The following is a 288,358-nucleotide window of genomic DNA, read 5'->3' on the forward strand; positions in this document are numbered from 1 at the left end:
CTGGCAGCAGTCGTAATTACAAACAATGGCCAGCTGTGTCTGGAACAAGCACATAGGGAAGACGTAGATAATTACAATATTTCTTGCCAGTAAATAATGAGAAAATACGGCCTTTCACAAAACGTACTGCTACAACGTTTGTAGTCTACCTCTAGCAGAGGATAACCTGAGTGTGGGAAATGTTGTATTTGAATAATGAGTGACAGATGTTAAGAAAAAATAATTTAGAAATGTAGAAAAATAATTGGTGACTCAGACTTGAGTTGCACCAGAGTAACAGAGTTCACTGACTCATGACTTGATTCTGACTCGAGACTTAAGACTTGTGAAATATCAGCCTGATGAATAATGAATGAATAATGAATAAATCAGATCAAATGAGGAGCGCCAACACTGAAGCGATAACTGAATAAATAACTATAGTAAAATGTTAATAAAGTAATAATTATATTAATAAAATAAATTTCAATCTTACATATTTGACTTTGCCTATCAGTTTTGCTATGGTCTCACACAGTCATCACTGCGGTGCTATTCTTCTGTAGCTTGCGGACACACCAGGTTTAGTTCAATAGAGGTTTGAAATAATGAGCCTTTCATTATAGAAGTACCTAAGAAATAAGTGCTAAATGCAGTAAATGCAGCATGTATTGTGGCTGCATTATAGCTAATTTTGTTGAATTTGTCTGCTCATCAGCTAAAGTTTTGTAAGTTACAGATCACATTCTTTTAAAACTTATTAAAGCTCAGCTGTATTACCTGTTATACTAGCTAGCTAGCATAGATGCTATACATACTACAGACTAGGTGGTTTTACAGTAAAACATTGCATTTACTGCGTGTAGCACTTCAGTTCTGTACTTCAGAATGTTTTCTATGATGAAAGGCATCATTATTTGAAGCCATTTTGAATCTGAATGATTAGAACATTAGGTACATTTTTTCAATATTAAATTAATAACCTATCATCAAAAATAGAATGTTTTTTACAATGTACTCATGAAACTTGTTTTCTTTATATTTTTTGTTTTTGGCAAAAATTCCTGCCCTCAAACCAGGTGCGAACGGTACTTGCTATCAGCTAGTGCTGGTGGAACATCTCGTTTCAGCTTCCTAAAGAAAATCAGGCTTTCAAAATTTAAAAGAAATAAAGGGTGACAGTGTGTCACCCAATTTTCCACAAAGAAAGGTGGGTGAAGTGCATGAATGGTGGAAATGAATGCATTAAGTCAGTCCATGTTATGTAATATGTTACTTTTGGTCCCCAAACATTAGTTACTTAATATCTTCACAGAAAATTCTGTGTTTACATTTCACTCCTCTTTTAGCTGACATTTAATCAATGCAGGCAAACTTTTAGCAAACTGTTCATAATAAATCAGTTGTCCCTGCCTCTGCCTGGTGCCAGGCCCAACAGATGCAGCTTCAGACCCCTACCAATGAACCAGCCCTGTCTCCCCATACCCCTACCAATGAACCAGCCCTGTCTCCCCATACCCCTACCAATGAACCAGCCCTGTCTCCCCATCCCCATACCTCTACCAATGTACTAGCCCTGTTTCCCCATCCCCATACCCCTACCAATGAACCAGCCCTGTCTCCCCATACCCCTACCAATGAACCAGCCCTGTCTCCCCATACCCCTACCAATGAACCAGCCCTGTCTCCCCATACCCCTAGCAATGAACCAGCCCTGTCTCCCCATCCCCATCCCCCTAGCAATGAACCAGCCCTGTCTCCCCATCCCCATACCCCTACCAATGAACCTGCCCTGTCTCCCCATTCCCATACCTTACGAATGAACCAGCCCTACTCCCAACTGAAGAAGGAAGTTTACAGCATGGTGTTGAATGACACATCAATTGAAATAATTGCAGAGGGTCTTTCGGATTTTTTTTTTATTATTATACAAAAAAGAGAAAGTAATTACATACTTTTCAGTAATAAGAATTCAAGCACTGTAATATTTTTTTCCACTATTAATTTTTAGATATAGCTAAATGTTTTCCAAACTCTTCTGTGTTGTGTTTTTTGTAATAAAGATACAAACGTATCATATTTGCAATTTTAGGTTAGCGAGTGTCCATTTTATGGCTTTCAGCTTATCGAGGGGTTAACATACTAATGTTAACTAATTTTTAAGCCTTCAGCTTTTGTTTAAAATTGCCAGCTGGCAATCAACTAAGTAGCCAAGCTTGGGTTAAGTTACATTTAACGTGTTAAAGGTGACCTTCAGCAAATTTCTTACAGAGGGTATCACTGATACTGTATCAGTCTCGCACCACATAGTGAATTCTGTTGTATGCAGAATGTTGCGTGTCTGCACAGTGTTTTTAAAGGGTTGGTATGGCCTGTGGTAGCAAAGTGGTGGGGACAAATGTGATATCTTTATATATCCCTTGTGGTATCCCTGGATGCATTTGACAGTATTTAAACCACATTTCCCCTTCTGTGGCAGTATTGCTGTCTGCCTCAGCATAGTTGCCTGGAAGCAAGGCTACTCACAATCCAAACCCATGGGAAACATCAAATTGAGTTAGAGTTTCTTATCTTTAATTCAGCTTAGACTTGTGTGGGAAGAAAACAGAGCATATTTACGTGAGTAATCTGATGAGAAAATATTCTGGTTACTTTTTTTGGCCAAAGACCAATAATGATATTGTACTAATCATACTGTGCTCTTAATAAGTTGATGTCTTGATAGAATTCACTGTCATCACTGAATACATAAAAAAAATACACTGTGCTTGTAAAATGAGAGGTCTGATCATAAAATATAGGACCTTCACTGCAAATAGGCTACTGTATGTACATGCACTTTGAGCCTGACCCACAAGTGGGTCTGCTATAATCTCAGGCAGCAGGAAACTCTGTGTCCTAGAGTTGCATCATTAAGCGTGGGAGTGATGAGGGAAGAAGAGAGGCATAGCAGGCGAAGAAGATGTCATACTCTTCAGCCTCTCTTCTGATCCCTCATGTGTGAACCATGAGTAGCTGTTTGAACTGACATTTTGTTTCCTGTTAGATCAGCCAAATGGCTGTTAATATTGCAAGAGCCACTGCTGACCAGCTCCAAAGCAGAGTTGATGTTGGGTGCCCTGAATGTGTGCATGTTTCACTGTTTGATTTGAAGAAATAGGAATATGAAACACATCACAGTGTAATGAAATCACGGTGACTGTGAATGGGGGAGCATTTACACAAGCACTGCAAAGAAGTAGCAGGTGAAATATTGCAGTTATTGATGTAAACAAATTTTTTAAAGGCCAAAATTAATGTTAAACATTTTTATGCTGAACACTTCTGAGAGCAAATTTTAATACCATAACAATGTTCTTTTTTTATTTATGCATTTAGAAATTTGAACATCTACTTGTTGTTGACCAGACAGTGTGATTTTCCAGATCTTTTGTTTAGTGCATGATTGGTCTGGTGGTATCACATATTCAAAATACCTGAACTTTCATTAGTTTCATTAAGCATTCACTAAGTTGGTATTGTTTCTCTGTTTAGTATTTCAAAGCTTTGTCTTATTTTCAATTCACAAACATAAGCGGGTACATACATTTCATTAGCAAAGGCCTTTAAATTGACCAGTTATTGTTAATATATGGAAAATCTTTTAATAAATACAAACACAATTCCGAAAAACTTGGGAAAGTACATAAAATGAAAATAAGAGAACAGAAAGCAGTGATATGTAAACCGTCTTTTACTGGTATTTTACTGAAAACAGTACAAAGAAGAGTTATTTAATATTATTTCTTATCAACTTCATTGATTTTTGTAAATTTATGCTAATTCCAAATTTGATGCCAATTCCTAAAAATTTGAGACAGGGAAATGGAAGTAAGCACTCAGTACTGGTGTACCACAAGGTTGTGTGCTCTCACCCTTTCTCTTCTGTCTCTACACCAATGCCTGTGTCTTTAAGGAACCAGCTGTGAAGATCCTGAAGTTCATAGCCAATGGGGATGAGTCTGCCTACAGAAAGGCAGTCGAGCAGCTGGTCTCCTGGTGCAGCACATTCACCTGCTGCTCAACACACAAAAGACAGTAGAGATGGTGGTGGACTTAAGGCCCAACCCCCCACCACCCTTTTTCAACATCAGTGGCTCTGTGGTTTCCACTGTGGAGTCACTCAAGTGGAACCACCACATCCAGGAACCTGAAGTAGGAGAGGAACACGGACAGCAAAGAATGTTCTTCCTGAGACAGTCCAAGAAATTCAACCTGCTGCAAAGCCTGATGATCCAGTTCTACACAGGGATCATTGAGTCCATCCTCACATCATCCGTAACTATGTAGTTTGGTTCCTCTACCTCACCAAAACGAGCCAAACTCCAGCGCATAATCAGGACAGTGGATAGGATCATTGGATGTATCTGCCAATGCTTTAGGACATCTACAATAGCAGGGTGATTAGGGACGCTGGCAAAATAACAGCTGGCCCATCTCATCCTGGACATCACCTCTTCCAGCAGCTTCCCTCTGATAGAAGATTCAGAGCCATCAAAACCAGCACAGCTATCCAATGACCCAGCCCTGCCTCCCCTTCGCCATACCCGTATCAACGAACCAGCTGTTATTTCCCCAAAGCTGTAGCACTCATTAACCACAGTGGTCGCTTCACACTTTAAACTTAAACTAACCCAGGGGTCAGCAACATATGGCTCCGGAGCCGCATGTGGTTCTTTTACTACCCTGTTTGCGGCTCCACTGCAGAATTCAATTTTTAGATAAAAATAAAATAATCCTCCTTTACAGTAAAATAAAGCTCTGCTGATCGTTCAACACAGTTTTAAAAATACATGGTCTTAAATGCTGGAGTTAATGTATAACTGCTAATTCATCCTTTAACCCTGAAGATCAGCACGCAGACTAGCTAGTAGCTAATGAAAGGGCAAAGAGAAAGATTTAGGACATACATCGATAATTCAGAGACAAGCAGACTTATTTGCATTTATAAGCACTCAGCTGGTTTCCTGATATGTTAAATCTGCAATGAGAAACTGTCAAACACTAAAAAGTCTTGAAGCTGAAGTTGCTTCTCATTCACCAGCTTCTTGTTCTAAATTTCTCGTTCCACCTTAAATGGTGCTTGAGGTGGCAGAATGTAACTGCGGCACCATTTAAGGTGGAACGGGAGAATTCGAACAAGAAGCTGGTGAATGAGAAGCAACTTCAGCTTCAAGACTTTTTAGTGTTTGACAGTTTCTCATTGCAGATTTAACATATCAGGAAACCAGCTGAGTGCTTATAAATGCAAATAAGTCTGCTTGTCTCTGAATTATCGATGTATGTCCTAAATCTTTCTCTTTGCCCTTTCATTAGCTACTAGCTAGTCTGCGTGCTGATCTTCAGGGTTAAAGGATGAATTAGCAGTTATACATTAACTCCAGCATTTAAGACCATGTATTTAACAAGAAACTGTTCTACTTTCGAGGAAAGGTTTCCTGCTGGAGATGCAAGAAAAGCAGCTATAACTGAGCTAAAGCTTATATGCAGAGCAAAGTAAGTCTGCGTTTTTGTTTATATTTTTTGTCTATACTAGGACGTTAGCACATATTAAGTGATATTTTCAGCCAAAATGATAAAACGTTACTTCAATTAAATGGACATAAAATGTTGTGGCTTCCAAGGTGGATGGATTTTTGTTGAAAGGACAAAATGGCTCTTCTTAACGTTTGGGTTTCCGACCCCTGAACTAATCCAAGCAAACCTGTAACATAATGCTGTTTTCACAACTGTACAGATGTTAAATTTCTGCAAATGTTCATATCATTCTGTAATATTCTGTGTATAATAGTTTTTATAGTATATGTCTACCCAGACCAGCCTATATATAGATATTCATATCTGCATATGCGCACATATTCACACATCTGTAGCTCCTCCATTGCTGTTTATTATTCTTTCATTTTTATAATAATGATCTGTGTGCTTGTCTGGTCTGCTTAGTATGGTACATGTCATACTTGTGTGCACTCACTAGGACAGATTCATTGTATACGTAACATACTTGGTGAAATAAAGTGATTCTGATCCTGAAGTCTGGGAATTTTGTGAAGTGATCAGAAACATGTTTTGGAACCTTCCATGGGTAAACAGGTCAGTTAGGTATGGTGTAGCTATGCATATCCAAGTGCTGCTACTCTCTGGTGAGGACAATTAAAAAACTGGGGAATTCAGAGCCTCAGACCTATTTGTTGCTGGTTCTGGTAGTGAATGAGGAAGGGAACTGGTTTTATTGTGGAAGCTCCCTGGAGGAGGGAGTTCACTCTAGCAGGTGACCCCTTAGGCTGCGGACCAACAGGACTAAGTCTTCACAGTTTCAGCTGTCCCATTGCTTTGCAGCCTGTGTCCTCAGGTACCAGCTATAGGAGGACAAGCTGCATCAGCCAAAGGACTCAAAGAATCATTTACTGCTGTTCTCTGTGACTAAAGCTGATATGTATCATACAACCCAGAACATGTAAAAATTACAGAAATTTTTATTTTTATTTTATGCAGTGATGTTGACTGTTTGCTGTGAATTCCCAAGCTAAAGGTGATGCTAATGAAGCACAGCTTTCACTTAAGACATCAAGGTAAAAGGCTAGATTAAGCAAAATAACGACTAAATTAAATGTCTTTTCTGGAGTAAAGGTGGTGTGTAAATCGCCATCCCCATCTCTGTCATTTATACTGAGATGTCCTGTGGGAATCAGTCATAAACATTACAAATGTCTTGTGGTAAACTAGCATAACCTCACCTCCCCATTTAAAACTGAACAGGGCTTATAAAACAAAAAAATATCAGATTTAAGTGTAATTTTAAGTATGAACATGTGAGTACTTGTTTGGAAATTTCAATAAATATTTCAAGCCAACACAATTCTGTTTCAAAATCCCCCCAAAATACTTGAAATTTCATATTTTTAAACTTGTTTGTATTCATATATATTTTTTGCAATAGCACTTAAACCAGGCACTGTTTATATAACATATTAGCAAATAAACTTTTAGCATGGCAAAAGCAAGTTTTGTAGGTTTTGATACAGTGAAAATGCAGCTATGATTTGATATATTGTTTATTTGAAATACATTTTGTGTGAGCACAGTCTTACTGCATTAATGCAAAGTACAACGCAAAACACAGAAGTTAGTACCATTTAGTTCTCTCTGTAACATTTATTAAAACTACACACAATTGAACAAATATAATAACAAATACAAATAAATGCATTTTAAATATACATTTCACAAACACATTTTTGGCCATTTACATATATTGCAAAAATATATTTGATAAATAAATTTGGAATACATTTTTTTTTCCATATGGGTATGCTGAATGCCTTTATTTAATATTCTTAGCATTATTCAGCATTCGTGTGATAATGAATGCTGCACAGTGTAAGAAGGTAAAACATTAACAGTGGTGTAAAATGTTGATTGTGATAAATGCTGTTTCTGAGTTTTCACCATACCACCTGTCCATACTTTAAACAGCAGCTTGTTTTCTCTTTCTAGGGTTATATTTACATTATGAAAGCCCTGCTGCTGTTGAATCATGAGAAGCTCCTTAGACTATATAGAAAGTGAGGAATCAGGTAGGTGAGATTCAGTGGATCAGTGCCACAGTGAAGATGGTTACACAATACACTTTCATCAGTATTTATAGAATAGTCTGAGTAACTACTGTCTGTTGCGAACAAAACTTTGCATTGGACAAGCAACAAACTGTTCTAGTGCAAAGACAATGCGATCTAGTGTTTGCATTAAAAGCAGCTGCTGATCGTTTTCTATGTGGTCATTAATGCATGTGTAAAGGATGACCAGAAGTAGTAGATAAGTATATTTCACTTTCATGTACTGAACTAAAATTTGGCTGGTATTGTGCTTCTCTGAGTATGTTTATTTGAATAATATTTTTCTTACAGTATCGTGCAAAATTCAGAAAACACTCTTCATGTAATTCTAGTAAAAACACACACATAAGTATAAGTTATTCATTTTTCAGTACTGGAGAAAAACAAATACAGTAGAAAGCATGTTTAACAGAAAGTTACACAGACGCCTCAACAACTAAATATAATGTCAATTTCTTTCCAGTATTTACTCTGTCCATTCTTTACCTTTTATTACAGCTTCCATTCTTTTCAGTTTCTCAAAGAAATCTGCAGGGATATTTTTCCACACCTCCAAAGTTCAGTCTTAGAGGTTGTTTGCATTTTCTTCTTCTTATTATCCAAGAAATCCCAAACACAATCAGTGATGTTAAGATCTGGACTCTGGGGTGGCCTGGGGTGGAATGCCTTAGCTGTTTGAAAGAATTTTATAAGGAATAGAGACAATATACAAAATAATATATTATATACAAAAAAAACATTAAAATTATGTAAAACAAACAAACAAAACAAAACAATCTAACAAACATACAATAAAATCACCAAAATGATGTTTTTCCACCGGTTACCATGTGCTGTCAATATAGAGGCATAGTATTATCATTAAAATCTTATTACTGAAAGCCAATACATCATTAGCTCTGTGTTTAGTACAGTAAATGTATTTACTGGGAATGGTCTATGGCCATTGTGCTGTTTTTCAAAGGCCTCTGTTGTTGCAAAGCCTCACTGACCACTTAGTTGTAGCCATTCCTCACCAGGCTTTTAATAAAGACAACAATGCCCTCTGTGGCTCCTGCAAATAAATTAGATTTGTCTGGAATTACAGTGTTGTGGACACAGCAAGTTCACCAAATCATCCCCACGGTTTGACTTGAGGCTGTTCTCTGAATGTGAGGGAAATTGTCCTGAAACTGTGAAGATCACATCTGATAAAGCCTTCAAGTTAACCTTGATTATAATACTGTCAAATGCAATAAGCTGCATGGTTATTAGAAATAACTACTCACAAATTGAACCTAATTCACAAGAAAGTGCTTCTAGGTGAAACACTTACTGTATGAATATCCCTGTAGATGAGCTCAAATGACTGATGATTTGTTTAAATTATTTTAAGATATGTTGATAAGGGGTCATTTCTGGTCATTTTAGTGTGCAGTCTGGCTGTAAGTGAGAGAAGTACACAGCAGAAAGAAGCTGTAATCCTCAGCTTTTAGTGACTTCCAATAATTTAATAACATCAATCAACCAATACTGGAGTACCTAATGGAGGAAGTGGAAATGAGAAGCACTGAGGATGGGTGGACCTCATCAGTGCTGAATTTCTGTCTTAGTGGACATTACAGTCCCATGCCATTGACATTTGTAGAGTTTATATTTCCAGAGGAACATATGATGTCAGGTTTTTAAAAGTAAGCAGTGTTTTACAGCTAAATCATGGCAGCACAGTGCTTTTAGAAATATAGCTGATGTTGATTTGGTAACACTTTATTTTGAGTGGTCCTTTGTAGATGATTAATAAACTCTTAACAGAGTGTCAGTTACATATTAGAGAAGTAGCAGTGAAGCATCTGAATACACTGAGGTAAATATATTGAAGATGTGCTGTTCATATGTTACTTACATTAGATAGATAGATAGATAGATAGATAGATAGTTAGTTAGATCTAGCTGCCAGTAGCGGTCACACAGCACAGTTATAATAATAAGGGTGATACAATATAAAAAGAAGAATACATACAAACAACCTACCTACAGGCATATATACAACTAGGAATATACAAAAATATGCAATGAGATCAATCCTGAGATAAAAAAGGCAGTGCAATAATGAATATACAAGGAGGCACAGGTAACAGCATATAATGACAATACTGAATAAATATGTGCATATATTGGTGCTGAAATAAAGTGTCTAGGCGTGGAGTGTCCAGATGTGCAAGATGTGCGATAAGGTGTGCAGAAGTGCAATATGTACAGTAAGGTGTCCCTATGTGCAGATAGATAAAATAAACCTGTGATTTAGCACGAGAGATTCCGTCCTCATCTATCCTCTTCCCTCTTCTCTCTTTTCTTGTAGCCCTACTGGGAAGAGTTGAAGAGCCTAATGGCTCTAAGGACAAAGAATCTCCTGAGTCTGTCGGTTGAGCAGCTCTGTGACGGCAACCTGCCACTAATTAAGTAGACGTATTGTTCATATGTTACATGAAATAGACTTAATAAGTTACTTCCATCGCTCAATGCAAAACCTAATCCTAACCCTAACTTTAACTTTAACCCAAAACCTAATCCTAACCTTCATCCTGGCCCTAATCATAACCATAACTAAACCAAAACCTAATCCATTTAAGCTCCAGGTACAGAATGGTGTCAGTGTGTCTATAACATCTTATTGAGGATGTTGAGATGGTCTGTATTAAACCTGTTACATGTTCAGTTCCTCTCAGTTCCTCTACAGATATGAACTTGGATCTTCCAAATAAAGTGAAAAATATTGAATTGAGCAGATTATGAACAAATTTTATTTATGCAGTTAATAAAAGGTCTTTAAATAATCCACTGAATGTACCCACTACTACTACAGCATTGATATGTTGTTGATATGTTACTGAGAGTCTGTTGAGTGTTTATTTCATCTGAAAGTAAAGTGTCACCACTGATTTTTATGAACATGTTAAAAAACAAAGGAGTTCAGATTTGACTTATATTTTCACCCTCATAGTCATTCATTCTGATAGTTTAACATTCTATATTAAGGACAATTTCAGATACTTGCACTTCTTTATAGTGGCCGATAATGAAGCAGCACTTATGCCATTACAGCACCATCTAGTGAAATTTTACGAAAGAAGCAACATGAAGCAAATCAGCTTGCTTTGTTAATGTTGCTGAAATCTTTTCCTGCAATTTAGAGCAGAAATGAAACAGCCAGTCTAGTGCTAATATTTATTTAGTCAGACAGGGAAGCCACACATCCTTGAAGCATTGTATTGAACCATGACCCACCTGAAATAATCATTTGATTATTTTAGATAGCCTGCAGGAGAGAAAACCTGTTTATATAAGCTGCTGTTCTGCCAGATTAAACATTTACAGTGCCCTGTTAGAAATAAAGGTTCTGTGCCGGTGCATTTTTCGTTCATCAAGGTACAAGCAATATAATGTAGCCTCACAGGTACAGCAGTGGTTTTAAGGTCCAATTGTGTACCTTTAATAAGTTTTCCCAGGTGAAAAGTCTGTATTTGTAACTTTTCATTACCTAATGTTTTAAAACAGAACAATGAAATAAAAAGCCTGGAGACGAGAACAGGGTGTGTGGAGTCAATACAACTTAAAAAGTATAATTTCAGTGGATTATGGTACAGTTATGTTCCCTGACTAAAGGTACGGAGATGTATCCTTAAGAGTACCACCCCGGTGACAAGAGGGGTACTGCCCCAGTGACAGTTTCCTACCTTTGTTTGTGAGAGTGTAAATCAGCCCAGGTAGTTTTGTGCATTATAACTGCATAAGTTACGCTTACTTGGTCCCTCTGTTAATTTAGAAAGGATATGTTAGAGATGACGCAACACTGATACCGATATTGAAAACTTGTCCTCTTTTCCGCTGTAAGGCTAAACAGTTCTGAGCACAGAAAGTAAATGGTTCGACATGGAACACTTACAAACCATGCTCAGCACAGGTTTATCAACCTTGCTAGATAAACGTGCTCAGGGACACAGAACTATTCAGTGGGATCACACAGTGACACAGCTGTTTGCTGATGGTTCTGCATCTTGCTGAAACGGAAAAACAAATAAGTTTCAAGCAATTTTCAGTCCACCATTCTATAAATGTCAAACCATCAATCTAGCATTAATTGCTAAACGTTCAATGGCACTGCTAACTCGGAGAGAGTAGCTGGGCTGGAGGTTAGGGAATCAGCCTTGTCACGGAAAGGTCGCTGGTTCAATCCCCTGAGCCGACAGTACATGACTGAAGTACCCCCAACTGCTCCCTGGGTGCTGTGGATAGGGCTGCCCACCGCTCCGGGCAAGTGTGCTCACTGCCCCCTAGTGTGTGTCCGTTCACTGCTGTGTATGTGGTGTTTTGCTGCATGGCTGGGTTAAATTGCAGAGGTGAAATTTCCCCATTGTGGGACTAATAAAAGTATTTTAGCATACTCGCTAAGCTAATGCTAAGTTAACAGCTCTTCTCACCACTGAACATGTTCAGTTCTGACTAACAGAAGCTACACTGACTCAAGTTTAGATGATAATGACTGAAATCTGAGAAAGCAAAGTAGAGGCTGGTGTTTGAGGGGCATAAAGCTAAAATTAAACCTGTTTTGTGGTGTTTGGCTCTGTAGCCTCCTAGCTAGGCTAATGTTAATGAGATCCTGTAGCCAAGTTAGCTTTTCAAGTGGCTTATACAGATCAAAACTCCACAGTATAGGTTTGTTCTGTCTACTCTGTTTTTGGAGTGACCAATGCTGAAATCGAACCTGCTCTGTGGTGTTTTCAGCTGTAGCCTGCTGGGCTAGGCTAATGCTAGTGTAGAGTTAGTTAACAAAATAATGGTTCCACCACAGTACAGGCTCGGTTCCAGCTAACTGATGCTCAAATAAGACACGTTTAGAAGGATAAAGCCATCAAGAGCACAAAATTGAGTCACTGTTGTGGGAGTAATAGCCAAATGTGTTCTGTAGAATTTCATAATAATAATAATAATAATAATAATAATAAGGTTAATTTACATAGTGCCTTTCTCAAACCCAAAGATTCTAAGTAACATTTTGCCTGTTAACCAATGCTGAGCGAAGTCTTGTATGTAGTTTTCTTCAATATTTCCTGGTTCTGATTTAGCAGCACAACAGATGGAGTCTGCGGCCATTCATTGCAGCCTTGGGAACCATTTGGCTCTACAGTGGAAAAGAGGCCCTTGAGTATCAGCAGATACAGGTCCAATATGTTTTATTTAAAACTACTGTGACAAATCTATCCTGAAATAGCACACAATCACACAATGTGATGTCTTGTGAGCTGTGAATTTCTTCCTGTGAGGTAGTGTTTGCAGTTAGAGGCTAGATTTGATACAGGATTGAACTGGCTCATTGTTTTTCCCCTCCAATATCTGATCCAGCATTTTCTGCTGATATCGGCCCAATATTGATAGCAAGTCTCCTGATAGCAGGAGTCCATCTATAGCTTCTTTTATACCATGATAGTAAACATGATAGCCACCAGGAAGATCCAAATCCACAAGCTGATGCATTTTACTATGACCAGGGTGGACATACACCTGCTCTGGTGGTAAATTTTAAGGAGTTAAATGGGCTAATGAAAAAGTCTCTTACATTTTCCCTGGCAAAGATCATCTATAGACGATAGTCGTGGTAAAACTAGTACGAACACTGTCAATCAAAACACAAATACAAGGCTAGTTTGTTGCTAGTCTTGTGGGTACGGATGTTCTCATTCTCTGCACACACAACATTCATCTACATGCTTAATTTTTCATTTTTTTAGGGGGACTTTTTCTCCAGGCTAACTTATGTTACATCCATGGGATAACCACAGGTTCTTAGTCCTACTTTGAGCTCTGTCTTCATTAAGCATTGGATTGGTTTAGAAGTTTTACACTCAGTTTATTCTAATTCTAATCCTAATAAGTCTACATTCTCAATCACATTTAGCCAAAAAAATTGCATGGTTGTCCCCAAATGTTTCAGTTACAAGATAACATCTGGCCTATTCAGTGTTTAAAACAAGTGTCAGTAAAGCTTCCAACAGATTCAAGTATAAAGACCAACATGTTTTTTTTTTGTTTTTTTTTCATACAACCTGTACATGAGACATGTAGCATATTGTGGTGGTCTAATTTGTCATGATAGTGATCTGTTGCCTTCCTTCTGTAGTTAACTGCAGGATAGTCAATTGAATATGGAGGAGTTATTTTAGATTTGATACTCTACACTTTTAGTGTGTTCACTCTAAATAATAAATAGGTTCCTGAATGGTTTTTGACTTAAATGTACAGTTCCAGGAAGTTGTTATAGAACGTTTACAACTAATCAGGGGTGTCCAAACTCATCCGCAAAGGGTTGAGCAGCTTTTCATTCCAACAAAGCAGGAGCTCACCTGATTAATTGTTTGAAGACTGAGACCAAGTGGAATCAGTTGAGCTCTTGGTTGTCTGGAATGAAAACCTGCAGCCATGTTGGCTCTTTGGATACGATTCAACACCCTGGATTATGAGAGAGTTGTGTATTAATGTCACTAAGCATAACCCATCATTAGTAATCTCCAAACTCCTCCATTGCATCGTATTTATTACAATCTCTACGTTCTATTGGTCAGTTTTAAGGAAACAAACCTTACACCATTTGTTTAATAAATTAAGCAGATATCATAGTGAAAGATTATTCAATTTCCTTCTCTGCCTCTATCCATCCGAGAACTTCTCCTTCACCAAATAGTCCATGATAGCCTAGAGTACAGATCTGCTAAGCATCAAAACCTTAGCGGAAGTCCCTGCTGCTTTGAGTCATTTAGCTAATTTAGCTAATTTCCCAAATAACCCTGAGCCCTGTCTTAAAAATGCAGCAAAGCTCTTTCAAGCCCTCTGGGGTAATTTAGTATATGGCATTTGGATTTGATGGAGTATTCCTTTAAGGCTGCCGAACACAGGGAAGGTAACCACAAGGGGTCATTGTTAGATGGCCATATTCAACAGTCCAACATATCTGAACCCTACTATTAAAAAGGCAGCTGTTTTTTCTCCTAATAGTACATGCAATTGATTCCATATACATTTATACATGTAACACACACACACACAAAGCTTTTATATATATATATTTATATATATATATATATATATATATATATATATATATATAAATATATATATATATATCTCAGACTGTAACATGACTTAAATCATATACTTCATCATCATTTCAGTTTCCTAGTCATATTTTAACTATTGCAGTTATTTTATTTCAGTTTTAAAATCACTGTGTTTCATGAATAACACCATCAACATCTTTTTTGATACATGAAACTTTTACATTTTTTGTTTTTGTAACACCACTGACAAGAAATGTCATATCAAAATAAAATGATATCTATATATTTTTAAATAAATAACAGAGGATTTAATACTGAACATTTTTTATACAATGTAATCTGTAAAACAAGCATCGAAATCATTGTCTCATAACATCTCAGAGATCTAAAAATCACTAAAATAAAAATTCAAAAAGAAGATTTTTTTGTACTGCATTATTTGGGAACAGCACAAAGAACTGTACACACACATCAATATTTCTTATTTTGAGCTATTTTTCATGGCTTTAGAGGTGAAGGATACTATTTGCCACCATAATGGTAGAAGAAGAATGACCTTAATGGCACATATAAAGCACTGAACTCACAGGGGGGGTGACCACAACCCATAGGCTTCCATATCATGGTAATCATGGTAACCAACCCCCAGTAGAAAACACCCAGACACAATAAAACACAAATAACACATTGCACATCTTTAAACTAACAAACAACAACATAAGCAGCATTTAAGTCCCTTTTTTAGGAGGGTGCATGCCTCCCATGAGCCGCTCATGGAAAAGTGAATTTGAAAGAGTTTGATTTGGTATGTAAACATTGTAAAAACACACCACTCAAACTCCTGTCTGTTCAGTGAATATGGAAACTAAGCTGCACCAACAGTACATTTTGAATTCATTATTTTTGGGAAGTCATGAAAACACATTTACATATTCAGCCACTACAGCAATTTGAGCCAATGAGGCACAATATAGGGTATCCAATCAGAACAGAGCTCATTTATGTTATGTAAGTCTTTATTTAAGTCTTTATCGTTATTGTAATTATATAAGTGCACAGTAACAAAAACATTGCCAGTCGTAAAAGACCAGGCTATCTCTTTGAATGATGAGAAACCTATAAAACCAAAACTAAAAGGCACATTAATGTTTAAAAAGCATATTTGAAATTATTGATAACATTAGACAAAATAGTTTGTAGTGTTTGGCTCATATCTCAACCAGTGACCCGTCTCTTCTTTTGTAATGTCTCTGGTTCAGTGCTAGACATTTGATTTTGAAGAATAAGAGCCCCCTCGCAGGAAAGCAGACCACTTTGGTTTCCTCGCCTGCTCTCTGAATGGTGAGTAAAAAGTACAAAATGGAGAACAAGCTGTCTGATGGTCACTGCATTAAAAACAGACATGATTCTGTCAGAAACACTTCTGAAAACCACTGTCTGTGAAAACAGTTTGGTGCTGAATCCGCAAATGCAAGTTAAAACTCTAAAACGCAAAGAAGAAACCGTATATAAACAGGATCCAGGAATGCTGCCACCTTCTCTGGGCCCGAGCTCATTTAAAATGGACTAAGGGGAAGTGTCCCGTGGTCTGACGAGTCAACATTTGAAATTCTTTTTGGAAATCATGGACACCAGGCTAAAGACCACTCAGCTTGTTATGATTACACAGTTCAAAAGCCAGCATTCATGATGGTATAGGAGTGCATTTGTGCACATGGCATGGGTGATGTGCATATCTGTAAAGGCACCATTAATGCTGAACGATCTATACATGTTTTGGCAACATATGCTGCCTTCCAGACAACGTCTTTTTCAGGGAAGGTCTTGCTTATGTCAGCAAGACAGTGTCAAATGACATTCTGCATGTATTACAACAGCATTGCGTTGTAGTAAAAGAGTCCGGGTGCTAAACTGACCAGACCTGTCACCCACTGATAAAATTTGGCACATTACGAAATGAAAAATATGATAAAAGAGACCCCGAACTGTTGAGAAGCTGAAATCCTATATCAACAAGAATGTGAAAACATTTCTCTTTCAAAATTACAGCAGTGTCTCCTCAGTCTTCAAACAGAGTGGTGTTAAAAGAAGAGGTGATGAAGCACAGTGGTAAACATCCCCCGTCCCAACGTTTTTGAAATGTGTTGTTGGCATTTTTTAAAAAACAATAGTTTCAACATTTGACATGTTGTCTTTGTAGTATTTTCCTTTAAAAATATGGTTTACATGATTTGCATATCATTGCATTCTATTTTTATTGACATTCTACACAGCATCCCAACTTTGTTGGAAATGGGGTTGTAGAAGAAAATCACAAAAATGAGCAGGCAGACGTTTTAAGGAGAGTAAATAGAGCACACATAAATCAAATGAAATGTATTATTCATTTGTGTTTATTTTTTAAACAAATACATGCTTATTGTCTAGATCAGTGTATGTACACATGGATTTTCACATGTTCTCAGATGCCCAAGATGCCCAGTACTGAATATGAGAGTGAGCTACAGCAATCATCACTCCACAAGACAGCAGGAAAGCTGTGAAATGAAGCCTTAGCCATCTGCAAGAATAATCACTGTTTTACCAATAACAGACAAAATGTCTTAGAGACTAGTTTAAATCACTCTTCATGTCTTTGGGACCCGCAAAGCCGCTGTTTCAGAGCGTATAATAGCCGTCTCATACCAACTGTTAAGTCTGGTGGAATAAAACTTGACTTTAGGATCATTGGGCAGCTCACTAAAAGATTAGTGTTACAGTCAATTACAGCCAAGCAGGGAATGGGAGAAATATTTTTGTCATTTCAATAACATGGGGGCCAATAGTTATGAGCTGTTAATTTAAAAAAGGTCATCTTTGTGGCCACTATCAGCAAGTTTGTTTTATCAACAGTGTTCTTTTTTTGCAGCTGCTTTCATTTGGCCAGTCATTAACAACTTCTCATTAACAACTTCTCAATATTGCACATGAACAAATAGTGCATTATGTTAGTTTTTTTCTTTTTCATATAATAGTTATAAGACGTCTAATAATGGTTTCAGGCATATAAAAATAAAAGAAAGTACAGCTGATTTATATTCATGAGATGCTCTGAGACGACACCTGTCAGTAGCTCTAAAATTAAAACCCTTTGCAGTCAGTATTTATACATGTTCACACATCCAACAATTTTCAGGTACTACGTGGTAGGCAAAACACTCCGTTACCATAGTAACACCATGAAAAATGGGCAAAGAAAAGGGGAGCAGGTGGGGGATGGGTTGGGGGGCATAATGGAAATGTCAGAGCTTTTTCTGTTACCAGAAAAAGATGATTACAGATAAGGCAGCAGCAATCAGGAGGTCAGAAGTAGCCACTGAAAACAGCATCAAAACATCTCCTATGTGTAGAGCCCAATAATGTTATTATGCAATAATATCCAAAAATACATTTCTATAATACGTTTGTGCACATAACTTCAAATATACAATAAAACCTTACCGAATGAAAAAATTGGCTTAATAATGTAATGCAATGTAATAATAACTGATACTTTATTACACCATTAAGAGATAATTTCACTGTCAGACTGATCATAATGATTATTGAGGTCTGATAATGTAACACTACTCTCTAATAAAGCTGCCAAATGGAACCAAAAAGTGCTTTGTGGAATGAGGCCATTGAAAAAACACTTTTGATTCCCTAAAGAACCTTTCAACTGATCTTTAAACTGTTCTTTAAAGCACTATTTTTAAGTAAGATGTGTGAGCACTAAGAACCTTTTAAAGTTTAAAGAACCTCAACGTACAGTACATAAACAAAGGTGCCACAAAGTATTTTTTGAAAGGTGCAATTGAAGAACCACTTTTGGTTTCCTCAGAGTGTGAAGAACCCTTAAGGTTTAAAGAACCTTCACATTATGTAAATGTTTGATGAGCTTAAAAGAAAGTGCCCAAAAGGGTTCTTTGCATGAATGGCTTTATATATGGCTATAAAAGAACCACTTTTGGATCTCTAAATAACCTGTCAATGGATAATTCTTTAAAGAACCTTTATAAATGGTAGGTTCTAGGACAGCCCCTAAAATTGGTGTAGAACCTTTGGAATATGTGACAGTTCTTTAAATGTTTAATCTCTTTGTCAAATATGGTTCTTTGGGGAACCAAAAGTTGTTCTTCGATGGCATCTTTTTAAAGAGTGTATACCAGTTTAAGGGTTCTTCCTAGACCAGGGGCCAGGAACCCAAATGTTAAGAAAAGCCATTTTGTCAAATTTCAACAAAAATCAATCCACCTTGGGAACCACAACATTTTATGTCTGTTTTACCATCTTGGCTGTAAATATGTCTCAGTATGTGCTGATGTACTAGTACAGGCTAATAATATAATATAAATGAAAACGTGACTTACTCTGCTCTGCTTTAAGCTTTTAGCTCAGCCATAACTGCTTTTCTCGCATCTCTGGCAGGAAACTTTGCCTCAAAAGTGGAACAGTTTCTTACAAGATGTCTCAACGTTTGATTTTTTAATGAGGCTGAAGTTTCTCATTCACCAGCTTCTTGTTCTAATTTTCCCATTCCACCTTAAATGATGCCTGAGGTGCCAGAATGTAGCTAACTATGTAGCTAACTGTTGCAGCATTTAAGGTGGAATGTGAAAATTCAGACAAGAGGCTGGTAAATGAGAAGCTGACTTCAGCTTTGTGACTTTTTAGTTTTTTCGACAGTTTCTCTTTGCAGATTAAACGTATCAGAGAATCAGCTGGAGTGATTATAAATGTAAATAAATCCATTCGTCTCCAAATTATCCATGTTCACCTTTAATATTTCTCTTTGCCTTTTCATTAGTTACTAGCTAGGCTAGTAGGTTTTCTGCGTTGCTATGGTGACCAGCAGTCTGCACGCCAATCTTCAGGGTGAATTAGCAGTTCTACATTAACTCCAGTGTTTAAGACCATTTATTGTTGTTAACTGTGTTGAACGATCAGCAGAGCTTTATTTTACTGCAAAGGAGGATTATTTTATCTTTACCTACAAATCTAATTCTGCTGTGGAGCCACAACAGGGCAGTAAAAGAGTTACATGTGGCTCCAGAGCCGCATCTTGCCGACCCCTGAACTAGACGTCTTACACTATGTGGAAGTTCTCCAAACTTTGAAAAGAATGTTTCACACCCACACATATCAGTTACAAAGTGGTAAAGAACCATCCCTTGAAAGGTTCTTTAAGAAAAAAGAAAAGAATTAATATATGACAGTGTGCAAAGAACCTTTTTTAGCACCTTTATTTTTAACAGTTTAATGTAAAGTTTTTTACATCAATTAAAGCTTTTTTTTTCTTCATTGAAGCCAAAAACCTTTTTAAGGACACTTATTCACATTCATTCTCAATGCATTACATTTTTGGATGTTACTACATCTCTTGCTGTTCTAATCAGCAAAGACCCATGCAGGTTTGTTATATAGGCTTATTTGATACAGCATTGCTTAGAACCCTGTTACATATTATCGGTTCCTCAAATGTAGAAGTCTAATTGCTAACACTGACACGACATCCTCTATTTTGGCCCACCATGCTTTCCTGCCTATAAATAAGACTATGACTTATGTTAATCTCTCCTTCAGTTCTTGGTTAGTTTCCTTTTTGGCTGCTGAAAGGATTTAAAAAAATAGTTTTGGTGTGGAATGTCAGGCCAAGTCAGCCTCAACATGGCTGTGTAAACAGGTTTAATGGGTGTTTATAGTGCATGTTTGGACGTTTTTTTTTTGTCTCAGAAAGGCTTTGGCATGCAGTCAGGAGTGAACAGGGCTGAGTCGTGAAGGACGAATACGCTCGGGAGGATATCACAACTAATCCTTGAAGAATGCAGCATTAATTTGTTCTCAGAGAACATCCATTTCTATTTACCTTCAATGCAGTGATCGCCTCGTTTTCCTTCCATAATCCAGTATTAGATAATCAAGCATTCACAAACCCTTTTTTTGATTTTGCTCTTGTTGTTTTTTAGACATATATTTAAATTACCTATGAGCCTAAACAACTAATAATCAGTTTTTCAGTACTGTGTGCATACTTTGCTATTATTACAGCTTCCATTCCTTTTAGAATACTTTCAGTTTTTCAGAGAAATGTGCAGGAATATTCTCCCACACCTCCGAAGTTCAGTCTTAGAAGTTGGTTGTATTTTCCTTCTCACATTCGATGATCTTAAGGCCTGGACACTGGTGGTCGTTCCATTGGTCTGAGAACACCAGCACTTTCTATGTTTGATTTGCAAGGTTTCATTTACTTTTCTCAGTAAGAGCTTCTTTAACAGCTACACATCCTTTCAGACCCATAGTGCTGAGTTGTCTTCTCACAGTGGAAGGATGGACAGAAACACCTGTGGATTTTTTAATATCTGAATCAAGAGTGGAGCTTGATTTTCTCCTCTCTCTCAAAGATGAAAGCTTGAAGTACCGTTTATCTGATGGGACATTAGTTAGGTCTTGGGGTCAGAACATCTCCCAAACTACAATCAAACACCACCTACATAACCTAAGTTGTTTGGGAGGCTTGCTAGAAGCTTCTGCTCTCAAGGACCAACAAACTCAAGCTCCTACAGTTTGCTAAATGTTACCGGAACTGTGTTCTGTGTTCTGAGAGCTTTTTTTGTGCTCTACCAGGTCTGGTACAAATGCTAGGCGTCCAATTTTCTCTGTATCTTTTAATAATCTTTTAAACTTCAGTTCTGGAAACTCCTGTCTTTCCTTGAATTTCCACTTCCTTATGCAAGTGGATTATGTTATATCTCCTCAGAAACATCAGAAAATGAATAACTTGTACTTAACGGCCATTTTGACTAGAAAGTAAATAAATGAAGTGTGGTCTTTATTATCGGCCCAGTACTGTATATTCAACATTTATGTAAAGATGTTATTTTGTATGCAATACAGATCTACCTGAAATACTTCATGTGGTAACAAGTAAATTAGTAGTTTTATTCAACTTTTATTCAGTTTTATTCACTTTGAATGAACGATTCTTTCAATCAAAGTCATTTTTTGAGTTGAATTTAACTAGTTCTATTGCTTGTTACCACATGAAGTATTTTTTAGGTAGATCTGATGAGCCACATTTTACAGTGTACATGAAACCTCTTAAACCCTAAGGACTTGTATGTGAGTTCAGGGTTCAGTTCCTTGATCTCATAGCCACATTACTTATGTACTAGTCTCATAGTTTTAACCAAAGAACTCACATTACACTCTGAGAAACAAAGGTAGTAAACTGTTACTGGGGCAGTGCCCCTCTTGTCACTGGGGTGGTACCCTCAAGGGTACATCTCCGTACCTTTAGTCAGGGAACATAATTGTATCATAATCCATTAAAATTATATTTTCTTTAGGTTCTATAAGTTGTTTTGTTTATTGTATTGTTTTGTTTTAAAACATTAGGTTATGAGAAGGTACAAATCTGTACTTTTCACTTGGGAAAACTTATTTAAGGTGCACAATTGGACCTTAAAACCACTGTTGTACCTTTGTGGGAACATTTACATTGTTTGTAGCTTGACGAACAAAAAAATGTACCTGCACAGAACCTTTATTTCTAACAGTGTAGCTGCTAAAAATTAGGTCAAGGTTTCAACTATTTTTATTTTCTCGCAAACTAATAGTTACAGTCAAGTGCAAAAGTTTGGGCGCCCCTGGACAGATTACATGGTTTGTTGATTTTCTAAGTGAAAATGTCCAGCAAGAGGTTGTTGAAATGCACAAATCAGGAAATCGCTACAAAAGTAACTAAACAGTTGACAATAATCATTCCCACTATCAAGGCAATGATTAAGATGCTTAAAATAACTGGAGATGTTAGGAATCTGCTGGGAAGAGGACGTCTGTCAAGGACCAACAAACTCAAGCGCCTACAGTTTGCCAGACGTTACTGGAACTTTCAGTGGGACTGTGTTCTGTGGTCAGATGAGACCAACATAGAGCTTTTTGGCAACAAACACTAGAGGTGGATTTGGTGTAATGTGATGCAATGCCACGCTGTGAATTATGGTGATGGATCTGTGATGTTGTGAGGCTGTTTTTCCTCTAAATGCCCTGGACAACTTGTTCAGATACATAGAATCATGGACTCCATCAATTACCAGCAGATATTAAATCAAAATGACTGTCCCAGCCAGGAAGCTTAAACTGGGCTGGATTTTCCAGCAGGATAATGATCCAAAACATGCCTCGAAGTAAAAAAAAAAAAGGTTCACTGACCACAGAATTATGGTTTTGCCATGGTGCCCCAGTCCCTTGACTTTAGTCCCATAGAGAACCTGTGGGATGAGCTGAAGTGGAGTGTGCACAAATATGGATCTCAGAATCTGAAGGATCTGGAGAGGTTCTGTATGGAGGAATGATCTCAGATCACTTGCCATGTGTTCATTCATTAAGCCTTATAGGATAAAACTCAGAGCTGTTAACTTTGCAAAGAGAGGCTGTGCAAAGTATTAAATGAATAATATTTCTTGATATAATTTTGTTTTTTTTTCTTTCAATTCTTGTATATCATTTATAAGGATAAGCAATAACTAATATTTTGCTCATGTTTACCAAAGGTACCAATATATATGGAAAGCACTGCATGTCTACTTTTTATGTCTCTTACATCTTGTTTTTCAACAGGTCAGTTTACCTCATATTATCCAGTAATAAGGAATTAAGCATTTCTTTTCAACCTTTACATAAATGTGTTATTTTGTATAAAAGATTTATTTTCACTTTTATTTCCTACAAACCAAATGTTATGTCGCGTTTTGCTCACAGGGGCTTATCTCAAAGCTCTTGCCTCTAGCTCTCCCTCCAAGCCTTCACCTCTGGCATGCTGATGTTTGGCCTTTGATAGCTAAAACCTGCTTGCAACAAAAATTGTTTTGACAGGTTTTCGGCAAATAGGCCTCCCCCTGGCCTGGCGGGGGCAGCATGCTCCATCAAAGGCCTCGCGCAGCCGGTGAAGTAATTAACTAAAATAGCACTAATGAGATCAGAGAAGACTGTGGCCTCTATTGTCACCACAATGGGGCTTTCAGAGTAAAAAATAGACATGATAAGCTCTGCAATTGTTGCAGTGGAGAGACAGAACGACAACTGCAGTGCGAGGTGACTGCAGGGACGCTGCATTCTGAGAGCGGTCATCAGCAGGAGGGATGGCAACACGCGGTGACCTTTACAGTGAATAACTGATCTGTGATATTGCTAATCATGTTTGCATATATACTAAGGTCTAGTGTTATATGAGCCAGTTTATGGCAGACTGAAAGAATCAGTTAAATGCTGTTTTTTTGTTATGATCTGGAAAAACATGATATTTGATATATTTCCAAGCAAAAACAACTTAAGTCTAGTCAACATATTTAAGATTTCTCATGAGATTCTTGTAAAAAAGACCATTTAACCTATTTCTAGACATGTTTTGCTTGTTTTAAGGTGAGGCATTGTGAGTGAATATGGCAATTTTTTAAAACAATTCATATGACAGCCAAGCTTTGCCAGTTGATTACTAATATTCTCACAAGTGTGTTTTGTATTAGATGTTTTGCAAAAAAAAAATACAGAGACATGCAAATAAGACATTATCTACTTCTAATCTACCATCTATTGTATGCATTCATTTGGGTGTATATTAAAAATCAAAAATCTAGCCTTTGAATGATAGAATTATTTTTTTTTATTTTGAGGACACTTGGATTCTACAAAACAGATCATTGAAATCTTTGTTTTATTGTTTAATCAAGAAAACTCCATGTGCTGTTATTATAAAACAGTTTTCGCTGCAATATCCTTCAGAATATGGTTTGGAATAAACATGAAAAATTTCATAACTGTATTCTCAAAGGTAAGATTTTTGGTTCTGAATGAATCAGAAAAGTTATTTTTTGAGAAAAACAATTTTAAGGATCAGCCACAGAACTGCATTATCTAGTGAGAACAGGATGTGAAGTGAATTGACTGAAATAAATATATTTCTGGTGAGTTTGAACTTTATAATCTTATGATTATAGTTTAAGAGAAGACATGTTATAGTTTTATCCAAACATCTGAAAAACTATTGACAGGACCAAAATCGTCATTTATCGTCTGTAATGTCTTGAAATTGTCTCACTCTGCTGGCAGATAATTTTGCTTGTTTCAAGCATTAATTCTCAAATCAAACAGAGTTATCTGCCAACCTCTGGCCTCCAACCTCCAGCCTCACTGACAAGCCTCACCGACGAGCCTCACCAGGCCATCTTTCCTGCTGAAGCTCTCTGCGATGTTCCTACTGTTGTGGTCTTTTGACAGACTCTTTCTCTGTCGCTACTCGCCTAGAAGTTCTTTCTGTCCCACTATTGAGACCGATGGCACATCTTCTCTTTTTTCTTCTCTGTTTTTTGGCACCAGATGTGTACATTCTTTTTGAGACATGATTAATCAGTTGCTTTTTTCCCTTTACGCATGCATCTTAGACAACATAATGGTACTATAATAACCCAGAAGGGGTTATTAGGGGGCTTTAAGCAGCACCGGAGCTCAAAGCAGCTGCTCATGTTGCTTATTAGGTAGAAGCGGCACTGACTACAGAATATTACACAACTCAAAGGCCCTGCACAGTTGTTTTTTAAACACTGAAAAATAAATATTTCAGTAAATTAATCAGCAATTTAATATATTTCAATTACTCTCTAATATTTTCCCTAAAAATCACATTAAAAGGAATGTTTTATATTTTCTTTTTTCTCTGACGTTTTCTACCATTCTGCTGTGTGGGCATGGACACCAGAGGATTGATTGACAGCTTCTGTGTGAAGCATAATTGCCTGGATGGCCGGGCACAGGCAGACTGTAGTTGCTGCACCTTTTAAGGTGGAACGGGAAAATTCGAACAAAATGCTGGCCAGTTGGAAGGTGATTTCAGCTTCATGTTAACATTATATTTCAAATGCAAAACCTTTGATTATGACATTAACAAACAGAAATTTGGCTGTAAACAGTTCTACTAAGAAGTTGCTATAAGGCTGCGATTTTCAGATTCAGGGCCAGGTTGTTGTTCAGAATCTCCCTCTTTGGCCAATTTCCAGCCTGCAATGAAAGTTATGAAAGTTACTGAAAGTTATACTGGTGTGCTATCTCCCTTTTTGAGGGATGCAGGTGCCCTACAGACAATGGGAGAAAGCCTGTTAGGGGTCTTGGTCAACGTCGGAATGCATGCTGTGATTAAATAGATGCTAATCACTTTAACTCTGGTTAAATTCAATTCCAGGTCACCACAGTTCATATTTTAAGAATGTGATTACAGCAGAATCATCCGTGCATTTCGTACATATTAATAACTTTTACACCAAGTTATCCAGAGAAGTAGATTAGCCACTTTTTAATCACTGTGTTCTGCACATTCTGCTATTGACTGAGACTCAGCTGTTAGCTAACATTAGCTAACTGGCTGGTTAACCAGGTCTAGCTAACAGGCTTTAACTGTACACGGTGGGAGCTAAATGTGGGAAAGTCAATGACTATCAGCAATTCAAAAATTGTCGATGTATCTAATCATATAACGTTATAAAAATATATTTGTAGCTGTCTTGCATCTTAGATGCAAAATATTTGATGGATTACATTAACGTTAACCAGCTAAATTAGATAACAAAATTAGCTAACATTAGCCAGCACTTTTTGTTACATTCTCCTTGCAATGAATGTTATATAAAAATAAAGAAATGACTGTCTTATCATTCAGATTACCTCCAGTAAGTGTCAGGAAGCCTGCTTGTTTCATCTTGAGTCTGCTGGCAAATCTGGAGCTGTATTGAGCCCAAGTTTCAAATGAGTTGGCAATAAATGCTTGGTACAAACTCTTGCGCTGGTTGTCACTTTAACTCCAGAAAGAAATTTGAGCCATTTTGTGTTGGTCTTGTTATTTGGAATAGAGTGTAGAGTGAACATTCTCCCTCTTGCATCCAAAAACTAAGTATTTTTAAAGGAGTGCCATTTCCTAGTACTTATAACGTTACCCATGTAAAGCGATGTGGAGCACTGGGGGGTCAGTTGATTTCAAAGTTTACAAATATGCAATATAAGGTAGCTTATGATTCGCTGTACTCAGTTAGTGTTATCTGTGACGTCTAAGATCACATCAGATAAAGTGTAACTCCTAAACGATGGCTGGGGGGCAGTATACAAAAAAAATAAAATAAAATGTAGAGGTCATTTTATGCACTCTACAGTGCCCAATAAATGTTGGACTGAAGCAGAAGTATGAAAATAATCACATACTTACTGAAGAATTGGAGATGCTGGGCCTTTAACAAGTAACATATTAAAAGCTAATTTTAGACTGGAATATCAGTGAATGGAGGGGAAAGATTCTTTCAAACACCTCAAACACAGGTGTTAAACATCCATTTATGACATTATGCATCTGAGCATTTTTTTTTCTGACAGCCACTCATATATCCAAATATCCCCAAAAATCACAACTGCTCAAAACTGAAACTCAAGCAAATATACAAAGAGGTCACACAACACTTAGGTAAAACTGCTCCACCAGGAAACTTCTCATATAAACATATCAGGTAAAATGCATTTAGCTGAATCCGCTGAAGTAAAAGTACTCTCTGGTCAGCTGTGTGACGCTTTATTTACTTTATTTATTTGTGCATTCTCTCAACTAAGATAATAAACGACAGCAGAACTTCTGGGCTGAAAGTGATGAGACCATGTGGTGTTTTTTTCTTTCTTTTTGTGAAAGCAAAAGAAGAAATACTGTATAAATACTACATTATGGTTAGACAATGTTATCTATTATTTGACCTTGGCCTTCTGTTTATGATGGTAAATATGTTTTCATTGCTCAGTCAGCTCAGCCCAGATGGTCCTATAAGATGTATGACCAAGGATTTGCTCGCTGTATAGCTGGAGTCATCACTCCCTGTGACCCTTTGGGGCATCAGCACCAGACTGAGGGTAATGAAGAAATAGGGTGGTGTCAACACTGAAACATCACACATAGACCTAAGTCGTTTACCTGGTGTCACAAAAGTACACAATTCTTCACACAACACTATAGAAGAACCACTTTCAGTTCCCCAAAACCATTGTGAAGGAGATGAGTGAGTATAAAGAACACTTTAAAGAACCTTTTATAGTTTAAAGCATTTAAACCCTTTTTAAAGAATCTTTTAGCTTGAAGAACAATGTTGGGGTAGTGAGACGAAAATCACCATCCATTCCAAATGACTAATCACTTCTCTCATGTTGTAATTGGATTTCTTGACTTATTACTTCCTGGAAAAAGTAATCTTGCTTCTCATTACTTTTGTGTAACCGTCTAAGGCCCAAACAAACCCAAACTGGAAAATACACAGGGAAACTTAATAGTGCATTCAGTAGTTTATTTAGGAGGAAATAGCCAATCACAGTAAACACTGTTTAAAAGGACGGTTACTATCACTGACTTCTAATAAAACTCAGTCATGCTGATTAAAATGATGAATGGCTGATGTTGTTCATACAGAGAAACTAGTCACTAGAAAGATTTCAAAAACAGCTTGAAATAAAATCTTTATGAGTAAAAAGTAAAGCTTACAAAGCTGTTCCTGAATGGGAATTGAGTCAGGTCTGTTTGGGTGACACTGGGACTCTTTTCTTCAGCACAGTGACTTTAATGCCTCAGTTTTATATTAGTAGGATTAGATGTTTTGACACATTGTTCTCCAAGTTTTACATCGTGCCCCACACTTGCAATGATTGCAGGCCAGTTCACAGTCAGCTGTCGCACAGGACATGTATAGTTTAAATGCATCACACAAAAACTATTGATCTCTTAGAGACATTTGAGTAACACAGGTAACTTAACACTTGTGAAGTAACTGTAATATGATTGTGTAATGCGTTACAGTTACTTCACAACTGCTTTAGTACCAGAAAAGGTTTGTGCTTGTTCTTTGTACCATGTTACCTTCAAAATGGTTAAAGAACCTCCACATAATGTAAAGATTGTAGGAAGTTGCCATTGTTCTTTAAACCTTTAAAGGTTCTTTACATTTACAAATCCCTTTTTCAAACATGGTTCTTTAAGATCCAACACGGTTCCTCATTGGTATCGCTCAAAGAACCCCTTTTTTATTCTTAAATGAACGAGGCTCCATCAGCAGTAACAAAATGTTTCAAAATTTTACTGTTGAAGTTTTGGGTATTTTGAATAAACAATGGTCAGTTTGGTTTATAGCAAAATGTTAATTAAAAATGAAATAAAACGTAGTCGTCCTCTGGCCCACGGATTTGCTGAGATTTTTTATCATGGGCCTTTTAGTGGTTGAGTTTGACACCCCTGCTCTGTAGTATCACTCCAAAAAACCTATACTGGTACCTTATTTTTCAAAAGAGCCCCACTATTCATTATGAAAATGTCTATGATCTGAATGAACAACAAGAAAAATATAGTACAAACCATCTATTGAATAAGATTTTATATGCATATTGCTCAGTAAACTTCAGTGAGGGGCTTCTGCAGCCAAATGACAAAGCGGCACTGAGAAAATCATTAGCTTCACAGGATGTCGGCTGCCTTTCTGTATCAAAAACACATGAATTTAGAAGCTTCACTCCGAATAAAAGACAAGAGGAGAAAACAGTAATTACAGGAATGTACCATGAAGGCGGAAGGAGCCCAGAGCTTGGATTATAATGTTATGGAGCAGCCAGTGGAATGTTCTGATTCACACTTTAATTGATGGGTTGGATCAGTTTGTTGGAACTGATGGTGCTGGATATCAACAGACCTGCCAAATGACTTGTCATCAAAGTCGTACAAAAAAATGTATTTATTCTCAACAAACTGGCAGTTCCTGGTCCGCATTCAAGGCTGATTGTGTCTTTCAGTGATCTACCATGTGAAGTGAATTAGAAATGAAATGGGAAAACTGATCACAAGGCTTCAAGCAATGTTTGGCGTCTCTATAGTTACCTGGAACGTTTAAGTATAGACCACAATGAGAAAGATTTTACACCACTGTCTGATCATCAGAGAACATCTGTAGTCACTCTCAAAACATCTGCTAAGTTTCAAATAAAGCAGTGGGTTAAAGTCCTGGTTAGACAGGTGCTGTTCTGAGTTTTACCTGCCCACCACTCGTCTGGAGATGCAGGTGTTTCCACACAGTAATGTTTTTACTGTGGCTCAAGGTCACATAAAGTGCCTCACGGTGATCTACAGTAAAATATACAATTGGAAAATGGTCATTTCTTAGCAATGTTGTGGACATTTACGGTCAGTGGCTAAGAAAAACAGGCCAGCATTGAGTGAAGAAAGCCCAGCTTGTAACTCAAATGCTTATGTTTCTGGGCATAGAGATTAGCCTGAGAAGCTCTGGAGGTCCGTGTTGCGGGGGGAGATGTGGTGATAAATCAGAAGACTGCACAATAGGGCTGTAAATCAGCTCTGTCCAATGCTAATCTACTGAGACTAAGTCCAAGTGAGGCGCCTGACAGCACAGAATTCCAGGAGGATTTACGAAAGTCTTCATTTCTTAAGAAACTGCTGCATACTAAATTAGAGATGTCAAAAATTAGATTTTTCTTCCTGCAGCACTGGAGTAGGACATAGAAAGTAGATCAGTAAATAAGGGGTATTTATAGTACTGCGCAAAGTCCAAGTTTCCAGTCAAAACAGCCATTAAGTAAGCATTATTCATTTTCAGGAGATATTTCTGATGAGATTAGATATGAGATAATCTGTATGAGGGAGGAGGAAGTCAAAGGGAAATAAGAGGAAAAACTGAATGAGTTTCCAAAACTGGAGCAAAAACTACAGAGAAAATTGAACATCTACAGCTTTGCAAGACCTGATAGACCACGAAAAATGTCCCCATCAGATAAACAGCACTTAAAGCTTTCGTCTTTGAGAGAGAGAGGAGAAAATCAAGCTCCACTCTTGAATCAGATCTGAAAAATCCACAGGTGTTTCTGTCCATCCTTCCACTGTGAGAAGACAACTCAACACTGAGTCTGAAAGGATGTGTAGCTGATAAGATGTCCTCACTGAGAAAATGAAAGAGACAAAAAAGAGGTAGAAAGTTTGCACTAAAACACCAAAACTGGACATCTGAGATGTGGAGTGAAGTTTATAGGTGGATGAGTGTAGATTTGTAATTGGGATTACTTGAATTGGAAAATGTAACCAACTTGTAAGAGTGAACTTTGGAGGAGTGTATAAACATCCCTGCAGATTTCTTTCAGAAACTGAAAGCAAGTCTCCTAAAAGGAATTGAAACTACACCGTTAGAAGAGATGGTTCTTCAAGGGTTCTTTAATAAAGAAAAAGGTTCTATTTGGAACCATCTACAGCACATTCTACATTAATCTGAAGAACCCTTTCATGATGCAGAGAACCATTTAATCATGCAAAGCATTCTGAGTGTTAATGGTTCTATATAGAACCATTTTTCTTGACTAAGGAACCCTTGAAGAACCATCTTTATTAAGTATATAATAAAGGTAAAGAGTGGAAACACTAAATACTGAAATATATATATACACTGCACTGTTGAGGCTGTGGCACAGAGGGTAGCGCTGTAGCCTCACAGCAAGAAAGACCTGGGTTCAGTTCCCCAGCCAGGAGGCCAGGGTCCTTTCTGTGTGGGGTTTGCATGTTCTCCCCGTACCTGCAAGGGTTTCGTCCAGGTGCTCCAGTTTCCTCCCACAGTCCAAAGACATGCTGTCAGGTGAACTAGACATGGTAAATTGCCCCTTGGTGTGAATGTGTATGTCAGTGTGTCTGCACTGATGGACTTGCAGCTTGTCCAGGGTGTTTCCTGCCTTCCCTCCAGTGACTGCTGGGATAGGCTCTGGCTGCCTCCACAACCCAGAAGGATAAGCGGCTTAGAAAATGTGTGTGTGAGTTCTGTGTAATTCCCTGGTAAATATAGATTTTCTGCTTTGTACTGAATGGCTGTTTTGTCTGGAAATTAAATCTATGAAGTGGAGTCTCTGACGTGCACAGTACTGTATGTCTTTAAAGTCCTTGTGCTTCTTTCTTGATCATAAATTATGATGAAAGACTCTTATTAAAGTGCTCTGGATGACAATAAATGACAGTTATCCTGATCATCAAGAGAAAAATTAAAGCTTTTTTCGTCAGCCAACAGATCACAAATAAATCTCTACATCCAGGTGTTTCCAAACCCTTACAAAAAACAGTTCTTCAGTAAATGTATTGGTTTTATATAGAACAGTGAACGCTTAGATCACCATTTGAATGCAATAATGGCTCTTTGCATGGTTACAAGTGGTTCATCTCTGCTATGGAAAGTCTGCTGTATGTGGTTCTTTTAAAAAGGCCACTTAAAAATGGTTCAATATAGCACCAAATAGGGTTCTGCTATTGTTATTGGAAGTCAGCACCTTTTTGTGCTATATAAAGCCCCTTTTTACTAAGACTGTAAAGCATGGAGTGTGAGTCTATTCAAATAGACACCATGTGTAGAAAAGTGTGTGAATTCACCTATTTTGGACAATTGTCAGTTTGTATTGATGATACATGGTTGAAGCTAAGAAGGAAACAGACCGACAGATTCAAAGCCAATTATCAGCAATTATATTGTGTTTGTATTTGTACTGTGTATATATACACCAATCAGGCATAACATTATGACCACCTCCTTGTTTCTACGCTCATTGTCCATTATATCAGCTCCACTTACTATATAGGTGCACTTTGTAGTTCTACAATTACAGACTGTAGTCCATCTGTTTCTCTGCATACTTTGTTAGCCCCCTTTTACCCTGTTCTTCAGTGGTCAGGACTCCCATGGACCCTCACAGATCAGGTACTATTTGGGTGGTGGATCATTCTCAACACTGCAGTAACACTGATGTGGTGGTGGTGTGTTAGTGTGTGTTGTGCTGGTCTGAGTGGATCAGACACAGCAGTGCTGCTGGAGTTTTTAAACACCTCAGTGTCACTGCTGGACTGAGAATAGTCCACCAACCAAAAATATCCAGCCAACAGCGTCCTGTGACCAGCGTTCTGTGACCACTGATGAAGGACTAGAAGATGACCAACACAAACTGTGCAGCAGCAGATGAGCTATCGTCTCTGACTTTACATCTACAAGGTGGACTGACAAGGTAGGAGTGTTGAATAGAGTGGACAGTGAGTGGACACAGTGTTTAAAAACTCCAGCATCACTGCTGTGTCTGATCCACTCCGACCAGCGCAACACACACTAACACACCACCACTACATCAGTGTTACTGCAGTGCTGAGAATGATCCACCCCCCCAAATAGTACCTGCTCTGTGAGGGTCCATGGGGGTCCAGACCACTGAGGAACAGGGTAAAAGGGGGCTAACAAAGTATGCAGAGAAACAGATGGACTGCAGTCTGTAATTGTAGAACTACAAAGTGCACCTATATAGTAAGTGGATCTGATAAAATGGACAATGAGCATAGAAACAAGGAGGTGGTCATAATGTTATGCCTGATCGGTGTACGTATACATAGAGAAATGAAAAATGCTTTTAATGAATAGCACTATTTCATATCACGATGGTTGTGCTGGATAACTATTGGTAACAGGCTGTGAATGCATACAGTTTAACTGTCACACATGACGATAGGCATTACGGGTGCCTTATTAGATGTATGATTCCACTCTCACAGAACGTAATAAAAAATTAGCGTTCGTCACAAAAAACAGGCCAAGATCTCACGAGATGTGTGTGGTTTGTATGTAACTGTGTGTTTCACAGCTTATGTGTTTTTTTCATTTGTATATGTTGTAATATCTTTACACTCAGCAACTGCTCCTTCTCCTCACGTCCCCTGGCAGCCCCCTAGAGACCCGTGCATAGCTTATCACTCAATAAAACACAACACATGTGCACAGTACAGTATGGAGTCAGAAACATTTGACCTGAATAACTGGAATGCCTCTGTTAATGCAGTTCCAGTTCAATAAAACGCTGAGACTTCTGGTGAAACTGATACTAAAATAAAACACGCAGACAGAAGTGATTTAAAATAAACACATTTTATGCATTTTTTACATAGTCAGAGGGGTTTTAGGAACTTAATGTGATTACATTGACTCAGCCTACGTCGTGAGATAGGATAGTCTACATCAGCTTAAAGGGGAATTCCATTGGTTTTAAAAATTCTGCCTGATTAAATGGTTAAGAGTTCAAGAGAAAATTACTGATAATTGTTTACAGTGGTGGTGATAGGAACCAGACATCACCAGACACCAAAGCAACATCACAGAAAGTTATTACACCAATTTGTTATGAATATGTGGCCTGATACATTATACTTGTAGATTTGAGATGAGGTTTTAGCTTAACACATATTTTTTTTCAGTCCATTTATAGTGGAGGAGTATATGCTGCGAGTTCTAAGGCAAAATATTTCTTTCTGGTTTACCATCAACATCATAAATACTCAAGACATTCTGAAACAAGACATTCCTTCCCAACACAGGAACACAGGTGCAAAATGAAACAATATACACAGTGCAGACAATACAGTGCAATAAATACCATAAATACAAAGCAGGACACAGATGGTATTGAGTTGATTGGGTCGCTGTTGTCTGACGAAAACCTCGTATCTCCAAATTGGTAACTTTACAGGAGAAGGAAAAACTTTACTTTTAATGTAAGTCAGTGGAATCAGACATTTTTCCAAGTAATTTTGGGCCATTTCTTTTGGTCCATTGCTCATTTACACACAATGTAAAGGGACACAGGAACTTTTCGTCCGACAGCAGCTATACGTGGAGTTGTGCGAAGCAGGATGTAACATACTATGACATATTAGCAGATAGTCTGTCATATATGACCATAGCAGTCATGAGGTAGCAACCAGAACAACAGCAACGGAATACAGTATTTGGTTGATACAGTATTCTAGCAGCTGATATTGTTAAAGAAATAAAAAGTCATAGTCACAGTCTGTGTTGTAATACATTTATACTGATACTGGCCTCTAACAATCGCCGAAGAACAAAACAAATACCACTACAGCTAACAGAAATACTCAGATCTAAATACCTGTTTAGCAGAACAAACCTGAAATATTTCAGTGCTCGTTTAATTGATCATTCTTAGAGGGCACTTTCTGTTCCAACCACCAGAGGGAGCCGGAGCAACGAGCAACGAGCAACGAACCACTTCAGTGTCAATAAGAAAAAAAAAACACATCTACTTCTTCTTTAATTACATCCGATTACTTTCCTGATTATAAATAAATAAATAAATAAATAAATAAATAAACGATTGTTTTCAGAACTTTGGAAATTAGTTGAGGAGCCTAAACATGTAATATTATTGTCAATTTGTATGTATATATATATATATATATATATATATATATATATATATATATATATATATATATATATACGTATTTTCTGTACTTGAGAAATCATCAGCGTGATAAACTCTTATTTAAAAAAAAATAAAAAATGAAAAAAATATTTAATAGTGTAAACATTGAAAGAAAAAATGTTCACATTTCTTTTACACTTCAAAATGTTGTCAAAAACTGCCCTCTTTTTGTCAGTGTAATCATGTAAATAATAGTATCTTTTTAGTGTTTTTCCCCGTCGTTTCTCCTCTTTTCTCTGTGCCTCCCGCTCTGTTTCTCGCTCTGACCCGCCTCCCTGACTGACAGCGCCAGCGCTCCAATCAGAAGTTTCAAAGCGCATTCCGCCGTCTGCGCTCCGCCAATGGGAGCGGAAGGGGGCGTGGTCTGCCCAGGCCCGCCCTACTCCTCTAGGCATGAAGTTCGTGCAGGAGTGCAGCTGCTGGCTGAGAGAATGGTGCAGCTCCTGAGCGCCGAGGCGTGGGGCAGCTTTCAGCAGCGCGCCGCGTTTCCCCTCTAACTTTCTCCACTCGTTTTCACCGAGCTGTGGATGTTTTCTCCTGCCTGCGAGATGCGGCTCTCCGGCGGCTCCTGCTTCACCTGCTTCTTTGTGCTCGCACTGACGCTGACTGACGGCTCCTCAGCGCAGCTTTTTGACAGCTTTGGACTCAGCTATGGCTTGAGATCGGAGCTGTCTGAGGATGCCATACTCGTGGCTAACAATGGAATACGGGTCCCTTTCGGCAGGTCAGTTTTCGTTGATCCTGTTAACGATTTGGTCATCCAGGTCCAGCCCGGAGACAAGTGCACCTTAACAGTTCTGGATAATGACCCTCTGTCACAGAGACCGGGGCAGCTGTCTCCTAAAAAGTTCCCCTGTGAGTTTGGCCCCAACGATGTGAAGTACTCGCACTTCGGGTCCAGGAGTCCGTCCAGAGACAGAGTGCGGCTACAACTTAGGTACGACACGCAGAGCCACACTGTGATCATACCGTTCATGATGGAGGTGGAGGTGATCTTCACTCAGCTGGAGATTCTGACCAAAAACATGCCCCTCGTTGTGGAAAAGCTGCTTGGGATAAGTAATCCTATCGATAGGAAAATTCTGGAGTTCACATATGATAGGAATACATATCAGTGCAAAGTAACGTCTCTTGCCAGTGTCAGTGCTTTGCCCAGGTATGGAAAGCTCATTGATGAAGGTAAACTAGGCAAAATGATTGACTGTGATGAATTTGTCAGGCTGAACGTTCGCTACCAGCACACTTTCGCCCACCGCTCACCGAACCGAGACTATATCCCAATGTACGTAGAACTACAAGACAAGGAAAGTAACGTCATAAGGCAGGAGTTTTTCCAAATTATGGTGCGCATTAAAGAGGGGGAGGAAAACACTGCCCCCAAACCCAGCTTTGTGGCTATGATGATGATGGAAGTTGATCAGTTTGTGATGACCGCTATAACTCCGGACATGCTCGCCGCTGAGGACGTGGAATCCCCACCTGATGACTTAATCTTTAACATTACCTCTCCTCTGTCTTTTGAGGAGGGCTACATTGTGAGCACAGATGACAGGAATTTGCCCATCACGTCCTTCTATCAGGGGGATCTGAAGGATCTTAAAATAGCGTACAAGCCTCCGTCTGTGGATTCGGACAGTGAGAGAATTTTCCAAATTGAGTTTGTGGTCGTAGACACAGAGGGAGCCGTCTCAGACCCCTTCGCTTTCATGATCGTGGTTAAGCCCATGAACACGTTGGCTCCAGTTGTGACTCGAAATACAGGGCAGCTGCTGTATGAGGGCCAGTCTAGACCGCTGTCCAGTTTGCAGAACCTGCAGATTAGCGACGAGGACAATTTAGATGATGTGAAAGTCACAGTGATAGATGGGCTGAGGCATGGGGAGCTCACCGTGCTGGGCTCCAGGAGAAAATTCTTCACGCCGGCAGATCTTGACCTCGGCTCTGTCATCTACCAGCACGACGGCAGCGATACGTACAGTGACAACATCATTTTCCGCATGACAGATGGCAGACATGAAGTAGAGTTCCTTTTCCCCATAACTGTGGTGCCAACTGATGATGAGCCGCCTATTATCAATGCCAACACAGGCTTAGTGCTGTTTAAAAACCAGATGATGCCTATTTCTGCTTTAATGCTCAGTGCCGCTGATATTGACTCTGAGGACTCCACCATCAAATTTATTATGGAGCCTCCTTTCTCAACTATAGGGGAGGTGCTGCTCCGTCAGTCTGATGCTCCAGAAGATCCATCCACATGGAGGTTCAATTCTGAAGATGAAATGTATGAGAAGGCAGTGACAGAGTGGCTCCAACAAGACATTACAGATGGGAAGCTGTTTTATAGGCACATTGGGCCTCACAACACCGAAGCCGTTATGGATCAGTTCGTCTTCCGAGTTCAAGATGATAATGACCCACCGAATCAGTCTGGGGAGAGCTCTTTTATTATTAAAATTCTCCCTATTGATGACCTCCCGCCTAAGCTTTACCCTGGCACCACCTTACAGCTGACTGTACATGAGTACCAGCTCACATACTTTCGCAAGAAATTCCTACGTTACACGGATTTGGACTCCGAAGACAGGGATTTAAAATACACCATCACTCAGCCACCAACAGACACAGATACCAACAGCCCCGGTATCCTCGGAACCATCGTTTTGACTGAGAGTCCAAATATGGAGGTCACGGAGTTCACACAAGCACAGATAAACCACCATAAGATATCATACAAGCCTCCTGATCTAGAGCTGGGAATAACTCCGCATGTGGTGCAGTTCCAGTACACAGTTGAAGATACAGCAGGAAACAGTGTCGACGGAACGTTCACCATTTTCCTGCAGCCTGTCGACAACAAGCCCCCCCAAATAACCAACACCGGCTTCACTGTGTTGGAGAGGGGAACTCATGTCATCACATACTCCGAGCTTCATACCACAGACCCCGACACTGATAGCAAAAGAATATCCTTCACGCTCACCCAGCCTCCTACGCATGGTCAGCTCCAATACACGTTCACCATCCTCACTAAAGGGGATTTGTTCAATCTGGACGATATTTCCAACGGCAGGATCTCTTACGTTCACAATGGAGATGAGTCAACCAATGACTTCTTTCAACTTGATGTAAGCGATGGGATCCATATTGTCACAATTACTATTAGGATAACTGTGAAGCCCGTCGATGATGAGGTTCCAACCATAAGCCTTCCAGAAGGTACTATCGGCTCCTACATTGATGTTTTAGAGAATGGAGCTACGGAGATCACCACTAATGTCATTCAAGGACGAGATGAGGACACCGATGACCTCAGACTGACCTTTATAGTGGAGGATCCCCCAGTGTTTGGTGAAATACTGGTGAATGGAGTGCCGTCCAACAGATTTACGCAAGCAGACATCATCAGTGGCTTAGTAGTCTATGCGCACACAAGTGGAGAAATTGGCCTCACCACAAAAGAAGACTTCTTTAATCTGACGCTTACAGATATGTCTGATGAGTGGACTGTCGGAGGCAATAAAATCAAGGGTGTTCGAGTGCAGGTAACTATTTTGCCAATAGACAGCCAAGCCCCTGAGGTGTTTGTAGGCCCCCAATTCAGCGTGATTGAAGGTGAGAAAAATGCCATTCAGATATTGCACATAAGCGCTGATGATATTGACACTCCCAACGATGACCTTTTGTGCACGATCATCGTTCAGCCTACGTCTGGATACTTGGAGAACATATCACCTGCTCCAGGGTCAGAGAAATCCAGGTCAGGAATTGCTATTAGTGCGTTCACCATCAAAGACATCAAACAGAACCATATCTACTATGTACAAAGCATTCACAGAGGAGTGGAGCCAGTTGAGGACAGGTTCACTTTCAGATGTTCTGACGGCATCAATTTCTCAGAGAGACACTTTTTCCCCATTGTGATAATTCCATCCAATGATGAAAAGCCAGAGATCCACATGAGAGAGTTTGTGGTGATGGAAGGCATGAACGTGGTGATTGACACTCCTATTTTGAATGGCTTGGATGCAGATATTCCTACAGATGAGTTGACCTTTATTATCACTAAACCCCCAAAACATGGCTTTATTCTAAATCAGTTAACGTCTGGCACTGTTCCAGTAACAAACTTCACTCTAGATCAGATAAGAGAGGCCTCTAGTATTGTTTATGAGCATGATGATTCCGAAACCACAGATGACAGCTTCACTGTTCTTCTCACTGATGGCAAATTCACGGTGGAAAAAACTGTCATTATTATGGTCATCCCAGTGGACGACGAAACTCCAAGGATGGCAATTAATGACGGCCTTGAAATAGAGATAGGCGACATCAAAGAAATCAACAACAAAGTTCTAAAAGCCACAGACCTGGATTCAGAGGATAGTACGCTAACGTATGTTATCCGTTATGGTCCCAATCAGGGAATTTTACAAAGGAGGACGCCACTTGGAACACTAGAAAACATAACGATCGGAATGAATTTCACACAAAATGATGTTGACCAGGGTTTGATTTTATATATCCACAATGGACAAGAAGGAATACGTGACCTCATCAAATTTGATGTCACTGATGGCATCAACCCACTGATTGACAGGTACTTCTATGTAACAGTTGGTGGAATAGACATGGTGTTCCCTGACGTGGTTAGCAAAGGGGTTTCTCTGAAAGAAGGTGGAAGAGTGACTCTAACCACAGACCTGCTCAGCACAAGTGACCTCAACAGCCCAGATGAGCATCTGGTCTTCACCATCACTCGAGCTCCTATGAGAGGCCACCTGGAGTGCACGGACACGCCCTGGCATGCCCATCACCTCTTTCACTCAGCTCCAGCTAGCTGGCAACAAAGTCTACTACATCCACACTGCAGATGATGAAGTTAAGATGGACAGCTTTGAGTTTGAGGTGACGGATGGTTACAACCCCGTGTTCCGGACCTTCCGTATCTCCATAACAGACGTGGACAACAAAAAGCCTGTGGTCACCATTCACGGGCTGGTTGTTAACGAGGGTAAGACTAAGTTAATAACCCCTTTTGAGTTGACCGTGGAGGACCGGGACACTGTTGACAGGTTTCTGAAGTTCACCATCACCCAGGTGCCTGTTCATGGGAAGCTTCTATTCAACAACACCAGGCCTGTCACCACCTTCACCAAGCAGGACCTCAATGAGAACATGATCAGCTATAAGCACGATGGAACAGAGTCTGCATCCGACAGCTTCTCCTTCACGGTCACTGATGGAACCCACACAGACTTTTACGTCTTCCCCGACACAGTTTTTGAAACGCGCAAGCCACAAGTGATGAAAATCACAATTCTTTCTGTGGACAATGGCGTTCCACAGATTGTGGTTAACAAGGGTGGTACGATGCTGAGAACGCTGCCCACTGGTCACCTGGGCTTCTTGATCACCAGTAAAGCTCTGAAGGCTGAGGACAGAGACAGCCATCATGGAGCCGTGACTTTTAGAGTCACTGTGGGTGCAGAGCACGGCTACCTCATCGATCTGGGCAAAGGAAACGCCACCATCACCACGTTCACACAAGGTAAGATTATTTATTTTTTTATGATTTTAATGCATCTGAACACCATTATTCTTATCAGTGTTCAGCTTTGTGCAGCCTCGGTACATAAGTTGCCCAATGATTAAAGTTTAATGAAACTCTGAAAGGGTTGCCGAAAGAGTTTGAATTTTTTCTTGAGATCAGTGGCAAATTCTCTGTAAAGTATATGCAAATGTTTAAACTCTCTGTATGCATGGGTCAAAACCCATTACAGCTCAGGGAAGAGAGAAATATGTAGTTTGAACTGAATTCGAGACATCATTTCAAGCAGACTACAGCGTAGCTTTTGAATTTGCATTCATTTGCAGTGCGTTAACAGGGGGAATTCCAGTTATTATTATGATTTTTTTTTTCAAAATGTCTGCATAAATTAAACTGTTAAAAATTATTTAGGGTGTTTTTGTGAAATATTCCACAGTAGAGAAACTTACAGTTAGAATTGTTCACAGTGGTGGTGATAGGAACCAGACGTCCAAAGCATTTAAGGCCTTTAATGCCTGTACTTCCCAGAAAGCTATTACATGAAATAGTTAAAAATATGCTGCCTGATGCATGAAACATGGTTTTATGATAGTTTTGAGATAAGCCTTCGGCTTGGAATATTTTGTTGAAGTCATCTGTGATGGAGAGGCAAAAATAGTCCCTCAAAAAAGCTTATTTTTGAGGTTTACTAGTAACATTATATATAACTTGTATACTTGTATAGGTCCACTGGTTGTTTTGGATAGTGAATGAAATGGCTGTTTTTGTGTTATAGACAATGCAACACCTGGTTCCTATCACCACCACTGTTAAATCAGAGTCAGCAAGTTTCTCTACAGTGATCCATTTCACATCACACCACTATGAATGACTTTATTTTGCATGAATTTTGCAGAAATTTAGAAAAATCTGTAGAATTCCCCTTTAACTGAAGGCTTTAACTTATTGTTTTCTCCTGAGATTTGTTGAGAACATCATATTCTGAGTTACAGTACAACTCTAGCTCTTTCATGGTGCAGAATAAACTCTGGAAGAAAAATGTCATGTACAAACATGAGCGCAAACAGGGTTTTTTTTTTTTGCCAACAAACAAGACTAACCCCGGGGCTGCTGCTGGTCAGTCAGCCACACAAACAGATAGAATTTCTTTCAGCAGAACTAGCAGGAGAGCTGATCATTCCAATACCATTTCTCCTGTTTGAAAACCTCCTTCTTTTCAGCATGCTTTTTTAATATTTCAAGGACATCTCACCCGGGTGGGAACCAACAGTAAATAAAATTGTTGCTCCCTGGTGGGTATTCGAAAATGATGGGTTTACATTTTTATGAGCTCGCCTCTTTGAAAGGAACTGTTTTGACATCAAATATTGATAGCCTCAGCTGTCAACTTAACTCTTTCTCCAAAATGCCCAGGCTACAAAAGCATGTGCTCCAAGATTCCAGCTCAAAAGGTGCTGAGAGAGAGAGACAGATAAGTGATGTGGTGCCAGCAGGAATTCTGATGTTCTTTATGGACCCTGTCGTTCTGCGGGAAATTGATGTGCCAGGGTTTTTTAGTGATGTTTCCCAAATTCTAAACCGCAGACATCAGGCAAAACTGATGCTGTGTGATGTGCACTCAGATGTCAGACCTAAGAACAAAATACATCAGTGAATAAGTGACAAGTGACAAACTTAAACCTTGTTAGAACCAGTGATACTTTCCTTTTTTCGCGTTCTTGACTGATACATCAGGTGTGCTATTAAATTAAATCTTTATTTCTCTTTTTTTGTGATTCAGGATCACATTTCACATATTTCAATACTGAAACTGCATTATTATTATTACAAACTGCATTATGTTACACTGGCAGTCAACAAGAACATGCATGTATGATGTACACTGATATCCACTGATATGATGTACACTGGTGTTGATGTGTTTATCCTGTCTGTTCATTTAAAGAACAAATACCACGAGAAATCACCGAAATTCCAACAAGGCAATGCAAGATGAGACACAGTTTATTCAGTGAACCTAAGGCACCATTAAACCTCGTTAAGATCTTGTGGGGCTTCACTGTGGATGTGTCTGTAGACACAGTGAAGAATGAATGGGAAGCAGCTCCTTTAATCACTTCTAAATACTTTATTAATGTATGGCAAAACAGTGTGAGGTTGCCTGTTCAAAATATCAATACAGCAAAATATCCTAAATTGGCAGTATTGATATTTACTTCTATGTGGGATGTGTATGTGTTAGTCTAAAGTATAATTAGGGCTGTAATGAGTATTAAAAATAAATGGTAAATTCAATAATTAAAAAAAATATAAAATAGGCAAAAAGGTACATTGAATATCAGTGACTTTTACCTGTTTTTATGAGCTCACGTGCTAAATTGTGTCGGTTTTATCAGTCCGGCAAAAAACAGAGTTTTGTTTATGAAGTGAAATGCTACTGAGCCACCAGTAGTCCCCGGGTTGCCAGGTTGGGTAATTTCCTTCAAAATAGTATTTAATTCTGCATGCTATGACTGACTGTTTTAAAATGTTTTTCATTACCTTGTAGTATTTTCTGCAATAAATAATGTTAAAACTACTATTAATATTATTATTATTATTAATAATAATAATACTACGATGTATTGGCGACCTGTCCAGGGTGTGTCCTGCCTTCTGCCCAGTGACAGCTGGGATGGGCTCCAGCTCCCACTGCAACCCAGGAGGATAAGCGGCTTAGAAATAATAATAGTACAAATACTGATGAGATTTATAAAAGGATTGTTTGTCATTTAGTTATTGATGTGAAACATATCTTTCCTTATTCTCCTAGAGTTTTTGAATATTTGAGATAATATTGGTTATGAGCAGTCCTCTATATAACATTACTGTATTTAAACCTAAACCTGTGATATAACATCCAGCATGTTGAAAACCAATGCTCTAATAGTTATGCTTTTATTTGCTAGTATCTGTATAAATGGCTGTTTCACTCCGGTCCCTCATGCACAGGAGAAACTGAGCAGAGAGTAAAGCTTTCATTATTTTTACCAGTACTGCTGTGTGCATGATGTGAGTATCTTTTATTAACAAATGTAAAGAGGTGTGGAAGCTGCTTGTTAGCTGTGTGTTTGAGTTATGCTCAGTCTCTAATGCCACCTTAAGCCCTGCAGTCCTCCTTAAAGACCTCACCTTGATGATGTCAGACCTATAGGGCAAGAAACCTCAAGGGTACAAGGTTTAAACATGTGCATTTAGGTCAGACTTGTATGACGTGCAGGCTCTGCATGATGCAGCACATCGGTCTCACTCTGTTTTTTAAATGAGCTAATTACAAACATAATTCCTTAAATTAATAAACAAATGCATTTTCGCTCACGTCTTGCCATATTGACCAGACAGCTGTCAACAAAAATGTGCACTGTGATTGGTCCTCATCTGTGTCTTAAGGAATTTTGGGGAGAAAGGGCAGTTGCTAAATCCACACTGTTGCAGTCCTCGCCTGAAGGCCACATTGGACCGCAAGACTAGTGCAATATTTAGGACTGGGCTTCAGTTTCACTTTTACAGCTGTGATTAGTTTGCAGCTGTAGTGAGTTATTTGTTTATAGCCTACTGTGATTAGCGCTTAGCCGTTAACTGTTTACGCTACGTTGGATGATGTTGTACATCACATGGTGCATTTTAACACTTGTGTCATGATACGTATGGTATGGTAAAGTTGCTGCCAATACCCAGCCTAGTTTTCAACATCAGAGGAGCTACAAAATGCTGATGAACACTATAAACTGTTGGTCTGCATTTCCTGTTTTGCTGTCATTTTTTAGCATGTCACTGATCAATACTGAAAAAAAACCTTTGAGCAATTATTTTTTGACTGCATAGAGTTTATCAGTCTTTTTTAGGTCCTCCTAAATTTCTTTCTCCCTAAATTTTTTAATTATTTAAAGGGCCCTTATGCTACAATTTTTGCTGTTCATGCATTGGTTTGTTACATCACAAAGCTGGTAGTTCAAAATGAGCTGTTTTTGCAGCTTGGTTTTCCATATATGGACTGTATGGCCTGAGAGTGAACTTTAACAGTGTTTTACCTACAACATCAAAGCCTTATATTAAAATGAAGCCAGAAAAAAAATATTTAAAGGGCTCATATGCTACCTTATTTCTTAGCTGTTAATTCAAAATCTAATTCAAAAGCCAGAAAAGTGGGTTTTCCATTAAATGTGATCTTTAAAGGAGCTGCTTCCCACCTATTATTGACTGCTGCCTGCAGACCATCCATAGTGATTGGAGTTTTCTTCTATGTGCATTTCCCAGCATCACCTCAGACAACCTCCAAGGGTTTTAAATCGTGCCTAAACTTCACTTAATAAACTGTGTGGCATATTGCAATGTCCATTGTTTGTTCCTTCTTTAAGTGAACAAATGATATTAACACATAAAAAACAGTCACTGAACTACAGTGTACGGTGTAAGTGCATGTGAGCAGCTTTTTCTGATTGCCGATGTGAAAAAAGACAAATTCTCAGTTTTTCTTCACAGTAGTAGATGAAAATATCTCTTGAATAGTAGTGGATGAATATATTCTTAAATACTTCAAGAACAACTTTCAGCATCTGTTTCTGTCCCTCTACTGATGTATCTGATGTATTTTCACCATCTCTCCCTCAGCTGACATTGATGACATGCACGTATGCTACGTACTTCGAGATGGAAACAATGCCACCAGCGACACCTTCTATTTCTCCATTGAAGACAATGGTAAGAGTCTTTTCAGTGTTATTTATAGATCTCTGGGCTCTCTTGCTCTGTCGCTCGCTCTCTCTGGCGCCCACGCTCTGTATGGGAGTGTTGATCTGCGCCGTCCCTTAAAACAAAGTGGAATATTAATGGACTAAGTGTTCTCTCAGGTTTCTCATCAGCGTAGAAGGGTCTGACAGCATTGCAGATGGAAGTGAGGCGTGAGTTGGTATGCGGATTGTTAATGGAGACCCATACGCCGAGTCTGTTGATATTCCTTTCAGGCGTGTCCTGTTTGGTAAAAGTCATTTGATTGACATGTGTGTACGCTGTGGCTGAAAACTTGGCAAATTACTGCAGTCAAGGTTTGTTTTTAATCATTTTCTAACTCGAGCTATTAGCCACTGGATGACTGGAATGAATGTTCAATTATGAGCCTGCCATGTCCACTTAGCCGCTCTTTCTGCTGGAATAGTGTTCCAACACTGCACCTCTTACCTCAGTGTCGGTTAGCATTGGAACTGATGGGTTGCTGGAAGAAAGTGACAAACCAAAATATCTCTGCCAGGTCCCAGGAATCCATTCTGCATGTGTCAAATAAACTGAGCTTTCATGACTTGAGATACAGTGCTGATAGATGTCCAAGACCACCCTTCATTTTTTAGTTTATTTCCAGTCATCAGTTATCAGGAAAAAAAAAAAACTGAGAATAGAAAATTACACAGAAGCCTGAGCTGCTAAACATAATTGTATTGCTTTTCAGTATTTAGTGTGTCCACGCTTTCCCAGTATTACTGTCATGTGTCTCGCCCTTGCCAGGAGTCTTGAGTTGGAGCAGTCCATCCAGGAATGGTCCTCCACAGCTTTGCCCTGGACCCGACCTGTCTGTCTCCATATTTATGCCCATTTGTTTAGGTGTACCTTTGCATTCCTTAGTGTTCCTAGTTGAGTTTTCTTGTTTTTCCCTGGTCTCTGTTTTTGGATTCTTATGTTTTTTGCCTAATTTGCCTTTTGCTTTCAGTTTTTCCAGAGGTTCAGTCTTGGAAGTTGGTTGTATTTTTCAGCTTCTCACGATCCCACTGATCCCAAACACATATGCAATAATGAGGTCTGGACTCTTGGGCGGTCAGTTCGGTATTCTGAGAACACCAGCTTCTTTGTTGGATTTGCAAATTTTGCTTTTCTCAATCATCCTTTCAAACCCATAGCATTGAGTTGTCTTCTCAGCTGTGGATTTTTTCTGATCTGAAGCAAGAGCGGAGCTTTGTTTTCTCCTACATTTCCCAAAAAAAATATATTACTGCTGTCGGAAGAAAACCTTGTATCTCCATTTTTGTCATTTTTCAGTTTTTTACATCATTTGAAAATGCCTGTTGCCCTTTACATTGTGTGTAAGTTTCATGAACCAAAAGAAATGGCCCAAAATGACTTGGAAAAAAGTCTGGTTCCATTGACCTACATTAAAAGAAAAGTTTTTTTTTCGTCCAACAACAGGATATCTATCCATCTATCTATCTATATATATATGTGTATATATATATGTGTGTGTATGTATATATATATATGTATATATATGTGTGTGTATAATAAATATATATATATATATATGTATATATAGGGGTGCGGGAATAAAACGCGATTCTTAGATGTATCGCGATGCGGACGTGAACGATCTGAATCGATTCACAAAAGTCAAAAATCGATTTTCTAAATATTAAATTTATAACGAAATGTTGACGGAACGCAAAAGGCGGAACTTGGAAGTGCGGAAGTGCAGCGCCCGGACAGTCTGTGGCGGCACATAACAAAAACACAGGTGGATGAGTGAGAAATCCGACCGGCTCCCTCTGCATTAAAGCCAGGTTAGATCAGGAGTCACAACACAAATGATAACATTTTGTCCTTTTAACAAAAATCAAACCAGCTTGGGAGCCGCAACATTTAAAGTCCAGTATGTCTCAGTGTGGGATAATGTCCTAGTATAGACTAAACGATATAAACGAGAGCGCAGATTTACTCTGCTCTGCTTTAAGCTTCAGCCATAGCTGCTTTCCTCCCATCTCCGCCAGAAAACCTTTCCTCAGAAGTTGATCAGTTTCTTGTAAAATGTCTCTCAGCGTTCGACTGTTTTACGAGGCTGAAGTCGCTTCTTATTCTCCAGCTTCATGTTCGAATTTACCTGTTCACCCTTAAATTCTAACTGAGGCGCCGAATGTAAATGCGGCACCATTTAAGGTGGAACGGGAGAATTCGAAAGAGAAGCGACTTCAGCTTCGCCACTTTTTAATGTTTGACAGTCTCTCGTTGCAGATTTAACGTACCAGGAAACCAACTGCAGTGCTTATAAATGCGAATAACGCATCGCTGCTATGCGACCTGCAGTCTGTTGCACACGACCCGTCTCAGGGATACTTTACTGACACAGCGATCCCCCCCGTCTCTACAACGAGACCAAAACCCAAGTTATAAAATCACTAATGAAAACGGGCAGAATAGCTGTAACGTGCTGCGTGGACATCCATCACCACTGGATCTAATTTCACCGTAACTGCGCATTTTATCGCATTTTAAGCAGCTTCTTGTGCTCCAAACGAGAGCACTGATGAGAGCCTTCTAGTTCAGTTGCCACATCACTTCCATTTGATTTATTAAAAAAAGATATTGGGAGTAAATTCATTATGGATCATTACAAACACTTTGCTTTAAAAGTACCAAGTCACTTTAAATAACAACACTGAGTCACTTAGTCACTTTAAAATGTATATTGTCTGTATATTCTGTATATATTTTGTGTATATTTAATATATTTCAGTTGGTTTTTCATGTATTTTTATTTTCACGTATTTACTTTACTGTAGAGTGATTAGCTGAGCCTCACCACAAGCATTTCAATGCATAAATGTCCTGACATGTTGGGCAAATGACAAATAAACTTGAAACTTGAACTCGAAACTTGAGCTCACACAGTGAGAAAATATAAAGCTATATAGAAAAAAGAGATGCATCGATAATCGTTTCATAATCGCATCGCAGCCCTCTGAATCATAATCGAATCGTGAGTTGCCTAGAGATTCCCACCCCTAATATATATATATATATATATATATATATATATATATAGTATTTTTCATTATAACATTGTTGAAAGAATATTATAAAATTATTTAACCTATTTCTATACATTTTCCATACTTTTACTTATTATAAATTATTCTATAAAGTGAAAGTGTCTTATTCCATTCGCAGATAATTTTATATTTGTTGAGAAATAATGCAGATTATTTTGCTTTTTTCACAAAAAAATATTTGAAACAAGTAAAATGGACTGCCGATGGAATACGACACAAGATAAAATTACATAAAACAAGGAAAATGTATAGAAACCGATTAAATAGTCTTTTCAAACAATAATCTCATGAGAAAAATTACATATATTAGACTTTAAATAAATTCACTTGCTTAGACATCATTTCCACAGTGTATCTCTCAAAGATGAAATCTTTATGCTCTGTTTATCTGATGGTGACAGTTTTTGGTGGTCTACTAGGTATTAGGAGTCCCATTTTCTGTAAATCTTTAAACAATTATTTAAATTCTAGTATTGAAAAGCTCCTCTTTTCACATGTTTTCTTTTGACTTTTCCGTTCTCCTCAGAAACATCTCCTGAAAAATCAATGACTTGTGCTTAATAGCTCTTTTGACTGGATATTAAAAGAATGAAGGGTCTCTGACTTTCGCACAATACTGTAAATCAGGTTCTTGTTTCTTGGTTGATTTCCTGAGTGATAGTTATGAGTGATATTTTTTCCTTTGAACATAGTTTATGTCACTCCGGATATTGCTAAAGAAAAACATATCTTGCACTTTAGATGCACGGATAAGTTTTCATGCCAGTCTTCACAGTTCTCTCAATCCTTTTATCTCTCAGTAGAGCCGTGCTGTTCTTTTTTTTTCCGTGTACGGCCCACTTGAAAACATTAAAAGCCTCCCACTTTTGGGTCTGCGAGGGGTGATGTGGTGATTGCTTCTTTGAATGGCTTTCCGATGACGCTGGCGATGGCATTTAGGTTTAAGAGTCCCTCCTGACAGCTTGCCCATTCTTCTCCTCCGCTATGGCTGTGCAGAAACACAAAGCACTTCTCCGATATGGCCCCTTTTTTCCCCCCATGTGCTGCTCAGCGCGGGGCGAGGAGCGTGTTCTCGCCTCCCACCAGCAGCAGTAATCTGGAGCCACACTCAAATCATCTGAGAGCCAGCGAGCATCGGCTGCCTTTAATTTGACTGCAGATGAAATGCTAATGAGAGTGTTTATGAAGGGGAATGCTGATGATTTTTTGGCCCCTTTTAAAATCTGCGTAATTTAGTGGTGGAGATGTAAACAAAGTCATTCAGAGTGGATGTGAAGCAGTTCATTTTAGTGAAACTTACTGACTCAGATTTCTTTACAGTGGTGGTGATAGGAACCGGGGGTCACGATGTCTATTACACAAATATAGCCATTTTATTTACTATATAAAATGACCTGTGAACCTATACTTGTATTCTGAGTTTTTATATGTAATGTTGATGATAGTAAAATTGTGGTAAATCTGAAAACACTATGTTTTTATGGGATCTATTTCGCCTTACAATGCCCTACAAGTACCCTCCAACATAAATAGCTTTTCAATATCATTGCTGTCAGAAGAAAACCTTGTATATTACATTGTATGTAAATATCATGAAGAATGGACCACGAGAAACGGCCCAAAACGACTTGGAAAAAAGTCTGGTTCCATTGACTTACATTAAAAGTAAAGTAGGTTTTTTCATTCTCCTGTAAAGTTACCATTTTGGAGATACAAGGTTTTCTTCCGTCAACAGCGATACATTTTTGGCTAAAAGCTTATCTCAAAACTACTTTAAAACAAGACATCAGACAGCATATTCATATTCATTTCATGTAATAGCTTTCTGTTAGGAGTCATTAAACGTTTCAGAAATCTGGTTCCTATTACCAATGTGAACAATTCTGACTCTATATGTTTGTCTAGAATCACATCAACCCACTCTGAATGACTTTTTATTTCTATTTTTAGGTTTTACATATGGAGGAAATTTGAAAAATCTGTGAAATTCCCCTTTAAAAGACAATTGGATTACACCTCCTCGTAGTTCTGTGCAAAGGCTTTTCAGTAGGCGCCTTTTATGTGAATCAGATTCAGCTCCTTTGCCAATTTCTTTATGTGTTACCTGTTTAATTTGTGCTCCGTGATAGAGAAGATGGTGTTGTGAGGTTTTGCTAATTAGATTACTGTATTTATTCTTTGAGTCAACTGACTAGGACAAAAGGCTCTGTGTCTCACAAGATTTGGCGCAAGGTGTGTGTGACACACTGAACTTGGCACATGCATGATGAGACGTTGCCCAGTGTTTTCATTCATTTATGAAAACTGGGCTGAAGAGGCTCAGAAGCCTCATATTTAAGTGAGAGATGTAAATCTGTGAAATCTCTAAATGTTTTTCGTGAGTGTGGGGGTGGGGTGGGCCTTTTAAAGCTCAACATTCAGCAGTCTTCAAGCCCATACACGCCACAAGCTCAGCTTCATAATCATGTCTGAATGTTTTGAGATGGGAGGTGTGTGAAATCAAGCCCTAGGTGGTGTTATTTCAATATAAAATTCAATATCAGAAAGTTTTCTAAATATGTCATGGCTTCTGCTGAGAAAATTATGCAAAACCATGCAAAAACAGTGTCACAGAGAGATTGTACTGATGATTGGACTGTTTTATTGTGTTTTCGTCTCCTAAAATTACTCCAAAGAGAACCTTCCAGTGTTATGTGAACATTAACCAGACAAAAACCAGATTCCTTAAAAGAGATATGACATGCATTACTAGTCAAAAGTTTAGGCACACCTGATTGAATGTATGTTTTTCTTAATCTTAAAGACATCATGATCTACCGGCTCTTACTTAAATGAGCCTGTAAATTTGTTACCTAATCAAATATAATTAGCGCAGGTCATGCCTATGTCTGAATATATGTCCAATAAAGCATCCAAGTGGCTCCTTATGAAGCTGCTTGAGAGAGTGTTGAGAGTCGACGTCAAAAAACAGGCTACTTTTAAAAATCTAAAACAGAAAATAATTCTGTATGAGTTATTTCACCGTTTTGACTTGAACCTTTGTACTTTACTTTGACTTTAATTCGAAAATGAGTAAAATAGTAGGATAAAAGTAAGGAAAACCGGTCTATGGGTCGATGTTTCTAAACTTGGGCCGGTAATATACATTGTGTTAAATGCCTCCATACAGTACTGTGCAAAAGGCATCTAAGCAAATAGTTTAACTCCTTGAAAGGTCAGGGCTCACCAGCAGACCCAAAGTTTTATTACACACTTCTATAACCTAAGAATAACTCGGCTGGTTTGCACTGAGGTCCCTGTAGTTACTGAATAATAAGTCTTAGTAAATAATAAGCCTGGGCTTTGTAATAGGTTAAAACCAGTTAGCTGGGCAGTAAGTATTCATTAGGCTGTAAAAACGCTATAAAACATTAGACCAAATAAACATAAGTACGAATAAACATAAATACAGTAAAACGTAACAAAGAGTTTCTTTATATGCACTGAATAATCTGCAGAAAAAGATAACTGCAGAAAATCAGATTTTGTCAGTAATCCGATGAATGTGCATGCACTTGAGTAATCAGATAATGGGAAAACTCTTGGTCTACATGAGTCGGGTAGTAATCAGATTTTTACTTTGTAACCAGCCAGTAAACAGAAAAAAGACGTGACATAAATGTAATGTAAAACTCAAATTTCATGCCACAGCTTTTTTTTTAAAACACATAGTGCCACTTTACAATGAACATACATCATCTACAAGATGCAGAATATTTAAATCCTTCATTTGGTCAAAATGTAGTCGGTTTCAGCGTCGCTCCAAAAGTGTTTTGCTGTCGTCTTGCGGCAACGCTGCTTGCTCATTTCCGGTACTGTGGTCTGTTTTTGCACATGCGCAGACTGAGAGAAATCCGAAAGAAATCAGAGTAAGAGTTTACATGCACTGAGAAATCTGATTACTGAGCTAAAATCAAGCACTCTTTTTTGGATTTCTTAATTCAATAAAAAAATTGTAGTGTGCTGTTTACATGACCATTTGTATAAACTTATTGTATAAAATTATTGAGTGCATGTAAACGAACTGAATCCCTTTTTTTTTTCGTTGATATTTTGTAAGGGAGTTAGAACAGCAGCACATCTGATTTGTTGCCACATATACCCCTATATATATGTATGTATGTGTGTGTGTGTGTGTGTGTGTGTGTGTGTGTGTGTGTGTGTGTGTGTATATATAGACAATTGCTTGTGAAATTTATGTTTACATGGCTATTAAAATATCTAATACCTGAAAACATAGAAAGCCTCCTTTAATGGCCACTGTCTTCATAAACAGACAGCATCACTTCTCACCCTCTGCATTGCTCCAGTGGACATTGGGCCTGATAGGATCAAGAGGATTAGTGCACAACAGGGTCCTGAAAAATATGTTTTAACACTTGCTCACTGTTGAGTGTTCATATCTCCCCCCTGAGACGTCTGGCTTCTTAGTGCTTCTGAAGCGCTGACCTCCACCTGAGCCAGTTGTTCACTGAGTGAAAAGGCACATGGAGAGGCCCAAACATGCAAACTATCCTGCAAATGACCTCATGTGAGGTTAACCCACACATACTTGGGCTACTTATCACTCATCTTCTTCGGTGGGGCATGGTGAACACTCTCAAATGACCAGTGTTGACGTCTCTCACAGAGATTCAGAACACACACACTGTTTAGGCTGTAGAGCAGGTGTCGAACTCTCAAGCCACAGTGCTGCAGAGTTCAGTGTTCACCGTACTGGAACTCCCAATTCAGCTCATTAGGAGCCACATAATTAGTTGTTGGTAGTTAGTTGGGATGAATTAGGTTTGTTAAATCAGGGAACACACTGACCCTCCAGGAATGAGGGTCCCCGAGGGAACCTGTATGTTACAGATGCCTTGTTTTTTTTTTTATTTATTTATTTTTTTTTTACTTTTTACTGTAGATGACTTTTACTCCATTTCCATTTATTCTAAAGAAATTGTAAGCATTACCAATATGACAGGAATTCAATAAAAAAAACATACCAGCTGTAATAACCACAACACCATGATGGTAGACCTAATACTGGAACAGAATCACTGAGGATGCGTCAGAAATAAATAGGGCTCCACACTAGGAAAGTGCAAAACATAATGAAATGCAGGGCAGGCATTTATTCATGATCATACAGCCAAAAAATGAAAAAGTCTGTGAACATATTGCAATATCTCGTATGTTCATGGAGATTACCACAAGCAAAGAGTGAAGAGTGGTGCTTTGCATGAATTACACAATATAGTATGGTTTCTCTTTGGGATATTTGGATACAGTTTGTTTAAAAGTAGTCATAGTAATTATACTTGATGTGTATGATTGATTCATTTCCCTGAAATACATTAATGAATTTCCAGCTTGCTAACAGAGGATGCCGAGTTGTTATTTAATGAACTTCCAGTGTATACATCCACTTCAAATTGATAAATACATACAAAAAAGCATGCATTCATAAACATAAACAAAGACTGGTTTAAAAGAAAAAAAATGGTTGTTGGCAGTTACAGGTTAGAGATGTCTACAGTATGAAGTAATTAGCGTTTTTCAGTGGTTTCATTTCAGCTCATTGTTCTTGGCAGACCTGTCTTCGATTGTGCAAGGTTACAAGGGTCACTCTGATGGACACAATTTCAAAATCCTCCTCAAATTTTGGTGAGATTTAAGACAGGAGAATGGTTAGGCCATGTAAGCACCTTCACTGCTTTAGAAATCAGTCTTGAGTTATTTTACCTGTATGTTTCTTGTTTTGTCCATTTTCTACCCAAATTCAGTTTCTTGGCCAGTGAGATTAAATTCTGCTCTAGTTTGTCCTGGTACATGACTCCATTCATGTTTCCATCAATGACCTGTAATGCTTTAATACCTTTTGCAGAGAAGCAGCTCCTTATAATGATGCTCCCACCTTCATACTTCACTGTGAGTCTGGTGTTCTGAGGATCATACAGACAACCCTTCTTTCTCCAAGCATGATGAGCTGAAGAATTGCCAAAAAGTTTTATTTTTGTTTTGTCTGACTAGAGTACACTGATCCATCAGTTCTGACTTGTCTAAACGCTGTATGTGCAAGTCTGTGCGGTTCTTTTTTAGCAGAGGAGTTTTGATTTGCTTTGCTATGGAGATCTGTTGATTTTTCCATTTGAATGTTCGTAACCAGTGGCAATGGCAGTGTGTTTTATAATAAAACCATGTGCATATATATGTATATATATATTTCTTTTTTGCATTGTTAATATGTGCAATGTAACCTTTATTTTAATATAGTATTAAATTCCTTTACTATAATTTTGTTTTTAAAAAACTTGAAATCCATGTTTATAATTGTAGATACATATTTTTTGTTCATATTTATAAGTGCAAAGTCTAAAGACCTTGTGCTTTTATACTTGAAGTGGATATGTGCACAGATGTAAATTTATTTAAAATAAAAGGGGCTCAATACTGCTCTCTTCACTGTAGATTAATTAGTCTTCATACTATATTACCAGAACCGTTCTACATACCTAAAATGTCTGCATGCTATGGCATTTGGCATATGGCATACGTCTGCAAATCTCTGTATGCTATGCAGTAATGCAAAAAATTTTTACACAATGTGCAATGCTTGCATGCGGTTTCACCCCTGTGAGACCAAGCCTGCTCAATGGTAACGTGCCAGACATGGTGGTGGGCCTGTTGCCACTGTAGCTGCACATATTTCTGACTTTTTATTCCTTCATTATTTTTTTTTGTTTTGTTGTAAGAGCACAGCAAGCTGACAAGCATTTTAATCAGAAGCGGGGAACCACAGCATTTCTGCAGCGCATTGCTGATGCTCATAATGCTCTCTTGTCTTAATTAATATAGGCTTTTATGCTGCCAGAGTGCAGCAAGCAACAGAAGCCAGGTTGCATGTATGATGTGCTGAGCTATACTTGCTGCAAGTGACTTGTCCATAGAAACATGTATAAAATACTCCCACAGTGTTTTTCACTTGCGACTCGTGACAAACATGTCAAAGAAACAAACAACTTTGCTGACATGCAGTGTCAACTTCTGGCACACAGCTAGTCTAACAGCCTAATTTCTGCTGTTATGAAATGTTATGTTCAGTTATACACAGAATGCAGTGATGTGCAAATCATTTAAACCCTATATTTAATTGAAAATAATACAAAGACAACATATCAAACTGAGTAACTTTATTGTTTTTTGAAAAATATATACCTATTTTGAATTTGATGCCAGCAACAGGTTTCCAAAAAAACCTCTTCCTCTTCTTTTAACAACACGCTCTAAGTGTTTGGGAACTGAGGAGACCAATAATGGTAGTTTTGAAAGTTTTGTTTCATAATTTTTCATTTCATAATGAACCAAATATTTTCACTAAGTGATAGGTCTGGACTGCAGACAGGCCAATTTTGGACTCTTTAACTATAGAGCCATGCTGTTGTAATACATGCAGAATGTGGTTTGGCATTGTCTTGCTGAAATAAGCAAGGCCTTCTCTGAAAAAGACGTCGTCTGGATGGCAGCATATGTTACTCCAAAACCTGTATATATCATCCAGCATTAATGGTGCCTTCACAGATGTGCAAGTCACTCATGCCATGTGCACTAATGCACACCCATACCATTATGGATGCAGGCTTTTGAACTGCATGCTGATATTCCCCCTTCCGTCTTGCCCGAAGGACATGGCGTCCATGATTTCTAAAAAAAAAAATCCAATTTTGATTTGTTGGACCACAGGACACTTTTCCACTTCACCTCAGTTCATCTTAAATGAGCTCGCTCCCAGAGAAGGCAGCAACATTTCTGGATCCAGTTTATTTATGGTTCCTTCTTTGCATGGTAGAGTTTTAACTTGCATTTATGGATGCAGTGATGAACTGTGTTCACAGACAGTGATTTCAGAAGTGTATCTGAGCCCATGGACTGATTTCTACTACGGAATCTGTTTTTAATGCAGTGCTGCCTGAGGGCCTGAAGATCACGGACAGCCAATATTGGTTTGGCCTTGTCCCTTACATACAGAGATTTCTCCAGATTCTCTAAATCTTTTAATGATCTTATATGCCATAGATGATGAAAACCCCAAGTTCTTTGCTCTTTTATGTTGAGAAATGTTATTATAAGGTTATCAAGTGTTGCACTATTTGCTTGTGCAGTCTTGTGAACCCTCCCCATCTTTACTTCTGAAAGACTCAGCCTCTCTGGGATGATCTTTTTATACCCAGTCATGTTCCTGATCTCTTGCCAGTTAACCTAATTAGTTTTTAGTGTTTTCTGTTTTTTGTTTTTAAGGATTACCAACTTTACTGGTCTTTTATCGCTACTTTTTTGAAACATGTTGCTGGCATCAAATTGAAAATGGGCATATATTCTCAGTTTCAACATTTGAAACTTGATTAATACCCCACCTCCCCCCAGCAAAACATCTTTCAAAAGCTATGAAACACTACTACAGTGATTTTTTTTTTCTTAAAAATAAAAGACAGTCCAGTCCTGGGTCAGCAGTCCAGAAATGAAACAGCTTGTGTTATTTGCAGGCTGGAAAGCTGCTCTGGCAGCCGCAGTAGTGTTTGCTGCAGCTCTTTGAGCGGCCATGTTGCCGGGAGCTGCTCTGAGCTCTTGGTGCCCAGGCACAGGTGTGCTCTGTCATGTTCCTGCAGCCAAAGCTATCCACTGTTGGCCAGGAGTGCTCTCCCACTCAAGGGGGAGGATGGAGGGGGTAGTGTTACTCCACAGCTAGAGCCTACTAGCACTGTTTAGCTAAAGTCTCTCAAGGACATTACTAAAACTGGCTTTTTATTGCTGTATCTTTTGGGGTTAAGGTCATAGTACGAGTTGATTTGAGTTTGTAAAACACGCTCAAGTGATTCTAAAGAAAAATATTCATGCTAGTAATGGTAAAAAAAGAAAAAAGAATATCATTGGTCACGATTATCATTCTTATATTATATAATGAGTCTGTCCACATGTGTATTTGTGTTTGTACATGCATAATGCATATCCTGAATTGAGGCTCCTACAGGTTTTTATTTAATATTTCTGGCATTGATGCAGAAGCTACTTCAGTTAATTGTGTTGCAGGTAACCATAGTTATTGGATCAGGAGCATTTTATAGTTTTAGACTGATCCCTTGTGTACAGTATATCTGTATATCCTCTTTGAGACATTGTATGTTATATTGGGAGTAGTCCTTCCACCCTGTATAGGTGGAAGAAGGTCATAGTTAAACAATTGTCAATAACCTTTGACCTTCTACAGCTTGAATGCAGGCCAAATTCCACCCAGTGGAGATAATTAATCAACATCATTTCATGAAAGGACTTGAAATTGGTCACTAGAGCAAAGCTGGGGAGTTGACAGCAGGACGTTTTGGAGCACTGCCCTGAAGGCTAAAGTCTGGATGCCTGATGGGCAGTGTAATGAAATTGGTCTTACACAGGATTATCAAAATTGCAAACGTTCACAAAAATATCACCAAAACAGTTACTCAGGTTTACATACTTATCCAGTGCTGGTTTATTACAGGTTCTATAAGCATAGCCTATGAGTATGCATAAATGTATTGAATAGGGATGCACAATAATATCAGAATCATATTGGTATAATAATGGATTAAAAACATTATCTGTTTCTGACAGATGTTTACATTTCACTGTTTTCAAACCCATGTTTGATGTATTTATTTTAGTTCAGAAGAGCAGAATGTTTAAGTGACACTGGTTTACATTTTATTTTATTTTATTATTTTTACTATTTCTTTTTTAAATTTTTCTAGCCCTCGATAAATATTTCTCTATAGTGCTATATATAATACGTGGATGTGGTCCCAGTTTGAACATTTAATTAATATTTATATATGATGTTTATTTTTCATGTTCATGTATGTACATTAAAAAAATTGGACTTTGGCTTTGGCTAGGCCACTTTGGCTTTGCAGTTATTTTAGCTGATCACAATTATTATTTACTAGCAACAGTGAATGCGATTTTGGTGTGTTTTCATCAGTTTGGTAGAGGCAAACACCTAAAAATAAAAAAAGCTGAAAACACATTTATTGAGACACATTATGGGTCTTACAAAAACAACAAAACTTCTAACTGTGCTGTAACACCTTTAGAGGGCGGCGGTGAGTAATGTTTGTTTATTTGATGTTTGTTAATAACACCTTTAGAGGGCGGCGGTGAGTAATGTTTGTTTATTTGATGTTTGTTAATAACACCTTTAGAGGGCGGCGGTGAGTAATGTTTGTTTATTTGATGTTTGTTAATAACACCTTTAGAGGGCGGCGGTGAGTAACATTCGTTTATCTGATGTTTGTTAATAACACCTTTAGAGGGGCGATGAGCGTGATGAGTGAAAACACTTTAGGGGCGTGAGTAACGTTTGTTTATCTGATGTTTGTTAATAACACCTTTAGAGGGCGGGTGAGTACGTTTGTTTATCTGATGTTTGTAATAACACCTTTAGAGGGCGGCGGTGAGTAACATTCGTTTATCTGATGTTTGTTAATAACACCTTTAGAGGGCGGCAGTGAGTAACATTCGTTTATCTGATGTTTGTTAATAACACCTTTAGAGGGCGGCATACAGTGATCAAAAAAATTGTTCATAGTTATTATTTATATGGAAATGAATTGTCAGCTCAGTTCCCATATTGGTGCATCCCTAGTATTCAGCATGGCAAATGGAGAATGACAGCTTATTAGATGAAAGTGAAATGGATCCCTGAAATGATTTTGCCATGTTTAGAAAGACTTGTTTGAAACTTGTATACTTATTTTTAAAGGTTGTTAAGTTCACAGTAGAAAAAACTCCGCTGACCTCGTTCCAGCAGAAAAAAAAGTCAGATCTTTGGTTACAAAGCCCACAAAGGGCTCACAAAGGTTAGTGAGGGTAAAATATGCGAATACACAGAGCAGACAAACCAAAACTATGAAACCGTGGAAGATTCTCATATATCTGTCATTCATGCTGTTAAGACGTTGTTGAAAAGAATGAGAGATGTTTCTTCTGTCGAGTTGCTGTTTATTATTATTATTATTTTTTTGGAAAGCTGTTTCTTGAGCTGGGCTGAGGTAAAGGAAGCATGCTGGGCCTTGAAAAGTGGCAATAAGGTGGGATTAGCTGAAGAATAGGAGATGACTGAGATCATAATCTTGGGGGGCTGGATGGTTTGGGGTGTCATTTGTCATGCCTGTCAGCAAAGGAGACTCGCTTAAATTTAACAGTCTCTCTCTTTTAACCCCTAATAATCCTAGTCTTATTATTCAGTAATATGTCGGTCAAATACACTACTGTTCAAAAGTTTGCATTCGCTTATCATAATAACAATTTCTGATAGTTTATTAAATGAAAACCCACACAGTGTAGTTTGAAATACACCAAGACACCAGAAGGTATTTTAACATGTTTTATTCAATAATTTCATGTTTTTGGCAACACTATGAAGTTATTCAGTGTAAAATAACATGCAGTAATGATTCATTTGTGGGTCAAAGTTAGTCTTTCAAAATGATAATTTAAAAAACTTGCATTGTTGTATCTGCAAGAATCTGTTCAATGAACTGATGTTTGTTTTAATGATTTTATAGTGGTATAAACCCATTTAAAAACAGGATCAGTTTCATGACGAATTGATAAAAATGTCATATTGTGTGACCACACATTAATAGAAAATACTGTATTTCAAATGAAGACATGTATGAACTTGTCTTTGTACTTGGACACCAGTGTAAACGTCTAATCTTGAACTCTTGAAGTTTGTATGCATGTTTTTTTTCTCAGAAAGCACATTTTAATGGTTGCACCACTTGACTTGGTAAACTGAACCAGCCTTACAATAACTCAGAGTTTATTTTCAGTATTTGTGAAAGGGCCTCTGACCTTGGCATTGCATCACGAAGGTCACTTGGGGTCTTTTTATGATGCAATACCCTGCCCACTCTTTCTTAAAAGCATGTCAGAATAAAAGAATTTTGTTGTGAGTTGTGCTGCTGACATTTGAGGAAATAAGAAACGTTGTGTTGAATGTGTTGAATAATTGTGAGGTTGCCCTATTTTTCAGATATGATATCAATCCAAACTATTTCATATGACAAAATTAGCGTTTTAAGATTTTCCTTAATCTGCAAATTTGGTTGGACAGTCGCACCACCTGGCATTTTTAGACATTGGGAGGCATAAATGCATAAAATGAATTGTATTTTGATGCTTTGATTATATATTTACATAAAAATGATGTTATACATGCATGTATTTATAGAATTTTTTAATAATAAAATAACAGATTATAGGATTTTTTCGATAGGTTATCTGCCTGAAGATTTGATCACCACTTTTCAAAATATGATACCATCGTTCTCAGTTCTACAGCTTTCTCAATCATTATGGGATCAATGGGAACTGTTCATCATTCTGGACAACAATTTTCTCTAAAGTTTCCTAAAAACGAGTTGGAAACCTGACATTGTAGCGTCTTAATAGAATCATTCTGTACATATCTCTTCAACAGACTGTCTTCATATTATTGAAAACATTGATTCCAAACTTTTGATGCACTCCCTGACCCAAGCCCAGGTCGTGTTCATGGGCTTGGAGCAGACGAGTGAGAGAAGGTAGATTTGAGCAGTGGATGGACACTGAAGCTTCTGGAGGCGTTCTGTTTGACATGTTTGTCTGCTTAATTGTGTTCCCTCTCTGACTGCGCTCCAGAAGCTGAGCTTACCTGAGCACACACGAGCCCTACAGGCAGGGCCTGTTTGTTGTTTGTGAAGCTTTAGAGACGCTGTCTGCCTCCAGCTCCTAATCCACACAGGAGACGTCCCCACTGACAGATCCCACCCGCGCCTCGCTCTGTTTTCCATTCCTGCTGTCTCTCTCTCTCTCTTTCTCTCTCTCTCTCTCTCTCTCTTTCTCAGTGTCTTTCTTTTGTCTGTCTCTCTACCTGCCCGACCCTGCTGGCTCTCATGGCTAAGATGGGAGGTTTGTGGTTCTGCTGATTAAGCTCTGTGGAATACACACTTTGAATTAGACTTAAGGAGGTTACTTTTTGAAAGTGCACTTCATTCCACTTCCTCCGAAAATAAGATATACAGTGCTGTGCACAGTCTGAGACCACCATTCATTTATTTAATATCCAGTCAAAACAGCCATTAAATACAGGTTATTCATTTTTCAGGAGATGTTTCTGAGGAGATTTGAGATCATTTACGTGCATAAGGAAAGGGGAAAGTCAAAGGACGGTAACTGAAAACACAGGAATTTCCTAAACCAAAGTTCAAGTCAAGTCAAGTCAAAGTTTATTTATATAGCGGTTTTACAACAGGTGTTGTCACAAAGCAGCTTTACAGAAAAATCCAGGTCTGAGCCCCCATGAGCGTCGCCAATGGCGACAGTGGCAAGAAAAATCTCCCTAAGAACAAGAGGAAATAACCTTGAGAGGAACCAAGACTCAAAAGGGGAACCCATCCTCCTCTGGTCAACACCGGATAGCAAAACAGTAACACAGGAGCAAAATGAACAGAGATTGAGGATTGACCATTAGCGTAAGATACGGAAAAGGGGAACATTTTTTGAACTTGGATTCTAAAATTGATTGTAAGATAAAACGACAGAAAAATAAGACTCCTAACAACCACCTGCAAGATCTGATGGACCACCAGAACCGTCCCCATCAGATCTTTCAGATCTGAAAAAATCCACAGGTTTTTCTGTCCATCCTTCCACTGCGAGAATACAACTCAGCACTATGAGTCTGAAAGGATGTGTAGTCAACAAGATGAGAAAAGAAAATTTGTAAATCAAACTCTGTTCTCAGAGCAATGGACTGACCACCCCAGAGTCCAGACCTCAGCATCACTGAATGGGTTTGGGATTATTTAGATCATGAGAAACAGAAAAGTGTGACCAACTTGAAAAGAATGGAAGCTGTAATAAAGGCATAATTGACACACTAAATACAGAAAAAAATTATTATATTTAATTATTGAGGAAAATGGAAAATAAATATCTTGTACTTAATGGCTGTTTTGGCTGAAATTCAAAGGGTGTTTTTTGACTTTTGCACAGTACTGTACGTCAGAAATGCCTCCGTTCTGTTCTGTTGAAAGTGTGGATTTTAAACCCTCAGTTGGTGCCAGACTTGTGTTTTAAGTAGAAGAGAAGATATTTTATTATCATTTTTAATTTGATGCAGAGTTATGATTGTCTTGTTTTGTGGAAAGAAGCTGAAAGCAATGACAAAAGTCAGAAGTGCTGACTAAAACCTGATATATATTGAGTGTAAATATAATTAAATTAACAACTATGTAATTATTTAAATGTATGTAATCACATATAAAAAATTATGCAGTGTAAACTGAATATACAGCAAAATGTCAAATGTCAACTTCTAAGGGTTACAGAAAATACAGTAACTTCAGAGCATTTTCAGTTGTTAGCTGACATAATCAAACAACGCCATCACTCAAAAATCATTTTCATCATTTTCATCATAGATTGTGATTATCTTCATTATCTCCATCATCAGTCATCATCCTTATTATTACAATGTTCTTCTTCTGCCTCATCATCTTCAACACTCAAACATCATTTTCTGCATCATCTTCATCATCATAATAAATCATGATCATCTTCATTATCAACTCCCTTCAAAAACGATTTTCTTCTTCCTCTTCATGCTTGTTTACACGATGGCTGACGTTGGTTTTCTGTTCGCCAGCTAATGTTCACGAACTTGCCATTTTCCTGTTTCCCCTTAAATGGTTCAGCAGTTACATTGTAGTGCCAGATGCATTATAACAGTAACTTTATAGAACAATAACAGACTTCTAAGGATTACAGAAAATACAGTAACTTCAGAGAGTAATTTTCCGTTGTTAGCTGACATAGAAAAGCTCAGCACGTTCAGGTAAGCATCCAAAAAGGTGCCACTGTTATGTGGGCGCTCATGAAATATGAAGATTTGAAACCACATCTCCTGTTTCGCTGTCACTACCTTTTCATGGATGTGCCAGCCGCAGTGTGTTATTTCTGCACGGAGAAATGAGAGATGCTCGGGTCACTGTGAAGCGTGCAGCGTCTCCCAGCTCTTCCTTCCAAACTGCCAAGGACAGCGCCAAAGCCTGTCACAGACTTGTTTTTCCATGCAGGGCTTTCAAATGCAGTGATCAGTAGGGGTGAGCGACATGACGACTTGATATTGTTATGGCGATAAATTCCTAATATGACATTTTTGGCACAAAATGTTGTTACTGAAATAACACTGAAAGAATCCATGAGCATGACTGATCCTATGTAATGAGGTGAAGTTCGTGAGAAATAAAAACCCTCATTGTACACTGTCACTGAACTGTTCTTGGCTTTTTACATTAAACAATACTTTGTCAGAGACCACCCTTCATTTATTTCATTTCCAGTCAAAATGGCCAATAAGTATAAGTTATTCATTTTTCAGTGTCAGGCAAAATGCAGAAGCATATATAACTCTAAAGTTCAGTCTTAGAAGTTGGTTGCATTTTCTGTTTCTCACTGATTGAAGTAATCAAGACGTTCAGTGATGTTGAGGCCTGGACTCTGAGGTGGTTAATCCATTATTCTGAGAGCACCAGCAGCTTGTCAGCTACACATCCTTTCAGAATAATAGTGTTGTCTTCTCACAGTGGAAGGATGGACAGAAACACCTGTGGATTTTTTTCAGATCTGAAGCAGCAGTGGAGCTTTATTTTCTCCTCTCTCTCAGAGATAAAAGCTTTAATCTTTAACTCCTTACAGACGTTACCATATACACCTTACTTCATCTCCTGTTTCTGCATTTTGTCTAATGGTAGATATGGTACACTTTGACGTATGTATTCGGAGTGCTCAAATGTGCATATGTATTGGACTATGGTTTATTAAAGCAATAAGCCACGAGGGGCCCTGAGTTACTGTGATTTTATCACGAGGAGGGTGTTCTTACCTCCTCCTAAAACTCTCTTCCCTGTGATAAAATCGCAGTAACGCACAGCCTCTCATGGCTCCTTGCTTTTATAAAACAGTGGCCAACATAAAATGTGAAAAAATATTTTTTTTTTGTTATTATTAATAATAATTGACATAAACAAGTATTCTGCCAAGAAATATAGTTCCTTTAGAGTATGGTGTTGTTGACAAGCAACCATGGACTGCTAAATGAGGAAAAGCCCATCGCTGTATATGGCGGTCACTTCATTATTTTTTAATACATAACAATGAACATAACACACACTGTTTAATGCAGGACTTTTACTTTATAAGTACTTTTTGGGTTCTTATTTTTTACGTGTTTTTACTTCATCAATATACTCGGTGGTCCATTCGAGCAGCATAAGAGTCAAAGATTATTCCATTAACAGCACAAGGTTTTTTTGTGCTGTAGCACAGTAATACACAATTCAGTGGCTGTGAGGTGGTCATAGGTGTGTGTATATTGTGGATTTTACAGTGGCGTTGAATGTGGCTCAGCCAATCAGATTTTAGGACCAGAACTATCCGTTTTTATCATTATCAGACATTCTAAATGCTGTCCAAGCTCCTAAACTTCTAAACGATGACTCTGAATGTAAAATTGTGCTGAAAAGCAAATCTGCTTGGCTGGTCTTACAGCCACAAAACAAATGTTAGCTATACACTGGTAACCTCCGTACTCTCTGTGCTGGCGGCAATGGATTCTCGTCTTTGTGGATATTATTAATATGAAATTTACAACTGCAAGGGACCATGGTGCTAGTTGGGAGACTTTAAACACTTTGCGCAGCTGAGAGGATTGGTGAATTATTGTGAAGAGCTGCTTTATTGGTTGCTCCATTTTTCTATTTGTAATTTGCTTATTGTATTTAATATTAATATTTCGTAGCTTCATCTTGAAAATAAAAATATTTCATCACAAAAAAGATGAAAGCTTTAAGTGCTGTTTATCTGATGGGGACAGTTTTGGTGGTCTACCAGATCTTGCACTGAGGCTAAGAGTCTCATTTTCTCTGAACCCATTTTAGAAACCCTTGTTTTTTCACCTAATTACCTTGGACTTTCCCTTCATTTTGCAAGTGGATTATCTTATATGTATGTAATGTTCAACAACTTTTGCTTAATGGCGGTTTTGCCTGAAATTTCAGTGAATGAGAGGTGGTCCCTGCCGTTTGCATAGTGCTATGTAGAGGTTCTATAAGCTTTAAACAGGTTCCTCACACTTATTCACACAGAAAAAGTGTTCTTTAGAGAACCAAAAGTTGCTCTTTACTCGCTCCAAAACCCTTTTTAGTAGTTTACTTCTACTTCTCCTGTGGCATTTCTAATGGAGCATTAGCATTTTGCTCATTCTTTTGTCTTTTATCTATAAAGTGAAGTATCATAATAGATTTTGACATTTTGCCCACCCCTAATGATCAGTAATAGCTTCTGACTGTAGAGTTTTCAAACTAATCTGCCATTCTGCTCTATGCTCTAATCTCAGGTGGGGAGGGATTACGTTGTTTTGCAGGAGAACGTGTTCTCTCATGCACCTTCAGGGTCAGCTAAAGTCCCCCGAGCCGCATTCCCCTTCACTCTAACAGAAGATATGTTGACATCAGCATTTTCCCTTCACTCTCTCATCTGTTTGCATCCTGTTATTTATCAAACTACTACTTAAGGCTTGACAGAAAGGGATTCTAACACCTTCGCATCCACTTCTGATCCTTCTGTCTCCGTTAAAGCTGCTATAATTACAGTTTGGCCCTGAATCGTAACTGTTGCTGGCCGCTTCTCTGCAGGACACTCTGAGTGGTGGAAGAGGAAGCATGTCCATCAGTGCCTTTCCATCTGCGCTGCTCCCAGTAAAACATTAAGGCTGCTAAGGTGGTGATTTCGACACGATAGGGTGAGATTCCCATAAACCATCTGGGCTAGATTATAGACTGTTTGCAGGTAGCAGCTGTTGCCCTGAAGGGTCTCTCCATCATTGTTTGGGGCTCTGTGCACTTACAAGTACTGAAATGATCTCTCACATGCAGAGAGTGCTTTTTGCTGCCATTTTGTACTCACTCAGCAAAGGAAAGCACACCGATCGTAGGGGATGGCATTAGGGGAGGGCGATACGGCGATATTTTACCATAATCGTGTTAATTTATCTCACGCTGTTCTGAGCATAATTCACCTGTCAGTGCTAAGCTCTGCACAAGGAACTCTTTTTAATATCCATCCATCCATCATCTAAACCGCTTATCCTTCTGGGTCGTGGTGGGGTGCTGGAGCCTATCCCAGCTGTCATTGGGCGGAAGGCAGGATACATATATACATATATCTTTTTAATATCATAGTGTCTTAATACAGAATTCAACCGATGTGTGTGTTCAAAGGTGTGCACACATCAAGTATTTTATAATAGCTTTGAAACTACATATAGTTCTCTAACTCATATTTTGAAGGTTGTGCCTTTGATCTTAGGCTTGAAAGTTGATTAATTGCTGAGTAATGACACTCAGTTATCATTCATTCATTTATTTGAAAAAATGTCACATTTTGCATTAATTATATCCATTTTCTGGTTAATTTTCAATGAAGTAAAAATGTGAATGATTTTGTATAACTTTGGGTATATTTAGCTTCAACACTCAGCTAAATTTTCATGAAAGTGTCTTGTCCAGTATGAAGAGCAGGGTTTCCCTAAATAACAAGTTGACAGTTTTCTTCTCCAAGCTATTGTAAAAGCACATTTGGAAACTCTTTTGGCCCAAAGGTGGTTTAAATTCCTCAATTTTTGAATGCTGATAAGTTAAATGAGTGGGCTGTGGCTATTCCCAGTACTGTCATGCATGTTTACAGGTGATATTAGTTTCCTTTAAATAAACCACAAAGGCTTTAATATGTTAAACCGTCAAAAAATAACAGTAAAAGCATTTTGATAGCAGTGTGGCTAAATTTACAGTACCCTGAAAAAATATTCAGATGATTTAACCATTGGTAAATTTTAATGAAGTTACTTCATAATATGTTCAACAAAATGAAATTTGTTTGAGCGAACACTTTTAGCACAACATGAAACTGGTGGCCAACTCCTTGTGTGGAGAACACCTGGAGAAGAACTCCAGCCAGCCTGCAGTAAGGCTTCTGTCTCTTAAAAAAAGATGGTTCTTCAAGGGGTCTTTAGTAAAGACAGTGCACAGTTGCTCAAAGAACCCTTTGTATGATTAAAGCGTTCTTTGCATCGTGAAAGTGTTCTTTAAATTGATGGAGAATCTGCTGTAGATGGCTCTATATAGAACCTTTTTGAAAAGGATTCTATATAGCCCTAAAAAAGGTTCTGCTATTGTTACGATGTCAAGCCTACAACAATAGCAGAACCTTTTTGGTGCTATATAGAACCTGTTTCAAATAGGTTTTATATAGAACCATATAAAACAGACTCTCTGTCAATCTGAAATACCCTTTAACTATGCAGAGAACCCTTTAAACACACAAAGGTGAATGTTCATGGTTTTATGCAGAACCATTTTCTTTACTAAAGAACCCTTGAAGAGCCTTTTTTTAAGTGTGATGTCAAGCTTTTAAGAATAAAAGACACTTTTTCTGTGCAGTATAGAACCCTTTTCAAAAAGTTTCTGTAAAGAACCATCCACAGCACATCCTCCATCAATCTGAAGAACCTTTTCATGATGCAAAGAACCCTTTAATCATGCAAAAAGTTTGAGTGTTTATGGTTCTATATTGAACCCTTTTCTTTACTAAAGAACTTTTTAATCATCTTTTTTAGGAGTAGTAAAGCACAAAGGTAGAAGCACCAAAGTCTGGGCCGGTTTTTCTCACAGTGGTGTCGTGAGCTTGTGTTCACTGATGGAATCATGAACTCAGAAGCGTTCAGTTATTCTTCAATGCAAACCTGCAGATATCTGCAAAGAAATTCCTCAGATGATAATGATTTGAAACATAGCAGCCATATTTGGAAAAAAGTCTGTTTGAAACAAGTGCCACTTGGTTGAACACAGTGAACTTAAAACATTTCTCATGGGTTCCCCACACTGTGAGTTACTGCCAACCATAGCTTATAAACTGCATATATGTTCTCTATGGGTCATAGACCTGTCCTTTCACTGCAGTGTAGTACTGCAAGTCCAGCATAAACTGTTTAAATCCTGCCACTTAATAAATAATCCACCTTCTTCTGTGGCTCCTCGATGCTTTACATGTTGTGCAGTTAGTTCCACTCAGGTCATAAACAGAGTTAAAAGTGGTGTCTCCGTGCAGAGTTACAGGCTCTTCTTGGCTGTGTGCCAGACATCAGTACCCCAGCGTCTGGCACAAGAGGGACTTTCTTTTCAAATAAACTCATTAATTCTCTTTCAGGCTTTGTCTTGTTAGCGTACAGCTGATGGTGGTAACATTTGTAGCATCTTCAATGTAACGTTTCATTTGAAACCTTTGAGGAGCTCAGTTTCAAGGCCTCGTTTGGAAGCTCCTAATCTAACATGCGCTGTGTGGAGAATGTACTGTTCACTGCGGAGATGAAAGATTTCCAAGACTTAGATCTACTGCTGTTTCAGTGGTAGCCGTGTAGCTCTGTAATTTACATACATTTTCAGAGTATATCCGATTTCCCTCGCATGCTAAGGCAGCCGCCAGCTGTAGAGTTGACCAGGGCGAGGAGTAGTCTCTCGGGGAGAATGGGGGATAACCCGGTCATGCTTTTGAGCTAGCTTCTTGCTTTAGGGCTCCATGGGTGCGCATGCTGGGGAGACATTCTCCAGTTGGTGGTAAAGCCCAGGTCTGGGCTTGCCCTGCTGAATTATTCCGTGTGCCGTCACCGCTCGCCTCAGGATGTTGCTCTGGCAGTGCCTTTCTTACTCAGGGAGGGGCTTTACCTGAGCCACATTCCATTCTAAGTTTAAAGCAGAGCTTTTATTAACTGGGCCAGTCTCTCCATGTCTCTCCAGTAATCAAATTTACTCCATTTCCCTCTTACCTCAAATGTAGTCGATCAGCTGAGACATGTTTGGTGTTCCTCCTTTTCCCTCTTTAGTTTTACAGGAGTTGTGAGGCTAATGTAGCTAACAAGTAATGGTACCTCTACTTCATTTATTAGCATGGTGCCAAGATGGATTATGCACTTGTCTCAAACTGTGTCAAGCTGATCATTAATATATATACGTTGTGCTGTTATCTATGATGGAGAACGCTGTATGCAGCTTGAAGCAGTAGTTGAAGCAGTTTTGAATGAATTTCCTGCTGAATTTGTCAGAAGTATTGCCATTTTTGTAGATAACGTGGGAAAAGCACTGCTGTGTCTGATCCACTCAGACCAGCGCAACACACACTAACACACCGTCAGTGTTACTGCAGTGCTGAGAATGATTCACCACCCAAATCGTACCTGCTCTGTGAGGGTCCATGGGGGGTCCTGACCACTGAAAGAACAGGGTAAAAGGAGGCTAACAAAGTATGCAGAGAAACAGATGGACTACAGTCTGTAACTGTAGAACTACAAAGTGCACCTATATAGTAAGTGGAGCTGATAAAATGGACAATAAGTGTAGAAACAAGGAGGTGGTCATAATGTTATGTGTGATCGGTGTATGTATCGCTGTTATCGGAACAAAACCTTGTATCTCCAAAATGGTAACTTTACAGGAGAAGGAAAAAACATACATTACTGTTAATGTAAGTCAATGGAACCAGACTTTTTTCCAAGTCATTTTGGGTCATTTCTTTTGGTCCGTTCTTCATGAAATGTACACACAATGTAAAGGGTAACAGGTATTTTCAAATTTTGTCAAAAACCGAAAAATGTCACAAATGGAGATTTGAGGTTTTGTTCCAACAGCAGCGATAAATATAGTTATAAAATCTATAATATTAAAGCATGTCGCTCAAAGATTTGCACAAATTTTCTGAATATAAATATTTTGGACAATTCTATGTTAAGAGTAATAAATCAAGAACAGCAATAAAATATAGTGTTTTACTTGCAAAAAAAGGCTAAGAAACTGCACTTGTATGAAAAAGTTAAATGGACAAAATGCTTCCTGTGCAGTTTGTCTCTAAATCTGCTGAACTTAGTGCTTGACCTTCTATTCATCATTCAATAAATGGCAAAACATCCGTCTAACAGCAATTGCTAAACATTAAACATGCTGTTAACTAGGAGAAACGAGCTACAGATCATTCACTTTGCTAGCATGATAATAGATCTGATCACCACAGAACAGGTTTGTTTCAACTAAAGCTACACTGACGAGTTTTTTATTTATGTTGAGGGAGTCAAGTTGAGCAGGCTATGTTAGAGGGATAGAAAGGTGTAATTAAACCTGTCCCATGGTGCTTTGATCTGCAGCCTGCTAACTAACCTAGCATTAGCGAGGTGAGCAGGCTTCAGATCCAGTCAGGCCCACACGCCACAACACAGGTTTGATTCTGACTAATTGGTGCTCTGCTGACTACATTTTTGCATAGAAATTCTGTCTGAGAGAGTAAAGTCGATTGACTGGTGTTGGAGTGACAAAAAAGCCAAAATAGACCCTGTTCTATTGCGTTTGGAACTGCAGCAGTGTAGCTAAGCTAACGATAGCCTAGTTAGCAGGCCAGAAGTGCCACTCACCACAATACAGTGGTGGTTCCAGCTAGATGATGTTTGAATTACACACATTTAGAAAGTAAAGACTTATATGAAAGCGCAAAGTCTTGACTGATGTTGTAGTGACAGCTGGGAACAAATGTGCTCTATGGTGTAGCTGTTAGCCTTTGCTAAGCCAAGGTCCTGAGTATTTTTTCTTAGATATTTTCTTATATGCTGTTGATGCTGTTGATCTCAAAGAGGCCTTTGAGATCAACAGCATCAGTGAAGCGATAAGAGGGCACTGTAGTGGCACTGGAATGTAACTGCTGCACCATTTAAGGTGGAACGGGAAATTCAAATAGGAAGTCAGTAAATAGCAAGCCAGTCTTGGTTATGGCAAATTTCTCAATTCATGTGTCTCATGCATGCGTCACGTATTCTTGAAACTCAGTACACCAGCCGTCGTGTTGCACGGACCAAGTACCAAGGCCCTGGTGTTGCCTGATGCAACTGACCGAGTCAGGTGGTGCCTCAGACAGTACAAGAGGAAACAGAAGTGCAGTAATCGCTCTGGTGTCCATAGTACACTAATGCTAACTGCAAGACATCAGCCATTCCTTTATTTTTGCTGTCTGTAAACAAATTGGACTACCTTAGACTGCAACATACTAGACAGCAGGAGGTGATGGAGGGTCTGGCGCGTTTTAATTTTCACTTGAAATGTGACTGAAACTTGTCTGACTCAGGTTTTCAGCTGAATGGGATAACATTAGCGTAGTTTGCACTGTTTGTATGTTGCGCTTACTTGTGGATTACCAGTATAAAGGTTATGACAAAACTTATACCATAGGAAGAATTTCCACCACTACGATACGGTTTACCTTATTACTGTTATAGTGCCCACCTCTGTAGTTTGTACAGTTTTCTATTGCTTGTCAGCTACATTAGCAAACTTCAAACACTAGACATGTCTTGGCTGATTTACTACGTTTGGACTAAGGGGAAAAGCTTTGTAAATTAGTTTTTCTGCCAGCTTAGTCCTTTAAAGTTTCTCTTTTGAATTGAAATGTAACATACAAAGCTGAAAACTCATGTTTATCATTCAAAAGAAGCATGTAAGAAATACATTTCTAATGAATTTTCTACCTTTTTAAAATATCCTTTAACCCAAAATGATTACCGTTCTTTAATGCCATGTTGCAACAGCTCCACTGGCGCTGTGTGTCTGTGAACCTGGTGCTATAACTCAATAAATCAGGCTGCCTAATGCTTTTCTGGCCCTCGGGGGGCTCTCCACTGCCTTCCTGCTGCCGCCTTTGAGGCTATGCTGACAGCCAGGGCCGAGCTGCTGCCTCACAGGCCCTCTCCCGCAGGGCCCGGTGGCGTGACTGCAGCCTGACAAGACACCCCCCCCCCTCCTCTTTCCCTCCCTCTTTCACTGTGTCTCTCTGTCTCTCTCTCTTTCACTGGCTTCTTCCGTCTCTCTCTCCCTCATATACATACAAGGCTGAAAGCGATATCCTGCTGCACGGTGACTCACTGCCTTCAGTCAGCTTGAGCAGCACTTCAGGGTTCACAGAGGGAAAAAAAAAAAACAGCTAATAAGGGGGTACTCAGCACACTGTGTGTGGTTATAAAGGCTTGCCCCATTTTTGGCACTTTCTGAAAGGTTACAGGAAGAAGCTGCACAAAATGTTTAAAAGAAAGTACAAGGTCCTATAAGGACTAGCCAAGCTTATAAATACTTAAAGCTACATGCTCATTTTTTGTGCTCTGCAAGTTTTACTAAGTGTTTTTGGCACTACAGCATGCTTTTGATAGAGCAATCTGCTCGTGCATTTCTGTAGCCTATTAATGCAGACCCCCTAATGGTGTAGATGCCATAAACACATTCACATAATCCAGTGCTGCCTGAACGTTTGTGAACCCCTCACCATTTCGTGAATTTCCACATAAATGTGACTTAAGATATGATCAGATCTTCATTTAAATCATAATGATAGATAAAGAAGACCCAGTAAGACAAAAAAAACAACAATTATGTAGTTTTACATCCATTTATTGAACAAAGAGATCCAATATTAAATGTCTTTGTTGGCAAAAGTATGTGAATCTCTAGAATAATCGGTAATTTGGTAAAGGTGGTAATGAGGGTCAGGAGATTCAATAAGTTGAATGACACTCAGGTGTGTGGCTGTACCTTCCCTATATAAAAAACATCAACCTCAGTGTTCACCATCAAAGTCTGGTCTTCACCACATACATTTGTTAGTGCAGACTATTTGCTCATTCGGACAGAAAACATTTTCTGAAGAGACTTCACAAATCCACTGTCAGGCAAGGAAATTCAGCACCTTTATGTACAAATTTAAAAAATGATAAAGGTTCACAACTTTCAAGCAGCACTGTACATGGTTACAAACTAAAAAGATACCAAAAAAAAGCACATCAAAGTCCTAAAAGTTCTGTCAGCATACAAGGTTTATGTTGCTAGTAGGGGTACAATGCATTGTGACATTGTCATATCGCAGTGAGAAACTGATGTGTGCATCATGGAGATTACAGTGTATCATGGAAAATGGGCATTCTGTCATAATTATGCCATCTAATGCAAGTGCCTTGTTTGATTAGCATTTCATAACTGAAAAAGACCGTGGCTAATTTTAGTAAATATTAGACAAACAGTTAGCATCTTCTTGTAGTGAGAAAGCATTAATCGGAAAAAGCATTGGTGTGTCATTCGGAGTTCTGCAAGGTTCTGTCTTAGGGCCGCTGCTTTTCTCACTTTTTATGCCACCTCTAGCATATTTTCATAGCTGTGCTCATAATGTGCAAAGTTATTTCATTTTATTTTATTAGTATCTTTATCTTGTGTACTTTTGCTTTAATTTTTAAACATACCGTTTCACTGCAAAGATTCTACATCTATGAAATGTGCTCTATAAATAATTTGTTGGTAGTAAATAAATATATATATATATATATATATATATATATATATATATATATATATATATATTTTAATATCTGAAACTGTGCAAACAAAATAGAACTTGTGCACTAAATGTGCAGAATTTTACTCTCTTCTTTTGCTCCCTCCTGTCTGAAGCCTCTGCATAAACAGGTTAACTCTCTCATACTTGGTATGCATGATGCAGTGTGGGGTCTATACCAAGCACAGCTGTACCAAACGTATTGCTTTATTTGCCCTCAGTTACTTGCTCAGTCATTTTTATATACCATGAGTTGTACAAATGCATTGCTGGCTGTTAGTAAATTGTGTAATACTACATGCTTTTACTGGCCTGATTTTCTATATCAAACTGATTCTGCACATGAGATGAGGATCTCATGAGTGTCATTTCAAGCATCAGGTGCTTACAAGAGAATAGCTGCAGATGCAGCACAATAGGGCTCGTCTGAGAATATCATGACAATGTCTTATCCCCCAAAAATACCAGCACACACACATATTTTGTGTTTTGGGATACACACACTCTCACCTGCTCACTTTGATTGTGTGTTTTGGCTGTGTGCCATGAAAGAGACATGACAGATGCATGGATTCCCTAGCTCTCTCTGGGGAGAGACTCTGGAGGAGTATCTGCTGTCGAGTGTCCTCTCCTGGGATCCAACCTGTGAGAACCCCCCCGCCCCCTCTTTCAGGTTATGGGAACACTTTGGGCTGTGAAATGAAAAGGAGAAAGAGACTCATCTAGAGCGAGAAACAGGGGAGAGGATGAAAGATAGAGGTGCTCTGTTGTGCTTCACTGTGGTAGAGCGCGGCTTCCTAGAACCAAAGGCCTGCTTCAGTATTCTTGCTGTCGTCCATACCGTCTATAGTTCCCGCCAGATTACAAAGAATGTTTGTAGTTGGTGAGTTGGTGGCCCTTTTGGGTTTGTTTTGAGTGTAAGGACAGTCCTTGCCTCTTCACATAGTTTGGGAATACCTGACTAGCCTGTGCCAGTAGCTTTCCAAAACAGTTGTCGTTATTTTGAATTAAATACAAAGTTGTAACTGTTTTCTCCCTTATCAAAAGAGCACTTGGTATGCATGACATACACTTGGTATGTAATACATGTAATACTTCTATAATAATCTACAATATTTTTTGCTGGAGTATTATATTCCTGTTTACTGTCTCTAGTATCTGGTCATAAACCATTGTAACTGTCCAAATCAGCAAGGAACCCTCAGGGCCTTCTAGGTCTTCAGAGAAGGCCTAATGATTTCTGAGAACTCAAAAAAAAAACAAAAAAACAAAAAAAAAAACACATTTCTGTAAATTTTAGTTCAATTTTATTCTATAGAATCTTCCTTATATTTACCCTGCTAGTATTACAGCACTACTCTTGTTTACGTATAAGTTCTGGATGGGGAAAAAAGGATTAAATTCTTCAAATACCCAGCAGAAAATTATCCAGTCAGGAATTGTTTTTCTCCATGGGATCTAGGCAGATATAGCTAAGTGAACTCTCCTATTGGTTAGGACTTGGTTAGGGCAGCTGAGGAGTCCTAACATGTCAGATTAACCACTAGCACAATTAGGTAATGGCAGAAGAAGCAACTAGTCACCTTTTGATTTACAGTGGGTGGGACCTTTGTTATACGAAAAATAGTCACAGGCGTTCCGGATGTTCTAGATTCACTGACTGTGAATACGAGCAGCAAGGGTTGTTAGAAATGGAAAGCAGCGGAAGCTCTATAGAGACCTCTCTACTGAAAGAGTCACTGTAAAATATGCTACTATATCTGTGGCAAGCTCCAAGTAAAATCAGCATAAACCAGCTTAGACCAGCATGGAGTTAATGTTGGTCTGTGCTACTATTTTAAGCAGTGTTCTTATAGACCTGCTAGCTTGATAGCAATCCTACTAATCACAGCTTGCTGTAAATATTTATCATATAACAAAGCTGGTCAACTGTCTGTCTGGCTAACTAACTAGCTAGCTAACAATAGAAAACATCCTATATAACTAGCTATATGTGATTGATTGATTATTGAGAGAGCCCTTTATGGCAGAAAATCATGTACTGCTGCATTTAGGTTCCATCCATACATACATCATCTAAACTGCTTATCCTTCTGGGTCGCTGGAGCCTATCCCAGCTGTCATTGGGCAGAAGGCAGGATACAGCCTGGACAGGTCGCCAGTCCATCGCAGGGCAGACAGACAGACATACACATTCACACACACTCACACCTAGGGGCAATTCAGCATGTCCAATCAGCCTGACTGCATGTCTTTGGACTGTGGGAGGAACCAGAGTACCCGGAGGAAACCCACGCAGACACAGGGAGAACAGGCAAACTCCACACAGAAATGACCCTGGTCACCCGGCTGGGAATCGAACCCAGGCCATTCTTGCTGTGAGGCGACAGCGCTACCCACTGCGCCACCGTGCCGCCCGATTCCATCCATAGCAAGCAAATTGTATTTGTGATAGAACCAGGAGAGAATTATTAGGGCGGGAAGGATGGCCCTCTTCTTCATTTAGCACAGTGCTAGCTAACACGGGTGTCTGTTAGCTGATATAACAGACTTGGCAGTTAGTGTTCTCCTCCAAGTGTATTGACCTGTCCAATAACATTGTGTCAGCGACAGTTTGAAGAGATGCGGTGGCGTGTGTGCTAGCCTTCACTCGTCCAGCTTGGTAGCTTCACAGCTAAATTGGAGGAAAAGCAGTTCAATTGAAAAGAAAGGCAGATTTTATTTCAAAGCTAAGAACTGTAAGATTGTGATCTTGACTGAGGTATACAGAATACAAAAATAGATCGGATGTACCCCTGATGTCTAGACTTCATTGACAGAAGTTTGAGCAACAAGCTGAAGAGACTGAGTGTGGTATTGACATAGCATCTATAAATACATTCATAATGTTTTATTATGCATTCATAGGGCATTATAAACATGGCTATAAATATTTATAAAAATGAATTACACTTTATAGCCAGGTTTATAATGCATTATGAATTGTTAAAATATTGCATTTTAAGTAGTGTTAATAACACGTTACATTCTAAGTGCCAAAAAAGTCAGTCCCAGCTTGCAGAGTGTAAAGTGAGACAAAGAAGTTTATCCACGCCAAGGCATTGCCAATTTTATTTCTCACCAGGGGTGTTGTGAGGGCTGGATCTTGGGTTTTAAGTCCTCAATATTCAGATGCCAGCCCCAAATAAGTCATCCAGCCCAAAGTTATTACCACAATGCACTTTTCTTAACCACCACTCTCACTTTAAAAATTACATCACAGCAACCCAAGTACCCATCAGGCCCCTCCTCTGAAACCCCCTCTGTGGAGTGAAAGCATGGAGAGTGAGTGGCAGGTTGTTAGAGTGCTATCACTGTAATGTTTTCCCTCACTGGTCTTAACATTAAACACTAGAAACCATCAGTTTGTAACATCACTACACCATACTACAGTAATGCTAATTTCTTCTGGCATTCTATTGGATATGCAGTGTTAAGTTAGCCCCAGGCAAAACAGTGGAGTACATTGACTTTCCCACGTTGGGTAAAATATAACTGATGGCAGCACTAGGTTAAACTCTGACATCTAAAACTTATAATGTGCTTTACTTTGTGTGTTGCAGTGTTTCAGTGAATCCTTTAGTAAATAACTTGAAGCCTCACTTATAGTACTGGAGGAGCCTTACAAGCTCTTGTAACATGTTATGATCACTACTTATAACACATTATGTTAATAATTCATAATGCATAAAAATTATTGGCAATAAAGTGTAATGTGTTTTTATAAATATTCATAGACATGTTTATGATGCCTTAGGAATGCATTACATTGTGTTATGAATGTGTTCATAGGTTCTTATACACATGGTATTCACAGAAAGTGTTACTCATTTGTTTTTAAATTTTTTAATGCTGTACTGAAATCTTTACACACTCAGGAATTCCCCAAAATAGTCCCTTAAAACATTTCTGCATATCTGTTTCAACAATGGACAGTCAGTGAGTCATTCAATGTTCTGGCAAAAGAATAAAAGAAAACAAAAATATAAGAAAGAGGTACTATCCATTTACATTGCTCTCTGACTCACTCTTTCAGTCACTCACCAGCTAAAATCATCACCCACCCCCCCATCCCCAAATAAACCAAACTAATCAATCAGCAGACGGCTGTATGTCTTTAAGAGACTACCATCAATCACGTGGGTGGCTGTGCTTTCAGCCTGAATTCTAATGCACTTTTAGAGCCTCAGTCTGCAACTGTAGGAGACACAGGGGGTTTTACAAGGAGCTAAAGGGAGTTTAGCACGTCTCTGACCATGAAAGAGCCATCAACAAGTGCAGCACATTCCCAGCAAGCGAAAGCCTATCTGTCTTGACTGTAAATGTAGCCCGCTTGCTGTAAATCAAAGACAGGCCTTCTGACTGACCCACCTTTTGCACCCATAGACAGCCTGTGGTCAACCTTTGACAGAACGCTGTCCATGAGTGTTTTACATTTCTTGTCCAGCCACTGCTGACACCAGACTTGATCTGAGCAGACGTTAGTGCAAGCTCTAGCCTGTCTCAGGCATTCATCATCTCCTTCAGAGCTATTTTTTTCCACCAAAAGGCAGTCGGGAGGAACTTGTCCATCCGTGTAATTTTGCCACAGATGATGTTTCTGCAATTGACTGGCCTTTAACCTTTGTGTAGAAATGAATGGAGTTAAACATTTCACAGTGTAAAATGAGAGGTGAAACTAATGCAGAATGGAAGGAACGTCTCCGGGTGAGTTTCAGATGTTTCCTGCAGCAAAATGGCCTTCAAATTGCCAGACGGTTGGCCTTCTGCTGCCAGTGGAGTTATTATTAGTGTCACATTTCCTTGGTTATTAAAGAAACAATTATTTCAAAGGATTAAGATGTATTTCTCTGACTCACGATGTTCTAACCCATATTTTTTGTCCGGTTTAGTTTTCTCCACTTCCGTCCAGCTGAGCTGCCATTGTATTTTGCACAGGCTTCCGAGCAAAGTGCTCTCTCTTGAAATGGCACCCCACATAGCTGAGTGCTTTTCTGTGGAAAGGTCACACACCACCAAGCATCAGTTTAACACCCCAGAACAGGATTGTGGCGGCACTCTTTGATTAGATCTGGCCTTTAACATATACCCATGAGAAAAATCAAAGTATAGAGAACACGTTCAATCCATTTTTGATCTCTGTTAATGTTTGCTTGGCCACAGTGGTCCATATCTGGCCTGGTTAGGATTTGCAGCACTTTGCTAATGCATCTACATGACTTGCTGCCCAATATAGGCTTCGAACCAGCAATCTTCCAGTGACTGGTTTGGAGCCATTTCCAGTGTCACCTCTTTCCCCTTAAATTTATCCACAAAGCTATAACTGTCTTCACTGATATGGGTTCCTGACCTTCTCCCATTTCCAGACAGGCTAAATTGCTGACTTGGTGCTTTCCTTCAGGTTCTACACCACTGCGTTTTAGTGTGTGGGAGCATTTTGAGTTCATCACGTTGCTGGGGGAGTGCCTCTTCTCATGAACTCAATCTTAACCTTATGTCCCGCCACCGTGGCTGGGAGCCCACAGTGCTGGAGTGACAGAAAGGCTCTGACCACCCAGCCTTCTGTTCTGAGACCAGAGGAAACCAGGAGCTGATGCAGAAGGAGATTAAAGGTTTAAAGGGTCTTGGGGTGATTTGTGAGCAGTATTGACTTTCTTAGGCAATGGACAATGCAGAGGTTAGTGTCCCAGGGATTGTGATAATAGATCAAGTGTGACTTACCTGTGGATCTGCCAGATCCTCAATAAAAGTTCTCAACCAGTTCTTGAAATGTGTAACTCTGATTATGTGACTATGACAAAAGCAGGCTGGATAACTTGATGGACAGGTGGCTAATCTTAGCTGGATGTTGCTTTTTTGTGAATATCCAACCAGGTTAAAACCAGGGCTCAGAAACAACACTTGTGTTCCAACCATAACATAATGCTCCTAAACTGCTTAGAACAAAGCAGTTAAAACAACTCCTTTCCTTTCATATAGGCTAATATACTTGAATAGTAGGGCTGGAAAGCTTTTAGACCTAGGAGCTGTGTTCATACCGGTTGCTTATACAGACATAGGCTGTGGAATTCTACTATTTGTAAATCAGTATGTTGCGTCAAAATATAGCGGATAATCCAAAAGTTCATATGAAGAGAACTTTAACCTTGGTATTGTGTAGTGACAGCGGCCAAAATGGCTGGCAAAGCTTTTTATGCAAATGTAGCTCTCTACCATCATTAGTCATTTACTGTTAGCCCTGGATATGCTACACAATGTGCATAAAATGTATAGCAAACAAACGTACAGAAGATATGCTGTTGATTCCAAGACATTTGTAAATGAATACATAATTAATAAGCTAATTTAAATTCTTATTAAGTTGTGGACTACACGGAGCTAGTGGCATAGGAAAAATGCATTTTTGGGCTGGTCGGCGAAAAAAAAATGATCTAACTACACATCAATGAGACTGAAGGCCTAACATAAGCTCAAGCAAAATCCTTCCATATAAAGCATGTGTCCACTGGTAGCAAGCACAGCTTTTACCTCCATGAAGATGAAGAGCATTAAATGCTAAAAGTGCTTTTATGGTGTTTAAAACATTTGTTGTGGCAGTTGTACGCATTTTTTTTTTTATATGAAGAAAGCAGCAGTTGTGCTATCCATTTTGTCTTGGCACGGCTGTCTTTGTGGAAAAGTGTGAATTGGTTTCACAGCAGGGGGTTCTCACCCCTCCCCTTTCAGTCCTCGTTGCTCTCTAGCAGATCATTTCACACAGAGAGCCAACAGTGTTCTGTGTAATCTGATAAAATTTACTGGAAACATTTTTTGTTATTATTTAAAAATATTTCTACCTGAGATGAAGTTGGACTGCTGAGATGTACACAAGAAAGAGAAGAAAAATAATTCCAGCAAAGCTCAAAACCTAAACCCTCAAGCATCATAAACAAAAGCTAATTTCCAAAACAGCCAAGAGAAATGTCTATGGATCATTCATATCTTACCTTGATGACTTGATGCATGAGTAAGTTAGACATTTGCTTTGACGTTTTAACATATACTGTTTAAGCATTTTTTTAAGAAGCTGACTTTTTTGTGTGTTTGGCCTTTAAAGTAAGTAAAGAAACAACATCTACTCCATCAGGGTACTGGAACTTGCTTTTACAGATCTCAAAGGCACTTCTTTTATCTTTTTTATGAAGCTTCACATTCAAAATATATCTTCAGGAAACCATGAGGGAAAACACAGGCGAGCTAAGAAGTGATTGAGGGTAAAGTTGCTTTCAGACGATGTACATTTTTTGCTTTGCTCACTGTGATGCTGGGCATACATTGCCGCTTTGCTCACCGCTGCGACGCCACATCAACACGACTCACTGTAGATTAGTGGCAAGTTTGAAAACCATCCACCTGACACAGTGTATTCTCATGCAGTTTTACAAAACCTATCGCTTTTAATACATAAAAAGCTCTGTGGAGAAGAAGACCAGGCAGAGAAGAAAGTGATAATATGTTTCGTGTCATACACAACAGTTTGTAGAAAGTTCAGCAGCAAACTGTGTTGAAGTTTAGTTTGATTGACCTTTGAGTTCAGCGGCCTGACAGGAAAACGGAGCAGTAAAGCCTCAAATCTAAGTGTGCGATGCTCAAGGTGGTGCGATGTCAAGCAACAGAGATTCCACATTAACGTGTCTGTTCCAGAACTGTTACGGATGGTCATGTTTTCAGACTTATCTTTCTTCCTTGCAACATATAGTTTTTTGTTTGTTTGTTTGTTTGTTTTTTTTTGTTTTACTTTTCATTCCTCTAACAGGTTTGGAGCTCTTGTTAAAATTGTTCATTTGAGAAAACTATATCAACAAAGCCCCACCATCTATAGTGAACACACATTTTAATGCAAAATTGCAGTTTATTTGCTGAATTTAACATTGAGAAAATAAAATGTAACCTGACCTATATATGTATATATGGTATGTATTATATAGCACATTCTGTGCTGTATGTTTTATTTTTTCCAATACATTAAACTCAGAAAATAACTAGAAATTGTGCACTTTGTGCTGTAAAATTAGCGGAAAACTGCCATATTTAAGTTTGTCCCAGTTTAACATCATTGTCTTTACAAATGAACCCTATGAACCCTGTATATAAATAGGTATAACAAGTAAACAAAGTGTCAGGAAAGGATTAAAAAATAAATGCATAAAAGGATAAAAAAAATAAAAAATATAATACGATGCTAAAACAAGGTGCTACACAAGACACCAGGGGCTTAACAAGTGACTAACAAGTGACTAATACCGTTCAGACATGCCCCGTTGGGTCAGGCACCTCTTTTAGAGAGAGGGGGCTCTGCATACAGCCTTGGCTGCATTAGCATAGGGTCCGTGAGTGAGTGGGGCCCAGCTTTTCTCCCTCAGTGTCCTTGCGCTGCCAGTATTCAGCAAACAGCCTGCCATTCTTCCGCCTGACGAGCCAGCAAACACTGAGCATTCAGGGTCAAGGAAAAGCACGGCCCCCAGCTCTTTGTTACATCCCCTTTTGTTACGTCCTGCATCATTATATTGTGGGTTGTGGGTTTTTTTCATGTTCCTCCTATTTTCACACCAGCTCTGGTAAATTTGCTCTTAGCCGCCTCCTCTTCAAGTCCATTCAAGTATTTCCCAACCAACCCAACCAGCAACAGCAAAGCCATGCACTTCATTATATTGCTTACTTTTACAGCAACTGGCATGTCATTTATAAATCCCCAAGACTAACAGCCATATGGAGCTTGTCCTCCAAAGAGTGACAAACTACTGGATTTGACCTCGAGGTTTATGTTTCTTTGGCAGCACTTACTCCCCGAAGTCGCCTTAGCAGTCGTTCCACAGTGCGCTAAAAGCGAGCCTGACAAATCTGCAAAAGATACAGATCGCTGGCCTCATTTAAATGCCTGTTCTGTTGTGCAGAAGTGGACCAATATTATAGATAAGTGTTTGTGATCTGCCGGTTACAGCGCAAAGCTTTCATGAAGTGTTTGGTTAATGTTAACATCAGCAAGTGTGGCCTTCTGGCAGCCCCAGCGGTCATGCATAATTGACTGGTAATGAGCGAGGGACTTTCAATATTTAATCTTCAATGACCTTTATGTGTGAGCGGCAGTGAGAGTTAGCCCTGCAGCTGATAAAGAGCCACTTTGTTGTTGTTTTTCGGTTCCGCAGAGAATTCAGGCTCTCTTCTTTACAACAAAGCTCCTTCCTGGCTGGTAATTAAGTAACTCTGTGGGAGGACTTTCGAGACGGTGAATGGCGCACAAGGACAGAGAGGAGTTTTCGTGTCACTTCGCTTACTATTAAATCTGCTTGTTTGAAATGCAGCATTCAAGCAGTGTTAAAAATCTACTTTCTTAAAGGGCCTGTAGCCTTTTTCCTGCATTGTTGTTTTCTTTGAAGTTGACTTAAACCTACACAGCAAAACATTTCCCAACCTCTTTTTATCCCAACTAAACAGGCTGTTTTTTGCTTCTGTGCCCTTTAAAACTGATATGTAAATGCCCTCTATTCTGATTGGCTGTGGTGTATTGCGCTTCATTCAAAAGTCTGTGAAGGCTGAAACACTTGTTAAGCATTAATAGGTGGGTCTAAAGTGCTGTAGGCTAAATAGGAGGATGTATGTGAATGCATTGTTTCTTGTGGCATCACTAAAACGATAAATGCAAAATGGGCTTATTCTGCAGATTAATTCCTTTGTATGGACTTAATGAACAAGGGATCAGAAACAAATTGTTTTTTTCCATGACACTGAATTTTCCTCACTGTTTGATGTAGTATGTAAATTTCTAAACACGTTGTTCACTGTGCCTAAATCAGCCTACAGCAGTTTAGCCCCATTGAAATTATAAGAAATGTTTCAGTGCTTCTTGAATGAAAAGGACAATATGGGGCAGCCAATCAGAACAAAGACCATTTACATATTTCAGTCTTAAAGACACAGCAACCAGACAGCTTGTTAAATTCTAAAGGATAAAAAAAGGTTAAAAACAGTCATGTAAATATGAATTATGACTGTTCTTGGCACATAGGCCCACATAAGCATCATAAGTAGTGCTCAGGGAAATAAATGGAATGCAGAAAAGGATTGAATTTCCCTTCAACTTGTTTGTTTTCTCCTTGCAATCAATCTTAAGTACTTATTAGATCCCATAAACATAGAGCAAGGCCATTAGCAAGAGGTACTACTTGGCTGTACGTTCAGTGCATGACTAGCCCGTTATACATGTGTGGCGGTGAAGTTTCTACAGTTTTTCTGAAGGAAATCTAGTATAATCACTGTTTATGTACTACTTGGATACAGAAAACAGATAATCAGATACCAAGTCGTTATTATTATTATTATTATTATTAACACTCAGGCCATGTCATTTGAGAAATACCCATAAATAAATCATTCTGGATCATATGGTTCAATATATCATTTTATGTATGGAAAGTTTATATACTATCACGTATTTTGCATCATTTGGGTTAGTGGGTTGTGTCAACCACTGAGGCAGACCACTATCTTGTTCACATATTGGATTCAAACTTGGCCTTCGAGCAGTAGTTTAGATGTAGAGCGCTCACCTATGAACAAAGATAAAAATCCAAAGAAAGAAAACATTGTTGAATAGCTTGTGCCCATTCAGGTCTAGCCTCTAATCTTCTTCTTTTAATGAGCAGCAGGCAGGGATGTGGGCCGAGCGAAGGGTTTTGGAAGGACACTCTGTCTCTGTGCTTCTCACCGCTCTTAGACGGCCATGCAGTTAGAGGCAGGGTTGTTTTGGGGCATCACTGATGTACGAATGCATAATGCATTTCTATGTATTTCCCAAAAGTATTGTAGTATATTAGATGGCAGAGAGAGGAGTATATAGAACTCTCTCTTTCAAATAGGTATGAGATTTAGTAACTCAGCCCAGAAAACAGATGCATCTTTTTTCTTTTCAAAATTGCAATTTCTTCTGTATATCTAACATAGTCACATGAAGCTTCCACCATGAAGAAGGTTTGAGACATGTTTTGAATCATTGTACTGTCGTATAAGCTGGCCTATTTTCAGCTTCAGTTTTCTTGACTGACTTTGTCACACTTGATTCCAGAATTTGCTTATATCTAGTGGTATCCATTCTTCCATTTACCTGTGAAATGTTTCCTGCGCCACTGGCTGCAACAAAACCCCAAAGCATTATAGATCTATCTCCATGCTTAACATCTGCACCTGCAAGGAGTTCTTTTCATAAAATGCTGTTTCTTTTATTTCCAAACATATCTTTTGTGATTGTGGCCAAAGGGTTCCATTTTTTACTTCATTAGTCCACAGCATTTGTTTTCAGAATGCCTCTAGCTTATGTAGATGATGTTTAACATACTTCAGTCATTGACATTCGTGATGTAGTCTGGTCTTAATAACTCTTTGAGATCATGCAAATCATATTTGTGCAAGCAACGCTGCACTGTAGAACAGTGCACCACCACTGCTGTGTCAGCTAACCTTTCCTGTAGGTTCTTTATTGCCATATGGGGGTTGGTTTTACCTTTCTGGTCCACATACAAGCACTTCTGAGAGTCTTTTTGGTCGTCAAGATTTTGCCTTGACTTCCATTCTTTTATAGCCTTCTCCTGCTTTGTAGGTATAAATTAGCTTCATTTTCAGATATTCAGCCAGCTACCTTGAGGAGCCAATGGTTGTCGAGTGTTAGCACAAGGTTTGAAGAGTCAGACAGTTTATAGTGCTCTGTAATTACCATCAGCTGACCATACCTAATCACAATTCTTGAACCCCTCCTTTGTTCTAAGACAGTCCAGTCCAATGACCAGTAGAAACTACCGATACACAGTCAAAGCAGTGCTTTTCCATTTTACAGAAATGACTAAGATTGAAGCACCTGGAGAAAGTGGATGGCTAATCCTGAAGTGTTCTCCAAGTGCTAGCATTGAGCTCCTACGCTGAGGCTAATACTAATAGGATTAAGCTTCAAATTACAGGATTTTGTTCTTCTGTGCCAGTGTTCTCCAGGCATATACAGAGCACTGACCTTCATAAAATCTCCCTCCTCTGTGAGTTAGCATAGTGTAACTGAGTTTAAAAACAAGGAAGTAGCATATGAGCATTAGCATTGTAAATGCTGGCCTTTGAGGATTAAAGATAATACCATAAGGCTATAGGCTTGATTTATATCAGCATTTTGTCTTCAGTTCTAGTCAAAGTGTAACTGTTCAGAGTGTCTGAGCGCACCATCTGTATCTTTAGCATAATGAGTGAGTGGCCAAGCTTTGCTTTTTTGATGAGCTAACTTACTTTTTGAAGGATTAAGCAATTCTGAAAAGTGTGGAGGTAGGCAGTTTTGCTGAAACAATAAAAAAGGAAGATATGCCCCCTCCTCCTCATGATTGGGGTCATCTGAAATCATGACTGAATTCTGTAAAACTTTGGCAAAACTTTTCAACTCCCCTCATTATGGAGCTGCATTCATTCATGCACAAATAAAATACAGTAACAGAACTGCAGTAATAACGAGTATCCAATCTGTAGCCTCATGCTGGAATTTCAAGCTCTACAGACTTCTCCGATGAATTCTCTCCATCTGTGTGAGTGGAACTCAAGCCAGTCAGTGAGGCAAGCGTTGGACGTTTGGGTACTGGAGCATGGTGCAAACTCCCAGGACCAGGCCTGACCTTTAGTCACATCCACACTTTGTTGTTTTTCTCCCTGTTTCTTCAGTCGGTCACACAGAAAGGTGCTTTACTGAAACAGGAGCTGTGGAAATTCCACATTTGGGCGATTCAGGAAATTTTTGTTCTTTGTGTTCATGCAGAACATAGATGCTGTTCATACCAAACATGAAAAGCAGTAGTTTCATCTTACACACAAATGTATTAACTATATCACTTGGGTGGGATGGTCATGCTGAGCACACACAGAAACAGGCTCAAAATCTCTCATGGAAAGCAGAAATGACCATAAACAAACAAAAATAAACAGAATAATCTTTAAAAAAAAAGGTTATTTAGATCAGTGCTGTAGAAGAAGCACTTTTGGTTCCAATAAGCTCTGGATAACATGAAAAACGTAGCCATTGTTACATGTATTGTAAATGTGTCTGTCCACTTTCTACACAATAGTTTCAAGGGTGAGATATTCTTATTTCAAGACCAGAAAACCCCCTTCTGAAGATGTTTCTTGAAGGTGGGAGGAGCTTCTGAAAAAGTACAAGCCCTTTAGGGTGGACACTTTTTCCCTTTGGTGAATTTGCTTTGCTCTACATTAGTAGCATATCAGTGGATTTCTTTATCACCATGAGAGGATTCTAATGGCTATATGATGTATGTATGCAGTGCATACTGGGTATTGCAGTGAAATAGCCAAAACCACATACAAAATTGGGAATTCTGTCAAACCGATGAGACTGAGGGATACAATGCCGTGCTACATGACGTACATTATATAAAATAACAACTAGTTTTAGACCAGAATTCCCCTTTAAAGAACGATTTTTAATGCGATGAGATGTGTAAGTGTAAAAACATGTAAAGTTCCCTTTAAAAACCTCCAAATAATGTAGAACCAAATTTCCAGGCCAGGAACTTTGTAGGTGAAATGCTTATCAACACCGGTTCAGTGGCATTTAAAACAGGAGCCAAAGCTGAAGGGCAGGTCTGATGTCTGTGGTGAGAGGTGTAGATGAGCTTGCAAAGGGGTGTTAAAATTAAAATTACACCTCTTGCTGACTAGGAATGCTGCCAGGGTCGTATTGGAGTAGATACATTTGGTTTATGTGTTTCAGTGTTGACACTGGTGTCAAGCCCACTACCAATTCAAATTCATAATACAATTTTAATACACTGAATAAGCAATTTGACAAACAAATCATTATAAATACACAAAATAATAAATGAGGCTATTTTTGCCCTCCTTGACCAACAACAGCAGAAGATCAGGAATATTTGTTTAATTTTGCTGTACCACATTTTTTCCACCTACGTTCTGCGAAGACCCGCCCATACTCTGCGTCTGCTAAGTTCAGCTTTGACCCCGATATTCTTACCCTAACCATCTCATTCCTAATGAAGGCAATGAGTACACCTCAGTCAGAGACAGAGTAGGGCGGGTCTTCACAGCATGCTGGTGGGAAAGGCCTCAGTATGTATTTCTTCATTCTCCTGAGATGAGGAGTTGAAAAGGACGAGGAGTCTGATGAACGTGAGGCCAGTTGCGTTTATTCTACTTTTTAATAACAGTCAGAGCCGGTCGGCCCTATACGGTCACTAACGTTGCGTATGGCCCTGCAAATTACGCATGGGCCCCGCCTCCCACTCATGTCTATGATGAATGGATGAAGCAAAACTACCCATCTAGTCACATAAAAAAAACACCATGAGAGTGAATTGCGGAACAGCAATCAGATAAACTGGTGTTCTCTCCTCTCCAAGTCTGATGTGAGCAAATAACAGAAAAGTGAGAGTGACATACGGCAGTTTATTGCGTTATTAACACCAACGGGCAACAGTGTTTACAAACTGCAGGTTGTGAAAGATAATCATGTCACTTGTAAACACGTGTTCGTATGTGTCTGCGCAAAATGAAACTCACAACGTGGGCCTCTGTGGAGTCCAGTCCAGTCCAGAGGATGAACGCTACTTAAATAGTAATTCATTCTTACATGGCCATTTTCTAACTTTTCTTTATCCCTTAGAATTAAACAGGCTGTTTTGCTACTGTGCCTGTAAGACTGATATATATGTAAATGAACTCTGTTCTGATTGGCTGCCCTGTATTGTGCCTCATTCAAGAAGCAGTCCAGGCTGAAACACTCTTATACTTCGGCATGAACAGGTGGGGCTAAACTGCTGTAGGCTGAATAGGTGTGTGTGTGTATATACACACACATATATATATATACACACACACACACACACACACATATATACACACACACATATATATATATATATATATATATATATATATATATATATATATATATATATATATAAATGTTGGTTTATGTGACATCACAAAAGCGAATATGAATGAATGCAAAATTTAATGCAAAACTGTATATATGTGTATATGGACTAGAGAGTGAATAGTATGTTTTAATAATGGTGTATAGATTCAGTTTCCTTTTATTTAATTGGAAATTATTTTTGGCCTCCTTACTCACATTTTTCAGTAAGCTGCCATTCTTGCGCTTTGCCCCTGGTCATTTCCTACTCTGATTGTTTTGCAGAACGTCTATCAGAAAGATTGTACAAGAACTTAGGCTTTTAGATACTGACGTTTTCTTATAGGCAACATATTTGTGCAGTAAGTGACTTGTCTACATCCACATTACTCACACTGATCTCTACCAGGCAGAGTCTTGGCAGAACCATCCAGTGTATCTGTCTGATTGAGTGTGACCAGCGGGCAACGGGGGCCCTCTCTCTCCACAGTGACCAAATATGGGCAGCCTGGATGCTCAGCGAAGAGACAGGGGCACAAAACTGGCACAGCTCCCACTGCGCCCTGGTCTTCACTGGCATTCATAACGAATCTGTCCATCACGAGTTCATGCGGTCATTATCATGTAGAGTAGGCTATACAGACACGCAGAGCCTGAGAAATGAGGGTTTGTACCTTTGAGAAGGCAGTCAGAAACGTTTTAATGAGAGAAAGTAGTTTATACGCTAATATAGTAGCAAATTATGGCACCAATACCAATTATGAATACCAAATTGCAGATGCATATATTGAATCTGACTTAGCTCTTACAATGTCATCTGTTACAAACAGCTCGGCACAGATGGTGTAAAAAGATGTTCTAGTGAAAAGTGGTAAAATCTGAGGCATCACTTTTCCAACATTTGTATTTTACTAGAGCATGAAATAAGGGGAGAATAAGTAGAGGTGTGAAATATGGTGCGTATTGTGCTGTTTGTATGTAACATGCTTAAAGATAAGATGCACCATTATGAAATATAAAGGCAGATAATCATAAACAATCTTGGTTTGGCCAATATTAATACCAATGACCCCCTAAATTTGTGCTTTTGTTGACATATGAACCCTTTTTTCACAGTAGCCATAATATGCAACTTCTGATGGTTTCAGAGGAGTTCCCTCACATGACCTCTGCATTTTTTCTTCAATAACATTGAGTATATTACGCATACATGACGGCCACAATAAAAAATAGCATTTAAACACAATAAAAAACACTTTTATAAACGTTGACTTGTTTGCTTACCTATGAGAAAGAAAACCCAGTTTGCTTCATCATAAATATTCATCATATAATACATATTTCCCTGGTAATATACTCAATGTTATTGAAGAAAAAATGCAGATATCATGTGAGGGAACTCCTCTAAAACCAGCAGACATTGCACATTATGGCTACTGTGAAAAAAGGGTTAATCAAAAAAGCACAAATTTAGGGGGTTATTGGTATTAATATTGGCCAAAACAAGATTGTTTATCATTATCTGCCTTTATATTTCATAATGGTGCACCTTATCTTTAAGCAGGTTACATACAAACAGCACAAGTTTGACTTTTTTATCTTGTTATTTTATGAACCTGGTCATATTAAGCACAGTTAAATGTTGGGCCTCATTCAACAGCCGTTCTTAAGACGAAATTTCTTCTTAAACCCACTTATACAGTTTTCTCATAGATTCTGGCTTTCACCAGTGTTTTCTTATATGTTCTTAGGTAAGAACAGAATCTACACACACTCAAGAGCACAAAGGTACTAACAATTCTGCGGCATAGAAACACATCATGAATGTGATGTAGACTTATTCTTAGGACCTTTTTCAAGAACAAATTTAAGAAAAAACTTAGGGAGATATTGGTGAATGAGGCCCAATGTTATTGGTTTTTCATTATTTATCATCAAAATACAGTGACTTTTGTCTGCCTCTAAAATGTGTTGTGATTATGTCATCATGCACCAGCAGGTTGGGGAAAAAATAATATTAAACAGTAATATTATGTTTCACCACCCCCACTTGACATTGAGAGAAACTGCTCATCTAGTTCAGGGGCCATATTACAGAAACCTTTTAAATTGGAAATCTTATCTAAGTCACCATGGCAACTTCAGTTAGGACTGAATTTAGGAAGAAGCTATTATAGAACAACAGTTCTTAAGTACTTAATCTTATCTATTAACTCCAGATAAGAAAACAGTTTTACAGAGACATCCTAACTAGACAGAATGTCCTGAATTCTGTCTTAACTTTAGGACAACACCAGAGCGTCTTAACTTCTGTTTTAATTGTCTGTTTCTATTGTTTTATGCAGTAACAGCCAGCATAGTCCACTAAAACTGGTTACATTTATCTACATTGAGAATGGTTCTTTGACTTAAGAGTTTTTTTTCTAACAGTGTTTTGAAAGCCCCAGACACTGCAGACACGATCTCCAGTGTCCTATCTTATTACCTTCGTGTGTTAATGTTGATGAAAACTCGTCAGATAAAATATTACAGTGATGGTGGTGAATAATGAGGAGACAGAGCTGAACTTGTGTCTGTTTATTAGGAGGAATAACCTTAGCATTGTCGGCTAAAGCGTTTGGGAAACTGAAACTGAAACTGTGGAGCACCGACGCTCTGATAAACAGAACAAAATGTTAAGTTTATCGCGCTTTAGTTTTGTTTGACCTTTTTTACATCAGTAACAGTAGCTAACTGTCTGGCTAACTAACCTGATTATTTTGATTACATGTTTACGTTTCAGCTGTGCGCGTATTGTCAGTTGCTAGGTAACAGACATGACAGTTGATTGTCGACTACGATCGAAAATGTTTTCCTAACTTAAGATGCTGTAACATTAGATTCCTAAATTAAAATAAGATTTGCTTCTGTAATACAGATAATAATAATAATAATTTGTAAAAAAAAAAATAAAAAACCTTATCTTGACCTGTCAGATCTTAAGTTAAGACAAAAAGAAGAAGTTTCTGTAATACGGCCCCAGGAGCCCTCTCTGATACCATATTTCACTCAGAAGTATGTCACAATACAAAAGGAGAATGCACTGTGATTTCCGATTAATGCTAAATTTCATTTACATAGCCATGACATAACTAAATTAAATGTGATATATATTGTGAGGTATTGTAAATATTTGCAGATACTCTTATCCAGAACCACTTACATTGCCAGTGTAACGGAACATTAGCATTCTTGCTGAAATGAATAGTTTGATCTTCCGTGCATTGGTTTTGGTGTTATCCACTGTGCTGTCTTTTCAGTCTTTTCAGGAAACCAGCACTTAGTGTCTAGACATAGCAGGCTTTTCTGGGGTACTTTTAGTGCAGTAGTCTCCAACCCTGGTCCTGGAGAGCTAACTTCCAGCAGAGCCTGGTTCCAACCACAATTTGCCCCACCTGCTCCAGCTAATCAATCTCTTTCAAAGTCCCTGACTGGCTGGATCAGGTATTAGAGTTAAGTAAGAGGCAGGGCAGCTTATTGGATACAGGTTGGAACTAAACTCCGCAGGAAGGTAGCTGGGTTGGAGACCACTGTTTTATTGAAATCTGATGTTGTACCCTTGAAAAGGGGTAAAAGAAGACATATAACCTAAGCATAATGTTTCTTTGATGTTCCTTTGAGGAAACCAGTGAGGGCTCCCCCTACTGGGTGTTTGCAGATATAAGCAATGCTTTCCTATAGCATTCTTCAGTAATTTAAAGCAGATTTATTTGGGCTTTCTTGTAGACGTAACAGACGTAAAAGCATTTAGCATCAGTTTGAAGAACTATTAGAACTAGTAAAATGACTGGCGTCTGCTAGACGTGAAAGAGTGGCACATTTTTTAATAGTTAAAAGGCCATCATATTATAATTTGTTATTAAAGGCTATGAATTATTTGAAAATATGGCAGAAATGATCTAGTCCTTGACTTACTGACCTACAACTTGAAGGTCAGTAAGGCAGCTTGGGAAAACTCTGGACGTGAACGGTGTCAACCCGAAACTGCACTCAACAGCTTGAACCAGAGTTACACATTAACGCAGGTGCTTTCTTTCAGTGCTCTTTGAAGTGGGTTTACTCGGTCTACTACTACTGTAGCTCACGCCGCAGAGAGGAACTGACGGGAGCGAACCTGAGAAGCTGGTTTAACATTATGCTTAAAGCAGTCTTACAGATTAAGCGCCTCAAGAGGATCAGCATTCATCTTATGCAACTGACTTAAAAACAAAGAGACTGTCCTCACTGAGGGTGGTCTACCTACAGAAAGCAAGTCCTCAATAATCCTTCCTTAGTTAGGGAGGTGAGCAATGCAGGTAATGCAGGAATGTGATGGATTGCACAAATGAACTAAACAGATTAAAGCTGTCATTGTCTCTGACATGTCCAGATAAAGATTACACGGCACATGTATACGTCTCACTCTACTTTATGTGTGGCAGTGAATGAGACAGACCTATAAATGGTCTTGGAATGTCCCTTGTGTGAAGGTTTGACTAGGCACCTCACTCTGAGGTGAACAGTCTTCTCCTTTTGATGTTCTTTCTAGCTAATAAATCCTAAAACGAAAGCTTTTAAAGCCAATGCAGCCCCATCGTTACCTGAAGAGCATGAGTTTGTTCAGTTCTTTTAATAGCAAGACTGAATGATGTATCTACAGCAGAGCAGTTTCCTTAATAAGGAGATTACCTTGGCTCTGCCTCAGGCTGAGAATGCAGCTAGTGGCTGTAATGATGTAGAAATCACTAGGGGTGGGAGGAAAAAAAAACAATATAATGATATTCGGGGGTAAATAAATAGGTCCAATACATCATTTAGGAAGATTTCTGTAAGCCCCCTAGTGGCCATCATGCTGGCAGAATGGAAACCAATATTTAATTACTATTATCAAATAAAAATCTCCCCATAACTATATCAGATCAATCAGGACGCTGTTGGCTCTCTGTGTGTGAAATGTTGTGATTGTGTTGAGCTGCTAGTGAGCAATGAGGGGCGAAAGCAATTCACTTCTATCCATAAAGACATAACATGGACAGTACAGCCTCAGGTTTCATGATATCAAAAACTGTGCACAGCAAAAACACGTTCAACAAATGTTAACTTGCTTAGTCCGTAGCGTAGGTGAGGAAGATAAAAAGCTAATTCGCTTCCAGTTTTGTAAATTGTACATATTGAAATACATTCCATCAAAATTACTGGACTATATAAAAAAGGCATAGTTCACCTGAGGGACCTCCTCCACAACAGGCACAAATTTATAGCTACTGTGAAGTGGGGTTAATGTAAAAACTACTTAACCTGGCTGAGCTTATTTAACTTCTAAGTGAAAATTAAGAGAACAATACTCTTTTTTTTATATTTTGTAAATTTTTTTGAGTAAAAACAAAATTAAGGTGAACTTTTTAAACTTTTACACCATTTTTTACTCTGCATGTGTCAATATTTTTTTAGCCCACAAGATAATGCTCAGTTCTTTTTGTACCTTCTAGCAATCATGTTATTCCTCGTGGATAACATGATTGCTGTGAATACAGGAGATTGGGGTTCAGCTTTCCATTCATGTGGGAATGCCACACTTATTCCAAAAAAAGTCTTTGGGCAAGACTCCTAATGTTACATTCATCTACCACTGAAAAAAAAAAACACAGTTTCTCCAAAATACACACAGAAGATACAGAAGAAGGCAAAAACCTTTACGTGTCATGTGAATAATGTAAAGAGATTTTATTCAGTTTTGGGGCATTTCTATTGGTCCATTCATCACAAAATGTTCATACAATGCCTAGGGCAGTCTGTTTAAATTATGTAGAAAAAAGAAATGGAGATTTTTTTGGACTTTCAAAGTGTAGGTAGTTTTATACAATGTTGCTACTTCACAGTTCAGTTGTGATTGATTAAAAATGAGTAAGATTAAGAAACATGTATCTCCAAAGTAGTGCCTTTACAGGAGAAGACAAAAGGCTCGTAACTTTTGCTGAAGTTAACGAAAAGAGGTTTTATTCCATGTACTTTTAGAGCATGTCTATTGGTCCATTTATTGTGAAATTTTCACATAATGTAAAGGACAGTGCTCAAATGATGTAGAAAACTAAAAAAATCTACAAAAATGGAGATACATCATTGTGGTTCAAATATTGTGAGATTACTAGAGATTCACCGTGCAGACTTGCGTTCGCACCTGCAAATGGGCCACGGCTTTAATTTTATGAATGTTTTGCTTTGGGCCAGGCTTTTACACTGAGTAGTCACATGAATATGAATTCTTTCAGGCCACCCTCCCAGCAGGATTGTAAACTGGCAGCATTTAGTTCATTTGAAACTCAACTCTTTGGCTGAGATCTTGCATCTGGTCACTTATGCTCCAACATTTTATGATCCAATTAAAATGTTTGGCTGTGTGATTAGCAAGTGCTTTGTTTCTGCAGAACCAATCTAGTTATTTTGTTGACGTCTTTGACTGAATAACACAGCAGGCGTAGGATGTTATTGCATCTCGTTTCCTATCTCTGGGCTGAAATGAAGCGCACAATGCATTTATGACAGCGACCGATGCAGCAGTCGGAAATCTTTGTATTCTGTGGAATTTTGAATTCTCTTTCATCAAACGTCTGTTGACAAAGTCAATTATTTTACAAATGTCAGTCTTTGAAGGCGAGCCAGGTAGTTCACCTCACGTCTGAACCTTTTATCATTCACAGTTTATTTCTGTTGTCTATGGGTGCATTTTTTTCTACCTTTCAGCAGATCTTTTCTCCTACAAGCGCACAGTTGATAGACTCAGGCGGGGATTTGTTTGTCAGGCAGAACTAAAAGAGCCTCTTCTTCAGGAAAAGAGATCGCCTCTGCTAGATGCTGAGCTGTGTTTGTCCTACTTAGCGTGTTGAATTTTCCCGGTGACACATTTCTGTATTTTTTTTATGGTGTCCCTGTACTATTGTATTTAGACCTATTGTTTTTCCCCTCCTTCACTGGAGACATTTGTCTTTGTAGACCACAGGTGTCATGCAGCTATTTCAAAGTGAATTCTTGGTGAAGAAATATGCTTGGCGGCACTGATTTAATCAAGCCGCATAAAACAGCCCTGAACAGGTGCTACAGGGCAGCACTTGCACACATACATATATATAACACTGTGCAAAAGTCAGAAACCGCCCTTTGTTTATTCAATTTCTAGTCAAAATGAAAAAAAAAATTCAGAAAAAATATATTCCAAAAAAAAATTCAATGAATTTCCAAAACTGACGTTTTAAATTTATTATTATGTTATTTATTAAATTATAAGATAAAGGATAAAAATGGGACTCCTAACAACCGTACAAGACCTGGTTGACCACCAAAACTATCCTTATCACATAAACATACTTAAAGAGGAAATAATCACCACACTTGCTTCAGATCTAAAAAAAAAATCAACAGGTTTTTTTGTCCATCCTTCTACTGTGAGGAGACAACACAACACTGAGTTTGAAAGGATGTTTAGCTGTCAAGAAGCCCTTACTGAGAAAAGAAAATAGATAAAGTAAAAAAAAAAAAAAACATTTGCAAATCAAACACTATATCGACAGAGTCCAGATCTCAACATCATTGTGTTTGGGTTTACTTGGATCATGAGAAGCAGAATATGCAACCAACGTCTAAGACTGAACTTTTGAAGTCCTTTTCTTCTTTGACCTGGAGAACACAACGGCTATTATTTCCAAAAACAATTTGAAAGGTGGACTCATTAGAACACAGCACTCATTTACACTTTGTGTCAGTCTATCTCAGATTAGTTTTAGCCCAGAGAAGTTGGTGGCGTTTCTGGAAGTTGTTGATATATGGCTTCTGCTTTGCATAGCAGAGTCTTAACTTGCATTTATAGATGCAGTGAAGAACTATGTTTACTGACAAGGGTATTCTGACGTACTGCTGAGCCCATGTGTTTATATTCATAACAGAAACATGTACGTTTTTAATGCAGTCAGTGATCAAAAGTAACAGGTATTCTATGTTAAAATTGCCCTTAACGCTTAGGGATTTTTCAGGATTTGCTGAATGTTTGAATAATCTTATGGACTGTAGAAAGTGAATTGCCTGAATTGCGTACGATCATGCGTTGACAAAATGTTGGACTTTTTCGCTCACACAGTTTTTCACAAAGTGGTGACTGAGCCTTATGTGAATGCTCCTTTTTTGTACCCAATCATGATAGCATCTAGTTACTTTTTCACAGGTGTTTTTGGTCATTCCACAAACATCCTGGTCTTACATTACCCCATTTCCAACTTTTTTGGAATGTGTTACAGGCATCAAATTTTGAATTGGTGTGTATTTACAAAAATTAATGAAGGTAAAATATGAAATAATGTGTTTTGTACTGTTTTCAGTTAAATACCTGTAAAAGACTTTTTATTTGCATTTTATCTACTGTCACAACTTTTTCGCAATTGGGTTTCTAAGTTTTCTGTATTTTTCTGACACTGAAAAATGAAAGACTTGTACTTAATATCTGTTTTGCCTGGAAATTGAATACATGAAGGGTGGTCTCTGACCTCTACACAACTCTGTATACAAACATTAAACTATCCAGGCACAGTGGGGCAGACGTGTGTGTCTCGCCCTTTTCATGAAAAGGAAATGGGCATAGTGGAACGTGACTGGTTTATCAAGCGTGACAACTGGGGGAGGACTTGTGGGGAGGTTGCTGTGAGGTTAAAACCTGTGTAGTGCTGCCAAACTCAAACAAACCACAGCCCACTGATAGACTGGAACAATGCAGGCGGAACACACTTGCTCTTTTAGTATATCTCTCTCTCTCTCTCTTTCTCTCTATCTCTCTCTCACACTCTGTAACTGACCAGGTCAGTCACCTGGATCATTCCCTGTTCCATTCATGAGTGGAACCGTTCTATGTTGGGAGGTATGTGTCTGTGTTTGATGTCGGTGTGTAGCCGTGTCTGTGTGCAGATTGTAACTGGCAGGGATGCCCTGCAGGAGCCAGCTCAGGCTTTGAATCCCACTTCAAACAGGAATGATAAAATAGAGGAAAGCAGATAGGAAGCACACAAACCTTTTTCATTTTAATTAGAAAAGGAGCAATTAGACCCATGAGCCCTCCTCTCTCCTGCATCAGGCCTTTAAAGTGATAGCACACGGTTCACGCTGGACTGAATCAGGTACCCCTATCAGCAGGAGATCTCGGCTGTATTAACTTGCAGTGGATTACATTAGATACAGTACTTTAAACAATGAGCCAGTCCAGCCAAAACATTGTACCAGAATGAACTTGTGTGAAAAGTTAAACACCTTTTACACTGTTGTGTAAAATAAAATGCAACTAAGTGCCCGAAATTACTCTGATACTTGGATTGTTACAGAATTAAAGAGAACAATTTATCAGCGCTTACCTGTATATATTTTTACCTTCTGTAATGATGAATTGGACACAGGCATTTGCTGTAATTGCACATGCCCTGAAGAGCTGTTTTCATGGGTGAGACTAAGTAGCACTTCTTGGTTAGCATAACAAGAAGAGTGTGAGTGGTAGGGCAGTACTTTGTTTATTGTTGTCGCTAAGGTAAGGTAATAATGCAGGGCATGTAACATTGTATGTGTTACGTATTCAGGATACAAAAAAGGTAACTGTATAATGGTAAAGCTATGGGATAATAATCAGGTACAGTATGAAAATAGGGTGATTACCAGCAGGATTACATTCAAACTGCATACAATCTATACAAATTTTTGTTCTGCAGTGTTTTCTTAATGATATCTGAATCAGGCACCTTTTTTCCATATCGCCTGATACTACAGCAGTAAATTGATCTGGAAATAAGCTATTTTATTCTTGTTTGCTGCTGTGTAATATTGTACAGTTCACTGGCTATAAATCAGTGATCTTGCTTATAAATCAATGAATTTGCCAGGTTTTAATGCTTTAATGCTGAGCTAACGTTAACCAACAGATGCGAAACATGAAAAGAAAGTCTTGTGAGCTGTAAAGTTGGTTTCTTTTTCATGTTTTTTTTCCAATATTTTTCCAATTGTTATGGATGCAGAATGTTAATATGTTCAAATCATGATTATTTGCGACTAAAACAGTCAGCTAGTTAGCTAGTGTTGTGTAGAAGTGAATGCACTTTTTAACTGGTACACATTCATATTTGTGTGCTGCTGTACCTGCTGAAAGTGAAGAGAGCGTCTACAAGGTACATTGCAATCAGTGATCGTCGAAGTCCAAGCATGACGTAGTAAACTCAAATGATTTTTGTCTCTATTTTTAGTTATTGTTGATGAGGGGTCTCTAAGTAATGTGTCAGATTGATCTTTTGACTGTGGTACTATAAGCAACAGAGAGCAGTTTAGTTTCTATCACAGCTTTTATTCTCATAGTTAATCAGACCCTACGAACTGAGTCATTCTACAGTCATTACTTGTTTCCAGTGTTTTAGTCCCAGAGCTTTTTTAGTCTTAGTGAGCTTGAATTTTAATTTTACTGATAAGATCACTCATTTTCTAGGGGGCTATTTCTTGATTTCCAAACTTGTCACTGCTCACAAGTATAAATGGCTAAACTCACACAGTTTATATTGTACAACTTTCGTCTTTGTCATCTTTATTTTGTAAAATTTCCATATATTGCTTCACCTCCTCATTTTAGATTTGGCCATTTCACTAAACGTGAGGTTAGTGCCCATTTCTGTGAGGCACAATAGAAGCTGCTGATGTCCCCACCTTCTCTCCACATCTGATTTGAATACTTGATTTTTGGTTGGGCTTATACACAGTACCCATAAAACCCAGATAATTAAGTCACCTTAAATCTATCATTCTGTTTCATGAACAGTTCACTTTTCCTGTTTGCCTTGTGTTAAGTTGAAGTCTTGTTTTTCTCTTGTCGTTTATTTAAGTATATGACTTTAAAAAGACAAGAAATCTTAAAATAACAAAAAGTAATCAGATTACATTACTTTAAAGTCGTAATCCTTTGGATTAGGTTATAGATTTAATTTTTTAACAGGTAATCAGTAATCTGTACCAGGATACATTTTAGCACTTTTCCCAATCCCGGTTATTGCAATATTAGCCTTTAGCTTTAGGTTGATTACCTGGATGGATGGATGGATGGATGGATGGATGGATGGATGGATGGATGGATGGATCTTTATTGTCATTGTTTAAATACAATGAAAAAACGTTTAGCAGCTCTGGAACTGACAGAAAGGACATAAATAAAAAAGAAAATAAAGGCCCAAGACATAAACACAATATGTAGTGATAATAATAGTATAACAAATAATAGTGATCAACAGTTTGACTGTCTTTGTTCATTTTATTTTATTAACCTATGAATATAAAACCCTAAAATGTACAAACTGGCTCATTAGCTATCTTGCATCTTAGCTGCTGATACCTAGTAGCTCAAAGTTTGAATTCAGGCTTAAATAAACAAATAACTCACTGCCTCTTCTCTAAAGGTGCTATAGCACCAGTCTAAATTTAACTTTTGTTGTTTTTGTAAAACCCATAACTTGTGTTAATAAATCTGTTTTCTGCTTTCTTTTAATTATATGAATTTGCCCTAACTCAAATGATGATAAGGCACCCCATTGATGGTCTGTTTGTTGTGGCACAAACATATGATTGTGAAAGCTAACAACTGTAGATAATAACTGCAGTCAGCTAATAGCTACACTAAGTTATGGGGATTCGGAGACCTCATTGTTGTAATACAATGTTATAATAGAACATTTGTGTCATGGGATGTGCTTTGGACCCCTCCAGAGTGGATGAATCTGATCATTGTGAGCATGTTTAGGGAGCATTCAAAGAGAACTCAGTCAAAACTTGGTGAAGGACGTGTCTTCAGAGGATGTGAGTGAATTATCTACTATTGTCATCACATCTTCATCAGCATGGTTGATTTTGCATTTGAGACCTAAACACCGAGCCTTCTTTTTGAGTCTGTACATGCAACTTTAACTGAGAATGATGTATGATGTGGTCTGAAAAACTCAGACAATATCCAACCCGACCCCTTTCACTTTTACACAATTATTTCAGGCTTTTCAGGGCGACTCACAGCAGCACACACTCTCCGTATTTTGGTCAACTTTTAACCATGTTACATAAAGGATTCACTAATGTGTTTTTGATATGTCATAAGTTATATTGTCTTTGCAGTATGTAGCTGTGTAATCACAATATGGAATTTCATCCACAGTGTGTGGTCCTATTCAGTGGTAAATTCATGATTGTGGTTGTGTGCAGGAGGCAACAAGCTGAAGAACCAGCAGTTCCGGCTGACCTGGGCCTGGATCTCTCTGGAGAAAGAGTACTACCTGGTGGATGAAGAGGCCAAAGTGCAGGAGGTGGTGCTGAAACGCAGGGGCTATCTCGGAGAAACGTCTTTCGTTAGTAAGTGTACAATTCATCTGTCATTAGAATGCTCTCAAAAATAAAAGCCCCAAAAAGGGTTATTGGAAGGATGGTGTAGAAGAATAACTTCTGGTTCCATAAACAGCCTTGGATGGTTCTGTAAAGAGACTTTTTCATAAATGAGAAATGTGAATGTGACAAACTTTTTAAAGGCTATAGAATCTTCACATGATGCCCAGCTTCCAATGAAAGAATTTTCCCTGAACCTTACAGCTGAGCCAAAAATTACTTTTCTATTTGTAAAGGGCCCATATAGGCCTTAAAGGCTGATATAAGATAAATGATCTCTTCTATTGCTCTCAAAGCTCAAACGCACCTTAAAAATTCAATATGAGTGGGCAGGGCTAAACTGAATAGGTGGATAGATGTAAATGTGTTCATTTTGTGACATCATAAATAACGATGAATTTGAAACAGGCTGTTTTTGAAACTTAGTTTCTGTGTGTGGACTTTATGGACTGAGGAGTGAATGATATGTTTTGAAACTTAAGCAATGTTTTCATTTTACTCCAGACTTCTTTATTTAAAATAGTGTGGAAAAGTTGGTTTTCTGTGACATGGGCCTTTTAAAAGTTTAAATATACAGGGTGATTAAAAAAAAATACTTTTTATTCCTTTTTTATTTGTGCTTAATACTTAATATCAGTACACCTAAACACATTATTTATCACTGAGTTAACACTGATGTCTGTAGTCATTCACTCCCATAATCCATATATCGAAACTAAGCTGCAAAAACAACCTGTTTTCAGTTGATTGTGTTTTGTGTTTTTGTGTGTCACAAAAAACAATTAATTCAAATAATGCATATTGCTGTTTTTGGAAGAAAACCTTATATCCCCAAAATGATAACTTTACAGGAAGAGGAAAAAAAACTACTTTAATTTTGATGTAAGTCTATGGAACCAGACTTTTTCCTAAGATGTTTTGTGCCGTTTCTTTTAGTCCATTCTTCATGAAACTTACACAGAATGTAAAGAGCGACAGGTATTTTCAAATTATGTCAAAAACTGAAAAACAACAAAAATGGAGATACAAGGTTTTCTTCTGACAGCAGCGATATATCTGGCTATTAAAGGTGATCTCCACTGATTTTTCAAAAATTCTGCATAATTAAATGGTTAACATGTAAACAAAGTCATTCAGAGTAATTTAGTGTGAAATGCCTAATGAGTAATAGGAACCAGGTATCTGAAGAGTTTAAGGCCTCTAAAAGCTACATCACAGAAAATTATTGCATTAAATGGCTATGAATACAGTAGTTTTGAGATATGTTTTTGGTCTAAAACGTGTTTTAATCAATTTATTCTAATTTGTTCATGGTGGAGGGATACATGAAGTGTGGCATGCACTTCAAGGCAAAATAGTCCAGAAGACTTGTGTACGTTGGTGGTTTTGGATATATACCACTGAATTATCCAGACATTTTGAAAAATTGGTGGAATTTCCCTTTAAGCCTACAGCAGTTTAGCTCTGCCTTCACACAGAGCACACAATCATTATAAATGGACTTCAAGTGAAAAAAAAATAACATGCAAGAAACATATAGGATGAGTGCCCTTTAAAGGAGAAAAACAGCTTCTGAAAGTAATGAGTTTCATGTTTATGAACTTCGGTATTGAAAATGAAGGCCGTATTGTAGAAAGGCCACTGACCTTAAGACCTGAAACTCATTAAAAAGCATTTATCAAAGCTGATCCAGTTCCTGCCCTTAGAGCCATTATAAGTTAGCCATCTTAGCAAAGCAGATTTTATCCTTTGAAATGAGTCACAGCCTTACTTTACCTCTTAACTATGCCTGGACCAGAGCAGCGTCTCTGCTCTGTGAGTATTCAGAGACCCTTTACGTTACCGTCACTATTCAGTCCCCTGAGGGCAGTGAACTCTCCCTCCCCTCAGCAGGGCAGCACCGTGCCCCCGGACCACAACAGCATCATGGGAAAGGGCAGAAGTCAAGGTGCGGCCATTAATTAAGCCCTTTCCCTTAGTTTGTGTTGAGGTGCAGATTTAAATAGAAACTACTAGGGATGCGACAGCTATGGGTGTTAATTATATACTGCAGTATAACGTCTAATGACAGAGAAGCTCGCCAACTCAGATTTCATAACGGTGGTGGTGACAGGAACAAGGGCTCACAATGCCTACAGCATAAATATAACTTTATATTTAAATAAATAAATAAAATTTAAATAAATATAACCGTTTTATTTACTATCCCAAATGACCAGTGAACCTACTTGTCTTCTAAGGTTTTATATATAGTTTTGATAGTGGTGAAATAGTGGCAGATCCAAGAAAACAAGTTTTGTAAAGGACTAAACTTGTATAACTACCTCCATATACCCCTCCACCATGAATGTATTTTAAAATATACATTTTAGGCCAAAAGCTTCTATCATAAAACAGTGTCCCATGCATCATGCAGTGTATTTGTTAATATTTCATGAAATAGCTTTCTCTGAGGAAGCTCTTTGAAGACTTTTAATATGTTCAACATCTGATTCCTATCACCACCACTGAGAGCAGTTCTAACTCTAGAAAAGTTTCACTAGGATGGTGTGTGAATGACTTACATCTTAACCATTCAGTGATGCAGATATTATGCCAGTACAGCACATACTATAAGTTAGAATTAAACAGTAAAAAAGCAGCATTGCTGATAATTTAATTTCATTTTTTTATTATTGTAAATCTGTTGTAAAGAAATACAAGAGGTGCAATAAACAGTCTATCCAAAAAAAACCAAACAAACAAACAAAAATGCATTGTAAGGGACTATTTTGCTTTATAACGGCCTTCTTCTACCTTCATATTTGACAATTTAACAACCCTGACAATTTTGATAATACCCCAAAGAAACTCTTACATATGTCTTAAAAGGAAAAGTTTCACACCGTTCTATCTCTCATACCTGCCCTGAAGTGCGATGCCAAATTTAAACACAAAGGTGGTCTAAAGAAATTGCTCAATGACTCATCACCTCCACTGCTCGTTAATGCCGGCACTTAAAGCACTATATGTGGGCTTTGCTATAAAAAGCCCTTTATATTCAGTGACTTGCTTCGGTGAAAAAAACCCTCACTCTCTTGAATTCTCCACACATATATGACATTTTCTTCAATCTGGCTCCAGGTGAAATAACACAAGTTCATTTTCTCAAACAGCCATACTTCAAATTCACGAACTACTTGCTCCAGGGAAAGCGTTCTCTTCCAGATTCTTTCTGTTGCCTTGTGGAAAGGAAAACTGTTAGAAATCAAACCTCAAAAGAGAGGCAGTGATGAGTTGTGACTCTAATGGCCCAAGGCTGTGGAGAGGACAGGCCAGCTATGGAACGCCCTCTAACACATTCAGAAATGAGCAACCATCACAGAACAGGGCACAGCCTTTCTGCTCATTAAGCTCAGCTTGAAGGGTCAGTTTTAGTGTCCAGCTTATGCTGCTGGTTTGACAAAGTGTCGGTGCTGTTACCACTGCTTGAAATTGATGTTTATTGTTAATTTTATCTCTACAAACCTGAAAGTGAACCAAAACAAACTTTGTCAGCCAAAACAATTGGTTGAAAAAGCCAGTGACTTGGAAGCTTTTGGGGGGAAATGGCTCTGGACCATAAAAAGGCTGAAGTTTTGAATGACAGTGACAACAAAAAGAGTGGAACTAAAAAGCATCTAAAACTTACCTAGAACTTCCAAAGTGTGGGAGTTTTTAATCCACAATAGTTACAATGTGGTAGATTAGTTATTGAAAGGAACATAGTCAGTAGGTTAACCATTTACACACACAGCATATCTCTGACACATATAAGGTCAGTTTTATAATTAGTGTCACCTTTGGTTAAGATGTGTAAAATAAGTTTAATAGCAATTTCAGACTGAAATTATGTGAGAAATGAAATAAATTTAGTCTAAGAAATTAAAAACCCTTATATAGAATGAATAAAACTCTTATAAACATAATGTAACTAAGGCAGGTTCCCATCTATTTTTAACATTCTTTAAGCTCAAAGTATAAGTACGAGGCAACACTGAAGCTAAATTTCCTTCATTATTCATTAACATAGGGAAGATTAGAAAACACATTACACATTAGGGAATACACAAATGAAATCAGGAAGTGGCCATTAATATTAGCTAGACACTTGTTCCACTGTTGGGACAATGATTAAGAAGTTTAAAACAACCAGAGCTGTAGTGAATCTGCCTGGAAGAGATTGCATGTTTATTTTTCCTCCACGCAGTGTAAGGTGGAGGGTTAGAGAGACAAACATTTTTGGAGATTTGTAGAAGGTGGTAGTATTTTGAGGTCACCAAGCCTCTACATCTATATTAAGTAGTTAGAAAGTATTCCGACGGCATGCTAGAAGTCTTTTGGACTGTCTCTACCAAAAGCTAAACCTGTGTTGTGGTTGGATCATTCAGCAGGACAGTGATCCAAAACATTCATCCAAATCCACACAAAACTGGTTAATTGACCACAGAATCAAACTTTTGACATGACCATCACAGTCTCCTGACTTAAACTCCACTGAAAACCTGTGCAGTAAGTTGAAAAGGATAGTCCAAAGGAGAAGATCTAGAACCCTGGAGGATCTGAAGAGATTCTATATTGAGGAGTGGTCTCCATGGTGATTGCTTGCTCTGAATTATCCAATTTCATCAAGCATTTTTGGAGAAGAGTTTTTGCTGTTATGTTGAGATTTTTTCATGGGAAATTGAGGAGAAAACATTAAATATCCATTTAATGTCCGAGATGAAGACCAGCTTTACTGTGCTGTCACGACTAGAGCCTCAATAAATGTCACAACCTGAGGTTCAGCTCAGCTTTTTCAGTACTTCAGTATTTGCCAGATTAACTTTGACAGGTTTTGTTCCAGTCAGTCTGTAAAGCATTTCACAGCCTGTCTTGTTTGCTGAACTGGTTAGTTGCTGTACCATCGCAGTAGAAACGTACTAATGGTTAGCTGCAAAACGGTCATAACTTAGCAACCGGTGCTAATTGGAATTATATGGTTGCTGTGGAGCTGAACTGTTTGTTAACCAATCAGATTGTGCCGTTGGAAAAAACTGCTGTATAATATGACATATGTAAGGGCAATTACTGGTGATGGTAACATTACATGGTCATATTATTGGACGAACTCTGTCATGACAACTCAGGACTGCATATGACATCTACCACGACATGCTTACGGCATGATTATCTCAGTGTTATGTAGTAAAGCATTACCAACTTCTCTTATATTTTCATTTTGAGATTCAGCTAATTAACCACAAAGACATTGTTTCACAACCTTTTGGTTCATCTTTATCAAGGGTTCCAGTTGTTTGTATTTAAAAGGACACACTATGTGCTGTTTCTAACTTTCGTAAGTGATTGATAATTGCGGCGCTAGTAGTTGAAGACCAACAGTTTAGTGATAACGACTTTGGGCCTCATTCACTAATATCTTTCTAAGTTTTTGCTTAAATGTGTTCTTGAGAAAGGTCCTAAGAAAAAGTCTACATCAGATTCATGATGTGTTCTTAAACCACAGAATGGTTCGTAACTTTGTGCTCTTGAATTTGCATAGATTCTGTTCTTACCTAAGAACAAACCCCAAATAAGAAAACATTGGTGAATGCCAGAATCTTTAAGTAGAAATGTCGGTAACACTTTCTATGAATGTCACCTTTGTAAGCATCTATAAACACATTCATTAAATGTTATAATGCATTCATAAGACATTATAAACATAGCTATAAATATTTATAAAAATGCATTATATGTTATAGCCATGCTTATTATGCATTATGAATTGTTCACATAATACATTATAAGTACTGATCATAACAAATTATAAGAGCTCATAAGTCGTATTTGTCCGCTCTAAGTAAAGTGAAGCATACTGTACTAAAGCCTCCTCCAGTGTTAAGATTGAGGCTTCAAGTTGAAGTATTTACTGAAGGATTTACTGAAACACTAAAACATACACAATAAAGCTCATTACAGGCTTCAAATGTCAGAGTTTAAACTAGTGCTGCATCAGTGTTTTACCCAATGTGGGAAAGGTAATGTACACCACTGTCAGCCTGGTATTTGTTTTTACTTTACGCTCTTCAAGCTGGGACTGACTTCTTTGGCACTGACATTGTAACATGTTATTAACACTATTTATAATGCATTATATTAACACTTCATAATGTATAATAAACATGGCTATAAAGTGTAATTCAGTGTAATTCTTTTTTATAAATATATATAACCACATTTATAATGCCTTATGAATACATAATAACATGTTATAAATGTGTTTATAGATGCTCACAAATACGACATTCATAGAAAGTGTTACCGAAATTTCTTATTAAGAACAGTTGTTGAATGAGGCCCATTGAATATTTTAAAGCTGGCTTGGTCAGTCGTGTGTCATGGTTACTAGTTTTAGAATCTCCAGTGCAGTAAGATCTGAAGAAGTTATTTATCCTTCTGGAATTTGAGACTGGTGAGACATGATGCTAGTTCGAGTTTATTTACAGAAATCTGGCTTTAGTTTAGCTTAGACTCAAGGTCATAACCTCTGAAGTATGAGATGCCATAAGAAAAATGAGCTTATTTGGATAGACTGAGGAAGGATCCCATTAAATTTCCATTTGGGTGGCCATGGAGAGGAGCTTCCTGGTGTGTAGCTGGGTGAGAATCAAGAAAAAAAGAAATTAGTCCTGATCCAGGGTTGGGATCTTCAGCACCTCTGCTGGTAGACCTCCACTGGTTTCTAGTGAGGTCAGATTCACCTGCTGTGACTGCGTATCAAATCTGAGCTCTTCTCCGTTCTGGACCTGGATGAGCTCAGCTGCTAACCTGCTGCTTGACTCTCTGAAGCCTCCTCTTGCAAAGAAGATCTAGTCTGAAAGCAGCTGTTTCCTCCTTTTCTTGTATGCTTTCTCTTTGAAGGCAGACATTTTCAGGCCCCGTTGAGCTAATTTTGTTTTATTCGGGCACGTGTGTGGGCAGGCAGAGGCAGGACTGATCCTCTCTCCTGCGTCTGTTCTTCCATATCAAAGCGCTCCTTTCTTCCTTTGCTTCAAAGTACAAAATCTTGTTGTTTTTTTTTTTCTTTTAGAGGCCCAATTTCTCTGTCTGGGTGACAGCACATCAGTACGCCTCCCAGATTTCATGTTTCTGTAGTAACAGCTCCCCCTCCCGCTCCCCACCCTCTGCCCATCTCAATTAAATTTCCCACAAAATGTCCTCGGCTGGTTCGTGTTATGAATTCATTTCGCTTGTGAACTTTTGCTGCTCCTATTGTTGCAAATGACCGCCGCTGTAGGCTGTTGGTGACTATGTTTTATTTACCACGGGCACCCATGCTGTGCAGTGCCTTGCTAGTTGACAGCGAAAGCCTGGCACCCCTGCCACGATCCAGCTGGCACGGTGAAGGCGCCATCAGCCGAACGTGCTTGCGATAACCCCGGTGGACAGCAGCACTCACAAACAGCTCATCTCCGACGGGGAGTGGAGGGACTTTGGCCGAGGACTCAGTGCTAGCCCTTAGAAATATCTTGATTATCTTGCTCCCTCTCCAGTGGACGTCAAGACGATTTCTTTGAAGCCACAATGGCTTTATTGCTGAAGAGTTGCATCACATGGGCCTCAACTGGGGCCAGTTCATCCCAGCTGTACAGTGTCTTTCATACACATTGCCACCTTGATCCAATGAAGCGCTGAATGGGTAATATGAGGAGAAATAATGTTGCAGGTTTTATGCCAGGTGCCAGAGTCTCCAATCAACTGAAGCGATTGCGCTGAGGAATGATCCTGGGGAAACACTTAAAACGATCTGTCACTGCTTGATAATATTATCTGATTTATTTTGCATCACGGCTTGTTTATAACAGATGTTGTCCTCAGGGCTGACGTCTAGTGAGAGGGCAGCTGTGATACACAAACAAGGAGAGACATTCCTGTAAAATAGTGCCACAGTAAACAGTATGTAGTTTAGAATAGATTTTAGTACTTTAGTATTAGTAGTAGAGTTAGTATAATTAGAATATCTGACAGTTTTATTATATATCACTGTGTGTATATGTATCTTATATCAAATTATTTAACAATACTTCTCTTATTTGTAACAATTTAGTGCGTACATATAAAATTCATTTTAGTTTTTTTTTTTCCTCCAAAGGTCTAAAAATGTCAGGTGGTGCAAAATAAGGCAACTTTAAAAGTTCTAAACTCACTAAAAAAGTCTCAAATGTCAGGCAGCACAACCAAAAACAAAGAACTTTTGTTTTGACGTGCTTTTACAAAAGGGAAACCAGGTATTGCATCATAAAGAAGAGCCCAATGGTCAGGGTGCAATACTAAGGCCAGAAGCCCTTTTGCAAATTTTGGAAAAAATGTGATTTTTAAGTCATGGTTAGAATGACGGTTTACCATGTCAGGCGGTGTGACCTCAGGAAAACCATGACAAAGTGTAATTATTATAATATTGTTTATTTATTTGAAAAAATGTAAGCATAAATTAAGTTCAAGGACAGAAGTTTCTATGATTGTATATGCCAATTCAATTTGAAATTGGTCTGAAAAGTCAGGTGGCACACAGTAGTGGTCAAATGATGCAACCAGACCAGTACATTTAAAAGCTTTGATAACACTAACAATATTAAAGATATAACATGCACATTAATATAAATGCATATATACCCATACAGATATATATATATATATATATATATATATATATATATATATATATATATATATATATATATATATATATATACACACACACACACACACATATATACATACAGATATATACATACAGATATAAAAATTCACATTGTGTTCTTTTTCATAAGATTTTATAAAAATTGTAATTTTAAAAACCTGATTTGTCATTGATCTATATACATACACCAGTATAATTGTTATGGCCAAAGTCTCAAGTCTCATGAAGAATTTCAAACAGTATACCAGATGAACCAGTATACCACCACTACTATTGAATATCAACCTAATTACCTGCCCTGCACACCGTGGCATTTATTTCAGTGCAAGATATGGCAGTAGTATCATTATTATGATTCTAATTACAGCAGATTTCAGTTGGCTGATTTTTATAAGCAACAGGCAACAAGGAAAGTAATAAATAACATTGCCCAAAAGCTTGTGTGACACATGAACGCACCAAAACACAAAGGCTTGTGGGAAGGCTTAACACATGCATGCACATGCACACACAGCATTCAAATGCCGAACCTGCCTGGGTCATATTAAAACATCGTAAAACTGTTACACACATCACAGAACAAAATACTAATGAATAATCCAATTATCAGTCGTGTGTTAGAAGCAAACATTGTCTAATTCTCATCATGGCTGATTTCATACATCCGTTCTGTTAATCTGGATATTTTTTCAACCATACATATCTCTGCTTAAATTACATATGTTGTTGATTTCCTAAGTGTAAATAAGTTCACACATCCTCTACAGAGAACACACATCTGCACATTTAAAATGCATAATTACTGTTTATTTGCTGAATTAACACATTGTGGTGGCAGGGGGTGTCGTCCCTGTAGAAGGTGTGACTTATTTTCACTTAGAAAATGAACAAAATGTGTAATTTGTATGTAATACATACAAATGAAAATAAACGGCTATGCCTTAGGTATACATTTAGGGATTATTCTTATGTTTCTGGTCAAGTAAATCAAAGTTTATCGCTTAAAAGAGAAATTTATGTGGTCTTAGTGCATTGAGCAAATGGAAAAGGCAACAAATCAGTAAAAAGAAGACAGTGACATGCATGAAGGTAACATACAAAAAGGTCAACTGGTGTCTTGTTTAATAAATAACCTGCTGAAGGAACAAAAGGGAAAGAGTTTTTTCCAGAATGACAAGTTTAAACAATCTTCCTTTTTACTTCTAACATCACTATTATGTCCTTTGTTTTGCTGGCATTTGCCCACTGCAAGGGTGGGAAAATTACAAAATCACAAAAATTTAATTTATTTTTAATTGTTACTGTATTTAGTATGAGGTATGAGGTTTGCAGACAAATTGGAACAGCAAAGCAATAGTCAACATGAGGCTTAACAAATCTGAGTACAATGAAGTTTTTTTTGTAAAGTGTTTGCATGAATAACATAATTAAGTTTGGTCAAATTTGGTAAAAATAAATGAATAGAATAAGATAATTTGCATAATGGACCAACTCCCAATCAGTTATTTATTGCTATACAGTTTATGCAGCTATGACACCCTGATTATTGTTGTTTTTGTTGTTGTTTTTTATTGTTTATAAGCTCTCTTTACTCATTATGATTCAGACTGTTGTTACGTGTTCTAGAAGTCTGACCATATCTATCATATGCTCAGAATATTGAATTGTAACATAAATTTTCACAACATTGACATATTGTCATATTGCCCACCTCTAACCTACTTTATCAACCTTACTCATCCTTAAGGTATTGGTACCAAAGATGGGACGGCAGAGAAGGACAAAGACTTTCGAGGCAAGGCCCAGAAACAAGTCCAGTTCAACCCTGGTCAGACCAGCGCCACGTGGAAGGTGCGGATCCTCTCCGACAATCTGTATGAACAGTCTGAAACCTTCCAGATCGTTCTCTCTGAGCCTGTGATGGGGGCTCTGGAGTTCCCTCAGGCAGCCACGGTGGAGATAGTGGACCCTGGAGATGGTGAGTGGGCAGGCTGTTGAGATTGTGTACTTTATGTAGGAGCTGATCTCTTAATTATCTCCCATTTGTAAACTTTTGAGACTGAATACCTGGAACTGAAGTTATAATTAGCTTTTCACTGTGAGCATTTGAAAGCCTTGTCAGCGTCTATTAATGAGCTTTGCTGTAAACTCTAAACAGTGTTGTTTCGTGAATAATTTGTTCCAAAGATAGCGCTAGCTACCCAGCATTATTTGCTTAACAGTGTTGGGCTGTAGTCCAAGAGAACTGAATATGGAACAGTAGAAACTGGAGAACTGCCAGCCTGCAGAACAACCCCAACCCAGACTGAATGGTGAATTATAGCTTTTCCAAGGCAGCTTAAAAAGTAAAAGGGTCAGTCACTGGCGTTACCGATCGTCATTGGTGTTACACATAAGAAAGGTAACACCAGAGACATTTTTAATGAAAAATGCATTTTACAAAAATGGCTGCTACGGAGCATCAAACCACATTGTCAATCATGAAATATCCACTAAAATTTGTGTTCTATTATTTCACAATTACCTAAGAATAAAGTCGGTCACACCAGTGACTTCAGCTAAAAGTTTCATGTGAAATCATGAGCTAAATGAGAAATTCTCTGACAACTGAAAAGACACAGTGAACTCACCGTGTGCTTTTCTGCATAGATCCTCAGAAAATAGGTAAAAGGAAGACCAATGATGTCATCAGTGTGATTATTATTTCAAAATAAGAGATTTTTTGTTATGCAGTAACACCAGTGACATAACTTTCATTATATATTTTAGAATATTTATTTGGGATTTGTTTTCTTTATGTCATTCAAATCACATATTTCATAGTCATGTATAGATTATTGCAGGTAAAATTGCAGAAAAACGTTTTTTACCTCAGAATATGGCCTCACCCTTCGCACATGACTGTGAGGACCAGCACTTCTGTGGTGCTTGGAATTCTATATAATTGATGTAAAAAGCAATATTGCTGAACTGATGGCTCAAGAAGGTGTAATTGTTAAAATAATGTATTGTTTTATTTTACAATATTTTTAAAAATCCTAACGTTTTTCAAGTGTAGTATATCTAAACGCTAGAGACACAAAATTGGACGTTTCCATAAAATGACTCAAAAACAGTAATATTTAACTTAAAAGATAATAAACTGACCCCAGGAAGGCACTGGTCTCATTTAAATGCAGCATATGTTTATAAGTGTGTTTTAAAACACGTTTTAAAAGGACATGATGCCCCAGTGAGGAAACCTCAAACCAGCACCATCTCCAACCCAAGACATCCCTCTGGGACCACTAACACTGGCCTTGAGGAAGCAGTGTTAGAGCAGTAGGGTCTAATGGCTGTGCTGTTGTAGACTATCAATTGCAGCAGTGCTGTTTAGCATCCTCATTGTACCAAAGCACCTCAAAGGGTTTGTAAAGCTTCATTACAGACATTGTATGCATATATCATGGGATATATGTTGCATCATTTTGCATAAGACCTTCTGCTAGTGTTAAGCATGGGCTAAGTGGTCTGTTCACTTTCACATACATAAGCAAAAATAGCAACAATAACTGTATACCTCATTGATTTGTTCCTAGCAGTCCCACATTCGGTATGCTTTCAGTGTGCCACCCGGACGCTTTTGAAGTCTTGTAAACAGTGCTTCCTCAGGGAGAACAATAAAAGCACCATTGTAAGTCTCATTCCTTGAGATTATATACAAGTTGCTCTTCTTCGCCTCAAGTGTTCCGAGTTGAATTGTGGATATTCCTTCATTTACAGAAATGAGGCTTATTGTGCACTTCGTGAAAATGATGAAAGGTGTATATTGACGTGTGGAAAGAATATAAAAGCATTACTGGAGATTTTTGAACGCATTCAGGCAGTAAAGGCAGTGCAGAAACAAATGATGACCAATGTTATCACAAGGCTAAATGCTTGCCTGCTCTGAAAAGGTAAAACGTCCTTGTCTTTGAATTGCCTCGAATTAGTTGAGAAGAAAAAATAAATCTTATTTAGCTTGTTTTATATCATTTATATCAGCCGGGAAATGTAAGTCTCCATACTGTGCAGTGTTTTTAAATAATATCACATGTATGAAAAGGCTGAATACATTTACTCGGTAGTTATGGAGTCGATGAAAAGGTTATATGCACAGAACATCAGGGAACTGAAAGGAAATCAAAATAAGAATATCTGTTCTGAACTCTGAAGTTTCACCTCTCCGTCTGCCTGAAGCAAAGAACTGAACATGATTAACATCAAATTTCAGCTTTTATAGCTTATTTCACAACCTTGTGCCTTCAGGAGGAGAATTGTAAGATATGGATTGCTCATCCTTCAGTGCAGCACCTGCACATGTTTCCAGGTTTTAGAATCTCAAACCTTCAGGAAGTCAAATCAATTCACAGGGCTGTGCCCCCAGTGCTGAACACAATAGTGTTGTAGTTATAGGTCTCTCAGGATGTTGTCTTTAAATGCTTTCACAACAGCTTTGGGCCAGCAGTGGACTGTAATATTATAATGATTTTATTTCCTGTCTCTAGAGTCCACAGTGTTCATCCCTTCGGCTACATACTCAATAGAGGAGGACATTGGAGAGCTTCTGATTCCTGTCCGCAGGTCAGGGGACGTCAGTCAGGAGCTGATGGTCATCTGTTTCACACAGCAAGGTACAACACTGTCACAATGCCAGACAACTAGGTGTGGTCTCAGTGCTGAATGCTAAAATGATGCTACAGCAATGTTAAAGTCTGAACATGGAGTGGAGGCCCTTCCCCTCCTCCAGGTAGACGAGAACAAAATCAGTGGTTTTCCTTCCTTCTTGGTTTCCAGCAGAAGTAGTTCAAAACTTTGATCTCGACATAATTACTTACTCCAAATATTGATTTATTATCTCAAAATATTGTCTTATTTTCTTGAAATATTGACTTAATGTATTGAAATAATGACTGACGTTCTCAAAATATTGACTTAATATCTTCAAATAAGGTCTAATCTCAAAATATCAGAAGACTTATTTACATTAAATTTTGACTTAATATCTTGAAAGAATAATTCATTTTTTTAATTATTGACTTAATATATTGAAATAATTACTTTCTTGAAATATAGACCTATTATCTCAAAATATTAAAATATCAAAATAATGACTTGCTTTCTTGAAAGTTTGACTTACTTTATCAAAGTATTGACTTAGTATCTCAAAAATGACATTTTCTGAGAACATTGACTTAATATCTTGAAGTAACTACTTACTTTCTGTAAACATTGACTTTGTATCTTAATATATTTAATTTTCTTGAGAATTTAACTAAATATCTCGAAATAATTACTTATTCTCTTAAAATATTGACTTAATGTTATTAATGTGTTATTACATTTCATTAAAGTAATTATTCTATAATAATAAGTCATTATTACATGATAACAAGTCTCAACTCAGTAAGTCAGTGTTTTGAGAAGTAAGCATATAGATAGATAGGTAGATAGTTAGATAGAAAGATAGATAGATAGATAGATAGATAGATAGATAGATAGATAGATAGATTTTATTGTTTTTTCTACTGAAAGACTAACTGACTAGATTAGATTTGTATGTATAAGATTAATCTGCTAGCTTTTAAAAAACTTTGTCTACAATTATCTTCTTTAGACAAATTAGCTAATTACATGACTTTATCTCTTTTTTTAAGAGAACTGAAAAGTTTTGAGAATCTCCACTATTGACACTCCACTATTGTCTATTCAAGATAAGTTTATGCTTATTTTCATAATTTGATTGGACAAAAGTCTGGCTTATGTCTTATAAACATCCCAAAACATTACATTCTTAAAATAAGTACATTTGTCTTGAAATTTCTTCTTTTCAAAACTTTTCAAGCTAGCCCATTAATCTCATACAGGTCTAGTCTAGTTTGTTAAAGTAAAACAAATCTATTGTTCGTTTTCAAAATTTTCTTTACTGTTTTCGGTATCACCACATGAGCAGCTGTGTTATTAGGCCAGTGTGTTCATCATCTGGAGTTAATTAAGCAGTTAATTGTCATATGTGTGTCCTTATAATTTCATGCCTTTTTCGGGGCTGTGTCTTATTTTAAACATTACAGTATTTAAGACACATTTAGTTTACTTAAAAGCAAATTTGTCCTCGTATTAAGCTTGAAGCTTGTTCAAAAATTCTCATTTTAAGAAATTTTGTAACACATCCTTAAAAAACATTGATATGCTAGTTTGTAGATTATTATTATTATGACACCGTTTCAAACCGATGCCTTAAACCATGAAATATTTACTGATTTTAAAGTATGAAGATTTTCCAGAAGAATTTACAGCACAAGATTTTCTTTTTTCTCATTTTAAGAATTTATTAAGTAAAATTTTCTTCCTATATTGGCAGATAATTTTGCTTGATACAAACACCTTTTTTCTTAATTTGGTTTATTTTTCTATTTGGTTTATTTTTTCTATTTTCTATTTTTGCTATGAATTTGAGCAGGGGTGCCCAAACTTTAGCACATGGCTGTACAGGCAGAAGGCTCTGTCGCTTGCCCTTTTAAGAAGTGATCTACTGTTAACTAGTAACTAGTGTGCTGTTAGTAAAAACAAGCTAAACCAATAATAAATTGCACAGTTCAGAGTCCTGCAGCTGTCACTGAAAGCCTGCTTTGCTTTGGATCCCATTATTTAGCACAAAAACGCTCATGACGCAGGCTTTGACCATCCGAGTTGAACTTTTTTCAACTCAGGTCACACTGACCACTCCACACAAAAGACGTGCATAAAACACGAGGCACCTGGTGCAAAAAAACAGCCCGCAAAACACGTCCCTTCTGTTAAAAGCACTAGAGAACAGCTGCATTAGTCCTCAAGAACTGCACGCAGTGTGACCCCCCCAAGCTGTTCTGGTTCACATAGGAATATAAGTACACATTCAGAACCAACAATATTACATACAGCACACATCGAACAGTACTTTACATCCACAGAGGACATTGCATAAGACTCCCCACTCCCCACAGGCCTAATCACAATGATAATTGTCCGTCTGAATTCCTGCTGGTTGAGCAAACGAACAGATTCAGTAAAAAAGCTCCGCTTGAACCTGGTCAACCTAACATATGAGCTGCTTTTCTGTCTTCAGTCACTTTGACACAAAACCACATTTTGAGTTGAATGCATTGCTGTAAGCACTGAAGCTACCAGTGTTTTCTTTGTACTCCAAATATTAGACAGGATATTCATTTACACCTTGTCCTAAAGTTCGCGACACGTTTTTAAATAATAGTAGATAAATTACATTATTTATTCAGAGTTAAGGCAACATTAACACTTTTTTTTCAGCCAAGAGTGATAATGCACATGTACACACATATGTGTGCATTGGCACCTGCACACTTGCATGTACACACACATACACACACATCCGAATGTGCCAGTGACATCTGCATCTCACAAGTGAAACACTGCTATTGACTGAGTGTATCGAGAGAGGTGATACTTTACTGTTTCTTTCATCGTTCCTGCAGTTGTTAATTTAGCTTTTTTTAATATAACTCGAAATAAAACAGAGACAGAGAGAGATGTAAGTCACAGTTATGCTCTTAAAAGTGGCAAACACATCATCCTGTGTTTGAGACTTTCTGTATTTATTGTTTGAATTTCACAGTAATATTAACTCTGTATGAAAGCTGAGACTTTATTTGATCAGAAACCAATAAAACCCCAAAGCTCAATTGAATTTTAGACCATAAATCAGTTTACTGCACAAAACCACTTATTAGGAAAAAGGTTCAACACTTGCTCTTTGGCTGTGACCAAAAAGGATCCCTGTAAAGGATCCCTGTTCCCTCATTAGCACTGTGCTATATGGGCTTTTCTACTGAATTAGTTCAAACTGCAGTTTCACACTAAAATAACTATTCAAATTCAAGACAGGTCTAAAACTCAGTGAGTAACATTAAGAACTGTCACTACTGAAACACATATTCTGCAATTATTAAACGTTTCTGTGTTTTAATGAACATATGATTTTATACATTGATCAGGCGTAATATTGTGACCACCTCCTTGTTTCTACGCTCATTGTCTATTTTATCAGCTCCACTTACTATATAGGTGCACTTTGTAGTTCTACAGTTACAGACTGTAGTCCATCTGTTTCTCTGCATACTTTGTTAGCCCCCTTTTACCCTGTTCTTCAGTGGTCAGGACCTCCATGGACCCTCACAGAGCAGGTGCTATTTGGGTGGTGGGTCATTCTCAGCAATGCAGTAACACTGACGTGGTGGTGGTGTGTTAGTGTGTGTTGTGCTGGTACGAGTGGATCAGACACAGCAGTGCTGCTGGAGTTTTTAAACACCTCACTGTCACTGCTGGACTGAGAATGGTCCACCAACCAAAAATATCCAGCCAACAGCGTCCTGTGGGCAGCGTCCTGTGACCACTGATGAAGGACTAGAGGATGACCAACACAAACTGTGCAGCAGCAGATGAGCTATCGTCTCTGACTTTACATCTACAAGGTGGACTGACGAGGTAGGAGTGTCTAATAGAGTGGACAGTGAGTGAACACAGTGTTTGAAAACACTAGCAGCACTGCTGTGTCTGATCCACTCAGACCAGCACAACACACACTAACACACCATCACCACATCAGTGTTACTGCAGTGCTGAGAATGATCCACCACCCAAATAGTGTATTGTTGGAGAGTTTGGTCTTATAGCGCCTTCTTCAGGTGTTCTAGATTAGCTTAGAACAGAACTCTGAAAGCCAGTACATCTCTAGAAGCGACGTAGGGCTTCTTATGAAGCACTTTTCTCTAACAGTAAACTCCCCCCTCCTGCAGGCACAGCTACTGGCACTGTCCCCACCACTGTGCTGTCCTACTCGGACTACATCTCGCGCCCCGAGGAGCACAGCAGCGTCCTACGCTTCGACAGGGACGAGACGGAGAAAGCCTGCCGTGTGGTGGTGATAGATGACTCTCTCTACGAGCCGGAGGAAAGCTTTAACGTCACCCTCAGCATGCCAATGGGTGGCCGGCTGGGTCAGGAGTTCCACACCACCAGAGTCACCATCCTGCCTGACTCAGATGACGGTAAGGAGCTTTAAAGTGAATATTCAGTGAGGAATTACATTCACAAAATTTCCTCCTGAGCACAAATGTAGTTGATCTGCCAGGACGTATTTGGTGTCTGAAGTCAGCTTCTAAGGCTAATGTAGCTAATAAATAATGGGAGCTTATTAAGAATCACTTAGCATTGTGCAAATTTTGTGCATGCCCAAATCATCACACCCTTGCCTGAAACTGTTTCATTGTTTTAAGTAATCTCAGTAGGCCTCTGTGGTTTCTGACACTGTAAGACATACTGTTAGCTACAAAAATGAACTAAGGTGTGTTACATGGCTAAAACAGTAAAAGCAGCCATGCTGAAGCCTGTTTATTACTTGTTGGCTATATTAGCCCTGTAACTCCAAAGCAATAGTTTTTTACACAAATAGTGATGAAAAGGTTACAGACATTCAATTGGCAATTTACAATTTGATATTATGATATGATTTTGTTGTAGTAAAGTTTAATATTAATTTTTTGAGAAGGGGTCGTCCATGACAAACTGACTGTTTGCAAATATTCTGACAAGTCCCGCCTCCCTTAGTTAATGTTGATATGTCCGTTTAACTTTCAGCTCAGTGAAGGCCATAGAATCACCTGGTAGCATCCATAGCACTTTTGCTAACAGACCCAATCCCATTTCCCCCTTTGCCCTTAGCCCTTCATTTTGCCTATTCACGCCTAGGGGTAGGGTGTCCCAATTTTTGTTGAGATAGAGGAGTGGGGTAAAGTGTTAGACCCTCCAAATGGAGGTGTTTCAGAAGTACACTCCAAACAGGATGTTATGAGAAAAAAAATAAGACCGGCAAGATGGCTGCACAAGTGACCAAAGAAACACACAAATGTGAGAATTTTCTCCATTAAAAATGATGAAAACCATCATATTATCTTAGTTTAATGTTTTTTCTAGATAATATGGCCTTTTTTCCATAACAAGCTTAAAAAATCGCTAGTAATATGCTGATGTCTCGGTAGCCGTCTAGCTAACTTTAGTGGTTGAAATATTCCCCTAATATCTAATATCTAAAATGGGACAACCCCCAAATTAAAAGAGCGTTGCTTCATTAACAGGCTACTAGCGCTGCTCTGTAGGCAACCCTGCCAGTCTGCAGTGATAGCAGAGGAGAAGTTCAGCAACCTCACTGCTGGGCTTTAGTTACATTTAGGGAATCGTATGCCTTCAAGGAGCTGGGATGTGACAATTATTCATTATCGCCCACCCCTAATTTTTCGGTGATATAAAGCTGAAGTTTGCTATTTCCCATTCCGCCTTAAATGGTGCTGCAGTTCTGATACCTGCGGCCTCTTTGAAGACACATGATTCTCTAAATGTAACTAAAGCCCAGCAGTGAGGTTGCTGAAGTTTACCCTCCTCTGCTATCACTGCAGACTGGCAAGGTCGCCTACAGAGCAGCACTAGTAGCCTGATAATGAAGCAATGCTCTTTTTTATTTGAGGGTCCCATTTCGTAGGGGAAGATTTCAAGTACGACCCCCAGTAACTCAGTTCCAAGGGGCAAGGTGACACTCAAAAACAAGGGGTAGGGGTAAAATAAGAAATGGGATTGGGCCTAAATTCAAATAAACTAAGGGTTCGAATAAACTGATGCGGATCCATTCTTCACACAATCTAATACTAAAGCTTCAACCAGAACTGGTCAGTGCTGTGTTAAATGCTGAGGAGGTCTCTTTCTCTTGTCTTTTTGCAAATCTCAACAATTATGCAAAGGACATGATGCATGCAAATGCACTCATATTTGACTTTATACAAAATATTTTGACACAAATGTGACCACTGTGCAGTCCTGCTAATCTGACGGTCAGCAGCAAAGTTCAGAAAAGCTGAGAAAACATGCCAAAGCTAAGTTTGGCTGCCTAACTGATCTGAGTATTGTTCTGTAAAGTTATTTATTGTTAGATTCATTGTTAGTTATTTATCATCAGGGCTGGAGTGGGACTGACTAAGAGATGATGCAGACCAGCACACCAAACTTTAACTGCCTTTTTTCACTACAAAAAAAGGAGGACATGAAAAGCAGACAGCATTGCTAATAACTTACTGTTTACTGGCTAACAGTTAGCTTGGCAGGGAAAGGTTTCAGTTCATCATTCTGTTCATTAGATTAGATTAGCTAAGAGGTTTTTCTAAAATATGGGCATTTTCATCTTATTCATTTCCTGTTCTTATTTATTTGCTATACATTCCTTGCAAAAGTATTCAACCCCTTTAAAAGTCATCAGGCTCATCTGGATTACAAATGACATGGACAGTTTTTTATTGCAATCCAACAATTTCTTTAATATTTTGTGCTGTGTTGTTTTATTTTAAAACACTGACCTTCAAAATAATTAATTTAAAGTGATTCACATTTTTGTAAGAAAATATTCCATCACAAAAATGACTAACTGAAAAATGCTGTTTGCATAAGTATTCAACCCGTGCTGTGGAAGATTTACACACATTAAAGATGTTGCCCCAGTGAGGACACATGTGGCTTACAAATGGCCTCTATCTGTGAATCATTAAAAAAAGTTCACCTTTTCTACACAAAAGACCCCCTTAATTCAAGTACCACTGATCAGACTGTGAATCTGAAGGCAAGCTGTGAAAATAAAGATTAAAGAGCAATCTGAGGCAATTAGAGATAAAGTAATAGACATGCACAAGATGGGAAGAGGCTACAAAATAATATCAAAGTGTTTGGATATCTCAGTGAGCACTGTTGGATCAATTGTGAGGAAATGGCATCTGCATCATACCACCCAGGCACTGCCTGGAAATCAATCCCTCAAAACTCAGCGTCAGAACACCCTCTCTGTGAGGGAAGCTTCAGAGAAGCCAGCAATCACTTTGAACGAGCTCAGTGACTGAGACGGGAGTGAAGATGCTCCAGTCATTGATAACAGCAGCTCTGCATACAGCTAGCCTGCATGGGAGGGTGGCTCAAAAGAAGCCATTACTGAAGAAAAACCACATCAAAGTACGTTTGGAGTTTGCCAGAAAGCATCAGAGTGACCCAGCTAAAATGTAGGATAAGATTTTTTGATCAGATGAGACAAACATTGAGCTTCTCCACAAATCAAAACAAAATGTGTGGTGCAAAACCTAAGGCTGCTCATTGTTCAGCAAACATCTCAACAGGGAAGTATGGGGGTGGCAGCATCATGTTGTGGGGATGCTTTTCTTCAGCAGGGATTGGGTATATGGGTAAAATTGAAGGACGGATGGATGGTGCAAAGGACAGGAAGATACTGTGAGACAACCTACATTAATCTGATAAAAGAACTAAAGCTTGGGAGAAACATCATCTTTCAGCAGAACAATGGGCCTAAGAAGAAAGGCCATAAGAAAAAGTCTACGTCAGATTCATGACGTGTTCTCAAACCACAGAACAGAACCTTTGTGCTCTCGAGTGTGTGTAGATTCTGTTACCTAGCAAGAACCTAAGAAACCTAAGAAAACATTGGTGAATGTCAGAATCGTTATGAAAACTGTGTAAGTGGGTTTTAAGAAGAAGTTTTTTCTAAAGAACCATTGGTGAATGAGGCCCAATGATCCCAAACAGAAGGCCAAAGGAACACCAGATTGAAAAAGGTGAATGTTCTATAAAGTCCAATGCAATCGAGAATTTCTGGCTCTGTTTGGAAAATTGCAGTCCATAAGCGTCATCCAATCAACATGAACAACCTGGAGCAAATCTGCCAAGAAGAATGGGTGAAAATCTACTAAAGATCTGCTGACAGTTAATGAATTTTGATTTTGAAAATTTACTTTGAGCATATTGGTTCGAAATAAAAATACTAGAACAATCTGTGTGTCATTTCTATTGCAAGACAAACATGTTGACCTTTGAGGGGGTTGAATACTTTTGCAAGGTACTATAGATAGCCAAGCTGATTGTTGGTGATTAAATAAAAAACAATGAACATTTTTATCTCAAAAATTGGCATTAAAAATGACAGTCAACATCCTACAAACTAATGCCAATTAACTAGCTTCTGACAGCCCCTGTCAGAATTTCTCGCTGCCTGCCGGCTCGGATATATCCAGTTGTTTCCGACGCATTTTGTCACTGCATCCCGCATTGTTTTTGTTTGTTTGTTTGTTTCACTTTTTGCTATTGCTTTCTATCTTCATATGATTTATCTATGGAAGTTGCTATATTGAGCCTCGTTAACTGACCTATTACAGTCAGCAAACCGGGGCTCTACCACTTGACGAGGGGGCTGCTGATTTATCTCCTAGATTACTACATTTGTAGACATTGTAATATTTACAGTTTGTCTGTGCTACTGGCTCAAAACATTACCAGCCTACCAGAAAATCTCCCGGCTCTCACAATCGCCCACTCTTGCACTGGACATCATACTAAGATAAGTGTTACCAATTACAGTAACCCAGATAAAGTTTAGCTTACCTTAGAGTCTGTCAGTGGTTTTGCCATTGAGCTGTGATCTTCCACATAGTTTAATCCCAAACCTTTTGTTCCTCAATAACACACTTTCACCACTTTTAGCATTATAATTCTGATTAATTCACTGCCATCATCGTTCTCAGTCCACGTTTGTTCTCAAGAGTTCTTCATCGCTTGATGGAGAAAGTATGATGGAGTGCCATATGTTTTACGGTCACTTCAGTCAGATGAAGAGCAAATTCATTTCAGAATGATTGCATCCACTTACAGAACTTGAGCACCAAACTTTGGCACATTTACAGCAAACGTATATGAGATGCATTTATAGCTTGTGTAATTATACAGAAGTTTGGGCACAACTGGTCAATTTAAAAATGTTTTGTTGATTTTCTAATTGAAAATAAAGTAACACACCCTCTGCAGAGAACACACTTCTGCACATTTACTGTTTATTGGCTGAATTTGACATATTGGGGACAAAAATGAAGCATAAAGTGTGCAAAATGTATGGCACATTTAATATGTTATATTGTATGTTTTATTGTTTTTTCTTTAGCATGTAAAAAGAAGTTGTGCACTAAAGTTTGCACAAAAATGTCATATCTGAGTTTGTCCTAAGTGCTTATTTTCACTTAGAAAATCAAGAAAACGTCATTTGAGGGTGTTCAAACTTTGCATCTGACTGTATGTAAAGTACCTTTGCCAGTTGCTGGTTGCACAGATGGTTTTATAAAGGGAGATTGCATTTAATGAAGCGTAATAGCAGTCAAAAGGTAAAGGTAATTCAGAGGGTACATCTCAGTACCTTTAGTCAGGGAACATAATTGTACCATAATCTATTGAAATGATATTTTCTAAGTTGTACTGACTCCACACACCCCATCTCGTCTCCAGGCTTTTATTTTACTGTTCTGTTTTAAAACATTCGGTTATGAAAAGGTACAAATCTGTACTTTTCACCTGGAAAAACTTATTTAAGGTTCACAACTGGACCTTAAAACCACTGTTGTACCTTTGAGGGCACATTTACATTGTTTGTACCTTAAAGAACGAAACATGTACCTGAACAGAACCTTTATTTCTAACAGTGTAGGAAATTTCGAATAAGAGTGAAAATGAATGTAATGAAGTCAAACAGATGGAATAATGTGTTCAGTAAACCAGGGCTGAATTCCACATCCCCTTTCATATGTACAGCATTCCGAACTAGGAATGGTACAATTTGTACCGTTTGGAACAGGTCAGGACCTAGTAAGATTCTTGGAAATGTTTCTTTTGTTCCACCTACTGGAAATGTGCCATGTTTCCTTTGTTCCATATTCTCATGCAGAGGTCTCCCGTCATTCTCAAGCCTCAGACTCTAATAGATTTCTCCTGTACCTGGAAGGCAGTGCTGGATACGACGATTCCTTTTTAATTGTTGTCTAGAGCCTTGTTAAGATAGTTCCTTTAATTGGCCATTCCCTTTAAAACTCGGGGGGGTGCTTGATGTCAAAACGAGTCTTTCTGTCGTTTCTTATCATCCTCGGCAGCTATTTGAGAAGCTGTTGGAGGTATTGTTTGAGTGCAGCTCGGGAATATGAAGGAGAGATTACACTGAATGTTTAATTTAAATTCATGGAATTTATTGAACACCACTGCAAACCTTGAAACGATTTTCTACTCATAATTCATCAAGCGTGAAAGCAAAGAATAGAAGACGCACACCTGAGGCTGAGGGTGGAGAGATTATTTTTGCCAAGAGAGCAGCGGTTGTTATTCCAAAATGGTGTTTTGGGCGTTTTGATGTGTGAGTGAGCAGCGAGCAGCACGTGTGATCCTTTAGAGACTGAACATGCTTCGCTTCAATGATGAGCGGGAGCTTTTTTTGTTTTTTTTCGCTTTCACTTCTGTTTATTGTGGACTCTCTTCTCTCTTAGAATGCTAAGAATCAAGGACACCGAAGCATGTTTAGAAACATTTTGTTGGTTAGTTGATATGAAGTTGCTAAAGCTTGGCCTTCATCTGCATGACGGGCATCCAGTTACATCATGTGGGTAGTTAACAGTTCACTGTCATTAATAATTGACTGTAAGATTACTGTAAATTTTTGGTTACTAGTTGCATTACTTTCATAGTTATTTAATGAACTATTAGAACAGTAAATAACAGTAATTTGCTGCATTTGCAACTGTAAAAGTGATGTAAACAGTAAGTTTACTCTCAAAATACATATGAAAAACAATTTACTTTTAATTTTATGTTAAATAAAAAAGGCAGTATCAATGAACATATTTATTATTTGTGCTGTATAGGCACAGAATGTGTCAAGTCTTTTTACAATGCAATTTTAAGGTTTATAATTTGCATAAACATAACCAGAAATGCATATCTATAAATACCAATAAACCCCAGTGTTCCATAATTTAAACAGTCTAAAAATTAAATAAAAAAAATCATAAGTTATCAGAATAAAAACTCGTAAAAAGTTTTTAGAAAAATGTTTATGCCTTTTTAGCAGTCATAAGCAAACTTATGCAGACTCACTGTAATTTGCTGTGTTATTACAGGAAATATCTTACTAAGAAAAGCAAAACAGGGGCACATTATAATGAACTTGTAAAGCCAAAACTTATCCTGACAAATAGCTGCTCATTTTGTTATTAAGCAAAAACTAGAGTGTACTAAGCAGCTTCTAGAGCACATGTATTTGTGTATTACACAGAACTGTGCAAAAATCAGAGACCACCCTTCATTTATTTAATTTCCAATCAAAACAGCCATTAAGTTATTCATTTTTTCAGGAGTTATCAGGAAGATTAGATACAGATAATCCATACAAAAGATAAACCATACAAGGCCTGGTAGACCAATAAAATTGTCCCCATCAGATAAACAGCACCTAAAGCTTTCATCTTTGAGAGAGGAGAAAATCAAGCTCCACTCTTGCTTCAGATCTGAAAAAATCCACAGCTGTTTCAGTCCATCCTTCCACTGTGAGAAGACGACTCAGCACTACAAGTAAAAGGATGTGTAGCTGTTAAAGAAGCTCTTACTGAGAAAAGCAACCAGACAAATAAAAGAACATTCACAAATTAAACAAAGAAGCTGCTGGTGTTCTCAGAGCAGTAGACTGACCACCGCAGAGTCCAGACCTGAACATCACTTTTCATGATCCACATTACTGGGATCATGAAAAGCAGAAAATGCCATCAACTACTAAGACTGAACTTTGGATGTGTAGCAAAATATGCCTGCAGATTTCTTTGAAAAACTGAAAGTGAGTCTCCTGAAAAGAGTGGAAGCTGTAATAAAGACACTGAATACCGAGTCTTCAGTCTAATTTTCTGTTAAAACATGTTTTCTGGTTTATTGACAATAAGATTGACTAGAAGCAGCTTTAATAAGCACAGTTCAGACATGCTGAGACAAGGCCTGTTCACCAGAGTAAATGTTAACTAAAAATCTTAGTCTGTGCTTTACAATAGAGCATCTGTTTGTATTAGATTACAGGTAACTGGTGCTTTGCTTTAGAGATATTAATAGAAATGAAAACACCAAACTAGTGCTTTAAGACACTTATCTGATTAAACGACACTTAAAGACACTGATCTGATTAAACTAAAGATTTTCATGTTAGAATGGGGGCAATTTTCCCTTTATTTAGAGACAATTGATGACTTGCTGTTGAGAAATTAATGAGCATGTAAAGGGGATGTACAGTGTGCAGACGTCAGATACCATTTATTTGATTTCTAGTCAAAATGACCATTAAGTACAAGTTATTTATTTTACAGCATCAGGGAAAAAACAGAAACATATTTAACAGAAAATCGCACAGAAGACTCTGTTTAGTGTGTCCACTCTTTACCTTAATTACAGCTTCCATTCTTTTCAGGAGACTCACTTTCAGTTTTTGCAAAGATATTTTCCACACCTCCAAAGTTCAGTCTTAGAAGTTGGTTGCATTTTCTTCTTTTTATGATCTAAGTATTAACAGTTACCCTGTCCCCTAGTCCTGTTGTCATGGAAAACTGATTATATCTCTCTTCAGTTATGAAGGAGTTTCATAATAAACTGTTCTCTGTCCAGCCCATACTGCTCATATATGAAAACATTCTTGGAAAAACAGCCCATTTTGAATTCACTGTTTTTGTGATCATGAGAACCAATTCATTTACATATAGCCATCTATTCAGCCTACATCAGTTTTGCTCCTCCCATTCACACTGAAGGTATAAGGAGTGTTTCAGACTGCTTTTTAAATAAGGCACTATACGGGCAGCCAATCAGGACAGAGCTCATTTGAATATATCATTCTTAAAGGCAGCAGTCTATCAGTTTAATCCTAAGGGATAAAGAGAGGTTAGAAAATGGCCATGTAAAAATAATTCTGACCATTTTTGGTACATAAAACCACATAAATTTTACACGTGGACTTCAGGGGAAAATGGAAAACATTACAGGGGTGTTATAAAGGCCCCAAATAGTGTTTAGCTGATTGCAAAATTGGGCTACACTCTTAAAAGTAAATGTTTTTGGCTTGGGTGTATGGTTTTAGGAAAAACTGGTATAATTAAAAAATTGATATCGAACTTCTGTATGAGGAGGTTCTTTACGGAACCAAACATGGTTCTTCTATGAGATTGCTTCATAGAGTCTTCTTTCTGACACCTTTATGTTTAAGAGCGAGGATAGAAGTGAAGGTCAGTGCTCATGTTAAGGCAAGATTGCAGTTAAAATAGGATCAAAGTAGCAGCAGGAAATAGTTATTTAATCAAGCAGGTGTGTGTGTGTGTGTGTGTGTGTGTGCGTGTGTGTGTGTGTGTGTGTGTGTGCGTGTGTGTGTGTGCGTGTGTGTGTGTGTCTGCCTTTAAGGGCTTCCTTATCGTACATCTCCAGGCATAGTTACGGGCGCTGTTCTCTATCATATCTCCCACATGGTGCCTCTTTTGTTCAGCAACACCTCCGGGCATCCACTCCCCTCCCCTTCCTCTCCGCTCCTGTCTGCATGACTTTCTCAGGAGACGTGGCCTATCCAGCACAGACCACATATAGTGGAGGTGAACGACCTGGCACAAAGTGCTGAATCCTCATTTTTACTCTCGGAAGAGAGATAATTGGGGTGACTACATCTTAATCTTATTTTCCCCCAGCAAATAAGCCTAGAAGTGCTAGGTTAAAGGAATACTCTAGAATTTTTCAATCTAATCTCTATTTACTGCTTCTCTACAGCACAATTGGTTGCCGTGTGCCAACGCCATAATTTTGATGTGTTCTGTACTTACAAAAGAACAGAAAAACCGTTCATTTCAAACTGACTTTGACATTGTAAGCCATTAGGCAGTTGCTGAATAATCATTTTAAATACTTGACTGTATAACTACAGTTCTACTAGTGTAGAACAAACAGAGCATATAACAATGAAGGTGCATAAATACAAACAATATGTAGAATGCACACAGTAAGAAGGCAAAAATAGTGTTAATGTGGGGTCCTGAATTTGCACACATGATGTAGAACAAACTGCAGCAAAAAGATACTAAAAATATGCTGTTGCACAATATAGAGGTCGTGTAAGGTAAGGTGTAGGTGAGAATAAGTCTTTTCTGATTTAATTCATACATTTGATGGTAGAATGTGGAATGTCTGAAACGTAGAGGGAGACGAAGAGGCAGGACACAAGAGCAAGTCCTTGTTTTTATTGAAAGTCATGACGAAAAAATCCACAAAGTAACAGATCAAGAAGAGCACTTACTAACAAAACGCTACAGCAGAAAGGAAACAACATTAAAGAACATGAAAAGGACTAGAAGACAAACAGGAGATACCACAAACAGGGCCTGAGAACACAAAACACCTAGCCAACAAAAAGCACACAACCAGAAAAATACACATGGAACCAACCAGAAACACCTGGGATTAACGAGAGAGTGCGGCTACAGACAACAGACAGGTGAGACACATAACAAGAAGACATAACCACGAAGGAGACAAAGACCAGAACAACAACAAATGCACATGGCCTACATAAACAAAAGCACGTGGAACAAGACACATGAAGATAGACAAAGGCAGACAGACAGACAGAAACAAGGCAAGACAAAGCAGGGCAAGCCGGGATGTTACAATGTCATACTTTATTGATCCTACACGGGACATTTGTCATTTTGCTGCCTAAAAGTGCCTGGTCTAGGAGAAGCACAGCTTTGCCAGCAGAGTAGGCTGTCAGTCCTGGGATTTGAACCCACGACCTTCAGCAAAATTCTTAGGAGAAAGAAGAAGCTACACAGCTCAGCAGGATATGTCGCAAGAACATCGTCAACTATTCTCGTTATACCGCTGTAACCTAAGCCACTGTGTGTCAGACAGCGTCCTCCAGACTGCTTGGTCGTTTTTTGGATTCGTTGCGCTGATGCAGCTGTTGAACTGGCTGGAGTTCCGTGTCGGGGTCATGATGAGGGTGGGCTTTAGGAAACTTTCGCTGACACTCAATCCTCCGTGGAATGTCAGCATTGTAAGAAAATGAAACCTTGACAGGAGGCATCTAGCCAGTTAAGAGACTGAGTGGCTTTGAGTGTCACTTCTCTTAAGATAGACGTCTATTAGTGAGGATTAGCAAGTGTGGAATTGGAGTTGACCTTTTTTTCTAAAGCTTTTGACCATGCACTCACTCTCCTGCTTGGTTTTGTACTGGGCTGTTTTGTATGCTTAAAGCAGAATGTTTTTTGTTCAAAAACAAATTTCTCTCCAGTTCCATCGAAAAAGAGGTAAAAACACATACTAATTTAGAGAGAGAGTTAAGAGATTTAGCAGCTTGCACCAGAGTACAATTAGATAGTCGAGGATTTCAGTTTTGGACAGTGTTGCATATGAAAAAGCTGGAGTGGTCGAGTTTAATACCTTTGTAATAAACCTCTCTGGACATCTCTGAGGTTTAGAATAATCCAGCCAGCGGCTCATTTCCCTTTACGACACCATAGGAGGTAACGTTCCGTATTTACTAAAGTGAGAAATTCTCTGTTCCCTTTCTTTTTGCCATGCTGAGTCAGAAACCACTGCAATACAAAAACCAGTATTTACTTCAAATCATGCCACTCACATTTCACTTGTTTTTGTTTAGTGCTTTGATTAATTTTATACTGTTGATTGGAAACTGCTGTGCCTGTTGATGACATGACGTTATAACTTTGAGATAAATTAGATGATAATGTTTTTCAATTAAAACAGCAAGTCATCATAACACAACTTTTTTTGTAATTTATACATAAATCAATCATTCAGTCAAACTTATTGACTCAAATTTGCGGCATTGAAGTCCACAAAGGAAATAAAGCTATTTTATTTCTTATCTAAAGTGACCAGTGGACCCACACATCCTCTGAGCATGGCCAAAAGCATGTGGACACCGCTCCAGATGATTGAGTTCAGGTGTTTCGGCTACACCCACTGCTAACAGATGTATAAAAGTAAGCACAAAGCCATGCAGTCTCAATAAACACACACTCGCAGTAGAATGGATCGTACTGATGAGCTCAGTGATTTTAAACACGACACTGTCACAGGATGGCAGGATTTAGTTTATGAAATTTCTGCCATGCTAGATCAGCCCCTGTTTACTGTAAGTGCTATTTTTGTGAAATGGCCAGATGCCAGGAGAATACAACTTACCGGAATGCATAGTGCCAACAGTAAAGTTTGGTGGAGGAGGGATAATGGTCTGGGGCTGTTTTCAGGGACTGGGCCCTTTAGTTCCAGTGAAGGGTGATGTTAATGCTGCCCCATACAAAGACATTTTAGACAGCTATATGCTTCCAACCTTGTGGCAACAGTTTGGGGAAGACCTTTTCCTGTTCCAGCATGACTGTGCACTGTACACAAAGCAAACTTCATTAAGATATGGTTTGATAAATTTAGTGCGGAGGAACTCCAGTGGCCTGCACAGAGCCCTGACCTCAACCCCATTGAACACCTTTGGGAAGAACGGGAATGTCAATTGTGAGTCAGGCTTTCTCATCCAGCATCAGTACCTGACCCCACATATGCTCACAAATTCCCACAGATACACTCAGGAATCTTGTGGAAAGCCTCACCAGAAGAGTGGAGGCTGTTATAACTGCAAATGGGTGCAACTCCATATTAATGCCCAAGGTTTTGGAATGAGAGGTCTAAGAAGGTCATATAGGTGTGATAGTCAGGTGTCCAAATAACATTGAAAAATAATGGTAAATCTGAAAAAATACATATATGCGTGTGTGTTTTAGGCCACACTTGGTTTTCTATGATGTAGCTTTTAGGGGCATTAAACTCTTCAGTCGTCTGGTTCCTTTCACCATCACTGTGAACAATTCTGATTACTGCATTTCACATCAACCCACTCAAAATGTCTCTGTTTACACCTTAACAATTTGATTATGCACAAATATTGCAAAATCAGTGAAATTCCTCTTTGAAGATGACCATATTTTCAGTTTGATGTGTCTCTGATGCTTTTAATCTGCCAGAAAAAGGGCAGAATTTAGCAAAAGGTGTTTGGCTCTTATCAGGTACAGTGCCATCCTTGAAGTCGTGCTGGAGGTGCTAAGTGACAATCGGAAGCCTCTTAGGCGTATCAGTTGGCGTCCTGATCCTGTCTCGTACGGATGACTTTGTCTGGAATGAATACACAGGGCGGAGAACAGCGCTGCTTTGTGGCAGACTCTCTTTGTATACGTTTCTATTGTTATCTTGTTTTCCAATCTTGACTCTTGGCTGGTGAGAAGACTTGCGGTGCTGGGGAGAAAAATAAGAGAGAGAGAGAAAAACAGAGCCTGGAGCTACTGTCTGACAGCGCTGTTCCTTCAGCTCCGCCAGTGACGCATGCACCTGAAACCTGATCGACTGTTTTTAGCGTATCCAGACGCATGTCAGCTTATTGGGCCGCCACCTCCCAGAAGCAGCTCAAATCAGGCATGGAGTCCAGTGCTGATGGTGACAGCGTACACTGCTGACAGTACGTGGCTGAGGCTCTGAGAAAGAGGAAATGCTGAGATGACATGTCACTGTGGTTATTCTCCCTCAAACTGCCAAGTTGACAGTGACATCAGTCATCCTATTTTTCAGCAAACATCAAAATCTGATTCCCTTTCCAAAGAGGCCTGCGCTAGCTTTCCAGGTCGTGTAGCTGTAATGAAAGAGCATTTTAAAGCAGAATTCCATTGATTTTTCAGACTATCTACTGAATGTAATTGTTATTGTCTAAACAAAATTAGTCAGAGTGGCTTGATGTGAAATTGCTCATTGTAGAGAAGCTTAGAGACTCAGTGATGGTGATGGGAGGCAGGGGTCATGATATCTACAACACAAATATAGCCATTTTATTTACTATCCAAAACAACCAGTGAACCTACGTGTATCTTTTGAGGTTTTACATGTAGTGTAGATTATGAGAGAGAGGCAGAACAGCAGAATGGGTGCAGCAACAGTAAAATATACGTAATGGCAGCTAACGCTGTTTTCTGATAATCATCCATTTTCATTGGTAATGCTGGTAATGCTACAATGATTGAGTATATTCTGGTTATAGATTAAGACTGAGGTGTTTGTGCTCACTCTACTCAACAATCTGATGGAAAATCTCCGTTTACATGCACACTACAAGTAATCCAATACAAAATTACGCGCATATGTAGAGAACCACTTAGTGTAGATGTTACCATGACAACGAGCATCACGTGAGTCCAGTCAGAGTGAGACGAGCAGCAGTGAGCAGCCCTTGTGTTTTTAATTCCTTTAAAATCATGTCAGAAAAACGTACTTCACATGTGCTTATTAAAGAAGGCCGAGAGGAAGACGTCGTGTTCTGAGACACATAAGCTGGACGCCCGTCCCACCGCCGTCTTTTAAAGATCAGAGCATAAACTTCGTCTCCTCTGCAGACCAGTTTCTGCTCTCGCCATGTTGAACATTATAAACTTTCGCTATGACTTGGCTCACATGCACAGAACGTACTTAAACTTTCCGATTGGGAATGTAATCAGATACAGGCGTTTACATGGTTATTATTCTTCTATTTAACAGATTATTTTCAGGATTACCCACCTCGTTCAATTGGATAGAAATTGTCTTCAGAATGGCCTCAATCTGACTAGTCTGTTCCAATTGAGGTATATACATGGACATATTCTATACTGATTGAGCGATTAGTCGGATTATTAACCAATTATTAGGCTGCGTGTAAATGTAGCTATTGGCAATGTTTTCATCACTTCGCACCATCATTGGTGGTGTACCACTATGAGGCATGGAACAACCTTTTTTTGTGAACATACACTAAATTCTTAAGTTTAGGTGTTTCGGCCACACCCATTGCTAACAGATGTATAAAATCAAGCACATAGCCGTGCAATCCCCATAGACTGGCAGTAAGACGGGTCACACTGAAGAGCTAAGTGACTTTAAACATGGCATTATCATAGCCTTTTCTGCCCTGCTAGATCTGCCCTAGACAACTGTAAATGCTGTTGTTCTGAAATGGAAGTGTCTAGGAGCAACAACAGCTCAGCCATGAAGTGGTAGACCTTGCAAACTCACAGGTTGCGGCTGCAGATGCTGAGGCACTTGGCGTGTAAAAAAAATGATTTGTCTTCTTTTGCATCATTTACTACAGAGTTCCAAACTGCTTCTGGAAGCAACTACTTAGGGAGGTTCATGAAATGGATGTCCATGGCCGAGGGAGGGCCAACAGCATATTAAAACCCTTTTTTTGGAATATTATGTCCAACAAGGTCAAATAGGTGTAATGGTCAGGTCTCCACATACTGTTGGCTAGTAGTGTACCTGGTAGAATGTAATGTACAGAGTAAAATATAAAAGACTACAAGCTGGCTTCTATATAGAACTATACATAAAGTTACTCAGCGCCTGACATATACATACCTAGACTTGATAGGATTGTAAATTAACTTTAATCTGCCTGTTTCACATGCTGAGAGGGAGGTGATGGTGTGGGAATTTACCAGCACCTGTTCCTGTCAGTGAGGCCTTGCTCTCTGTCAGCCCCAAAAGCAGCTGAACTCAGTCCTACGCTAACATACAAATGAAAAAAGTGGCTGTTCAAACCAGCTTGTAATCGATGTGGACAAACTCTGAATCTTTTGGCTGTCAGACAGGCTTTTGACAGTTCTAAGCAGTGTTGCTGTTGAGAGCTGAATATTAAAACATGAGTCGCTTTGAAAAGAACTGCTAATATGTCTATTGTTACAAGCAGATCCAAGAGACAACCAGACGGGCAACAAGCATCATTCAACGCACATAGCTGGCTTCTCATTACATCCTGTTATTCCATACTCAGCAGAAAGATTCCTATATTTACAGTAAACCTGTGCATTTGTGAGGACTACATGCCCCCTCATGCTGCAGTAATTACCGTCTGATGCCGTCTCTACTTGCATCCAGAAAGAGCAGTATGCAGGTTATGGAAGCTGTAAAACATGAGAATGCTTGTACTTCAGGATCAGACATGCTAATAGGCTGTCTGATGTCAATCACCGTTGAGCGTGTGGCGGATAATAATATGCTGTGATTACGGAGCCGTCCAGAGCGGTAGCTCACATCCGGAGAGAGGGGAGTGAACTGGAGCAGATGGAGGGAGTTGTCAGCCTGTTATTAGCGCTTTCTCCTCCAAGCTATTCCAGTTGAACCTGGAGCAGATGTGCACTGGCTGCTCGTACAACCTCTACTTCAAAAACCCGCTGACTTCTCCTTGCGGAACCTGAAGTGCAGGCATATTACTGTAGTACATCATGGATTTGATGTCATGATTAGCTTACAGGGAATGATTGTAGGCTTATAGTGACCTTCATAAAGCAAATCTGCTGCATACATTGTTGAAGGGAGTGCATGAGGCCTTGACAGCCACAATGGGGATGTCGGTATTATTGACCACTTTCATAAAGCACAATATCCACAGAAAAGCTGCTTCTTTTTTAAGAGATTGAGGCTGTAGATATGTATTATAACACCACATAGACAATTTTCCCTGCGTTTTGCTAATGCATAGAACTAACTTATTTTTCTTAGACTCAATATTTCTTTTCAGCGGATACTTAATATTTGATTTTTAATCATTCAAATAATTAATAATTCAATAATGGCTTTTTGTGAATACTTAAAAGCTTTTACTAAGACTTAATGTTTCATTTTTCTTGCACTTCATACCTGCTTTTTGCTGATGTTGTTAATACTTAATACTTGTTTTTATACTAAAATTAACACTTGCTTTTCGCTAATTTTGCTAATACTAGTTACTTGCTTTTTGCTAATATTTCTTGCTATTTCCAAAACTATTCCAGTTGGGACAGTATGTGAAATGGCAATAAAACAGAAAGCTGTGATTAGTGAATTCAGTTTGACTTGTATTAAATTGAAAGCAGTACAAAAACATGATATTTGATGTTTTACCTTATGATTTTTTTTTTTGTAAATATATGCTCATTGCAAATTTGATGCCTGGGACATATTCCAAAAATTGGAACAGGAGCATGTTTACCACTGTGTTACATCATCTTTCCTTTTAACAACACTTTATAATCATTTCACTGAAGACACAAACTGATTCAGTTTTAAATCAGTATTTTTGACATTCTTCAGTTACACAAGTCTTCTGCTGTGCTACCACATAAGGCTTTTGTTGTCATATTTTGAACTTCATACAGCATCACTCAATTTCAATAGGAGACCATTCTAGCATTCTCTGATTAATCAGCCATGCTGTTTTAACACATGCAGAATGCTTCTTGTTGTCATGTTGAAATAAGCATGTACATCCTTAAAAAAGATGGTGTCTAAAAGGCAGCATATGTTGCTCCAAAATGTGTATATCACGTTTGTCGGCATTAATTTTGCCTTCATAGATGTGCATGCCATACCAATGCCATAAGTACTGATACCCCCCGATACCATGACAGACTCTGGCTTTTGAACTTTACGCTGGTAACAGTCTTCCTTTCTTTCTTTGGCCTGGAGAACACAACCCTCATTATTTCCATGAATAGGCTGAAGAGTTGACTCGTCCGACCACAATACATGTTTCCACTGTGCATCAGTCCATTTCAGATGAGTTTGAGCCCAGAGAAGTCAGCAGGGCTGCTGGACGATGCTGACATGTGACTTTCACTGTGCATAATAGTCTTAACTTGCATTTGTGGAAGCAGCAATGATCAGGGTATCAGAGTATTCTCAAGCTCACAAGGTGATATCCATACAGAAGCATGACCGTTTTTAATGCAGTGCTGAGAAGTCGAAGGTCACAGGCATTCAGTAGATATCTTTTCTCTCTTTGATAATATGATGCACTATATAGGGCGGAATACATTAAACTCTTGCAAATGCTTATTGTGAAATGTTGTTTTTAAACTTTTTTATTTTAACTTGAACTTTTCTTTCAAATCTCTTATTTTAATCATGATTTTAATTTCTTTTAATTTGTTACTTATCAAATTATGATTTCAATTACCTTTATAAATAAACTTACCTTGCCTTGTTGGATTTGTTGCTGATGTTGAGCCTCAACCCATCCGTGCTCATAAAGGTCTAGGCGGTTTCCTGGATGCTCCTTCTACACCCAAGCATGATTAAATCATCTCTTTTAAGATGTTTTTCGAACATTTAACAATGTTCCTAGTCTTAAACTGCCCCTAGCCCGACTTTTTTGGGATGAGTGGCAGGCATCCATTTCAGAAAGAGCGTATATTTACAGAAAACAGTGAAGTTGATAAGATAAAACATTACATATCTGAGCATATATTTACAAAAACAGTACAGTTGATAAGATAAAACACTACTTATCTTTCCTTTGGACTGCTTTTGTTTAAATACAGCTCAAAGTGGATTTAAAAATCACTGTTTTCTACTTTTAATTAGCATTTCACATTCAGTGCCAACTTTTTTAGAATCGAGTTTGTGCTCAATAGTTGTTGCTTATATTTAATACATGGTTCTTGCTAGTGTTTGCGTTTTGCTAAAGCAGAGCACACAGAACATAAAGACTCCTGAAAGAAGAGTCTGTAGATAATTCATTTAAGCAGTCATGAAAACGTAATGTGCTGCAAATGTCCAGCATTGTTGATCACTAACTGAACAGGCCTCCTTTGCTGGCCAATTTACATAACTGCGTACTGTGGATGTACGAGTACCTTTTTAACCCATTAGCGCTTCGTAGTTGACACAGATGTGTCACTGTTCTGCATGTTCTGGCTAAAACTGCCCTGAATTGATTCGAGTCCATTGGAGGGCTCTTGTCAAAAGGTGAACATCAGTGTGACAAAAGAGCACTTACAGCTGGGCTAATGTGCCCTGCCATTTTCTTCTGGCGGTACGTTTCAGGCTGCTCCTGACAAAAAGCCATCGCTCGGTGGGAATGCTGCGGAAAGTTCATGCTGTTAGCGAGTGTGAATGTGTGAACAACACCCTGCACTCCTCCGAGACTCGCTGGCAACCGTAACCCCCGCTCCCCAACCCCCACCCCCCCCCCACCCCCCAGCACACATACACCTCCTCGCCTCCTGCTCGGCTTTGAAATGAATGAAGACGCTGACATCTCCCTGGCCTGTTCCTATCTTTTCTATCTCTTTTTTTCCATCAGGAGAATTCATTCCAAAGTGGTAAAGAAGGTGGTCAGAGGCAGAGGCAGCACAGTGCTGGCACCCGTCTCTCAGGAACAGATGAACTGTAGGCAAGTGTTGCTTTTAAGAGCATGAGAGCGCGACCTGGCTCCTGAATTGAATACTAGTTGTGCAGCATAATGCAGAATGCAACGTGTGTGCCAAGAGGAAGAGCCAAGGGTTTTATACACTCTTAATGCATTCCTTATGTCCCTCAGACTTAACAAGCCTTCTTTGTTGTCTGAAGGAGCATCTCAATATTGCAATATCAGAATAAAACTTAAAGAATTCAGGAGAGAAAAGGTCATATATTATAATACATAAAACATAATATTGATGTAAACTGCAGAATGTAAATTCACTGAGTGTACAGGTACAGGCCAGTCCATGGTTTCAAGGCCGTGATGCAAAAGTGATGCAGTAGTTAACATTTATGGGATTATTTGGACGTCCTTTAATCCAAAAAAGCATCTCTTTCTGTCTTTTAATATTCTCTTCTCCTGTACCAATAACTCGTCAATGCTGTCATTGCATTCATTGTGATACAGTACTGTGCAAAAGTCAGTGGCCACTGTTAATTTATTTATTTTCCGGTCAAAATGGCCATCAAATACAAGTTACGCATTTTTTCAACATCAGAAAAACGCAGAAAACTTATACTTAATAGAAAATTACATAGAAGTCTCAACAACTAAATATAACATCACTTTAAAGCATTTAGTGTTAAAATGGTCTTTATTACAGCTAAGAGACTTACTTTTAGTTTTTAAAGACATCTGTGTCTTCAAAGTTTGTTGTGTGCTTCTTACAAGCTGAAGTCTGGACTCTGGGGTGGTCAGTCCATTGTTCAGAGCACATCAGCAGCTTCTTATTTGTTGTGTCTGTTTACTTTTCTCAGTAAGAGCTTCTTGGCAGCTACACATCCATTCAGACTCATAGTGTCTTCTCACAGTGGAAGGATGGACAGAAACACCTGTGGATTTTTTCAGATCTGAATCAAGAGTGGCGCTTGATTTTAACCTCTCTCTGAAAGATGAAAGCTTTAAGTGCTGTTTATCTGATAGGGGACGGTTTTGGTGTCTACCAGGTCTTGCATGTTTGTCTGTCCCATTTTGTCTGTATCTATTTCATTTTTTTCACTGGTTTTCCTTTAACTTTGTCCTACTTTGTGAATGTGGATTATCATATATCTAATCTTAAATATCTCCTGAAAAATCAGCTTCTGACTGACAAATGTGAATATTCAATGTTTGATTTGTTTTCTAGGGATTTGAATTCCATTCTGAATGTCTACATCGTCAGATCAACCTAAAAAAATTACTTAATATGGTAGCAAGCAATTGAGCTGGTTTTATTCAACTCGAAAAAATTGCTTAGATTAAAAGAATCGTTCATTCAAAGTATTTATTTAGGTTGAATAAAACTAGTTAATTTACTTGTTACCACACTAAGTATTTTTTAGGATGATCTGACGAGCCATTTTTCTCTTGCTCAGAAACTCTCACAGTGCATGCTGCAATAAAGGCTGCATGGAGCTTCCTTTTTATGGCTCATTTTACTGAATTGGTTCAAAGTCGAAATGAGTTGAAAACACATTTGAGATTTTAATTCACTTGGACTTTAAAATCCTTTTGCTTTGAGTGACCCCATACCTTAATTATATTTATGTTATTAAAATAAATGATTGAACTTTTCATTTTGTCACTGCCAAACCAATCACGCTACCATAACTGAACTACAGACACATGGGACAGGGATGCAGTCTCACTTCCTGCTCTAAAATGCAGGGGTGTGGCTGAAATAAGGCTCCACCTAGACACTGTAAAAATGGCTCATCAGTTCAACCTAAAAACCCACTTCATTTAGTAACAAGTAAAAAATTAGTTTTATTCAACCTAAATACACACTTTGAATGAACGATTCTTTCCATTAATGTAGTTTTTAGGTTGAATAAAACTAGTTTAATTGCTTGTTACTAGATGAAGTTATTTTTTTAGATAGATCTGACGAGCCACTTTTACGGTGCAGACTAAAACTCTTTGGGTTTCAGTAGTGACATGAAAATGTGGGACAACCTTTTTTACATTTTATTTTTATTTAAAAAATAAGGTCATGATAAATCCAAATTTTTACTTTACTTATATCTTAAAAAAATGCACTTTATTGTACACTTTATTTGAATGGTCCCCTATAGATGCTCTACAGATGCTTAAATCATTAACAATCTTTCTGGTGATACTCAGTTGAATTTCAACATTATGGTTAGGGTTAGGGTTAGAAGTAGGTATAGATTTTGCTATGAGGTTAAGGTTAAGGTTAGGGTTAGGATTAGGGTTAGGGATAGATTTAATAAACTCTTTCACACTGAACATGAAGTTCAGTTGCATATCCGTCTACAGTGGACCATCCAAACAAAGTGTTACATGGTTTTTAACATATTTAGCTTATTATTACTACAATACATTGGGTTTAAATAAGTCACAACATAGTGCATGTAAATATAAAAGGTCTGAAAACTTTATTTTAATTTATTTTAATTTTTCTGGTGGGACCGCAGTTTGAACTCGGTAGAATGGTCCATATAGTGAATTACGATTATGAAATCCTGTTTGCAAGTGCCTGAGTGCCACACAGGTAACTCTATACAGGCAGTGAAGAGTTGAGATTTGGGCACAGAATGAACCCGGGAGCCGGCGGTTTGCCTCTGAGTTAATGTGCCGTGTCCCTTTGAAACTTTTCTGTTTGTCTTCTGAGCGAATTAACCTTATCTGATTACAGAGCTGTAGGACACACACATACCCACATCAAGCCTTTCCGTGCCAAAGGCAATCAGTAGCTTATGCCCGCCAGCCCGCGCTCTCCCACAGGCCGTTGCTTGATTTGTCTGCAGGGACAGACTCTGGCGCTGCCAAGAAGCCTCATGCAAGTCTATCACCTCAACTCAGGCAAAGCAGGGTGAGAAAAGCTCACTTTTCTGCCGTGTGCACTTTGTAACATAATTGCCACCGCAAGGACAATTTTGTACCAGTTTGCAGCGTTAGCCTCAAGCCTCAAGGCTTTGCTGAAGGTTCTGTGCGCCTTGGGTGTTCGCTTCTACACACCTTGCAAAAATGTAAACTAATTCTCACCTCAAGGTAATTTGTGGATCTTTTTGCTTTTGTGTGGAGTTTGTAGCCTTAAATTGGTTAAGAGTGAGATTAGCATGCAGTGCAGTTCCAGGAAAAGTGATCTTCTACTGTGGGGGTGTGAGGTTAAACTAATAATACACCCAAATGAAAATCCTTGGCCAAAACCCAAAATTCAGGACACACTGTGTTGAAAACTAAAACTAAAAACTGAAGAAAGCTGACAATAAACCCAGTTTACATACTAAAATGATTGTAGTTCAAAGGCTGCAGTATGTACTGTAGAGAGTGGCTGGTCGTCAAAGGTAATGAATTCCATTTTTCTAGTCATACTTTGTACTTTGGCACTATCATTCTGAAATTTTCTTTATTTTAAAAATATTTTACAGATGGAGTCGGCATGCTTGCCAGGACCTTCTTCTGTGGCCGTAATCTGTATATTCTGTTTTCAGGTTGAATTAAACCTGTAGTGGTCTAATGTCCCTCATAGAAACCATGAAATAGTTCCACAAGGCCAACGCTTTTAACTGTTGATCTACTGCTGCTCAAATTATTTGAACATAGCATTTCTCACTTGCATTAACATTAGAATTATTTGAAGTATAATAGTCCAGGTTTTGATACCTTGTTGTAGGCCTATTTAGTATTTATTTGTTTATTCTTTTTGGTCAAAAATAACCAAATGTGGTTTATCCCAGGTTGAACATTTAAACCCTACACTGTGAAAAGGTTTCCTAAATGGTTCTTAGCTCGGACGTACAATTTTAGGAACAAAAGCTTTTACTTATTGGCATTTTATGTTACATTATGAAGGTTCTCTCAACTTTCAAAAGGTTCTTAACACTCACACAACTCTTGCAAAAATGATTGTATTCACTGAAAACCTCATTAGAACAATTATAGTTCTTCTATGGCATCATTCCAAAGAACTCTTTTGGACGTCTTTATTTTTAAGAGTGCTCTTTTAGGTTCTTAAAAGGTTCCTGGCTTTGATATGTGATTCTAGGTAAAACCTTTAATTTGTTTAGAACCTTTACATTATGTGCAGGTTCTACAAAAGTAGATCTAGAAAGAACCATTAAGTGGTGCTTCTACGATGTCATTCCAAAGAACCCTTTTAAGATGATGTTCTTTAATGATTCTTGGCTTGGATGTGCAATTTTAGGAAACAGTTTTACAATGTTCAGTATTTTACATTATGTTGAGGTTCTTTAAAGTTTATGAAGGTTCTTCACATGCACACGTCTCGTTTACAAAAATGCGTTTATCTACTGAAAGGTTCTCCAAAAGTGGTTCTTCTCTCATGTTGCTCCACAGAATCTCTTTGGGCACTCTTAAAAATAAAGGTTCTTATAATAATTCTGGGTTTGGATATATGGTTCCGGGAGAACCTTTGCGTAATGTGGAGGCTTATTATGAACCTCCCAGAAAAGGTCTTTAGTAAGCCAAAAGTGGTTCTTCTTTGGAATCGCACCAAAGAACCACTTTTGGCACCATTTTTAAGAGTACTTTGCAGCTCTTTACCTTTCTCTGTTTGACTCCTGAAGCAGGGTTAGCTAAGGTCACCTATGTAGGGCACAGGGCAAAAATATCTAGAATAAAAAGTGAAGTTTTTCACTGTCATGACAACAAACACATTTCCTTGGCAACCTTTTGCTGGACTTCGTTAGTGCATTCCTTCCTGATATGACAATAGGTTTGGTGTTGTCTTAGAAAAATAAACCCACTTTTCTGTGCACTGTTGAAAATCTCAAAACCACTCAAGACTTTTTGATGGGTGGAGGGTGAACGGGCCTCTAGCGTGGTTTATTTTCTCTGGGTTTAGTTGCACTTCCTATGGTGGACGTATACGAACGTATACAGTCCATCAACACTGCCTCCCTCGGCTTTAGCAGATGACAGCACATCTCTCAAGAAAACACATTTGGAAGCCAAGTGCTAAAGCAGTCTTTTCACAGGCAGTCAGTGTGTTAGCTGTGAAGGCGAGCTGCGCTGGGTTGCGAGTAGCATTTGGGCAGAGTGTTAATTGCGAGCGGACAGGTCCGGACTAGCACGTCTGTCTCAGCCCCCGGACCTTCTGTCATACCTGTTCTTCACCTCAAGCTCGTCAAAGTCAAAGCCTGTGAACTCACAGTGTGGAAAACAGAATTCCATTCTATGTGTTCAGTTGCTATAAAAGAGTGACATATATAAATGATGTGGGTCTTCAGGCTGTATATCAAAATTCAGTACTTTAGTGTTACAGAACAAATTACTGCAATTCTAACATGTATTAAGAAATTCCATCTGGTTCTGTACAAAGGAACCTACAATGAAGGGAAACAAGCATTCGGACACTTCCGTTTTTGTCATTTAATCAAATTCCAGTGCAGGTATCCACTTCAAATTTACACACAATGTCTTTTAACTTATAAATATTAACACGATTCTTAAGTATTAAAAAAGACACATTTTAAAAACTAAATTGATGGGAAAAAAGTATTCAGACATGTTAAATTAATAACGCTAGTACTTTGTTGCAAAGCTGTAGTTGGCAATAGCTTTGAGACATCTTTGGTAAGAAGTTATTAGCTTTTTGCAGTATTGTGGTTTTTCCTACCAAACTTCAATTTCGAAATCCTTCATTCATTTTCAGTGATTCGAGTCAAAAGATTGGCTAGGCCATTCAAGCACTTTCACTGATCTTGAATTATTTTGACTGTATGTTTGGGGTCATTGTCTTTTTGAAACATCCATCTGTCAAGTTTCAGTTTCTTGGCCAATGAGATCAAACTCTTCTCTAATCTTCTGGTACATTGATTGCTTTGTTCATGTTTCCTAGTAACATGTTTCCCAGTAATGTTTGCAGATGATGCTTCCACCTCCATATCTCATTGTGGGTCTGGTGTTCTTGGTATCATACACACAACCCTTCTGTAGCACATCATGTGTTACCCCGGGCTCAGGAAGGACGCTGAAGGCAGCCATTTCACTTTAATTTTCACACCAAACACAATCAAAGCAAAACAAAGCCTGTGCTCCCAGTCTCGGCCAATGGAATGGAACGCGAGGCAGATTAAAGTGACCGTCTTCGGAGTTTGGTCCCCACCTTTCTGTCAGCTCTCGCGGCCAACATCGGGGCCCAGGGCATGGGCGCATACCACGCCTCCTTTCTAAACATGATGAGCTGAATTGTGGCCAAAAAGTTCTATTTTTTATTTTCATTGTTCCAATAGAGTTCAGATTTGTCTAAATTCAAATTTCAGATGCGTCTTTTCAGCAGTGGAGTTTTGCGTGGCGTGTAGGAATGGAGATGATTGCAGTACAGGTTATTGCTGTCCCTGATAGCTGTGTGAAATCTTCCCAAACAATGGCAACATCTTTATAATGACACCAGCCAGGTGCAATCAGCATGAGATGTTTATATCAGTGAGCTAATAAGCAGGCCTATTCCAAAATGTGGACTGATGATTGACTGTCTAAATTACATTTTGTATGCCTGTTACTAACATCAGTGCTTCTTGATTAGTCTGTGATATGTTACAGTCCATAAATATACTCACTTTTAGCACCTTGCACTCATTTCTGGTTTGGTTTTGTAATTAAAAAGAAAGTATGGAAGAAGCATCATTCAGGAAATGGTACTGAAGTCATGGTATCGTTAATGGTACCCGTATCAGTATCAGTACCAGATACAAACAATGTAAATGTAGCCTCAAAAGTAGTACAGTGGTTTTAAGGTCCAATTGTGCACCTTAAATACGTTTTTCCAGGTGAAAAGTACAGATTTGTACCTTTTCATAACCTGATGTTTTAAAACAGAACAATAAAATTAAAAGCCTGGAGACGAGACGGGGTGTGTGGAGTTAATACAACTTAGAAAATATAATGTCAGTGGATTTTGGTACAATTACATTCCCTGGGTAAAGGTACTGAGATGTACCCTTGAGGTACAACCCCAGTGACAGTCTCGTACCTTTATCTCTGAGAGTGTATCTGCAGGATAGTTGTTATAATGCATGTACCTCAGATCATACTTGTTGGTATAAAACATGGTACACGTGTATTAACTTGTTACTGTGGGAAAGGTATGTCATTTATGCCCTCCCAGGTTTGCCCTACATTCACAGCTGCTTCACTTTGTATCATCTTGTGCAGAGAGGTTTTATAAGAGTAATAATTCTTTTGTTCTTCTTTCATCCTCAGCTTTGAGCTTGACAGTGCTTAATGTTGTAATTGTGACATTCCACAGGAGCTTTTCTACTGTAGACATGTACAGTTATTGTCAATTGGCCATACATTCTGTTTACATTACATAATTATTGAAATGTAATTACATTGTAATGATGCATTAAGTACATAATAATTACATTTTAAATTGTATGTATGTTCTGTCTGCTCAGGTTAGAGTCTGGCTACTCTGTACTGTTTGTTTTAAAGTCAAACAATGAGAAAAACATGCCAAAATGTCTTTCCTCAAGACTGTGTGTGCAACCATAGCTTCTCAACAATTCAGATAATAATAAAATATCTCCTACATACAAATCCAATGTGGTGTCTACTGAATGTTTAGAAAACAACTAGGTGAGATGTGTATATAACTGTAAGTTAAAAGCTTAATATAACAATGCTCATCATAAATTAAGAACAAAATGATGACTTTTATATACAGTTATGTTGCTGCTGGACTTTTGGAATTCATGATCCGGACAGTTATGACCCCTAATATGACTTATCAGTCTTTCTCATTCCGCTTCAACAGCTCCAGTGTTCTATTTTGGGGATGTGCAGTACCATGTGGACGAGAGTGACGGCTATGTGGAGGTTCGGGTTTGGAGGACAGGATCTGACCTCTCTAAGACGGGCACGGTTACTGTGCGCTCCCGAAAAACTGACCCCGTTTCTGCTGAAGGTATGTGATATTAAGTCTCAATGCAGAGGCAAAGTGTGGCCATTCCTGCCTTTTAATCTACTCGCAATTCAATTGATATGTAAAGAATCTGATTTAAGTCAAAAGGCTCAGAAACTCTCACAGTGCATCAACAATAAATGCTGTGTGGAGCTTCTTTCACACAGTGATAGAAAACACAGTAGCCCACTTTACTGCTCTCGACAGGTTTTCCATAATAGAAAATAACCATTTAACCAAACAAACACATGTAAGCGTTTAAATGGTTGAGTGTTCACGATTCTATATATTACAATTACCTTTACTAAAGAACCCTTGTAGAACCATTTTTAAAGGTTGTATGGCCAGCATGGACAAGCATGGAGACCAGCTACTCTGGAGAAAGATTTTAGTTAAAATGGACAAAGATAAAGAGTCTGAATGAATAGCAGACGCGATATTAGCATCCGTAGGCTTAAGCATCCAGTAACAAGTTTACACTGAAGACTTTTAACTGCTTAGATGACATTAGATGACCGTAACTTTTCTGTTAGCCGTTTTCACATAAGAGCTCCCAGGGTGCCTAAGAAGTCTAGAGTTACAAATGTTTACTTTTATTTTGCTGTTCTGTTCAAAAGTACATTAATGCATATTTTATTGCATAGTAATTACAATCTAGTTTCTGCACTTTCAGCAGAATCTCTCTACTTGCTTCAGTGAACTATAAGTAAGAAATAAGTTCAAGTTCAAGAGGCTTTATTGTCATTTCAGCTTTATACAAGTACACAGTGAAACGAAACAACAGTCCTCCACAAGAACACAAGTGCGAGACAATATAATATACACAGTGCAGACAATACAGTATAATAAATATGAAAGACTCATAAATACAAAACAGAGCACAGGCAGTACACGGTACTGAGAATATGCAGATTGTGCAAAGCAGGATGTGTGAGTAAAGCAGTCACTGAGGTAGCAACCAGAACAACAGCAACGGGATACAGTATTTGGTTGATACAGTATTCAAGCAGCCGAAATTGTTAAAGAAACAAAATGTGCAAAAATCCAAATAGACAGATATTGTTAATATTTCATTACAATTGCTTTTGGAACTGTCATTATAACCTCAAGTAACAATTTAATTCTCTTTTTGGTTATTTTATGCCACTCTAAAGCATCTAATTTGGCTATTTAAGCTACTTTTACAGTTAGCTTAACTGACTGGCTGATATAAAATGCAATTCTGCACTCAGAAACTCACACAAGTGTCTACATTCACACAGAATCAGGGGAAGAATCAAGCTGAGATGATATTTTTGTTTGAAAGTATGAGCTAAACCCCTTGTTCTGTGGAGGTAAGCATAAATGCTTATAGTGTTAGTGTTCACTTTCTAACTAGCTTAATGAACTGTTTACAAAGAAGTACCTGTAAAAATAGGAGTCAACACAAACATTTCATTATGGTTTACATTCTGATGCATCTATTCTGTATGATGTAATAGTGCTTAATGACTTTATCCTCACCTGGAAGAGTGAAGAATTTGCTGAATTGCCACTGGAGGAAAACTCTATTGAGTTAGGTCTTTTGGGTCCACTTGGTTTTGTTGGTGCCAACTTTGTAGAGGTACCCAAGACCCAAGCAGCTGGAGCCATCATTTTTTTTTATTATTATTATTTTTATGTATTTTAATATTACCAAGCTATTGTTTTATATTGTTTATTTCTTTATTTGTTTATTTTTATGTATCCTTCTTTTATCTTACTTATCAAGTTACTAAATTGTTGCAATTTTAATGGTATATTTTTTTTTTAAAATTTTCTACTATAATTATTATTACTTTTTTAGCATTTGAAATGTTTTTCCTATTTAACTTCTCAGTTCCTGATTTCTGTATTGCCTTGGCTACATTGTAAATCAGGGTCTTTCTCAGTGTACTCCGAGCTTAAATTAAGGTTGGTGGGTTGGTTGGTTGCTTGGTAGCTTGGTTGAATGAAACTGATAGCAAATGGAAAAAAGCACAGTGTCCAATGTCCAGAGATGACCCTGCTTGTAGAAATAGAAATCATAAATAATACTAGTACCTGTTCCTGCTAGCCTGGAGGCAAAGGCATGTTTTATACACATAAGAAAGAGAAGAGTAGTTGAAAAGCCACTGCATTCTCAGAGTTCACGCAACACAGGGAACGTACACAGTGAAAGAGTTTCAGTTTCAGATCTGTTTTATGGTGTAGAGGAACTGCTGCAGGTGTAAAACCTTGACCTCAGCGCATCAATGGAGCTGAAGCGAAGCCAGGCTCAGAAATGCTCACTATGGCTCACGCACTCTTACAGTTTTCACATATTTTTGGTAAAAACTTCTCGGCAAGTTCAGAATCTCCTCCCTCCTCTCTCCCCCCACCTTATCACTGCTGCGTCTGCCTCTGAGCTGTCCTCGGCCCACTTGCTCCCCCATAAGAGCAAATATTGTTTTTGTGCTATCTAATCTAAAGCTGTTCTGCCAAAATGGTGCTGCAGACGGTCATACACTGCACGGTCAGCGGTGCGTGGGAGAAGCGTAGGGGAGTAAAGGGTGCACTATCAACACCCTGGGCCTCAAAAGCTGAGCAAATGAATAACTCAATCATGGCTTCAAAGCTGTGGTATCAGGTGGTGGAGGAGAAAGGCCTAATCTCCAGTGAGCAAAGAGTGCTCAGTGGGTTTATTGAGCATATTTTCTTTCTTTGTAGTCTGTTTTGACATTAATCATTCACTTTGTTCGTGTCACTGCATGTTACAGGTGGAAATGATACCAATAATTAGATATTTCAAAAATACAGCAGTAAGACTTCGTAGTACATGACTGTTCAAAAGTCTTCAGTAATGTAAAATCAATTTGGTTTAAATTAATTTAAATGAATTATGTCATGAATGTGACGTAGACTTTCACTTAGGACCTCACTCAAGAACAAATTTAAGAGAAAAACCTAGGAAGAAATTGGTGAATGAGACCCAGAGAGGGCTCTTTTGGTTATTATGCTTCTAAACTGTGGAGCTCAGATCCACCTTTTATTAGAGAGTCAAGCACAGTGCTCACTTTTAAGAAACATTTAAAACCGTATCTCTTTAGTTTAGCTTATAATTATTACTTTTTAATTTAATTTTACAGTTTTTCCCTTTTATTGCTGTTAACAAACAGTAACTATAATAGAAGAAGATTAAACTTGTATTGCTGTTAAACATTATCACATGTCTGTAAAGCATGTTGAGCCACTGGTATAAAAAGAGCTATATGAAAATAATAATAACTATTATTATTATTATTATTATTATTATAATAATAATAATAATAATAATAGTATTATTATTAGAAATGATTCTAAAATGTTTGAATAATAGTATAATTGCACCAATGTACAGTTAAAATTAACAGTATGTTCTCTTTTAAAACTTTTTTTTTTTCTTCAGTTGAAAACGCCAGCTGCACGTTCCAGTATGTGAACACTTAATGATGAATGGACAGTTTAAAATGATATAATATTGCTTTAACAAATCACATCTTGTTACATTAACATACGTTTAAACCAGTTAACTGAGTTTTTCCTGTGAGGTCGTGTTTTGACAGAGACGACACCCTGACACTGTTTTTAAAATAACAACTTGCTCACAAAGCATAATCAACAGCTCTGAGATTTCCACAGTTTGGCCTAATTATCACTAAAGGTGTCTGGAGTTGCTCTTTTAAATCCAAATCAAATTGCAAGAGTGTAAAAAGAAAAAATTCAAATTTAAAGTAAAATGAAGTCAAATATGAATATTCTCACAGCCTCGAAGTTTTGTGAGAAAATAAACTATTTCTCAATAGAAAACCTACTTTCCTTTGTTGATGTGTTTTTTTTATAGAGATATGATGTTAATCTATGTGTTCTATGAGCAAAACATTGCAACTGAAGGTCTCCCCTCATTGTCTACACAGCTGGTGAGGACTATGTGGGGATCAGTAAGAATTTGGACTTTGCTCCAGGCGTCACCATGCAGACGTTCCGGGTGACCATCCTGGACGACCTGGGTCAGCCTGTGTTGGAGGGTCCAGAGAAGTTTGAGCTGGTGCTGCGTATGCCCATGAACGGCATCCTGGGAGAGCCCGGGAAAAGCCACCATCTTCATCAACGACTCTGTTTCAGACTGTAAGTGTTCGTCAGCTAATCAAGTTGAACAGTTTTTGCAAACAGTGATCAGAATGAAAAAGCAAAGTGGCCTGGACAGCACCATGAAGAACTTTCCCTCTGGAGCATTTTGTGTCTATGTAAGACTGACCGATATTGGGGGGAAAAGTAACATGAATATTTTAAAGCGATTTTAAAGAGAGAGTAGAACATGCTTATGTCATCTTCTCCTGTTCCCATAGCAACATTATTTGGGAACTTTGACAGCAATCAGACAAATAGTTCTCATGATTCACTCTAGAAAACTTCATTATAAATATTTTTTTGATTTGTGAGTTGTGTGTATAATATGACTTGTTTTAGGGCCACTGTAAAAAAAAAAAACAGTAACAGACCTCGAGATTAAAGTGATATTTCCTAGAATAAAATTGTAATATTTCGAGAAAAAGATCGTAATATTTAAAGAAAAAAGTTATATTTTTTAGAATAGAATCATAATATTTCAAGTATATTATTTGAAAATAAAGTCTGAGAATTCCGACATTAAAGTGGGATATTACCAGGAAAAGTTGCAATATTGTGGTCAAAGCGTTTGCAAAAAGAATGTAGCAACTTCCTCGTGTTAAAATGAGAGTTGATAGTGTTATACTTTCATATCAGTTTCACCAATAAAGGAATACTCAGTCTCCTGGCACATCAGCAACAGAATGTTATTAGTACAAGAAACGGCTAAAATGGCTGTGCAAGAAACTGTGTTTATTTAGAATAAAGAACCAGACCGACTCGGAGGAAATTGTCTATTTTGTTGAAGGAGAACTCGCAGGCAGTGGTCGTCTACAAGGCAGTGGTCATCTATAAGGTGGTTACACCTCTGAGCTATTCAAAGAGGGTATGTAGTTTCACAGGAGACAATGAGAATGATTATAAAAATGCTCGGCATCTTCATCATCGCTATTAGAGCAGCTGAGGACCCACCGCGTTATGGCCCCCTAAAATTAGCCTTCTATCCTGAAATATCGAGAGTTTATTCTTGTAACTTTACAACTTCAGTCTCGAAATATTAAGATTTATTTTTTTTTAAATATTACAATTTCATTCTAAAAAATACGACTTTATTCTCAAAATATTATGACTTTATTCTCAAAGTCTATTTTTTATTTTTTTTTAACAGTGGACCTAAAGTGTTGTAGTATAAGGAACAGAATAAACACCTATATTATTTTATTTATTTATTTACTGAATTATTTTTGGCCAGGCTAAAGTACAGCCCCCACATGGAATTAAGGCCATAGTTCAATATTTTTGCTGCAAGAATCGTTCAAAACGCTGTAGTCTTTGCACAATATTCACTCTCTTAGAACAAGCCAGTGCTGTAGTCCTCCTCATTTTTCCCACAGTGCACATTCAAACCTCTACAAATGATTATTCGCTCTCTCTCCTTTGTATCTCCAGTGCCTAAAGTTCAGTTCCGAGATGTGACATACACAGGAAACGAGAACGATGGGAAGATTACGGCCATCATTTACCGCAGCGGTGACCTGAGCTACAGGTCCAGCGTACGCTGCTACAGCCGTCAGGGTTCAGCCCAGGTCATGATGGACTTCAACGAGAGGCCCAACACAGACGCTTCCATTATCACTTTCTTACCAGGTCAGCTTCTCTGCTGCTTGTACAGTTTACACAAGCCCTTAACTGCTTAAACAGATTTGGGTTCCACTTTAGAATAAGACTACCTTTATAAAGGGTTTATAAATGCTTTTAAAATGTGCTTATTAGTGGTTATTAATTAGATCATAAACACCTTAAACTCATTAATAAACAGTTACAACACACAAATAAAAAAGGTCCCTGTTGTTTGCCTAATAGAGAACTCACATTCATTTATACTGTTAAACCTTATATATTGTGATGTTTGCTGATCTTCCTTTGTCTTCTTCTCCAGTCAGCATTAAACCTGTCAGCTTCACATATTCATATTCATCAATTTGAAAGGTCACTCACTTTTGCCCTTTTAATTAATGTGTTATAACTGTTTATTAATGATTTTTAAATGTTAATGACCTAACTTATAACCATTATTAAACTTGAATTTTAAAATGTTCATAAAGGCTTTATAAGGGTAGTTTTTTTCTAAAGTGGTACCCAAATATTGAAATAATTGATATTCTGTATACATTGGGGATACTTCATTTTAGGAGTATAGTTTGATTTTCACGGTTCACTTTTCAATTACACTGCCATTCAAAAGTCTGGAGTCACTCTTTTCAAAAATACAAAACCAATTATTTTGCAGATACACATATAAAATGAATGTAATGTGATTGTGATGTTCTGTAGGGCTCAAACAATTTGTAGGAAACTGTAATAATAGTATTATAAATGGAGCTATTTGTAATTCTATAATAATGGAGTAAGTGCTGTAACATTGATAATAAACTTATAGTATATTAATATCTAGAATGCCTCATGTTTGAAAAGCAGTAACCAAATCTTACAAATCATTTAGTAATTTCATGACAAAACACTTCTATAAAAAGATAATTACTATTTATTGTTTAAGAACATTGGCTATTTTTACCACTTCATAAAGTCTTGTTCCTAAAATGCTCCTAAAATTGTGAATAAACTGTGAGTTTTCACTTTGGGATCTACTTTATAGCATTTTGAGCTACACTAAATAAGCTATAATTGAATACATTTACATTTACATGTAGCAATTTAGCAGATGCTCTTATTCACAATACAATTTACAAAATAACGCAAAGTACCTCGAAATACTGCAAGAATAACACATTTCAAAGTAACAATTATTATGTCAAGTGATTCCAAATTTTAAAGGGTTGTGTTAGTAACAAAAAATACAAGAGGATAAAATATGAGTGGTATGGCTTTATTTGCATAGCTGCTCCTAAGCTGTGTTGTTAGCTGTTCCTTGAGATTTGTAAAGAAAAATGTCAAGATCTTAACAGTTTCTATTAAATATGTTAATTTTTTGCAAACTGCCATGCCACAACCTTTTGCAGAGAGAGCTTGTTAAAACTAAAATTACTTTTTGTTTCCTTTGTGTAGGAGAAGTGGAGAAGCCATGTACTCTAATTCTAGTTGATGATACGGAGCATGAGGAAGTCGAGGAGCTGAGGTTGGTGCTGGGGAGCCCCAAAAGCGAGTCTCCGTTTGGGGCGTCCATCGGAGCTCAGAATGAGACGCTTATCAAGATAAAGGATGATGCTGACAGTAAGACTTTTCTGAAGTTTACCATATTGTCAGTCTCATAAGGAGACTCTATATCTCAGAAACAATAACTTTATAAGAGAAGAGAAAGATGATCTTAACATTTGTCAGTGTGTATATATATGGGGCCAAATGTGTGTGGACACCCCTCCTAATTATTAAGTTCAGGTGTTTCAGCCACATACATTGCTAACAGGTGCATAAATTAAACACATAGCCATGCAGTCTCCATAGACAAACACTGGGTCATACTGAAGAGCTCAGTGACTTTAATTGTGTCACTGTCATAGGATGCCACCTTTGCCATAAGTTAGTTTCTGAAGTCTCTGCCATGCTAGATCTGCCCGTCAACTGTATGTCCTATTATTGTGAAATAGAAATTGCATCACACTTTAGAGTTCCAAACTACCTCTGAAAGCAACATCACCACAAGAAATCTGCATAAGAGGTTTCATAAAATGGGTTTCTATAGCCGAGCAGCTGCACACAAGCCTAAGATCACTATGCGCAATGCCAAGCGTCAGCTGGAGTGGCGTAAAGCGCACCACCACTGGACTTTGGAGCACATGGAAACGTGTTCTCTGGAGCTATGAATCATGCTTTATAACATATCAGTCCGATGGGCAAATCTGGGTTCGGTGGGTTCGGAGGAGAACGCTAACAGTAAAGTTTGGTAGAGGAGGGATAATGGTCTGGGGCTGTTTTTGAGGGGTTTGTCCTGATGGTTTCAGTGAAGGATAATGTTGATGCTACAGCACAGAGACATTTTAGACAGTTATAAACTTCAAACTTTGGGGGAACAGTTTGGGAAAGACCCTTTCCTGTTCCAGTATGACTGTGGCCCTGTGCACAAAGTGAACTCCATAACAACATAGTTTGATGAGTTTGGTGTGGGGAAACTCCAGTGGCCTGCACAGAGCCCTGACCTCAACCCCACTGAACACCTTTGGGATGTTGATTGTGAGCCAAGCCATCCCGTCCAACGTCTGTGCCTTACCTCACAAATGCTCTTTTGACTGAATGGGCACAAATTCCCACTGACACATTCAGGAATCTTGTAGAAAACCTTCCCTGAAGAGTGGAGGCTGTCATAGCTATAAATGGGGACAACTCCATATTAATGGCCATGGTTTTGTATTGTGATGTTCGGCAAGCTCATATATGTGTGAAGGTCTGGTGTCCACATATTTTTGGACATATAGTGTACTGTAATAAAATATATAAATTGTTCTAGCATCATACCTCAGTAGACGCTCTGTTGTGCAGTCATTTCACAATGCAGTTCTCTGTTTTTTATCATGCTCACCCCAATTAATCAGTGATGAAGGACCAGTATTTTAACACAGTTTTAATTATCATGTTTTTTCTGCAGCTGCATTAGGTACGAAAAGACAACATGTCACTTACAGAGCTGTTAGCTGTTAAGAGATTTATACTTCCTTCCACAGCTGAAAGAGCTTCTGGCTATAAATTCTCTTATTTGCTGAGGATATTAAAGAGCAGGTTGTGGGCGGCCGTGACACGAGCTGGAGGTTGAATGTAAACAGTGGTTTACCAGTCACCTCCTTCCATTCCCTCTCCTGAGTTTACCCACAGTCTATTCTTATCTTCTCTAAAGGTCCTGGCGGAATATTTTATGTAGGACTGTGGAGTATAAATGTCAGATGTAATGAACACGAAGGCATAACACAGAAACTGAGCCTTGGCATCTTCTAAACCTGCATACTACAATTGGAATATTCAACAACAGAAATATAAGTATAGTATGACTACATAGGGTGTTTTTCCACTGCACAACCTAAACATTCTAGCTCTAGTTCATTTCCTTCCTACCTGAGAGACGACTGAAACCATCAGTTAACACATGTATTGTCCTTTTGGTCATTTTATGCCAATCGTAAGCATCACTCCCACTGAAAAAACAGCACAGACCAGCTAGAATTCCATGCTGGCTTACGCTGGTCTGGTGCTGGTCTGATGCTGGTTTAGATGGTCATCCAGTATGGTTGTAGGAGTGGCTACTCCAGTTATGCACTGCCTTTACACCAAAAAAGACACAAAAACCGATCAGAACATTTAATTTAGCCATTATTCCATGTACCCTACCATCTGTCTTGCTCTCTTAAGTGACTGTCATTAGCTTGGAAATTTACAGCCAACAATCAACAGTCAACACTGTCACTTAAAATCAAATATGTTCTTTTCTAACCATAAGCTTGATGAGGATGGATTAATCTATTACAGTTTTATTTATTATTTGTTATTATGTTGTTATTACTTCAAATTTTAGTTTGCCTTATTTATTTTGTGTTTAAATTTCATTAATTGGTGTATTATCTTAGATTTATTTTATTGTTCCCCTTCTTAATTAAATCTTAATTTTTCTCTTAAATTGTTTCCTATTTATCTTGTTTGATCTTGTTTGATTTTACTGTTTAACCTGATTAAATTCTATTTTAATCTCTCTTTCAATCCTTTTACGCTGTAATTGCTTGGCTGCATTGAAAATGAGGGTCACCCTCAATGTATTTCTGAGGTTGATTGATTGATTTTCACCACAGAGAACACAAGTAAATGCTTCTTTGAGTGCTTTCATACTTAACATACTCCTTTTCCACAGAATATGACAGCATTTTTACCAACATGTTGATTTGCAAGGGATTAAAATAACCTTAGGTTATGTCCACTGGTCATTTTATAGAAGGTAAAAGGTGACAGGATCTTTACTGATGTGGGAGCACGCAGTCCATAGAAATGACTGACATGGTGCATCCAGACTGGACTAAAATCACTGAGAAAAGGCAGTTAAAATGACCACCTCATGTAAAAGTAAACCTAAAATAAAAATCGCTGCTTGCTTTCTTACTTGTGGTCTGTAGTGTACAACTGACATTTCTCACGTCCTGCTCTCCCTCAGAGGCCATTATCAGGTTTGGGGCGACCAAATTCAGCGTGAGTGAGCCCACTGAGTCTGGACAGGTCTCTGTGGTGAAGATCCCTGTGCAGCGTGTAGGGGACACCTCCAAAGTGTCGGTGGTCCGCGTCCATACCAAAGATGGCTCTGCGTCCTCTGGAGAAGATTACCACCCAGTGTCAGAAGGTGACTGCAATTAAAACATCACTGAAATGCTGGCTTGGTTTTTGGACCACAGTGATGAATTCTACCTTTTTGCACTGAATGTTTAAAAGGTTATATTGACAGCACTGCATAATTATCTTGAATGATGCAGCATGACCATGTAAAAGTCAGCCAATGAACAGTGCAGGTTAAACACGACGCTAAATTTGACTTAATATGCCGTACTTATTTGTGTTTATTTACCGTTTGTACTATTTATTATTTGTTTAAACCCTTAAATGGCCAGGGTCCACTGACAGGCCCAAAGTCCTATTACAGGCTTCTATAACTTAAGAATAGCTCAACCAATTTGCATTGAAGTCCATTTCATTACTGATTAATAAGCCTTAGTATTTAATAAGCCTGGGATTTTAAGGGCTTAATATTTGTTTATCTTTTTGTATCCTCTGTTGGTTATTTGCATACAGTGGCCTCAAAAAGTATTGGGGGCAGTGGACTTTTTGTCATTTGAGCAGTTTCTTAAATGCCTTTGTAAATTTCTGATTTCATGAGCGAGTCCTTCTCCAAGTTTTCTCCAGTTTGATGTTGTGCCAAAAAATGTTTTTCTCTAAAGTAAACATAATTTTAAGTAATTTAAAGGAAATTAAACATTACACATAGTGAAAGTGTGCAAATAATTTTTAGGGCAACGGTAAGCAACACTTTCATCAGGGCAAGTTCAAGTTCTTCATTTAGATTCTGATTGATTCCCAAACACTACAAGCGCTGATGCCTGAACTGTTGACTTTCCAATCCTGCAGACATTGAATTTGAGGAAGGGGAGACGGAGCACACGGTGGAGATTGAGATTCTGTATGATGGCCTGCGCGAGATGAGAGAAGCATTTACGGTCCATCTGAAGCCGGACGAGAACATGGTGGCTGAGATCCAGGTGCTCACTGATCATCCTGCAGGGTTTACACATTAGAGTTCAGCTGTATGTTGGCATTAACAAGAAACACCCTCCAGTGAGCTGAGTTTCTGTCTTCAGCTTCACAACATCTGGCAGGATGTGTATTGAACCCTGACAAATGTGGTTATTGTTATCTTATTACTTCACTATTTAAGTGTTATTACTTAATAACTTATGCGTAGTAAATTACAAAATGTTTTACAGTTACATTTGATTTATCTGTCCTTTAGGACTGACTATAAGTTTTATTACTAGTTTTTAAATCTTTTAATGGTAAAGCACCCTTCATTTTGACACTTTTTGAAAATTATTTTCCCAGTTGTGTCTTAAGATTATCAGATGCCACCTTCTCCATACTCCACATATGAAAGCTAAAAAATGTAGTGATGCAGTTTGTTTTTATGCAGATTTGTAACACATTACCAAGATCTGTAGCTCATGACCAATAATCATTTCTCAGGCTCCTTCTATTATTGATTAACTCATCATTTTTCAGGCACATTACCTTTTAGTTATTTTGCTTTTAAGTTAATTGTTTCATTATAGGCATACTTTTCTCTTTCATATTAATTGCTATTTTTATTGTTTTTGTCGTTCTCTGCTACCACTTTTATTTAATAATTGTTTTATTTATACTATTTATTTTAATACTATTGTTTTATTTATTTATACAATTTATTTATACTATTTTATTTATTTTCTTCTTTGTTTTCTTTGTTTTTCATTACATTACATTATAAATCACTTTATTTTGTGAAGCATTATAAAGCACTGCATTTTAAATGTGTGAAAGGTGCTATATGAATACAATATTATTATTATTATTATTATTATTATTATTATTATTGTTCTTGTTGTTGTTGTTGTTGTTGTTGTTGTTGTTATTATTATCAACAGTTTTCAAGTTTTTACTTCTGACTATTTTTTTTTCACTGAAAAAATTATTGGTGTCAACCTAGAAAAGTAAATAAATTTGCTGCAACAACATTTTTTAACTACTTATACTAAGTTAACAGAACAAATGTGTCTTATGTTTTGTTAAGTTGTTATTTCATGTTAAGTGAACTCACCATTTGATTGCAGCAGGTTTAATTACTTCTGAATGTTCAGACACCAAAATATTTTGTAGAGTGTTGTTTTAATGTTAAAAAAATGAACAAAACAAAACAAGCCTGGACGTACAATAACAGTCAGAATATTTATATCAGAAAAAAATGTTTACATAATGCTTCTCTTCTTACATCACAAATGGGGATTAAAAGTGTGTTATACACAGAAATTCTCCAATAGTTTCATTAAGCTACAAGTCAGAAATAACAAAACAAAATGTGAGAGATGTTTATAGGCATATACGCCGTGGGGACCTAAGGAGCTTGAATTGTATATTGGCATTAAAGTCAGCACGTCTTCTACAGGGTATTATCTCCCAAGATGACAGTTATTTTGTTATTTTATAATCTTCAGCCTCATAACTATTACGAGGATCTTTACTGTGTATTTAATAGCTCTCTTCTTTTTCATGCAGATGACCAAAGCCATCGTCTACATTGAGGAAATGAACAGCATGGCTGATGTGACCTTCCCCGCAGTGCCAGTGGTCATATCCCTCCTGCAGTACGATGACACCAGCAGTGCCCGAGACAGCCAGCCAGCTGCCGGCTACCCCGTCGTCTGCGTCACAGTGAGCTTCAGTCTCATCTAATCAATCAGAACTCCGCTGCTAACGGAGCTTCGCTGTTAAGATCATGACACTGTTGGAGTTTTAGGCCTGACACTCGCTCTGATCTTACCAAGTTCTTTAAAACGCCTATCATAGCTTGTTACTTTTATTTGATGTAATTTGTGTTATTTTGATGTGCTTTCATCTCCATTTTCTTATTGCCTGCTGTTTTATGTTCACTTTATTTGATCACTTCTGTGAAGCTGCATGTTGCAGAAAGACACTTTAGAAATTTCCCATCTTGCTCAGCTTCTTCTTATTATTTTTATTATTAATATTATACATTTCTGTTCAACACTTCATCATCTAGATATAATCATCATCTAGAACACATTTAGTTGCAAAATAATCAATAATAAAGGAATGATTCTAATGATTCTATTCTTACAGGCTGTATAGCTTTAAGAATAAAGTTATGATCAATTCATATTCAGAATGCCTCATGTTTCAAAAGTGCTGATCAAATCTTGAGGCAAATAACGTCACCAAACCAATTAATTTTTTTCATAATTGCCCTTTTCAGATTATTTAATACTAATATTAATTTAAATTATTTAATATTTAATATAATAGATGCATTTAATATGTAGAGTACTGTAAAAAGTCAGAGACCACCCTTTCATCTGTTTAATTTCTAGTCAAAACAGCCAATAAGTTACCCATTTTCCAGCATTAGGAAAAAATAGAAACGTATATTTAACAGAAAATTACACAAAAGCCTCAACAAGGAAATATTAATTCAATATTTTCAGGATTTAGTGTGTGCACCCTTTGCTTCCATTGTATGCTTTCAGTTTTTCATTGAAATCTACAGAGATATTTTTCCACACCCTCAAAGTTCAGTCTTAGAAGTTGGTTGCACTTGCATCTTCTCACAATCCACACAATCCCGATTACAAATTCTTCTTTTTTTGTCTATTTCTTTATCTCAGTAGTGGCTTTTTGACACCTACACATCCTTTCAGACTCACTTCAGAAAACACTTGTGCTAGTTGGACAGATTATATTTGCAAACTAACTTTCCTTTAATGCATTTCATTGGGTTCATATGTCAAACATAAGGCTTTGCAGATGTGCTATCAACCCCCTGTCATTCTCCCATCCTGTTAAAACATCTTCTCTCTCTCCAGGCTTGCAACCCCAAGTACCCGGACTTTGACCGCACCGGCTCCATTTGTGCAGGCGAACACATCAACGACACGCTGACACGATACCGGTGGCTCGTCAGCGCTCCCACAGGGCTGGACGGGGTCACCAGCCCCATGAGGGAAGTGGACTTCGACACTTTCTTCACCTCCTCCAAAAGCATCACGCTGGACTCTGTGTACTTCCAGGCCGGCTCGCGGGTGCAGTGCGCAGCTAGAGCGGTCAACTCCAACGGGGACGAGGGTCTGGAGCTCAGCAGCTCCATTGTTTCCATCAGCGTAGAGGAGGGTGGGTGGAGATTATACTCTGTAAATGCAGCTTGTTCACAGATTAAAAATGAGCTTCAATGGAGGATCACTGTAAACAGTGCAATTTAATCCTGTGCTAGCCTTAATCTGAACTATGTGCACAAACATTAAGCCAAAGGCCGCATTCACAAGGACAGTATCCATCAGAGAAATGACAGATTGCTACACGTAGCTGGTTTATTGTGCTGTCTTGGCCAGATTGCTAAGAATTGCTGAGAAGGGTTGCAATCACTTGCTTTTTTACAGTTAGGTTTGGAAATACAAAAAATATATAAATAAGACATTTGCAACCACAATGGCTGAGTTTCAAACGAGTTGCAAATGAGTTGCAGGATGCTTTACTTTATGCAACTCGAGTGAAACTTGGTTTCATGTATGCTGCAAGCAACTGAAGTGTCAGTGTGTAACACCAGCCTTACCACAGCAAAAGTGTCTTCATTCATCTTACTCAATATCAACATGACTGACTGAAACTTCACCCCTGATTGTCTCTTATTGGCTGACGCATGGTTGCATCAGAGTACATTTCGTCAGATGTTTAACTATAGTACTTTTTTAATGTACAGCGGAGCGTAATGTTCTAGCATAGCCGTGCGTTCACATCAAGGCAAGACAGGTTTTTATATGACACATTTCATACATAAAGGCAGTTCAAACTGTTTTACATAAATAAACTCAAAATAAAACTTTATAAATAATTCAAAAGGAGTCAGAAAATGTAATTGAAGGAAATGATCAAAATAAAATTCAGTTAAAATAAATTACATTTATTGAAGTTCTTGAAGTTGACGGCAAAGCATTTTTGACAGGTAGCATCAAAACTCCTTGTGAATGTGACTGAATGCTGGAAAGTGAGTGTGAGTTTTCTAGGCACAGATTCGTTTACAATGTCAGTGGCGATTCTCTCTTGAAAATCCATTCCTCTCCAGGAGGAGGTCTAATCTGTGTCTGGGAAGGCAGCCCATAAAGAAACATCCATAGAGAATCTCTATTCCCACTGCAGTTCCAACACTATGACTACTAATGTGGGCCTTAGAAAATGATCCAGTGTTTGAGCTGCACTCTTTTATCATGCAGCTCTCTAAGGTCTTGATAACTAAATTGATCTTGACAGTTGAACTGAAATGAATCTTTGGCGTGGCTGGGTTTGCTGTTGATGGATTGTGTGGACTCTGATTGTGTTGCCCTCTGGCAGGTCTGTGCCAGCCTCGAGTGCTGGGCGCAGTGGGCGCTGAGCCTTTCTCTGCCAAACTCCGTTATACTGGACCAGAAGACCTGGATCACCCAAATCTCATCAAACTGACCGTCACCATGCCACACATAGATGGTAAGAGTTCTTGTGCAAAACTTGCGCTTGATTTCTCAGGTAATTTCTCAGGTATGAAGGTAACTTTCTGATTTTCTTCGACTCTCTGAAGTCGCTGTGATTGATGGCAGTAAGAAAAGCATACTGTGATTTAATTTCAATTATTTCTTGCTCTTTTTGAAACAAGACAGTTTTTTCAACTAAAGTACAAGAGGAGATGTTTTATTCAAATTTAAGATTGCTATGCATAGTCTTATCTTGTGGAGAGGAAAATCATCCTTTACATTTTTGCCATGTTTCTGTCATTGCTTGACAAATAGAAAAAAGCCAAAGTGTACACTGGAACCTTTTGATACCAGTGTTGGGCTAGTTACTCAAAAAAGAAATTCATTGCAAATTCCTGATTGTAATGGGATCACTTTACGTATTAATTCCCAGAAAAAGTCATCTTACTACTCATTATTTTCCTCATTTACTCTCTAAACCCACACAAATCTGGATCAACTGGAAAGTACAAGGGTAAATCCAGTAGTCCTTTCAGTACGTCATTTAGAAGAAACAGCCAATCACAGTAAACATCATTCAAAAGGCCTGTCATTATCTCTGCCTTTACTCCCAACAAGTTAATGCATGATTAAATTAGACATGGCTAATGCTGTTTGAAAGCTCAGAAATTAGCCGATATATAAAAAAACCAGCTGCCTTCAAATAAAGTGTGTATGAATAAAGTGTAAAGTTTACAGAGCTGTTTCTGAACAAAAGTTGAGTCTGACTTCTTTAGACACATTTAGGAAACTCTCTCCTTCAGCTTTCTTGTCTTAGAGCGTTCCATTAGCAGGATTAGAAGCTTTGACAAATCGCTTGTGGAGTTAATGGCAGCGGAAAGTCTTTTTTGTTTGTTTGTTTCTTTCTTTTTCGTCTCCCTCTGCTGCACTGCTCATACAGTCGTTTACACATCCTCTACAGAGTGAAACAAAAAAGAAAATCAATAAATAAACCAGAGTTCTGGTAGTAAGAACTTACGAAATATCAAAATATTGATGGATTAGACTGTCCTGAGTATTTTACTCATACTTTTACTTCTGCTAAAGTTTATTGTTAAGTAAAGAAATCCACCTTTTCTCAGTTATATTTTAGCCATTTATATTTACTTTCCAATTCCTTTTTTGTGTTATTTTTTATAATATTTAGTTGGTGACATCATCTGTGCTGCTTTGTGATTGGTCACATCTTTGGCTTTAGAGCTTCAGCATTTTACATTTTATTTCAGACCAAAAAGAATCCCAAAAGAGAAGAGTAGAGCCTTCAGTTTCTATGCTGATAGATTGCTAAGATCCACCTCAGTCCTCTAAATTACTCCATATTTAAGTAGTTTTTTGATGTGAACCTTTTGCACTTCTACTCAACTTGTTTTTTGGGAAGGTACTATAATTTTTACTCATATCATTTTTTTTTTGCCACAGTAATAATAATAATAACAATATTTTTACATAAGTAATGAATTAAGCTACTTTACCCACCTCTGGCCATAACTTTTGCACAGGCTACAATTTAATCACCCTAGATATGTCAAATTTAGCTAATGAACAGTAACTGTGCATTAAAATGTGCTCTCTGTAGACGTTGTGTAACTTATTTTTTAACTTAGAAAATCAACAAACCATGTCATTTGACTAGGGGTGCACAAATCTTTGCATATGACTGTATTTATGATTAAAGTCAGTCAGCTGGTCAGTCACAGGTAGCATACAAGCATGCAAATTACATACAAGGACAGACACAGATAACATACACTAAATGTACCTTGTTAATGTATTGCATGTAAAGTTCTCTTAAAAACACGAGTTACACACAAAATTCTAATCAAGTCCGTAACTATAATGTGATTACAATCATTTAAACTGTAATGCTTTGTTACAGGAACAGTATTGCATTACTGTAACACATTATATTGTTATATTGATACAGAATGCAAATCGAATGTAATGTGAAGTCACAATTACGTAAATATAAACAAATACCACAATTTATTTAGAAAATATTGTGATTTTTATTTTCCTTAAAACCAGCCAGCACTAATTTTAATGCTCGAATAGCATCAAAATAGTCTTTGATGTGTTTATCTAATAGGGATGCTGCCTGTGGTGTCCACTCGTCCACTCTCCAACTTCGAGTTGACTCTGAGTCCAGACGGGACACGGGTGGGTAACCATCGCTGCTCCAACCTGCTGGACTACAATGAGGTGCGCACACGCCACGGTTTCATCACCGAATCCACCCGCAACCCAGAGGCCATCGGAGGCACAGCGCCTTACCAGTACAGCGCCACCCTGAGGGGCCAGAGCACACTACGCTTCTACAGGAACCTCCACCTGGAGGCGTGCCTGTGGGAGTTTGTCAGCTATTACGACATGTCCGAACTGCTCAGCGACTGCGGGGGGACCATCGGCACAGATGGGCAGGTGGGAGACTGATTTGCGTCCTTGGCTTGACCACCTGTGGTGATCACTATATATGTAAATTAATGTGGGCAATTAAAGTTTCAGAGTCATTTTAATGATGTTTAAAATGAATAGGTTCAGGTCTACAATCTGATTGGCTAAGACACATTCAAAGCTGTTGTAAAATAGTTAATATAGATGCATACGCAAAAGTTTTGTACAGTTCACACACACACACACACACACACACATTTTCTAAGCCATTTATCCTTCTGGGTCGCAGGGGGGTGCTGGAGTTTATTCCAGTGTTCATTGGGCGGAAGGCAGGAAACACCCCGGACAAGTTGCCAGTCCATCACAGGGCAGACACAATAACATACACATTCACAGACGCAATTAGAGTTAAGGCCAATTTAGTACCTCCAATTGGCCTGACTGCATGTCTTTGGACTATGTGAGGAAGCCCACACAGACACGGGGAGAACATGCAAACTCCACACAGAAAGCACCCTGGCCCATATACATATTCAGATACATGTATAAAATAATTCTAATAGGAGGCTAATATTCTGTACGTTTCAAAAAAAATTATAGGAAACCATAACTTACAATAAAAGCAATTAACTTTTAATAAAAATGAACTGTGCAAAATGCCTTTCTTTTTTATGCGGTGACCAATTGTGATCAAACAGCTATACATAGTAATACTGTTACAAGAAAATTACTGTAAATAGATTTAAACATTTACTGTTTTTAACCAATCATAGTTTCTTATTGATCCCAAAATACTTTAAATTGTGAATAAACCATCAGTTTCCATTTTAGTCTCCAGCTTATAACAGTTGATTCTAAACTTTTCCAACATTTTTTATTAATTCTTTACAAACATATTCTGTTCAAAATAACATTATGTCTACATTGCTTGTTTTAATATTAAGACAATTATTTTTTAGCTGATTTTTATTCATTACACATTAGATTGAATATTGAACATTGTATATTTTATCAATTTTGTATTTTGCCACTCTGCGGCAGGCCTAAACCCCCTGCACATGTGGTAAAATCACTGTAATGCATGAGCTCTTTCATGGGTCTTTGCTTTATTCTACTTTAGTTTTACTTCAATTTTTTTTATTTTTTGTTCTTTATTTCTATCTTTGTTTTTTTCTTTTCCTAGTTTAACATGTGTTCCACTCTACCCTTGTTTTCTATTCTAATATGTATTTTCCATAGCAATGGACATCAACGTTTTAAATAAATGCTGGAGGCAGTTTAAAAATGCACCTCACGTCAAGAACTGAAATAAAGTAGAATAAACAGCTTTAAATTTTTACTATCTGTGTCCTTGTTAAACAAGAGTTCACTCTTGTTCCTGATGTATTCAGAGGACACGTCAGCGCCCATGTATAACTTTTTTAGAAGACTAAAAGAGAGTCGCCCCCCACAAGAGGTCAGCTGTAAATTTGAGTCATAAAATCCAGCCTCTTTTCTAATGGTTTTCAACTGCTGTCACTTTAAGCCACTTATTGTTCCACTTTCTTTCTTTTCCTCCCCACTCATGATGCTCCAATTCATTTTAAACTCGTACAAAACCCACCATTTATTGCGCAAGACTCACTCACCTAGTGCAGCCAATAAATGGAAAACACTTCATGTGAAAATATACCGGTCTGTTGCAGCTCTGGTTAACTACTGAAGTTTACTGGTGGTGACTCCGGGGTCTTTGCGGACACCCGTATCGTCCCGTGAGGCCCACTGTTTGCTTTTCTTCGGCAGCGAGTGTAAATTCACGCTGGGATCATAAAGGGACTTCAGTGTCGTTTTTCTTTTTTTTGCCCTCTTTTGTTTTATAGCTGTATGGTGGACAGGGGCACCCCTTAAACCGCTCTCCACGCTGGCTACACACATGCCTCTGCTGGCCGCTCATTCGTGCTCACCATGGAAACTACTTCTAACAGTTCTCTCTGCAGTTAATTAAAGCAGACAAGTGTCATAAAGGGATAGTTGGGTGCAAAGGCCAGGTTCTCTGACTGCAGACCTCATGCCATAGCTGCCCCTGCTAGTGTGCTTCACTGAAGTCTTTCCAATTTAAAATCACACTCTGCACTAGACCTTCAGACACCTTGACTCTTTCGGCGGATTGAAAGTAACTGGAGAGTTAGCAAACGAGAACGGAGCTTATAATCGTCACAGTCAAGCAAAAGGTCATGTCGGAGATGGTTTCATATCCATAGTTTTGGAAGATGATTAAGAATCTGTATTGCACTGAGCCTATTGTTGAGCCCAACATCAGCTGCATACAAAAATGAGCGACGCCAGTCTGAGCTATTGGCTAATATTTAGCAATCTGTCCGAAACAAATGCAGCAGTTACCAGTTACACTTAGTGTACTTTAATGGTAACTGAAAGTGTGTTTAATATGATGTGGTGTAGATGTTTGGACCCCAACAGAATGAATAGTTAGACAAATAGGCCATCTAGTGGTAGAGAATGTGGCTCGTGCATAGACCTCAGAAAGTTATGCCAAACGATATTGACCATTAAAAATTCCAGTTATAAATTACAAAATCCTAAACAGCATAGATTGTTATTTATTTTAGACTTCCAGACCTTAGACTAGTGGTGTCAAACTCAACCACTAAAAGGCCCACGTTAAAAAATCTCAACAAATCCGTGGGCCAGCTGTGTTTTTATTTTATTTTTATTTAACATTTTGCCATGACCCCAACTGGCCATTGTTTATTCAAAATATGCCAAGACTACAATGACAAAAAACAGGCACTGAATACTTGAGTGATTCAAAACGATTTAAATAAAAACACTGTTTTATATAAAACAATAAACAACATTAGCTGCAGAAAACTGTTAAAACTCTTGAACTGTCCCTAATGTACAGTAGGTTTTCTAAAACTGTCCGTTCGCTTGAACCAGACACCTGATAACTTCTTTTTTTTGGTGCTGTCCCATAGATCGTTGTTGGCGAAGGGGTCGGAGCACACATTACATTACAGTGCATGCTGGGAATTGTAGTGCAGCTTGTGGTGAAATGGGCTAATATTAATAGAACATGAAAATAATTTTGCAGGCCAAGTAGGATTGTGCCATGGGCCTGACTTGGCCCACAGGTCTTGTGTTTGACACCTGGGCCATAGATTAATCTTTCATTTTAGATAAGCAAATATCCATTGATTTTTTTGTGATTTAAAACCAAGGGAACCATTAGTGACCATGGGTATTACAGAGATGCTATATAAATTAAGAGTATTAGTTATTGTTATAATACTAGTAATAGTAACAGAATTTCATTTGTAAGTTACCAAAAAATTCTGTACAACAAAATATTATAACAGACATGAACGACATAATAAGAATATCAAACAATTTAAATAAATGAAGAAAAAAGCAGCCAAAGTAGATTTTACAAATAAAAAATAAAACAAAATATTCAGGGGAACAGAACATAAAAGGTGCCCAGTTTATAGTGAGTAAATAAGGTAATGAAATCAACCATTAATAAAATGAGATTTAAAAATGGAGAAGGACATGCCGGCATGCTGTTCCTAGGAAGACTGTATTAGTACCATTTGGAAACTCTTCATGTTTGAAAGGTGAAAGTGTGAAAGCGAGCTGAGAGCAGTTTTGGGGATGTATTTAGAGAAAACTTTTGAGTGACTGTTGATTTCTAGTGTTTGGTAGCTACATTAGCCTCAATTACTTTAATGTTCCCTGATCAGATTTGCATTTGAAAGTACAGCACAGAACCTTATAAGTGCTTGTCCTCATTTTCTGCCATTTCCACAATGTTCCTCAAAACCTAGCAGGGGCTGCCAAGATGGCTCTTTATTTCTATTTGCCAGTTTTCTGTTTCTGGTCGTGCTATAATTCCAGCATTACTAAGCAGAGAATTTCTAGCAAGAAAAATTTTAATTGGCTCTGGTACGAATTACATGATTCAAACATGAGCTTAGGCTTGACGTGTGCTGTTGTTGGTGCCACAACACCTCAAAAAATTGAATTTGTTCTTGGAAAGTGTATGCATTGAACACCAGCAGATTTGTAAACATTGTTGCCCTTTATAAACATTGTGCCCTGCACCTTCTTTGTTCCATTCCATGCCAAAGAAGAAAGGAAAGGAAACTGGCACTGCTTGCAGCTTTAAAATTGACATGTCCTCCAAAGAGGATATATGTTTGCTCATAAAATAGGATAGATAGCAAAGAGGATTTATCTGACCTTCCACAAGACAGCTGTTGTGTGGCTGCAGGTCCGCCTCAGCCCTGTAATGCACGATCAGCCAACAGGCTCCACTGCTCCCCTTTCCCTCAGCTTTACCCACCTTGTTTACCTTGGCTGATGCTCTGACTTGGCTCCACCTCAGCTTTCAAAAAATGAAGTTGCTGTGTTTGCAATACAGAACCTTCCCTGTTTTGTTGTTATACCGGTAATTATATGCCTTTGTGCTTTTATAGTTCCATAGCTGTTCTCTGTCTACACCTAAAATCGTTCACTAGGTTATATCAGCATGGCCAACCTAGTATTTTTGGCCTTTTTCATGTAAAAACACATTCATTATTTCAGTCATTCACTATTTCGGTCATTGGGAACACAAAAACTGGCTTTGGCCATGAATCATGGAAAAGTTCAGGAAATGGTGGATACAGTAGTGTAGAGTTCTGGATGCGCTGAGCATAGATCAGCCTACATAGAGATTGGAGGCGACTATATGAATATATGAAGAGTTAAAAAAAACGATAAATGCCAAATAAAATGAGCTGACTGTCGTGAGTTATTCTGAACACACAGTGCATTCTGAACCCTAAATACGTTTAGTCACAAAAGCCGTTATTGTCCATTGTCAGGGCCTTGCAAGTTTACGTTTTACAGCAGAAACAGTCAAATACCAGCGCTGTTCTTGAGCAAAACCCAATAAATCCATTCAACCAATCAGCATGCTGTATGCAGGTCAGGTGACACAACACTGCTACGAACTGTTTTATGCAGAACCTCACAAGTCGCCCCCCACCTACAAAGTGCAGCACGTAGGTCTTAAAATAATGGCTACTGCATCTAAACAGAGCACAGTGTGTCTATCTAAGAACCACTCTGGCTTCAGCCTTGTGTACACAATTCATACTGGACATAAAGGACAATATTTGGGTGAAAAACGTTCATAACTCAGATGCACTATATAAAAAGCAGTGAGCCATTTGAGATTCTGCCTGAGGATTTTCTGAGGTTTGATATAATAGATGTTCAACATTGCCCATTAATGGGCTGTTTATGTTGCAGTTTCAGCTCTTTACCTGCTTGTTTTATGTTAAAGAAAGTTAAATTATTGTATTTAAAAGAAACTTCTATACCATTAAATGGCTTTGTTTAACTCTAAAACATGAAATGACCATTGGAGTTATCTACAAAATTTAAACAAAAAAAATCAATAAAGTTTAACTTTTAATAGTTATGCTTTTTTAATAGAGTTATGCTTTTGGTCATCAATTATTATGACCACATCATAGATAGTTATCTTAACTTAATCTGCTTAATATTGTTAATTTGAACTGTTTATTTTTGTGAATATGTTTGGTCAGTTTTCTGTGGCTTAAGTCTGCTGGCAAAAATGTAAAATGCTTCTTGTAGACACTCCGAGCTGCCTTTTTTAATGAGTAAAGAGGCTATGGAAGAGTCACTCTTTGGTTTGGTAGACTTTAGATCAGGGGTGCCCAAACTTTTTGCCTTGATGAGGGCCAGTGTGTGCTCACATCCTCTACAGAGAACACACTTCTGCACATTTTAATATGCAGTTTTTGTTTATTTGCTGATTTTACACACACACTCACACTCACACACACACACTCACACACACACACACACACAAACACACACACAAATTTTCTAAGTCGCTTATCCTCATGGGTCACGGGGGTGCTGGAGCCTATCCCAGCGCTCATTGGGCAGAGGGCAGGAGACACCCTGGACAGGTTGCCAGTCCATTAGAGGGTTTTGCTGATTTTAACATATTCAAAAAAAAGCTATAAAAGTTATGGCACATTTTATACTGTATGTTTTTTTTCAATATTTTAAACCAACAGAACAGACATTGTGCACTGGAACTGTCTTCTCTGTAGAAGATGTGTTCACTTATTTTTACTACTGTTTTGACCAGCATCATTCAAACCTTTGTATATTCTCTTGTTGGGTCAGAGGGTGGGGTTCGGGGAACTTTTCAGTGGGCCAAATCAAACATTTGGTCCATGAGCCAGGCTCTGCTTCAGAGTATAAATAATTCATCATCATGCAACATAACACCTCTATGATGTGAGGTGTATTAATAATGCACGTTGTCTCTCTTTGTGCAGGTGCTGAATCTGGTGCAGTCCTATGTGACCCTGCGTGTGCCGCTGCATGTGTCCTATGTGTTCCACTCCCCGGTGGGTGCGGGCGGCTGGCAGCACTTCGACCTGCAGTCTGAGCTTAGGCTCACTTTTGTGTACGACACTGCCATCTTGTGGAGGGACGGCATCGGCAGCCCACCAGAGGCAGAGTTACAAGGCAAGATTCAGATTCAGATAAGGCTCTAAACATGTATAGATAACTCTATATCAGTAATCTCTATCAATCATCTACAGTAAACAGTTTAGAGGAATCTGTAAGCACTGATAAAGCACAGTATGTGTAGTTTTGATCACTGTACCTCATGCGCTTAAATCTTATTTCAACTCTAAGAACCACATCAATTCCTCACTTTCATTACTACATTACTTGCATATTAGTTTCATAGCTAGAACAGTAGTTAGAAATAGTAAGTCTTAAGATTAATTAGAAGTGGAAGGTTCATTAATAAAAAGTTATCAAAGCAGTTGCAGAACACTGTTGATTGTTTTTGACAGCTTTATTGGGTTTGTATAGTAATTCCAGCTATGCTATGGTATTCCAGCATGTTGTTATGGTGTTGCTTGGTGGTTGTTATTTGGTTGATAAGGTGTTGCTAGGCTGTTGTTAAGGTATCTGAGGTGGTTGATAAAGTGTGCTAGGCTGCTGCTGTGGTATTACAAGTAGTTGCTTAGTGGTGTTAGGTTGTGGCCATGCTATCCCAGGTTGTTGAAAAGGTGTTGCTGTGCCATTACTATACTATCCCAGGTGGTTGCTAAGGTCTTGCTAGCATACTTGTATGATGGTGACCTAAGAGTAACATCCAAAAACACTTGATTCTATTTGGTTGTATACCTCTGTGTTGGAATAAGAGACACCATAGCAACAGCCTAGCAACACCTTAGCAACCACCTAACAATCACCAAGCTGGAATACCATAGCAACCTAATAAAACTACTTCGAATTACTATACAAACCCAATTAAGGTACCAGAAATAGTCAGCAGTGTTCTGTAACTGCTTTAACTTTTGAAGTGAAATTTTTAATTGAATGAATAAATGAATAATGAGCCTCTATGTTAAGGAGGTAATTGGTTTTTGTTAGGAAATGTATTGTTCTCAGTGCTCCATCAATCTGACTGCTCAGTCTGATAACATATGTTTGTTTTTGGAGTATACTCTTTAGCTTTACATTATGATATCATGAAACTAGTGGCAGTGCCTTTCTTTAAATATAATTCCTAGTGCAGAAAGAGTGCTATTAAAAAACATATGTTGTTGTGGTTGTTGTTTTTCAGGAGCTCTGTATCCCACAAGCATGCGCATCAATGAACAAGGCCGTTTGGTGGTTAATTTCCGCACAGAAGCCCGCTTCAGGGGACTGTTTGTGACTTCCCACCCTGGTGAGTGTAGCATCTGTGGGATCTCATTATATGTTGTAATATTCATATTCAAAAATCAGGGCCATGTTGGACTGATTTGCACCCGAAACCCTACTGCTACTGTGTTACTGCAGGAATATTTCATTGCTTGTATCTCCAAAATGGTAACTTAACAGAAGAGCAATTGGATGTTAATGTAAAAAGATATTTTTTTCCAAGCAATTTTGGAGAATTTCTGTCAGTAGATTTATTATGAAATGTTCACACAGTGCAAAGGGCAGCTGGTGTTTTTAGAGTATGTGAAAAAATATAAAACAAAAACAAAAATGGAGTTACATTAATATGCACAAGTTTGAACACCCCCAGTCAAATGACATGTTTTGTGAAAATAAGTCAACACATCCTCTACTGAGAACACACTTAAATATATTTGTGCAGATTTTTGTGCACAGTTTCTATTTATTTGCTGAGGAAACATAAAGAATAAAATGAGCCATGACTTTTGCACAAGCATTTCATGTTTTATTATTCCCAGTATGTTACATTGAAGCAAATAAAAAGTTTTTGTATGTTAATATACAGAAGTGTGTTCTCTGTAGAAGATGTTTTAACTTTGTTTCAACAATCAACAAAACATGCAGTTCGACCAGGGGAGCTCAAAACTTTTGAATGACCGTGCAAGGTTTTGTTTTGACAGCAACAGTTTTGCTTTGAGCAGCTGTGTTGCTTGTGTTGTTGACTGTCTTAAAGGAGTACTTAGCATTAAAGGAATACTTTAGCATTTTTTAACCTCAGTTCTGCAAAGAACAGAAAACCGATTGACTTCAAATGCATTTAGAAGGCACTGGAAAGATGCTCAGTTGTGTGAAACAATTAAAATCAGCCACTGTATAACAAATGTGAAACAGCCATTTCACTGTATCTGTGCAGATGTTAGGATGAGACAGACATTAGAGAATGTGTTACCAAACTATTATAAAGTTATATCCAACTTTTAGAATGTAAAAGTAAGAAATGTTAAAAAAGCAGTGAAAAAGAACCTTCATGCTTATTTGCTACTGTATGGCAGAAGGATAACAGTGTTAGCCAGTTATTTACTACTACATTGATAACATTACAACAAATTCTTCACTCTAGTCCCATTTCCGAAAGATGGTAACTTAACAGAACATTTCTGAAAGAATGGGACAATGGGGCGGCTATAACTTTGTTTCAAGTCAACATTATGTTCTTTTCTAAGTACAGAGAAACATGTTGAAATCATGACAATCGACTGTGTGCTACAGATGCAGTGGACAGAGATTAGGTTAAAAACTCTGGAGAGCTCTTTTAAGCTGGTCATTGTTCCTACTCTTTGTTCAACCAGTGCTAACAGACCTGACTACATTTGCCTCTCCAGCCTCACCTTTGACCTCCATGATAATGTGTGCGGACCACCCTGGGCTGACCTTTAACCTCAGCCTGGTGAGGAGTGAGCCCACCTACAACCAGCCCATGCAGCAGTGGACCTTCGTCTCTGACTTCGCTGTCAGTAATTACCCTCGTCTTCCTCATTCACATGCTGATTCCATAATGTATTCAACTGTAATCAATTGTTAACAAAGCTGTTATGAATGAACGAGCCAACTGGATGAATCACTCCAGCTCAACTGTATCAGCATCAGTTAATTATGTTAAACTTATTTCATGTAACGTGGAAACGCGATGTGAAACAATTGCAAGGGTATTTATAAGTGCTTATGAGCTGTTATATCTGCCAAAAATCTGACAAAGTATTGCCTTAGTAGGATGTTCAAACGTTTGTACATGCCACAGTTTTCAAACTTAATCAAATATAAAGTAACCACACTTCAATATTTGTAGAAATATGTTGTTTTTCAAAAATAGTTTGCTGCAGTGGTTGTGTTTTCTTCGTTTTCATTTCATAAATCAGTAAAATATGTATGTTTTGCATACAACTGTGTATCTCAGTGCTGTCCTCTCTGATGTCTAGTTGTTAAAATGTTCTCCTGCAGGTGAGGGATTACTCAGGAACCTATACAGTGAAGCTTGTGCCCTGCACTGCACCTCCAAGTGTGGAGTACACTCTGCCCCCAGTGTGTAATCCCAGAGAGCCTGTCACCTTTGACCTGGACATACGCTTCCAACAGGTCATTACACATACATAAAAATGCACATAACTGTCATTAAAATGCTTTGATTTTATACAGGGGGAGCAGGACACAATTATTTAATTTTTGCTAAATAATTTGAAAAAATATTTGAGCAAATTAGTAATTGTTTTATACAAACAACCCACACATCTCTGCTACAAAGAGAAACAAACTTTTCCAGTGCCTACTGTTTATGAACAACTCAGCCGAAAGCAGTGCAAGCACAAATGTTACTACTCACCCCATGGGTCGCTGTTCCTCACATCTCCAAGTCCTTGTCCTTTATGAGCAAGGGTGGGTCGAGGCTCACCACTTTGCCAAAAATGCATCAATACATTTTCCAACAGTTCCTTAACAAGAGATTGCAAGAAAGGAATCTACAAAAATGCATGTAAAAAGCAAAGCCGAAAAACACAGCTGAATTCCCAATGACCTTCAGTTCCTTAGACGGCACTGTGTTAAAAACTGTTGTGGTATGAGTGTGTATTAGTGGGTAACTTGTAGATCTGTGAAGGCACAATTAATACTGAGAGACATATATACATTTTGGAGCGACGTGTATTGCCTTCTAGACACCGTCTTTTTCAGGGGCGTCCATACATGGCTACAAAATCAGAGAGTGCTAGACTGTCCTGCTTGTCTCCCATTGAAAACGTATGGCGCATTATGCAGTGCAAAAGACAACAGTGAAGGCCCTATACAGTTGCACAGCAACAGTTACAAAGACTTGTATTGAAGAATGGCAGAAAAATCCACTGTATCACTTTGTGTCTTCAGACCCCAAACATTTTTAATTGCTGTTAAAAGGAAAGGTAATGCAATGCAGTGGTAAACCTGCCCCTGCCCCAACTTTTTTGGAAAGTATTGCAGGCATTATATTTGGAATAAGCATATATTTATCAAAAACAACAATAAAGTTCATACCGTACAACTTAAAATGCCTTGTTTTTGTACAGTTTTCAGTCTAGTACAGGTCAAACAGAATTTAATATCACTGCTTTCTGTTTTTATGGTATTTCACATAGTGTCCCAACTTTGGAAATCGGGTTTGCACACAAAAAAGTAAAAATCAACAAAAATGGAGATACAAGGTTTTTATGCAATAGCAATGTGAAAGTAAAATTAAATCCCAGGCAAGGAGTTTCCACAACTGACATAGGCATGAAGAAGCTTTCAAACAATCATTCCGCAAGATACATTTGACCGTCTCTCAGAGTTTATTAGTCCTGGTGCAGCCAGAATGTTTCAGAAATGCAAGACCACATCTTTGAGATGGTCCCGCATCATTTTCTACTAGCAGCCAAATGATACCTGTGTGTCTCTCTGTAGGTGAGCGACCCAGTAGCAGCAGAGTTCAGCCTGAACACACAGATGCTGCTGTTATCTAAGAGAACCCTGTGGCTGTCAGATGGCTCCATGGGCTTTGGACAAGAGAGCGACACTGCATTCTCTGAGGGTAAAGCACAGTACATTTCACTTTAATCTCATTATAATCTGTATATGCTACCATTATGCCGTGAATTGCAGGTACAGTTTTCTTGGTTACATGCTTACAGTAAATTGAAGAAAAAATGAACATCAGTGAAAAAATGTTCTTGTTCCATTCAGGTGATGTTATCTATGGCCGTGTCATGGTGGATCCTGTACAGAACCTTGGAGACTCATTCATCTGTAACATTGAGAAGGTGTTCCTCTGTACGGGAACAGACGGTTATGTGCCGAAGTACAACCCTGACGACTTTGAATACGGCTGCCTGGCAGATGCTCCATCGCTGCTGTACAGGTTCAAGATCATTGTAAGTATTTCTGTACTATTTTTATCATTACCTGTTCAAATACTGTCTTCACAACATAGACTTATGTTCTCATCTTAATCATGCTAAAACTGTCTGGAGCCAAACTAATCTACTTTTGTCTACAGGACAAAGCTCAGCCAGAGACTCAGGCCAGGACGTTTGGTAGCATTAGCTTCAATGCTCTGCTAGCTGTTGACGACCCTCAGGCTTTGGCCTTAGTGAGGCAGCCGGGATCAGATGGCTTTAGGCTGGATTCAGCAGCCCTGTTTCAGGTAAATAGATGTATAATTTAATATTGCATATCTGCACCTTCAGAATAGAGGGTACTGTCTGGGTAATTTTTTTAGTCCCCCCAAGAGACAAAAACAATGTAAATGTATCCTCAAATGTACAATGTCAAGTCAAGTGGTCTTTATTGTCATTACATGAATTAGAGACAATGTGAGCCATGATTCCACCTTGAGAAGTGCTCTTTGTTAAACACCAGGGCATAAAGGCACATACAAAGCACTGAACTTGCAGGGGAGGTCACCACTAGCCACAGGCTTCACCCTGACAGTGACCAATCCCCAACACAAAACACCTACACCCGCTGACACAGAAGAACACAATAAACACATACACATGCCTTTAAACTAGCAAATAGAGACATTATCAACTAAAATAAGTCCCTTTTTAGTAGGGCGCATTCCTACCATGAGGCTTGCATGGCCACGCCTCCTGAGCCTCTCGGAGCCAGCATTGGCCTGTAGAGGGTCACTCCAATATACATATAGTTATACACTGACAGGCCACTTCAATAAATACACCTACTTGTATCTATAAGTATTGTCTATTTCATTAGCTTCACTTACCATGTAGTAGCACTTTGTAGTTCTACAATTACAGACTGTAGTCTGTCAGTTTCTCTGCATACTTTGTTAGCTTTCACCCTGTTTTTCAGTGGGAAAGATCCTCACGGGACCACCGCCCAGCAGGTATTATTTGGGTGGTGGATCATTCTCACTGTGGTGGTGGTGTAAACAGAACATAAAGGTTGGGGTCCTATAGCAGAATTCAAAGAACTAAAGAATTTAAAGTGCAGGAGTGTGGTGATGGATGTTGGGGGGCATCAGTGCATTCAGTAGTCTGACTGCCTCGGGGAAGAAACTGTTGCAGAGCCTGGATGCTCTAGTACTTTCTGCCAGATGGCAGGAGAGAGAAAAGTCCATAAGAGTGGTGGGAGGGGTTGTCCACAATGCTGGTGACCTTGCAGATGCTGTGCTTGTAGTAGGAGCTGTCGATGGTGGGTGAAGACACCCCAGTGATCTTCTCGTCTGTCCTCACAATCTGCTGCACGGTCCTGCTGTCTGAGATGGTGCACTTCCCATACCAGCCAGTGAGACAGCTGGTCAGAACGCTCTCTGTTGCCCCCTGTTGAATGTAGTGACGATGGAAGTGGGGAGATTGGCTCTTTTCGTCCTTTTGAGGAAGTGAAGTCGCTGCTGGACTTTCATGGCTAGGCAGTGTTGAGGGTCCAGGACCAACGTGGTCTTTAAGGTCCAGATGTGTACCTTAAATGAGTTCATAAGTTCATAATATTTACTTTATCAAGGGGAAAAGTGCATTTTGTATATCATGAGATTGTATATCAAGAGATTTTATTCCAGGTGATTTTAGAGTATTTCTATTGGTCCAATTATCTTGAAATTTTCATACAACGTAAATGACAGCTGTTGTGTTGAAATGATGTAGAAAAATAAAAATTGACAAAAATGGATTTGCGATAATATATATATATATATATATATATATATATATATATATATATATATTTATATAAGATAAATATTATGTCACTGGTGTTAATAGAGCACAAAGGGACTGGAACTTAAAATATACATTGATCAGCTCTGAATCAAAATATCTGTGTGCTTATATCTGCTACTCTTTCTAGGTATCTGTGGGCAGGGAGTGGTACATCCACACCATCTACACCGTCCGCTCCAGAGACAATGCTAACCGAGGCATCGGAAAGAGGAGTGTGGAATATCATCAAGTAACTCAACACCGCCGCACACTTCAGACCAGCTCCACTCGATCCAGAAGGTCCGCCGATGTACCGGCTCTGGCTGAGGAGATCGGTTTGGAGAACGATCGAGGCACCAACATCCTGCATATCGCTCTGGATCGCAGCAGCCAGCGGCAGCCTCGGCCCAAAATCAACGTCCAAAACGTGGTCCATCCTACAGTGTCGACACCCAGAGAGACCGCTGAGGATGACCTCTTAATGATCATAGGAATTGTGGTGGGTCTTCTCTTGACTGTCCTCCTTCTCGTGCTTGTGGTTCTGTTGGTACGGTCCAGACGGGAGAAGAAGGGCAGTGAGCCACCAAAAGGCTCCAGCAGTACAGAGCCCATGATGACTCATGTCGTGAATAGTAATGACAGCTCTGAGGTGTGACCGTTTCTTTGCCAAGAGTTTCACCAAGTGGACACTCATTAGAACCGCTTTTGTTTTGCAAGTGCCTCTTATTTATGTACTAAGACTTTGACGAGTAAAAGATTTGAAGTGACTTAGAAGAGTTAAAACCAGAGCAGAACATCGACCCAACGTTCTCCAACAAACACCGACAAATCCAAATGCTGGGTTGGTGTGCAAATACCTGAGTGTGATGGTAGGGAAACTCTAGAATGTTTCACTCTATTCACACTGTTCTTGAATGTTCTCTGCCATTCACACTGTTCTAGAATGTTCTCCCCATTTTGACTGCTCTACCATGTTCTCCCTTTTTCACATGGTTCTAAAATGTTCTTGACCTAGTCGCACCATTCTAGATTGTTCTCCACCCACTCATGTAGTTTTAGAATGTCGTCCCCATTCACAATGTTCTAGAGTGTTCTCTCTGTTCACACAGGTCTAGTATGTTCTCCACCCATTCACACTGTTCTATATTGTTCTCAAGTTCTTAACTCACTCACACTGTACTAGAAAGTTCTCTACCCATTTACACTCCTCTAAAAAGTTCTCAAGTCATTTACACTGTTCTAGAATGTTGTTCTCTTTCACGTTGCTCTAAAATATTTTCTCCATACACACTGTTCTATAATATTCTCCAGCAATTCTCGTTGTTCTAGGATGTTCTCCCCATTTAGACTGCTCCAGCATTTTCCCCCTCATTCACACAGTTCTAAAATGTTCTTGCCCCATTTACTACATTTTAGAATGTTCTCCACCCACTCATGCAGTTTTAGTGTTGCCTCCATTCACAATGTTCTAGAGTATTCTCTCTGTTCACACGTCTTGTATGATTTCCACTCATTCACGCTGTTCTATATTGTTCTCTTCGAGTTCTCCTCTCATTCATACTGTACTAAAAGGTTCTCTGCCCATTTCCATTCCTCTAGAAAGTTCTCCAGCCATTTACACTCTTCTAGAATGTTCTTCTCTTTCACTCTGCTCTAAAATATTTTCTCCATTCACACTGTTCTAAAATGCTCTCCAAAAATTCACACTGTTCTAGAATGTTCTCACCATTTAGGCTGCTCTAGCATGTTCGCCCTCATTCACGTGGTTCTAAAATGTTCTCGGCCTATTCGCACCATATTAAAATGTTCTTCATACACTCATGCAGTTTTAGAGTGTTGTCCCCATTCACAATGTTCTAGAGTGTTCTCTCTGTTCTAGAATGTTCTTCACTTTCACATTGCTCTAAAATATTTTCTCCATTCACACTGTTCTGGAATGTTCTCCCAAATTTACACTGTTCTGGAATGTTCTCCCAAATTCACACTATTCTGGAATGTGTTCTTCATTCACTCTGCTCTAAAATGTTCTCCACCCATTCACTCTATTCTTGAATGTTCTCCCCTTTCATATTGTTCTAGAATGTTCTCTCTTCCACATTTGGCTTGTTCATTTGGTTTGTCAGCTCTTATTCTTCAATAGTATAAAGCCAGTTGGTGCTTGTCGGTGAATGTTGGGTCAGTATGCCATGACCTTAATTCAGATTAATGCCTGGTCTCTCAAAAGCTCTGCAGTCTCATACATTAATGTTTTTGTGCTCTCTGTTTGGAAGACCAGGCCTGAATCCTTAAGGTATTTGGCCAAAACACAGAACTCGCAAGCACTTCTGCTGTTTTACGATTTTGGGAAAGACTTGAAGTCATTAGCCAGTTTTTATCCAAATGAGGCACTTATTGTGTATTACTGCTTCAACCATGGTGTAAGTCATCAACAACACAGGAACTTTATCTGAATCCAAAGGTGCTAGAAGCTCCCTATCCAGGTGGGTAGGCAGTTAACTGTATGAAATGTGTTTGTTTTTATGAACATGTTTAAAGTCTAAAGTCAAGGATAACTTAGTGTGGTTTAACTTAGACATTGTTTACCAATCGCATTTTGTGGGGTTCAAATCATATCAGACCATGAATGACCATATAAGTGACTTTATCATAGGGCTGGCCCGAATAATTCAAATACTTAAGTATTTGTTTTCGTTACGTTGGTATTTGTTTCAGTTTTTAGTATCCTGAAGCTTTTTAAGCCACAAACATTGTAGCCTAAAACTGCAATAATTTCAGCAGTAAATGTCTTCAGATAGAACAGTTATTGTTAATAAATGGAAAGTGGTAAATGTGTAAATCCAAGTCACCTCACTTTAGCGCAACAAACGACACCGCTTTCCATGTAGCCACTGAAGCTAAAAGACCAGGAATGCCTCAGAAATCATATTTGTGGGAGCACAAATTATTGAAAGAAACATGCTCAGTACAAAATAAGACGCTGGAGTACCATAGACACGTGACAAGCCTGGTGAATCATTTCACATATGTAAGTATTCATTTGAAGATTTCAGTTCATTTGTGCTATCAGGTACTCACTAGGACGATACATTCTGACTGATTTTGATATTTGTGCATCTGTAAGAGTTAATATACGGATATCTATTAACCACAGGGAGGAAAAAACAACAACTGAAAAGGAAAAAATATACGTCGGCCAAAATGAGCGAGTGGTAGACGTGGTAGCGCACTACATTTTTTATTATTCAAAACACACTATGTGGCCAAAAGTATGTGGACACCCCTCCTAATGATGAAGTTCAGGTGTTTCAGCCATACCCATTGCTAACAGGTGTCTCCGTAGACAAACACTGGCAGTAGAATGGGTCGTACTGAAGAGCTCAGTGACTTTAAACATGGCTCTATCATAGGATGCCACCTTTGCTACAATTCAGTTTGGGAAATTTCTGACCTGCTAGATCTGCTCCAGACAGCTGTAAGCGCTGACTGTAAGTGTGTAATGGGGGGAATCTAGGAGCAACCACAGCTCAGTCATGAAGCGGTAGACCACACAAACTCACCACGAACGCTGAACCGCCCATACTTTGTGTAAGTATATACTTTGTTACGACATGTAAGTTCATGCTGCTCATATTTGTGGACAAAAGGCTCAAATTTTACAGTCCTGTTAAAAAACAAAATTGCCGTTTCCCTGAATAATTAGCCTGTATACTTCCCCATCTTCCTGTTATGAAACGTAACGATTACCTGAACAGTGATTTCAGTATTTGAATACTTGAGTTGCTCGTTCAGAAACACCAGTGAGCATTCACAGCCTGTACAGCGCTCTTTGGCCAGCCCTAATTCTACATTTTATCATCATTATTTTAATGTTTGTTTTGACATTTTTTTATACATTTTGACTTTTTCCACTATTTTTGCATGATTATGTTTTTGTGTTTCGTTTTTTTAATCAGGCATACATTTGCTGTGTAAAAAATGTATTATAATGTAAATTCATAACAAAATTTGAAAGAAGCGTTCAAACGGATTTTAACTAATAGTGTCTTTTATACGTGTACACACCAGTTTGACCATTTATTTCTTGATCCCTGATTGACTGCAGTGATTGTCGTGGCCTATTACTGAACGCGGATGACGTCACGCTGACAAATCAAATTTTATGAGATTATAGTGCGTTAATGATTAAGACAGCTGGACTGCCTTACAGAGTAGTCCTGTATAATCAATGTGTTAAATCTCCTGATGTTTTCTGTATAGTTTCTGCATATTGACTAACAGAACTCAATGGCCAAATGCTTGTTTCAGTAGTTAACGTGTGAACTTTAAAATGGTTCTCCAAAGCTTTGTGTTGCTGTTCTGTGCCCTATTTAATCATAGGCTTGCTCGGAGTACACTGGTATAAATGTAGAAGCGATTCTCAGAAAGGGACTGCCAATGTAAGACACACTGATGCCTTTTATTGAACTGCATTTATGTTGAATGAATAATTCACAGGCTTATTAGATGTATGAGAATGCACATTTTGACAAATGTTTATTTATTGTTTATCATCTATATAGTCAGCACTGAGTACAGATTGCTCTTACTCAGCCACAGTTAATCACGCACATACTGTAGATTGATGCACTTGTATTATTCACTTTACATTAGTTAAGGCTTACTTAGTTATGACATAACGCTCCTCAGAATGACCTCATCATAAACAGTTGAAATTAATGATTACATGCAGAAATGTCTCTATACGTTGAAAAAAAATTGCTATGCAATTCATAGTCAAATTCTGCCTAAGTAGCGCTGCAGTTGAACTTTTTTTAACGCTTTTTGTTTTGTCACTGTTTCGTTTTCCTGTATACTGTAAACTCTGGTTTTTCTGATCATCCTGAGTGCATTTCACACCTGCGCGAAGCAGTCGCTCCCGTCTATGTACATATGTATTTGCATAGAAATATGGATGTTTTTGGGGAATGGTCAGTGTTAATAAATGACTATGTACTGTACGTATTCATAATCTACACACTGTAAATGTGTTCTTTAAAAAAATAAAGTGTGTCTTTCAGTAACTTGGCTGCGACTAATGGAATACGTCAATTATGCAGATGTAAAGATTACATTTTCAAGTAAATTGATTTTCGCTACTGCTTCTTTCTTGAGTTCTGACTAGGGATGAAATATGAATCGCTTTTATATCGAAATTGCAATTTGAGACAGTGCAGTTTTCAACTCGCAAGAGCTGCAAATTTTCTAATGAAATTATAGCCTACACTCAAAAAAATACAGGACCTCTTTCACCAATATCTTCCTATGTTTGTTATTAAATTTGTTCTTGAGAAAGATCCTAAGAAAAAGTCTACGTCAGATTTATGACGTGTTCTTAAACTGCAGAACTGTTCTCAACTTTGTCCTCTTGAGTGTGTGTAGATTCTGTTCTCACCTAAGAACAAATCCCAAATAAGAAAACACTGGTGAGTCTTCATCAAAGCTGTGAAAGTGGGTTTTAAGAAGAAATTTCTTCTTAAGAACAATTGCTAAATGAGCCCTATAGTTCTTTAAGGTTCTTAAAAAAGATGGTTCTTTAGTAAAGACAGTTTTTCTATATAGAACCATAAACACTCCCTATTGCATGTATAAAAAGTTCTCTGCATGATGAAATGGTTCTTTAGATTAATGGAGAATGTGTTGTATATGGTTCTATATAGCACTAAAAGGTTCTGCAATTGCTACGATGTCAAGCTTGTAGCTATAGAACGTTTTGGTGCTATATAGAAACATATACAACACATTCTCCATTAGTCTAAATAACAATTTCACCATGCAGAGAACCTTTTATATATGCCAATGGGGAGTGCTTATGGTTCTACATAGAACCATTGTCTTTACTAAGGATCCCTTGAAGAACCATCTTTAAGTGTGTACATTAGCAAAAATGTTGTTTTAAGTTTTAAGAGAGGAAATTGAGCCTAATAAGAGCTTGTGAACTGCCTGTAGATGAGTTAGACCAATCAGAGGCAACCAAACCTCCATGTGTTGTGACATCACAACCACAACTCACTGGCAGTTTGGCCGTTCAGGGGTCAATCCTCAAGCCAAAAGAGGTGGATATTCTGGTCTTCTTGGCCAAAAATAAATCAGACATGAAACTCAATTTTTAAAAAAAATGGCAATTTAAATCGCAGTCGCAATAATAGTCAGAAAAATCACAATTAGACATTTTCCCCAAATCGTTCAGCTCTAGGTCTGACAGCCGTGCGTTCATGTCAGATGACAGGAAGTGAGTTTCCAAACATTTGTGCTCTGAAGATGCTGAAGGTGTTACGTAATTTTTTGATATTAATATTAAATTAAAATCAACTAAATTTTTATAAACATCACATTGAATTTTCCCCAACCCTGAACCTAAACACATCCACTGGTCCCACTTTATATTGTCTCTAATAACTGTGTAGTTACATGTGAACAACATATACAACAACAATGTAACTACTAATGATTGTCACTGTTACAGATGGATTATAGAAGTACACCTTATGTAATTACACGTGTATCAACTTCAGTTTTGCCTCAAGTAATTACACAAGTGTATCTCAAAAGTTGTAACAGCCTGTTCTCTCTCATGTTATTACACAAGGGTAGTAACACAAATATTTTTTCCAGCAGTAAAAGAAAGTATGTAATAAGACATTAAGACATTGCTTGCACTGTATCTGCCAGCTTTCCTAACATTTAGCTAGCATTTATGTTGCTAGTGCTGTGACATTGTAACCAGTAACCATTGTAACAGGGATGCCCACTACAGATTCTTGATTTTCTGCTCCGTCAGCCTTTTTTTTTCATGGATTTGTTATGCTTTGTTATCATTGTCCTGCTGGAAGACCAAGTTTTTTACGTTTGTAGTCTCCTGGAAGCTTTCAGATTTTGATCTGGACTTCATGGACTACATTCATGGAATGTATAGCCTCAGTATAAAGCCTTTTCTCAGCCTTCCTTCTCTTCCATTGTCAGTAATACCTGGCACGTGTTCGACCCATGAGATTAGACCCCTTTCAGGACTTTCTGTTTCATGCTTACAAAGAAAGACAGCACCGCATAGTTTCTCTCATGTACAGTCGGGGGACAGAGACTTTTGTACCTGACCTTTACTGGCATGTAAATCTGCTCTGACAGCTGTGGCAGATTAGTCTGTGGGCTTTAAGGCCTTTCAGCTTAATTGAAATCAATTGTTTTGTTCAGGTAGATTTCAACATGCGGTGAGTGAAAAATCCTTCGGTTAAGTACAGTTACAGTACATAGGAGCAGATTTAGTGTACAGAGCAGAAGTTAGAGACTTTTATTTAAATGCTAGATGAATATGTAAGGATGTGTGTGTGTGTGTGTGTGTGTGTGTGTGTGTGTGTGTGTGTGTGTGTGTGTGCGCGCACGCTAGCATGACATGAGGGGCATAGCTATAACTTTTAGAATGGGGTGGCCAAGTAAGTAAGTAATGCCCAAACATTTAGGAAAAAAACTAGGAAAAAAACAAATAAAATAGCATTATTGTATGACATAATGATGTAATCACTTAAATAGTTATGCATTGATTTTTATCTGTACATAAATAAATCTTCCATCATTAAAATTACTGTACCTCTGCACAAAATGTTGATAATGCGTAAGTCTATAGTCTTAACTTTGTGTTCATTTTTAAAGTCTCTTCAATTTTATTAAAACACTTGAATATACATGAGAAATGTCACCTTTTGTATTTTTATTTCCAAAACCGTCCAAGTTACATCAAATAATCACCGTATTTTTTATATGAAATTTATGAAAATACATAAGTCTATTGCCTTACATTTGTGTGTGTTATTCGACTGCTTTGAAATTCTGTGTATTTTCATTAAAAAACTTAAATAAAGATGGAGAATAACTCCATGTGTTTTTATTTCAAAACTCTTCCAAATTTCATCACAAAATCCCAATATGTTTTTGATAGTACACTTGTGAAAACACATAAGGCTATAGTCGGACCTCTGTGAGCAATTTTGGATCATTTTGAAAGTCTGTAAAATTGGAGGAAAAACTATTAAATAAAGACAGAAAATGACTTCAAATGTGTTTTTATTTTATATATCATCCAAAGTTCATCACAAAATCCTAAGTTTTCACATTACCTCTGTGTGCATTGTGGGAGCGCTTTGAAATTCATTGTATTTTTCTTAAAAATGCTTAAATAAAGATAAACAGTACCTTCAAATGTGTTTTTATTTCAAATATCATCCAAATCCATCACAAAGTCACTGTACGTTTTCATAAAAAAATTCTGAGAGTCTTACCTCTGTGTGCGTGATTGGGTCATTTTAAAAGTCTTTTAATTTTTATTAAAACATTTAAATAAAGGTAGAAAATGTCTGCTCATGTGTTTATATTCAAAAATCATCCACATTACACGTAAAAATCACCAAATGTATTAATACAAAATTTGTCAAAATACATAAGACTATAGTCTTACCGTTGGCGCATGATTGGGTCATTTTGAAAGTCTCTTCATTTTTTCATTACAAACACTCAAATAGTGATTCTAAATGTCTCTGCATGTGTTTGTATTTCAAAAATCATCTAATTTGCATGATAAAATTAAATCACGTTATGTTTTAGTATGAAATGTATACATAATGTTATAGCCTTACCTTTGTGTACGTGTTTGGACAGTTTTTAAAGTCTCTTCATTTTTATTAAAAACACTTGAATAAACATAATAAATGTCTTCTTGTGTGTTATTCTTTCCAAAACCGTCCAAGTTACATCAAATAATCACCATATTTTTTATATGAAATTTGTGAAAATACGTAAGTATGTTGCCTTACATTTGTGTGCATTATTGGACTATTTTGAAATTGTCTGTATTTTTATTAAAAAACACAAATAAAGATCGAGAATAACTGCACATGTTTTTATTTCAAATATCATCTAAATTTCATCACAAAATCATCATATGTTTTCATACAAAATTTGTCAAAATACATAATACATAAACATGATCTTACCTTTGTGAGCATGATTGGACATTTTTGAAAATCTTTTATTTTTTATGAAAAACACTTAAATAAAGGTAGACAATGTCTTCAGTTGTGTTTTTATTTCCAAACCTTTTCAAGATACATATAAAAATTTCATTATGTGTTTATACAAAATTTATCAAAGTACATAAGACTATAGTCTCACCTTTGTTTGGATCATTTTGAAAGCCTTATTTTCATTCATTTTCATGAAAAACACGAAGACAGAAAACATTTTTATTTCCAAACCCTTTAAATTACACATAGAAATCACCTCACATGTTTATACAGAATTTATCAAAATACGGAAGGCAATAGATTTGCCTTTGTGTGCATGTTTGGATCATTTTAGTCTCTTAATTTTCAATAATAACATTTAAATAGAGATAGAAAGTGTCTTGCATGTGTTTTAATCACCAAAACTTTCATAGCTACACAAATCATTTTTGTAGACATTTGTCTCAAATATCACCCAAAATGCAGCACAGAATCACCATGTTTGCACACAAAACTTGTCAAAATATATAAGGATGTAGTCTGACCTTTCTGTGATTTACTGGATTATTTTAAAATTTTGTATGTTTTCATTAAAAAATACTTAAATAAAGACAACATCTCCAAATGTGTTTTTTATTTCAAAAATAATCCATATTGCATCACAAAATCACTATGTTTTCATACAACATTTCTGAAAGTACAAATTCTACCTCTGTGTGCATGATTGGGTCATTTTAAAAGTCTTTTAATTTTTATTAAAATGTTTAAATAAAGATTGGAAATGTCTCCTCATGTGTTTATATTTCAAAAATCAACCACCTTAAATATAAAAATCTCCATATGTATTAATACAAAATTTGTCAAAATACATAAGACTATAGTCTTACCTTTGTGAGCATGATTGGACCATTTTTAAAGTCTCTTAATTTTCATGAAATACACTTAAATAAAGATAGAAAATGTCTTCAGTTGTGTTTTTATTTCCAAAGCTGTTCAAGATACATATAAAAACATCAGTATGTGTTTATGCAAAATTCATCAAAGTACATAAGACTATAGTCTTACCTTTGGCGCATGATTGGCCATTTTAAAGTCTCTTGATTTTTCATTGCAAACACTCAAATAGTTATTTAAAATGTCTCTGCATGTGTTTTTATTTCAAAAAATCATCTAATTTGCATGAAAAAATCAATTATGTTTTAGTATGAAATGTATACATGTTGCTATAGCCTTACCTTTGTGTACGTGTTTGGACAGTTTTGAAAGTCTCTCAATTTTCATGAAAAACAATAAATAAGACAGAAAATGTTTCAAATGTGTTTTTATTTCAAATATCATCCAAAGTTACATCACAAAATCACCATAATGTATTATATGAAAATTTGTCAAAATACATAAGGCTATTGTCTTACCTTCGTGAGCATAATTGGACCATTTTTAAATTCTCTGTATTTTTCATGAAATACACTTAAATAAAGACAGAAAATGTCTTCAGTTGTGTTTTTTTTTCAATTCTGTTCAGGATACATATAAAAACATCAGTATGTGTTTATGCAAACTTTATCAAAGGACATAAGACTATAGTCTTACCTTGGTGCATGATTGGACCATTTTAAAGTCTCTTAATTTTCATGAAATACACTTAAATAAAGATAGAAAATGTCTTCAGTTGTGTTTTTATTTCCAAAGCTGTTCAAGATACATATAAAAACATCAGTATGTGTTTATGCAAAATTCATCAAAGTACATAAGACTATAGTCTTACCTTTGTGAGCATGATTGGACCATTTTAAAGTCTCTTAATTTTCATTACAAACACACAAATAGTGATTCAAAATGTCTCTGCATGTGTTTGTATTTCATAAATATCTAATTTGCATGAAAAAATCAATTATGTTTAGTATGAAATGTATACATAATGCTATAGCCTTACCTTTGTGTACGTGTTTGGACAGTTTTGAAAGTCTCTCAATTTTCATTAAAAACACTTGAATAAACATTTTTATTCCCGAAACCATTGAAGTTACATCAAATAAATCACTATAATTTTTATATGAAATTTGTGAAAATGCATAAGTGTATTGCCTTACATTTGTGTGCATTATTGGACTGTTTTTAAATTCTCTGTATTTTTATTAAAAACACAAATAAAGATTGAGAATAATTCCTCACATTTTTATTTCAAAGCTCATTCAAATTTCATCGCAAAATCCCAATATGGTTTTTGATATTAAACTTGTGAAAATACATAAGTCGATAGTCTTACCTTTGGTAGCATGATTGGAGCATTTTGAAAGTCTCTTAAATTTCATGAAAAACAATTAAATAAAGACAGAAAGTGTGTTCAAACATGTTTTTATTTCAAATATCATCCAAATTTCATCACAAAATCACCATAAGTTTTCATACAAAATTTATTAAATTACATAAGTCTACACTCTTACCTTTGTGTGAGCATTTGGATAATTTTTAAAGTCTCTTCATTTTCATTACAAACACTCAAATAGTGATTCTAAATGTCTCTGCATGTAATTATATTTCAAAAATCATCTGATTTGCATTAAAAAATTGGATTATGTTTCAGTATGAAATGTATACATAATGCTATAGCCTTATCTAAGTGTACATGTTCGGACTGTTTTGAAAATTTCTTAATTTTCTGAAATCACATTGAAAATGTCTCCTAATGTTATTTCAGAAATGATCCAAGTTACACCTAAATTCACCATATGTTTGTCAAAATACATAATGTTATAGCCTAACCATTGTATGCATGTTTGCACTGTTTTGAAAGTCTCTTAAATTTCATTAAAAATAATTGAATAAACATAAAAAATGTCTTCTTGTGCGTTTTTATTTCTGAAACCATCCAAGTTACATCAAATTATCATTATATTTTTTATATGAAATTTGTAAACATACATAAGTCCATTTCCTTACAGTTGTGTGCATTATTGGATCGTTTGAAATTGTCTGTATTTTTATTAAAAACACTTAAATAAAGATCGAGAATAACTGCACGTGTTTTTATTTCAAAACTAATCCAAATATCATCCATATTGCGTCACAAAATCACTGTTTTCATATATAATTTTTGAAGGTACATAAGGCTACAGTCTTACTTCTGTGTGCGTGATTATATCATTTAAAAGGCTTTTAGTTTTTATTAAAATTTTTCAATAAAGACTGAAAATGTCTCCTTGTGTGTTTTTATTTCAAAAGTCATACACAATACATGTGAAAATTATCATAAGTATAATAAGACTCACCTCTGTGAGCAAGTTTGGATCATTTTGAAAGTCTCTTAAATTTCATGAAAAACAATTAAATAAGACAGAAAATGTGTTCAAATGTGTTTTTATGTCAAATATCATTCAAATTTTTATCACAAAATCACCAAAAGTTTTCACATAAAATTTGTGAAAGTACATAAGGCTATAGTCTTATCTCTGTGTGCATTGTGGGAGCGCTTTGAAATTCATTGTATTTTTCTTAAAAATGCTTAAATAAAGATAGACAGTACCTTTAAATGTGTTTTTATTTCAAATATCATCCAAATTGCATCACAAAGTCACTGTACATTTTCATAAAAAAATTTCTGAAAGTACAAAGTCTTACCTCTGTGTGCATGATTGGGTCATTTTAAAAGTCTTTTAATTTTTATTAAAATGTTTAAATAAAGATTGGAAATGTCTCCTCATGTGTTTATATTTCAAAAATCAACCACCTTAAATGTAAAAATCTCAATATGTATTAATACAAAATTTGTCAAAATACATAAGACTATAGTCTTACCTTTTTAAGCATGATTGGACCATTTTAAAGTCTCTTAATTTTCATGAAATACACTTAAATAAAGATAGAAAATGTCTTCAGTTGTGTTTTTATTACCAAACCTGTTCAAGATACATATAAAAACATCAGTATGTGTTTATGCAAAATTCATCAAAGTACATAAGACTATAGTCTTACCTTTGTGAGCATGATTGGACCATTTTTAAAGTCTCTTAATTTTCATTACAAACACACAAATAGTGATTCAGAATGTCTCTGCATGTGTTTGTATTTCATAAATTATCTAATTTGCATGAAAAAATCAATTATGTTTTAGTATGAATGTATACATGTTGCTATAGCCTTACCTTTGTGTACATGTTTGGACAGTTTTGAAAGTCTCTTAATTTTCATGAAAAACAATTAAATAAGACAGAAAATGTGTTCAAATGTGTTTTTATTTCAAATATCATCCAAATTACATCACAAAATCACCATATGTATTAATAGAAAATTTGTCAAAATACATAAGGCTATAGTCTTACCTTTGTGAGCATAATTGGACCATTTTTAAAGTCTCTTAATTTTCATGAAATACACTTAAATAAAGACAGAAAATGTCTTCAGTTGTGTTTTTTTTTCAATTCTGTTCAGGATACATATAAAACATCAGTATGTGTTTATGCAAACTTTATCAAAGGACATAAGACTATAGTCTTACCTTTGGTGCATGATTGGACCATTTTAAAGTCTCTTAATTTTCATGAAATACACTTAAATAAAGATAGAAAATGTCTTCAGTTGTGTTTTTATTTCCAAAGCTGTTCAAGATACATATAAAAACATCAGTATGTGTTTATGCAAAATTCATCAAAGTACATAAGACTATAGTCTTACCTTTGTGAGCATGATTGGACCATTTTTAAAGTCTCTTAATTTTCATTACAAACACACAAATAGTGATTCAAATGTCTCTGCATGTGTTTGTATTTCATAAATTATCTAATTTGCATGAAAAAATCAATTATGTTTTAGTATGAAATGTATACATGTTGCTATAGCCTTACCTTTGTGTACATGTTTGGACAGTTTTGAAAGTCTCTTAATTTTCATGAAAAACAATTAAATAAGACAGAAAATGTGTTCAAATGTGTTTTTATTTCAAATATCATCCAAATTACATCACAAAATCACCATATGTATTAATAGAAAATTTGTCAAATACATAAGGCTATAGTCTTACCTTTGTGAGCATAATTGGACCATTTTTAAAGTCTCTTAATTTTCATGAAATACACTTAAATAAAGACAGAAAACGTCTTCAGTTGTGTTTTTTTTTCAATTCTGTTCAGGATACATATAAAAACATCAGTATGTGTTTATGCAAACTTTATCAAAGGACATAAGACTATAGTCTTACCTTTGGTGCATGATTGGACCATTTAAAGTCTCTTAATTTTCATGAAATACACTTAAATAAAGATAGAAAATGTCTTCAGTTGTGTTTTTATTTCCAAAGCTGTTCAAGATACATATAAAAACATCAGTATGTGTTTATGCAAAAATTCATCAAAGTACATAAGTCGATAGTCTTACCTTTGTGAGCATGATTGGGTCATTTAAAAGTCTCTTGATTTTTATTGCAAACACTCAAATAGTTATTTAAAATGTCTCTGCATGTGTTTTATTTCAAAAAATCATCTAATTTGCATGAAAAAATCAATTATGTTTTAGTATGAAATGTATACATAATGCTATAGCCTACCTTTGTGTACATGTTTGGACAGTTTGAAAGTCTCTCAATTTTCATTAAAAACACTTGAATAAACATTTTTATTCCCGAAACCATTGAAGTTACATCAATAAATCACTATAATTTTTATATGAAATTTGTGAAAAATGCATAAGTGTATTGCCTTATATTTGTGTGCATTATTGGACTGTTTTAAATTCTCTGTATTTTTATAAAAACACTTAAATAAAGATTGAGAATAATTCCTCACATTTTTATTTCAAAGCTCATTCAATTTCATCGCAAAATCCCAATATGGTTTTTGATATTAAACTTGTGAAAATACATAAGTCGATAGTCTTACCTTGGTAGCATGATTGGAGCATTTTGAAAGTCTCTTAAATTTCATGAAAAACAATTAAATAAAGACAGAAAGTGTGTTCAAACGTGTTTTTATTTCAAAACTCTTCCAAATTTCATCAGAAAATCCCAATATGTTTTTGATAGTACACTTGTGAAAACACATAAGGCTATAGTCTGACCTCTGTGAGCAATTTTGGATCATTTTGAAAGTCTGTAAAATTGGAGGAAAAACTATTAAATAAGACAGAAAATATCTTCAAATGTGTTTTTATTTTATATATCATCCAAAGTTCATCACAAAATCCTAAGTTTTCACATTACCTCTGTGTGCATTGTGGGGAGCGCTTTGAAATTCATTGTATTTTTCTTAAAAATGCTTAAATAAAGATAAACAGTACCTTCAAATGTGTTTTTATTTCAAATATCATCCAAATCCATCACAAAGTCACTGTACGTTTTCATAAAAAAATTCTGAGAGTCTTATCTCTGTGTGCATGATTGGGGTCATTTTAAAAGTCTTTTAATTTTTAGCAAAACATTAAATAAAGGTAGAAAATGTCTGCTCATGTGTTTATATTCAAAAATCATCCACATTACATGTAAAAATCACCAAATGCATAATACAAAATTTGTCAAAATACATAAGACTATAGTCTTACCTTTGTGTGCATGATTGGGTCATTTTGAAACTCTCTTCATTTTTTTATTACAAACACTCAAATAGTGATTTTAAATGTCTCTGCATGTGTTTGTATTTCAAAAATCATCTAATTTGCATGATAAAACTAAATCACGTTATGTTTTAGTATGAAATGTATACATAATGCTATAGCCTTACCTTTGTGTACGTGTTTGGACAGTTTGAAAGTCTCTTAATTTTCATGAAAAACAATTAAATAAGACAGAAAATGTGTTCAAATGTGTTTTTATTTCAAATATCATCCAAATACATCACAAAATCACCATATGTATTAATAGAAAATTTGTCAAAATACATAAGGCTATAGTCTTACCTTCGTGAGCATAATTGGACCATTTTTAAAGTCTCTTAATTTTCATGAAATACACTTAAATAAAGACAGAAAATGTCTTCAGTTGTGTTTTTTTTTCAATTCTGTTCAGGATACATATAAAAACATCAGTATGTGTTTATGCAAACTTTATCAAAGGACATAAGACTATAGTCTTACCTTTGGTGCATGATTGGACCATTTTAAAGTCTCTTAATTTTCATGAAATACACTTAAATAAAGATAGAAAATGTCTTCAGTTGTGTTTTTATTTCCAAAGCTGTTCAAGATACATATAAAAACATCAGTATGTGTTTATGCAAAATTCATCAAAGTACATAAGACTATAGTCTTACCTTTGTGAGCATGATTGGACCATTTTTAAAGTCTCTTAATTTTCATTACAAACACACAAATAGTGATTCAAAATGTCTCTGCATGTGTTTGTATTTCATAAATTATCTAATTTGCATGAAAAAATCAATTATGTTTTAGTATGAAATGTATACATGTTGCTATAGCCTTACCTTTGTGTACATGTTTGGACAGTTTGAAAGTCTCTTAATTTTCATGAAAAACAATAAATAAGACAGAAAATGTGTTCAAATGTGTTTTTATTTCAAATATCATCCAAATTACATCACAAAATCACCATATGTATTAATAGAAAATTTGTCAAAATACATAAGGCTATAGTCTTACCTTCGTGAGCATAATTGGACCATTTTTAAAGTCTCTTAATTTTCATGAAATACACTTAAATAAAGACAGAAAATGTCTTCAGTTGTGTTTTTTTTTTCAATTCTGTTCAGGATACATATAAAAACATCAGTATGTGTTTATGCAAACTTTATCAAAGGACATAAGACTATAGTCTTACCTTTGGTGCATGATTGGACCATTTTAAAGTCTCTAATTTTCATGAAATACACTTAAATAAAGATAGAAAATGTCTTCAGTTGTGTTTTTATTTCCAAAGCTGTTCAAGATACATATAAAAACATCAGTATGTGTTTATGCAAAATCATCAAAGTACATAAGACTATAGTCTTACCTTTGTGAGCATGATTGGGTCATTTTAAAAGTCTCTTGATTTTATTGCAAACACTCAAATAGTTATTTAAAATGTCTCTGCATGTGTTTTTATTTCAAAAAATCATCTAATTTGCATGAAAAAATCAATTATGTTTTAGTATGAAATGTATACATAATGCTATAGCCTTACCTTTGTGTACATGTTTGGACAGTTTTGAAAGTCTCTCAATTTTCATTAAAAACACTTGAATAAACATTTTTATTCCCGAAACCATTGAAGTTACATCAAATAAATCACTATAATTTTTATATGAAATTTGTGAAAATGCATAAGTGTATTGCCTTATATTTGTGTGCATTATTGGACTGTTTTTAAATTCTCTGTATTTTTATTAAAAACACTTAAATAAAGATTGAGAATAATTCCTCACATTTTTATTTCAAAGCTCATTCAAATTTCATCGCAAAATCCCAATATGGTTTTTGATATTAAACTTGTGAAAATACATAAGTCGATAGTCTTACCTTTGGTAGCATGATTGGAGCATTTTGAAAGTCTCTTAAATTTCATGAAAAACAATTAAATAAAGACAGAAAGTGTGTTCAAACGTGTTTTTATTTCAAAACTCTTCCAAATTTCATCAGAAAATCCCAATATGTTTTTGATAGTACACTTGTGAAAACACATAAGGCTATAGTCTGACCTCTGTGAGCAATTTTGGATCATTTTGAAAGTCTGTAAAATTGGAGGAAAAACTATTAAATAAAGACAGAAAATATCTTCAAATGTGTTTTTATTTTATATATCATCCAAAGTTCATCACAAAAATCCTAAGTTTTCACATTACCTCTGTGTGCATTGTGGGAGCGCTTTGAAATTCATTGTATTTTTCTTAAAATGCTTAAATAAAGATAAACAGTACCTCAAATGTGTTTTTATTTCAAATATCATCCAAATCCATCACAAAGTCACTGTACGTTTTCATAAAAAAATTCTGAGAGTCTTATCTCTGTGTGCATGATTGGGTCATTTTAAAAGTCTTTTAATTTTTAGCAAAACATTTAAATAAAGGTAGAAAATGTCTGCTCATGTGTTTATATTCAAAAATCATCCACATTACATGTAAAAATCACCAAATGCATTAATACAAAATTTGTCAAAATACATAAGACTATAGTCTTACCTTTGTGTGCATGATTGGGTCATTTTGAAACTCTCTTCATTTTTTTATTACAAACACTCAAATAGTGATTTTAAATGTCTCTGCATGTGTTTGTATTTCAAAAATCATCTAATTTGCATGATAAAACTAAATCACGTTATGTTTTAGTATGAAATGTATACATAATGCTATAGCCTTACCTTTGTGTACGTGTTTGGACAGTTTTGAAAGTCTCTTAATTTTCATGAAAAACAATTAAATAAGACAGAAAATGTGTTCAAATGTGTTTTTATTTCAAATATCATCCAAATTACATCACAAAATCACCATATGTATTAATAGAAAATTTGTCAAAATACATAAGGCTATAGTCTTACCTTCGTGAGCATAATTGGACCATTTTTAAAGTCTCTTAATTTTCATTGAAATACACTTAAATAAAGACAGAAAATGTCTTCAGTTGTGTTTTTTTTTCAATTCTGTTCAGGATACATATAAAAACATCAGTATGTGTTTATGCAAACTTTATCAAAGGACATAAGACTATAGTCTTACCTTTGGTGCATGATTGGACCATTTTAAAGTCTCTTAATTTTCATGAAATAACACTTAAATAAAGATAGAAAATGTCTTCAGTTGTGTTTTTATTTCCAAAGCTGTTCAAGATACATATAAAAACATCAGTATGTGTTTATGCAAAATTCATCAAAGTACATAAGACTATAGTCTTACCTTTGTGAGCATGATTGGACACATTTTTAAAGTCTCTTAATTTTCATTACAAACACACAAATAGTGATTCAAAATGTCTCTGCATGTGTTTGTATTTCATAAATTATCTAATTTGCATGAAAAAATCAATTATGTTTTAGTATGAAATGTATACATGTTGCTATAGCCTTACCTTTGTGTACATGTTTGGACAGTTTTGAAAGTCTCTTAATTTTCATGAAAAACAATTAAATAAGACAGAAAATGTGTTCAAATGTGTTTTTATTTCAAATATCATCCAAATTACATCACAAAATCACCATATGTATTAATAGAAAATTTGTCAAAATACATAAGGCTATAGTCTTACCTTCGTGAGCATAATTGGACCATTTTTAAAGTCTCTTAATTTTCATGAAATACACTTAAATAAAGACAGAAATGTCTTCAGTTGTGTTTTTTTTTCAATTCTGTTCAGGATACATATAAAAACATCAGTATGTGTTTATGCAAACTTTATCAAAGGACATAAGACTATAGTCTTACCTTTGGTGCATGATTGGACCATTTTAAAGTCTCTTAATTTTCATGAAATACACTTAAATAAAGATAGAAAATGTCTTCAGTTGTGTTTTTATTTCCAAAGCTGTTCAAGATACATATAAAAACATCAGTATGTGTTTATGCAAAATTCATCAAAGTACATAAGACTATAGTCTTACCTTTGTGAGCATGATTGGGTCATTTTAAAAGTCTCTTGATTTTTATTGCAAACACTCAAATAGTTATTTAAAATGTCTCTGCATGTGTTTTTATTTCAAAAAATCATCTAATTTGCATGAAAAAATCAATTATGTTTTAGTATGAAATGTATACATAATGCTATAGCCTTACCTTTGTGTACATGTTTGGACAGTTTTGAAAGTCTCTCAATTTTCATTAAAAACACTTGAATAAACATTTTATTCCCGAAACCATTGAAGTTACATCAAATAAATCACTATAATTTTTATATGAAATTTGTGAAAATGCATAAGTGTATTGCCTTATATTTGTGTGCATTATTGGACTGTTTTAAATTCTCTGTATTTTTATTAAAAACACTTAAATAAGATTGAGAATAATTCCTCACATTTTTATTCAAAGCTCATTCAAATTTCATCGCAAATCCCAATATGGTTTTTGATATTAAACTTGTGAAAAATACATAAGTCGATAGTCTTACCTTTGGTAGCATGATTGGAGCATTTTGAAAGTCTCTTAAATTTCATGAAAAACAATTAAATAAAGACAGAAAGTGTGTTCAAACGTGTTTTTATTTCAAAACTCTTCCAAATTTCATCAGAAAATCCCAATATGTTTTTGATAGTACACTTGTGAAAACACATAAGGCTATAGTCTGACCTCTGTGAGCAATTTTGGGATCATTTTGAAAGTCTGTAAAATTGGAGGAAAAACTATTAAATAAAGACAGAAAATATCTTCAAATGTGTTTTTATTTTATATATCATCCAAAGTTCATCACAAAATCCTAAGTTTTCACATTACCTCTGTGTGCATTGTGGGAGCGCTTTGAAATTCATTGTATTTTTCTTAAAAATGCTTAAATAAAGATAAACAGTACCTTCAAATGTGTTTTTATTTCAAATATCATCCAAATCCATCACAAAGTCACTGTACGTTTTCATAAAAAAATTCTGAGAGTCTTATCTCTGTGTGCATGATTGGGTCATTTTAAAAGTCTTTTAATTTTTAGCAAAACATTTAAATAAAGGTAGAAAATGTCTGCTCATGTGTTTATATTCAAAAATCATCCACATTACATGTAAAAATCACCAAATGCATTAATACAAAATTTGTCAAAATACATAAGACTATAGTCTTACCTTTGTGTGCATGATTGGGTCATTTGAAACTCTCTTCATTTTTTATTACAAACACTCAAATAGTGATTTTAAATGTCTCTGCATGTGTTTGTATTCAAAAATCATCTAATTTGCATGATAAAACTAAATCACGTTATGTTTTAGTATGAAATGTATACATAATGCTATAGCCTTACCTTGTGTACGTGTTTGGACAGTTTTTAAAGTCTCTCATTTTTATTAAAAACACTTGAATAAACATAATAACTGTCTCCTTGTGTGTTATTCTTTCCAAAACCGTCCAAGTTACATCAAATAATCACCATATTTTTTATATGAAATTTGTGAAAATACGTAAGTATTTTGCCTTACATTTGTGTGCATTATTGGACTATTTTGAAATTGTCTGTATTTTTATTAAAAAACACAAATAAAGATCGAGAATAACTGCACATGTTTTATTCAAATATCATCCAAATTTCATCACAAAATCACCATATGTTTTCATACAAAATTTGTCAAAATACATAATACATAAACATGATCTTACCTTTGTGAGCATGATTGGACCTTTTGAAAATCTTTTATTTTTATGAAAAACACTTAAATAAAGGTAGAAAATGTCTTCAGTTGTGTTTTTATTTCCAAACCTTTTCAAGATACATATAAAAATTTCATTATGTGTTTATACAAAATTTATCAAAGTACATAAGACTATAGTCTCACCTTTGTGTGCAAGTTTGGATCATTTTGAAAGCCTTATTTTCATTCATTTCATGAAAAACACGAAGACAGAAAACATTTTTATTTCCAAACCCTTTAAATTACACATAGAAATCACCTCACATGTTTATACAGAATTTATCAAAATACGGAAGGCAATAGATTTGCCTTTGTGTGCATGTTTGGATCATTTTAGTCTCTAATTTTCAATAATAACATTTAAATAGAGATAGAAAGTGTCTTGCATGTGTTTTAATCACCAAAACTTTCATAGCTACACAAATCATTTTGTAGAAATTTTTCTCAAATATCACCCAAAATGCAGCACAGAATCACCATGTTTGCACACAAAATTTGTCAAAATATATAAGGATGTAGTCTGACCTTTCTGTGATTTACTGGATTATTTAAAAATTTTGTATGTTTTCATTAAAAAATACTTAAATAAAGACAACATCTCCAAATGTGTTTTTTATTTCAAAAATAATCCATATTGCATCACAAAATCACTATGTTTTCATACAAAATTTCTGAAAGTACAAAGTCTTACCTCTGTGTGCATGATTGGGTCATTTTAAAAGTCTTTTAATTTTTATTAAAATGTTTAAATAAAGATGAAAATGTCTCCTCATGTGTTTATATTTCAAAAATCAACCACCTTAAATATAAAAATCACCATATGTATTAATACAAAATTTGTCAAAATACAGAAGACTATAGTCTTACCTTTGTGAGCATGATTGGGTCATTTTAAAAGTCTCTTGATTTTTATTGCAAACACTCAAATAGTTATTTAAATGTCTCTGCATGTGTTTTTATTTCAAAAAATCATCTAATTTGCATGAAAAAATCAATTATGTTTTAGTATGAAATGTATACATAATGCTATAGCCTTACCTTTGTGTACGTGTTTGGACAGTTTTGAAAGTCTCTCAATTTTCATTAAAAACACTTGAATAAACATTTTATTCCCGAAACCATCGAAGTTACATCAAATAAATCACTATAATTTTATATGAAATTTGTGAAAATGCATAAGTGTATTGCCTTACATTTGTGTGCATTATTGGACTGTTTTTAAATTCTCTGTATTTTTATTAAAAACACTTAAATAAAGATTGAGAATAATTCCTCACATTTTATTTCAAAGCTCATTCAAATTTCATCACAAAATCCCAATATGGTTTTGATATTAAACTTGTGAAAATACATAAGTCGATAGTCTTACCTTTGGTAGCATGATTGGAGCATTTGAAAGTCTCTTAAATTTCATGAAAAACAATTAAATAAAGACAGAAAGTGTGTTCAAACGTGTTTTTATTCAAAACTCTTCCAAATTTCATCAGAAAATCCCAATATGTTTTTGATAGTACACTTGTGAAAACACATAAGGCTATAGTCTGACCTCTGTGAGCAATTTGGATCATTTTGAAAGTCTGTAAAATTGAGGAAAAACTATTAATAAAGACAGAAAATATCTTCAAATGTGTTTTTATTTTATATATCATCCAAAGTTCATCACAAAATCCTAAGTTTTCACATTACCTCTGTGTGCATTGTGGGAGCGCTTTGAAATTCATTGTATTTTTCTTAAAATGCTTAAATAAAGATAAACAGTACCTTCAAATGTGTTTTTATTTCAAATATCATCCAAATCGATCACAAAGTCACTGTACGTTTTCATAAAAAAATTCTGAGAGACTTACCTCTGTGTGCATGATTGGGTCATTTTAAAGTCTTTTAATTTTTAGCAAAACATTTAAATAAAGTGTGTTTATATTCAAAATCATCCAAATTACATGTAAAAATCACCAAATGCATTAATACAAAATTTGCCAAAATACATAAGACTATAGTCTTACCTTTGTGCATGATTGGGTCATTTTGAAAGTCTCTTCATTTTCATTACAAACACTCAAATAGTGATTCTAAATGTCTCTGCATGTAATTATATTTCAAAAATCATCTGATTTGCATTGAAAAATTGCATTATGTTTCAGTATGAAATGTATACATAATGCTATAGCCTTATCTAAGTGTACATGTTCGGACTGTTTGAAAATTTCTTAATTTTCTGAAATCACATTGAAAATGTCTCCTAATGTTATTTCAGAAATGATCCAAGTTACACCTAAATTCACCATATGTTTGTCAAAATACATAATGTTATAGCCTAACCATTGTATGCATGTTTGCACTGTTTTGAAAGTCTCTTAAATTTCATTAAAAATAATTGAATTAACATAAAAAATGTCTTCTTGTGCGTTTTTATTTCTGAAACCATCCAAGTTACATCAAAATTATCATTATATTTTTTATATGAAATTTGTAAACATACATAAGTCCATTTCCTTACAGTTGCATGCATTATTGGACCGTTTGAAATTGTCTGTATTTTATTAAAAACACTTAAATAAAGATCGAGAATAACTGCACGTGTTTTTATTTCAAAACTAATCCAAATATCATCCATATTGCATCACAAAATCACTGTTTTCATATATAATTTTTGAAGGTACATAAGGCTACAGTCTTACTTCTGTGTGCGTGATTATATCATTTAAAAGGCTTTTAGTTTTTATTAAAATTTTTCAATAAAGACTGAAAATGTCTCCTTGTGTGTTTTTATTTCAAAAGTCATACACAATACATGTGAAAATTATCATAAGTATAATAAGACTCACCTCTGTGAGCAAGTTTGGATCATTTTGAAAGTCTCTTAAATTTCATGAAAAACAATTAAATAAGACAGAAAATGTGTTCAAATGTGTTTTTATGTCAAATATCATTCAAATTTTTATCACAAAATCACCAAAAGTTTTCACATAAAATTTGTGAAAGTACATAAGGCTATAGTCTTATCTCTGTGTGCATCGTGGGAGCGCTTTGAAATTCATTGTATTTTTCTTAAAAATGCTTAAATAAAGATAGACAGTACCTTTAAATGTGTTTTTATTTCAAATATCATCCAAATTGCATCACAAAGTCACTGTACATTTTCATAAAAAAATTTCTGAAAGTACAAAGTCTTACCTCTGTGTGCATGATTGGGTCATTTTAAAAGTCTTTTAATTTTATTAAAATGTTTAAATAAAGATTGGAAATGTCACCTCATGTGTTTATATTTCAAAAATCAACCACCTTAAATGTAAAAATCTCCATATGTATTAATACAAAATTTGTCAAAATACATAAGACTATAGTCTTACCTTTTTAAGCATGATTGGACCATTTTAAAGTCTCTTAATTTTCATGAAATACACTTAAATAAAGATAGAAAATGTCTTCAGTTGTGTTTTTATTTCCAAAGCTGTTCAAGATACATATAAAAACATCAGTAATGTGTTTATGCAAAATTCATCAAAGTACATAAGACTATAGTCTTACCTTTGTGAGCATGATTGGACCATTTTTAAAGTCTCTTAATTTTCATTACAAACACACAAATAGTGATTCAAAATGTCTCTGCATGTGTTTGTATTTCATAAATTATCTAATTTGCATGAAAAAATCAATTATGTTTTAGTATGAAATGTATACATGTTGCTATAGCCTTACCTTTGTGTACATGTTTGGACAGTTTTGAAAGTCTCTTAATTTTCATGAAAAACAATTAAATAAGACAGAAAATGTGTTCAAATGTGTTTTTATTTCAAATATCATCCAAATTACATCACAAAATCACCATATGTATTAATAGAAAATTTGTCAAAATACATAAGGCTATAGTCTTACCTTCGTGAGCATAATTGGACCATTTTTAAAGTCTCTTAATTTTCATGAAATACACTTAAATAAAGACAGAAAATGTCTTCAGTTGTGTTTTTTTTTCAATTCTGTTCAGGATACATATAAAAACATCAGTATGTGTTTATGCAAACTTTATCAAAGGACATAAGACTATAGTCTTACCTTTGGTGCATGATTGGACCATTTTAAAGTCTCTTAATTTTCATGAAATACACTTAATAAAGATAGAAAATGTCTTCAGTTGTGTTTTTATTTCCAAAGCTGTTCAAGATACATATAAAAACATCAGTATGTGTTTATGCAAAATTCATCAAAGTACAGAAGACTATAGTCTTACCTTGTGAGCATGATTGGGTCATTTTAAAAGTCTCTTGATTTTTATTGCAAACACTCAAATAGTTATTTAAAATGTCTCTGCATGTGTTTTTATTTCAAAAAATCATCTAATTTGCATGAAAAAATCAATTATGTTTTAGTATGAAATGTATACATAATGCTATAGCCTTACCTTTGTGTACGTGTTTGGACAGTTTTGAAAGTCTCTCAATTTTCATTAAAAACACTTGAATAAACATTTTTAGTCCCGAAACCATTGAAGTTACATCAAATAATCATTATAATTTTTATATGAAATTTGTGAAAATGCATAAGTGTATTGCCTTACATTTGTGTGCATTATTGGACTGTTTTTAAATTCTCTGTATTTTTATTAAAAACACAAATAAAGATTGAGAATAATTCCTCACATTTTTATTTCAAAGCTCATTCAAATTTCATCGCAAAATCCCAATATGGTTTTTGATATTAAACTTGTGAAAATACATAAGTCGATAGTCTTACCTTTGGTAGCATGATTGGAGCATTTTGAAAGTCTCTTAATTTCATGAAAAACAAATAAAGACAGAAAGTGTGTTCAAACGTGTTTTTATTTCAAATATCATCCAAATTTCATCACAAAATCACCATAAGTTTTCATACAAATTTATTAAATTACATAAGTCTACACTCTTACCTTTGTGTGAGCATTTGGATAATTTTTAAAGTCTCTTCATTTTCATTACAAACACTCAAATAGTGATTAAAATGTCTCTGCATGTAATTATATTTCAAAAATCATCTGATTTGCATTAAAAAATTGGATTATGTTTCAGTACGAAATGTATACATAATGCTATAGCCTTATCTAAGTGTACATGTTCGGACTGTTTTGAAAATTTCTTAGTTTTCTGAAATCACATTGAAAATGTCTCCTAATGTTATTTCAAAAATGATCCAAGTTACACCTAAATTCACCATATGTTTGTCAAAATACATAATGTTATAGCCTAACCATTGTATGCATGTTCGCACTGTTTTGAAAGTCTCTTAAATTTCATTAAAAATAATTGAATAAACATAGAAAATGTCTTCTTGTGCGTTTTTATTTCTGAAACCATCCAAGTTACATCAAATTATCATTATATTTTTTATATGAAATTTGTAAACATACATAAGTCCATTCCTTACAGTTGTGTGCATTATTGGACCGTTTGAAATTGTCTGTATTTTTATTAAAAACACTTAAATAAAGATCGAGAATAACTGCACGTGTTTGTATTTCAAAACTAATCCAAATATCATCCATATTGCATCACAAAATCACTGTTTTCATATATAATTTTTGAAGGTACATAAGGCTACAGTCTACTTCTGTGTGCGTGATTATATCATTTAAAAGGCTTTTAGTTTTTATTAAATTTTTCAATAAAGACTGAAAATGTCTCCTTGTGTGTTTTTATTTCAAAAGTCATACACAATACATGTGAAAATTATCATAAGTATAATAAGACTCAACCTCTGTGAGCAAGTTTGGATCATTTTGAAAGTCTCTTAAATTTCATGAAAAACAATTAAATAAGACAGAAAATGTGTTCAAATGTTTTTATGTCAAATATCATTCAAATTTTATCACAAAATCACCAAAAGTTTTCACATAAAATTTGTGAAAGTACATAAGGCTATAGTCTTATCTCTGTGTGCATTGTGGGAGCGCTTTGAAATTCATTGTATTTTTCTTAAAAATGCTTAAATAAAGATAGACAGTACCTTTAAATGTGTTTTTATTTCAAATATCATCCAAATTGCATCACAAAGTCACTGTACATTTTCATAAAAAAATTTCTGAAAGTACAAAGTCTTACCTCTGTGTGCATGATTGGGTCATTTTAAAAGTCTTTTAATTTTTATTAAAATGTTTAAATAAAGATTGGAAATGTCACCTCATGTGTTTATATTTCAAAAATCAACCACCTTAAATGTAAAAATCTCCATATGTATTAATACAAAATTTGTCAAAATACATAAGACTATAGTCTTACCTTTTTAAGCATGATTGGACCATTTTAAAGTCTCTTAATTTTCATGAAATACACTTAAATAAAGATAGAAAATGTCTTCAGTTGTGTTTTTATTTCCAAAGCTGTTCAAGATACATATAAAAACATCAGTATGTGTTTATGCAAAATTCATCAAAGTACATAAGACTATAGTCTTACCTTTGTGAGCATGATTGGACCATTTTTAAAGTCTCTAATTTTCATTACAAACACACAAATAGTGATTCAAAATGTCTCTGCATGTGTTTGTATTTCATAAATTATCTAATTTGCATGAAAAAATCAATTATGTTTTAGTATGAAATGTATACATGTTGCTATAGCCTTACCTTTGTGTACATGTTTGGACAGTTTTGAAAGTCTCTTAATTTTCATGAAAAACAATTAAATAAGACAGAAAATGTGTTCAAATGTGTTTTTATTTCAAATATCATCCAAATACATCACAAAAATCACCATATGTATTAATAGAAAATTTGTCAAAATACATAAGGCTATAGTCTTACCTCGTGAGCATAATTGGACCATTTTTAAAGTCTCTTAATTTTCATGAAATACACTTAAATAAAGACAGAAAAATGTCTTCAGTTGTGTTTTTTTTTCAATTCTGTTCAGGATACATATAAAAACATCAGTAGTGTTTATGCAAACTTTATCAAAGGACATAAGACTATAGTCTTACCTTTGGTGCATGATTGGACCATTTTAAAGTCTCTTAATTTTCATGAAATACACTTAAATAAAGATAGAAATGTCTTCAGTTGTGTTTTTATTTCCAAAGCTGTTCAAGATACATATAAAAACATCAGTATGTGTTTATGCAAAATTCATCAAAGTACAGAAGACTATAGTCTTACCTTTGTGAGCATGATTGGGTCATTTTAAAAGTCTCTTGATTTTTATTGCAACCACTCAAATAGTTATTTAAAATGTCTCTGCATGTGTTTTTATTTCAAAAAATCATCTAATTTGCATGAAAAAATCAATTATGTTTTAGTATGAAATGTATACATAATGCTATAGCCTTACCTTTGTGTACGTGTTTGGACAGTTTTGAAAGTCTCTCAATTTTCATTAAAAACACTTGAATAAACATTTTTAGTCCCGAAACCATTGAAGTTACATCAAATAAATCATTATAATTTTTATATGAAATTTGTGAAAATGCATAAGTGTATTGCCTTACATTTGTGTGCATTATTGGACTGTTTTTAAATTCTCTGTATTTTTATTAAAAACACAAATAAAGATTGAGAATAATTCCTCACATTTTTATTTCAAAGCTCATTCAAATTTCATCGCAAAATCCCAATATGGTTTTTGATATTAAACTTGTGAAAATACATAAGTCGATAGTCTTACCTTTGGTAGCATGATTGGAGCATTTTGAAAGTCTCTTAAATTTCATGAAAAACAAATAAAGACAGAAAGTGTGTTCAAACGTGTTTTTATTTCAAATATCATCCAAATTTCATCACAAAATCACCATAAGTTTTCATACAAAATTTATTAAATTACATAAGTCTACACTCTTACCTTTGTGTGAGCATTTGGATAATTTTTAAAGTCTCTTCATTTTCATTACAAACACTCAAATAGTGATTAAATGTCTCTGCATGTAATTATATTTCAAAAATCATCTGATTTGCATTAAAAAATGGATTATGTTTCAGTACGAAATGTATACATAATGCTATAGCCTTATCTAAGTGTACATGTTCGGACTGTTTTGAAAATTTCTTAGTTTTCTGAAATCACATTGAAAATGTCTCCTAATGTTATTTCAAAAATGATCCAAGTTACACCTAAATTCACCATATGTTTGTCAAAATACATAATGTTATAGCCTAACCATTGTATGCATGTTTGCACTGTTTTGAAAGTCTCTTAAATTTCATTAAAAATAATTGAATAAACATAAAAATGTCTTCTTGTGCGTTTTTATTTCTGAAACCATCCAGTTACATCAAATTATCATTATATTTTTTATATGAAATTTGTAAACATACATAAGTCCATTTCCTTACAGTTGTGTGCATTATTGGACCGTTTGAAATTGTCTGTATTTTATTAAAAACACTTAAATAAAGATCGAGAATAACTGTGCGTGTTTTTATTTCAAAACTAATCCAAATATCATCCATATTGCATCACAAAATCACTGTTTTCATATATAATTTTTGAAGGTACATAAGGCTACAGTCTTACTTCTGTGTGCGTGATTATATCATTTTAAAAGGCTTTTAGTTTTTATTAAAATTTTTCAATAAAGACTGAAAATGTCTCCTTGTGTGTTTTTATTTCAAAAGTCATACACAATACATGTGAAAATTATCATAAGTATAATAAGACTCACCTCTGTGAGCAAGTTTGGATCATTTTGAAAGTCTCTTAAATTTCATGAAAAACAATTAAATAAGACAGAAAATGTGTTCAAATGTGTTTTATGTCAAATATCATTCAAATTTTATCACAAAATCACCAAAAGTTTTCACATAAAATTTGTGAAAGTACATAAGGCTATAGTCTTATCTCTGTGTGCATTGTGGGAGCGCTTTGAAATTCATTGTATTTTCTTAAAAATGCTTAAATAAAGATAGACAGTACCTTTAATGTGTTTTTATTTCAAATATCATCCAAATTGCATCACAAAGTCACTGTACATTTTCATAAAAAATTTCTGAAAGTACAAAGTCTTACCTCTGTGTGCATGATTGGGTCATTTTAAAAGTCTTTTAATTTTTATTAAAATGCTTAAATAAAGATTGGAAATGTCTCCTCATGTGTTTATATTTCAAAAATCAACCACCTTAAATGTAAAAATCTCCATATGTATTAATACAAAATTTGTCAAATACATTTAAGCATGATTGGACCATTTTAAAGTCTCTTAATTTTCAATGAAATACACTTAAATAAAGATAGAAAATGTCTTCAGTTGTGTTTTTATTACCAAACCTGTTCAAGATACATATAAAAACATCAGTATGTGTTTATGCAAAATTCATCAAAGTACATAAGACTATAGTCTTACCTTTGTGAGCATGATTGGACCATTTTTAAAGTCTCTAATTTTCATTACAAACACACAAATAGTGATTCAAAATGTCTCTGCATGTGTTTGTATTTCATAAATTATCTAATTTGCATGAAAAAATCAATTATGTTTTAGTATGAATGTATACATGTTGCTATAGCCTTACCTTTGTGTACATGTTTGGACGGTTTTGAAAGTCTCTTAATTTTCATGAAAAACAATTAATAAGACAGAAAATGTGTTCAAATGTGTTTTTATTTCAAATATCATCCAAATACATCACAAAATCACCATATGTATTATAGAAAATTTGTCAAAATATATAAGGCTATAGTCTTACCTTCGTGAGCATAATTGGACCATTTTTAAAGTCTCTTAATTTTCATGAAATACACTTAAATAAAGACAGAAAATGTCTTCAGTTGTGTTTTTTTTCAATTCTGTTCAGGATACATATAAAAACATCAGTATGTGTTTATGCAAACTTTATCAAGGACAGAAGACTATAGTCTTACCTTTGGTGCATGATTGGACCATTTTAAAGTCTCTTAATTTTCATGAAATACACTTAAATAAAGATAGAAAATGTCTTCAGTTGTGTTTTTATTTCCAAAGCTGTTCAAGATACATATAAAACATCAGTATGTGTTTATGCAAAATTCATCAAAGTACATAAGACTATAGTCTTACCTTTGGCGCATGATTGGGTCATTTTAAAAGTCTCTTGATTTTTATTGCAAACACTCAAATAGTTATTTAAAATGTCTCTGCATGTGTTTTTATTTCAAAAATCATCTAATTTACATGAAAAAATCAATTATGTTTAGTATGAATGTATACATAATGCTATAGCCTTACCTTTGTGTACGTGTTTGGACAGTTTTTAAGTCTCTCAATTTTCATTAAAAACACTTGAATAAACATTTTATTCCCGAAACCATTGAAGTTACATCAAATAAATCACTATAATTTTATATGAAATTTGTGAAAATGCATAAGTGTATTGCCTTACATTTGTGTGCATTATTGGACTGTTTTAAATTCTCTGTATTTTTATTAAAACACAAATAAAGATTGAGAATAATTCCTCACATTTTATTTCAAAGCTCATTCAAATTTCATCGCAAAATCCCAATATGGTTTTTGATATTAAACTTGTGAAAATACATAAGTCGATAGTCTTACCTTTGTAGCATGATTGGAGCATTTTGAAAGTCTCTTAAATTTCATGAAAAACATTAAATAAAGACAGAAAGTGTGTTCAAACGTGTTTTTTATTTCAAAACTCTTCCAAATTTCATCACAAAATCACCATAAGTTTTCATACAAATTTATTAAATTACATAAGTCTACACTCTTACCTTTGTGTGAGCATTTGGATAATTTTTAAAGTCTCTTCATTTTCATTACAAACACTCAAATAGTGATTCAAATGTCTCTGCATGTAATTATATTTCAAAAATCATCTGATTTGCATTAAAAAATGGATTATGTTTCAGTACGAAATGTATACATAATGCTATAGCCTTATCTAAGTGTACATGTTCGGACTGTTTTGAAAATTCTTAGTTTCTGAAATCACATTGAAAATGTCTCCTAATGTTATTTCAAAAATGATCCAAGTTACACCTAAATTCACCATATGTTTGTCAAAATACATAATGTTATAGCTAACCATTGTATGCATGTTTGCACTGTTTTGAAAGTCTCTAAATTTCATTAAAAATAATTGAATAAACATAGAAAATGTCTTCTTGTGCGTTTTATTTCTGAAACCATCCAAGTTTACATCAAATTATCATTATATATTTTTATATGAAATTGTAAACATACATAAGTCCATTTCCTTACAGTTGTGTGCATTATTGGACCCGTTTGAAATTGTCTGTATTTTTATTAAAAACACTTAAATAAAGATCGAGAATAACTGCACATGTTTTTATTTCAAAACTAATCCAAATATCATCCATATTGCATCACAAAATCACTGTTTTCATATATAATTTTTGAAGGTACATAAGGCTACAGTCTTACTTCTGTGTGCGTGATTATATCATTTAAAAGGCTTTCAGTTTTTATTAAAATTTTTTCAATAAAGACTGAAAATGTCTCCTTGTGTGTTTTTATTTCAAAAGTCATACACAATACATGTGAAAATTATCATAAGTATAATAAGACTCACCTCTGTGAGCAAGTTTGGATCATTTTGAAAGTCTCTTAAATTTCATGAAAAACAATTAAATAAGACAGAAAATGTGTTCAAATGTGTTTTTATGTCAAATATCATTCAAATTTTATCACAAAATCACCAAAAAGTTTTCACATAAAATTTGTGAAAGTACATAAGGCTATAGTCTTATCTCTGTGTGCATTGTGGGAGCGCTTTGAAATTCATTGTATTTTTCTTAAAAATGCTTAAATAAAGATAGACAGTACCTTTAAATGTGTTTTTATTTCAAATATCATCCAAATTGCATCACAAAGTCACTGTACATTTTCATAAAAAAATTTCTGAAAGTACAAAGTCTTACCTCTGTGTGCATGATTGGGTCATTTTAAAAGTCTTTTAATTTTTATTAAAATGTTTAAATAAAGATTGGAAATGTCTCCTCATGTGTTTATATTTCAAAAATCAACCACCTTAAATGTAAAAATCTCCATATGTATTAATACAAAATTTGTCAAAATACATTTAAGCATGATTGGACCATTTTAAAGTCTCTTAATTTTCATGAAATACACTTAAATAAAGATAGAAAATGTCTTCAGTTGTGTTTTTATTTCAAGCTGTTCAAGATACATATAAAAACATCAGTATGTGTTTATGCAAAATTCATCAAAGTACATAAGACTATAGTCTTACCTTTGTGAGCATGATTGGACCATTTTTAAAGTCTCTTAATTTTCATTACAAACACACAAATAGTGATTCAAAATGTCTCTGCATGTGTTTGTATTTCATAAATTATCTAATTTGCATGAAAAAATCAATTATGTTTTAGTATGAAATGTATACATGTTGCTATAGCCTTACCTTTGTGTACATGTTTGGACAGTTTTGAAAGTCTCTTAATTTTCATGAAAAACAATTAAATAAGACAGAAAATGTGTTCAAATGTGTTTTTATTTCAAATATCATCCAATTACATCACAAAATCACCATATGTATTAATAGAAAATTTGTCAAAATACATAAGGCTATAGTCTTACCTTCGTGAGCATAATTGGACCATTTTTAAAGTCTCTTAATTTTCATGAAATACACTTAAATAAAGACAGAAAATGTCTTCAGTTGTGTTTTTTTTTCAATTCTGTTCAGGATACATATAAAAAACATCAGTATGTGTTTATGCAAACTTTATCAAAGGACAGAAGACTATAGTCTTACCTTTGGTGCATGATTGGACCATTTTAAAGTCTCTTAATTTTCATGAAATACACTTAAATAAAGATAGAAAATGTCTTCAGTTGTGTTTTTATTTCCAAAGCTGTTCAAGATACATATAAAAACATCAGTATGTGTTTATGCAAAATTCATCAAAGTACAGAAGACTATAGTCTTACCTTTGTGAGCATGATTGGGTCATTTTAAAAGTCTCTTGATTTTTATTGCAAACACTCAAATAGTTATTTAAAATGTCTCTGCATGTGTTTTTATTTCAAAAAATCATCTAATTTGGCATGAAAAAATCAATTATGTTTTAGTATGAAATGTATACATAATGCTATAGCCTTACCTTTGTGTACGTGTTTGGACAGTTTTTAAAGTCTCTCAATTTTCATTAAAAACACTTGAATAAACATTTTTAGTCCCGAAACCATTGAAGTTACATCAAATAAATCATCTATAATTTTTATATGAAATTTGTGAAAATGCATAAGTGTATTGCCTTACATTTGTGTGCATTATTGGACTGTTTTTAAATTCTCTGTATTTTTATTAAAAACACAAATAAAGATTGAGAATAATTCCTCACATTTTTATTTCAAAGCTCATTCAAATTTCATCGCAAAATCCCAATATGGTTTTTGATATTAAACTTGTGAAAATACATAAGTCGATAGTCTTACCTTTGGTAGCATGATTGGAGCATTTTGAAAGTCTCTTAAATTTCATGAAAAACAATAAATAAAGACAGAAAGTGTGTTCAAACGTGTTTTTATTTCAAAATATCTATCCAAATTTCATCACAAAATCACCATAAGTTTTCATACAAAATTTATTAAATTACATAAGTCTACACTCTTACCTTTGTGTGAGCATTTGGATAATTTTTAAAGTCTCTTCATTTTCATTACAAACACTCAAATAGTGATTCTAAATGTCTCTGCATGTAATTATATTTCAAAAATCATCTGATTTGCATTAAAAAATTGGATTATGTTTCAGTACGAAATGTATACATAATGCTATAGCCTTATCTAAGTGTACATGTTCGGACTGTTTTGAAAATTTCTTAGTTTTCTGAAATCACATTGAAAATGTCTCCTAATGTTATTTCAAAAATGATCCAAGTTACACCTAAATTCACCATATGTTTGTCAAAATACATAATGTTATAGCCTAACCATTGTATGCATGTTTGCACTGTTTTGAAAGTCTCTTAAATTTCATTAAAAATAATTGAATAAACATAGAAAATGTCTTCTTGTGCGTTTTTATTTCTGAAACCATCCAAGTTACATCAAATTATCATTATATTTTTTATATGAAATTTGTAAACATACATAAGTCCATTTCCTTACAGTTGTGTGCATTATTGGACCGTTTGAAATTGTCTGTATTTTTATTAAAAACACTTAAATAAAGATCGAGAATAACTGCACATGTTTTTATTTCAAAACTAATCCAAATATCATCCATATTGCATCACAAAATCACTGTTTTCATATATAATTTTTGAAGGTACATAAGGCTACAGTCTTACTTCTGTGTGCGTGATTATATCATTTAAAAGGCTTTCAGTTTTTATTAAAATTTTTCAATAAAGACTGAAAATGTCTCCTTGTGTGTTTTTATTTCAAAAGTCATACACAATACATGTGAAAATTATCATAAGTATAATAAGACTCACCTCTGTGAGCAAGTTTGGATCATTTTGAAAGTCTCTTAAATTTCATGAAAAACAATTAAATAAGACAGAAAATGTGTTCAAATGTGTTTTTATGTCAAATATCATTCAAATTTTATCACAAAATCACCAAAAGTTTTCACATAAAATTTGTGAAAGTACATAAGGCTATAGTCTTATCTCTGTGTGCATTGTGGGAGCGCTTTGAAATTCATTGTATTTTTCTTAAAAATGCTTAAATAAAGATAGACAGTACCTTTAAATGTGTTTTTATTTCAAATATCATCCAAATTGCATCACAAAGTCACTGTACATTTTCATAAAAAAATTTCTGAAAGTACAAAGTCTTACCTCTGTGTGCATGATTGGGTCATTTTAAAAGTCTTTTAATTTTTATTAAAATGTTTAAATAAAGATTGGAAATGTCTCCTCATGTGTTTATATTTCAAAAATCAACCACCTTAAATGTAAAAATCTCCATATGTATTAATACAAAATTTGTCAAAATACATTTAAGCATGATTGGACCATTTTAAAGTCTCTTAATTTTCATGAAATACACTTAAATAAAGATAGAAAATGTCTTCAGTTGTGTTTTTATTTCCAAAGCTGTTCAAGATACATATAAAAACATCAGTATGTGTTTATGCAAAATTCATCAAAGTACATAAGACTATAGTCTTACCTTTGTGAGCATGATTGGACCATTTTTAAAGTCTCTTAATTTTCATTACAAACACACAAATAGTGATTCAAAATGTCTCTGCATGTGTTTGTATTTCATAAATTATCTAATTTGCATGAAAAATCAATTATGTTTTAGTATGAAATGTATACATGTTGCTATAGCCTTACCTTTGTGTACATGTTTGGACGTTTTGAAAGTCTCTTAATTTTCATGAAAAACAATTAAATAAGACAGAAAATGTGTTCAAATGTGTTTTTATTTCAATATCATCCAAATTACATCACAAAATCACCATATGTATTAATAGAAAATTTGTCAAAATACATAAGGCTATAGTCTTACCTTTGTGAGCATAATTGGACCATTTTTAAAGTCTCTTAATTTTCATGAAATACACTTAAATAAAGACAGAAAATGTCTTCAGTTGTGTTTTTTTTTCAATTCTGTTCAGGATACATATAAAAACATCAGTATGTGTTTATGCAAACTTTATCAAAGGACATAAGACTATAGTCTTACCTTTGGTGCATGATTGGACCATTTTAAAGTCTCTTAATTTTCATGAAATACACTTAAATAAAGATAGAAAATGTCTTCAGTTGTGTTTTTATTTCCAAAGCTGTTCAAGATACATATAAAAACATCAGTATGTGTTTATGCAAAATTCATCAAAGTACATAAGACTATAGTCTTACCTTTGTGAGCATGATTGGGTCATTTTAAAAGTCTCTTGATTTTTATTGCAAACACTCAAATAGTTATTTAAAATGTCTCTGCATGTGTTTTTATTTCAAAAAATCATCTAATTTGCATGAAAAATCAATTATGTTTTAGTATGAAATGTATACATAATGCTATAGCCTTACCTTTGTGTACATGTTTGGACAGTTTTGAAAGTCTCTCAATTTTCATTAAAAACACTTGAATAAACATTTTTATTCCCGAAACCATTGAAGTTACATCAAATAAATCACTATAATTTTTATATGAAATTTGTGAAAATGCATAAGTGTATTGCCTTATATTTGTGTGCATTATTGGACTGTTTTTAAATTCTCTGTATTTTTATTAAAAACACTTAAATAAAGATTGAGAATAATTCCTCACATTTTTATTTCAAAGCTCATTCAAATTTCATCGCAAATCCCAATATGGTTTTGATATTAAACTTGTGAAAATACATAAGTCGATAGTCTTACCTTTGGTAGCATGATTGGAGCATTTTGAAAGTCTCTTAAATTTCATGAAAAACAATTAAATAAAGACAGAAAGTGTGTTCAAACGTGTTTTTATTTCAAAACTCTTCCAAATTTCATCAGAAAATCCCAATATGTTTTTGATAGTACACTTGTGAAAACACATAAGGCTATAGTCTGACCTCTGTGAGCAATTTTGGATCATTTTGAAAGTCTGTAAAATTGGAGGAAAACTATTAAATAAAGACAGAAAATATCTTCAAATGTGTTTTTATTTTATATATCATCCAAAGTTCATCACAAAATCCTAAGTTTTCACATTACCTCTGTGTGCATTGTGGGAGCGCTTTGAAATTCATTGTATTTTTCTTAAAAATGCTTAAATAAAGATAAACAGTACCTTCAAATGTGTTTTTATTTCAAATATCATCCAAATCCATCACAAAGTCACTGTACGTTTTCATAAAAAAATTCTGAGAGTCTTATCTCTGTGTGCATGATTGGGTCATTTTAAAAGTCTTTTAATTTTTAGCAAAACATTTAAATAAAGGTAGAAAATGTCTGCTCATGTGTTTATATTCAAAAATCATCCACATTACATGTAAAAATCACCAAATGCATTAATACAAAATTTGTCAAAATACATAAGACTATAGTCTTACCTTTGTGTGCATGATTGGGTCATTTTGAAACTCTCTTCATTTTTTTATTACAAACACTCAAATAGTGATTTTAAATGTCTCTGCATGTGTTTGTATTTCAAAAATCATCTAATTTGCATGATAAAACTAAATCACGTTATGTTTTAGTATGAAATGTATACATAATGCTATAGCCTTACCTTTGTGTACGTGTTTGGACAGTTTTTAAAGTCTCTTCATTTTTATTAAAAACACTTGAATAAACATAATAACTGTCTCCTTGTGTGTTATTCTTTCCAAAACCGTCCAAGTTACATCAAATAATCACCATATTTTTTATATGAAATTTGTGAAAATACGTAAGTATTTTGCCTTACATTTGTGTGCATTATTGGACTATTTTGAAATTGTCTGTATTTTTATTAAAAAACACAAATAAAGATCGAGAATAACTGCACATGTTTTTATTTCAAATATCATCCAAATTTCATCACAAAATCACCATATGTTTTCATACAAAATTTGTCAAAATACATAATACATAAACATGATCTTACCTTTGTGAGCATGATTGGACCTTTTTGAAAATCTTTTATTTTTTATGAAAAACACTTAAATAAAGGTAGAAAATGTCTTCAGTTGTGTTTTTATTTCCAAACCTTTTCAAGATACATATAAAAATTTCATTATGTGTTTATACAAAATTTATCAAAGTACATAAGACTATAGTCTCACCTTTGTGTGCAAGTTTGGATCATTTTGAAAGCCTTATTTTCATTCATTTTCATGAAAAACACGAAGACAGAAAACATTTTTATTTCCAAACCCTTTAAATTACACATAGAAATCACCTCACATGTTTATACAGAATTTATCAAAATACGGAAGGCAATAGATTTGCCTTTGTGTGCATGTTTGGATCATTTTAGTCTCTTAATTTTCAATAATAACATTTAAATAGAGATAGAAAGTGTCTTGCATGTGTTTTAATCACCAAAACTTTCATAGCTACACAAATCATTTTTGTAGAAATTTTTCTCAAATATCACCCAAAATGCAGCACAGAATCACCATGTTTGCACACAAAACTTGTCAAAATATATAAGGATGTAGTCTGACCTTTCTGTGATTTACTGGATTATTTTAAAATTTTGTATGTTTTCATTAAAAAATACTTAAATAAAGACAACATCTCCAAATGTGTTTTTTATTTCAAAAATAATCCATATTGCATCACAAAATCACTATGTTTTCATACAAAATTTCTGAAAGTACAAAGTCTTACCTCTGTGTGCATGATTGGGTCATTTTAAAAGTCTTTTAATTTTTATTAAAATGTTTAAATAAAGATTGAAAATGTCTCCTCATGTGTTTATATTTCAAAAATCAACCACCTTAAATATAAAAATCACCATATGTATTAATACAAAATTGTCAAATACATAAGACTATAGTCTTACCTTTGTGAGCATGATTGGACCATTTTTAAAGTCTCTTAATTTTCATGAAATACACTTAAATAAAGATAGAAAATGTCTTCAGTTGTGTTTTTATTTCCAAAGCTGTTCAAGATACATATAAAACATCAGTATGTGTTTATGCAAAATTCATCAAAGTACATAAGACTATAGTCTTACCTTTGTGAGCATGATTGGGTCATTTTAAAAGTCTCTTGATTTTTATTGCAAACACTCAAATAGTTATTTAAAATGTCTCTGCATGTGTTTTTATTTCAAAAAATCATCTAATTTGCATGAAAAAATCAATTATGTTTTAGTATGAAATGTATACATAATGCTATAGCCTTACCTTTGTGTACGTGTTTGGACAGTTTTGAAAGTCTCTCAATTTTCATTAAAAACACTTGAATAAACATTTTTATTCCCGAAACCATCGAAGTTACATCAAATAAATCACTATAATTTTTATATGAAATTTGTGAAAATGCATAAGTGTATTGCCTTACATTTGTGTGCATTATTGGACTGTTTTTAAATTCTCTGTATTTTTATTAAAAACACTTAAATAAAGATTGAGAATAATTCCTCACATTTTTATTTCAAAGCTCATTCAAATTTCATCACAAAATCCCTATATGGTTTTTGATATTAAACTTGTGAAAATACATAAGTCGATAGTCTTACCTTTGGTAGCATGATTGGAGCATTTGAAAGTCTCTTAAATTTCATGAAAAACAATTAAATAAAGACAGAAAGTGTGTTCAAACGTGTTTTTATTTCAAAACTCTTCCAAATTTCATCAGAAAATCCCAATATGTTTTTGATAGTACACTTGTGAAAACACATAAGGCTATAGTCTGACCTCTGTGAGCAATTTTGGATCATTTTGAAAGTCTGTAAAATTGGAGGAAAAACTATTAAATAAAGACAGAAAATATCTTCAAATGTGTTTTTATTTTATATATCATCCAAAGTTCATCACAAAATCCTAAGTTTTCACATTACCTCTGTGTGCATTGTGGGAGCGCTTTGAAATTCATTGTATTTTTCTTAAAATGCTTAAATAAAGATAAACAGTACCTTCAAATGTGTTTTTATTTCAAATATCATCCAAATCCATCACAAAGTCACTGTACGTTTTCATAAAAAAATTCTGAGAGTCTTACCTCTGTGTGCATGATTGGGTCATTTTAAAAGTCTTTTAATTTTTAGCAAAACATTTAAATAAAGGTAGAAAATGTCTGCTCATGTGTTTATATTCAAAATCATCCAAATTACATGTAAAAATCACCAAATGCATTAATACAAAATTTGCCAAAATACATAAGACTATAGTCTTACCTTTGGTGCATGATTGGGTCATTTTGAAAGTCTCTTCATTTTCATTACAAACACTCAAATAGTGATTCTAAATGTCTCTGCATGTAATTATATTTCAAAAATCATCTGATTTGCATTAAAAAATTGCATTATGTTTCAGTATGAAATGTATACATAATGCTATAGCCTTATCTAAGTGTACATGTTCGGACTGTTTTGAAAATTTCTTAATTTTCTGAAATCACATTGAAAATGTCTCCTAATGTTATTTCAGAAATGATCCAAGTTACACCTAAATTCACCATATGTTTGTCAAAATACATAATGTTATAGCCTAACCATTGTATGCATGTTTGCACTGTTTTGAAAGTCTCTTAAATTTCATTAAAAATAATTGAATTAACATAAAAAATGTCTTCTTGTGCGTTTTTATTTCTGAAACCATCCAAGTTACATCAAATTATCATTATATTTTTTATATGAAATTTGTAAACATACATAAGTCCATTTCCTTACAGTTGTGTGCATTATTGGACCGTTTGAAATTGTCTGTATTTTTATTAAAAACACTTAAATAAAGATCGAGAATAACTGCACGTGTTTTTATTTCAAAACTAATCCAAATATCATCCATATTGCATCACAAAATCACTGTTTTCATATATAATTTTTGAAGGTACATAAGGCTACAGTCTTACTTCTGTGTGCGTGATTATATCATTTAAAAGGCTTTTAGTTTTTATTAAAATTTTTCAATAAAGACTGAAAATGTCTCCTTGTGTGTTTTTATTTCAAAAGTCATACACAATACATGTGAAAATTATCATAAGTATAATAAGACTCACCTCTGTGAGCAAGTTTGGATCATTTTGAAAGTCTCTTAAATTTCATGAAAAACAATTAAATAAGACAGAAAATGTGTTCAAATGTGTTTTTATGTCAAATATCATTCAAATTTTTATCACAAAATCACCAAAAGTTTTCACATAAAATTTGTGAAAGTACATAAGGCTATAGTCTTATCTCTGTGTGCATCGTGGGAGCGCTTTGAAATTCATTGTATTTTTCTTAAAAATGCTTAAATAAAGATAGACAGTACCTTTAAATGTGTTTTTATTTCAAATATCATCCAAATTGCATCACAAAGTCACTGTACATTTTCATAAAAAAATTTCTGAAAGTACAAAGTCTTACCTCTGTGTGCATGATTGGGTCATTTTAAAAGTCTTTTAATTTTTATTAAAATGTTTAAATAAAGATTGGAAATGTCTCCTCATGTGTTTATATTTCAAAAATCAACCACCTTAAATGTAAAAATCTCCATATGTATTAATACAAAATTTGTCAAAATACATAAGACTATAGTCTTACCTTTTTAAGCATGATTGGACCATTTTAAAGTCTCTTAATTTTCATGAAATACACTTAAATAAAGATAGAAAATGTCTTCAGTTGTGTTTTTATTTCCAAAGCTGTTCAAGATACATATAAAAACATCAGTATGTGTTTATGCAAAATTCATCAAAGTACATAAGACTATAGTCTTACCTTTGTGAGCATGATTGGACCATTTTTAAAGTCTCTTAATTTTCATTACAAACACACAAATAGTGATTCAAAATGTCTCTGCATGTGTTTGTATTTCATAAATTATCTAATTTGCATGAAAAAATCAATTATGTTTTAGTATGAAATGTATACATGTTGCTATAGCCTTACCTTTGTGTACATGTTTGGACAGTTTTGAAAGTCTCTTAATTTTCATGAAAAACAATTAAATAAGACAGAAAATGTGTTCAAATGTGTTTTTATTTCAAATATCATCCAAATTACATCACAAAATCACCATATGTATTAATAGAAAATTTGTCAAAATACATAAGGCTATAGTCTTACCTTCGTGAGCATAATTGGACCATTTTTAAAGTCTCTTAATTTTCATGAAATACACTTAAATAAAGACAGAAAATGTCTTCAGTTGTGTTTTTTTTTCAATTCTGTTCAGGATACATATAAAAACATCAGTATGTGTTTATGCAAACTTTATCAAAGGACATAAGACTATAGTCTTACCTTTGGTGCATGATTGGACCATTTTAAAGTCTCTTAATTTTCATGAAATACACTTAAATAAAGATAGAAAATGTCTTCAGTTGTGTTTTTATTTCCAAAGCTGTTCAAGATACATATAAAAACATCAGTATGTGTTTATGCAAAATTCATCAAAGTACATAAGACTATAGTCTTACCTTTGTGAGCATGATTGGGTCATTTTAAAAGTCTCTTGATTTTTATTGCAAACACTCAAATAGTTATTTAAAATGTCTCTGCATGTGTTTTTATTTCAAAAAATCATCTAATTTGCATGAAAAAATCAATTATGTTTTAGTATGAAATGTATACATAATGCTATAGCCTTACCTTTGTGTACGTGTTTGGACAGTTTTGAAAGTCTCTCAATTTTCATTAAAAACACTTGAATAAACATTTTTATTCCCGAAACCATTGAAGTTACATCAAATAAATCACTATAATTTTTATATGAAATTTGTGAAAATGCATAAGTGTATTGCCTTACATTTGTGTGCATTATTGGACTGTTTTTAAATTCTCTGTATTTTTATTAAAAACACAAATAAAGATTGAGAATAATTCCTCACATTTTTATTTCAAAGCTCATTCAAATTTCATCACAAAATCCCTATATGGTTTTTGATATTAAACTTGTGAAAATACATAAGTCGATAGTCTTACCTTTGGTAGCATGATTGGAGCATTTTGAAAGTCTCTTAAATTTCATGAAAAACAATTAAATAAAGACAGAAAGTGTGTTCAAACATGTTTTTATTTCAAATATCATCCAAATTTCATCACAAAATCACCATAAGTTTTCATACAAAATTTATTAAATTACATAAGTCTACACTCTTACCTTTGTGTGAGCATTTGGATAATTTTTAAAGTCTCTTCATTTTCATTACAAACACTCAAATAGTGATTAAAATGTCTCTGCATGTAATTATATTTCAAAAATCATCTGATTTGCATAAAAAAGTTGGATTATGTTTCAGTATGAAATGTATACATAATGCTATAGCCTTATCTAAGTGTACATGTTCGGACTGTTTTGAAAATTTCTTAGTTTTCTGAAATCACATTGAAAATGTCTCCTAATGTTATTTCAGAAATGATCCAAGTTACACCTAAATTCACCATATGTTTGTCAAAATACATAATGTTATAGCCTAACCATTGTATGCATGTTTGCACTGTTTTGAAAGTCTCTTAAATTTCATTAAAAATAATTGAATAAACATAGAAAATGTCTTCTTGTGCGTTTTTATTTCTGAAACCATCCAAGTTACATCAAATTATCATTATATTTTTTATATGAAATTTGTAAACATACATAAGTCCATTTCCTTACAGTTGTGTGCATTATTGGACCGTTTGAAATTGTCTGTATTTTTATTAAAAACACTTAAATAAAGATCGAGAATAACTGCACGTGTTTTTATTTCAAAACTAATCCAAATATCATCCATATTGCATCACAAAATCACTGTTTTCATATATAATTTTTGAAGGTACATAAGGCTACAGTCTTACTTCTGTGTGCGTGATTATATCATTTAAAAGGCTTTCAGTTTTTATTAAAATTTTTCAATAAAGACTGAAAATGTCTCCTTGTGTGTTTTTATTTCAAAAGTCATACACAATACATGTGAAAATTATCATAAGTATAATAAGACTCACCTCTGTGAGCAAGTTTGGATCATTTTGAAAGTCTCTTAAATTTCATGAAAAACAATTAAATAAGACAGAAAATGTGTTCAAATGTGTTTTTATGTCAAATATCATTCAAATTTTTATCACAAAATCACCAAAAGTTTTCACATAAAATTTGTGAAAGTACATAAGGCTATAGTCTTATCTCTGTGTGCATCGTGGGAGCGCTTTGAAATTCATTGTATTTTTCTTAAAAATGCTTAAATAAAGATAGACAGTACCTTTAAATGTGTTTTTATTTCAAATATCATCCAAATTGCATCACAAAGTCACTGTACATTTTCATAAAAAAATTTCTGAAAGTACAAAGTCTTACCTCTGTGTGCATGATTGGGTCATTTTAAAAGTCTTTTAATTTTTATTAAAATGTTTAAATAAAGATTGGAAATGTCTCCTCATGTGTTTATATTTCAAAAATCAACCACCTTAAATGTAAAAATCTCCATATGTATTAATACAAAATTTGTCAAAATACATTTAAGCATGATTGGACCATTTTAAAGTCTCTTAATTTTCATGAAATACACTTAAATAAAGATAGAAAATGTCTTCAGTTGTGTTTTTATTACCAAACCTGTTCAAGATACATATAAAAACATCAGTATGTGTTTATGCAAAATTCATCAAAGTACATAAGACTATAGTCTTACCTTTGTGAGCATGATTGGACCATTTTTAAAGTCTCTTAATTTTCATTACAAACACACAAATAGTGATTCAAAATGTCTCTGCATGTGTTTGTATTTCATAAATTATCTAATTTGCATGAAAAAATCAATTATGTTTTAGTATGAAATGTATACATGTTGCTATAGCCTTACCTTTGTGTACATGTTTGGACGGTTTTGAAAGTCTCTTAATTTTCATGAAAAACAATTAAATAAGACAGAAAATGTGTTCAAATGTGTTTTTATTTCAAATATCATCCAAATTACATCACAAAATCACCATATGTATTAATAGAAAATTTGTCAAAATATATAAGACTATAGTCTTACCTTCGTGAGCATAATTGGACCATTTTTAAAGTCTCTTAATTTTCATGAAATACACTTAAATAAAGACAGAAAATGTCTTCAGTTGTGTTTTTTTTTCAATTCTGTTCAGGATACATATAAAAACATCAGTATGTGTTTATGCAAACTTTATCAAAGGACATAAGACTATAGTCTTACCTTTGGTGCATGATTGGGTCATTTTAAAAGTCTTTTGATTTTCATTACAAACACACAAATAGTGATTTAAAATGTCTCTGCATGTGTTTGTATTTCATAAATCATCTAATTTACATGAAAACATCAAATTGCATTATGTTTTAGTATGAAATGTGTACATAATTCTATAACCTTACCTTTGTGTTCATGTTTAGACAGTTTTGAAAGTCTCTTTATTATTTTTATTAAAAACACTTGAATAAACATAGAAAATGTCTCCTTGTGCGTTTTTCACTGTAATCACTATATTTTTTATAGAAAATTTGTGAAAGTCCATAAGTGCATTGCCTTACATTTGTGTGCATTATTGGACTGTTTTTAAATTTCCTGTATTTTCATTAAAAACACTTAAATAAAGATTGAGAATAATTCCACGTTTTATTTCAAAACTCATTCAAATTTCATCACAAAATCACAATATATTTTTGATACTAAACTTGTGAAAACACATTAGGCTCTGTGTGCATGATTGGATTATTTTAAAAGTCTTTTAGTTTTTATTAAAATGTTTAAAGATTGAAAATGTCTCCTCATGTGTTTTTATTTTAAAAATCATCCACAATACATGTAAAAATTATTATATGTATTTTTACAAAGTTTGTCAAAATACATAAGACTATAGTCTCACCTCTGTGTGCATGATTGGACCTTTTTTAAAGTCTGTTAATTTTCATGTAAATAACAGTTAAATAAACATACAAAATGTCTTCTGTTGTGTTTTTATTTCCAAAATTTTTAAAGTTACACACAAAAGTCCCATATGTATTCATAGAAACCATTTTGAGCATGATTGAACTGTTTTGAAAGTGTCTATTTTATTTTAATGAAAAATGTTTGCATAATCACATAGAATGTTTTCAAATGTGTATTTACTTCAAAAACCATCAAAATTCAATCACAAAATTACCAGATGTTTTGATATGAAATTTGTGCCATTATATAAAGCTATAGCTTTACTTTTGTGTGTTTGAACACTTTTAAAATTCTGTGCATTTTTTCAGTAAAAACACTTTTATATTTTCAAAAATCATCACAATTGAGTGAAAAAAATCACCTTTTTCATAGAAAAATATATAAAAATGCATTGTTTTCATTAAAAAAACATTAAAATAAATATAAAAATTATCTCCATGTGTTTTATTTTGAAAAATCATCCAAATTGCATCACAAAATCGTTCTTCTTTCAGAAATTTTGTATGAAAACATACTATCTTACCTCTGTGTGCATGATTGGGTCATTTTAAAAGTCTCTTCATTTTCATTTCATACACTCAAATAGTGATTCAAAATGTCTCCTCTTTATATATATAAATATAAAAATTATCTCCATGTGTTTTATTTTCAAAATCGTCCAAATAGCATAAAAAATTCCTCCAGTGTTTTCATGTCAAAATATATAGCCTGACCTTTGTGTGCATGGTTGGACTACTTTTAAGGCCTCTTAATTTTTCTTAAAAACACTTCAATAAAGATTTAAATTTCTCAATAAATTTCTCATGTGTTCTTATTTCCAAACCATCTACATTACACATAAAAAGTCACTGTACATGTTTATACAGAAAGAGTCAAAATGCAGAATGCTGTAGTCTTATCTTTGTAGACTGATTTGGATAATTTTGAACATCAAAATTTTCACTAGAAACATATATAAAGATTGAAAATGTACCACAATCCTCTGAAAAAAAATATACAAGGCTGTGTCTGTTGTGTTATGCACCAAACCACAGTTTAGAGTATTCAGCCTTCTTGGAGCGAGTGGGTGGGGTTCTGGAAATGACCCTATTACAGACTCCATCGTCTTGCTAGGAGATTTCAATGCTGGTGACAGTGATTGGGAAACCTAGAGGGAGTGATTTGGAGGACCATCCTGCCCGATCTAAACCTGAATGGTGAAGTGTTATTGGACTTCTGTGCTTGTCATTGATTGTCCATAAGAAGCACTGAATTCAAACACATTGATGCTCATAGGTGTACCTGGTACCAGAGCTCCTTGGGTCAAAGGTCATTGATCGACTTTGTTGTCATGATGTCTCATTTGGGACCATATGTTCTGGACACTCGGGTGAAGAGAGGTTATGACCTGTCAACCAATCACCATCTGGTGGTGAGTTGGTAGACCCAAGTGAACAGTGAGGGCGTGCTGTGAAACGACCAGCAGAGCCTCTGTCCAGAAAGATTTTAACACCCACATCCGTGAGAACTTTTCTCACGCACCGGAGGAGGTTGGGAATACGAAGTCCAAATGGACCCTGTTCAAAACCTCCATTGTGGAAGCTGCCAGGCGTAGCTGTAGCGGAGGCGATGGAAGAAGCAAGATCCGGAACATGGGAGGAGTTCAGAGAGGTCAAGGAAAAAGACTTTCGGGTGTCTTCAGAAAGGTTCTGGACAATCAGCTGTATTGTTGGCTTCATCTACAGACATACTATTTGGGTTTCAGTAGTGACATGAAACCATGGGAGAGCATCTTTTGATTCATTACACTTTATTTGGAGTGATCCTTTGTAGATGATTAATAAACTCTTAACAGAGTATCAGTAACACATCAACAGCATATCAGTGAAGTAGCAGTAGTGAAGCATCTGAATACATTGAATATCTTGTAGATGTTCTGTTGATACATTACTTACATTAAGTAGATGTATTGTTAATATGTTGCTTCCATTACGCAAAACCTAACCTTACCCAACCTTACTCAACACCTAACCCCAACCTCAACCCAAAACCTAACGCTAACCCTGGCCCTAATCCTAACCCTAACCTTAACCTCAACCCAAAACCTAATCCTAACCCTGGCCCTAATCCTAACCCCAAACTTTAACCTCAACCCAAACCCTAAACCTAACTTTCACCCTGGCCCTAATCCTTACCTTAACCTCAACCCAAACCCTAATCCTAACCCTGGCCCTAATCCTAACCCTAACCTTAGCCTCAACCTAAAACCTAATCCTAACCCTGGCCCCAATCCTAACCCTAACCTTAACCTTAACCCAAATCCTAATCCTAACCCTTGTATGTTTTTGACATGTTACTGAGAGTCCGTTGAGTGTTTGTTTCATCTAAAAGGTCCACTCAAAATAAAGTGTCACCAAAAATGTAAACCCATGATATATTCACATCTTTATATGTTTACGTTAAAAGAATCTGTGTCTTTCACAACTGTAATGTAGGGGTTAGGGTTTGGGACAGACATCCCCATAATAGAAAGTACCCTATAAATTATGATTTTGTATATATTCATCTTATTACTATCTGAATGAATGTCTTGGGTTTAAATATATCAAAACATAGTCAATGTAAATATCTCAGGTCTGATTACTTAATTGCTTTTTTAAATAGTTTTTTGCTGTGGGACTGCAGTGTGAACTAATCAGTATGAATGGTCCATATGGGCCTCAACTACATGACATTTTATGGACTGTTTTAGATCTGCTAATGTTCATGAAACATTAAATCATAAATCAGTGGAGATTTTTTCTCCACATTGTGTATTATAATCAGTATCATTCAAATTAAGCATAAAGCTCAACTTGATTTTGGCATGAAATTTGTCAAATTACATAAGGCTAGACTTACTTGTGTGCATTTTCTGACTTTTCTGAAATTCTTCTTATTTCCTTTAAATAATATATATTTTTGTTCAACATCATCTTAGCATAAAAATCATATTGCATTTTTGCACCATATTTGCCAATATATACACTCAGCCATTATCCTTTTGTCCATTTTTGAATTCTTAAGTGTTCTTCAGATTGATGGAGAATGTCTTTTGTATGGTTCTATATAGAACCTTTTTGAAAAAGGGTTCTTCTATTGTTTCGATGTTACGCTTGTAACAATTTTTTTTTGGTGCCATATAGAACCCTTTGCAAAAAAGTTCTATATAGAACCATCTACAGCATCTTCTCCATGAATCTGAAGAACCTTTGATCATGCAAAGGGTTCTTTGAGTGTTATGGTTCTATATAGAATAATTTTCTTTACTAAAGAACCCTTAAAGAACCATATTTTTAAAGTGTGACAATTCTAAGCCAAAATGTTTCATTATATATCTTAGCCTAAAATATAAAATATCAGATAAACAGCACTTAAAACTTTTATCTTTGAGAGAGAGGAGAAAATCAAGCTTCACTCTTGATTCAGATCTGAAAAAATCCACGGGAGTTTCTGTTCATCCTTCCACTGTGAGAAGACTACAAACACTGTGAGTCTGAAAGGATGTGTAGCTGACAAGAAGTCACTACTGAGATAAACGGACAAAAAAAAGATGATTTGCAAAGAAGCTCCTGGTGTACTTAGAACCATGGACTGACCAGAATGTCCAGATCTCAACATCATAGAATGTGTGTGGGATTACTTGGACTGTAAGAAGCAGATGCAACCAGGTTGTAAGACTGAACTCTGGAGATGTGGAAAAATATGTCGGCAGATGTCATTCTCCCAAAAATTTGAAGCTGCAATAAAAAAACAAAGAAATCATATTTAGTTGTTGCAGCTTCTGCCTATGTTTTCATCTTCCACTGAAAAATGACTTGTACTGGTTGTTTTGACTGGAAATGAATAAATATAAGGTGGTATCTGATGTTTGCTCAGTACTTTAGCTGACAGGTTCTAACAGAAATTTAGAAATGTAGAAATTTCTTTCAATTACAGAGATTTGCACTGTGCCAAAAGCTGTGCTTTGCAAAATATTAAAATCACAAAGGTGCGATTGTAAATGTCTGCACAAAAATAGACAAAGCACAATGTGCAGTACTGTCCTCAGGCCTTTTTGCACACATTTACAGCCTAGCAAACAGATTTTTCTCATAGTCTATTGCATAACAAGTGTTTGTTAAATGTGTTTATCTCTGCCGTGACTATCTCCCCCTCTGTGTCTAGTTCAGAAAGAGGTCACTTTCTGGGAAGTCATGTGACTTCTCTTGAACAAAACTCTTGCCAAGTTTCTTTTTTTTTTTTTTGGTAGTTTTGTAAAGTTCAAGAACTTGATTGGTATAAGCTCACTTTGCTGAAGCTGTGGAGAGGCATTCTGAAAGAACTTTCTTTCTGTAATGATGGACCTGCTCTAAACTCATTTGAGATAGAGTGACCTGACTGCGCAGCATAAAGACAACATGATCTTTCTCCTGCTTTTCGGGACTTTCATGTGCCTAGCAGTGGAGGCAAAGAAACCAACGTGAGTAATTCGAAATATTTATATATATAAATAAAAGCAGTATTCGGTCATATGAGCGTTGATCATGCCCAGGTTTTGTTGATTTTGTAAGTGAAACTCAGTTAACCCATCTTCTACGTGGAACAGTTTTTTAGTGCACAGTTGCTGTTTATTTGCTGAATTTGACATTCTGGGGAAAAATCAAAGCATAAAATATATAAAGGGTGCCATAACTTTTGCACAGGCCACATTTTATGTCTTATTTTTTCCACTGTATGTTAAATGCAGCGAATAAATGGCATTCGTGCATCACAATGTGCAGACATGTGCACTTAGTGTGTACTTATTTTAACTTATCTTTAAGTTAATATAACTTTTAAGGCAACATAACATAGAATACTAATATAAGTACATAGGTGATGTTTCAACATGGTTCTGTGAATCATCATCAAAGACGATGCTGTAGGCTTTGCTGGGCGATCACAGTAACACCTTTATTTGCATATGTGTTCGTATTCCACTCACACTGCAGGTGTCTCATTACTGCACCTAACATTATTCATCTGGGGGAGGAGGAGACTGTGAGTGTGCAACTGCATGGAGCCACTAAAGCTGTCCGTGTAACTCTGCACTTCCGGCATCAAATAATACAGCAGGTGTTATCGGACAGAAGAACCGTGACCCTAAGTGGCGATAACCAATACCAAGCCGTGGTGACTCTTAAGGCATGTCCAAGCGTCCACCTTCCCCTAAAGTGATTGACTAAAAGGCACTGTCACTCTTTTATGTCCAATACTATGTCCAATACTATGTCTTCTTCTTCAGGTTGACCCAGTTCTGTACAGACAAGCTGATAAAGTCCCAGGGAGATACGACAGGTATATTCAACTTGTTGCCGAGAGTGAAGTGTTTGATGGGGGAAAAGAGATGGCAAACATCCTTGTGTCAACCAGAAGAGGATACCTTTTCATCCAAACGGACAAACCAATCTATAATCCAGGAGAGCTTGGTGAGAACGCAGAGCCTTTTCAGCAGAATGAAATAGAAATGTGTCTTATTAGTAAGACTGTGTCACTCATTTTGCGCATCGTTTTGCAGTCAACTACAGAATCTTCACTCTAGACAACTACATGCTCCCTGTAAAGGAAGCAGTCTATGTTCAGATATTTGTGAGTATCACTCAATATAAAATATGTGCAGTATGAATTATTGTACAGTATTATGCAAAATACCACTGTTTAATTATGTAATTTCCACTCAGAACATCCATTATTTTTAAAGTTAGTCAAGTAAATAATCATTCATTTATGTTAAATGAAGTAATTTACTTTTTGGGTGGGAAAGTCAGAGGAAAATGAACAAAAAGTAGAAAAAATGGGCCTCTAAATCCTAACAGACCACCAACTATCAAACAAAGAAGATGCTGGTGTTGTCATAACAATGGACTGACCACCCCAGAGTCCAGACCTCAACATCACTGAATGTGTTTGGGATTACTTGGTGCTCAAGAAGGAGAAAATGCAACCAAATTCTAAGACTGAACTTTGGATTTGTGGAAAATTATCACTGCAGATTTCTTTGAAAAAGTGAAAGTGAGCCTCCTGAAAAGAATGGAAGCTGTAATAAAGGCAGAGTGGACACACTAAATACTGAAAATTAATATGTATATTTAATTCTTGTGGCTCCTGTTTAATTGACTTACATTTTAAAAAATATTTTTTATTTCCTAATGCTGAAAAGTGAATCACTTGACTGGAACTCAATTCAATTTCCTTTGACTGGAAATTAAATAACCGAACGTTGCTCTTTTACACAATACTGTATTACATTACGACATTTTGAGTTTAAGAATGAAATAAAACAAATTGGTAATTCTCTATAGAACTGCAAAGGCCTGGTGGTCTACAGTCACATCTTGCAGTCTGAACAAATCCTGGAAAAGTTTATCACCATTCCAGATGTGGAGCTGTAAGTTGTGCATTCATTTATTTATTTGCTTTAAAAATATTAGGCTAACAGTAGATAATCACCATTGCTGATGACCATCCTATTTTAGACCAATAGTTTTTTTTTTGTCATTTCACTTCACTTTCACTTGTCAAAACTGTATTATATTCAGAGAGGGTCAGGCTTATAGAACCTATAGAACCTAGACTATAGAACTACTAATGTACTGCACTTAGTAATAGTAATATGCAGCTGCCTTCTTGCTGCCCTCCATGCAGTAGATTTGATTTGCTTTCCCACCCAGGCAAGCAGAGCCAACTGCACCAGTTAGTGTTGTTGTTCTATGTTCTATCAGTTTCACTCTGTACTATGATTAAACTACAAGTCACTCTAGATAAGACTGTCTGCCAAATGTACACCTGTAAATGCAAACTTCTTGCGACACTTATTTATTTACAAATGTTAGGCTAATTCAGTACTTTTGATATATTTTTCATGCCGTATGAAGTGTTATTATGAATCAGAGAAAGAACTGTTAGATTTCGCTTACTGCCTTATTATATTAAGTCTGCTCACTTTTTCAGGGCTGGCCACTGGAAAATCACTGCTTCATTTTATAACTTTCCGAAGTCTGAAACTTCAGTGGAATTTGAGGTCCGAGAGTATGGTGAGTAGCACTGAGAGGGTTGCCAGTTCCTTCTGACAGCAACATGTTTGTTGTTGTTGTTGTTATTGTTGTTATTTTTCCACTCCTAACACCCTTTACATCATAACGAAAGCCAACAAGGATGGTGTTCTACAATGATAACCTTGTAATGTGGTCCTACTTTTTGTCTCTAAAGTTATTAGAGACAAAAAGTGGGACCACATTACAAGGTTACACATCAATAATACATGCAACAACAATGCAACTACTGCTGATGTATTCACTGTTACAGATAGGCTACAGTGGTGCAGCTTCTGTAAATAAATGTGTGTATTAACTTCAGTTTTCACTCATAATGGTAAAAGTGTATGTTGATCATTGTAACAGCATCATTATACAGTACTATGCAAAAGGTTAGTGTTGTTACTGTGCAAATATCACGACATTAGAGAATGGTAAACATCAGTGACCATATCACAAGTATCTAAATGTTAGGAAAGCTAAATGTTAGGAAATGTCTACAGCTAGCTAAATGTGAGGAAAGCTGGAACTTCATGGGCAGGTGCAACGTCAGTGCTCTCATAATGTAAATAGTTACACATCTCTTATAATCAGAAAAGTCTCTTTGGAAAATCAGCAGTTCACCATTTTCACATGTGTAATTATGTAAGAGAAAATGTGCTGTTACTATTAAGTTACACGAGTAAAAACTGATGTTAATAAATGCGTATGTACATTAGCTGTGCTACTGTAGCTGTTGTCATGTATAACTACTTAGTTATCAGAGACACAATATAAAGTGGGACCATTAAGGTATTTTATTCTGATTTTATGTCTTTAACCTGAATGATAACCACTGAAAATTCAAGGATTCACTTTAAATAATTCCAGGAGGCCTCGGCCTATTCCACTTATCTTAAAGCTGAATCCTCAAGGGTGGGCAACCCTGTGCACAGATCATTTTGTAGAACTGCTAAATTAGCTTTATTTTGTTTATTTTTTTGGAATTGTGAAAAGTAGGTAGATGTGATCGAGAGGATAAAAGCATAAATACTGATAATGGTGAGAATGCCTGACTGAAACCAAACAACAGGGTAAAGTGAAAGTTTGTGAGGGATGATTGTGTAAGACTTCAGTGCTCTTTGGATGTGCTCAGTGCACATTAAAGAGTTTTGCAACCACAGCTGTGCTCAGCTAGACTACAAACAGGCATAAATCTGTGAAGGAGCTTGCTTTCACAATAGAGGAATTGCCCACATAGTGTAATCAAACATCTAGCATATGTCAACACTGTTTGAACATCATGACAAATATCTGAATCACTTTGGCTCTTTCACTCATTTGGTACAAGAAAAAAGAATTTTGCGTTTGGCTAAATGTTTTGACCAATTTGTCCAAATTGTAAATTTTTTTAGAATTTCTTGCTTAATAATCAAGATGTTATCAAAGTCATTCAGAGTGGTTTGGTGTGAAATGCTCCATTCTAGAGAAACTTTCTGAGTCAGAATTGTTCACAGTGGTGATGATAGGAACCAAACATCCCAAACGTTTAATGCCGCTAAAAGCCACCTCAGAGAAAGTTATTACATGAAATGGTTATGAATACACTGCCTGGTGACTGAGGCATTGTTTTTTAAAAAATCTATTAATGAAAGACGGGTGCATGCAGGCTAGTGTAATTCAAAATAGTCTCCAAAGAAAACTTTTTTCAGTTTTACCACCATTTAAAATCAACATTGCATATAAAACCTAGAAGATATAAGTTCACTGGAGGTTTTGGACAGTAAATGAAATGGCCATATTTATGTTGTAGACATTGTGACCCCTGGTTCCCATCAACACCACTGTAAAGAAATCAACGTTTCTGAACGTTTCTCTACAATGAACAATTTCACATCAAACCACTCACGTGACTTACGTGAATGATAAATCCATCCAGAACTTTTGAAAACAGGTGGAATTCCCTTTTAACCATATTCTGATCTGTATTAACATCAAGCAGAAATGAAAAAGAATGAAAAACTTATGCATCACTAATCTTTGTTTTCAGTTCTGCCTTTGTTTGAGGTCAATATACAGGCATCAAAACCTTACCTCATCCTGAACAGTGAGACTTTTCCATTCAGTGTCTCTGCCAGGTATGTTGCTTACCATATTTTACTTATAAGACAAGCATCTGTATTTAGTGTTTAGCATCTTATTTTCGTTATTTATGCTTGGTGTCCACAGATACACGTACGGAAAGGGAGTGAATGGCATAGCATATGTGCGATTTGGACTAACTGACAGTAAAGGAGAGAGGACATATCTACCTGGAATTGAAGAACAGATTGCAGTAAGTAAATTGCCTCTATTTATCCAATGGAACACTTTTATAAAGCGTTGTCAGAGCTTAGTTTTCTGGTTTTATGATGGAAAAAGACTGTTAACTAAAAGTATTCAAACTTACAATTGTGATTGTATTGTAAAACATACTTTGATGTCACTCCATGTTCTTTCATTCATAACATAGAATGAACTGAAGACACTGGATGTCTCAAAATACAGGCTTGCTTCATTAACCACTAAATGGAGCACTTTCACTACTAACAAAACAATAGCAGCATAAAGAAAGTGGAATTGCTTATTTCCTAAATCTAGAATTCTGACCGAATGTCAGGCCTTAATCATAAACTTTATTCTGCTGTTTAGGTTGAGGATGGCCATGCAGACCTTTTAGTCCAAACTGCAGAAATAGAGAGTGCTGCAGCTAATCAGAGCAAGCTGAATATAGAGGGCATGTACCTTTACATCGCAGCAACAGTTCTGGAAAAAGCAAGTGAGTTTCATGCTGTCCAGTCAGAAGATAAGCATTTATCATATCTGTGTTTCACAAACAGACCATTTATTGTCATTGTTCTCAGAAAACACACTGTAAAACCACTGTTACTATAGAACTAAGACATTTTCAGACGTTTCATCTACTAAAGTGCTCTTTTATACACAGTGCAAAGGGGAACTGATCAAAATTTCAGCATAATTAAATGGTTAAGATGTAAACAATGTCATTCAGAGTAGTTTAATATGAAATGATCCATTCTAGAGAAACATACAGAGGCAGTATTGTTCACAGTGGTGGTGATAGGAACCAGACCACTGACACATTATTTTACAAATATATTTGAAAAACTTTTTGGTTACAATGTATTTCATTAACTCTTTTAATGGTGAAGGGGTACATATAGTGTATTATAAGGCAAATTAGTCCTCAGAGAAAAAGTAATTTTTCTGATTTTCTATCATTAACATTACATATAAGACACGTGCAGGTTCACTGGTGATTTTGGGTAGTCAATAATCTATATTTGTGTTGTAGACATCACAACCCCTGGTTCATATCACCACCACAGTTTCTCTACAATGAACCATTTCACCTCAAACCACTCTGGATAACTCTGCTTACATCTCGACTATATAATCATGCAGAAATTTGGATACTTCTTATTTGTTACCTTTTGTGTAAAAGAGGTAACATTTCCAAGTTGACTCATTATAGAACCATTATGGGCACTTTATGGTTAATCACGGTCTGCAATTATCTTAGAACTTCTGTAATCATACATGCCTACATTTGTAAGCCTATAGGTTTAATGGACACCAATTAAGCCTAGTCTAGTCTTTTTTGCCATAGACTATGAAAGTCAATAGTCCAGTCCCAAATGACGCCCCAAGCCGTGCTGTTTTCCTTAAAGTCCACACTATGCAGACCTATAGGGCTTGGTTTAAACAAGTGAAACAGTCTTGTGAGGCTCTGCTTGAGCTGCATGTGGTGTATGATCACACTCTTTTTTAAATGAGCTAATTTGGGTTATCTACAGTATCTGGATTCAGATTATTAGTGTAATACAGTTTATGACACAAGTTAAACAAATACACTTTACTACTCATATCAGAAGATCTTCCTCTCCACCACGTTGGTCAGACAGCTTTAAACAAAGCATTCCAGCCTCACATTCACGTGCAATTGTGGATTGCTGGACCACGAGTGCAGCCTTTGGGACTGGGCTGAGGTATCTTACAAAGTCAGTGACTGACCGAGTGACTGACTGACACCCATTGTTGAAATTGCTTTTAACCCACATACTCGTACTAGGGATGGATGATACCAATGATTTTCTTGTTAATCTGATACCAAGGTTAATACCACAACACAAATACAGATACTTTTAAAATAGGGGTTTGTTGTAATACATATATGCATTTTTTGTCCATTATAGTACATTATTTTCTAAAAATAATATAATAAATACATATCACATTATTTTACAATACCTCTTTTATGTGAAACAATTCTCTGTGCATCCATCTAAAGTTCATTTTAGTTTCTTTTTGCCTCCAAAAATGTAAAAATGTCAGGTGTTGCAACCAACCAACCATATATGTTGATAAAGTAAACTATCACAAAAGGTAATGTAGTTATATAACCTTTAAAATATTATAATAACATAATTAAAATAAGAGCATAAAACTAATACAGAGTACGGTGGACACTTCTATAACATGAACACAATGCAGCCAGTGGTGATCCAGCAGAACAAGGCTTGCCTAGTCTTGTTATTCTGTCTAACTACCTACCTATCTACCTATGCATATGGTCACCAAACCTTCCTGTATTTACCTGGTTACTGCAGGTGGAGATCTGGAGGAAGCAGAGAGCTCATCAGTGAAGATCGTGACTTCTCCATATGTTGTTGATTTATCAAAGACAAAGCAATATTTCACTCCTGGTGGCATCTTCTCCATTCTGGTATGTGTGTCCAAATCAGGTGCTATAGACTTGCATAGAACCGTAAGCCTTATAGAGAGATCATTGGCACTTTGGCACTAGACTATAATAGACTTTTAGTTCCAGTTTCAGACTGGGATTAAAACTAGTCTTGGACTTCACAGCTTTCTGAATGGATATTTTCCATTTAAAGAAAATTGTAGTTGAGCACTAGGCTCAATCTCTGTGTAGATAAATGACACATATTGGAGCTCCACTGATTTTTTCAAAATTCACTGAGATATAAACTAAGTAATTCAAAGTGGTTTGATGCAAAATGCTGCACTGTAGATAAACATACTGACTTCTTTACAGTGGTGGTGACAGGAACTAGGAGTCATGATGTCTACAACACAAATACAGCCACTTTATTTACTATCCAAAAACAACTAGTGAACCTAAGTGTGACTTCTGAGTTTTTATGAAAAGCTGATAAGTGTAAAATACAGATAAATCTGAAAAAGAAAATAAACTGAACACGTTTGGAGACTATCTCTCCAACATTAATGGGTTTAAAAATTTGTTTTATGCCAAAATGTTACTGTGAAACAATATATCAAGTTTCAGGCAATGTATTCATAACCATTTTGTACATAACTTTCTGCGAGGGAGCTTTTAAAGCCATTAAACATTTTGGATGTCTGGTTCCTATCACCTCCACTGTGCGCAATTCTGACTCTGTAAGTTTCTCTAGAATTACTGTGTTCACATCAAACCACCCTGAATGACTTTATATACATCTTAACAATTTAATTATATAGAAGAATCAATGGAATTTCCCTTTAGTGGAGTAGATGTTGCTACACTGTTCTTTTTCATTCAACTACTACTATGAATATGTATTCAGGGGATTCTGAAATGTGAACTTGAAGATTTAGCCTCAGTTGTGTTACTCTACAGGGCACCACAACCTACCCAGATGGCTCCAGAGTGGCACGCTTAAAGGTCAAGGCAACCATCACCATAACTTCAGCTGAAGTTCTGATCAAGGACAGCAGGAGCGACAACATGGGGGATATAGCCATCAGCTTTCCAGTGCCAAAGCTGGCTAGAACTATGTCTATAGAGGTAACTTTGTTGAATGTTGCTCATTAAAAAACAGAGGTAGAAGTTTAGGCATCACTGGTTCAATTGCGTTTTGTTGATTTTGTGAAAAGAAGTAAATACATCCTCTACAGAGAAGACACATCTGTACATTTTAATGTACAATTACTGTTTATTTACTGAATTTAACGTATTGGGGAAAATTGTGGCATGTAAACAGAACATTTGCCCTAAACAAACAGAAAATGTCATACTTACGTGTGTTCTCTGTCGAGGATGTGTTACTTAGAAAATCAATAAAACATACTATTTGACTGGGGTTGTTCAAACTTTTACATACAATTGTGCTTATATTTGATTAGATGTGTAAATCAAAACATGCTGTAACATGACAGATTGGGAAGAGACAAATTTAGAAAAAGAGAAAAACTTGCGGGTATTTGAAGGTCTAAATGAAAATGTAAGTAGATTCAATAATATTGCGGTTAAAATATTCCAAAAAAATTATATTTAAAGCAACACAATGTAAGTCTGGCGTAAATTTGTAATTGCATGCTACGTGCAGAAGAACATTTTCCAACATGGGTTGTGCTTCAGACCTTCACAAGCAGATGAATTTGACTATTGAAAGCGTATAGATAAAGTATTTCCGAAAGAACTCAGTCTAACTTGGTGACTTCTGAGAATGTGAGAGAATTATCTACTGTAATCATATCTTCATCAGTATAATGTTGATTTGGCATTTGAGACCTAAACATCGACTCAGTGTGTTGCTTTAAATCACATACACTGCTCAGGATTTTGGGCTCCCTGAGAACTGCATGGGCCCCTTAACTCACCTCAATTACATCAGCAGAACCCGTCATGGCATGAGTGCATGTCAAAATACTCTCTACAACTGAGTGAAAATCTGTGTTGCATTTGAGCTGTCAAAGGAAAATTCTGTAATGGTCTGTTATTTACTACTATAGGACAGATACATTATTCAAAGACCACTAAAATCTCAACATAAACACTTGTTTACCCAGCTACAGATCATGAAACAGTCCAGGAGAAATGGAGATATTCTGGTTACATTTCAGTTGTAAAATGTTTAACACAAAAACAGAAAGGAGGATGTACATCAGTATTTATGAGGGAAAACCTGAAAACTGTGTGAATTTGCAGTAGAACATGAGGTTTTGTTTAGACAGCTCCAGCATATCATTTCCATTTGACAACTGCAGATGCAACAGCAGATGCTCCCTTTCTATTAACAGCTCCAGTGTATCTTTATAACCCAGACTTGTCTCTGAAAAACTGGTGTATTCACTATGTTTCCTGTAGTTCCCTTTTTATTTTCTTGGCATTTTTGAAAGAGCTGTTTCCTTGGTGGCAGCTTTATTGGAATTAACAGTGAAACATCAGCAGGCTAAACCACTGAATAGCAGCAGCAGACTAAATAGAGAGTATAGAGAGAGTTTTTCAGACCACATCATAAATCTTTACATATGAACATCACACACAAAGGCTCAAAAAGAAGGTCCAGCTCAATGTTCAGATCTCGGATGCCAAATTAACATTATACTGATGAAGATTCCTCACCAAGTTTTGATCAAGTTTTCTTTGAATACACTTTCAACACAGTTGCGTTGATCAATCCACTCAGGGAAGGGGTCTGATATCCACAACCCACATTACAAAATGTTTCTCTGCATGTTGTATGCAATTGCACATTTCCACCAGCAAGGTCTCCAAATCCCCAAATCTTGCATAGTGTAGCTTTAAATATAAAAACAAAGCACAGTTTCTTAATGTTTTTTTTTGTTTTTTTTACCCCTGATTAAAGCAATGTGGACAATCTTGGGGAAGCATATATTTCACAAACCTTGAATCATTTTATCATTAACTACTCTCGAATGCATTGATTTTTGGAATCCAGATACTTAATTATAGCTGCTTTGTTGTTCATTTATGGCAGGTGTCTGCGGAGGGACATGATGGGGAAGTCATCACTAATGCAGCTCGCATGACATCCACTGCCATCAAGCCTGAGGGGAACAGTTACCTGAGTGTGGAGGTACAGCATCAGGTCCTAGAGCCTGGCCAAAGCCTGCGAGTCACATTTAGAGACATCACACCACCTGGAACAGCGAGGCCCTCACACATCTACTACATGGTAAAGACCTGGAAATAGATTTTCCTGTACAGCTTTATGTAAATAGCTATAGATGCTATAAAGTTGTATCCGCCCTTATTGAAACATCAGGTTGGAGAATAGAAGTGTTATTTGGTACTGTTATGTGTGCCAGCTTGTTCAGGTATTATGTCCTATTAGATGTCTCTAATGACTTCCAGAAGGATCAGAAGGCTTGGTTAGTCCCCTCCCCCCTCCTATTGGAAATCAAAACATGATTAGTTGATTCCTCTGTCACTTTGTAATTATACTAATAGTTAATCATGATTCTATTGAGTAACAATGACATAAAAATTGCAGACATTAAATCATTAGAAGGTCCTGAGGGTTCTGCTCTAGTGTGGGTACAGGTAAAATTATATTGATTGGGCTCATTTTCAAGACCTGTATCCATAGGTCAGCTCTGCTTGTACTATTGCTGTTATCTTCCTTCTTTGCAGGTTTTGAGTAAAGGGAAAGTGCTGAAGGTTGACAGCGTCCAGAGAACTGATCTGACCTCCCTAAGCCTGGCCTTCTCTGCAGATATGGTGCCCTCATTCCGTCTGCTGGCCTACTATTACATAGAACATCAAGGCACCAAAATAGTGGCTGACTCAGTGTGGGTGGATGTGAAAGATGTGTGCAAAGGGAAGGTACTGTAGATACTGACCATACAGCTTTCTCCATAACTCTCTACTTGATATCAAGATACTTTTTCAAGTCGCACTTTAAAATAAATGTACATCACATTAACCGTATTTAACAGACAAATAAGAACTTGAAAATGCTTAATAATGCTGCAATTAATCATGTATTAATGCAATTAATAAACCAATGATATATATAGTCCATTAAAATGAAATCGGAAATGTTGTGATATTGACTTTTAATAATTTATAGTAACATTTTACTAAGTTAGCATTCATTTTACCTTACTTTTAATTTGCTTATTATTTTGCCATGTTGTTCAGACTAAATCTGCTTAGACTAAATGTATAAATATGTATGTTTAGACAGTTTTTGGCCATTCTAGATTAAACACAGACATTTAAAGTTACTAAAAGAAATGTCATGTTTTACTTTAAGCATGTGACAGCCAAATTAGCATATACATATAATATATATATATATATATATATATATATATATATATATATATATATATGTATAATACCAGAATTCGTCACTGACTCTGATTTTACATCACTGTTTGTCCAATCTATAGATAGAAATAGCTCCTCTCAGTGAGCTGAAGCCTGCGCAGCCTTTTGATGTGTTGGTCAGTACCGAATCAGACAGCAGAGTGGCCCTGTCTGCAGTGGATTCAGCTGTGTACATCCTCAATAAAAAGAACAAACTGAGCCCTCAAAAGGTAAAGACTCATTCACAAGGTAACAGATGTTAATATAGGAAATATTCAGAAATACTGATTCACATACTATACATGCTTTTTTCACTTGTTCCACTGACGTTGTTGATGAGAATTTAAGAGAATCATTATGTTTAGCTTATTTGTATGTGCTAGTACATATTTACCATTTACATTAATCAAAACCAGGTTCACCTGGCTTATATGTTGGCTGCAAAAGAGACCACCCTTTCATTGATTTGATTTCCAATCAAAACAGCCAGTAAGTACTAGTTATTTTTTTAAAGAGATACTTCTGAGGAGGTAAGACATAAGACAATTTGCTTGCACAATAAAATAGGGAAGTCAAAGAAAAATAAATGAATAAAAAAAAAACAAGAGTTTTCAGAATTCAAATTTTTGTTAATTAATTAAAAATTCATGATAAGCTAAAGAGAAAATGGGACACCTAACAACCTCCAAGTCCTGGCAGACCAGCAAAACTGTGCCCATCAGATAAACAGCACTTAAAGCTCTCATCTTTGAGAGATCTGGAAAAATGTTTTTTTTTTCAATAAACTTTAAAATAAATAAAATAATCAGCTTTTTTCCTAATGCTGAAAAGTTTGTACTTAATGGTCGTTTTGATTAGGAATTTAATAAATGAAAGGATGGTCTCTGACTTTTGCACAGTACTTTAGGTATACGAATACAGACTGTAGCCCATTTGTTTTTCAGACACAATTTATCAGCTCCACTTTACACCATTCATCATTAGTTTCTGACCACAGGATCGCCGTTGCCCAGATATTATTTGGGTCGTGGTCCATTCATAGCAGTGACACTGTTAATGGTGTTGGTGCAAGTGCAGGCACAGTGGTTTCACTCCTAGATTGAGAGTGGCCCCCCACCCCATCAAAACCTTTGATGAAGGACTAGAGGGTGCCTAACACAACAGATGGGCTGCGGTCTATAACTGTACACTGTACACAGCTACAAGACAGGGGTTTCTAATGAAACGCCAGTGACATTCTGACCTTCCCGCAGATGTTCGAGTACATGAACTCCTACGATCTGGCCTGCTCTGTAGGCGGTGGAGAAGACTCCTCATCTGTTCTGGAAAGGACTGGACTCACATTCATCTGCAACTGTGCAGCTAAAACACCAATCTTAAAAAGTAACATTTTACATCAGCAGATTGGAGCACATGAACTTTATCTAACTCTTAAACGCAACAGCAATTCAATCAGTGTAATAAAGTCATTTTCTGCTGTCTCCTGATTAGCGCATAAATGTTACAATGAACATCATCGGCACAAGAGGGATGTGGAATTCAACAAACTCAGTAAGATTTCAAAGTGCCTCTGGCTCTGCTCTGTGTTTACAAGCCATGACATTTGTAAACTCAACCTGAAATAATACAACAAATGCTTAGCTTTTCTTACTAATATGAAAAGATGCATATGACGTTGTGGTATGTGTAGTCAACAGCTTCAAGCATCCAGAAAGAAAATGCTGTGATGATGGAAGGAAGATAGGCCTGATGCTAAAATCATGTCAGCAAAGGATGAGACACACAACCCACCAATCAGAGAGCTGCCGCCAAGCTTTCAAAAAGTGCTGCGAGATGGCTACAGCATTGAGAAAGAAGGAGACAATTAAAAGAAGGAGACTCAGCCTGGGACGAGGTGAAGCTCTTTGCATTACAATGCACTGTAGTTAAGGCTTAACAGTGGTAAGTCCTGATTTTCCGCAGGTTGGCTGCCCAATTTCAAACATTAAAAAAGGAAGAAAGAATTCCTATTTTTCCAAATTAGTTTACCAAAATTTCCCTTAAAGAGTAACTACACCCACTCATTTCAGCTAACTCAACTTTGTAAAATGCTCAAAAATGGGAGGGGCATGCTGGGAGGGGCGCTGCAGTGATGTTTGGGTTTGGAGGTGGGGCTGCGAGGGAAACCGGGTGGGCTGGGCTGAGCAGCTGTGTTTTTATAGTTAAGATTAGCTACCAGAAAATATGGACAGTGATAGAATGAAACAGCACTTTTGCAACTTACGAGGCTGACGATTTTTCACTACTACCATCCCCATCTTCGAATAGAGAGAAGGTGTTTCTGACCATCTTGAGCCTTAACTGTATGAGCCACTGACTCAATCTGCCGAAGAGTTAACGTAGTGCCTGAAAAGCAGGAAAAAGCTTCAACAAAGGCTGTACGGATGAAAGGTTGACACAGTCGAAAACAATGGCCGTTTAACATTAACCTTTCCTGAACTGTTTCGCTTTCCACAGCTCCAGTGTTGCTTGCCGTTGATTTCTGTTCAGTGAGTCACGTGCCCGAGGGTCTGAGTTGTGAAGGGAAACTTGGAATTGGATGCAACACTGGCAGCTTAATGGAGACTCACAAGAATCCTCACTTAATTGGTCCAACATCTTTATTACAAACTAAGCTTAGATTCACTGGGTTATTTACAGTTGGTACAGACAGCTGCATTATTGCAGCCTTGTGAGGTGGTGCTGGGGGGAGTTAGCTCAGTACGTGAGCATGTTCATCTCCTCGCTCTGGGCTCCTATGCTTTTATGAGTGTGGCACGAGTAGGGCATCATCAGGGGGCAGTAATGTTGTTTGACTGATTTACATACTGTGACATCCGCACCTATAGCATAGTTGAACCAGAGGGGCGCCACAGAGGTGGAACTGACCACAATAAAAATGATATTTTTACAGTTTGGAAAGTTTGCAAGCAAGGCTGATATATTTTCTTATTACAGAGCAGTGTATTTCAGCTGTTAATGAAAAACAAAGGTCTTAGGTTGTAGGTACTCTTTAAAATGTTATCAGCAAAGGAGATTTGATTAGATAAAGATGGACAACAAAACATGAAGTGGAGAAATGGAGGTACAATTTAAAAAAGAGAGGTGAGAGGTAGTTGATGCTGCATCTTATTAGATACACCTATCTTGTATCTACACTCATTGTCCAATTTCAACGGTCATAGGACCTACACTGGCCAGAGGTATGTGGACGCCCCTCCTATTTATTCAGGTGTTTAAGGGACACGCATTGCTAACTGGTGAACAAAATTAAGCATATAGCCATGCAATCTCCCCAAACAAACACTGGCAGTAGAATGGGACATACTGAAGAGATCAGTGAGTGACTGGCACTGTCATAGGATGCCACCTACGCCACAGTTCACTTTGTGAAATTTATACCCTGCTTGATCTGTCCTGGTCAACTATAAGTGTTATTTTTGTGCAACAAAAGCATCTAGAAGCAACACCTGTTCAGCCACAAAGCAATAGACAAACAATCTCACAGAATGGGGCTGCAGAGTGCTGAATCACTTAGAGCCTACAAATCACCTATTCTCTGTTGAATCACTTTCTACAGAGTTCCAAACTGCATGTAAAACCAATATCTCCACAAGAACTGTGTGATTCTATAGCTGAGCAGCTGCACACACGCCTAAGATGTCATATCGCAAAGCCAAATGTTGGCTGGAGTGGTGTAAAACATGCCACCACTGGACTCTGGAGCAGTGGAAATCTGTTCTCTGGAGTGATTAATCATGCTTCACTGTCTGGCAGTCTGAAGGACAAATGTGAGTTTGGCAGATGCCAGGAGAACACTACCTACTGGAATGCATGGTACCAACAGTAAAGTTTGGTGGAGGAAGGATAACGACATCTTGGGCTGTTTTTCAGGGTTTGGACCTTTTAGTCTGAGTGAAGAGTAACATTAATGCTACAGCATACAAAGACATTTTAGACAATTATATGCCTCCACCTTTGTGGCAACAATGTGAAGAAGGCCCTTTCCTGTTCTGGCATGACTGTGTCCCTGTGCACAAAGTGACTTACATAAAGACGTGGTTTGTTAAGTTTGGTGTGGAGGAACTTCAGTGCCTGCACGGAGCTCTGACATCAACCCCACTAAACACTTTGGGGATGCATTGGAAGGTTGATTGCGAGCCAGGCCTTCTCATCCAAAATCATCCTTAACTCACAAATGTTCTTTTGACTGAATTGGCCCAAATTCCCTCAAAACACTCCAGAATCTTGTGGAAACCCTTCCCAGAAGAATGTTATCACCAAATTGTTTTGGCCAATGGTTTTGGAAAGAGATTTCCAACAAACTCATATAGGTCTGATGGTCAGGTGTCCACACATTTTTGGCCATTTTGTGTATATAAATAGATGTATGAATGGTCAAAATACATGTTAGATATGTTGTTATAATGGTGTCCAGACTTGAAAAAAGTAGTTGTGTAGTTGTAAAGGTAGAAGTTGTGAGCATAAAAAAATGAAGTAGGTATTGTGACTAAGCTTGTGCCCAATAAAAGTTCTGTAAGCCACGCATACTCGTCCCCCCTGATTGACATCAATAGCACAGTTTCCCCGTGTTTTTCCAAAGGCAGTCTCTGTTCGTCAGTCTGAACGCTATTGTATTTATTGAAATGGAGATAAAGAGGAACAGATCATCTTGACAGACATTCAGGCTTCTTTTCTCTTCCCCGCTTTGTGCAGCATTCAGCAGTATTGAGGAGGATGGTTTGATCGATGAGGCTGCTATCCACCTCCGCAGTTACTTTCCTCAGTCGTGGATGTGGGTGCTCTTAACGCCAGACGCTTCTGGGAACATCAGGTACTTTGCAGTTTAGACCACTTGGAAATGATAACTTTGACGATCCAGTATTTGCTGACTGAAAAGCTCTAGCAAGCAGTCGAGATGATATTTTTTATTAAAGATCTTAAATATGTGGATACATTAGAAAGCAAATATTCTGTTGAGCTTTTATAATGGTCTGAAAAACACAGTAAACCCTGTCAAGTTCACCTTTAGGATCATTTTTCCAGACATTCCGCAGTTGCTCCAGACTCCATAACCACATGGGAGGTCCAAGCTGTGGGTATTTCTCCGACAAAAGGTACCAACCTGAGCTCAGCAACCATTCTCAGTGATATAACCATTTTTTCTACAAAACCATTTTTTCCAGAAACGTTGCTAATAAAAACAGAAAGCAGTGATTAGTAAATTCTGTTTGACCTTAGTTAAATTGAAAACAGTACAAAAACAAGATATTCAATGTTTTACCTTATGAACTTTATTGTAAATACACACTTATTTCAAATTTAAAGCAACACATTCCAAAAAAAGTTAAAGCATAAGCATGTTTACCATTATGTTTCATTACTTTTCCTCTAAACAACAATTTATAATCACTTGGAAAGAACATATCAACCGACAGTTTTGAAAGTGAAACTATTTGCCAGTCTTCAGATGTGCAACTGTACTGGGCCTTCGTAAATCTATATTTGGCTAGTTTTCGTATTGTTGGTGTTTGGATCCTTGTTTGGAAAGCCATCAATGGACGTTAATAACCATTTCAAATAAAAAAACAGCAGACTTTATGCATCAGTATTTTTACACGTATGAATTATTACTTAATCAAACTACCTCATGTCATCAACAAGCAAATGAAATGACTCACCTGTGAGCAGAAACTGTCATTGATGCACAACTTTGGCTGATGTTAACTGCGCAGGTTAATCCAAATAGGTATTTTATTTCAGTTTTTTTCTTTGGAAATGAATACAAAACAACATCCTTCAGTCTGACAGGCTAGCTGGTACAGGCCCTTTATCACTGCATCTAGAGTTTTACATTCATGCATTTTGTTGCTGGCTCAGATTTTCATTGTTCTATAACATTTGAACATATTTACATTGTGTGAAAATATCATGATGAATGGATCAAAAAGAAATGCTCCACATTTGCATTGAATAAAGTATTTTTACATTAACTTACATTAAAAGCAAAGAACGTTTTTGCTTTCTCCTATAAAAGTTGCCATTTTGGAAATGTGTTTTTTTGTACAGCAACGATTTGTTAAAATTCGATGCACATCATTTTAGCGCTGTTCTTGCACTAATTTATTGGTCATTAAGGGGCAAAAGGACACATGCTCCACCACCTGCAGGTCAGCAAAGTAATACAGTAATAATCCTAAAGGGGCCCCATGGTGGCCGCAGGGTCCTAAGCACCTGCTAATGTCACTTAATAGGCAGAGTCAGCGCTGCATGATATTGTAATAAATACAGAATGTGGCTTGGACGTTGTTGTGTTGAAAAGCATGTCCACCCCTAAAAAAGACATCTAGAGGACAGATAATGTTGCTCCACAATGTGTAAATATCTTTCAGCATAAATGGTGCCCTCACAGATATGCTAGATACCCTTGTCCCATACCATGGCAGACCCTGGCTTTTTTAACCTCACACTGGTAACAATCTGGATAATAGATTTTCTTTGGCTAGAACAACATTCATTACATCCATAAACAAAGGAAATCTGAAAATCTGAAAGGTTGACTCGTCACGTTTCCACTGTGCAAGAGTCCATTTCAGATGAGCTGTAGCCCAGAGAAGTCAGTCCAGTCAGATTTCTGGATGTTATTGATATATGGCTTCCATTGTTGACACAGTCTTAATTTGCATTTGAGGATGCAATGAATGCGATGGATGTTCTTTACTGACAACAGTTTGTGGCAGTATCTATCATACTAGCATGCCGATTTTTAATGCAGTGCTGACCGAGAGAGTGAAGGTCACAGGCACAGTTGTGGATTTTGTCTTTACATGCAGTAAATTCTCTGGATTCCCTGAATCATTTGATGATATTGTCCACTGTAGATGGTGAAATACATAAAACCTTTGCAAGCGCTTGTTGAGGAATGTTGTTTTTAAACTGTTGGATTATTCACTGCTGCACTTTTTGGCAAAGTAGTGAGCCTCAAACCATTCTTGCTCCCTTCAGGGCTGCATCATTTGTTTAAGGTGTTTTTGAACATTACACAGCTTCCTCATTTTTTCAATAGCTATCACAACCTTTTTAAAACATGATACAGGAATCAATTTGGAATGAGTGTGTATTTACAAAAACAATGATGTTGATAAAGTAAAACTTCAAATACCGTATTTTTGTTTAAATATATGTTCAAGTGGATTTGAGGATTCACACATCTCTGCCTTTGATTTTATTATTATTACTATTATTATTTTTTTTATTTATTTATTTGGAAATGAACTTCGTATATTCCAACTCTTATTTGTTCGTTACATGCTTCCAGGATTTTGCATAGCAGATCCAAAGCCATTGAGAGTCTTCCAAGACTTTTTTGTGTCTGTTAAACTGCCCTACTCAGTGAAGCGGAATGAGCAGCTAGAGGTGAAAGCTGTTGTGTACAACTACAAGCAAGAGAGTTTAGAGGTAATGCTCATAATGACAACTATGACCAAAAACTGTTAATAACTGTGTGGATGTAATATATTTTATTCATGTAGAAATCATGTAGGGCAGTGAGAGCCACAGCCTGACACATGTTGCTTTTAACTAAATCATTTTTAATAGTTTGAGAAAGATTCATATTTTTTCTGTACTTCAAATGAAAATCGAAACTTTTTTGAGCAACAATTCATTCACAAAAAAGGCATCAGAGGACATGCCATTTCTCACGCTCTACATGGGGTTATATGTACAAGAATATTGCTTTTTAACCTTTAAATAGATAAAATACCTGTTATATTTTACCCCACCAGAGTTTGCTCTGTGCCCCCTTGCACATTTAAACTAAGTACATTCAATGTATTGCTTTTATCAGCACCTGATATGATCTAATCTGCTGTTTAACTCTCCCCAAGTGACGTCTTCTCCAACAAGCGCCACTGGAGTCTTAGTCTCAGATATGTTTCCAAAGTGTAGCTGAAGTCATTTTTGTGGCCACTAAACGTGTCAGTGCTCATCTGTCATGAATAACCAACATGCTGGCACCTCTCTCCTCCAGGTGAAGGTGAAGATGCAAAAGGCTGAGGGTCTGTGCAGTGCAGGCGAAGGGGACGTGGTGCAGGAGGTCACAGTGCCGGGACAGTCTGCAGTGGCTGTTTATTTCACCGTAGTGCCTTTAATTATTGGGAAAATCGCCATCAATGTGATGGCTTACGCCTCCCCCAGCGCCCAAGACCGGATACAGAAAGAGCTCAGAGTGCTGGTACTGTAGTGGATGAGAACTTTAACTGACTGAGATTATTATTCAGAGAGATAGGACTCCAAAATTAATGATGGCATTGAATCCGAGACGGTTAAAGCAATAGTTCAGCAAAAATCAAACTTTCTCCAAATGTAGCCCATCAGCTAAGACAGTGTTGGTGTCCAAAGTTTACTTCTTGCTTGTGGTTTCTGTGACAAAAAATGGACAAATGTTCTGACAAAATTCAGACTTCAAAATGACTCTACTGGTTCTAGCTAAGTGATGTATGTTCATTTTTTTAGATAACAGTGTGTCATACAGTGTCAGAAACCACATTAGCTAGTCTATATGAGATTACTTATCAACAAACCCCGGTTTGAGGTAGGGGTGAGCAATATGGTGATATTTTATCGTTCCTGTGATAACATGATACACAATATGCTTAACTGTTGTACTGACTCCACACACCCCGTCTTGTCTCCAGGCTTTTTATTTTATTGTTCTGTTTTAAAACATTAGATTATGAAAGGTACAAATACGAACTTTTCACCTGGAAAAACTTACATAAGGTTCATAATTGGACCTTAAAACCACTGTTGTACCTTTGAAGGAACATTTACATTGTTTGTACCTTGATGAATGAAAAATGTACCTGCCCAGAACCTTTTTTTTTAACAGTGTAGATAAATGCTCCAAGAAGTCCGAGCTGCTGTCTGCTCATAACTGGGTGGGCATGTCAGATCAAATAATGATTGACAGTTGCGTCTCTCTGGCAATGTAAACACCTCGGCTTCAGTGACAGTGGTGGGCAATACCACCAACGATGCTAGAGAGGCACAGCAGGCAGGATTGGTGTGGTTCAGCCCTACACTGCTGATTTTAACTTAAACCTAGCTAGCTAACTGCTGGGCTGTGCTTCCGAAACTGAGGTCACACAAACTCCCGTTATGAGTCAGTATGATCATAATCGCAGACACTGGGGAGAAATTTCTCATGTGTCTTATTGTGCACCAAGCCTATATAGTTTGACTGCTGGGAAACACTGTGAGCCTTGGGGAGCTGGCTTGGGCTAAACTAACACTAAGATAAAGTATGAGTTGAAATGGGCCACTAGCTACCATGTTCTTTTAAATGAAGTTAATTGCTTATAGTAGTATCCTTCAACAGGTGGCTACTCCAAGTAGGAAGCAGCATCTAGCTACACTACAAACAACGGTGTAATTAACCTTTATAACAAGCACTGTTAAATTGAGAAAAGCTTAAATAACCTACTTACCTGGAGTTTTGTCTGAGACTCGGAGCAGGGGGAGATCAGTCACTTTACATGAGGAAGTGGAAGGCAAGTAGCAGACGCATATATTGCCAACTCTGATTGGTACTTTGACAGATCTGACATCACCTACACCAAATTTAGTCTTGCCCAAATCAAACTGAACTGAAGAAAACAGCTGAACAGAGTAATTTTAAAAATCTCTCAATGGAAAAGACCAACATCATTCTTTCTCATAGTAAAACACCTCAAAAAACTAGAGAAAGTGAAAGAAATGAGTAGACGGGGCTTTAAAAACACGTTTCATTGCAAAGAGCGCCTAATCAGTGCTGTTTAGTGTAGTATAGTATGAGAAATGTTGAACAATAAACATTGTATTTGTAGTTTTTGATATCAGTTTATAAATGACACTATTTTGTCTGTGTATCATGATACATGCATTGTGAAAATGTCTTTAAGCAAGGTGCGAAATACTGGGGGTCCTGGGGGGTCCACCATCTCCTAATTAATCTCTTGGATCCCCTGAATGTCTCAAAATCAAATCCCTGTAAACAAACTTATCATGAAGGTTATGCTGTTCATCAGGGAAAACAGACACTCAAATACAAATTCAGGCAAAGCTCATTATTTATCCTACCTCACAACTGGCAAACTTCTATCTTTAACATTCTCATGCAGCACTGGTCTGCCTCAGGATGGTGCTGTAGCAAATTAGCTCACTCAGTTGGTCTGTCATGGCCTGCCAACTGTAACTATGCCTGGGATACCCTTGAAAAACATTACAATATGCTGTAGCACATTTGTAAATGTGAAAACAAGAGTTTGGTGGTAAGAGTGAATTGTAACTCAATTCTCAAACCAAAGACACAAGCTAGCACCAGAGCTGCTAAGGGGAGTAAGCTAGCCATTAGCCAACACTGGTGTAGCCAGCCAAAATGGGACCCCAAACATCTTTACGTCTTTAAGTATCATGATGTACAATTTTTTCCATATTGCTCACCCCCAAAGTTTGATGCAAGTGTGCAATGACTTAGTCAGCACGTTTGCATGATGCTAATTGATGGAATATAAGCTTCCATTGGTTGTTAGCTACATTAGCCTCTCGGCTCCAGTGCAAAGCTAAAGAATCAAACTTCAGGAAACATCTTAGTTAATCCACTACATTTGATGAAATGCAGTGAATATGATTTTTCAACAAACTATTGCTTTAATTCCAACTTAATATGGATGATTGAACACCTAAATAATTCAAAAGCATATTTTAACATCTAACTGACAAAACTGTGGCTTATCTGTGTTTTTGATTCCTACATGTAGGGCGAAGGCGAACTGGTTTCTATCCAAACAGAGCGCAACATTGATTCAAGGAGTAAGACATACTGTAGCTAACTAAGAAACCACAGTGTTCAAAGGTATCTGGAGGTTAATAATGTTAGTAAACTGCTGATTCTCTACAGGTGACAAGAAACTGGAATTTGACATTCCAGCCCCTGAAGATGAGGTACCGGGACAGGATTCCACCACCTTAATAAGCTTTAAAGGTGAGTAGCTCTGTTAGAAAAATACATATATTGTGTTAGATGCATGGATAAAGAGAGATCAAATCTGTTTTGGCTGGATACATGCATAATGTATATACTGCGAAGGAGGATTGGGGTAGAAAGCAACTTCAGAAGCCACAATTAAATATTTAAATATATATATATCAGTATGTGCAGCGATGTTTCGTCTGTTCATTTGAGATATAAACTGAATGAACCTTACCTATTTTATTAAAATCACCTAACTGGTGTACAACTAGAGTGTTTTTACACTGCACTTTTAAAAAAAGATCTGAATCAAATCCAAACAGGAACCAATGGGACTTGGGGTTCTAGATCTGAGACAGTCATTGATGGCATTGAAAACTGGCTCATGCATGGACCAATCACATTCACAGTCATTTGGCTGAATATGAACAGTCATATAAATAATCATGGTTAACAATTTAAATGTTGGCCATTTTATGTTACTGTCAAGCGTCTGAACTGGATAATTAGCCATCTTGCTTGCTGGGTAGCTTAACTTTTTAGATAACAACAAAAAAAAAAAACAACATGTACAACATGAAACATGAAACATGTCAAGCAAAGCTTCCAATTTTCCTTTTTTTCTTGTGAAACCATGAGCAAAAACACTTCCTCTGTGGCTGCTAGCACAAATGCTAATAACATTAGCATTACGTACTTAACTTGCTGACACCACTCTTTACACAGTGATCATTAAAAATATCTATTTACAAGTCAACATACTATTCAAGATTACATTCTGCTGCACGTACTGGTGATTGCTGACTAACTTCACCTGCTACAGTAAAGAACTCGCGACAAGGTCATTTTGTGTTGCCAAATATGGGAATATATGATTGTGAAACCTAAAGACTGTAGAAAATAATCATAATGCCTGCATCTGGTCATTGTTCTATGGTTACGTTTTTTCAGATTTTTGTGTTTTTGTGTCATGTTATCCTTGCTTAACCAATCAACATTGCTTCTAGACCAGGGGTCGGCAACATGTGGATCCAGAGCTGCTTCCGGCTCTTTACTGCCCTGTTGTGGCTCCACAGCTAATAGATTTTTATGTAAAAATAAAATAATCCTCCTTTGCAGTAAAATAAAGCTCTGCTGGTTGTTCTAACACAGTTTTAACAATAAATGGACGGATTAAACACTGGAGTTAATGTATAACTGCTAATTCATGCTTTAACCTTGTAGGTTGACGCACAGACTGCTGGTCACCATAGCAACACAGACAACAATTTCGCCTAGCTAGTAGCTAATGAAAAAGCAAAGAGAGAGATTTAAGATGAACATCTACAATTTGGAGATGAATTGACGTATTTCCATTTATTAGCACCCCAGCTGATACATTTAATCTGCAGCAAGAAACTATCAAAGACTAAAAAGTTGCGAAGCTGAAGTCAGCTTGTCATTCGCCGGCTTCCACCTTAAATGGTGCAGTGGTTACTTTCTGATGCCTCAGGCATCATTTAAGGTGGAACGGGACTATAGCCTCGTAAAAAGTTGCATGTTAAGATATATTTTACAAGAAACTATTATACTTTTGTGGAAAAGATTCCTGCAGGAGATGCGAGAAACGTGGCTATAGCTAAGTTGAAGCTTAACCCTTTAATGTCCTCACCAAGAAAAAAGCAATGGGCTTTCATATTTTGTATTTTTTATTTGTTTGGTGCAATAATAAAAACAATTGGTGCTTTTTTTTTCGTTTTTTTGACCCCACAATTTTAAAAATATTCATGTCTACCAAACGGTTGAGATGGCACTTTGTGGCACATATAGTGACTCAAAATGTGCTCTACCAAATGGTTGAGCAGAACATTAAAGGGTTAAAGCAGAGCAAAGTAAGTCTGCGTTTTTGTTTACATTTTTTAGTCTACACTAGTACATTAGCACATACTGAGACATATTCACAGCCAAGATGGTAAAATATTACTTAATAAATGGACATAAAATGTTCCAGGTGGAGTGATGGGGGAATCAGTAGATAACTGCCTGAACTTGGAGGGAGTGGACAGCCTCATCCAGCTGCCCACAGGCTGTGCAGAACAGACAATGGTGAAGATGTCTCCTGCTATTCATGCCATGAAGTACCTGGATGCCACCCACCAGTGGCTGTTCCTGAAAGCTGAACGCAGGGAAGAGGCTCAAGCCATGATCCAAACTGGTGGGTCAGAAACAGAGCATGTGTTTAAATAAATGTGTTAAATAATCTGTTAGCACTGAGGTGTCTCTCAGAAATTAAGGTTCCTTTATATAACAGGATATAACCGGGTTCTCACCTACAAGAAAGAAGATGGATCCTATGGGGCCTTCCTGAAAACACCCAGCAGCAACTGGTGATTCATTTTCCTTAATTTAATTAGTGGAATATGCATTGAGAGTAAGAATGTCATTGCAGTGACTTCCAGAAATAATGGCAGCCTTGATAAGTCTAAACCAAAGCATACCTCTAAATACACAAACATCGACTCACTAACAACAGAATTAAGTGTCTGCAGTAGCCATAGCTGTCCAAGTCCAGTGAGCTGAAGGAAAGGACAATGAACTCACAGATCAGATCACTTTCATTTGTCATACTCCTTCATCCAGTATTATAACAGATGACTCAGTGTTGTTTTCTTGGGAAAAGTATGGTGCACACAGTATTTGTGTTCACTAAATTGTTTGAAGACAATATTTTCATTACTCTGAAGGTTTTCCTTAAGGAGAAAAAGCCAAGATGGTCATTTTTTTTCTTTTCTTTTTTTTGGCTGTAGTCTGGGTTGAAAGCTCTTCAGTAACTATTTTTCAACTCCCAAAGTCAACATGGCAGAATGATCTCTGTTCTATAGGGGAGGTGATAACAATTCTCAGGGAAACAAAGACAAAGGAGACTCCAGGGCCTGATGACATTCCCTCATGGCTCTTGATGGAATGTGCAGAGGATTTGGCTCAGATCATTACTCATCTGTTTAATCAGTCTTTTTCTGAAGGACTGTGTGGGAAAGTCCTAATGTTGTTTGAATTCCCAAAGAACAAGGAGCAGATCAGCCTGAACACCACAGTTGAATTGTCTTAACAAGTATAGCTGGCAAATTACTTGGAAAATGTATGCTTAAAATACATGCCGTCTTGTTATTTTGGTGGTTATGGATCAATATACCTATCAAAAGAAATCTTCAAACACAGTGGCCTTGGTGAAAGCCAATCATTCTTGGCTTATTACATTGGATGAGAGAGGTGGTAAAGTGGTCAAAAGTCTGTTGCTGGACATGAATAAAGCTTTTGATCAAGTTAATCACGCTACTCTGATGCTTCAGTTTTGCGAGCTCGTTGAGAAACCCTGTGATATAGCATGGCCCGAGCTACCTTCAAGGTAGGAGGCAGCTTGCGGTTACCTTGCTGGTAAGGAGGTGCATGTAGTTTCAAATGCCTATTATTTGGGATGGTTTGTTGACTACACACTTTTCTCATTTATTCCAGGTTCAGGCCAAGGTCAGAAAGGCAGCTAAGCCACTTTATCTATTACACGTATTGGCAAGAACCCATATGTCAGTGAAAGATCTCTTGGTTTACTTTGCTCTCATTAGATTAGCCTCAGAGCATGGTCATATTCTATAGGGTTGGGTGTTCCAAAGCTCAACAAGAACAGCTTGAATGGGTGCAAAACAGGTCCCTTAAAAAAATCTCAAGAAAAGAAACATGCTCACTTCTACCAGTTCAGTCGCTGAAAGAATGAAGAGATAAAGCTGCCTTTTCTCTTTTGAGAGAGATGATGAACCCACAACATGCAATACATGATATGGTTCTCTCCACCAGACAAAACTTGGTCAACAAGTAGCAGTTTGGCCCTCTTTTTGCCACCTGCAACAGTTCTTTCTGCACAAAGCTATTAATGCTTTATGTCATGTTTAATGAATTTTGCATAGAATGTATTTCAATTTTCTGTCTGGGAAACTCTTCTAAAGTAAACGAAAGATCAGGCTGATGAAAAAATTCGGAGAAAGTTGTACCTCGCTTAGTTCTGCCAACTTTTCAGGTCAGAGTCCCTGGTAGAATCTGTAACACTTGTGCTAACAGAGTAAAGTTCAATAGCACAAAGGAAAAGAAGCACACATGTTTGAAACATTTTGTATTCAAAAATAAACTGGCTTTAGAAGATGTTAAGAGCAGAGATACATGCTTGAAAACTGACAAAAGGTGAATGATGGCCAATTTAAAGCAAAAAATGGATTCTGGAAGCCAAATCTACATTAATCAAATCATTTAGTCACTCCCTCTGTTGCAGGAGGTTTTAGCAACAGAAGCTACCCCTTTGGATGGACTAATGCCAAAGCTCACAGTGGAGCTAGTCATCTTTTACATAAAGTCTTTCAGAAAACTTTAATGAAACAGTTACCTTAAAGCCAGTGTAAGTCTGCCTGTTAATAGTTTTGAACTGTGAGTTTGGTCTTCCACAGAGTTTAATCCAAAACTTTTCCAGCTTTAGGAATGAATTAGAAACAGCACCACTCTCCAGAGGATCAGAATAGCATTGTCAGGCATTGCAGGTTCCTCAGTAACACCTTTCTTAGTCTTAATAATTCTGAGTAATTTACTGCCACCACTGATCTCACTGCAAGTTTGTTTTGAGCAATTTTCCACATTTTTTGGGGAATATTTTTTTAAAGGTGCAATTCATTTGGCAGGGTACTGTATAATTTTTGACATCCAAAGGTCTAATTCCTGGATGACCATTGATTGCTCCCACCAGGTTAACTGCCTTTATTGCAAAGGAGCTGACACAGTCAAGGGAAATAATCGAAGTGAGAGAACTGTATGTTCAGGAAGCCATGGCCTATCTGATGTCCAAGCAGAAAGCCAGTGGAGCATGGGATGACCCAAATCCACTCTATGACAAAAGAATGAAGGTGGGAGATCACCATAAACCAATGCACGATTATGTTTTTCTCTAAAATATTCATAAAACAAGCTTTTAAAATGTGTGTTCTCAGGGTGGAGTTGGACAGGCTGAAGACGACGCACCCTTGACTGCGTTCATCCTCCTATCAATGAAACATGCTATGCAAGTGTACGAGTTGGGAACAGACACAGAACTGGTATAAAATCAGGATATTACACAGTTTATTCACAATTCTTCATATCCTGCTCTTTCACTGGTGTGGCACAAAGATCTTCTACTGTAATATGAATTTTCCAGATCTCTTGCACCCTTATAAGGTACGCATTAACACTGTCTATCTTTCTCTTTCAGAGAGTGGCCATGGAAAAGGCTACGTCCTATCTGATCCAGAATTTGCCTAGACTGCAGAGTCCTTATGCTGTGGCCATTACAGCATATGCCCTGTCTCTAAATGATCCTCAAAGCTCAGAAGCCAAGGCAGCTCACAGGAAGCTGATGGAGATGGCCACATGTGATACCAGTTACGGCTACTGCCCCTTGCGCTTTGCCAAATGATGCAATAACCTGTTTCTTTTTGGTCTCTTTTCATGTCATTTGAATGACTCTTGACTTTTAAAGATTATACCAGCATTGCTCAACTCCTGTCCTATTAGCTACCTAGAGGTTGCTTGACTCTTCATTTTTACTAGTTGACTAGTCATTCGAAATCAGTGGACTAGTTTTCATCACCATACCCCCCCTCCCCAAAAAGTTCCAGAGGTCGGTAAAAGGTATTTTGCTAATAGGGGCTGGTTCTAGAGGCAGAAGCTGAAGACCATATTGTTGTATTTCAGTAAGTTTTGCCTCAGACACTCTACAGAGTTATACAGAGTGTCTGATGTAAACTGCACGCTGAAATCATCACAAGCTCTCAGAAACTTACCTCCAATGGAGAATTTAAACTCGCTCTGGACATCCACACTTCTGTGAACCAGCTTCATCAGTCTGAAATGACTGTTTATCAGGCTTATGCTAAGAGCAAACAGTTGCATCTCTATATATGCGCCATCAGAGTGAGATATATATTCATCCTATCCCGTTTTAGTAAGTTGTTCCTGATTTATTATTATTATTATTATTATTATTATTATTATAGTTATTATTTTAAACCATCTGTGATTGCTGTGCGTTTGCCAGCCACTATTCCACTTTATCTAGCGCTAGTTAGTTTTGGTCATGGGGATATGACGCCAAGCGTTCTGTGATTGGTCAGTTTACGTGTCAGTTAAACATTGGTCAAAATTGGTCAATTTACATGTCAGTTTTCTGGAATTTGTATTTTTTCTTTTATGTTTCATTTACATATTTATTTCACCATCTGCACTGTTAAAGTTACCACTGTAAGTAAGCCAAATCACATTCCTTTCCAACTGGTGGTCACTTTGATGGTGTGCCACTAAAAGCAAATTTAGCAACTTTAGGTGTCCAAAGTGAATGTGTTTACAGACCTGTAGTCCATTTCTGAGGCCCGAACAGCTTTTAACTTAACCTCTTAACATTCCTGGTTTATAACTTAGAAAGGCTTGTTATTCAGTAACTACATGGACTTCAGTGCAAACTTACAGGGCTATTCTTAGATTAAACAAGTGTGTAATAGAACTTTGGGCCTGCCGGTGGGACCATGGCTTGTAAAGGCGTTAAATAAAAACAAGTAACAATCATTTACATTTTGAATACATTAGTTGTTTTTCATCCATTATATCTCTGAAGCCATATTTATCAAACTGTAGTGACATTTAAGATTTTGTGATGCACTGAATCATTTCCAAAAGAATCGTAATTATGAGATCACAGATTCAGACCCCTTCTTCAGCTTGATCAGGGGTGTTACATTAGGAAAAGCTCTAAACTGTCCACTGCAGATGGACTACAGGACTGGAGTTGGGACAGTGGATTATGCCTTACAGTCTGCTATTTGCTTCTATTGTGTTTACCCTGGGTAAAATCTTTGTAAAACCAGCATTACTAAATCCTGTTTTCTTCTCCAATCAGAGCGGTGTTTCTGGAATGTGAGAGGGACGGTGGAGGGTGTGGACAGTAAAGCAGACGCTATCTCTATAGAGACCACAGCCTATGGCCTGCTGCATGCTCTGAATATGCAGGACAAGGCCAAAGCTCTACGCATTGCTACCTGGCTGACTGAACAGCGCAAGTACGGAGGCGGATTCCGCTCCACACAGGTATTCTATAGCTGCAAACCAACTGAGAGGTCCCCATCACCTAATCCCTTAAACTCTGGTGGATCTGTACTTTAATTTCTCATGATTACATACATTACATATTAGTTTTATAGTAGTTACTCAGTTATTAATAGTAATGTCTGTGTAATAAGACTTTACATGAACAGGGCTGTCTTGATTACACAATGTGACTCTAATTAAAACAATTAAGTGCTTAGTGTATTTATGATCTTCCTTATCTGTTTCCAATGAAACATTTTAAAGGTTTGACAGGAAATGTATGGTTTATTATTATTCATTTAAGTCAATCTTTTGGCCTTTAAAAACAACAAAACACAAAAACAATTTGGTTAATTGTCAAAATTCTTGGTAGATTAGACTCAGTTACTAATAAAATTGACAATAACATCCTTATGGATTAATAACTGTATAATAAGCCTAGAGTTTAAGGGATTCAAGTATATCATACCTATAGATTAAATGTAATTTTGGCCTGTGGAAGTGATTACTTCTGATTTAAATTGCTTCTTTGCCTCATTTACTTTACCTAACTCCATGTCCTCTGTTCCTTAGGATACGGTCGTAGCCCTTGAGGCTCTGTCCAAATTCAGCATACAGAACAATGACGTGGAAGATTTGGACCTGACAGTAGAAATGTGTCTGAACGATAAGCGAACACAGAACCTGCATTTAACCAAGAATAACGCACTGACCCTATCAGCCATTCAGGTGAGATGAACATCCAGTTCTGTATTTTGGGAACTAAAAGGAAATATAGAACACTCTCTGCAGAGGTACACAGACTGTCTGATGTAAACTGCACGCCAACATCACCATAGCTCTAAGAATCTCAACTGAGAGCTGAGAATTTAAACTGGCACTGCCTATTAGTATTCTCTCAATCTGGCTTTATCAGTGCAAAGCAACTGTTAATCATGCTAAATGCAGGTAGATATATAGGAGTTGCCTCTCTATAGATCAGCCTTTCAGAGTAGTTGCTGAACCAGAACATTCATGCTATCACATCTTAAGAGGCTATTCCTAAATTCTGTACAAGGAATACCACACTAAACTTTCTGTGACTGGTCGATTTGCATGTCAATCACTCTTTTCCATCTAAGGCTGGACCTACACTACACTTTTAAAATCTTTAAAGATTTCGTTTGTGTCTTTTTGTCGTGTGGGAGCTCACACAAGAGGTCAGGGCAAAGAGAAAGTATACAGAATGAGTTTGGGCTACAAATAAGAACTCAAACCCCCAGATCTCCTCAGAGATCACGTGACACAAACAGAGCTGAACTTAGTGGACCTATTTGTGCTTTTATGCGTAGCAAAAGCGCAAATTGGGGATTAATATGTGGTGAGAAGTGTTGATACAGTGAGAGCTGGAGAACTGTTTCACTACAAACTGGCATCTGAGCTGAACCTGTAAAGAGAGTGACTTGACCTTTGGATCCATACATTACAAACATGCTATCGGCTCTTATTTGCTTGTGTTTTACGCACAGCTCCTCTGTCTCCGCTCCGCTGTTCATGTGGTGTCCGTGCACATCTCTGCCTGTTTCTCCACTCTTCTAGCTCTCTGATTGGCTGTTGTGTGAATAACTCATTGAGTAAATCTTTGACCTTCTTACACTACAGGACTCGTGAATGTTATCGGTCATAAATATCATAATAATGGAGGGCCTCTGATCACTCCAGAGTTTGATCGGAGGGCGAAAGATTCACTCGTTTCTCCTCTTACACTACCAGATCATCTACGCCGTCAGTCGCTTCTGATTGAGCTCCCAACCTGGAAAATCACTTCAGGTTGTGAAAATTTGTCGTAAAGGGCAAAACCTCAAAACCTACCTGGTCTGTATTTCATCCCACACTTACAAAGTACTTTATAAAGTACTTTGGTTTAGCAGAAAAACTGATTTCTGTACTCTCCTCCAGCCTGTTGCCCACTGCGCCAACTAGTGGAATTATTAGTTGACTAGTTTATGCAACCCCTAACATGCACTGCATAACTTAGTGTTTTTCCTGCACTAGTGACACATCAGTAGCTAACAGGGATGTCGAGATGCATCATGATGCATCAGACTGAAAGGGCAAATTGTAAACATTTGTGCAAAATATGTGAACCCTTTGTATTATACCTGTATTTATCCATAAAGTGGTTTTAAAATATGCTCTGGGCTTAATCCAAGCTACAATAAAGAACAAAAACAATCTGTTTAAACTAATAACACACAATATAATGTATCATTCTTGTTTATATAAATACATCATTAAACATTTATAGTGCAGGTTGGGATTATGACTTCAACAAAAGCTAACTGGAGTCAGGAGTTAGCAGAACCTGGAGTCCAATCAATGAAATGAGATTGGAGTTGTGGGTTAGAGCTACCTGTAAAAACCACTCAAACATTTAGAACTGGCAATGCCCAAGAAACATTTACTGCCGTGAATCACCCCTCACAAAAAAGAGATCGCAGAAGATCTACATTCAAAAATGTTTTATTTGCATGAAGCTGAGAGCAGGTTTGACCTGTTATTAAATCCAATTTCTTTTTACCACCAGCACTGTGAATATTAAATTGGTGTGCACAATAAAGACATGAAAGATTTGTGTTATTAGCTTTAGCACATTGTGTTTGTCTATATATTTTACGTAGATGAAGAACAGATCTCCATTTATGACCAATTAATGCAGAAAACTGCGTTCCAAAAAGGCTCAAATACTTTTTCTTGCCAACTTTTTTTGTTTAATTTTTGCTAAACAACGTGACCAAAGAAATCAATTTTGCTGTTTTACTAATGCAGAAATAAAAACTCTTCTCCTAGGTCAAAGACGTAGGCAAAGTGGCGTTCGACATAAAGGGACGAGGAAAGGGGACGTTGACAGTGAGTGCTCCTCTAAACACACATTCATTCTTGACCACAAACATGACAGAACACTTTCTCATCCATGGCTTTGTACTTTTAACAGATCGTGCAAACGTACAGGTCCCTCAAAAAGGACGAGTCGCACTGTGACCATTTCCACCTTAGTGTTGAAGTGGAAGGGGAGCTTGTGCTCAGTAAGTGCCTACTGTGCGGAAAATCACTTTTCACTGTGTGAATGCAGGGTTTACATTAACTGAACCTGAAACTTACTTGATATAGTGGAAGCTCTTAAGTGAACTGGAGATTTCCACTAGTTAGGTTGCTTCTCATTGATTTAACCATAGGTCTTCTGCGAGCACTGTTCAGCATAGTGTTCCGAAGGTGTCGCTTTGAAAGCCACTTAAAAGCTATATTTGCATGAGAGTGCTACAATCACAGATTCTACCAGAGCAACAAACAGTGAACTGCAGCTTCATCCTGGAACTATTACAGATGGTTCAAATGGTCGAACCACAAAAATTCTTCAACAGTACAAAAAAATGGTTAATAATTGATCGTGTTACTTTGACAGCACTAAAATAAACGCAAATTATTTTGGTCAAAATCATGTCATCAGTGGTTCATCATTATGTTTTAACTTATTTCAATGTATTTTTCAATTACAATGTACACCGATCAGTCATGACATTATGACCACCTCCTTGTTTCTATGCTCATTGTCCATTTTATCAGCTCCACTTACTATATAGGTGCACTTTGTAGTTCTGCAGTTACAGACTGTAGTCCATCTGTTTCTCTGCACACTTTGTTAGCCCCCTTTTACCCTGTTCTTCAGTGGTCAGGACCTCCATGGACCCTCACAAAGTAGGTACTATTTGGGTGGTGGATCATTCTCAGCACTGCAGTAACACTGACGTGGTGGTGGTGTGTTAGTGTGTGTTGTGCTGGTACCTTGTCAGTCCACCTTGTAGATGTAAAGTCAGAGACGATAGCTCATCTGCTGACGCACAGTTTATGTTGGTCATCCTTTAGTCCTTCATCAGTGGTCACAGGACGCTGCCCACAGGACACTGTTGGCTGGATATTTTTTGTTGGTGGACTATTCTCAGTCCAGCAGTGACACTGAGGTGTTTAAAAACTCCAGCAGCTCTGCTGTGTCTGATCCACTCAGACCAGCGCAACACACACTAACACACCACCACCACGTCAGTGTCACTGCAGTGCTGAGAGTGATCCACCACCCAAATAGTACCTGCGAGGGTCCATTCACATATTCATCAGTTTACCAATTATTACTAAAAACTATTCATTATCCTGTGATTTTGGCTAAAAATGAAAATTCAATTTCCATTTTAATTTTCCATTTTGCATACTAGTACTGACGTTTCATTTATGCAGAGATTTAGATGCTTTATGAGTAGTTTTATTTAAATTAAAATGTATTTCCAGAACTGTATAGTTTTGTTTCATCTGATTACAATAGTAGTGTTAAAATGATCGTTCAAGTGTATTTTACCTCATAGGCATTTGACTTAATTATGTATTTGACATTCTTTGATAATGCAATTGTTTTCTTTGATAATGCAATTCCAAATGTATTATTAGAGAGTGTAAACATTGAGCCCAACATTGCATTACATGAGTGGAAAATCGAAATTCAAACCTACAAATAAACTGCCATTGTGCATGTTACATTTTCACTGCAAGTTTGTTACTGATATGCTTCCCTAATCAAGACTTTAAACTTGAGCACTTCTGCAGAAAGCCCTGATGAGGATGAAGAGCAGCTGGATGATTATTACAACTACGACACTGATGAGGGGTTAGAGAGAAGAGAGGAACCCATGAGCCGAGAGGACTGGTTTGACCTCCGCACTCGCAGAAAGAGACACGCCCCGGAGCAGCCCAAGAAAGAAAGCACTCTGGTTTACACAGTCTGTGCGGGGTAAGCATGCTCCCATCTGCAACAGATTGCTCAGCCCCATAGGATTAGCAACGATTCAAATGCTTGAAATTTAATCATTGTTCCACACACACTGACCCTACAGGCTGAAAAATGGAAATTCCAGTGGCATGGTCGTAGTGGACATCTCACTCCTGAGTGGACTCACACCAAACATCCAAGACTTGGAAGATGTATGTTAATCATAGTAATTATTTCTCATTATTTGGTGTATGTTAGCGCGTGATAGGGCATTTGAACCAGTGTTCTAATGAACTGTATATTTTCACCTCATAAATCAATGTTCTAATGAAAGTTTGTTTGTTCTGTAGAATGTAAAGGGCACCGAGAGGTACATTGATCATTATGATTTCCACCACAACAAAGTATTTCTCTACTTTCATAAGGTAATGCGAACATTTATGACTATGTCTGTATGTGTGGTTATATGTATGTATTGTCTCTACTGTTATTTTTATGCTTTTTTCTCTTGTAGAATTTCTATAAATGATTTTAAAAATGCCAGAATTTTTCTTTTTTAAAGTTACTCTTTTATTTATATGCTTTTTACTCTTGTAGAATTTCTATAAATTCTATAAAACTGCCAGAATTTTTTTAAGCTACTCTTTCATTTTTATGTTTTCCTTTTGTAGATTTTCTATGAATTCTATAAAACTGCCAGAATTTTTTTCTTTTTTAAGCTTCTTTCATTTTTATGCTATTTCTCTTTGTATAATTTCTATCAATTCTATAAAACTGCCAGATTTATTTTCTTTTTTTAAGCTACTTTTTCATTGTTTTGCTATTTTTCTTTTTGTAAGCTACTTCCATTTTGTCTAATTAAATCAAATGAAATCTTTGTAATTGTTTAATTTTGTGGATGCATTTTTACCCTTTTAGGATTTGAAGCAAAATTACCTATTTTTTTTTTCCCCCTGACCTGTTATAGGTAGTTTACCTGGGGGTGTGGACCAAAACAAAGCCCTAAAGACTCCACACACCCTGCAGAAGATGAAGTGTTAAATTATTTTCCCTTAGAAAACCAACACTAGGGGTGCACTAACTTTTGCATACGGCTGTAACGGTAATCCCGTGTTACGTCTTATGGTTCTTCTCGACAGCTCACTGAAGAGAGGGACTGTCTCCGGTTCCGTGTAGAGCAGATCGTTCCTGTCGGACTCGTTCAGCCAGCAGCTGCAGTTGTTTATGACTATTACAGTCCAGGTAATTGGTCAGTACAGCACTTAGCTGAGGCCTCTGCTTAACAGCAATACATACATGTTCATTCATCCACTCTGTTGGGTTTACAGACAGGAGGTGCAGCATATTCTACACTGCGCCCAAGAGCAGCCCCATGCTGTCCAAACTGTGTGAGGCAGACGTGTGTACATGTGCTGAGGGTGAGTATGGTGTCCATCTGCGCCGTAAACAACATGAGAGCAAATGTCTAACACAAGAAAATGAACAATGAAAAACTTCACAATTTAGTCCTAACAAAGAATAGGGCATAAGTTTGTGGTCCATATTTCATGCCGAACTGTATGCACTTCTTTTCCTACGTATGATGCATTTCAGGCTATTTGCTACACTCTTAAAAAAGATGGTTCTTCAAGGGTTCTTTATTGAAGAAAATGGTTCTGTATAGAACCATGAACACTTAAAGAACCCTCTGCATGATTAAAGGTTATTTACATCATGAAAACGTTCTTTAGATTGATGGAGAGTGTGCTGTAGACGGTTCTATATAGAACCTTCTGGAAAATGGTTCTATATAGCATCCAAAAGCGTTCTTTAATTATTATGATGTCAAGCTTGTCACAATAGAAGAACACTTTTGGGTGCTATATAGAACTCTTTTCAAAAAGGTTCTATATATTTTTTTGTTACTGTGTCTGACGTACTGTATGTAAATAAGCTATGTTCTGATTGGCTGCTCTACATTGTGCCTCATATAGAAGTCTTTTCAAAAAGGTTCCATATAACCCTTACAAGATGCAAAGAACACTTTAATCTTGCAAAAGGTTCTTTGAGCGTTTGTGGTTCTATATAGAACCATTTTCTTCACTAAAGAACCCTTGAAGAACCTCTTAGAGTATATAAGAGAGTATTTAATCCTTTTGTATTTGGTGCATAAACCCAAATGAAAACCTTATTTAAAAAATAAATAAATAAATAAATAAATAAAAAAGTAGGATATGGGCCCTTTAAAAGCACTTTTTTGTTACTATGTTGATATACTGTATGTAAATAAGCTATGTTCTGATTGGCTGCTCTATATTGTGCCTCATATAGAAGTCTTTTCAAAACGGCTCTATGAAGGACCGTCTATAGCACATTCATGCACAAACTCCATCAATCTGAAGAACCCTTTCATGATGCAAAGAACCCTTTAATCATGAAAAGGGTTCTTTGAGTGTTCATGGTTTTATATAAAATAATTTTCTTTATTACAGCTTGTCACAATAGAAGAACCATCTTTTTTTTAGAGTGTATACTTTAATTACATTCTTCTCATGTAGCTGAAGGTAAATATTCCATACTGATGTTTTGATCAGGTAAAAATTAAAGGTAGTATGTGGAGTAGGTGGCCTTCAGGCACTGTGACCTTAGTAACTATGGCCTATGCACAAAAGATGGCCTGTGCAAAAGTTGCACTATATACAATATGTTCCCCCTCAATATGTTAAATGTTTACATTTGTAAGAAAAAAGATACTGAAAGTTAACGTAGAGGATGTTTTAACCTACTTTCACTAATCAACAAAACAATTTCACTAGGAATTTTCAAACAGATCTGAAAATTAACATTGCGAAACTTTAACAATGTTTAAATACTACATTAAACTTATTTTGAAAAAGCAAGGAAACTTAAGTTTTCCATAATATGGGCCCTTTAATATTCCAAATCCCTGAACTGACCATATACATCTGACTATATTAGTGCACATCTGCTGTACATGACCAACTCTTTACTTTACTGTAGGCGGCTGTCCACGCATGAAAGTCACATTCAGCAAGAATATGGAACAAGACACCCGCAGCCGTTACGCCTGCTTTTCTCCCATCGTTGATTACGGTAAGGAAATTAGATGTTGGAAAAAGAAGAGCCTAAAATTCATAAATAAGCGAATGAATGCATGACTGAATTCCTTTCTACAGTTTACACTGTCAAGATCCTGAACTCCAGCGATGACGGTGTGTTCATAACTTACTCTACGACAATCACCAACGTCCTTCAGATAGGTGAGACAAATTAGTCTGATTTGTTTTTCTATTTAGAAATTGCTGCTTGCACGAGTTTATAGACTAAACTGGGTTTATTTCTCTAAATAATAACAATAAAAAAACACAGGTAAGGATACCAAAATCCAGACAGGTGCCTATCGAGAGATGATCCAGCGCGGGGCCTGTGTTGAAGTGGACATGAAGAATGACGCAGAATATCTGATCATGGGGACAGATGACAGCATCTCCACATTGAAGGACAAGTAAGCTCTGGTTTGTTTACTTGAAACAGGATCCATGTGCTTCTCTAAATGGCCCATATCATACATTTCTGTCCCAATTGAGGTCCATTTATAAGGCTTGTGTGGGTTTATGTACCAAAACTAGTCATAATTCATTTTTACATGACCATTTTTCCAGCCTCCCTTTATCCCTTAAGGGGTGCGTATCATGGAAAACTGAATTTTCATCACTTTATTGAGATTAAAGGGTTTGAACATATCCATCTATTCAGCCTACAGCAGTTTAGTTATGCCTGCTTACTTATAGTGTTTCAGTTTCAGTCTTGACTGCTTTTTGAACAAGGCACAATAGAGCACAGCCAATCAGAGCAGAGCTCACGTACATATATCAGCCTTAAATGCACAGCAACAAACACAGCCTGTTTGATTCTGGAGAATAAAGAGATTTAATCTGACTGCTTTTGGTGCATAAACCCAAATAAAAACCTGATATGAGGCTCTCAGGGAAAAAAGTAGGATATGGGCCCTTTAAAAGCATTGTTTTTGTTACTGTGTCTGATATACTGTATGTAAATAAGCTATGTTCTGATTTGCTGCTCTGTATTGTGCCTCATTCAAAAAGCAGTTCAGGCTGCACTCCGTAGAACTCACACAAATGTGTGGCGCTGAGCTGCTGTGGGTTGGATATCCAGATATGTCTAAATGCATTGGTTTTTGTGACATCACAAAAAGAATGAATTTAAATTGACTTTTTTGCAGCCTATTTTCCATACATGTGGTACATTTTGGAATTCTCACGTTTACAGCTCCTTTTTGACTTGAAATTTAAAAAAAGTGAGAAAATGCTGTTTTTCCTCTTTAACCTCTTATTGACCAGGGTATATTTTGGTTTTTCCATCTGACATTACATGACCAAATCGTAAGGCAAATTATTCAGTAACTGCATTAAATAAATGTAAATTTTTATTTTATTTATTTTTTGTAAAAGCTCCCCTCAAATTAACAGAACATGTTTTATGATCATACACATATTGTTATACGCTTACAATTTACTGCTGAAAGCCAAAAATCTTAGATGCTCTTTGTAATTTTTAAAAAAAATATTTTTTCAGAGCAGATCACTGAAGAGATGCCATTTGTTTATAGTTTATAGCCCAGATTTGTGGAAAAATGGGTCGACTTTCACTAGACAAAAAATTGTGAGTTCAGCTTCTTTTATTATAAGGGTTTAAAATTACATCACCCATCTATTTGACTGGAAAGAAGACAGTTACAGCTCTCATACGACCCCCACCTTTTGAATGTAGCTTATGAAATATTAAAGTTATGAAGAATGTGATGAAGTGCGTTTTGGAACCACCGGTGGTCCCAAGGTGTTGAAAAGGTTAAAGAGTTTGCTGATTTTGCTCAAAGTCTGCATGGCGCTCTGAGCTCAGCATATTTCTGCACACGTTTGAGTTAAAGTCACCCATGTGTTTTTCAGATTTAAGTACATCTTGAACAATAAGATGTGGATCGAAGAGGTGCCACCGGAAAAGAAATGCAAGGCATCCAGAAACAGGCTTGCTTGTCAACATCTGAAGGACTTCATGGACCAACACCTTGTAAACCAGTGCCAGTATTAGTATTAGTCACACAGAAGGAGAGGATGGCCTGGAGAAAGCATCTGGAGGACTACACTTAGCAGAGTAAATCGTGTGCTTTTATTTTCAGTGCATCTGACAAAGAAAGAAAAGCAATTTGTGGAACAGCACAGTTTAAAGTTCAGCAGAAGCATGTCGTAGCGTTGACCTTCTCACGAAGAGTCCATGTTTGGCAATGCTGCGTTTAAGCATGACTTTTGTTACGTAAAAGGTACTCTTGAGACCATACCTTCTGGAATGCACACTTATGAGATATTAGTCCTTGACATTGAGTCATGTAGCATGTAGCATTACCTAACAAAGATTATGCCTTTCAGACAGTGATATTTGGATCAGTGATCAATGTGAGATTAACCACTGAGTCCCTGCCTTGCTTTGCCTGAAGCATTTAAAGTTCATGTTACGAGACGACTGGTCTTAAAAAGCGAACCTGAAACTGTTGAAACTCAAACTGAATACTGACTGAAATGTCACTGAAATGTCTGCCTTTATATGCCAAATATGTAGCCTGAGTAAGGAGGATGTTATCTCAAATAAAGAACACTAAAGAATGGATTGCTTCACTGATACTTCCTGTTGAATATAGCTTCTAGTAGGGAACAGTGGTTTTAATGGCTTTCTACTGAGTTATACTAGGCTTAAGTCAAGTAGACTTAGAAAATAAGCAATGCATACTAGTCCAGATGGGTAGAAGCTGGATTTGGAGATAAGCTATCAAACGTTAGGAGTAGAACTATTTACACTTCTAGTAACCTTCTTTGTGGATCAAACTATCAGCAGATTCTTGGCACAAATCTTTGTGAGTTTTAGCTTCCTAAAGGAAAGGTTCAAACTGACACAGTCTTCCACTTACCCCAGTTGTAATTGATCAGCCGAGACTTGTTTAGTGTCCAAATTTTGTTTCTTTAGTTTAGCGCTTGGGCTACGAGGCCAACACTGATAAACATTAGAATTCAATAAATCTATTCTCAAAACTCCTCTCAACCACATCCAGGTTAATCCACCTTCATTAAGGTAACACAGACTTGTCAAAGTGTGGTTTATAAACAATATAAACAAAACCTCAAACTCAGACTAAACACCAAGCTAAACCACAGCCAATGAAGACAGAGCCGTAGTAAGGTTGACCAATTACTGTCACTCTTCCTCATTAGCATGCAGGTGAAAACTGTAAATAAACAATACAAAACGTGTTCAGTGCCTGTGTTCTTAATTATACATTGTACATAGTTGTAAACATTGCCATATACATTGCTGACCTGTACTGTAGGCAGAGGTTACCATGGCTGCTAATATATCTATTAGCTTATACACAACTGTAAACAAACCAATCTTTCTCTTTTCTTAACTAAAGAAAGTTAAGAAGTGACGTTATCGTGCGTTTCGACCAGAAACCAATTTTATAAATAAACTTGTTAAACTAAAGATTAGTTATTTAGGTCCCTTTTTTCTTATTTAAGACAAGAAATAAGCAACAACAAATCGTTAAATACAAGAAAGAAAAATGAAAAATGAAAAGATTAACTAAATGCCTTAAGGGCATCGCATTCACTGTGTAGCTGAATGCAGCGGCCAGCCATTGTAGTCAAAAAATTTTTGTGCCACAGAATCCAACTTCCCTTCATGGTGAGGCGCGTCAAGCAGGCTAAATTAGATTCACGCTTTCTGTTGTTTCCATTATTAAAAGTCTATATCTTCATTTTGAAAATTAATGCATACTTCAAGGTTATTTAAAAAACAGAAATTGAGAATGTGATGTGATGCATGCATCTCACATTGGTGCTCCTAAACAAAAATTCTGGTCACATTTGTTTTAAAAAGAAGGAGCAAATGGCAGCATTTTGCTTGCACTGTAGAATCCTGCACTGTATGTCTTACTGTATATGATAGAAATGAACAAACCTGCACAGTAGAATCAACAGAATCAACAGCTGTTATATTAAGTTATCTTAACTGTGCAGTTTTGTTCATTTCTATCATGTACAATGACGTGTGTCACTGGCCCTACTGCTACTACATCTATAAAACATGGAGCATATCACAAGAAGCCTAGTCTCACAAGCTAGACATATCGGCAGAGATTCTGGTGCTTTTCACTGCAAAATGCGATGTGCAAAATGACCAATCACAGCCTGCTGTTTTGGCCTTTTGTGTAGGAGGAGGCAACTGTGAAAATGCCACAAATATATCCTGCCCTGAAAGGTTTATTCTTCATTACAATGTCCAGTGTGGGCAGCTGTTCTCTATCACTGACTAGGATTTAGCTAGAAAAACAAAACCTTGTTTCCTGACTATATGGTAAAAAAACACTGCACAGAAGTGCATATATACAGACGTGTGGAGAGCCAATCAGAATGCAACATCGATAGTTGTGGTTGGCAGTTCACTCGGTATCATCTGAAGCTGAGACTACAAGAAGCTAACCGACCTGAAAAATAACTAATCTGTATAACTGTCAGAGGAGGAGATCAGTTAAAAACTGCTGATTGACTGTTTGAGTCACCTCTTTTGCATTTGCTGTGGTCTCAAGACAGTGAACGTATATCCCACGGGTTAAAAAGTTTATCACAAGTTGTGCAGGAGCATCACAGAAGAAGCCGATACTGGGCTTGACTACTTATATGCAGCACAGCGCTATTAGGCAATACAGCAACTTTAAATAAAGCCTAGATTGTGCATTTTGCATGCAGGCATTAAACAGGTTACCAAAACACAGCTAAATGGCCTTCTTATACTACAGGAAAATCTGCCTAAGGAGCATTGAGAAGGTATGATTGGGGTAAATTTGTATAATTTGTAGATGTGCTGTAAATATTGTGGCATCAGGGCTGTTTATATTAAAAAACACCATTTCTATAACTTACTTACTTTACAGTAAGAACTGGCTATCCAGCAAACAGGCTTGCAGACCGAGAAAGACTTTAACTTTGTGTAAATTAAATATGATATAAAACACAGGAACCCAGATTATATAAATATACTACAAGATTATATAAATAAACTACAGGAAAATAACATAATCAATACCGAATTACTGCAAAGGACTTCTTAATGTTGTTTAGGCAATCTTCGACAATCTAGGAATAAATCTCATTACTGAATTAAACATCCTTTCTGACTGATAAGAGAAATGAAAAGAATGTATAAAAAAGTTCATATTAAGTTTGTGCTCACATATTTATTTCCAGTGCATCAGTGCTCCTTGGCAAAACGCTTACATAGACCAGTGGTCATCAACCTTCCTGCAGAGTTTACTTCCAACCTGCATTTAACATGCTGCTCTTCAACTATCTAACACTGATGCATCTAATCCAGCCTATCAAGAACCTCTGAAGAAGTTTATTAGCTGGATTGAGAATGGTTGGAACAAGACCATGCAGGATGACAGATATCCAGGACCAGGGTTGGTGATCACTGCTGTAGGCATTAATGAAGATCTAGATACGGTCTGAGTGGGTTGAGAGAAGTTCTGGGAATGTATTTACGGGAAAGATTTGGGTGACTATTGATTTCCAGTGTAGGCGACATTAGCCTAATAGGACACCGAGCATATCTACATTTGGGTAAGTGGAAAACTGTGTAAATTTGATTTCTCGCTGAGCCTTTAACATTTCCTTCTTAAAAGGCAAAGTTTCTGTACATGTTTTGAATCATTCACATTTTGGCAATGTGTTTACGTCCTACGCTGAAGCGTTTCATGCAAAAGCGTCTGCTGTATGTATGTCAAGGCATTGGTATTGATATTGCAGAAACATGGAAATTAGAAAAGATAACCCGTAAATCATAACATTGAATACAAAATTAAAATAAATTAACATTTTTTTTTCCCTCTTCAAAAAGAGCAGACAACATTCTAAATTTGTGCTGTTGTGGTGTGTGATATGGCTAACACCCTTGTCAGAAATATGCAGAGATTTTGAAGGCAAACGCACACTAAAACTATAAGCTGCTCTTCTTCTACATTTACAGCTAAGACCATGGGCATCCTAAGCTCAACCCTACTGAAGGAGTGAGGCTTTCCAAACTCATATTACAGCAAAAAAAAGCTATCAAATGTACATACGATATGATACAAATGCGTCAACATATACAGCGAGTCAATGCACAAATAGTCGGATCAGTTTGATACGAAATGGCTTGCTTTCACAGTACATTTATAAGATAGATCACTGATCGTTCGTGAAGTAAACTCCTAAGGAACTTTGCTTCCATGTCGTTGGAAAGGGTTTTTGTATTTCATTAAGATGATGGCTATACCAAGTGGCTTTTAGCTAAACCAAGACGTTCATAAAATACTTCATAAAGTACTTTAAAAGCTTAAAGAGTAGCTGCCCTCACAAGCACTGCTGAGAGTACTGTGACTATTATTACTCACTTGTGTTGGCGGTCTGCAGTCTGATTCGGATTTACGCAAAAATTCACAATCAATCCAAATCAGTGCAATAAAGAATACAGGATAAATGTTAAGCTCCGGTCCAATTAGCATCAATTCAGCTCAAATAAAATGGTTGGCTGTTAACGTCTCCCTAAAGGTTACTTCAGTGGCTGAGACCCTTCCGGTGTGCAAAATAAAACGGTAAATGCTAAAGGTCATTGCACCTGTACAATACATTTGCTGGGTCGTCCTTCTCTGGCAGTAGCGGCCCGTTCCTACTGCAGGTAGCGGTACACTTTGAAACAGTGGTTCCCAGAGTCCGCCACGGCTACGTGACCGTCGGAGGTGAGAGCCAGGCCTTGCGGGCCGTACAGCGGGTCCGCTGTCGTGTTGATGTACGACAGGAAGGATCCTGAACTGTCAAACACCTGCGGCAGAAATACAGTGTAGAGCATTGGTAGCATGTTTAGATATGTGGTCACTAAACTCAACACTGACTTAAATTTCTATTACACCATTACTAATACTGTTCTAAGCCCTATTGGAGCTGGATTAGTTTTACTTGGGAGCTGCTGTAATTTGAGTTCTTAGTGAAGAGATCTGTGATTTTAATCCAGAACTAATATGCGATGTCTCTTACAAGGTAGAGCGGTTTCTGTCCTGTTGGGTGACATTTGTCAGTGTAGCCCATTTTACTAGCCTAATGCTGTTCTGTCTGGTATTGAACTGGAAGTTGAACTAGAAGTTCGTCTTTGTTGTTTGTTTGTTTAAATCTGTTTAAGACATCTTAACACTGAAGTGAACATCCAAGCGATGATGTTTCCAGGCTATCTGAGGTCATTTTGGGAAACTGTATATATTCTTGATCCTGTATGAATCGGCCAATCAAATCCCTTACAAATAGCGTTAGCAGACCTCCTCTCGTAAAAATAAACCAGCTCAAATAGAGCTTAAATCCTGCATTTACGCATGCAGTCTAAAGGCTGAAATAACACAAGCATGGGCACTAGGGGGCAGTGTTCAAACCAGAATGTACAGAAAAAATAATACCCCATATTTACTCTCTCTCCTCAATAACAGTTTGTAATATTTTGAAGATGGGTCATGTAAATGTTTGTAATAGTGCATCTCAAACGGCTCTCTTTGCTGTTTTAGGTCAAGTACTGTTTGGATCTCATCCTAGATGATTAAAAAATAAACTCTCTATTTTTGGGGTTTTTTTTTCAAATTTGTACATTTCATCTAGGAAAAATGCATTTACTTATTCAAACAGTGTGTTAACTCATCTCAGGAGCAATATCTATATTTTTATAGGGTTCTTCGTCGACAATGGCTTAAACGAGTAACAGCGTTGAAGGTAACTGCACTGGATGTGGTTCAAATGTGGTTAACTAGCGTCCATTAAGGATGTACTAATGATGTATTTCATTTTAATTTAATTTTATTTCATTTTACTCATATTTTGTAATTAATAATTCACTTTCATTCCATGATTTAGGTAAACTTGATTGTACTTCCAAAGTGACCTCATCAGCCAATATATAAATAATATATAATAATCATAATAATAAAAAAATAAAAACAAAAAGAATGTGAGGACTTATTTCTCTTCCCATTATCTTCAGGGAATTCAGATAAATATAAATTTCCATTGATTATGTCACTAATGGAGTATTCCAGATATTTCATAGTGGTGAATGTGTTCAGCTAACATAACCTTTAATAGAGGACTCCTAAAAAAAAGACTGTTTCAAGCATGAGATGTTACACAGATTCGCACAATACTGCAAAAATAATCTGATTCTGGAAGTATTTTGAACATTATATTGCAAAGTGTAGCCATGATGGGCTGGGACAGGAACAAATACTGCTTTCTAAGTGCTGTTTAGGTTTCATTCATCTGAAACAAGCATATAAATGTCTTTTAGCTTTACATACATATTTGTAAATGTACTAACAGTGGGATATAAATGGAGCCCCCTTTTGTGGAATCACTCTTCCACCCCAAACGCATCAGGAGCCAGTCAAGGTTTGCTTGACACATGGACTCACACAATGCACAGTTTTCTTCTCTGCGTTTTCCGTTCCACCTTAAATAGTACAGCAGTTAGCAGGCACCTGTACAGGTTCCAGAATGAAACTGTGGCTCCATTTAAGGTGGAACAAAAATTAGAATAAGAAACAGGCGAATAGGAAGTCAACTTCAGCTTTGTGTGACCGCAGTGGTAAGTGTGTTTATGAATAACACAAGTAGGAATTCAGGTAGCCGGCCAGGAAAGGTTTGGCCAAACTTATATATGAAGTTTGTCGGTTTTGCAAACTCTCAAACTGCATCATCATGATTTTAGTATCACACTACACTGCTTCTATAATATGGATGTTTCGTTATGACATATATTTATAAATATTCCGTAAGAGCAGCCTGCTTAATCTTTCACATCACTGCTGTCGGAACAAAATGACAACTTTACAGGAGAAAGAACAACATACTTTATTTTTAATGTAAGTCAATGGAACCAGACTTTTTACCAAGTCATTTTGGGTAATTTCTTTTGGTCCATTCGTCATGAAACTTATGCAAAATGTTAAGGTCAACAGGCATTTTCAAATGATGTCAAAAACTGAAAAACGGCAAAAAATGGAGACACGAGGTTTTGGTCAGACGGCAGTGATATGTTAAGTTCAAAAAATGTAAAGCTAGGTGTGATAACATTTACTGAGTAATCTATTTACTGTAGATGGTTAAACTATACAAAGTCAATCTTCTGGCAATTTTTGCTTTATTCATAGAGCCACCAGTTCACGTAAATAAAGTGTACCTGTATCCTACTGTTACCCCAGTCTGCAACAATGATGTTTCCATTGGTGTCCACTGCCACCCCCGTGGGAGCATTGAACTGGCCGTTCCCTTCCCCATGAGAACCGAATTTAAACAGGAACTCCCCATCTGCATTATAGACCTGAGCAGAGGAATGAGATCCACATTAGCTGACAGCAAACAGATGTGCTTCCATGCAGAGAAAGAACATAAATATGTTAGCCACTGTATGCTGTCTTTTAAAGAGGGACAGGCCTACTTATCATTAGATATGACACAGAATAATATGACATTATAACCATGGGAGAAATAAATGAAAATACGTTGTTTTCCATCTCACTGCACAATGCTAATACCCGAAGACATGTGAAACAGCTGAAGCAATAGGCAGAGACAGCCATAGCATACCTTAACAGAATGATTGTGGAAATCTGTCACAATGATTTCATTCTTGTTGTTCACGGCTACAAAATGGGGACCTACATATGACAGTAGAGAGGCAAGAGGAGAAGATAGAAACAGAGAGAAAGAGTGAGATTTTGTTTGGAAATTGTACATCACTTTTTATTATATGGTTCAAACCGAAACTGTGTGGTTCGCATATGAATTTCTTTTAGAGCCCATTTTCAAGACATGGATTAAGCCTAGTCTTGGACTAAATTTATAACTCAACAGTGATTCACCTTCAGAAAGTTTGGTAGCACTTTATTTGGAGTGGTCCTTTGTAGGTGATTAATAAACTCTTAAAAGATTATCAGTAACACATCAATAACACATCAGTGAAGTAGCAGTAATGAAGCATCTGAATACACTGAAGTAAATATCTTGTAGATGTTCTGTTGATACATTACTTACATTAAGTAGATGTGTTATTAATATGTTACTTCCATTAAGCAAAACCTAACCTTACCCAACCTTACTCAACACCTAACCCTAACCGTGGCCCTAATCCTAACCCTAACCTTAAACTCAACCCAGAACCTAATCCTAAACCTCATATGTTTTTGACATGTTACTGAGAGTCCACTGAGTGTTTGTTTCATCTAAAAGGGCCACTCAAAGTAAAGTCTAGGCTTAAACTTAATCTGGAAACCAGCCTCTTCTTTTAGCTGTTTAATTTTATGACGAGTTGTTCTTTCTCTGAGATATTTTAAGGCTACTTACTGAAGACAGGGCCGGATTTACTGAGTTTCGGCTCCGTTGGAGTGTTTGGAGCACTTTTGTCTAGGATGAACAGAAAGAAGAGAGTTAGTGCATCATCATTTTTTATAGGCCTGAATTTATATGCCTGTACTGCATGTAGATACTCTGTAGATACTGGCAGAGTTGGGCTGCAATTATACTTTTTGAATCACTGTATTATATAAATGATACATAAATTATATGATAATAATATTGTATTATAAATAGATGCAACACTTGAATGGCAGTTGAATAGCATGCTAATCGCACCTTATCATAGTTATGAGAATGAATTTCAGTTATGAAATGAGAATCACAATAAGGCTGTAGCAGCAACACTACAGAATGATTTATCAAGAACAGATACAGAAGCCTCTTCCATCCACAGTCTGGCATTACATGGACCATTGGGGCAGTCATGGGCTGGAGGTTAGGGAACCAGCCCTGTGACCGGAAGGTCGCCAGTTTGATCCTCTGAGCCGAGAGTATGTGACTGAGGTGCCCCTGAGCAAGGCACCTAACTCCCAACTGCTCCCCCGGCACTGTGGATAGGGCTGCCCACCGCTCCCTAGTGTGTGTGCTTTCACTAGTGTGTATGTGGTGTTTCACTGCACGGATGGGTCAAATGCAGAGGTACTGTGTATATATATATATATTATTCATGCCTTAGATATTTACAAGGATTATGTTATGATCTATTTAAACCCAAGGCATTAATGGACAAAGTCTGGAAATCAGTGTGTAACATTAAGAATTGTCACCACCGAAACACATATTTTCTGCACTTAAGTAATCTTTTTAGTGTTTTAATGGAAATATTATGATTTAATGTGTGTACAACTGTTCAAAGCTGTGCATGATACTCATATACTGGCTAGCATTGCTGTGTTATGCTCAAAATTAATGCTGATCATTTCAGAGCATTCAGCATACAGAGAAAAGTGAAGCACCTGAAAACTGCCTGTCCGATGTTCCCTTTGCTCCAAATTTGGTCACCAGTTTGCCGTTGGACTGGAAGATGAAGACGCAGCAGGCTTTGTTGTCTGCAGCTATGATGTGGCCATTTTTATCCACAGCTACTCCTTTAGGTCCCATCAGCCGCCCCGCTCCAATCTTATTCTAAAACACAAGCAAAGGACAGTTAAACAGCAAACAAAGGACGAGTGAGAGGGCACTCAGAGTATCAACAGCTGAACCTACGTTTTGGCAAACACCTATTATATTAAGCTTTTGTGTTATTTTACATACATATAACTATAACAATATAGACACCAAGTGCATTTTTAGACATTTTATTCAATATCTCAAGGATTCTGAGTTATTATATGTATTATATGTAGATGTGATCACCATTTTATGAGGTATTCTGGGTGTTATATAACACAATCCTCAAAGTTATACATCTTTCCCAGTTCACATGGAATGTTCTACAGCTCTGTTCATCAGTCTGAACACATCTAACTTTTCCTCATGGTAAAACCGATGAACTTTAACAGAACTAGCCTACCAATAACATAATTATATAACATAATTTAATATATTTCATATAATTTAACACATTTATCTGGAATCAGGCTCATTTTATATTATTTTTTGAACAGTGAAACTTTTGAATGGTATAAAATATTTGAATGGTATAGTATTTTCTATAATATTTCTACTTTGGTATTTTATTTTTAAAATAATTGAATTCTTCTATTCGGACTTAATTACTTTCCAAAATAAATATACAACACAAATTGGAACAAAATTTGTGGATGAATGGATGAATGAACGAATTAATGGACAGACATATAATATTAATTTTTTAAGGCTCTAAAAAAGCAACATAATTACAATCACTCACTTTAAATTTGCCATCAGAGGAGAAGATAGTGATCCATCTGTTGTCATAGTCAGCCACAATAATATCTCCGTTCATGTCCACTGTGACGCCAGTGGGGCGCTGCAGCTGCCCTGGAGAACGACCTCTCACTCCAAACCTCATCTTAAACTGACCGTCATTAGAAAATACCTGCCAAATGTCCACAACCACAAATTTAAGACCAATGACAAGCAGACATTCAAACACTGCACTTTAAATGTGCACCTGCTGTATGTAGTGTAATATGAGCATTACTGAATTGCACCTGTATGCACTGGTTATTACTGTCAGCCACCACTATGCGTCCGTTGCTGGAGGTGGAGATGCCCTGCAGGTTGGAGAATTCTCCTCGCTCTCGCCCCCTCGTCCCTGTGACACACAGATAACACACACACACACACACACACACACACACACACACACACACACACACACACACACACACACAGAGTGAGGCAAAGCAAATTTAGCTATAGTTACATTATGCAAGGGCTAACAATGATATTGCAGAACAAAATTTATAGCTAATCCATGAAATGTTTTGCTTAAAGTGACAGTTCAGCAAAAAATCAAATTTCCATAACTTTCCACTAATCCACAAGTAGTCAATCAGCCAAGGCATGTTTGGTGTTGGAAACTTGCTTCTTAAGTTTTGCACCATGAGCTATGAGCTAGAGGTCTCCACTCCCGTGGATTCCCGCAGGACCTGTGAGACCCGCCACAATATTTTGTGGCGTGGGACTAGTGTGTTGCATGCTGGTGCAGGCGGGAAACCAGCCTACTGCAGACAGGAGCGGGACAAAGCACACAAGAAGAGAAATCCCATATATATATGTTTGTCAATAAAATGGCTAAATTTGCACTGTAGACATGTGACCCCTGGTTCCTATCACCACCACTGTGAAGATATCCGAGCTAGTAAGTGTCTCTACAATTTCACATTAAAAAAAAACACTGAATGACTGTTTGCATCTCACCAATTCAATTATACTGAAACCTTCAGCACTTTCAATTTATAAGTAGTCTCTAATCGACTAGCTTATGTGGTTTCTGACACTGTATGACATGCTGTTAGCTCTAAAAAAATGGGTGAAAAGTATGTTGCACAGCTAAAATAGTAGTAGCAGACATACTGAAGCCTGAAATTTGAGAACAGTATGTCAAACAGTGTTAGAAACAATGTGACATGTTGGATTGCACTTGATGATTCAGGCATGTATAAGCTTCCTTTATTTGTTAGCTACATTAGGCTCATACTCCAGCAAATTTTATATTATACAAAATGTTAATAGAGCAAGTGATTCCAAACATATCCAAACAGTAGTTAAATGGAACAGGTAAACAGTTTTTTTTTTCCAGCAGCTGCACCACAGGAAGCTGTGAGAAACACTAATGTACCGCTCTTTGGTCTTTGTTCACACGCACCCACTCTGTAGATGAGCTCGTCCTCTATGGGGTTTTCCTTCTTCTTGGTAGTGCTGTACATGCTGGAGGGCCTCCGCACTGCTTTCTGCCGGACATGTCCCCCACCTCCCCCTCCGCCGGGGGACTTTACACGCCTCTTCACGTCGTCCGGGGACTGCGGGGCATCGCAGGGTTTAACGGCCCGAAGGCGGAAAGGGCTGCCGCGTACAGGCTGGCCGTACAGCAGCAGAGAGAAGGAGAACTCCCCTTCACTCCACAGCGTGTAGCCCACATCATACGTGCCGTTCTTATTGTCTGTCACCTCAGCATTAGTGACAGAGCCAGCTGGGCCGGTGATCTGAGCCTTTAGAGCTGCGTTCCCAGTCTTTACCAGCTCACCAGCCTTATCCTGTTAGAAAAACAAACCAAAAAAAAAAAATCAAATGTGACATACCCATTTTCATTTGTGCAACATAAAGCATATTTCTGCTGATTCTTAAGGCAATGTCAATAATTCTGTAAATCAGGTCTGGAAGATATTTTAGATGGACCTGGCCTGTAATTAAGCAACAAATGGAGTAACAAACCACATAACACACAAAGTGACAAACTGCCTAACTAACAAAGTGACAAACCGCCTAACTAACAAAGTGACAAACCGCATAACACACAAAGTGACAAACCGCCTAACTAACAAAGTGACAAACCGCCTAACTAACAAAGTGACAAACCGCTTAACACATAAAGTGACAAACCGCCTAACTAAGTGACAAACCACGTAAGACACAAAGTGACAAACCGCCTAACTAACAAAGTGACAAACCGCCTAACTAACAAAGTGACAAACCGCCTAACTAACTAGTGACAAACCCGCCTAACTAACAAAGTGACAAACTGCATAACACACAGTGACAAACCGCCTAACTAACAAAGTGACAAACCGCCTAACTAACAAAGTGACAAACTGCATAACACACAGTGACAAACCGCCTAACTAACAAAGTGACAAACCGCCTAACTAACAAAGTGACAAACCGCCTAACTAACAAAGTGACAAACTGCATAACACACAAAGTGACAAACCGCGTAAGACACAAAGTGACTAAGCATGTAACACATTAAAGTGACAAACCACTCACTCACTCACTCACTCACTCACTCACTCACTCACTCACTCAGCTAAAGGCTGCTATTAGCACTCCAGTAGCTTTTAACGCTTTATAAAAGTTTCAGTTCGCATTTTCAAACATATTCCAAACATGACAATAAGCATTTTATGACGCTACCTTGCTAACGATAGCACTGGGTGCTATTAAGAATGACTCCAAAGTTATTTCCAAACAACAATATTCCCTAAGCAAAGCAGGTAACTAGATGTGAAATTACCATAAAGAGATAATTATAGTATATTAATAATTACAGTCAGTTAAATCCTGTATAATTCTTCTACATAATTCTAAAAATATAGTAATATTGCAATATTCCAAATTTTTACACGGTCGTGTACAGAGCAGTTCTGGATCTAATTTCCACCCTGACCCAACTGCAGTCGAAATTAGCAGTGTGACCCACCTTGGTGGTGACAGTGACAGTAGTGGACTGTCCCACCACAGCATGCCGGAGCCCCTCTCCTGTAGCCACGCTAGTGTGTCCCACAGCACTGGTGGTCAGGAGGACCCCCAGGTTCTGGATGGAGCGCCGCAGCCCCTCCGTCTCCACTTGGCACTGCAGGTGGCCGTTCTCGTGCGGCTGCTCTGGGAACGCGTGACGCTCTAGTGCCCCCATCCGCTCGCCCATCTGCTTCTGCACCAGTAGCACCTCGGTGGCGCTGCCGTGGTTCAGAGCCTGCTCAGTGAAACTGCAGCTGCTCAGGATGTTCTCCTTCCCCTGCAGCAGAGCAGCCAGCTGAGCCTGCAGCACCTACACACAGCAGATAACATACAACGGCAGAGTTATACACTCAGCTGGAGAACTCCCTGAGAAGCTGCTTTGTGATAATATCCATCGAATTAGGGCTGGGCGATTTGCATCGCAATACTTCAAGGCATTTTCATGATACATAATATGCATCAAGAAATTTCATTTTTCTGAGATTTAATGAGTTGAAACACAAAACAGAACCTGTAGTGTCACATATAAAAATACTACTACAATATTACAATAAATCTACAACTACAGTGATTTCTATTGGATGTTTTACAAACTGTACTGCAATAAATCCAATTAAACAGGACTAAATAAGGTCACTCAGCAACGAAATATACAGTTGCTCAGTATGCTTCACATAATGATGATATCCACGAGGTGCTCAGAAAAGCGTATGGTGACATAATTTATCACGATAATGATATCATCACACTGCCCACCCCTACACTGAACTGTCTGCTTAATGCACTTCTCTGCTGTTTCGACTCGAGATTTACAAGATACAAGTATGCAATATCTACAAAGCCATATCTGAAGCCAAGTGGTTTAGCACATTAGAAATAAATTGGTGTCTACCATTTTTAAGCTCAGTAAATCCAGTGATTTAACTCTGCCCATCAAAAGTTTTTTTTACTGTCATTTTCAATGTGGTGAGAAAAAAGGCCTGATAAGGTTTTATTAGTGTAAAACAGCCATGTGCTGTTACTCTGGGAATATTTAGCTTCATCACTCAGCTTCATTTTCATCAAAGTGTGTCTTCCTTGGTATGAAAAGAAAGTATTGCCTAATTAATAATTTGACAGTTTTCTTCTCCAGCCTGTTGTTAAAAGCACATATTGCTGCTGTCAGAAGAAAACCTTGTATCTCCTTTTTTGTCGTTTTGTACTTTTTTACAGAAATGCCAGCTGACCTTCACAATGTGCCAAAATTTCATGATGAACGGACCACCAGAAATGCTCCAAAAGTGCTTGGAAAAAATCTAGTTCCATTAACTTCCATTCAAAACTAAGAATGTTTTTTTTTCCTTCTGCTGTAAAGTTAACATTGTGGAGATACAAGGTTTCCTTCCGACAGCAGCGATGTAGCGCTTTTGGTGCAGATGTAAACACTTGAGTAGTTTGAGTGCTGATGCTTGGATATGTAACTGTTACTGTTAATGTAGGTTGAAACGATACACATATTTAAGGTTTGATTTGATACTGATTCTCAGGTCAGGATTTAATTCCATTCTCGCTATTTTTTGTGTTAAAATGTCTTGATTCTCATTGTCTTGATAGACTCATTCTAGTTTTAATCACTGGCAGTGGTTTTCATAAAAGACGTAAACAACAGCAACAACAACAAAAAAAGTTAATTTGTATTTGAACATTTTTAATAGGCAGCTTACATTGCTCATAAGCAACTACTGGAATAATCAGCAATCTGCTGTTATTTATTACAGTACAATTGGATTTATTCTGACGTTCCCAAAAATAATTCAAAGACATACATAACTGATGATATCTTGCACATCTCATGATATTTTTGGACAGCAAAAATAATTTTATCTTTTTTGTGAATTTGTGCAGGTGACATGAACTCACTCAGCCTATCACTGTTGTCTTTGGCTTTGGCATGGTGATAACCAGGATGACTGATCACCTCAGTGTCACAGCAGCTAGATCTTTTAACAAACCCTGAAAGAATTAGTTTATCCTCTGCTTCATTGCACGTAGAGCTGCTTCTCCAAAAGAGGCTCAAACTGGGCTACAGGCATCCGAGCAACATATGAAAACAACGTATGAGTTCCAGCTCCTGAACGAAGCTATGAAGCTCTGAAGCTCTATGTGTTCCTCATCCAAAATAGAAATAGCACTGTTTGCCTGTTCATCTTAGTTTGACTCATCAATGATCTGCTACCTTTTATAATGTTATAATATTTTACATAACCATATTCAATAGATCCTAATGGACAGGAACTGGTCCCAGATCAGTGGCTCACCCTGGTTCATCTGATCCCTATAAAACCCATTTCTCATACCTTCTGCTTTGTGCTGCAGATGTTCTCCAGGTCAGTGATGAGAGTGTTCTTGCGCTGGTGCAGCGCTCGCTCCAGCTCCTCGAAGGTGCTGCTGATTTCAGAGATGGCGTCATTCTTCCTTTCAGAGAGCTGCCTGGATATATCCTTCACCAAGTCGATGGCTGCCGTCAGCTGAGGAAGCCTGGAGGAGGAGGAAGAAGAGGAAGAAAGGAATGAAAGAAGGGGGTGAGTACCAACTTCTGATTTAATACTACAGTTAAGAGGCCATGGAGATTTGTTTCCTAGACACCGGTGGGCGTGCAATCAAGACTGATTGTTTTTCTTCGTGGTGTTGCAATAATGTTAGGTGGAAGATTATTATGGTTATTGCAGAGTGGATAATTAGCGTTGTAATTGCATGTCTTATGAGCATATTTTTTATTGGTTTTTAACATTGTGGTCACACTGGGTATCACAGCAGGTCTCAAATCAGACATTACAGACCTACATGTCTATGCTCGGATGGCTTTTTGCTCTCTGTATATTATTACATTAAAGCTCAGGAATAGCAATAAAGCACAGACTGAAATTATGCATATGTTAACTGCAAAACTGCATCTCGAGGGCTGGGTGTAGGAAACCTTTCATGCCAGATACATATACACCAGCCGGCCACTTTATTAAGTACACCTCCCTGTTTCTACACTCATTGTTCATTCTATCAGCTCCACTTACCATATAGGAGCACTTTGTAGTTCTACAATTACAGACTGTAGTCCATCTGTTTCTCTGCTAGTTTGTTAGCCCGCTTTCACCCTGTTCTTCAATGGTCAGGACCCCCACAGGACCACCACAGAGCACGTATTATTTAGGTGGTGGATCATTCTCAGCACTGCAGTAACACTGATGGAGTGGTGGTGTGTTAGTGTGTGTTGTGCTGGTGTGAGTGGATCAGACACAGCAGTGCTGCTGGAGTTTTTGGACACCTCAGTGTCACTGCTGGACTGAGAATAGTCCACCAACCAAAAATATCCAGCCAACAGCGTCCTGTGGGCAGCATCTTGTGACCACTGATGAAGGACTAGAGGATGACCAACACAAACTGTGTAGCAACAGATGAGCTATCGTCTAGGTGGACCAACAGGTACACACTTAAAAAGATGGTTCTTCAAGGGTTCTTTAGTAAAGAAAATGGTTCTATATAGAACTATGAACACTCAAAGATCCCTTTGCATGGTTCTTCAGCTTGATGGAGAATGTGCTGTAGATGGATCTATACAGAACATTTTTTGAAAACGGTTCTATATAGCACCCAAAAGGGTTCTTCTATTGTTACAATGTCCAGCTTGTAACAATAGAAGAACCCTTTTGGGTGTTATATAGACCTATAGAACATTCATGCACATTTTCCATCAATCTGAAGAACACTTTAATCATGCAAAGGGTTCTTTGAGTGTTTATTTTCTTTACTAAAGATCTTTTGAAGAACCATGTTTTTTTTTAAGAGTGTACGAGTGTCTAATAGAGTGGACAGTGAGTGGACACAGTGTTTAAAAACTCCAGCAACACTGCTGTGTGAGAGATTGATGTATAGTTTACTACTGCTAAATGTTTAAACTGCTAAAAAGGTACCGTTTACTCTGCAGGCCATACAGTCCATACGTGGACATCATACTGCTGCTGCAAAAACAGCCCATTTTTAATTCACTGCTTTTGTGATGACACAAAAACCTCTCATTTCTATAAATGACCTTTCAGCAGTTTAGCCCCACCCATTCACACTGAAGTTATAATGAGTGTTTCAGCCTGGACTGCTTTTTAAAAGAGCTCCAGCCTTGAATACGTACTGAAAAAAATATTTACCAACAGAACAACATTATTTCAGCTTTCAGTATCAGACATTTGTGAGAATACATGGCACAAAATGTTCTGTGATGTGGCCACAATATGCATTCGTATCCTGCTATGGTCTCACTAATTCCCTTTTTTAGCTGGAGTAGAATTACACCCCTGTTCGTGCCCTTTCAGGATCACTGGGCTTACCTGCTCGCAAAACTGAAAACAAAACTGAATGTTAATTTCAGACACATCGTGAGCGCACATTGCGGTCAGATCCAGGTGCATTTTGTGCTGCACCCGTGCTTCTAAGCATTGTGAATGCTCTGACCTTGTGCGAATGGCGTCCAGTTGGTTCTTGAGAGCTGCTTTGTGCTGCTCTAGAACATCCTTCAAAGGAACGGTCACATGCTCCCGGTGTTCTCCCTCTGTGCACTCCAAACACATTGCCGTTTCACATGACTCGCAGTAAAACTCCATAACCTGCAGAGGGCGCAAAGGAGAACCATTAGAGAATGAACAACACAGAGCAAACAATACAAATTCACTGTACCATTACAAACACTGTGAAGTACAGACTACTGTTCAACTTCACTGTTCAAAAATCACTGTTCAAAAGTTTGGTGTTGACTTATTAAGTGAAAATAAGTTAACATAATAAATGAATTTTATATAATAATAATAATAATAATAATAATAATAAATCAATGTAGCAACACTGTAAAAAATGGCACATTTCATATTTTATGTTTTATTTTTCAATATGTTAAAATCAGCAAATAAGTGGAATTTGGAGAAAAAAAAACATATTTAAGTTTATTCCCTGTATAGAATGTGCTAAATCATTGAGGAATGTTCAAATATCTGCATAAATAACTGTTTAAATTGTATTAAAATATCTAAAATGATCATTATATGTTTCTAGTATAGTAATACAAAATATGTAAATACATGTATAATGCTGTACTACCTTTATAAGTTATTATTGACTAAAATATAAATTTTATTTTTGCAAAAGTCCACTACATTTCTGAAAGCTGTCTGAAAAGTCCAGGTGTGTTGGCTGACCTTGCCCTCGTGGTTGGGGCAAGAGAGGGGCTGGGCGGAGGTGGCAGCGCTGGCCGACTCCAGCACGTTACAGGCTTCGGGCTGAGAGCACTCCGACTCCCTCTGCAGCACCTCCATCAGATTAGTAATGAAGAAGTTATTCTGCAGTGCTGCTACACCCTTCTCAGGCAGGATGGACGTTTGCCGGCACACCGGGCAGGACAGGGTCAGAGACTGAGGGGGGATGTAGTTCTGGAGGCATCTGCAAAAAAAAAAAAAAAGGGATGGATGAGAAGCTGTTATTTTCTGTTGATTTTCTGTTGATTTTCTGTTGATTTTCTAAATTTTCTGCATGATTAAATTGTTAAGGTGTAAACAAAGTCAGAGTGGGTTTTTTTGTGAAATGCTTCATTTTAGAGGAACTTACTGAGTCAGAACTGTTTAGAGGAGTGGTGAGAGGAATCAGAAGTCCAAAGAGTTGAACATGTCTGAAAGCTCCCTCACAGACAGTTATTGTGGTATAACTTTAACTGCATGAAATGGTTACAAATACATTACCTGATACCTGAGAAACTATTTTGCAATAGTTTTTGACAGGCTTTTGGCTTAAAATGCATTTTTAAAGTCAATTTATGGCAGACAGGGACATGCAAGGCAAAATAGTCCCCAGAGAAAAAAGTATTGTTGCTGGCTTTCCACTGTTTGATCATTATTAACATTATACTCAGCAGACACATGTAGGTTCACTGGCAATTTAGAATAGCAAAAAAAAAAAAGCTATATTTGCATTGCAGGCATCGCAACGCCTGGTTCCTATCACCACCACTGTAAAGAAATCAGGGTTTGTAAGTTTCTCTACACAC

At 36.7% G+C, this 288,358-nt stretch overlaps 3 protein-coding genes across 7 annotated transcripts in view; 2 read left to right on the forward strand and 1 right to left on the reverse strand.

Moving 5' to 3' along the window:
- The first annotated feature begins 35,530 nt into the window (after nucleotides 1-35,530).
- frem2b (FRAS1 related extracellular matrix 2b) lies at nucleotides 35,531-179,763 on the forward strand. The gene is given in 26 exon segments (XM_036565019.1): nucleotides 35,531-39,891; nucleotides 39,893-40,646; nucleotides 45,297-45,386; nucleotides 101,310-101,456; nucleotides 111,935-112,165; nucleotides 114,714-114,839; nucleotides 119,016-119,267; nucleotides 146,184-146,333; nucleotides 150,263-150,441; nucleotides 150,443-150,473; nucleotides 151,905-152,102; nucleotides 153,522-153,686; nucleotides 156,601-156,783; nucleotides 157,563-157,693; nucleotides 159,240-159,395; nucleotides 160,565-160,868; nucleotides 162,084-162,215; nucleotides 164,325-164,656; nucleotides 170,992-171,184; nucleotides 172,302-172,406; nucleotides 173,785-173,912; nucleotides 174,401-174,535; nucleotides 175,868-175,994; nucleotides 176,147-176,334; nucleotides 176,460-176,606; nucleotides 178,271-179,763. Coding segments are annotated over 26 exon segments (9,357 nt in total). The 5' UTR covers nucleotides 35,531-35,625; the 3' UTR covers nucleotides 178,778-179,763.
- A 49,255-nt stretch (nucleotides 179,764-229,018) lies between these two features.
- c4 (complement component 4) lies at nucleotides 229,019-269,597 on the forward strand. The gene is made up of 41 exons (XM_036565027.1): nucleotides 229,019-229,242; nucleotides 229,754-229,946; nucleotides 230,047-230,230; nucleotides 230,320-230,390; nucleotides 231,104-231,189; nucleotides 231,753-231,835; nucleotides 233,865-233,952; nucleotides 234,044-234,149; nucleotides 234,506-234,632; nucleotides 236,485-236,600; nucleotides 237,519-237,686; nucleotides 239,623-239,820; nucleotides 240,279-240,470; nucleotides 241,043-241,189; nucleotides 242,213-242,342; nucleotides 242,451-242,510; nucleotides 242,650-242,853; nucleotides 245,694-245,811; nucleotides 246,024-246,094; nucleotides 248,296-248,435; nucleotides 249,010-249,213; nucleotides 251,780-251,831; nucleotides 251,920-252,003; nucleotides 253,982-254,185; nucleotides 254,282-254,357; nucleotides 256,754-256,910; nucleotides 256,995-257,099; nucleotides 257,255-257,423; nucleotides 258,935-259,122; nucleotides 259,696-259,851; nucleotides 261,952-262,011; nucleotides 262,097-262,187; nucleotides 263,755-263,938; nucleotides 264,042-264,129; nucleotides 264,268-264,342; nucleotides 265,057-265,159; nucleotides 265,246-265,335; nucleotides 266,918-267,010; nucleotides 267,094-267,177; nucleotides 267,287-267,422; nucleotides 268,885-269,597. The coding sequence occupies exons 1-41, from the start codon at nucleotides 229,181-229,183 to the stop codon at nucleotides 269,024-269,026; spliced, it is 5,085 nt and encodes a 1,694-aa protein (XP_036420920.1). The 5' UTR covers nucleotides 229,019-229,180; the 3' UTR covers nucleotides 269,027-269,597.
- The window catches only part of trim3a (tripartite motif containing 3a), a 52,075-nt gene continuing 32,798 nt past the window's right edge, over nucleotides 269,082-288,358 (reverse strand). For all 5 annotated transcript variants that reach the window (XM_036565099.1, XM_036565079.1, XM_036565088.1 and 2 more), the window contains 12 exons: nucleotides 287,517-287,757; nucleotides 286,780-286,931; nucleotides 284,634-284,814; nucleotides 282,260-282,607; nucleotides 280,709-281,096; nucleotides 279,549-279,652; nucleotides 279,266-279,433; nucleotides 278,370-278,538; nucleotides 277,402-277,461; nucleotides 276,646-276,716; nucleotides 276,239-276,379; nucleotides 269,082-273,847 (listed from right to left, as the gene is read on the reverse strand). In XM_036565099.1, the coding sequence (XP_036420992.1) occupies nucleotides 273,695-273,847; nucleotides 276,239-276,379; nucleotides 276,646-276,716; nucleotides 277,402-277,461; nucleotides 278,370-278,538; nucleotides 279,266-279,433; nucleotides 279,549-279,652; nucleotides 280,709-281,096; nucleotides 282,260-282,607; nucleotides 284,634-284,814; nucleotides 286,780-286,931; nucleotides 287,517-287,757 (2,176 nt within the window). In that variant the 3' untranslated portion in view covers nucleotides 269,082-273,694. The remainder of the gene's footprint in view (nucleotides 273,848-276,238; nucleotides 276,380-276,645; nucleotides 276,717-277,401; nucleotides 277,462-278,369; nucleotides 278,539-279,265; nucleotides 279,434-279,548; nucleotides 279,653-280,708; nucleotides 281,097-282,259; nucleotides 282,608-284,633; nucleotides 284,815-286,779; nucleotides 286,932-287,516; nucleotides 287,758-288,358) is intronic.

Source organism: Colossoma macropomum, unplaced genomic scaffold, assembly GCF_904425465.1.
Source record: "Colossoma macropomum unplaced genomic scaffold, Colossoma_macropomum, whole genome shotgun sequence".
NCBI lineage: Eukaryota > Metazoa > Chordata > Actinopteri > Characiformes > Serrasalmidae > Colossoma > Colossoma macropomum.

Coding starts and splice junctions, on each gene's coding strand:
- c4 (XM_036565027.1), top strand. CDS start 229,181: ATGATCTTTCTCCTGCTTTTCGGGACTTTCATGTGCCTAGCAGTGGAG. Junction 240,471..241,042: donor AAGATGTGTGCAAAGGGAAG/GTACTGTAGATA, acceptor TCCAATCTATAG/ATAGAAATAGCTCCTCTCAG. Junction 259,852..261,951: donor TGACCCTATCAGCCATTCAG/GTGAGATGAACA, acceptor CTCTTCTCCTAG/GTCAAAGACGTAGGCAAAGT.